The sequence below is a fragment of the Perca fluviatilis genome, chromosome 12 (genome assembly GCF_010015445.1).
Source record: "Perca fluviatilis chromosome 12, GENO_Pfluv_1.0, whole genome shotgun sequence".
Taxonomy (NCBI): Eukaryota; Metazoa; Chordata; class Actinopteri; order Perciformes; family Percidae; genus Perca; species Perca fluviatilis.
In genome coordinates, this window is record NC_053123.1 from 7,174,255 (window position 1) to 7,462,612 (window position 288,358).

Here is a 288,358-nt window from a genome sequence, read left to right on the forward strand (position 1 = left end):
ATTGTGTCTGGCATCCTTTTTAATGTGTTGCATCCTCCAATCCCTTTTGAGCCTTGGTTTGTTCCTTTAAATGGAGGTCGTAACACAGGACAAGATAAAAGCATGGATAATTGTCTCCAGGTACGCAGAGGACAGAACAATAAAAAAATACATAGTTTCTGTATCACCAAGTGTGCAAACTGAGGCCAAGACAGTGAAATACTGTGGGTGTATAAGTGTGAAGGATACAAAACCACAAGCCATGCATACAGGAGAGTCTATTTTTTTTAACTTCCTTTAAGGTTGTTCTTTTTAACTACTCGTCCACCTGCTTCCTCATATTTCATAATCAGTTTTGCTCACTCACACGCAGGTTATGTGATATGTGCAAGATACACAACAAACAGGTTCCCGATCAGTGTTCAAATGGGACCCCTAATGCTTATGATTACCAACAACAGTCCCACACAGGTGGTTATAGTGTACCTATGATGATATGATGGATGGCCGCCAGTGTTTGATTTGTATGACCAGCTCAGACTGGATGTCTGCTTGCACAGTGGGAAGGAAGGCAGCGATGGTACCCTTTTGTCGCTAAATCAAAGGCCCCCACAGAGGGGAAAATGGCATGCTGGGACCAAAACAGATGCCGATGGATCTTTAAATGACCCTTTTCCACAGACCAGCGTGTGTCTAACACACGGTCACTGTGTGTTTGTGTGTGTGTGTGTGTGTGTGTGTGTGTATGCGTGTGTGTTTTCTGTGGTGTGTGATTTCCGTGATGCTATCAATTCCGAAGCTAATGGACCAATTTCCGAGGTGTTGAGCTTTACACACATAGAAAATACCTTGTGTAAGTGTGTTTGTGTGTGTGTGCGCGCTTGTTTGTTTGTTTGTTTGTGTGGGTGTGGATGTTTTCATGTGACCAACACCGTCAATTTTCAAACCAATGGGCCAATCCTTCTCTGCCAAAAGGAGTTGAGGTGCAGCTTGTTGATTGTAAAATCAATGTGGAGGCTCTCCTGGCCTGCTGGTTCCCTAAGTGTGATTTCTTAAAAAAAACAGCCACGTGCCTCACAGCAAAACGGTTAGATTTTTGCTGTTATTCCATTCATCACTGGTACTTCTCTCCACACTGTCACATTTCCCCAGATTAATCTATCAAGTAGAGGAAATTGTATCATTCAGGTATGTGCATTATGTCCATTTGAATGCCTTGGAGAACAGGCGTGCACGTTCAAACATGTGAAATGTTATGGAGCTAGTTGAGGAGTTACCCATTTCTAAGATAGGTGTCAGATTCCAAAGCCTATCTGTTAGGCTCTGTAGGTTTTGGGTTAAGTATGGGGAATTATTTCTGTGTACACTGGTTGTTGTGCGTTGAAAACCAAGTTTGGGTGTATTTGTCCTTTAAAAGGTGCTGTAGGTAGGATTGTGAAGATCCAGGACTTAGCCAAAGAATTTGAACATCGACAACTTCTCAGTCCCTCCCCCCCTTTCTGCTAAAGCCCAAAACGGTCTCCTAAGCCCCTCCCCCCAACGAGGGAGAATGAATGTGTGTGCATGGCCCTGATTGGTGCATCTGAACAGGGAGCGGTGGATTTTTGCAAATCACACTACAGGCGGTGCCAGAGGAGATGGATTTTTTTTAAGTGACCTGCTTCATGTAGTTCTACTGGAACACAGGGTCAGTTTCAGCAAATATGACAGAAAGTTAGTTTTATAACGCTTACCTACTGCACCTTTTAGGTTCTTTCCCGCACCAAATAAACCCGAGGCTATCTGAGATTGATTGCATCAGGCCACACCTTTACTCACTTTCACTTGTACAGTAAATGGCGACACAGGCAGGGTAAACACTCACAGCACATACAGTCCTGTAAGAGGCACCTCTGTGCATACCTAATGGAGGACCTAAATGCAGGTTACCGGTCAGGCAGGTTGATGAAGAAGAAAGCGAGCTTTAAGAACAAAAGCTGCATTCAAAAAAAAGACAAGAAATACACGCCAGGGAGGGGCAAACAATCACAAAAGGCGGGAAAACACACAAGGCAGGAAGTGAAAACAAGACCTGACGTGTGAGAAGAGGCTTCAAAATAAAACAGGAAACTGACCAAAACCCCAGACCAGGACACCTTTGGCAGTAACATGGGGTTGGTGGCACCGCTACGACCTCACCTGAGTAAAAAGGGACTTTACCATTAGACAACAGCTAAAGATGTATTATGATGTTTAGATATAATTCATATAACTCCCTACGATAACTTCTAAAATGCTCTGAAATCACTTATTTTGCACACCAGGGATGAATGTATTACTCCATCAACCGGTGAGCCACTGCCCCCCCTGCCGTGGGCACCACACACTTGTTGCAAAGGAGGGGGTGAATCTCTGACGTTTAGTCCTCAAGGTGAAGGACAAATCACGTCAAACACCGAAACTGAATTATCATTCATATCATTGATAAGACGACCTGTATCAAACTGTTGCTTAGTTACACATCCGGCAGTTTCGGAGCGACATTATCATCGACTTGGAGAGTCAGTCAAATAAAAATCCCGTCCCTTGCTGTCTACATGTGACTGAAAGTCTTCCTTCATGTCTGAAAACAGGGTGGGGTTTCCCATTTGTTGGCAGCTTGTGGCCTCAGCTGACTTTGTATTTTTTTCAGTAACTGACCTGTGTTTTCACATGTTGTTCAAACTTTTAACTAAGTAAGTAAAAGTGCGATCCACTGTGGGGTGATCTTGCTGTCCACTAATGATAGCTCTCACCACATTCCTGGCCCTCAGATGAGAGCAGATACTCAGACCTCCACAGAAATGTCCTTCCTACTCCTCCCTGGCCTCGGGCCCACTGGATTTTAGCCGAAACAAGCAGGAGAAGACAGGAAACTGACAGGATTACTGTGCAGACACACAGATGTGTATACAGTTAGGGGTGTGCCCAGGGGTTGACCTGCAGGGTACGCAGCCAGGGAGGTGCCATTGAAAAAAAACAAAAACTAATGAAGCATGTGCTCAGATGACTCATTTATGCACAATAACTCCTGCTCTCAAACTAGTAATTTGTGCTCTCGATTGAATTATTTGTGCGCACGTATTACTTAATTCATGCTCTTGATTTAATATGGTTTTTAGTTTTAGTTTTCAGATCATATGGCTTTTGATCTAGAAGCTGACAGTGACATTAATCTGAGGGGGAGAATAAAAACACAGTGGAAACACACAGCTTTCCAGTGCTGCTGCTGCTGCTGCTGGGTAAATTGATCTCAAAGACTAAGATGGACTTGAGTCACGGAACCGATTCAGGCCACACCACCATCGTCAGAAACGGGACACTTCCAACGGTCCACGACCAGCTGTGGCTGCTGAGGGACTTGAGCACTGTATTAGTTTTTTTTTGCCACACCCCTCATTTCCAAATAACAAAACTTAATATGAAATATAAAAGATTTGATGGTATTGCCTGGGATTAGGTGTCTGACTTCCCATCTTATTGGGGAAATATCATGAAAAGCTCACTCTTTCAGGGCTTGTGTACATACATATATTTGGAGTGCCTACCAACCCACGAACTGTGAAATGAGACAACCCAGTCCATTTTTTTGTGGGCTGCCTATTACAGAAATGCTGGGAACATTCTGAAGTCTGCCCGAATGACCGATGGGTGACCCTGAGCGCAGGTCCACCTGAGAACCTCCATATATTAAATATGATCTGGTCCCTAATTGGAATAATCTGGCAGCGTTTTTAATGGCAATGTGACTTTGATGTTTTCAAAAGCAGGAAATCTAGAGGAATGCCGGTGGTATTTGTGCGCTCATTCTGTGAATGACTTGCTCTTAGGTGGCTTTATTAAACGGACCACTCCAGCAGTGTGTAAAAAGCAATGCTTATTTACACAAAAACATTGAAAAAAAGTAAGAAATACATAAAGAAAATACTCATTATTATGCTAAGAACATAATAAGTGTTATTGGTTTGTTTTTACTTTTGCAATACGTAAACAGCACTGCAATGTTATAGCTGGTTAAAAACATGGATGCATTTTACATATTTTATTTATATAGTGTTAAGTAGTTTATTACAATACAACACTTTTTTATTTTATTATTTGGGCTTTTGCACTTTCATTTGACAGGACAGCTAGGTGAGAAAGGGGAGAAGACATGCAGGAAATCGTCACAGGTCGGACTCAAACCCTGGACCTCTGCGCCGAGGCACAAACCTCTCAATGCATGTGCGCCCGCTCCACCCACCGAGCCAACCCGGCCACACAATACAACACTTTTTGACTGTAAATGGAGTAGCTGCCATTTGGCTGTCAAATCAAATATAGTGGAGTAAAAAGTACAATATTTCCATGTTGTGAAATAGAAGTATAAAGTAACATACAATGTAAACACTTATTTAAAATAGCTCAAAAACAAGTACTAAAGTACAGTACTTACTTAATTTCCACCACCACGAGACTGTTATTTTGATTATGTAATCTTAAATAGGATAGGAAGAAGGTATAGGAGGAAGTTAGGAAGAAATGTTGGACAGCCTAATAGCTTGCTTTCATGCTTACACAACACAGCTGTAGTTTGTCACTGAGCCACTTTATTTATAAGATTTTTATTTCTAATGGCTGACGGGTGTGCGTTCAAGATCATGAGTGAAGTATAAAAGCACATATCATAACAAACAACCAATCACAGCAAGACGTTTCTGTTATAAGTACTTTTTGGGAGATATCTTTTTTATATTCTGTTGTTTATTCAGCTACTAAAACTACATATTCGGTTCTCCTCGTGGATGTGGATTAGTACCGCACGTCTCATCGCCATGAAAACGAACGTTGTCGGCAGGATTCGAACCTGCGCGGGGAGACCCCAATGGATTTCTAGTCCATCGCCTTAACCACTCGGCCACGACAACCTCATACCATATATCCTGACACGCAATTCTGGCAGCAGTTCTCACTGAAGGACTTCCTCTGAAGTAGACACACTCATTCATCATCAACCCGCTCCCTTTACCTCTGAAGCCGGAGGTAGGGAGGTGCTGCTTGGGTTCCGACCGTGTTGCGGTGAGCACAGCACCACCTAGTGGCGGCGGACACCTGCTGCTGACTTCCATTCATTGCCATTTCTCTTTGCACTTGCACAAAGTCATTGGAGAGTAAAAACTCGGCTAAAAACGGTACGACAGCGGGCCATTAAAACGATATGTCAATAGAAGGCCGATAGTAAAACACGACTATTAGACTATGATTAAAAAAGTTCATGAATAAGATTTTGATAAACATACTTCCTGTATGACCAGAAGCATATAGAGCCAATAGACCATGTTGACATGTCAGAGTAGGAAAAGCACAGGTGTAGCCTATTCAAAACCATTACTGATGGCTGCATGCCACTTAGGAGAGGTCCTGGTATTGTGCATGCTGACTCACTGAAATAGCTTACTGGGACACTTGATGGAACTGAGCCATCGTTAAGGTCTCAGCTGTGCTTTTCCTACAATGAAAAGTCCAAATGTCTGCTGTGAAATGATATTTGTGGATTTAGAAACTGGGTTTAAAACATATTTTCAATAGATACAAAGTCACAGTGGTAGAGGTGGAATTCTGATCCTTAACTTACATAAAAATAGCACAGCTGTAAAAATACTCCATTAAAAGTAAACTCCTGTAGGGGTGCCCGGATAGCTCCGTTGGTAGAGAGGGCACCCATGTATCAAGGTTTACTCCTCAAAGCAGGGGGCCAAGTTTCAACTCCGACCTGTGGTCCTTTGCTGCATGTCATTCCCCTTTCATGTCTTCTTGCTGCCCTATCAAAATAAAGGCTGAAAATGCCCAAAAGATTATCTTAAAAAAATAAATAAAAGTACACTCCTGCATTAAAAATGTTAAAGTTAAAGTACCTAAGGATTATTAGCTAAATGCAATGAATGTAGACCTATCATAAGTGAAAGTACTCAATGCAGAAATTGCTCATGTGAATGTTATTTCATTTTGAAATTAATTTTGCTGATGCATTCATGTGTGAGAATTCTACTGTTGTAGTGGGTCAAGGCGAAGCCACATTTCTCTACTTATACTGTTGGCTAGTTTCATCTATACAAGCATCACATTCTGTGAGTTTTATCATCATATGTACTGCGATAAACAATGTTATTTTCAAACTTGTAACACAGCTGTCAAAAAAATATACACTACCAGTCAAAAGTTTGGGGTCACTTAGAAATTTCCATTCCACTCCATTCCAGACAGAACAGCTGAGATCAGTTGCACCTTTTTTTTTAACCAGGGCAGCAGTTTTCAGATTACATTATGTGCTTACATAATTGCAAAAGGGTTCTCGACTGGAGTAGAAAGAAGTGGCTGATCTTTAATGCAATATCTACATCGACCATTATCAGCAACCATTCATCCAACGTTCCAAAGGCCCATTCTGTTTACTGATCTAATATCATTTTAAAAGGCTGACTGAGAAAACATTGGAGAACCCTTTTGCAATTATGTAAACACATAATGTAATCTGAAAAATGCTGCCCTGGTTAAAAAAACAATGCAACTGATCTCAGCTGGTATTCTGTCTATAATGGAGTGGAATGGAAATTTCTAAGTGACCCCAAACTTTTGACCGGTAGTGTAATTCAAGTAGAGCAAAAGTATATTCCCCGTAATGTAGTGGAGTAAAAGGATAAAGTGGCATGAAATGGAAATACTCAAGTTACATACAATTACTGCAAAACTGTACTTTGGAAAGTGAAACAGATATTCAACCATAATGCAGGTGTTTTGGTTTTCATTTAAGGAGTGACATGACACAAATAAGAATAAAGATACAGAATATCCCTTTTAAGATTATATATATATATACAGTATGTCTCACTGTATTTTGAACTTCTCTGTATGTTAGAGAACAACATGACTGTGACAATAATTAATACTAACTAGCCTCCATGTTATTTCTCAGTCACTGGAAAATAAGTTTGCTACACCACGAACAAAGAGCGACACAGCAGGTTACATTTCGTGATATAAATTATTTATTTACATTTACAGAAAAATGACCCCATCAAGACAATGTAGTAATAACTATTGGAAATAGAACCCAAGATACAGAAGCTGACGTCATCGTCACAACCGAACAGAGAGCTCTATAAATAACATTGTGCCCTCTGTCAAAGGTCTCCTATAACACAAGGTGCAAGGCATCACGTGTAGCCCCGAACCCCCCCCCCCCACCCCCCACCCAGACACAACAACACACACCTCATTTAAAGCCCGTTACCCTGCTTTGCACTACCCCCCGCTTTGCTTTAACCCCTCTAGAAACGACAGACGCCGGCTAGCCCGTCTCTACCGAAGCTCAAACATCTAATACACACTCACACACACACACACACACACACACACACACACTCATACACTCACATTCAGTGTCCTCAATGCCCCCCCCAACACCTCGTGGTTAAGTTTTTTCAGAAAAACTCCTGGGCAGAAGTGACAAGGTGCAGGGAGACACGTCTTCATCTGGCGGCGGTGGGTGGGGACTGATGTCAACATTACCCCCATGTGTGAGTCTCATCACTGCCGTGCCACCATCCTCCCTGGGCATCCTTATAGTTCATACTGGGGGAGAGAGGGGGCGAGGGAGCGAGGGGAAGCAGATCCTAATTTTTTCGGGGTTGGGCCTGCGAAACATCTGACGCCACAGCGCTCCATAAAGTGGAGAGGGGACTCTGTCCGGGGGGTGGGGGTGTCTGGGCTCAGATAAGCCGGGTGGAGGCGCGCATGGTGTTCTCCGTACTGAAATGGACATTGTTCTGCTTCTGCCGGTTGATCCGGTTGGTCCGCGGGCACTTCCTGCGCGGGGGAAGAAGAAGAGTAGGGGTTAGCTGTGGCACTTTGCCGCTGTGAAAGCTCATCCTGATGCAATTCTGATATTTCTCCTGCAATTATTTCTCAAGGGATAAGGTTGGAAATGTATTTATTGTCAACAAATCCTATGGAAATACCAAAACCAATAATACATTGATTTCTACTTTCCCATCTTGTCTGTATAGCCAAAGCCTGACATATCTTTTTTTTTCCTCTGTGCCACAAAGCTCCAGTGTTGCTCAAAAACACATCAGCGAGCCACACCATTGCTCTGGGTGACATGTCGCTTCACTACAATGAGCCCTGTTGTGTATTTTGGGTGCTGTAAATATTCACTAGTGCACCACATGTGTATTAGGCCACAGCTGAAAACAGTCCCCAAAAACTGTCCAAAATGTACTCTTTTTCAAGCCATGACATAGGTTTGTTTTTCCGAAGTGGGGACACACAATGAAGCCAGCTGTCCCCCATCAAATTATGAGGAAATGACTGGTTATTGTGCGTCCATAAACTAGAAATGATAAATCTTTGTATTGTTAATGCACTGCTCCTTTTTAATATCATGTTTAGTTTCCTTTGATAATGACTTCATACTTCATACTTTATAATAGATAATGACATCTTTACTAAAAGACAACTGTCCTTTACTGCATTGCAAGTAATTGTTCAATGTTCAATTTGTAACTATAAATAAATACAGATGTTAAATAAATATATAGATTAACTTCATTAAAAAAAAGCACAGTTCTTAAGTGTGATTTATGCTTTATGCTCAACAACCTCCCCCAATAAGGCAGGCTGACCTGTGTGTAGCCTGAGAGGCCGAACCCAGAACTCACTGCAACGCTCCCTCATGCAGCTAACTGCTTTGAAGACAAAGGAATCACTTAAAGTTTTGAGAGACAAACCAAAGCACTGTTAGTTTTGGGAGAATACAGAATTGTGTGGTAACAACGTGATATCTTGCACTGAGTTCCTTTGGAGCAGACCTTTTCCAACAGAATGACAGAATATTATACACAGGTGGCAAAGCATAGAGATGACCTTTCCCACGCCTACCTGTTTGTCCTTTAAGTGAATGGCAAGGCTTTATAATACGTGGGAATTACAAAATATATTCCAATAACATGAACTACAGCTCAGTCTGCCCGACAGAGAAAGGACACTGAGGTGAGTGAGTCACTAGGCACTGAAATGTAAGTGTGTATAAATTCAATCATTCATTTACACATTTATTCATTCACTAGACTCCACGGTAACATGTGGACCTTTACAAGGATGCATATATTTATATATTTTTTGCTTTAATGCATGTTGCTGAGCAGCAGGAAACATTATTGGTATGGTAGCTGTATTCAGTGTTATAATTCTCTCTTTCCTTCTTTATCTTCTCCCCTCACCCTCTCATCCTGTCTCTTTACGACTGCTCGCTCTCTCATTTTGTCCCTCCTTCTCCTCCCTCCTTTTGCTCAGAGTAGAGTCTCGGCCAAAACTCTTTTAAAACCTTTTATTAAATGTCATAAATTGCTCAGGTCGGCCGGAGGCAGACAAGCCCCAGGCTTGTGTGTGTGTGTGTGTGTGTGTGTCTGTGTGTGTGTGTGTGTGTGGGTATGTGGGTCTTTACTGTGAATACAAAGTGCGTTTGCTTGCCTACACAGATATCTATGTGTATCTGTGCTTGTACGCATACGCTGAATATTTTCTGATGTGTGTGTGTGTGTCCACAGGGGGGTGTGACAAGGTGCTCAAGGTGACATTTCAGCTGTTTCCTCCAGGTTCAGGAGCTCCACAGCCCCCCCTGTCTGACTCCCAAATACAGACAACATGGAGAATACTGCTGCCAGGTTCATTAGTAAGCTGTGTTTGAACGTATGTGTGTGTGTGTGTGTGTGTGTGTGTGTGTGTGTGTGTGTGTGTATATAGGGCATGACTCACCTGGTAATGCAGAGCACCACCACGCAGATGATGACCACCTGGAGTGCTCCAATGATAGAGGCGATGAGGACATAGTGCAGTTTGCCAGAGCCTGGCACCACATAGAGCACGTTGTACTCTTTGATGTCACACTGGGGGCCTCTGAAACCCGAGTGACAGCTGAGAACACACGCACGCACGCGCGCACGCACACACACACACACACACACACACACACACACACACACACACACACACACACACACACACACACACAAAGAGAGAGAGTCATTTCTTTGCACTGAGAGACAGGTTAATTATTCCTGTGTTTCTAATTGAGACACCAGTACCTGTTTGGTAAAGACGTTGTGGTGGAACAATGCATTTGTGTGTGTGTGTGACAGTGTAGCGACTGTGCTTTTTCTTTGCTGTGACAGTTTAGTTGACATGACTGATACGGCTCGCAGTGAGCAGAGGAAGGAGGGAGAGAGAGGGCGAGTATGCTCACACTAAGCATCTAACTTGTCTCTAGGGACTGCACATGAAAAGTAGTTATTTTGACTAAAGCCCTATTCGCACGGGATAAGTATTATCTAGGGACCTCGTGTGAATTATAAATTACCCACCCACGTCTGAGTTTCATCTGGCGCATTCGAACGGGATAAGCGAAGCCTGTGATTTTACTCGAATTTACTGACAATAAGCAACAGTAGAAACATGGGTGTGGGTAGCTCTGCTACGTGTGTTTGTGTGTGGTAAGATCTCGAGGACACACACAATCTCAACCGGGTAGTCAGTCATCGTCCAAACTGCGACCTCTCCTTTTTCTTTCTCTCACTTTTTTCTCCGGGTGGAGTCAAGCAGGGTCCGGTTAGATGGATAAAACTAAACATTTCACCAGGTTAAAATCTATTAGCTTGATTTATTTGTAACATTAACCTCTAATTATGAAGTGAGCCCCCTCGCTTGATTGTGCATTATTTTTGATAAGCTATGGCTTGGAGATGTCTTGTCGTTACCTCTAGATGTATGATACAAACATAAAAAATATATTTACCGCATGCTGCTATACATGTCATCAATCGCCATCTAATCATTCTTTTTGTCTTCGCACTTGTGGTGGTTTTCATCTTTCTCTTTCTGCAAATTGTATATGATGTATAGCGACATGACCCAGCACCCAAAACACTGTCAAAACACTCCAACGCACCCTCCATTCTTCGCGAAAGATGGATAAAAAGGCGCAAAAGAAGGAAATAGGTACCTTGAAAAAACAAAAAAGCCCAGCCAAATCCTGGACAAATCAGAGTTGCCGGATCGCGCACGGGACTAATATTATCACAGGACCTCCGTTTTCGGCGAAATATGGTAGGTCATTTGCGGGGGAATTATTACTTTACAAATTACAGACATGACCGATTCGCACGGGATTAAGATCACAGACAACCTCCGCAATTATTACAAATTACTGGAGGTCACCAGGTAATACTTATCCCGTGCGAATAGGGCTTAATTCTGGCATATTTCCATGGTTTTTTTTTTTATACAACAATGTTCATAAATATGCATGGTCCCTATCAAATAAACCAATAAAATAAAATCAATAAATAAATAAATTCATTGTCATTTCTCTTTGTTTGGGGCTTCTGTCTACACTAAAGCTGGAATTGTAGTAGTGTGTTCAGATCAGTATTAGCCAGACCCTCCTTCAGCGTGATTTGGAGGAGGGTCTGGCAAAGCGAGACTAATTCCCATAGACCCCTATGTTAAAGGAACACGCCGACTTATTGGGACTTTAGCTTATTCACCGTAACCCCCAGAGTAAGATTATCGATACATACCCTTCTCATCTCCGTGCGTGCTGTAGAGATAGAGATAGCACAGATCCTGCAAGTGAATGGTTCCAGTAATCCTACTGCTCCAAATTGTGACAAAAGTGACAAAATAACGCCAACATGTTCCTGTTTACATGTTGTGATTTGTATAGTCACAGCGTGTACAAAAAACAACGTAACATGAGACACAGCCATCTTCTAACCGTAAACAAACCGGGAACTATATTCTCAGAGCATATCACTCCGCCAAAGTACTATATTCTTCCGCCTGAGAATAGAGCAGTAGGATTACTGGAACCATTCACCTGCCTGTTCTGTTATGGGCTGATGCCACTGGAGCCGTCAGACAGCGTTACAGCACGCACGGAGATGAGAAGGGTATGTATGGACTTGTCTTACTCTGGGGGTTACGGTGAATAAGCTAAATTCCCAATAAGTCGGCGTGTTCCTTTAAGGTAGGTGTATTGTCGCCGTGGTGTTCCTGGCGCGAGGTGCGCGAGCCAGGTGTCCAGGTGTCCAGCTGTCGCGGCCCGTGGTCGTGCGCCGCGCTTTCTATTTCAACATGGTCAGCTAGGAGGACTGGCCGAGCAGGTTCGCCTGTCCAAACACCTGTATGATTCTTCATGTACAGACCACGGGGAGTCCGACAGCCTAACATTTGAGAGCCAACACACTGGGCAAGGAGGAAGCAATTTGATGGAAGGTGTAAAAAAAACAAAAACATGAGAGATTGTTTTGTCAAAGCTAAAAAAAAAAAACTGCCTCATGGAAAGAGTGTTCTAAACAGTGTTACAGGCAGACAGTCATTTTGACTTGGAGATAAGCGACAGTCACGTTAACAATTAGAGTAGATGAATGTAATGTTTGGCAGTACGTCGGTGTTTACCATGGATGCGTTTACTACTGTTGCCAGGTTGTGTGATTACTACAGTACTGTTGCTTTACTTCCACTCTCTACTTCTTCTCTACTACGTCTTTCTTATTCACCGATTATTTTGTTTGTAAGCCTTCTGGTGTTTCAGAGAACACTGCAACAAACAATGCCTTGAGCATAAATGTCTCCGTGCAGGGTCGCAGCTCCCACGCCATCTACAGAGGCCTGCGCCACGGTGTCACGCGCGGGTACAGACAAAGCTTTAAAATGGCCAACTTTACAGCAGAAATAATCCCGTTTACAGCATGGCACAAAGAGCAGTTTGGTCTCTGTAGCTAATTTTCCCCTTCATGACAAGGCTTAGAGTAACGCATTAGGGGTGTTCCGCTTTGAGTGACAGGTGGCTGCCGCCACAGGAGGCGAGCATCGACTGTAGGCTTCATTCAGCCCGCCTCAGCTCCATCGACGCTACACCTCTTTGCCCATATTTCAATTGGCCGACGTTCAGACACAGATTGTAACACCGGGGCTACACAAGCTATGGAGACACCCAGCCCGGTCTCATGGAAGTTCGTGTAAATGTGACGTTATTTGAATCTATTGATACGTGTTCACGGAGACGTTTTTGTCTTTTTTTACGTGGTGGACAACACGAAAATGTGAAGTAATGTATTTCAATGGGAAGCATATTTTGTGGCCACAGCACGAAATTGTAGGGAGTAATATAAAAAGCCAAAAATCCGCGTAGGGAGGTTGGTCTGGGTGGTGGATGGGTCAAACAACACAGGACTTTCACCCTGGCGAGCGGGGATCGCGTCCCGTTTGCGGCGCTTTGTTTCCCGGGGATGGCGTCCCTGCGTGTGGCGTTTTGTCCCGTGTGTTACTGTGGCGCGTCTCCTGGCGTTTAAGGCGCCCTTTCCCCGTAAGTTTTTTCCCAACCTCCGCCATCCCGTTATTGTGGGGCGTCCCCAGCGGGCCGCCTCACGGGCCGTCTCGCGGGCGCCTCCAGGGCGCCTCCCGGCTTATGGAGCGTCCTTTTCGGCCGCCTCCCGGCTTATGGAGCGACCTTTTCGGCCACCTCCCGGCGTCCTTTCCCCGAGAAAATAACGTGACATTTACACGTAAAAAATAACGTGAAAGTTCCATCCATCCATCCATCTTCGTCCGCTTATCCGGTGTCGGGTCGCGGGGGGAGCAGCTCCAGCAGGGGACCCCAAACTTCCCTTTCCCGAGCAACATTAACCAGCTCTGACTGGGGGATCCCGAGGCGTTCCCAGGCCAGGTTGGAGATATAATCCCTCCACCTAGTCCTGGGTCTTCCCCGAGGCCTCCTCCCAGCTGGACGTGCCTGGAACACCTCCCTAGGGAGGCGCCCAGGGGGCATCCTTACCAGATGCCCGAACCGCCTCAACTGGCTCCTTTCGACGCAAAGGAGCAGCGGCTCTACTCCGAGCTCCTCACGGATGACTGAGCTTCTCACCCTATCTCTAAGGGAGATGCCAGCCACCCTCCTGAGGAAACCCATTTTCGGCCGCTTGTACCCCGCCACGTGAAAGTTACACGTAAAAAATAACGTGACAGTTACACGTAAAAAACGAGAAAAACGTCTCCGTGAACACGTATCAATAGATTAAGAATAACGTGGACATTTACACGAACTGCCGTGAGACCGGGTTGAGACACCACATGGAAACTGAAAGAGCTGGGATTGGCCGTCCTGGGCTGCTTGTGTTTTCTCCTACAAGTTTCTGATGACAGTGCAGGTTATTGATAGTGAAGACAAACAGTAGTGACAGTAAAGCTGAAGAAGACAATTTGATGTCATCAATCATTTGAAATATACAGTACAGACAATTGCACAATACAGCTGTTGTCTTGCTGTATTTATCAGATGACTTTGCAATCATTAAATAGTGATTTGATATGACATCTCAGCACAGCAAGGCTCACAGTTTGCCTGGTTAAGTCACATTTGTAACTGGGTTGTATTTACTGCATAACAGATGTTAGCTATGACCAACACTGTTGTTGTTTGCTGACCAACAGAGGATAAAGAGGAAGAGATTTAGCTATTTTCATATTGTTTGATTATTTGCAAAAAAAAACACCAGTAAAAGCTAGTGTGGATGCACATCATCTTCACATGTAATTGGTGTTTTTCAGACATAGCCCTTGTGGATGTAGTCAGAAAGTGCCACACACACGCACACACACAAACACACAGAAAGAGAATGAGAGAGAGAGAGACTAATGGAGATGATCTTTGTCCTCAAAGAGGAGCTAAAATGGTCCCTCTTTTAATCTCTCTTTCTCTCTCCATCTCTTCTTTACCTGCTTTTCCTGTCTCTGGGGAGGTTGTTACCCACCAACACCTGCATATCCTTGTTTGTACCAACACACACACACACACACACACACACACACACACACACGGACCTCTCCCACAGAGACTACTCTCCGATTACTGCAACCAGTAGGGGGCAGCAGAGACCTTTCACACTACCTCTCTGCTAAGCACTGCTCTGTATGCATAAAGAATGTCTGGCTGGGTGAGCTGGGACGAGTGAGGTTAGAGAGAAAGGAGAGAGATAGAGGGAACGACAGATACCAAGACCCCCTGGCTGCCACACTATCAGGCCGTAAAAGATGGCAGACCTGAGCGGAACACACATGTATATTCACTGTGTGTGTGTGTGTGTGTGTGTGTGTGTGTGTGTGTGTGTGTGTGTGTGTGTGTGGGTGGTGGGATTTAATATCATTCCTCATTGTGCCTTTTTTAAAATGCAGTTTGAGCTGCCTGTGTTCAAGTGTATTTTGTATGCTTATGTGAATAGGTATATGCACTGTTATGTGTACTGTCAGCTGCAGCTGTGAGACTACTTTCTGTAAGTGTGTGTGTGTGTGTGTGTGTGTGTGTTCCAAGTTGTAATAAAACTGTAAGTATCTTTAAAGGGGGCGGTTTAGGATTAGGTCTAGAATTAGGACTAGGTCAAGGTTTCGAGTAAGATAAGGCATGTAGTGGTCATATAAAACTATTCTTTTGGCCACTTGGGAACAACGTAACAAACTGCAAACTACACTGGCATATTATGTCACCATGGCTAATGTGTTAGCAAACAGTTGCCTAGGGACAGTCGTGTTTCTGGTCACCTGTCGAATGTACATCTGATATTCTAATATGCTCTCCTTTAGCTCCATTTTGGTCTCCACCAACTCCTGAGGCAAATATCTGTCTCTTTAGCTGCTGAACCCTCCACTGTGTTCATCAGCTAGTAGCTAACTTTGTCTGTCTGCTGTTTAGTGGTGGGTAGGCAGTGCACAGTGGGGTCTATCAGAGCTTTTTATCTGAAAGCCACGCGGATGAGATCAGCGGGGGTGAATGGAAACTAAAACAATGAGATGAAAGACGCTAAAATGTAGGATTTGTTTAAAGTCAAGAGTTAATGTGAAGACACTGAGGCCGATAATAACTAAGATGAATATGGTTTTATTGATTGTTAAATAAGAATCCATGCACTGTAGCCCATAATTAGCTACTACAAATATAGCCGTATGGCTAGCTATTAAAAACCCATTCAACTCATGAATTAATAATCAATAGTCCCAACTCAATGCATTATGCTATTATTACACCATACGGTATTTAGATAATAGTGTTTGGTTACCTAACTTTTTAAAAGGAATTTTCTAAACGTGTCCTCTAACATTGTTAAACAGCGTCAGTAAATGCGTGTCCTAGTGGTTAAGATGCAAACAATGTGCTATGAGTGCGATGTCCTTGGTTGATTGGGGACTTGCGTCATTCCTCTTCTCTCTCTCCTCATTTCTTGTCACCTCTTTACTGTCCACCTTTAAATAAAGGGCCAAGATGCCCGAACACATCATCCGCTGTATCAGTATCACTGTCTGTTTCCCCTATCCCTACCCGTCTCTGGTCCTCACAAATATAGTAATACAGTATGTGTGTGTGTGTATACCTGCAGGAGGGCTGGGCCAGAATACTGGGGAACTGACACTCTCCGTGGACGCAGTAGTTTTTGTAGTGGTCTGGACAGGGGATGTACAGGCCGCGGGCCAGCTCGTTCCTCGGATCCTCTTTTTCCTCTACTGCGTAAACACAAACACACGATCCATAAATAGTGAAAGCACATGTGCTCGTGGCTGCCTGTGAACATACATTACTGTACTGTACTGTACAGGAGAGATACAAGAGAGAGGAAGAGATCAATAATTAAAAGGGACAGATATGGTTGACGTGAGAGAAAAGACAAATAGAATTGACTAATGCAGCTTTAAGTGGCAGCGCATGTTATTTGGCAATCCGCCACCGTTACACATGCACTCACCTGTGAGGTCGGTCCGTGCAAAGTGTCCATCTCCGCCTTTGATGTCGCCTGGAAAGGCCAAAAACACATTCAAACTGATCTCAGGTCACTGCAAGCTCTTCTATAGCTCCAGCCTGGTAGATGCTAGATGGGATCCGCTAGACGTGTCGACGTCAAAGGACATGCGCCGTGGCCTGCCTTATTCTGCCTCTGATTGGTTTACCCTGGTATTCTTACCCTAATCCTAACCAATCCCCACTCCTCACACCTAAACCTAACCCCGTCGGCATGTCTAGCGGATCCGATCTAGCATTTACCCTCCAACCCCCTCCATTATGGGTTACACATTCAAACTGATGCCACAGGTAGAGAGACTTCAATGTGAATTATCATCTCAACAAAGGGTTCATTTGGTGTGTGCACCTGTCGACTTAATGCGTATTTATGTGAACTATTCTCTTCAAAAGTGAGAAGCCATCTCCCCTGAAGTATTATACTGAACAAAGGGGAGAATGGAGTGGAGGCGGGGAGAAAAGATCACAGGGAATAATGCATTTCTGCTCACCTTATTGACTCTGCATTGGATTCCTCTTTTCACAATGGCTAGACAAAATCTCCTTCCAATCATTATTTTATTGCAATTGATTCTTTCAGTGGTCTGTGAATGTGTTCCCTCAAACTGTGAGTCTGTGAAAGGATTTCCCAGGTTCATGATGATCATTATTATGTCTCATTTTTGTTATTTATTTTTCCTATTTATTGGCTTTTCGAAGAGATTAGAACTGTGACTCCTGTACCTATAACATGCACTTAAGAAAAATCAAATATAAGACTAAATTAATTTTAAGAGGGGAGACACTACAAACTTAACAAGGCTACAGCTACAAAAACACTTTTTTCCCTTTGATTTTTCCTAGCTCCACACATCGATGACAACTCGAGGTCTTCATGATACAACACTTCACTTTATGAGCATCTGGTGCCACAAACATGAATAAAAAAAAGTTGGCTTATCAGTACTTTTTCTTGTTCTAGATGACTATGAGCTGCAGCAGAAAGCAGAAAGAAACATGAAATGTAAGACCGTTTTCCAATAATATGACAAGTGACACATAATATAAAATAAAGGAAATCGTAGAAACCAGGAATCAACATATCAAAGTGTCACTTTGAATCCTGGCTAACACGAGGGTTACTTTTCCCCACGTCTAAATCCCCCAGGCTCTTGACATTAGTTTCTCTCTCTCTCCACTTTCCGTGATTGAAACAGAAGGTGTGGAGCCGTGATCAAATCGATCAGGGTGGTCCGGCCCAAAAGGGTGTTAACGTGGGGGAATACAGATTTCTATCTGTGCTCCAGAGCTGGTTAGCCCTGATTGCTTTACTCCCCATTACTCCTCAAAGCCCACATCTCGATCAATTGTCCTGTTGGTCCCGGGTGAATGCAGAGCCAATCAAATGCTTGCAAATGTAACCCCCCCTACACAATAAAAGCCGCTAAAAATTGAGATTTGAACGCTGGATTACCACAGTCTCTGCCTCTCTTTCCACCTGATGACAGCTTCAGCCAGATCTTGCAGTAGCGTAACATACAATGACTCAACGTAAGGAGAAATTAGGATGCTGGTAGATCATTCCTCAAATAAAATTAAAATAAAACATTCTAAAGAATTCTTATGTGCCTTTGTCTTCTCCCACGTGGATTAGCAATATGACTCGGTTAAGGGGTTTAACCACAGAGATAAATAAAATAACTTTATCCCTGGGACCTTTACAAACAAATACTGCACCCAAATAAAAGATACTACACTAAAATGGGGGGATTACCATTCAGTGAAATTATCAATATACATAGCAGAGAAGGCTATGTGGGATTTGGGGATTATCTTTGCACACTATTGCAAAATATGATTGAGTGAAAATATGTGTCATTCTGAAATGTGGTTGGAACTGCAACTGGAGGGAGATATAGAGTCACGCTGTCTACATTTAGCTGCCTCAATTGCCTCCATGTCCTCGCTTCAACCTGAAGTGAACACCTGCCCAGACAGTCAGATTGACGGCTTCCGCTGCGCGTGTGAAGGTGCTGTTGTGTCTTTTCAGAGGGAATGTATTCACGCCTGTGTGTGTGCGTTTGTGGGTCTGACCTTGGCAGTGGCCCAGGTACTTGACCTCGATGCGTTCCTGCTTCTGACAGGACGCCTCCTTCACCTGGCAGGGGTTGTCATAGGAACGACCGTCTGAGGCACACACCGGGTTGAAGCTGATGTGGGAACAGTCGATGTTGCAAACGCACCTGCGGAGCAAGCAGTCATAATTAGAGTCGGGAAAAACGTCCTTGCATTTTATTTATTATCTACGTCAAGAGCTGAAATAAATGACATGAATGAAGTATTAATGAAAATGAGAGCATCTTGATTCTGAGAGACTTTTGTGTGTGTTTGACTGCGAGGGACACACAGACTGACAATTCGATTGGGGATTAAAAATGGAAACCGAGAGAGAGAGAGAGAAAAAAAAAAAGACAGTACAGCTTGCACTCATTCAGGACGTTGGACCATGCATAGTAATCCTGTTCAAACCGGGTTTTGGCACATTCAATATGACATAAGAGAAAATGGATTTTTTCTTTGCAAAAAGAGGCAAGCTGCACAGAGGGCTTGATTGACAAATGATGTATTCTTACAGACAGGAAGCAATTATTTATGAAAGAATTGTAGATAATAAAACTGCCCATGTTGGTTTTGCAGAGCAAATGGTAGCACAAAACACAGACACCATTGTAAAGCTTTCAGATACGCAATTTATTTTAGATAACATTGAAAATAGCCTAAAATGGAAAATAATAACTTGAAAGCTAATACTATCATAGTGCACACTGAAACGGTTTGGTGGAAGAAGAAAAAGTCACTGACGACTGAAGAACAGCTTGTTTCTGGTGTTACACCAAGCTTTTTAATATCCTTTAACAAAAGCCACTCGGCTGAGAAATTCTAAAAAGTGATTTCCATGAAGATGAGGATGACTGCAGAACATTGACTTCGAGGCCACAGGCATGTCTGGTGTTTTATTGTCAGAGCTGAGCACTAAAGTGTGGCATACTATACATAACCTTCAAATGGAGATTTTCTGTTATTTCCACAAGCAAGATATATAATCACTGATAGCCTGATTAGCTTAAAAATGTATGCATTTATTGCTTGCAACTGATGATCACGTTAAGTGCAAGTTGTCCCATTTAAAGCTTTTGTACATAATTGACTAAAAGTTCAATTACAAGTGTTAGTTTTGTCTTTGACAAATCGCTGCTGCTTTCACCCTTATGCTTTCTCTTCTCTGTATATTGAATCAGTTACTTCCGTTCGTGAAGCTGATATTTCTGATGTATTTTTTGTCGCAGACAGTAATGCGTTCATTTCTCAGCGACTCAGCCGTTTACTTGATGCTTTTGGCTCTTGCAAATTAACCGGGCAATTTGCTGTCGCGCCACAATTTTCGGTGAAATTTAAGTGTGAGGCATTCTGTGTTTGTCTCTGTGTGGGCTCCTCTGCGTGTGCGACATCTGCACAAATGACAGAGGGAGAGAGTCAGCACGTACACCTGCGTGCATGTGCATATACATGTGTTTGTGTCTGTCTGTCTGTGTGAGTGTGTGTGTGTGTGCCTGTGTGCGTGCGTGCGTGTGCGTGTGTGTGTGTGTGTAATTTGGCATACGTGTAGTGTGACCCTTAAGTGTGTGGCAGGCCTGATCAGCAGAAATTACACCCAGATTGCCTTCCCAAGACAATTGCTGCTGAGTAGCGCTGAACGCCAGATTCTGTAATTATAAATCTGTCATTATTCTCCCGGTCTTTTCATTTTTCCCCGGTGCCAAGCTCACAGTAAAGCACAGGCATTCAGCTGTCTTACAGCTGCATTTGCATATGCATTTGCATGTGGGCGCCACACACACACACACACGCACGCACGCACACACACACGCAGACACCTTCTCAATCAGCCATGATGATTCGTACCGCTGACATTGATGTTGATTGAAACGCCGTGCAGCAAAGCGTGGCAGTGCTCAGCTACTGTTGTAATGATGGATCAGCAAAGTAAGAATGATGTGAAGAAAGGCTTCGTTATGCATCAGAGGAGACACAGTTCAGTATCAAAAATCCCACGACACTGAAGGTGAGCCGCTGCGGCTCTGAATGACCTGCCACTGCAGAGGGTTTCACAATGAGACTGTAACACCATGATATACCGGGTCAATTCCCCCACATTACAAAAACACATATTCTGTCTTCCCCCTGGACAATCTCTAGCCAAGCAGATAGTTTTGGTTTATTTTGCAGAGGTTGTTTTTTCTTTTTCTTTCTGCCTCAAGACCTCGCTGTCAACAGTTTTCATTGGAAAAGGAAACCTAGTCCCTGAAAATAACTGTTGACAGCATGTTCTGTGCATCTTCCAGAGAAGCGAGGATACTGTCTGTGGAAAGATATTTTGCTGCCGAAAGTTTTTTAACGTGTATTTCTTTCCTACCACAAATGAATATCCATTTGCGTTTCAATTAGGGGTGTGATGACAATAATCAGTGCTACTGCTACATTGGTACACAACCACAGATAAAACACAAACTCTTGTGACAAAATAATAATCTTTTCAACATTCTCTCACTCTATGCTCCTCTGCCTTTGATGTGTGCGCCACCTCTCTCGCTAGTTAGCTGTGTATTCACGTATGCTGAGCTTTTCACAGAAAACAAAATCCTAAACTAAAAGAAATGTCAGACTATACCATATACAACGCAGACTGAAATCTTTACATTGCATTTTCAGTATTTAAAACACACACAGTGGTGTCATAAAAAGTACCGGTGGCAATGCAAATACAAAAAAAATTGAAGCAATGTGCAGCCACTTCAAAAGTACACTGGCCCCTAACTCCTCTTGGTTGAATGCAAATACTGAAGTCCCACCTTTTCTTTTTTAGAACAACATGTGACAGTATAGTATTGTTGAAAATACTAAATTTAGGATAGTGACCTGGGAAGATGCAAACAATACCTATTTGGCAGCATTTAAGCAGAAACACAAACGGGCCAAGTTTCCAGTGTCTCACTCTCTATGTGTACTGTTGTTGGGGTGGCAGTAGACATCCTCTTCTGGGAATTTTCTCATTCAGTATTTTATATACAATTGATCAGGAACGAAACACACAATGTTTAACGTTAGTGAATATTTTATTCATGAGTTCGCCACTTGTAAGAGACACGAGAGAGAAGCTCATGAACGAGCATGTTGCTACCGGTTGCTACGACAAAACAAACAGACTGTTGCTAGTGCGCATGTCCATCGTGACGTCATGGGCCAGTCAACGCGGAAGATCCGAGCTCCATGATTGCTTTATGCGCTTTTGAGCACTCTCATTGGAATGAACGGGGCTTCCCGCCGAACGCTGTATCCAGTTCTCTTAATCCATCCATGCCCTAACCCTTGCCTAATCCAAGTGCCTTCCAGGCAGCACTGCCTGGAAGACAACGTTGGGGGCTTAAAACACCAAACACCGCAGATACCATACAGTTAAAGCCACATTTATCTGCAGAGCTAGCTAACACGAAAGGCAAGCTAGTTTTTTTTTCTTTTTTTTTTTTTTTTACTAAGTAAACCTTAAAAAATTATAAAACAGAGATTCTAATTTGGCAATAGCCACCCTCAAAGCAAGATTAGGCTTACAATTTAAGTGTCTGTGTTATCATAAAAAGTATCTAAATTAGAATAGTTTTAGCATGAAAGGAGGCAGCGAGAAGAATTATGAGGAGCTAAGAATCAAAGAAAAAAAAATCCTCAGAGCTTCTGAGCTAAAAGGAAATTTGTGTGTATACGCTTAACACTGCACACATGCACACCCCCCCACAACCTCCCATCCTATCAGAGTCTTGGCCATCCCGAGAGGCCGCCGTTGGTCGCTGGCTGATGTCTGGGCTTCATACATTTTTAATGAGGCCTCTCACTTTCTCCACAATAGGCACTATACCACTAGACTGCAGTGCGTCAACACATCCTAATGCTACCCGCACATATACTCGAACACCTGCAAACATGCGTGCATCATACATGCACCAGACAGCAATAGCTTTGTGATAAACCTTGTTTTTCCCCCCCATTTCATTCACACACACCAAATCATCCCTTCACACAATCTGCTGAGAGGCACAAAGGGGGTAGAGAATTGTTAGTGGTGTGTCACGTATGTGTGAGGATACTTTCTTAGCAGGATGTGTCGTATTGATTAGTTCCCTGCGATTATTACCCTCCCATCAAAGACCCCCCGCCCCCAGACTGTCTGCTAACTCCCAACTGAAAAGGCCACTTTAACACACACGCATCGCGAACGCGACACACGACGCGACGCATCGCACGCATGACGCACACACACACACACACACACACACACACACACACACACACACACACACACACACACACACACACACACACACACACACACACACACACACACACACACAAGCTTCAGGCCAACATATCCACTGGCTGTCTCATGCTGTGTACAAATCCTGAGCAGCAAACCTTACTGCAACTGAACATAGCATTGGTTTTCATAATCCTTAGCCTCAAATTTCACTGTAATCCTTTGAAAAAATAAGTAAAAGAGAGGCACACGGGCAGACAGGGAGAGAGAGAGTGGGAGAGAGAGGGAGAGAGAGAAAAGCAATGTTTGAACACAATGAAAAGGGAGAAAAAGAGAAGAGGGAATACAGTATGTACAGTATGTATACAAATGATCAGAGGCAGAGAAGGTCTCAAGTATTACACATACACACATGCACACGCGCGCGCGCGCGCGCGCACACACACACACACACACACACACACACACACACACACACACACACACACACACACACACACACACACACGCCTTGTCAGATTTTATAAGATAACCAAGTGCTCTGTGGCAATAAACATTGTGAGTTCAGTAATCATGGATGGATAACTGATTGGGCCTCCTGGGTACAGATCTAAGGGCCCAAGGGGTCAGGAGGCCAGAAACTCTGTTTGAAGTAGGGATGCACTCTTTCAAACTCTTTCAAACTCCATACCTAGACTCTGGGATACCAGTGTTTGTTTCTATTTTATTTCTTTATTTTTGACAGGACAGCTGAAGACATGAAAGAGAGAGAGGTGGAATGACATGCAGCAAAGGGCCGCAGGTCAGAGTCGAACCCTGGCCCGCTGCGTCGAGGAGTAAACCTCTATATATGGGCGCCCACGCTACCAACTGAGCTATCTGGGCGCCCCGGGATACCAGTGTTTAATTAATAAGCTTTATGCCTCACTGTGTGGAATTGACTGGGGACACTCTTTTATGATTTATTATGAGGTGCACTTAAATGCACCATAAGTTTACAAGGTGCACCTGAACTGCACAATGAAGTCCCGTCGGAGCCCACAGGCTTTACCGGTCGTTGTTTCTTTACATAACTCAGGGGAAGGCAACATGTTGCCACACTGATGATTTCAGGAAAGCAGGAGGAACTTGCACTTCTGTTGTTTCTCCGTCATCTCCGACTCTGGCAATGGCCATGGTGTCTGGAAAAGTGCAGCTGCAGGCTACCAGTAAGCTAACGTTACCCTGTGTCTTTAGCTGCATGCTACCTGCCAGTAAGCTACGCTGTGTTGTCTGTGTGCTGTTTTTTTCTTCGGACGTGCGCAAGTAGGCGGGGATTGACAGAACAAAAATGATATAAAAACAGGATTGAATTGAATAGATAAGCCCTATTGTCACTGATACCGGATCCAGGTATTTGGGTCAGTATCGGCCCGATATCGGATACAAGTATCGAATTGGTGCATCCCTAGTTTGAATTGACTGTTAACAGTTGTTATTGTAAAGGCAATCTAATTACTACAAAGCGACACAAACTTACTTCAAAGAGATGTAAAAAGAATACAAAGAGCCACAAAACAACTACAAAGAGATGCAAAACCTCCACAGGCGGTAGGATGGGTGGGGCACATACCCAGTGGCCCATTGTCTCATAATTTGGATGTCAGTTATGTGAGGAGGGCTCCCAGTGGATGTTGTGTGTGTGTGTGTGTGCATGAACCCAGCTCAAGCAAAAATAAAGGCAGTCTTCGACCTTGCCCGTTTGCCTGTGACTTGTCGTCTGACTGGCTTTTTATTGAAATTCCCTTTTGCTCTCCATAGAATGGGCATTAATAAGGACACAAGTGCCGGCTTTGAATAGCCCCTCACTCCTTTCTCAGGAGGTCTAAACCCAGCGTTCACACAGCAAGTGTTCCTCCAGCCCCTCTCTATGACTAACTCGCTATTTTCTCCTCCTCTACCTTAATTCTATGAACACTAATGGGTGATATTGATGGGTTCGAAAGCATGGGTTTTTGGGGGTAATTACAGTTTTACACCACAAATGGATCTAAATGGGTTTTTGCGACACTCTATTGATCTTTAAGGGGTGAATTGTTCTTTTTTTGCCTCCCGCCAGTCAGTACAGAGAGCCACAGAAGGATGGCAAGGCTCTTTGCCAGAGCAGGGCCAAATGCAGTATAGTAACAGCCAAGAATACTGTACAGTATTACAGTCCCATCACTGAGCACATTTTCTGTTCCTTATTTGAATCCAGGTGGTGAGTTATAAATGATGACAAATACATTTAAATGAATGTTGAATGTGTGTGTGTGTGTGTGTGTGTGTGTGTGTGTGTGTGTGTGTGTGGGGGGGGTGTTATGGGGCTAGGATGAAATAGCAATTTTCTCCTGACCAGACTGCTCAGTGAAAGCATAATTCCTAAGCACATTATGACAATAACCATTCATCATAATTGTCATGGATTCTTTTATGCTGTCAAATTATAATATGTACAAATATAATAATCAGGTATAGAAAATATTTTTTTTTAATTGTATTATTACACTGAAGACACTGGTGGTTTATTTCTCTGAAGGCAACATACAGTAGAATGTTTTTGATGCCACCAGCAGTTACAAGTGTCTCGACATTTGATTACATTTTGAAAAGTAATGCATTCATTGCATGGTGGTTTTAATAGTCCTTTGAGTCTAGCCTGGTGCCAGACCTCTGAATTGCTGCCCACATTTTTACAGCAATTCAAAGAGGTTAATGTTTTTCTCAATCAGCCAATCAGAGCTTTTGAGGTGGGATTAAGAACGTGGAGGTCATCTTCGTGTGCCAAAGCCAGATTGGTGGTGGTGATGGGATCGACACAGCTGCAAGTAGATTCTTGCCAAGTTTAGCGCTCATGATATAATCCTAGTAATGGCCCGAGCCCACAGACATGAAGTGACAGGATCAACAAATGAGGATTGGGCATGACCATTTCTTGTTTTTATCTTTGTGTCATAGGGAAACACAACCAACAATAAGACATAAGTCAGAATATTCTTGCCTTTTCTCGCCAGGGTTGACAACTTCTTTGACATCTTTCATGATGTTGAGCCATGAAAGCACAGAGCACTCGAAAGCAAAATGAGAATTATATTGTTGGTGCTGTATGGGGAACAGGATTGTCTCTGGCACTATGTCATGCAATTCATGAAAGACAGCAAGCTACGATTGGTCAGGATCTAAGGTGTAGCCATGTCTGTTGGCCAAGGTACAGCAAAGATGTATTATTGCCTGATCTGACACAGTGGCCATGTAGTCTGATCCCAACAGAAACAACAACTTTTAAAGGAAGAGTTAAGACATTTTGGGAAATACAGCTATTCTTGTCAAGAGTTAAATGAGAATATTGACACCACTCTCATACCTGTCTGTTAAATATGAAGCAACAGCGAGCAGCCGGTTAAGTCAAAATAGCATGAAGACTGGGAGCAGCAGGAAGCAGCTAGCCTGGCTCTGTCCAAAGGTAACAATGTCAGGACGGATTCATCAGTTACTACTGATGGGTGAGAGATGAAAATATGTTCCCACACAGAACACGACTAACATGAATAAAAGTCAGACTGAATAATAAAGTGAAAACAGAGTGGCACTTCAGTCTGATTATCAGGCTATTTTGAGTCTCACATACACTAAAACACTTTACACAGTGGCTAACAGCATTTATTTATCACTTTGTATTGTTTGTATGAAAATAAGAAAAATGCATTATCATAAACACATCACTTTACCGTCACCTGTCTTTTGATTACAGTCATATCTCCCCACTCATTGTTTGATTAACGGACGGTTTGTTTGATTAAAATACGCTGCCGCCTGATTGGAATGATTTTAATCAAAAATGATCCAACGCTGCGCCAGTGGTTGGCTGCTGTCTGATGAAAATTACCTGCTGTTGCAATCACCTGATTATTCGCCAGAAACATTATTGTCATACTACCTTGGGGCTTTTGAAAGATTAAAGAGCACTTGTAGTTTCCGTTTTACAAGAAGGAACCATGAAATATTCATATGTCTGTTTGTGTCAACTGCTTTTTTAACAAGATACATTATTGACTTAGGCAGCCTGTCTTGGCTTAGATTTTGCCTTCTTACTGTGGGGGCAAACATCCCACGGTATATATTGTGTAATTGCCGTTTTTGCACATACTTGAGGCTCCATTTTCTTTTATGTTTTCAGTTTTGTGTGCACACATCATCGACAGTACATTGTGCTGTTGTGACCTTATGAATTCTACCTTTGGGGATTAAGAAATTGCCAATAAATCCATTTCTGTGCGCTAGTAGAATATTAAGGAGCATTTGTGGAAGTGGGTGGCATCAGTAGGAGTGGACTCCAGCTGTTTGGTATTTGCAACAAGGCTCAGAACGCATCATGAAACCATTCGTTGGCATTACGGTTATTGCACACCAGGGTACATTATCTTTCCATTACATCAGGCAGTTTGATAGAGTCATACTCTCAGGGCACTTCTAATTTCTAGCGGTACATCTGGGATTTCTTATAAGCACTACCTTCCTTTTGCTGATACCAGCTGATCCTTGTTCCACACCAAATCAGCAATGTTGGTTCATTTACGTAAGCTGTAGAAAGCAAATACACTGATGCTACTGTCTGGTGCGGAAAAGTTACCAGTTGGACCTTCATCGGCGTTTGCACCCGCTTGTAGTATTTTGAATGAGGGTGTTGTTTTGTTTCTGGCCGTCTCATCTGCAACAAATGGTTAAATTGTACGCCAAACCTTACGCGAACTGTTTTCTCGCTGTAGTGCGAGAGTCAAAGTCATTTTTGGCCTGACATTGGCAAGTCCTGTAAGGATAGTAATTGGATTTCCAGAATAAGCGAAAATCTCCTTTCTCTCTGTGCCCTGCTCAAGTAATTGAGGTTAAATGAAGTGGTCAACCATGCACTAAACCTCAGTGGGTGTTCATGGGCAGATGTGCGCAGCATAAAGAAGAGTGCTAATCTAAATTCTTTAGTGTTCAAACTCAGTAAAATGCTTCAACTAACAAATGTCGGGGCTATTTTTCTGATAGAAAATGTTAAAAGTTGTCAAGATCACTCAAGTGTAGCTGTAAGTGTTGAGAACAAAAAAGCATTGTGTGTGTTTTGTGTGCGCAAACTTACCAAACATCCTCCGCGTCCACATCGCATTCAGCACCAAACTGGCAAATATCACAGGTGGACGTTTCCTTCTGCCCTGCCTCGGCGGAGCCCTCTCCTCCTAAAAGTGCCAGAAAGAGATGGGGAGGGGGGGAGGGGGGGAGGGGAAGGTTTAACGCCTGTTTCATCCGAGACAGATTTGTAACAACGTGTCTGTGACTATATTTGTCTAACACTCAACTGGTTCATTCAATGGGAGTGTAAACCTGTAACAAAGGCCCGTAACAATGCCCCTCTCACAAGGCAATGTGACCGTGAGAAATCAGCCTTGGACGGCTCAAGTGCATTTATATTCTGCCATATCCAGCCATAATCCCACCGAAGCCATCCCCTTCATCCTTTCCCCGATTCTCCACCTTCTTCTGCTCCCCCCCTGACTCTCCTCGCCTGACTCTCATCTATCACTCCCAATATCCCCCACTGATCTTTTTGGAGTCCCTCTTTTATTTCATCGTGCTGATTTTCTCATGCGGTGAGTGCGACGACTCCTCGGTGGCGGGGTGGGTACTGGCGTCAGGCTTATGGTGGCTTAGGGACTCCGCCGGTGCATATCACGCCTCATGAGCGGCCGAGGGGGAGAAGAAAGGAGAAAAAAAAGAAAAAGCAATCTGGCCAATCTCAAATTGCATTCTCCCACCACAGAGGACTCATCCAGTCTCCGCAAGCTTTCGCTCTTCTTCCTTTTCCCCTCGGCCCTCTTCTTCATTAGAAAAGCTCTATTTTTAAACTTGCTAGGGCCCGTGAGGGCAACTTTGCAAAAGAAGACGAAGAGGTGGAACTTGGCATCATTTCCACATGTCATATCTTTAATCTCCCCAAGACAAGCGCATGCACAGACACCCGCGCTGCCGCCACCATGCATGGCTCCCATGTGTCGCCACTTTCATTTTCCCTTCTGAAACTTTTGTTATTTCTTGTGATCCCTGGGCTGGATGAATGGGAGAGAACTCTGGTAGAGAGGTTTAACCTGATTTTCTGCTGTCAAGCTTAAGTTGGGTTTGACGCTCCTATTCTAAAGTCAAAGTGAGTTAACGTTACTTCACTGTTAAATCTAGTTAGCATGTGACTTTACATAATTCTCAGCTTGGATTTTGTGGCTGGTGGGTCAGATTATCCCAACAACTTCATGCTCCTCTTTTGTCTGTGTCCAAACACACTGTGCAGCCTACAAGATTGAAATGTTCCTTTGCTGGGGATGTTAAGCTCCTCTCAAACGTCCTGCCTTTGCTTTCAATGTTTCCTTGTTCCTTTTGAAGCCGTGTCTGAAGCTGCGGGTGTTGGAAGGCAGCTATGGCGGCGAGGTAGCGTGTCCTCTGAGTGTTGGACATTTGCCGTCAGGTGGCAAGATGTACATTCTGTATTCACGGCTTTGGTTCGCTTAACCTTGAGGTGTGAAGTTGTGTTAGCACGTAGCCCGCCGATGCAGCTTGCAAGCATGTGATGGCCTAGGGGTTAAGGAAGTGAACTTGGGACCATGAGGCTGTTGGTTCAATCCCCAGACCAGCAGCATAAAATTCTGGGTGGGGAAAGAGCAATGCTTGTCCCTCCCTCATTACCTAACAAATCAGACTGTGGTTGTACTGGGCTGCTTCCAGGTATGAATGTGGAACTGTGTGAATGTGACAGGTTGTTGCTGCAAATGAGAATTTGTTCTCAATCGACTTACCTGGATAAATAACAGTGTTTGCTGCAAAAACCCTTTTTGAAAATACTGTCATATATAATTCTAGGATTTAATCTATTGAAAGTTCCACTGGAGCCTTATTTGTTTCCAAAATGTTCTTGAATTAATCTCCAAACATTTCTCTATTTGATGATAATTAAGCTGCTATAAATATAGTTAAGGCATCTCAAAATAATGGCATTTAAGTTGTGAAAGAAAAATGTTGGCTTATACCAAATTACTAGGAGCTGTAAGTGCATGCAAAGCCAGAAGTAACGAGACTCTTCATACCGCCACCTGTCTCTGCTACCGAGATCATGAACCTCATCATAGTTTATTTAAACAATTTTTTTTCGATGACAGGGAGGGTCAAATTAAAAAAGGCACCATCAACTTGCACTGTGGGAAATATATGGTAGGATCTACCATCTAGTGTTTTGGAGCTTGATCCATACTAAGGACAAAAGATCAGAATATCTCCTTCTCTGCAACAAATATTTAGATTTATCATTACTTTTATAATCTGTCTTGCGACTTCCACAGCGTTCTTGAAGTGCAATATTAAATCGCTTCCACGTGGCTCATTTAACAAATTCCAAATCCATATGCATACAAATAACGAATGTGACGATTGTTGTTTGTCATGTCACAAAAAAAAGTCAATAAAATAAAACAGTTGAAAAATGCTATCAAAAAAGTACTGAAACATTTAAAAAAATGAATATGTAGTAAAATATGTGTTGTTGCTAGCTACTTAATAGTGAGTTTATTATAAGTTTAGAGCATTTTTTGCCCCTAGTATGGTTCAAGCTCCCAAAACTCTATAGCATATTTTCGTTAGACATTCCGTGCCCTGTTAAATGCCTGCAGTGTGTAAGGCAGGCCCGGTATATATTTGTTGTCTCAATCCCTATGGTTATTTCCTCCTGAGCCACAGAAGACATTATACAACTCACAGTACTACTCTGCCTGACTTAACTGATCTTTAAAGTTCCCCTTTTAAACTCACTAATGCAAGCAATACCTCCAAACCCACGTTTCTTAAAGGTCCGATGACATGGTGCTCTTTGGATGCTTTTATATAGACCTTAGTGGTCCCCTAATACTGTATCTGAAGTCTCTTTTATATAGGCCTTAGTGGTCCCCTAATACTGTATCTGAAGTCTCTTTTATATAGACCTTAGTGGTCCCCTAATACTGTATCTGAAGTCTCTTTTATATAGGCCTTAGTGGTCCCCTAATACTGTATCTGAAGTCTCTTTTATATAGATCTTAGTGGTCCCCTAATACTGTATCTGAAGTCTCTTTTATATAGACCTTAGTGGTCCCCTAATACTGTATCTGAAGTCTCTTTCCTGAAATTCAGCCTTGGTGCAGAATAACAGCCACTAGAGCCAGTCCCACAATGAGCTTTCCTTAGGATGTGCCATTTCTGAGTCTGTAGCTATTGAGGAGGAGAGAGGGGGCAAGGTGGAGGGTAGGGGTGTAGCCTTGACCAACTGCCACTTTGCTCGTTTGAAAGCCATGATGTCTCTCTCTCATGGGTTGGCCAAATTCTCTGGGCGGGCAAAGCAGAGAAAGGGGAGGTAACCTTGCTTGTTATGACCTCATAACAAGCAAGATTCCAGAACAGCTCATCTGAGCTTTCATTTTCTCAAAGGCAAAGCAGGATACCCAGGGCTCGGTTTACACCTATCACCATTTCTAACCACTGGGGGACCATAGGCAGGCTGGGGGAACTCATATTTATGTTAAAAAACCTCATAAAGTGAAATTTTCATGCCATGGGACCTTTAATTCATATACATTCAAGGTGTGTTGTCTGTGTTGTTCTCAAGCAGGGCTTTAGTACTTGAGTCCGGACTTGAGAAGCTTTTCTGTTGTCTCAGACTCGTTGGTATTTGGACTCAGACTTGTCTCGGACTCTGCTTGTTGGACTCGACAAATATTCTAGTTGTCTCGACCGAGTCCAGCACACTATGCTTTTGTTCTAAAGAAACTTCCTCCTTCAAAACAAAACCATTGACGAAGCGCACTCGTTCAGAAAACAGCTATTAGTTTATTTCTAAATCCATCGGGAACAAGTAATACGTTCAAGAATGGGAACATTTTATATTTTAAGTAAATAATGTGGCCTAATTTGACCCTTTTTTTCTACGATCTTGACTGTCTCTCATTTGGCCTCGGTCTTGACTTGGACTTGAACCTCTTTGAACTTGGTCTTGACTCAGTCTCGACTAGTCCTGGTCTTGGACTTGACAAAGGTGGACTTGACTGCAGCCCTGTTCTCAAGTGTTCAACTGTGTAATGACTGTGCAATTATATCATGTCTTTTGTCTAACATCAGAGTTTAAGGTACTGTAGACGCAGAGACTGTAGCTGATTGAATTAGCCAGTTGTGACTCCTTGACCACTGTTGAAATGTAATTTCCCTCATTTCCACCCATTGTGCACTGCATGTAGTGTTGTGTGAAATCTTCACAGGGCTCTCGTGGGCACCAGAGCTAGCCAGTCTCTCTAGCTGCTCTGTACTCTGTCAAATGATCAGCTCCACATAAAAGCTTTTGGGCAGGCAAGCATGTAAGCTCTCCCACGACTCTCCTACGAGAGAGAGAGAGAGAGAGAGAGAGGGGGGGGGGGGGCAGTGGACTGTGCACATTTTTGTAATGCCTGCTCAGATTTCTTACCCTTATGCACGTACATGCACGACGCAAATGCCAACACTGTCTCCTGTCCTTCTTCTTTCTGTCCTTTGCTTCCTTACACTACAGCTAACACATCTTGTATGCACTCTCACACACACTCTTCCCCAGATCCCCATACACGGTACTGCAGGCACAATTACCAAAGGCGGCTGGGGACAGGCAGTGTTTTCCACTTCTCAAATCCCTGATAGAGTCTCCTGTAGCACTAACACAACATCTCCCCTGTCTCTGTGTCTGCTAATCCCTGGAATAAGGAGACACAACTGGGTAATGACTGAAATGATTAGCCCATCTACTGCCCCCGCGATCACCCCCACCAGCTCCTACACCACCTCGTATCGACCCACGCTTGGGCCGGACGAGCCTCCTCCGTGACTACTGTCCTAGCCTCACCTTCCTCTCCCCCAAATCCTTTCTTTGCTTTCTTCCTTTTGTGTCGAGGACTTCACTTAATGAACACAATACTTTCTCTATGTACATGTTAGGGCTGGGACGGTTACCGCATTATCGCAATACCGCGGTCACGTGACGCCTACCGCGGGTCTGAGCGCGTCACCGTCATCACCGCCAAAAAAAACAAACATTGGCCTGCACAAGTGTGCACGTTGTGTCTAATGAAATGATTGATATGTAATATGTTATGACACGGATTGTGTTTGATGACATTGCGTCTTACATGGATTCAACAAAATTTATCATCAAAAGATGGAGCAAATCCGACCTTTCGCGAGTTGGGGAGCACAATGTTCCATGACACATAAAAACATTGCATTCATGTTGACTATTAGGATAATTGGCTGATGACTAATTATTGTAGTATGTTTTCGGAGCTTTAAGTTTACCTCTGTGACCACGTTATCTTATGTTTCTTCTTCGATTCCCTGCAATGCCCAGCCGCGTCCTGCTGCGTCCGCTGCATCCACCCGTGCTCTGCAGTGCCATGTTACATCCCGCAACGCCCTGCTGTGATGGTCATACGCACAGAGTAGTCAGGATCCGGTATAGGAGACTGCACTACTCAGTATGACACGATGTGCCCTGCTATGACATGAACTTCCACGATGACCTTCAAAGTCACCCATTATCTTTAATGTGACTGGCTGTGTAATGTCTTGTATCGGAGAAATGTCTTTGGCAAAGGCATTTCTCCGTTCTCAGCTGAGGTAGACACATTAACGTTACAGCTGCAGTTTTTACCATTGCACATTAGCCTAGCAGCTAGCCGAGTATCCTTCTGTTTATAGCTTCATCCCGATAAAACGGCGCAGTTGAATTTTAGCCTGCATGCAGGTGTCGTAGCCTAAAACGGCTTATACTGGTAGAGAGAGCAACAAGTTAGCGGACTGCCGAGTCGCCCTCTCTGCTCTCTGTCTGCTCAGCTTCTAGACAGGCTGCACTCGGCAAACTATTTTATTTATATTTTACTTTATTTACAAAAGAGCTTTCTGAACTGTCTGTGGAATGGATCAACGGAGATGAGAGAAACCATTGTGGCCCTAAATGACAGCAAAACTCAGTAAAGACTCTCACATTGAGCTGAAATGGAAACACTGTGTGCTGCAATCTTTTTATACAGTCTATGGCTGCAACATATGTTTTAAGGTTTAAGCCGATGTTTTTTTCGGGGGTAACGCCATTCACTTTAGCGGCAGTATTGACAATAGATAAAGCCACCGTGTCTTGTTGTATTGTTCACTTTTAACTCAATTTACATCTTCTTTGCCATCTATTTTTCCTCTCCCTTTTCCTCACGGCGCCACTCATACGCTACTCTCCGTTACCGCTCGCTCTCCTTGCCACATGGGCACGGACGTCACTCACTTAAGGCACCCTGCCGTTCTCGCTGTAATTTACGCTACTCTCGTAAGGGGGTTTGCGGTATACTGCTCTACAGTGGAATTTCTTGCTTTTCAACCGCGGTAAGAAAAAATCCATACCGTTCAAGCCCTACTAGTACATGTAGCTTTTGTGTGACTTTAGCACAACAGGAAGGGGAAAGAGGACTACGAGGCAAAGTCAAGGGAAACGGAGATAAAGTTACTAAGAAGAGAAGAAGAGATTAGAGTGAAATGATGAGTTAAAGTGGAGATAAGCAGGATAAGAAATCACAAAGGTGCTGTGGAGCTTCCACAGGGGGTTAAAGAGCATCTTTAATCCCCTTACTGGTGTCTGGAGTTTGGCCTTGCTGTAAATACTAGATGCATGCACGTATGCATACAAATTCACATTACACAACAAAATTCATCTACCCTTTCCCACTGAAGATGGAAAATTTTTTTCTCTTATTGTAAAATAGAAGCAGGGACAGCCACTGTGCACGGCAAACTAGAAAAAGAAATATCTGATGATATTTGCACATTGACTTATAGAATAAAATCCATAGTAAATTAAACAAAAGAAAAAGAAAACTGTGCAGTTTAGCTGAACTTGATATAAATGCAGCGGCACCGTGGCTCTGCCCGGCGCTTAGCACCGCCCATGACGACTGGGATTGGTTTAAATAAATGCCCGTTTTTCTCCCATCCCAGTATACTGTGTGGACTAGCCAGACCCTCTTCTGCAGCGCTGTGGTGGAGGGTCTGGCAAAGCGAGACTAGGACAAATATAAAACACAAAATAATTAACTGCACAAGTATTCAATTTACTGTAAATATTAAGAAGATGCATAATAAGTTTGGAAGGTCTAACAGCTGATCAGTCCGTCATTTTCTGGCAAAAAATTACAACGGGACTTTATGACTACATTATGACTAAAGAAACATTCCAAACAAATCCGATGGAGTGCTGAGATTGAATGTGAAGCCAATTTTCTACGTTGATTATTCATGCAAATTGGATCATTTTGTGTTTTTACCATTTGTTCATTCACCCCAAACAGCCAGAGTACAGACTGTACAGATGTTAGCTGGAATGCTTAGCTCGCTCACTGATTTACAAATTTCCAGGAACCTTCCTCCACACTACTCCATTTCTTTTTGTCTGCATACATTAATGAATTTGAGCCATAAAGCCTTGGCCCTTAAACATTTTCATCTCCATTAGATCATCTCCATACAGATGTATGTCTGTTTATGTCCACGCATGATGTTCGCATTGACTTTATCTGCAATCACAGCTTAGATTCAGTCCAAGCACACTTTGAGACAAGTTTATGAAAAGTACCAACCGGAGAGCAAGCATTTGTCAACTACATCCACAATGCATTCAGAGGGATGACGCCGTAATAGAGCAACCCAGCAGTCATTCTTTTGATATACAGCATTGCTTTGAAATGAAGAAAATTACAAAAGCACTGACAATTCTTCAGTGTACAATGACTTAAATAATAAAAAAATAGAAACGACACGACACGGCAGTAAATGGGCCTGAAGTAGTGCAGGAAGGGCACTGGTAAGAAAGACCATCAAGAGTAAAGAGTTACAAGGTTTCATGGCTAAGATGACACTAAGACACTGTTGCTAGGGTGATTCAACTGTCGCTGATTTATGGCTGTTAAAAAAAGACAACCTCACATGGCGTTTAGGTAAGAGTTTTCCAGCAGCCAAATTGGAGACTGCGAACCAAAGTGGAAGAAGGTTCTACTCTCCCACACACCCAAAATAAATGGTCTCAACAGCTCAAGCAATTTCACAGTCATGCAACCTGACAACAGAAGAATGGGGGACGAATTGCAGTGTCCAATTTGTCCCCAAGCTGATCGACCTATTGACATAGACTCAAGGCTGTAACCGCTGCCAAAGGTGCCTCTGCTTTATATTGACATGAGGGGTGAATGTTCCTGTGTGTTGCTTTTGTATTCTTTCCTGTTCTTGGTCTGCCTTCCTTTCTTCCTCACTCTATCCCATCTTGCGCTGGATATTACCGTATATAGCACGCGTATTTTTTTCTACATGAACACATACTGTACTGTATGTACAGTGGCATGGTGTGTTGGTGCCTTTCTCCATGTGATTACATCAGTGAAACAAAAAGGGAGTTTTAGGGAAGGAGACAAGAAGAGAGATCGTTCATTTGAGCGTGTGCGTGCGCGCACACACACACAACACACACACACACACACACACAAACAAAGACAGGAGATTTAGGGCACTCTAGTGTGCGGCTATCATGCGGATGATGAATGAAGCCCACACATCCCTGGAAAACAGAGCAAGACCACTCCGACCTTGGCTGCGAACACACTGGGGAGAGGAGGAGAGGGCTGGGAGGGAGACACGCGCTGTTACGTCCAACATATGGCTGTGTGTGGTCGCTGAAACGGATTGAGTGTAAATCCCACATGGCTCTCTATTGTTACTGAAACCTGAACTGAACCTTCAAAAAGGTTTAGGCTGCGTTCAGACTAAACGTTTTTACAGCCATTTATTTAAACTCCCTGGCGCATTTCCCTGATTTGTTTGGTTCATATGGGCAAGTGTGATTTACTTTGTATGGCAGCTGGATTCCCGTGATATCACAAGATCACGCGTGAATTTTAGGATCACAAATCACACGCAAATCCATCTAGTCAGGCTTCAAGTCATGCGCTTGTGTCCGGACAACAGGGGACCGAAACCAATCAGAGTCCGGTGAGGAGCTACTGGCAGCTACGGGTGTGGTTTTAGGTGTGCGTGACTGTTCGTTCAAACAACAATCGTTCATCCAATCACCTGCCGGGTATTTCAAAACAGTTTCCGATGACGGCTTCTCAGATGGTTCTGTGTAACAAGCCATCTGGCGCGTCAGGTTACAGTGTGATGCAATGTGTTGTAATATCGCAATCTGGCATTCAACATGCATGAAATCTGTTGTATATCTGTTGATATTGGACATTGAGAATCAGTTAGGGACAATCCAACTGACAAATTATGTAATGACAGGATTTATTTACTCATTCAAACTTCCTATGCAGTACAATAGAACAGTGATACACCCTGTAGACAGTTTTCTATAGCTTACCCTAATTGATATAAATGAGGTAGACAAAATATTAGAATCACATCTCAGTATAACACAATATAATTAAACAGCGGTACAAACAACAGCCTCCAAGTTGAATCAAAACTCTGAAACAACAAAAAGTAAACATCAGAACCTTAATTAGGGTGCAGAGCTGTTGTATTAGACTGCAAACGTTTTTAGCTATGTGCACCTAATACATTTCTCCTAATTACATATACCCAATTGTGTCCCGAAAGAGTGGTATACAGGCTACAGATTAATTGTCCAATGCCAGTGAAACAAAATTATGCCTATTGGCAGCTGTGATACATCTTATCGAGGGCTGTTTTCTTCCCGCAAATGGACATGTGATCCATGTAAGGCAATACAGGAAGCAATAAACATAAGCCACAGAGCTGATAATGGCCCGGGATGATGATACTGAATCTATGGTACCGTCATATTGTATCTGCATCACATTGCCATCTGCACACGCAGTTTGAAGTCCGACTCATCTAAGATGTGGTCTTTCAGTTGCGTGGGGAGCTCCATTAAAAGAAGACTGCTGACAATTAAACTATGAAACCCATCAATCAAAATGGCATTATCAGCAGGCCGCTGCCCCAAGTGGCCAATCTGACAGGGCTGGGCCAGAAAACAGAAGACCAGCCAAATAATCCATAAACATAATGGACATCAATATTGAAAAGATGACAGATGAGACTGCCGACAGAAGCCAGGATTCAATTTCTGTTCTTTTTTTCCTTTCTTGCAGGAGACCATATCGCTTTCCACAAAGTCATTTGTCAGCCATAAGGCCGATGAGGAGAAGCCGAGCTTCTCCAAAAAGTGAGCCAAGGGCGGTTGTTCCAGTGACGTGGGGTGACAAAATGAATCAGGCACGGGGCAATAATGACTGTGATATAAATAATGATGCTATCAAAATGCTTGGTGGGCATTGGCAGGGAAACACAAAACACAGTCCATGTAGTAGGACTCCTGTGACCAACATAAAACCCACCAAGCCATATTTTAAAAAGGCTGGAAAGGACACAAAGCACTATTTATTCACATTCAACTGACAAAAAGGCATCACAATTAGACAGTTTGTATACATGACTGAAGGCGCGGTCAGACCAAAACTTGCTTTCCATTCATTTAAATGAGGAAGCAGGCTAGACCTCTTTGCTTCCGGTCAAGAATTGATCCCACCTAATTCGCCTTGTGCATAGTTCAATCTAATTGAACTTTGAAAAATAGCAAGGCTTTCCAATGTCCAGCCAATTCAGGTGGGTGGGATTGACCTCTCATTCAGAAAATATTGATTGTAAATATCCTTGTTTATTACTGCACAGTGAAATTGTTATTACAGCATAACCTGCCTCTCTTAGTTATGCTATTATAATTCTAGACTACTGGGGAAGTTCCCTCCTTCCTATGACACACTGAGCTGCTCTCTCATCTCAGTTTTCACTTGTTTCCTTATGTATGCATCCTGTCCCAGAACTGCTTGTTACTAACCTAGCTCTGGGGAGTTTACTCCCCGGAGTCCTTATGTTTCTTCTTCGATTCCCTGCAATGCCCAGCCGCATCCTGCTGCGTCCGCTGCATCCACCCGTGCTCTGCAGTGCCACGTTACATCCTGCAACGCCCTGCTGTGATGTTCACACTCACTTAATGAACACAATACTTTCTCTATGTACATGTTAGGGCTGGGACGGTTACCGCATTATCGCAATACCGCGGTCACGTGACGCCTACCGCAGGTCTGAGCGCGTCACCGTCATCACCGCCAAAAAACAACAACATTGGCCTGCACAAGTGTGCACGTTGTGTCTAATGAAATGGATTCATTGATATGTAATGACACAGATTGTGTTTGATGACATTGCGTCTTACATGGATTCAACAAAATTTATCATCAAAAGATGGAGCAAATCCGACCTTTCGCGAGTTGGGGAGCACAATGTTCCATGACACATAAAAACATTGCATTCATGTTGACTATTAGGATAATTGGCTGATGACTAATTATTGTAGTATGTTTTCGGAGCTTTAAGTTTACCTCTGTGACCACGTTATCTTATGTTTCTTCTTCGATTCCCTGCAATGGCCAGCCGCGTCCTGCTGCGTCCGCTGCATCCACCCGTGCTCTGCAGCGCCACGTTACATCCTGCAACGCCCTGCTGTGATGTTCACACTCACAGAGTAGTCAGGATCCGGTATAGGAGACTGCACTACTCAGTATGACACGATGTGCCCTGCTATGACATGAACTTCCACGATGACCTTGGAAGTCACTGTTCCATTATCTTTAATGTGACTATTACGCCACTGTTCATCACACCCCCAACCGGCCCCGTCAGACACCGCCTACCAAGAGTCTGGGTCTGCAGATGTTTCTTCCTAAAAGGGAGTTTTTCCTTGCCACTGTCGCAACAGCCACTTCTAATGCTTGCTCTTGAGGGAATTACTGTAATTGTTGGGGCTTTGGAAATTATAGAGTGTGGTCTAGACCTACTCTATCTGTAAAGTGTCTCGAGATAACTCGTTATGATTTGATACTATAAATAAAATTGAATTGAATTGAATTGAAGCTGAGCTGCCGAGATTGCATTTCACCATTGGCCAAGTTTGGCCTGAACGCACCATAACTCTGATTGAGTCCTCATCAGGGTGGATTTATCACTGGCTTGCTCTCATGTTTTAGCAAGACCCAATCAGAAATGACAGCGATCATTTTATATTACATATGTTTAAAAATATCAAAATGAATATCTATATCGCAATATTCATAATCAATATCACAATATCACATTTTATCGATATCATGTAACCCTAATAAACACATTGCCTAAATACAATGCAGTCTAAAATGAGCAGAATTGTGTGCTGTGGCACATCTCAGTTGAGTGCCCCAAAACAGATGAAGTTCTAGTAGATATCATTTATTGTGACCGCTATTATATTTGTTAATTTAGTTCCAGTAGTAGTCCATCAGATGTCACACAAGTCAGCCATGATTTCTTCCTGTTTTGGGCTATCAGTTCTAATCAGATAGGTATCTTGTTTGTGTCTTTATATAGTGTATAGTGCCCCCTCACTAAAAACTGTGTTTACGTTGATTTATAACATAAAAACTACAATTCATTAACTAAGTATTGGACATCTATAATTTGAACAGCTTAGTATTATGCAAAAAGCATTCCACAGTGCACTGCTTGGGCAACAACAGGGTGTGGAATCAGCTTTTGTGCCTTTCTTCCTCTGTATTTGCTACGGCCCTTTTTTTTTTGAACAGTCCCTTCCTGTGTTGTGTCCCAGACAAGATTCCTGTTTTAATCCGGAAATAGGCTGAATTAGCCTAAAGCAAGTCACATTGGACTTCAAATAACACAGGGAGAAAGCAATGCAGGCTATTCATCCCTAAAGAGGACACCCATCTATTTTAAGTTACGTTTAAGTACTAATGCATTTTGACACAGCCCTAGCCCACAGCACTCACTGTCTATTGAACTGGAAAACAAATTTGTAGAATTTCTTTTGTTTAATAAACCACACTAAATAATTCATGCCCTTGTTTCTACTTAATTTCAAGTCTATTTAGTTTTATTTGAATGTGGAAGACGGCACCACCAAGGCATCAAAATGCAACGGATCACCATTATTTGGCCAATGTTTTTTTTATTTTTGTCCATCTCTCCTTCCTTCCATTACTCCATTATTTCTCCTCACAGCTCACAAGGAGTTTGAATTTCCTATCCATATCTCACATCAGCATGCTCGTTGGAAATTCAATTAAATTCCCTCTCAGTTCGCACTAGCATCTAGGCCTCTCTAACCTTGGCATATTTACTTTCCAAGCCCCAGCACAATGTGGAGAATAGACGGGAATGAGCTGGCAGGGAGTAACACACTCTCTTTCGCTGTCTCTGTCGTTATCTATTCACCCTTATGGAAAATTGTGATGCACTCTTGTTGAGTGGTCGTTCTGCAAAAAATACGCTGTCCAGTGTGGCTTGTATGGGCCATACGTAGCACACCATAACCAGTGTGGAGCTTTAGTGGATAGGTACGGAGTCACACTTCATTGTAATGCGGATGTATGTTGAAAATGATACACCCAAAATTGTCTGAGCAAATATCTTACTGTTAACTTATTCCAGAAACACTTAGAATTGTCTATGTGATGTTTTCATCAGAATGTTTATCCACTCGTCAAAAACCAGCTCTCAAATGCAACTTAATGTAACGTTGCGTAACTATTTTACCTTAAAATAACAGCTTTCAAATCATTTTGATGCTACACTGACTTGTAGTAGATCTAATCACAATGTTTGTTCACAATAACTGTGGTAGAAAACCCCTGTGTCCCATACACACAATTGAAATGCACTGAGCAAACGGGCGAGAAACAACTGGATATACTCTCATCTCCATCTAAACTGCACGCTTGATGCTCTCATACGTCAACATTTTCACTAACGTTAGGTTGCACACCTAATTTACCTGTTGGGCCACAGACCAAAGAAGATGACACCACCCAAACCAAATCAGTCAGTCCGACCGGCAGTGAGATATCACTAGGATATTAGGATATATAACACAGGAGCCCAATATCATGTTTAATCTTTTCAAAAAGATCAATGAACGAAGGCCCTCATGCCCAAACGCATTGTGGAATTAAGGCCAAGTGGAGCACAAGCTAACCTTTTTTTTTTTTTTTTTTGTCATTATAACTAGTGTTGTTGCTGCTATCTTGTGGCTGGTCATGGTGATTATTTTTGACAAGCTGGTGCTGATTTATAGATTATCTGATTTATATTTATAGGTGCTGTTACTGTAGATTTATGGCTCAAGGTAAACTAAAAGAGACACCAAGGCCCAACAGGAAAACCCATCCATATTTTGCCGTCTTTTTCCCTTCCTAGCATTCAGCTGGCAGCACACCACACCCAGATTCCTCTCCTTGCAGATGGCGAGCCCACATGGCAAACAAACAGGACAGCAGCTGACTAATAACTGTAAGCTAAAATGCTACATTTGACCAGCAATGTAATTATATACTGTGTCATTTGATGTTGTTATTACTGCTAAACAAGGCTAGCGTGGCTGCTTGTAGTATCTAGCTCTCAGAGCAGACAATGTTTTGAGTGCTTTCCAACTGCACCATGAGCAGCCACTGTTCGGTCGTTGAGTAGCTCTTCATCACAACATCATTTGGACCGTATAATCTTGTAGCAACGATGACCGCTGTCAGATGATTTTCTAGAGCCATGTTTTATTATTACTTTCCCAAAAGCATGACCTGATGGTAAAAAGCAACAAAGTGGCCCTTTAAACCTGTCTGTGTATATCCCTCACAGGGCTCCATACTAACTTTTTTCACTAGGAGCACAGTGGCCCCCAACTGAAAATTTTAGGGGCACAACCAGAAAATGTAGGGGCACACACTGTAAATAAACATGCTAACCAAATATTCATATTTCTACTAATTTCCACTGTATTACTAATAAATACTTTGATAATAGATGCAGAAATTACAATGTGCCGTTTCAAATTCAGTGTCACTTTTGAAGATGCAACACAGAAGGTAAACTGACAGCCCCATCGCTGTCATGACAGTAAAAAAAAAAAAATATATATATTTTGTTTATTATTGTATTTGTATATTATTTTTTAGTTTTATTTTCATCATGACCGTTTTTAATTGCTCTTTAATGTTTCATGCAAAGCACTTTGAATTGCCTTGATGCTGAAAGGTGCTGTAGAAATAAAGTCAAGGCAAGGCGCCTTAGAACCTCAGCCTGTCAGTCAGTCACCAGGGCATAGAAACCACTGTTGCGCCTGGCTGCTCATCTCCGAGGAAGTGTAACGTCAACAGCACCGCGACCGCTTTCGGCTCGCAATTAATAACATATCACAGCAAACGCTGTCTGCGTGAAGTTATGAAAAAATTTAACCCCACTTGAAACCACTTTAAAGGCATTTCCGTGACTCACTGTGACTTCAACAAAACTGCAGAGCCGATGTAGTTTGCATCGTCTGCAGCTCTGCGTGTGAGCGTGTGTGTGTCAGAGCTCTGCTCTCTGTCAATTTTCAGAGAGGACAGATAAGCTTGCGCTTACTCCCTCTCAGGTACCGAAATTTCAACGTTTAACGTGTAAAAAAAAGGGGGCAAATTTACTGGTCGCACATGTGCGACTGGATGTAAAATTCAGTCACACACTCTCAAATTTTGGTCGCAGTCTGGAGCCCTGCCTCAGGCAGGAAGAGGAGACAACAAAATGACAGAGAGTGAAACGATACAAGATAGAGAGCGAGACAAAGTCCATAAATGTGTGAAAATGAGGACGAATAGGATAATCATTATGTTTGGGTGCATGATACAGCAGGGATTTTGATTACTGGTAAAGTTGGCATGAGGTTAGCAGAGACTAAAGACCCTATTTTAAAGCGTAACTCTCGCCAAAATGCAACCTAGGGTCTTTTTGTGAATGTACCCGAGTCAAACTTTCGTTTAAAAGCATATTTAGGACGGAAGAGTCACTTGTAAGATTTACCATATTGTCGTTTTTCGGTCAAATGGCCTTTTGAATGGTAGTGGTAGGTGCTAGCCTCAAAATAGCTATTTTTAAAACACTAAGAAGGCTCGACACAACATGAAACTTTGCTCCAAGTATCACCAGGGGCTCTACACCTTAACGAAAGCGTTGATTACATTGTTTGTGTACCCAGAGTTTACTAAAAAGAAAGGTTTTGAACAACTCACCGTAGCTCTTGTTGTTTCTGGCCGCTACCACTTCGGCAGTCAAAACGAGTCGATATCAAAACAAGTAGCCTAGATTTAGTATATCCCTTCTGCACCTGTGTAGTTAAGGTGTAGAGGCCCTGGTGATACTTTGAGCAATGTTTCATGTTGTGTCAAGCCTTCTTAGTGTTTAAAAATAGCTATTTTGAGGCTAGCATAAAACCAGACCGCGTGGTTCAAAAGGGTTGTACTTAGTGTCTTCATTAATTCATAGGTGTGTTTTGGGCGTAACATGCAATAAACCAGAGTGTCATCTCCCATTCCCTTTAAAAGCCAGGCGCGTTTTGGACCTTGGCGCATTGCTATTATGATGGCGGATTTACACCGTAATATTTTTTATTTGTAATCTTTTTCTTTTGTGCTGCTGCGCTTCCCTGTGTGTTCAGTTCGCTTCCAAGTGCTCTAGAATTCGCTTTACTTTAGGTGAAAATTCAATCCGACCCAGATATAGGAAGTGAATAAAAACAACAGTGCATTTACTAGCCTGCAATTTCAACCGTGCACACAATTAGCACACCTATATATAATTTGGACCATCCGTGGCTCATCATCTGTGTGACATCACATCATCATCTCCCTCTCATCAGGACCGCCCTCTCCTTCACTCGCTGTCTTGTGAGCCGCTCAAATTGCCTTCTTCTAAAATAATACAAACACTAAAGCAAAAATTAGAAAACCCCAAATGTTATAAATTTCGACGCCTTTACTGACCCTTGATGATGTTTCCAACCCTTTTGTTTCCAACATTTGCTCATAAACAAATTAAAACTGAGTATTCCACCCTCACAAGACCTGCATTTACTTGCTGGCATATAAATGCAGTTAGACAAAAAGTTTGCTATGGCTTTGAACTGGCATCAGTCCATGCTTGAATCTTATCTTGAGGCTCATCTTTCAAGCCAGACAGGTTGATTTGTTAAAACATTGCTTTCATACTGAAGCAGATATCAGGAACAACTATCCAGAAATGAAGTAGCTCTCTCGCTATGATTAAGAAGCTTTTGTGTTCACACAGACTTTCATTATCTGACAGATTTTTCAAAAGCTCCATTTATTATTTTGCTATATTTCTCGGAGCCATTTAGGAGCACTTTAATCAAAATATGCGTCTGACCAGGGCTTTCAGAGTGCAAAGGAAGACATCTGTTACTTTAGTAGGTAGAGCTACAGCGTTTTACTTGAAAATTCCCGAGATGTGAAAATGAGAAACTTAAATATACTTTTAAGGCACAGTGCTTGACAGCACACAGCCAATTCAAGAAACGATGCTAAACAGTGATTTAGCAACGGATAGCATACCTCCTAAAGGAATGATTTGCTGAACAAACCACGTGCTATTATTTTGGTATCAAAACTCAAATAGACGGAAAGGATGAGTGCTCCTTCAGAGGAAATCTCTGCCAAAGAAAGCAACAGCTCAACAGCCATAACAATCATAAACGTAAAGAGCCACTGTGACAAAACGAGGCAACAAGACGTCCGTGGTGTGGTCCGACACAAAACCGTACGTTTTCAAGACTTTCAACGGATCAACCATGTCGAAAATCTATTCTGCCATAGTGTTAATGAACCTACAGAGAATTATCACCTGAATCTGCAGCTCCCTCCAGCTTTACGGTGAGTTTCATCTTATTGTCGAGTTGTCTGGAACACAACTTGACTGTTTTGGTTCACAGTCACTGCTCTCGAAGCAGCTGTTTTCAGTGGGAAAAGCTCTAATAACCCACTGTACGCTGCTGCACTAGCAGGTGACAAGACATATTTTTAGCATTACTTCATGTCAGACCATTCACGCTTAATTTCTGTTAGCAGTGCAGCACTGCTCTGGTGACACATCTCTGACAGGTGTAGGTCCTATTTTTAAAATCGCTTTAGGTCCTTTAGTACGACTACTGAAACTACTAATTTCCGACAGGAGGATTTGAGGATGCGCCGCGTGAAATATTTTCACAAACGGAGAGTAACAGGTCCATTAAATGACCATTTTTATTACGATTATGCTAATGATCAAATCTCAGGAACAACTCCTCATGAACATTATTCATCAGGCTAAATGTTTGTCCAGTTGGGAGAGTTTGGTGAATCTGACTTGAAACCCTTTTACAATCAAACCTCACAGAATTAAATGAAAGTTTTCAGGATAAGAACATGAACATGTTCTTGCATGAGGCTTATTGTGATTTGGTGAGCAACGCTGAATGTAACACTGAAACTTTTGCACAGAACCAGGACTGTGGCTTTTGTTCCCATCTCATAGTGTAGTGTACTCGTGTCATGAGGACAGAAGGAATAATTACAGTTACCAACAACTCTTTCAACTTACAAATGGCATTTAAGTATTGTGTTAAGATAAACTTTAAGGGAATCAATAAGCTCAACAAAAATATAGACTTGATGTATATTGTGATGCATATTGATATCAAGTCATAAAAATATGATATGATGGAATGTTTAGTCATAGAACAATGGATGCACCTGTAGGGCTGACTTGAACAAGTGTTGTCTTTTCCTGGTTTTAAAGGCTACATTACAGTAAAGTGACATTTCTAATCTTACCAGACTGTTCTAGCTGTTCTGTTATTTGCCTTTACCCACTTAGTCATTATATCCACATTACTGATGATTATTAATCAAAACTCTCATTGTGGAAATATTTTGTGAAAGTACCAATAGTCAACCCTACAACATCGGTGCAACATCGATATCAATGTATCTGGTCAAAAATGTTGTGATATTTTATTTTCTCCATATCGCCCAGCTCTATGCACCTGCATGCACACCTTCTCTGAGCAGACACTCCCCTGACATCCTCATCTAGTAACCCTTCTGTCCTTGGGCAAACACACACTTTAGCGGTCTTGGCACAGCAATGCCCCTTCTGTCCCCATCACCTGCTTGCTCCATTATGCATCGGTGACAGAAAATCTCAGGAAATGTCAGCCTCCAGCCTGCAACTGCTCGGTACCAACTCCACCGGTGTCGGCTGCCAGCACACTGAGCCCCACCATGCCACGTCTAATCTCGCCACTAGCCTGCAGGGGCCAATCTCACACCACTGAGTGTTGGAGAGGAGCCTTGGACAGCCGGATGGCGGGGGAGTGGTGGCAGGGTTTGGTCTCAAGGGAGGGAGAGGAAGAGAAAACTCCAAGCTAATGGCTAATCCTGTGTGCACAAGACCACCAGAGAGGATTGGCCAGGGCTAAAGAGAGAGCTACCGGGGACTGGTATGGAGGATTGGGGCTCGGACCAGGTGAGAGGAAAAGCAGCTGGGGAAAAGGGAGGATCAGTAAAGCCATACCAGGGTGGGGAGAGTGGTGGGAGGAGGATGAGGAGAGGCAAGAGCGGGTGGTCAGTGGTCCAGATATTTGACAGCACAGATATCTGCACTGTAAAAATCATATAATAAAGGAAATGTAAGCAGTTTGTACATCACGGCGACGTGCCAAATGATATGCAGTCCACATTTTACTATGAAAAGAAACTGTTGAAACCAAAAGCATGACCATGATTGTTCTCTAACCTTACCTAAGTTATTAGCTCCGTAGTCTCGCATTGCCAGACCTATCTCCACAGCGCTGTGGAGTAAGGTCTGGCTGCAGCACAGATACATTCTGGGATAGGAGAAAAAAAACACTCTGAGCTGTTCTTTCTTTAAACCAATTACAGTTGTCTTGGGTGACGGTAAGCTCAGGACGGTGGCCTCGGGAAAGAAATGGCAAAAAAACACGCCACATACAATATAAATAACTGTCCACACAATACAGTAACATGAGCTATTTAAATTAGCTGGGTACATGGTTAAACATAAACTGCTCTCACCAGAGTATCGCAGTGTGTACTTCAATCAATTGTACACACCAATCGGACCCAAAACGTCCCGGTTAGAGAATAAATGCTGTAAACATATTCTTTGTAAATCTTTACAATCATTCAATGAAAGAACCAAGCACATGTGAGCCACGCGCCGGATATCAGGCTTTATCCTGGAAATGTACTTCCATTGATCCAGACTATTAGCTTCCCAAAACTTAACAAAGTAGTTATTTTAACCCAAAAATGATCTTTTCCTTAACTTGACCAAGTTGTTTGTGTGCCTGAACCTAAGCAAACCTTAACATCCAGTAGTTTTTCCAAATAAGTTATGGGTGTCTGATCAGAAAATGTTATGTGTCGTTCTGGAGGGCAGTTACAAGCAATGCATTTTGTCATTCAATTTAAAAAGGACTTGTTGCTGGGTCTCCACCATCTCTCAAGATAAATATTGGTCTCTTTAGCTGCAAAATGCTCCACTTAATTCACCAGCTAGTTGCTATCTTTGTCTAGTTGCTGTTTGGTGCCAAAAGTAGGTATATTACAGTGTCTTTTAGGGGTGGTACGGTTCGCTAGTCTCGGTTCGGAGCATGTGTGTACCGCACGGTTCGTCAGTCCACTGTTAAGCTGCACTAACCTCTTACTGCCGTAGTGCCCACTTTATACACCTATGTTAAAACACTTACTGGAAATGACGAGCGGGATGGGCGTGACAAACGCAACCCATGGCAGCTGATTGGACGATCGCGTCACATGGGTCTGGCTGGTCCCTAATTTCAAAATAGACATGGCGGCTTGTTCAGAATACGATCTCATATTGTACTAAAATAGTTCACCGAAACGTGTTTCTGAAAACATTTTAAGCGAGAAATAGGCCATGCAGTTGCTGAATCTTTCTTCATTTCAGATCGACAAAGGTCAGTTTAAAAGATTTTCGTCAGATTTTGAGAGACACCGAGCCGCCCGCTCCTCAAGTGGAGTGGGGTGCCGCTGCAGGTCACGTCACCTGCAGAAATGTCAAGTGGGCGAGAGGCTGCCCAGAGCTGGAGGATGCGCCATCGTCGTTTATAGTCTGGTGTGTGGGAACATTTTGGATTTCATGGTACCTATGATGAAATAAAACAATATATAGAACTGCCACTGTGTGCATGTTTTGTGCAACATGCATTCAATATGCTAATTTAAGCTATATATCATATGCTGAAGTATATTCTGGAGTGTTAAAGATTAAAAGAAAAAATAACAAGAACCGTAAAGAACCGAAAACCGTGACCCTAAAACCGTGATACAAACCGAACCGTGGGTTTTGTGAACCACCCCTAGTGTCTTTATCAGAGATGAAAACAGCTGTCTGCTGTCTGGAAGTGAGAGCAATGAGACTGAAGAAAACTGTAAAATTGCGGGCAGAAAACCAAAACAATGACCTAATAGACTGTAAAAAGCTCTGTACAGCAGAGAGGAACTGCAGAGTTGAGTCATCATTTTCTGTGGATTAATCACTACGACGACACCTGTCACATACGTGTAGTCATTAGATGCATTCATAATATAAAAATATTGATTATACCAGCTTTAAATACTAAATCAGTAATGAAATCAAGGTCAGATTTAGACGTAATCTCATATACTGAGGAGCAGTCCGTAGAGAGTTAATCACAGAACGTTACATTCATTTAGCTGCCACTGTTATCCAAAGAGACTTAAGAGACAATAACTGCATTCAACCATGAAGATACCATCCAAAAATAGCAGGAATCATATGAATACATGACATTAATCCAATAACACATTATAACTTAGATCATTTAGAGTATAGCCTCTTTACACGACCCCCTGACCTACAGGAAAGGGCAGGCATCAAAAGAGCTCATCTTTATCATAAGTAAAAAAGAATGTGGCAGCAGCAGACTTTATAAACACTTTTAACTTTTATTTTTACTTTACCTTCCTACAGGTTTCCACATTTAATGCAGTTATTGTTGAGAATGCCAAAAACAGTCCAATAAAGATGAAAGGGGTGGGGGGCTTATTTAAAATAATTATTAAGACATGACTCATGACTGCTTTGTTGATTTGCTTCAAAAGGTGTTATAGAAGTTTAGTTTAATTATTGATTGCACTGCAAATGCATCGTTTGCAAAAACATGAAAACAGCGTACTGCCAAAGAATTCTGACAAGTCTGTTCATGGATTGACTGAGTTTTCTATGGCAGTGAAAAGCATCAGAAGGTAAATTGTGGCAATATTCCATCAGAGCAAAGAAGCTCGGACACAAAAGTGAATTCTTGTGTGTTTTCTTGTGGTTATGACTATTTTTATAACTGAAAAGAAGGAGATACCCGCACTCTGCTAATACTCCCATACGTTTATTGTTCTGCAACGTTTCGATGTGCACACTAGCACTACTGCTCTATATGACTATTTTTATCTCAAACGAGCCGCGCTGATGGGTATAGCTGTAACATAAATCAATCATGGTTCAAAAGATTGGTGGAAGCATATCTTCAAAAGAGGAAAAGATCTTTACAAAATGTGTTAATTGTCTCGGAGGCCTTACAATCTACACCTACAGTAAACGTCATCAACAGCTATTTAACACGTCCTTGCTGGTGAAAACATGAAAGGCTTGTTAACTCATTTATTTTACCTTATTTAGGTCTGATAGTAACGTCATCTTATTATGGGATTCAAATGTAATAACCTTTTACAAAAATGTAGAAAAATAATGATTACGAGGGAAGAAGCTGAAATTAAAGAAAGACAAAGATTACATTTCACGCTTCATGAATATGCATTCAAACATAACCAGTATTTATTCAAATGTAGACTAACCTTCTCTATACAGCAGATGTGAAGCATGATTGACAAGTTCATTAATTATCTACCGTACTTAGATGTGCTAAAAAGGCAACTTTCTGACAGAACTGTAGAGCAGAGCAACATCCCAAGGCCAGTGGGGGAAAGACAAATGTAATTAATAACTTACCTTGAAAAATTCTACAGTACGTGGGCTTTGATGTGAGCACAGAGACACTTTCCATCTACAGCTGATGAATGTGAGAACAGCCTTTCAGTGTCCAATGTGCTTTTACCCTGTAGCACTTTGAGATTTGTTTTTAAATGTAAAGTGCGTTATAAATAAAAAATTTTATTATTATTATTATTATTATATTATTATTATAAGTCGGCACATACACATCATTCTGCACAGGCACATTCAAACATTATAGTGAAGGAATAATATGTTATTTTGCATCTACATTTGCAGTCATACCAGAGAGCCCTTTGAGGACAGAATAAGGCTCCCCATTATCACCATTATAGCACTTATCTCCACCTGTTGTACATTACAGGTGAATAAACATACTTAGGAGTTTTTATGTTTTATTTATACTAATTGAAGTTGAAGGAGATGGGGGGGATTGACTAAGTGTGTACACTGTATAGCCTCTGCTGAACAAATGCATATTTTCTTTATTAGTCTTCACTTCATCTTGCAGAACTTTCCCACTGCTTCTGTAACGTAAGTAAATGAACATGTTGACGGTACCTTTACTGCCAATGCACCATCCCAAATCCCAAACCTCAGTATGATGATCTGCTTCTCTAATGTAAACAAACCCCCAGCCATGCTGGGCATTTCCCAAAGCACAACCTATAAGTTCTGCACTGAAAACACAGAGCCATTAGCACGCAGAGTTTCCCCCACTTTACGCGGCCCGAGGGATTCACCCGCTCCCCCCCCCCAGGGAGGAGTGTTGAAGCCCAAAAATAAACAGCCTTCAGATGTTTACATATGGAGCACAACGCTGTCGAAGGCCCGCAGAGAGTGAGTGGAAATCTCATTTGCACTGTTGATGACAAGAATCAGAAAATATCTGCCTTTGGTTTATGGTGATCCAAACTGTACTTAGGTAGCAGACGGAAATATTACAGGCGCAGAGCAAAAAAAATATATTTAGGCAAAACTGGAATGCACATTTTGCTTACATTGAACACAATTTTGTTTTTACATAAAACAAAATTAGGACCTATCAAATACCCCATAGTAGATACAATCAACCTTTGATATTCAAAGTGACAGTATGTTGTAGGGATGGGCGTGATTACTCGACGATCAATAATTGATTATTAAGAATTCCGTCGATCACGTTAATTTGTTATCGATTAAACTAATGCTGGTTGCGTTGCGTAGTGTGAGTCTTGAAGCAATGAAATGAATTTCACAGTGTGGCAGCAATTAAACATTTTACCACCCGGGGGCATTATTTGACTCCATACTCAGTTACCTGGCTGCGAGTTTCCGTTTCGATTTCAAAAGTAATCATGAAGAGGACACGGCGAAGTGTGGCGTGGGACCATTTTGATAAAAAAGAAAACTACTTGGTTCACTGCAAACACGGAGATGCCGTGTAGAAGTACAACACGGCCACGACTCAAATGATGTAGCCGACCACTAAACAAAGTGTATCAGACCCTGGTTAATGTCGGTGGCGGCCGTGGTGCATCCTGCTCTCAGTCTCAACCTAGCATAAACTCGGCGTTAGCACGGAGGAGCTGCGATGCACAACGAGCAGAGAAAATGACCCAAGGGACCTGCAAGTTCATGGAGATGGATATTGGAACCAGCATATCGTATTCCGTTACAACGTACCATCACCAGATTGGTAGGAACTCACTACGAACAACGGAATAAGGTTCCCCGGGCTGGCCATGTTAGCGCGGAGGTAGGCGACCTGTGTATCCCGGCAACGCGGGTGTTTTGGGCGGCTGGACTGACTGTCACCAGGTAGCGGTCGCGTCTGACCCCAGGTCACGTCAACATGCTTATCTTTCTCAACACACATCAGTAGACTGGTGCAGAAGTTGTACGTGAGTTAGCCTACTGGTTATTTTTTATTAGGCCTCGTCCGTGCCTTGGATAGTTTTGAGTTACATTTTGACAAAATCTCATCGAGGAAAAACACGCTGTATTTTCATTGCATTTTTTAATTTATAAAAAGTTAAATAAATAATTAATTTTAATATAAAAATATTAATGATTAATTGATAGTCTATCGTTAATTCTCCCGACGATCGACTAAGAAAATTTTATCGAATGCCCATCCCTAGTATGTTGGATATCTGTGTTTCTATAATGTCATGTTATTTTAACTTTATAATAATGCACGAATGGAGACCACTGCTGGAACACTTGGTATGCAATTATCTTCTTACTATATTAATGGCTTCTGTAAACAATGAGATGAGAAAAAAACTCTAAAACCCATATCTACAAGGTTTCCAGCAGATATTACACCTTAGCTGTGAATAAAAGTCCCATATAAAATGACCTGTTCTGGGTTACTGCTCAACTGGCCATCAGCAGAATAATAACTGCTGCAATTATCTTCGAGCAAATGAAAAAAAAAATTCTCCTCGGTAGAATGACCCATAAGAGAAACCTCACTATCTCCTCTCTCTCTCTCTTGCTTTCCTTCTTTCTTTCTTCATACCTGGAATTGAGGCCAACATCTCTCTGTGAGCCCATAACTCAAACTGCTTTGCTAGCATCATCCAGCCGCACGCAGCCTCTAATGAGCTAGCTCGCTGGTGACAACGAAAATGAAAGCTGGCGTGATTACAGAATTCTGGGACTTGGAACAAACTGGAACTTATGGAAAATGATCTGGGGAAGGAGAAACTCTAAAAGAGGAACATAAATTGAACTTCGAATCAAATACCTAGAAAAGGAAAGGGGGGAAGAAATCTCACAAGCATATCACCATGATGACTGAAAACCTATGATGTTGTGCATGTTACAAATAATAGTAATAGTGGTTATAATACTAGTATTTTTAAATCCAGAAATTCACTGAAAAAACTTGCTTTTATCAGGCTTACACAAGAAAGCATGACCCGACCTAAAATCCCCAGGGGAGGGCCAAAAGGCCGTGCGATGTCTCCACTGCTGCTGTATGAAGGATTATGAGCCATTATCTATCTGGGACATCCTGTCTGTTTCCCTGAGTCCAGTCTTTACAGCCATGACAGTTACATTGTAAGACTGTGTGTATACAGCAGATGGTTATGGCACAATACAACCGAATATCACTGAGCTGATATATAGTTTGCGAGGTTTCCACCGGAAAATAAAGATACAATCTGTGATTTGTTTTATTTATCCACTGTACGTTTTGACATTATGAGGAACTGCTGCTATATGTGCAGTTTTACAATCTACTTTTTCTCCAGTTAAATATGACGCTTCACGACTGCTGACTGTCAGTTTACATTGAAACTGGAACACACACACACACACACACACACACACAACACACACACACACACACACACACACACACACACACACACACACACACACGAGATCCAATTCTTTCCTTTTCCTAAAGTGCCCACCTGATTCCCCTGTTCCCTCTTAATCCCAGTCAAATATTGCAATTACAGAAAAAAAACCCAATCCTCCCATCCCTCTCTCCCAATATCTGTCCATCCCTCCCTTTCCCTGGCCCCAGATTTGGCGCAATCTTGCTCCAGTCCCCGAGCCATTCTCCGTCTCAGCCCTGTTCCATTACTTTCAGCATGACAAAAAAAAAAAGAAAAGAAATATGACAATAAAATCCCTGATGCTGGTGAGAGCAAGGGCTGGCCCAGAGGTGACCCTGCTATTCTCATCAGCCTCCCGTCCCACTTTTCACCCACCTCCACTGATAGATCTGACACACGGCAGCTTATATTCGCCCTTCTCACGCTAGATACTGTCTGAACCGGACCACCGCCACCACTACCTCAAGTCATCTCATTCAGAGACCCTGCTGCACGCACACACACACACGCACGCACGCGCACGCCCCCGCACACCACCACACACACACACACACACACACACACACACACACACACACCCCCACACACACACACACACACACACACCACACACACACAGAGGCAATTTTCAATAATAATTTCAGTGTTAAGATTGGATACGTCCCCATGGAGAGACGAAGGAAAAGCAAAAGCAGCAGAGGGGAGTGATTGGTAAAGGAGAGTGTGTGAGAGAGAGTGAACGTGTGCGGATGAAGGGATCTAACGACTTTGCTTCTATCTCATTTGCAGATCCCATCCCTCTCTGTCTATATTACAGCGTTATCCCCGTGCCAAAATAAAGGCTTATCGGCCAAGCCTCTCTCTTGCGCACTGCCTGAACGCATGCTCTGTGGGGCCGTGAGATAGATCGGTTCTAACGTAGCGACTATCGTGGTGTACACTGCAATGAACCTCATGTGCCCTTCCTTTTCATGTGCTGTACTCTGTGAGGAATGGGGGCTGTTTGTGTGTACAACATGTACCAGAACAAGGTCCCTAACCTTTTATCTTTAGTTTCACAATTGTCAGCAAAGTCTGAATATAAATTGAGTATGTAATGCTGCTGTTTGGTAGATGTTTATCCAAAGAGACTTGTGTACCAATGAAAACATTAGGGTTTTAGCGTAAGGATGACAAACTTAGTGTATCATGCACAAAGCTTTAAAATGTTTTAAAGGACATATTTTAAGCAAAACTAAATTTGAAGATCTTACAGCGGTTAAACCACAGCCTTGTTTGTTAATGTTGCTACACTAACTACCTTTCATTAGCACCTACAGCTAATCATGTATTATTTTTTTGCAGGTAGAGGTGAAGCCAATTTAAGCTTATTTATACAATAATAATAATAATAATAATAATAATAATAATACAATATAATTCTGCATCATCAGTGTAACTGCACAATAAAGAAAGCACAGTCCTATACACTATATTAGCATTTCCTGAAATATCAAAGTAGAGCACAAAGTTACAGTTCTACCTTTTAATTCATGAATTATAAACCCGGTTGCATGGTTTTATAGTTGTTTTCTCATTTCAGTCTTGCTATGATCGTAATTTCTCAAATGATTGGAGCTTTTCTCTGATAGACCTTTGTAGTCCTGGAAACCACTTACATGGTCAGCACTCACAATTTAGTTTTTTCTGTACGGGATGAAGCTTTTCTTGTGGGCTTGGTCAATGGAAATTGCGCCAGATGTCCCTCATTTTGGCCAGATTTCCGTTACCTTCCGCTTTCTTTGTGTTGCCATTCTAAACTCCGGTGGATTTACGAGGACTATGGTTAACTGCGCCTCAGATCTCTGCAGGGTAAATCCAGACAGCTACTAAAACAACTTTTGAACACACACCATGTTCCACCAAAACAAGTTCCTTTCAAGACGATTGTGATTGGTTTAAAGAAATGCCAATAATGCCAGACCCTCCTCAGCAGCGCTGTGGAGGAAGGACCGGCAAAGGGAGACTAACAGAGGTATAACCAGACAGTCAGCTGATGGACAGTTGATAATCAACTCACCATCGCCGCACAGAAAATAAACAACAGCCCATTAAGCAAACACCATTATTCCATTATATTGTCATGTAAGTGCACAAACGCATACAGCGCATTAACTTAGGTGAACACGTACACGTCTGCTTGCTGTGTGCATGTAGCTGGGCCGATTCATAGTGTTTGCGATAAGATCTAAAATGTGGCCCTGGACACTTTTGATATTGCAGAAATTGTTGAAACAAGTCAAACTTCTCCTACATTAACCTGTGCAATGAAATCAGTGGAGCTGTCCTTTAATGCAGAGACTATTGGTGCAGAATGTCAACATCAGTAAGGTTCCGACTTTTCAACCGGGCTGGAAGCCTATCTGCCCTTCGGCTTTCACCTGCCTATTAGGGTGGAACATATTGGCTAGATAGGCTCTGTGTGTGTGTGTGTGTGTGTGTGTGTGTGTGTGTGTGTGTGTGTGTGTGTGTGTGTGTGTGTGTGTGTGTGTGTGTGTGTGTATGAGTAAGACATGCATTAAAGAATGACCAAATAGGACACACACACACACACACACACACACACGCCGGTGGGCTGGCTGTGGTGAGCCTTATCGCTATGCTACAAAGTGGGAAGATTAGATTACTCACTTCCCTAAACCTCTAACTTGGTTACCATAGCAATAGCAATAGCAACGTGACTGGGGCAGCAGCTGGTCATTGTGGAGGCTGCTGGAGCCGGAATGGATGGTGGAACAATCACCAGGGGAAGTGCAGGTCAGCCAGCTATTTTACCTCAGTAACTCACCATCCTGTTCTATTCTAGTCTAACTTCCAACTGTTTCCAAAGTCAGTCAGAGCAGGCAAACGGGCACCACGACACCCAACACTGAGACTGTCTCAGCAGAGCAGAGATTATTCTTGATTATTCTGAATGTCAGCTAATATTAGGCCTAATACTGGAGTTGCTTCACAATATTTGGAAAGTCCATAACATAATGGTGTGGAGTGCTACCTCATCTAATCATTTTTTGTGCATTGCTGCATATCGAGCAAGGGAGATCAATTGAAATTGAATTCATAATTGCACCAGGGTGGAGCCTCGCCCTTAATTCAAATTAATGAAGTGCTTGCAAATCCATAGTGTTGTGGGTTTGATCATTAGATTAATTACCCCAATCAGGCCATTGTATTTCATTTAAGCCAAGTACGGTGTTTATTCTTTCATTAGTCAACACTCAGGAAAGTAGATGTAAAACATCAGGGTGTACTGCATGTGCAATGTGCATGGGAATATACTGTACAAACCCAAAATCTAATATTATTATCTAGCTAGAGATACTGTTCATTGTCATCAATAGGGCTGCAAGTAACGATTACTTTCATTGTCAATTATTTTCTCGATTAATCAATTAGTTGTTGGGTCTATCAAATGTCAGAAAATGATGACAAATGTCGATCAGTGTATTCCAAAGCCCAAGATGTCTTGTTTTTGTCCACAACCTATTTGGTTTACTGTCATAGAGGAGTGAAGAAACTACAAATGAATCCCGTTTAAGAAACTGGAATCAGAGAATTCTTACAATAAAAATAACCAATTAATGGATTATCAAAGTAGTTGGCGATTCATTTGGTAGTTAACGACTAATCAATTAATCAATTCCCTTTTGCAGCTGTAGTCTTCGACAATGATAGAATGACCGAACAGTGATTTTAATAGTCTTGAGAGTACTGAAGGACTTGTGCTTAAAAAGTCTCAGCCGGAACACAGCTCAGCAATTAATTACAGAGACACACAAAGGAAATCAGGTAGCTGAAAAGACTGAGAGAGACTCTTCCAAGAATGCCTCGTAAATACTAGTATTAAGATCGCAGACAGACTGACTCTCTGGCGCTGCCGCTAAGGACTCGTAATTAAGTCATTTTTTTTACCATTTAAACAGAAAAATGGCTCTGATAAGTTACGGGACGCTGTTCTGACCTTGTCAAAGCACTTCATTTAGATAAGAGTTACCCTTTGAAACCCCAGTGAAATTAGGTCACTTTAATGCCCAAAGCAGATGATGACAGTTTAAATCTTTGACTTTGGGGCTTGAGGTGAGATTGTCCTGCAGCTCCTAACCAGTGTTCTGGTTGGTTTTATTTGGCACTAATTTAGGTTTACTGGAGGATTTTTCAAAAAGTACATATTTAATATTGAATTGAAAAAGCCACAAACCTGAAAGTACATTTAGGGCTTTTAAAAAATATAGTGAATAATTAAAGTTACTGGTTGAAAGGCATTTTAACAGGCTGGATTCTCTATAGAAAGATCTATTTAGAGGTTCAGTGGTTAACTTCATGTAAATGTTTGTTGGCCATGCTAGCTGCATGCCTTTAGGGACGGCAATGTTGGTCGGTCAGGAAGTCAGTACACAACTTTTAGACTTAATCTTGGATTGCCAGATCTATCTCCGCAGCACTGTGTCAGCGCTGGAGTATGGTCTGGCTACACCGTTTATCTATTCTGCAATAAGAGAAAACCCGCTCTGGCTTATTTGCATTTCTTCATACCAATCATAACTGTCCTGGGCGGCGCTAAGCCATGGATGCAACGATGATGGGAAAAAAGATAGAGATATCCCAGCAATATATATCGGCCCAGACTGAAATATCTCAATAAATAACTTGCCATTTTTAAGACATTCTTAGTTCCCAGAGGATGACTCCTAATCACTTTGAGGATTCCCCTGACTTTTCCTCTTGCACCACCATGTGGTTGACATTTGTATAACGTTTTCACTGATAATCTCTGTCGCTGTGTGTTAATTTATTAGACAAGAACATGCATCTCTCAACTCCTGCCAATGAAAACCTTGCATGTCTTACCAACCACACACCTCTGGCCAGCCACAGAAAACTATTTCAGAAGAGACACCCTCAATTATACCACGGAGAATTCTCAGTAAATGGTGATTTATATTCTTTACATTTGGTATAGGGCAGCGACAGCCATTCTCTCCCTCCCCTCCTGAAGCTGACTGTGGTTCTTACACGTTTTACGACTGCTCCCACCTGAATAAAATTTCATGGCAAATATGAATCTCTCTTACAGTTTGGTTTTCTTCACGGGGGCATAACAGCTTCACAGAGCTGCCACGTGTCTGTAGCCTTGCTAAAAAAAAAAAAAAAACACACTGTACAGGACTTTGTTGAGACCCACAGACATCTTTTAGGTTTAAGGCTTTGGTTGTCCTTTGTTCCTCCGTGATCATGTGAGTAGCAACTCAATTTCCCCACTGTACAATTTGATTTGGACAAATGTCTGATTTCATGTGACCAGACTTACGTCCTTAGGGCATCTCCCTGCACAGTTGACTTATTAGTTGACTCACTTATTAGATCAAATAAACAAGAGAAGACACTCTTAACAGGGGGAAATGCGCATGCATCGCAGCTAGCCTGCACACACACATTCACACATATAAAGCCAATGAAACTGGCAACTACCCAGCTGAGCGGCGCTTTATGTGTGTAGATTTATCATTGGCCATTAAAATACATTTGATTTTTTTTACCAGGATGGCTCTCCACTGCTGGTTTCCTCTACAGGAGTCCAACCCACCTTTTACGACCACTTTCTTTAACCTTCTCCCCTGCTCATAAAAAAACCAGCAGCTCTCCTCTTCCTCCACCCCTGCCGGCTCCACTCCTCCTTCCCGTTTCCTTCCCTTTCGTCTCTTCTACTGTATCTCTCCATCTATTCTGACCTCCGCTATGATTCTATCTTTATAGGGTGCGTTTGTGTTTCTCCTCCTCCTGTCCTTGCCCTCTTCTTTAGCCTCTCGCTCCCCTACTGCACAACTACCCTCTCTGTCCCTGAGCTATTTTGTCTTAATTGTCTCTTTTCTTCCTGCATGATCGATTTGTCACATTTATCAGACAGTTGGAGAATAAGGACAGTCCTCCAGCTTCTACTTTAAACCACCCAGAGGTCTCAAAAAGGTGAGCATTGATGATGAGCTTCCGTTGGGATATTCAGGAAAAGAGAAAACAATCTATCACTTGATTTTAGAGGACGACGGCTTATTTTAATGTGAAAAAAAGACACTAAACTCTTCACCCTTTCCCGGCCTGATGCTTTACTGTTCATCTCTGCTGTTTTTTGTTATGACGGCACAGTCAAGTGCTGTGATACAATTCAGGCTGTTCTCATGAACCATTCGTACAAATAGCTACGGAAAGGTAAAACACTGTAATTGGTATGTATTCTACGTATTTATCGCTGCTGTATAAGACCACTCTGTTCCGTGTTGGGAGGCGGTCGGGTTGATTGGCAGATCATAAAACACAGGGCTTACAAGCAGGAGGGACGCAGTTCGTGTCCCGGAACAAGTTAAGGAGAAAACACAAGACTTTCGCCCAGGAAACAGTTGTTTGTGTCCCGAAAGTGTTTCAACCCAAACCACCATCTTTCTTCTAATGTTAATCATTCCTTTTGGTTTTAAACTCAACTGTCGTTGCCGCCTGGCGGTGACCGTTTGTCGGCTAAACGCAACTACCACGGCCTCTGAAACAACCTTTACCTCACGATGCTCTGTACCCGGCTCACAGTAACCATTTGTCGGCCAAATTTAACTGTATAGAGCGCTAAACTAAACTTGTCACGTGACCTGCCGTCATGTGACCGGCAGGCAGTCGCCTTAATTTCGTAGGATATCATACGAATAGTTGTGCATTAGTTTTCGTAGGATATCATATACACCCGTTTGTGATAACGCATTGGATATTTCTATGGGAGCAAATATGTTGTAATGTAGAATTTGTACACTTTACTACATAAGGAAATGTTCTGGGCAATCGGTCTGCTCTACAAACTGTATGCGTTGCACTTCCGTTAGCTTTACTTCCTGCTTTTGTTCTGGACTTTTCACTGGGAAGCTATGCATATTCTGCACTTTCTTTACACTCTCATGCACTCTGTTTACACTCTATGTTTTGCAGGGCTTTAGTACTTGAGTCCGGACTCGAGGCGCTTTTCTGTTGTCTCGGACTCGTCTTGGCCTCGTTGGTATTTGGACTCGGACTTGTCTCGGACACTGCCATTGAACTCGCAACATATTCAAGTTGGTCTCGACCGAGTCCAGCACACTGCTTTTGTTCTAAAGAAACTTCCTCCTTCAAAACAAAACCATTGATGAAGCGCACTCGTTCAGAAAACAGCTATTAGTTTAATTCTAAATCCATCGGGAACAGGCATCGAGATGGTCGCCTGGCTGCATCATATACCTCAATCATCAGGTATCAATCATTTTCATTTTGGCCACAGACACAATGTCAGCGAGCACTTTGTACTATGAATTCTTCAGCACAAGTAATACGTTTAAGAATGGGAACATTTTATATTTTAAGTAAATAATATGGCCTAATTTGATCCTATAGTGTGTTACTCTGCACTTGCTTTTTGATCATTAAAAGTAATAATGCAAAATGATCATCTTAAAGTAGTTGATATACTCTCTCTCACATCACATAAATCATTAACAGGTAAGTGAGTGGTTTTGAAGAGGAATCCTTTTTTTTTTTTTTTTCTTCGGTCTTGACTGTCTCTCATTTGGACTCAAACCTCTTTGGACTTGGTCTCGACTAGTCCTGGTCTTGGACATGTCTTGGACTTGACTACAGCCCTGATGTTTTGCATCAACATATGATGTTTTGCATATGCGACGCTGTTTGTCTATATAAGTGTGTGGCAGGGCTGGCCTATAGCTTGCAGTGGCAGAGTTTTCTTTTCAGACCTAGTTGGCTAGTATTGAGCATTTTGTGAATCTATTACACAGACAGCATTCATGCAAGAGAGACCCAACTCTGCAGCCTCCAAAATGACCACAAAGCTGAATCAACACCTCTCTTAAACAGAGGTTGGATTATTGATTGTATTTTCAAATAGTATGTTTCACATTTAGCTTTACAAAGGAATAGAATGGAATAGAATATATCTTTATTGTCCACCAGGGTGTAAATGTGTCTTTGGCTCACCAAACCCAACAAAACAACAACGTGAAAAGCAGACAAGAGAGGCTTTCAGGATGAGGACGAACTTATACACTATCTCCGGTAACATTGCTGGGGCTGCTGGAGTGTGAACAACCCAAATGGAATAAAGAGCAGGACAGCGCCAATAATGTTAGCCTAAACTCTGAAAGCATCAAGGACTGGCTCCCACACAGTGGGCAAATCCCACACCGGGACGTGCTATTGTGAACGGGGCTATTGTAATGTAACCCCACATGGCTCCATTGCAATAACATTCAGTCTCTACTGTAGGTAGTAAGCTATTTAGCTGGGCATGCTAACATTTGCAGCATATGTTAGAGCAGACAAACACACTGTTAAATCAACCTTTTACACTTTTGCAAATGCTATATTATTACGCATGGCTATTTTTTGTTGTAATACTTTTCAGAAGGTTGTAATAATGTGGTAATTATTTTATTATTATATAATTTATTTATGGTTTTTAGAATTATATCATGCTCTCTTTCCTACTCTTTTTATTGTAGACGTTTCCCTGGGAGGCCCGGGCATTTTGATGCAAGTGAGACCCTGTGAATGCTTTATTTCTCTCCAATTGCAGTAAGTTATGATGGCGCCTCGCAATAAAATGCTTTAAAAAAAACTCTCCTGGGAAGTGTGATCCTTGTCACAATCTACAAAACGGCACAGAGTTAGACTTAAATGGCATTGGTAGATGGAATAAAAGGAAAAGAGACAAATGCTCATGTCAGCTTTTACGGCCCACATGTGAATACACAATGCAGGTTCAGGTGATGCTTTTTACCCTGCTGCGTCACAAGGATCCTTGCCAAGCATTATCAGATGCAAATGTTCTGAATATTGTGTTAAGAAGACGTATGAAAATGTCTTTTCTCCTCATGTTTCCTATCGCTGTCTGCCCTCCTTCTCTCCCTCCATCTCTGCATCACTCGCCTTCTGTTTCCTCAGTTCTGTTATCTATTTTGCGACTTTCCTCAGGCCATTTCTTTGTCCACCCCCTCCCCCAACCACCTCTCTCTCTCTCTCTCTCTGGTTGACCTAGCACCAGTTTCATTTCCGCTCGTTCATCCGTCTGTCTGCCGCTTTTTTTTTTTGGTGAACTAATCTTTTTTCCAATCTTTCTCTCATATATGCTTGGTGAGGCTCCATGCGTGAGAGTTAATGAAGGAACTGCATGGGTAAACACACAGGACGACAGAGAGAACCGGACAGGAGCAAATATATGCACGCGTCTAAAACATGCGCTGACAGATGAGCTCGACTACCGAACGGCTAGTGACGTTAGAGCCGAGTCTTGTTAGTCAATTAGGCAACAAATTGGAGTCTTACTTGAAAGACAGATTATTAATCAGATGGAGGTTTTATATGATTAGATACTCACACAAAAGTTATTCAGAAAACGTCACTCACGGCCCTAAGCTCTTCTCCATCTTATTACAATAAACTCTCACACACTTATCAACCCCTTTCCAACGCGCATCCTCGTTCAGCTCCAGCGTTTCTTAATTGCAATGTTGGTCACACACCATTCTGAGAAAACAGCCACGGTACTTCCTTTCATTAGGCAGTGTGAGGAGAAAATCTAACACTCCCTTAATAACACAACCATAAATGCAATTTGAAGAGAACAAGATTCCCGTAACCACACATAGTGTGCACTGTCTTTGCAAGTCCTTTTGAAACTAGCCCTGAATTGTTGTGTGTGTATAAGTGGATTTGTATTTTGGGCCTCCCAGCTGTACAAAAATAAAACGACCTTAGTCAAATAAATCAGTTTGAGATTAGGATTCCCAAAGGACTGTGCCAATACTGTTTTTTTTTTGTGTGTGAACCGTGTACAGAAGCGTTGTGTAATTGCTGAACATTTTCCAAAGCATACTTTCAGTGTTTCAAATTCTTTCCTCTCTTTCAGGCCATAAATCTCCGGATGATCTGAGAAGTATCCAGCTGAGACTTGCAAATAGCTTGACACAGAAAATCCATCACAAGCCATTTTTTTTATTTTTATAATTTTTCTGTCACAGTTTCATTATCATTTACTGCAGCAGTTGTGAGTAAAGACCGTTTAAAAAAAACAACAACAACTCTCCTTTGTGATGCAACCAAGGCCACATTAATATGTTTTTTTTTTCTTTGTAAGCACTCCCTACTTCCTCCTGAATTACCCTGTCAAGTTAGAAATAAACAACCAATAATAAAAGCAATAAAATGTATATTGATATAGATATAGCAAAACAGAGTACGCGGGCAGGCAGAGGAAGCTCTATGTTGCTTGACAATCTGCTTTAAAATTAGAATGCGGAAATAATATTCATAAAAACGGATGTTGACAGTTTCTTGTGTTCACATAGGTAAGTAGACCTGCTGACTCAGCTGCTATTAATCACACTACGGTCACTTTACCTTACCTTGCAATTACTGTTTCTGTATTCTCCATAGTTATGTGCTATGGAGAAAGTGCGTTTAACGCTGGGCAGGTAGGGTACGGTGGGTTTTTGAGTTTTTGTTTCTGAAGACAGCTGCCCGTTTCATATGAAACCACATTATGACGGTGGTGACATTGCGGCCCATCTAACCAAAACGATGAGCTTAAAGCTGCTGCAACACTGTAGAGCTGAAGGGAACTGCAGAGTTGGCTGGTAATTATTTCTGGATTCACCACCACAGGTTTCCCTTTTCACATGGAAGTAGTCATGTGATCCACTGACAAAAATAATATTGAAATTCAAGTGTTTTTTCTTATTATTATTTTTATTCTATGCATTTGAGCAAAGAAAGGAGGTGCTTGGGCTACTCAAAAACCCACAAAAATGTGTACGCATATCAGACTTGGTGAAAATTGCGATCTGACATGGGTCTCGGGCTTGGGCATAGCAAATTGGCTCGATAGCGATCAGTTTTTAAAGTTAAAGCCCCCTCCTTTAACTTTCATTTGGAGGTATGGAATTTGGTAGGCATATGTATCATATCCAGACTTACAAAAAAGTCTCTTGGAGCCACCCCCTTAACCCAACAGGAGGTCTGCTATATTGAAATAAATTTTCAAATTATGGATGATTTTGACCATTTTCAGGGGTTGTACTTTAACGACTTCAAAATTGGTGATCATAATGTAAAGACCTTGGCGAAGCTAAATTGCGAAGCTCTTTAGCACACGCCAAACATTGTGGGCGGGGCATGGCGTTGCTTATGTTTATGTTGATTTTAAATATGTAATTTCCAACGCTATGCACTATATAAGGGGAAGTCTAAATCTTGCGCGCAGTGAACGATGGTCATAGAAATACACGTGTATAATACAGTTTTATTATAATACAGTTTTAAGCCAAATTTTTATGATACCCCTTTTATATCTTGGTCGTTTTTTAACTGTATATTTTAACCGTATGAAGGATTTTAGTAATCGGACGTCTGGATCTTAAGTTATCAGGGAAACAAGCCGGGCAAACGTTAGTGGCAGCTCGGCTCGCATTCCCTCTGCAGAAACACTGATTGTGAAGTTAAAACTGCTTTTTATCAGTTTCAATCTCCTTGTCCGTTTGTTTTGGAGAGGAGGAGACCTCTGCGGATAATTCGGCTCCCAGTGAAAACCTCCTGAACAATGAACACTGAAGGAATCCAAACCGGGATAATTTAACCGCAATGACAGCATCCCACGCCACTTCACGACGTCATCAAACCAAGTCTTTTGTTATTGTTTTAAATGAGAGACTCCTAGTGGCAGAAAATTACGTATTGTACGCTTAAAGGTCCCATGGCATGAAAATTTCACTTTTTTAACATTAATATGCGTTCCCCCAGCCTGCCTATGGTCCCCCAGTGGCTAGAAAAGGTGATAGGTGTAAACCGAGCCCTGGGTATCCTGCTCTGCCTTTGAGAAAATGAAAGCTCAGATGGGCCGATCTGGAATCTTCTCCTTATGAGGTCATAAGGAGCAAGGTTACCTCCCCTTTCTCTGCTTTGCCCGCCGCCCACAGCTGCCCAGAGAATTTGGCCCGCACATGAGGAAATAGAGCTACAACCGTGGCTGGTCAAGGTCGCACCCCCACCCTCCACCATGCCCCCCCTCTCTCCTCCTCAATAGCATTTAAAGCTACAGACACAGAAATGGCACATCCTAAGGAAAGCTCATTGTGGGACTGGCTCCAGTGGCTGTAATTCTGCACCAAGGCTGAATTTCTGGAAAGAGACTTCAGATCCAGTATTAGGGGACCACTAAGGCCTATATAAAAGAGAATTCAGATACAGTATCAGGGGACCACTAAGGTCTATATAAAAGAGACTTCAGATACAGTATTAGGGGACCACTAAGGTCTATATAAAAGAGACTTCAGATATAGTATTAGGGGACCACTAAGGTCTATATAAAAGAGACTTCAGATCCAGTATTAGGGGACCACTAAGGCCTATATAAAAGAGACTTCAGATACAGTATTAGGGGACCACTAAGGTCTATATAAAAGAGACTTCAGATCCAGTATTAGGGGACCACTAAGGCCTATATAAAAGAGACTTCAGATACAGGATTAGGGGACCACTAAGGCCTATATAAAAGAGACTTCAGATACAGTATCAGGGGACCACTAAGGTCTATATAAAAGAGACTTCAGATCCAGTATTAGGGGACCACTAAGGCCTATATAAAAGAGACTTCAGATACAGGATTAAGGGACCACTAAAGTCTATATAAAAGAGACTTCAGATACAGTATCAGGGGACCACTAAAGTCTATATAAAAGAGACTTCAGATACAGTATTAGGGGACCACTAAGGCCTATATAAAAGAGACTTCAGATACAGTATTAGGGGACCACTAAGGTCTATATAAAAGAGACTTCAGATACAGTATCAGGGGACCACTAAGGTCTATATAAAAGAGACTTCAGATACAGTATTAGGGGACCACTAAGGTCTATATAAAAGAGACTTCAGATACAGTATTAGGGGACCACTAAGGTCTATATAAAAGAGACTTCAGATACAGTATTAGGGGACCACTAAGGTCTATATAAAAGAGACTTCAGATACAGTATTAGGGGACCACTAAGGTCTATATAAAAGAGACTTCAGATACAGTATTAGGGGACCACTAAGGTCTATATAAAAGAGACTTCAGATACAGTATTAGGGGACCACTAAGGTCTATATAAAAGAGACTTCAGATACAGTATTAGGGGACCACTAAGGTCTATATAAAAGAGACTTCAGATACAGTATTAGGGGACCACTAAGGTCTATATAAAAGAGACTTCAGATACAGTATTAGGGGACCACTAAGGTCTATATAAAAGAGACTTCAGATACAGTATCAGGGGACCACTAAGGCCTATATAAAAGAGACTTCAGATACAGTATTAGGGGACCACTAAGGTCTATATAAAAGAGACTTCAGATACAGTATTAGGGGACCACTAAGGTCAATATAAAAGAGATTTCAGATACAGTATTAGGGGACCACTAAGGTCTATATAAAAGAGACTTCAGATCCAGTATTAGGGGACCACTAAGGTCTATTTAAAAGAGACTTCAGATACAGTATTAGGGGACCACTAAGGCCTATATAAAAGAGACTTCAGATACAGTATTAGGGGACCACTAAGGCCTATATAAAAGAGACTTCAGATACAGTATTAGGGGACCACTAAGGTCTATATAAAAGAGACTTCAGATCCAGTATTAGGGGACCACTAAGGCCTATATAAAAGAGACTTCAGATACAGGATTAAGGGACCACTAAAGTCTATATAAAAGAGACTTCAGATACAGTATCAGGGGACCACTAAAGTCTATATAAAAGAGACTTCAGATACAGTATTAGGGGACCACTAAGGCCTATATAAAAGAGACTTCAGATACAGTATTAGGGGACCACTAAGGTCTATATAAAAGAGACTTCAGATACAGTATCAGGGGACCACTAAGGTCTATATAAAAGAGACTTCAGATACAGTATTAGGGGACCACTAAGGTCTATATAAAAGAGACTTCAGATACAGTATTAGGGGACCACTAAGGTCTATATAAAAGAGACTTCAGATACAGTATTAGGGGACCACTAAGGTCTATATAAAAGAGACTTCAGATACAGTATTAGGGGACCACTAAGGTCTATTTAAAAGAGACTTCAGATACAGTATTAGGGGACCACTAAGGTCTATATAAAAGAGACTTCAGATACAGTATTAGGGGACCACTAAGGTCTATATAAAAGAGACTTCAGATACAGTATTAGGGGACCACTAAGGTCTATATAAAAGAGACTTCAGATACAGTATTAGGGGACCACTAAGGTCTATATAAAAGAGACTTCAGATACAGTATTAGGGGACCACTAAGGTCTATATAAAGAGACTTCAGATACAGTACCAGGGGACCACTAAGGCCTATATAAAAGAGACTTCAGATACAGTATTAGGGACCACTAAGGTCTATATAAAAGAGACTTCAGATACAGTATTAGGGGACCACTAAGGTCAATATAAAAGAGATTTCAGATACAGTATTAGGGGACCACTAAGGTCTATATAAAAGAGACTTCAGATACAGTATTAGGGGACCACTAAGGTCTATATAAAAGAGACTTCAGATACAGTATTAGGGGACCACTAAGGCCTATATAAAAGAGACTTCAGATACAGTATTAGGGGACCACTAAGGCCTATATAAAAGAGACTTCAGATACAGTATTAGGGGACCACTAAGGTCTATATAAAAGAGACTTCAGATACAGTATTAGGGGACCACTAAGGTCTACATAAAAGCATCCAAAAAGCAGCATGTCATAGGACCTTTAAGTACATTCAAGTCAAACCTGTTTGTTTGTTCAAGAATGCATAACATATTGTTTAATGAATTTCCTTGAAATAAACTGAACTTGTCTGGGCTTACAGTTCACACGTCTCTCCATAATCAGCATATTATGCTGCTGTCAGTGGCGGAAGACCATAAGCCCAGAGAAATACATTAAAAAGCAGCACATGTGGAGCTAGAGCAGAGGAGGAGGGGAGTAATCTTACCGTCGTCTCCTGATCCTGAGCCTGCATCTGCAGAGGAGAATAAACAGTTATTAACCAGAGGCTCACACAGCCAAAGACATTAGCTGAATAAGCGTGTGTGTCTGCATATGTAAGAGTGTGTCTAGGCCAATGTGAATATCTGCTTGTGAGTGTACGAGTGTGACGAGTGAGACACTTTGTGTGCTTGTGGGGGCATTTGAGTGAGAGGAGATTTCTCTAAAGATGGAGCACAAAGTGATCCTGAGAGTTCCGATTTTCAAAACGAAAAAAGTGCAGGGTGCCCTGGGGCTTTGAGCATCATGCATCTTCTCCATTCTGCAGCAGCGCATTGATGATAACTAGGGCTGGGACGAAATGCCTTTGTCCCGATTCGATTCTTTCACGATACATTCTTGCCGACACGATAAGTATTGCGATTCGATAGTATTGAGATTTTCTTTTCCTTCTTTAACAAAAACAAAAGTTGAATAATACACTTCTAGAGACAATATATCATGAGACATTTCTAAAAACTAATTGTTAAAAAAAAAGAATGCCACATGTCAGTCAGTCAGTCTGATATGTATTTCATTTATGAAGAAGTGCATAACATGGATTTTCTGCATTTTCTGCTTTTGGTTAGGAAACAGATAGGATGTGGTCATCGTCAGCGGTACCGTATAAACATTAAATGTTGAGGTGAATCATTGGTACAAATAATAAATAAAAAATATTGATTCTAGGGGAAAAAAATCAATGTAAAAAATCATCTCATGACATCATGACAGATACGATATTCAATTTTTTTCCCCCCACTCCTAATGATAACACCTCCAACTGTGGACCTTTCCGTGGTAGGACTGACAGAAGACACTCTGTTTCCAGTTGTCAATGTGTCCTCCATGGCTCTCACACTGAATCTGAGTAAAGCTCCCTCAAACACACCGAGCTAACTCAACTGTTTAACAATACGGCCGTGAAAGGGATACTGATGAGCACTTCGGAGAAGAGGCAGCGTGTAACTTGAGCCCAGCATAAAGCGATCTGCTAAAATGCCCAGGGCCAGAGACCAGACGCAGGGCCTCAGAGGACTGTAGGGGGGATAATAGCTCTGCTCCATATGAATACTCATGTGAGAAGGTTTTAGAAGAGGTGCACACACTAAACACGTATGGAGTCTGACCAGCAAGCTGTCCTGATACTTTAATGACATAAGCGTTGGGTCGATGAAATGCATTTCTGACGTGGAAAAAAAACTCTCTCTTTGGAGGTCAGTGCAACAGACGGTCAGTTGTGCAAAGGGAAAGTAACTCTCAAAGCAACCAGTCAAAGTCTCCGAAATGAAAGTAGATATGAACAAATTTAATTTGTTTTTTGAAATTTTAAAATTCAAATGTTTTGGAAAAATACTTTTTTCTCAGTCCCTTTATTAGTGCAGTTGTGGGAGTAGACATTTTAATAGGGCTGTCAAACGATTTTTTTTTTTAATGGCTGAATTTCTATAGTTAATCGGGATTAATCGCATGTTTTATCATATGATTAAAATTCTATTATTTTGCATTTCAGAACTGTTTTTAAGTACATATTAACAATGGAAAGCAATTCTTACCAGTGTATCTTGATTGGGAATCAAATGAATGCAAAGAAAGATTGTATTAGTTTATTATTTATTTACTGTAAACAAAGAAAGAAAAAAGGAAAAAAAAGAAGGGTACTAAACAACAGTCAGGAACTTGTTTATTGTTAAGGCCATGGTCAAAAAGATTTAATAATAATGTAATAACTAGAACAATAACTTATTTCACCAGTAAATTGCTGTGAACAAGAAAAACAACCACCAGATGGGAAAATGGTATTTTACAAATACTGTGAATGCACCATGAGGCTACCTGTTTGAAGTGAATGCACCGTCTGTGTTGTTTAATTCCGACAACGGCAGCTGCTGCGCTGCAGAGTCCCGGTGTTGGAATCCTCTAAAGTGAAATACAGTCACACTTTACACTCTTTAACGTTAGCTGTCAGCATTTTAACCCTGTTTACTCCAGCTGCTGGCTAAAGGTAGGCGTTACCTGCTGTCAGGTGTAGTGTAAAGTCAGGCACCGAAATGAGGCACCGAAATTTTCGTTCTTATTTGGTCTCGTTACTACCGTTTAGGTCAGCACGTTTCGGTACCCAACCCTACTTACCAGAGTCAATATAGTGTGCAGTAACTTCTAAATAATTTGGATTACTCACTGACGTCCAGTGATCACCGGTTGATGAGACAGCGTTTGCACTTTGGTTTCAATAACAGGTCGGCGAGTAGCACTCTCCAAAATAGTGCTTTGCCTGAGCCCACTAGCATCAACCTGAGTCACGTTAACTGGACTATGCTTAGCTCGTAGGTGGTAGCTCAAGCTTGACGTGCTTCGTGATATTTTAATTCGGCTTTACAACATGTACGTATGGCTTTCGACTTGTCTACGAGCCGTCCGGGAGTTTTGGAAAATAAAAAGCGCCATTCAGAATTGTGTTGCTGCTGCATTTCGCCATCATGCCTGCAGCCAGCAGCAGGAGGATGTGTTAGGAGGAAGTATATGGCAGCTTGATGATAAGTAAAGATGCGGCAAAGGGTCAAAATAGTAGCCTGTTAGGCACGACGTGAAAATAAATTAATAAATGGCGGCATGCGATTAAAAAAAAATTAAGGTGTTATGCTCGGCCCTTTATCGCAACGCAATCAACGCGTTAATGCTGACAGCCCTACATTTTAGTATAACAAAATAAACTGTGGCAGACAGCAATGCACGTCGCCACTGCTGTCCCCCTCAACCCATGAAAGGACACTGATCTATGGACTGAAAGCAACACAGACCGTCACCAGTTTTCACCAGGATTGTCAATTTTCTTTACAAAAAGAAAAACCCACCATCAAAATACAATCAGAACAATGCATACCACAAAAATATTACATACATAGTGGCTTTAAAATAAATCCAATAATCTAAAACTTATCAGCAAAATGTACAGTACTGTAAATTTCTAAAAGGTCAATGCTAGATTATGGGACTCAATCAGCATTAAACGCCCTGACGGCCATCACTCTGCTTCAAAATGAAGTCTTGCAACAGGGGCTGAAAGCAGAGTAACACAGCACTGGACTGAGAAAAGGGGGATTGTGATTAGTGACTGGATCCCGTGTGGACAGAAGAGAGGCCCTTCTCATTGAGTTTGCGGTTACTTTATTGGATGCTGAGGGAGTAAGGAGTTGCCCATAAAGATTTCAAACCGATACACTGACTCAAACAAGAGGGTTTGGTTGAATAGTCACACCAGAACCGATAGGGAAAAATGTACACTGTGAAGAAAAAGGGTTGCAAGCATAAGCTGCTGGAGCTAGCATGCCGAGCAGGCTGACGGTCACACAAGTTGTAAATGATACACTTATTTGTATCGAGTACTTGTACTGTCATTACCATCTATTCCATTCCTTTGCACTCACTGCCAGATATGCAGCACAGTCACATAAATAATAACTCTGCAAAATGGGAAGGAGTATCTATTATAAAAAAGACGTTTTACTCCGAGTTGAACATTGCAGGTTATACTAGCAACAACTATATTACAGAAAATATGGATTTAAACAACGCACAATTTAAAAATCGGCTTGATAAGTGTTAACACGTTAGATCTCAAGGATACACAAAATCTGTATTGTTGAGTAATGCTGAATGTAAATAGAAAGCTTTAAACGTTCGTTGAACAAGAAAAAAAAAAAAAACACAGGGCACCCTTATTGTTGGAGAAAAAAAAAATCTCCACGCACATCCTTGACAAAAACTGCCCTTACCTCCTTTTAAATCTGCAGAATTTCAGTGACCTTGGTACATGTGGGACACGAAATGTGCAGTGTTTCATGAAAAGGTTTAGCTTGAAGGATCAGGCTGAAGTCAGAAGGGGTTCATGGGAGATCAATACAAATGTTTAGTATCTGTACAAGGGCAGAGGTTTCAGAAGAGAAAGACTGGCATTAGAAAATAGAACAAAATAGCAAGGGAGACAGGCACAAGTGCACTTCTCTGCCCGCTTGTCTGCCAAATGAAGGGTTACAATGAGGAGATACCACAAAATTTTATTTTGTGAGAGAGCAGAGGAGGAGTGCCAAGAGAAAAGAAATGGTTACCTCCGTAGACAATACGTGATTGAAGTGATTTTTCTTTTTTTTCCTTCAGTTTGGGAGCGATTTAAAAGAGGGGGAAAGCAGATGGAAGGAGAGAGGAACCTACTAGGTTGTTAACCTTGCTGTGCTGCTTACAGCAGAGGCTTTACAGCATTACACACACACACACACACACACACACATACACACACATACACACACACACACACACACACACACACACACACACACGGCTGGTAAGTGAAGCAAATCTACCAGCCCCTTGCATATTTTACCAGCATTTGGCTAGTAAATGGTGTTCATTTTGAACCCTGCACACAGACGCTGACCACAGGGGTTGACGGATTCCAGGATCTACAAGAATCTTTATCATCTTACTGACTAAATAGCATTCTATATAGAACACAGATCCCACGTTAGAATCTCAATAGTGGTGGACTACTGACCCTCCAGCCATCATTATATCACACTATAATTTTGCCAGAATTGCTGACATTTCCTCCCTTTAGGATTTATGTGCATATTGGAGGATTCTGCATGTCACGGTTTACATCCAATGACAACATGCCATTTATGTAGCGAGGCAGAAAGTATGAGTGTAGAGGTGGTGCAATTAACTATTTCTATTCCTGACCTCAACTACCATAGTTGCCATGCAAATACTGTACATTGCAGAAAGAACAGATTTGGCATTTGGATTTAACCCAGGATTTTGTAAAATCATCCAACACGGACGTTCACTCCCAACCGAAAATGTCCTTTAGAAAGGCCTTGAATCCACTGTGGGGTGCTGCTCTGTACCTCATCTTGACTTCTGACCTCCCTGGAGGAGAGCAAGCAAAAAAGAAAATCTCCTGAGAGATCGTACGTAACGTATTACATTACCATTACTTAGAATCCAGGTAGAATTTGCAACTAATTAGCACGGTCAAGAGCTGGGCTTTTTGTGCAGAGAGAATTTGTGTATTGATGACTTCCCCTGTACTGTATGTGTGATTACACTGACACTATTACACTGATTCTCATTTAGCTCCGGGTCTACTGATAACCCAGAATGCGCTTCTTAAATCATTATAAACATATGGCTCCTGTCATCTGCTGGTGCTCGGGGATCGCAGAGCGACAAAAGGGTCATTAACCATGTCATGAACATTTTAACAACGTGTCAATTAAACCTTCTCCCACCTCCCCATTTAATGACTTCCTGGAAGTTATACGGTTTGCGATGTTAGCGCTTGCCTTAGCTAAACTCTCTCCTTTGGGGAAAATAGACTGCTTGGTTTGTTTCACTTGGCTAAGCTAATGCTCCTCAATGTGCTGGGCTAGCACTTGATGTGATAGGAAAGTGGTACCATCCTGTGGTAATCAGCTTTCTTTCACTGGCTTTGTACTGCTGAGAGCTCTTCCTGTTATCGGTCTTTTAAATCAGAACTTCCTTATCTGTTGGTGACATGAAGGTAATGAAGATTGGAATGAATTGGAATAAAAGAAGTGTAAACTTGCTTCTTCATCTGACAGATGTTACACTTAAAAAGTCAATAATGGGCTAAAATACCCCACTTTGTAAGATGGCACAAACCTAAACCTATGTGATATTATATCGTGCATGATGTGCAATTACAAGTAGCCATTACAAGATACTTTTCCTTGGGGACAAAAAAAGATATGGTATCCTGTTTGTCTATGCCTCAGTGTCGTCACATAGCATGAAACCCACACCTCAGCATGCCTCCTGTTTACTGTTTGGAAAGACAGCAGAATCTAACGTCTGGCCTCTTGGCCTCAGCAGCATCCAAGAGGGTTAATGAGAGCACATGAAATTGTGTTGTCAGGTGGCTGTTTGGTTTGGTAAACAGCGAGAAAGATCCTGCGGGTCCGTGATGTACATTAAAAACCAGAAAAGACCTGGTAATGTGGCAAGATGGGTCACAAGAAGAAGTAGATGGCATACTTGCATTATTGATCCCAGAGGGCAAATTAAATTTTTTTCACTCTCTTGCACAGACAGGACAGCACACAAACAGGACAAGACAGGACTTCTCAAAGCCTAGACCAAGGTCCGCGTCCAGAGCATGTCAATCCGGACCCAGCCCATACCCCGTACCACACGTGGCATGGTGGAGACGGAACGAGACCATGCAGCTTGTTCAAGTCACAGTGAGTCAGGGCACTGCTGATAAAGCTGTCGAAAGTGTGATTACACTTTTCAAAACTCCACGCTGACAGTGTTTGCTGCAATATAATATAATGGCGAGCTGAAAGTGTCCGCATTGTGGTTACACTTGCTATGAGACCACAGAATAACCTAGAATAAAAAAGATGCGGAACGTTGAGAAATACATCTGAGAACCCCTGACCTATACACATGTATTAGTGGCGAGATGTCAGAGCAGCGGGGCTGTGCTTGGAGAGGCACCCCGAGCAATTTGGTGTTTGGTGTCTTGCTCAAGGGCACCTCAGTAGTGCCCAGGAGGCCAACTGCCACCTTTTCAGCTGCCAGTCCACATACTGTACTTGGTCCGTACTTGAACATGTGACGCTTCGGTTCCCAAGCCAAGGACTGAGATACTGACCCAAGTATGTAAAGACTTCAAATCAAAAAGGGAATGTGAATAACTAGCACTCTTCCTTATCAACTACTGCTGAGGCAATATACATTGAAGTTTATTAAACTAGAGCTGGGCGATATGGAGAAAATCAAATATCCCGATATTTTTGACCAAATACCTCGATATCGATATTGTGGGGTTGACAATTGGTGCTTTCACAAAATATGCAGACAATGAGATTTTTGATAAATATTCATCAGTTATGTTGATATAATAACTATGTGGGTAAAGGAAAATAATAGAACAGCTAGAACAGTCTGGTGTGTTCAGAAAATGACATCACTCTACTGTAATGCAGCCTTTAAAACCAGGAAAAGACAACACTTGTGTCATATCAGGATATTACCATATCCAAAATTTAAGACGATATCTAGCCTCATATATCGATATCGATATAATATCGATATATTGCCCAGCCCTATATTAAACTCATTTTGATTCCAGGTCAGTACTCAGTGGCTGACAATAGTGGCTGTAACATGGCTAACAATGTGGACACAACTGAAAAAAGAAAGAAAGAAAAAGATTAAAACCACGGGAGACAGCAGGGAAAGGAGTCAATACTTCTAGCTACTGTATATAGCATCTGATTTAATATGAAGTATATAAATTAGCTGTTTTCAGCTAAAAAGCTCTAAAATTGTACTCTCCCTCCCTAGTACCAAACGGCAGACAGACATAGTTAGCAACTAAACTGGTGAATTTAGTGGAGCATTTAGCAACTAAACAGTCAGATATTTCCTTGAGGTGTTGGTGGAGACCAAAAGAGAGCAAAAAAGAAGAGTGAATATTAGACCTACATTCATCAGGTAACAAGAAATCGCCAAATTAATGCTAATGCTGCTCTGCGTCTGCTGGAGGTGCTAATAGGTAAAGTTTGTGAACATGTTAAGGATAACTACATCATGAGGTAATGCTTCAAGTCTTAAAAGTCCACTTTTCGTAATATTAATTTTAGTGCTACAAAAGAAATATGTACATTTTAACATCTACAATTTCATGACACCGATGTAAACTCCATATGCTGATGAAGATCATGTGAAATGATCAAAAACCACTAAATGTGGTAAGATTGTTTTCTTAACATTGACAATGCAGGACTCCCTGTTGTTGTTTTTTTACAGTGATCCACTAATTTGACGAGTGTGTACTTCAGAGATTTCTGTTTCCTTATGTTTCTCACCCCAACAAGGAAAACAAGTATTGGCACTGGCAAGCTGACATATATCCATTACACTGTGTACTGTCAGCGCTAATGGGATTCTGGAAGATGGAAATGGAAAGGAGGACATGGAGCGATGGAGAGAGGGGGAACAAGGGAGAGAAAGAGGGTTTTGTGGCAGTACATGTACAGCTAGGGTAAAGTAGTTTCGGCGCTTGCAATCCTCACAATTAGATACTCGTATCGCTGGTATTCGTGATATCTGAACGTTTTCCCCTGCTGCACTCATTTTGAGTTAGCGGAGAGTATCAACCAAATGGCTAAGTGGGGAGGGAGCAGAGAGGAAACACTTCACAAGTAGCTGCCTGCCCTACTTTTCCACATGAAAGGTTTGTGGAAACACTTGCTTATGTAAGAAAGCTCCCACACAGCAATCTTGTGTGTTTTTACTTTCAAATGAAAAGCAAGCATTTGGAATCTCCATGTTATTATTAAGACTTCATTACTTTACATTGACTGTATTTAGAATGGTATGTTTTTTTTTAATTACCAAGTGTCAAATTTTCTCTTGATATACAATTAGGGCTGGGCGATATGGAGAAAATCAATGGAGAATATCACGATATTTTTGACCAAATACCTCGATATCGATACCGCAACGATATTGTAGTGCTGACTATTTGTGCTTTCACAAAATATTTACACATATTTACAATATATAGATTTTTGATAAATAATCAGTAATGTGGATATAATGACTAAGTGGGTAAAGGCAAATAATAACAGTCTGGTAAGTTCAGAAAATGACATCACTTTACTGTAATGCAGCCTTTAAAACCAGGAAAAGACAACACTTATACCATATTACGATATCAAAATCTAAGATGATATCTAGTCTCATATCACGATATCGATATAATATTGATATATTGTCCAGCTCTATATATATATATATATATATATATATATATATATATATATATATATATAAAAAAGATATCAATAATTTAACCAAAAATGAAGTGATTGCCATTACATTGATTTGCTGTAGTGGATTTTAAAATGAATTTCAATTATAAACATATCTTTGTTATGTCAAGGGAATTACTGAAATTGTTGGGTCTGTGTAAATTATAGAGTGTGGTCTAGACCTACTCTATCTGTAAAGTTTCCTGAGATAACTCTTGGTATGATTTGATACTATAAATAAAACTGATTTGAATTGAATGTCATGATAGCTTGCCGATATGACAAATACCTCAATGAAAACTGTATTTTAATGAGGACATTTTAAATGTATTTTTTTTTATTTTACAATTCCTTTTCCCTTGCTCCTTTCTTCAATCTTATCATGTATTTGTCTTAAGGGTACATCTTATTTAACATGTGTCACACCCACTGTTCCCCATCCACATGTAACAACACAACCACACTAACGTTACTTGTCCCAAAATTACCCAACAATGTGGTGTTCACAATTTAAACCACTGTGCTATACTTAGAAAAAAAGAGTGAGAGTCAGACTCCACAGGAATGAACATTGATTGGCCCGAGAGACGGAAGTATAGTTGTTCACTGTGGCCTTGTTCTGGATAAATGCCAAAATAAAGTGTACATCTGAGGGTAATGTGATGCTGAATAGAGCATATACTGTTGAACAACTGTCATGGTCTGTTTGTCGGAAGACTGCAACACAGAAACATCCTTGTTTCAAACCTGCATTAACTTCTCAAAAGCGCTGCTTGTTGCATGAAAGAAAGGGGGTCTCTATCCCTTTCTCTTTGGAAAGATACACAAATCCATGTCACACACACACACTGGCTTACACTATCACATGTCTTGAAAAGGACCTCACACGAACACACACACACACACACACACACACACACACACACACACACATGCCACAAACAAGCAATTTAGAGAAAGGCTGGACATTTCATGTGACTGTGCACAGTCCTGCCTCCTGGCACAAAGACACCACTACTGTCACTGCAGTCACATTTCCAACTCTTCATATCTCGTCTATGTCTCCACATGTTCCCTCTGCTGAGCTCTGCCCATTCAAGGGCCTTTTAATGGACTTCTGCCTGCCGCCTGTAACTCAGGGTAACTGAGTCAGCGACTGCTCAACTCGAGCCAGAAATGCTATCTTTCCCCTAAGCAGTGATTCACATATGCCTCAGAAACCGACATCGCCGTGCCAGTGGATTCATTCATTCACAACTAAGTATATTAGTCAGAACATGACTCACTAATTGGTAGATTCAGAAAGAATTCCTCTGTGGGCAGGGGGAATGCTTTTTTCTGAAGTGTACGCTGATCCATTTGGATATGCCATTGCAGAATTAAACACTTTACATAGGCCAAACCTAATTACACATGTTCTAATGAAATAAAAACTAGACGGGAAAAAAATGACTGCCTGCTTTTGTGTATGAAAATGTCATGGTCTGTTAGTACAATGAAAAGTTACACTAATTAATAGGAACTTCATATATGCATTACTAGAACAGACAAGTCGTTTCAGTCACTGTGGTAATTTTCAAAAATAATGCCCCAGGTACAATTCATGGCAGCATATATACGCAAGGAAGTCTTAATTAAAACAGTCCCACCTTTTGGGACATTGGGAAGTAAAATGTAGTCATTTTATGAGGATCTTATTTCTACTCATACCTAAAGAGTGAATTCATATAAGCGCTCCCAAACCCTTTATGGCCAAGGACCTTTAACTTTATGGCACTGCATACTCCAAGCAGCACTACTAGTCTCCACAACACGGCTAATGAAGTGGTTGACCTTTTCCGACTGCAGACGCCCACTCAGCAGCTTAAACACCAAACTATATCAGCAAACAGTAATCCCAATTATGGTAGATAATAACAAACACAGTGCTTCCCAGCCAAATGAAAAGATGAAAACAATAGGCGATGCCATCACAGGAAAGGGTATAGAAAGGGAAACTGTAGTCTTAGATAAAGGTTGTTCCAGAAGGGGATGGGTATTCCCTACATATTAGGGATAATATACACCCAAGCAGTTGTTGAAGAATATAAAAAAAGATAAAAACAAGACGGAACATAATCACTCATTGATGTGAAGCAGTGGGGATTTGTCTCTGCGGGAAATGCGAATATGACGATATATTTCGTCAACATAATATCAAAATTGTATATTTCTTTCTTCATCTTTTCGTCGGAAAACCAGCAGCCGAACTGCACTTTACGTTCTGATCTTTGCATGTCATGTTCATTTTGCACTTAGTTCCCAATAAAATGAGAACACAATACTTTTCATTTGCCAAGCATTTCATTTGCACAGAATAAAAAAAATAAAAATAGGCTTTTTGTTATGGAGATATGAAATATAGTTGAATTCACCCAAAACAAATCTTGGTCAACTGAAATACTACTACCTACTCTTCAACCAATCAATTGGTCATTGGGGAAAAAAACATCTGCATGTTATATCTACATGAACTAAATTGAACTCTACCTGGTAGCATTGCGTGTCCATCAAACTTTACATTGTTAACGCTTTGCAATGGGCATATTCACACGGTCCTACAAACACCGGCAGCGTGACGAGGCGCTGAGCTCTGCACGTTTGGAGTTTGCAGAGAGTTGAAGAATGTCACTTGTAAAAAGCTGCACTAGTCACTTAGAAATGAATACCGCTGCACGTGCTTCAGCCTTCCCTTCATCCAGGGCTTACTCTTGTCCCGACCTTGGATGTATAATAAGATGTCCTGGACCAAGATGTCCAGTGCTGGCCCATATGGTGCAGATCACCGACATCTTTACTTCTGCGGATATTCCGTATCATAGCAACCAGACTCAACAACGGTCCATCCATCCATCCATCCATCCATCCATCCATCCATCCATCTTCGTCCGCTTATCTGGGGTCGGGTTGCAGGGGGCAGCAGCTCCAGCAGGGGACCCCAAACTTCCCTTTCCCGAACTACATTAACCAGCTCCGAATGGGGGAACCCGAGGCGTTCCCAGGCCAGATTGGAGATATAATCCCTCCACCTAGTCCTGGGTCTTCCCCGAGGCCTGGAAGGCGCCAGGGGGCATCCTTACCAGATGCCCGAACCACCTCAACTGGCTCCTTTCGACGCGAAGGAGCAGCGGCTCTACTCCGAGCTCCTCACGGATGACAACAATTGTATCTCAGCTAAAACAAATGCTGTGCCTCTAAAGCATGCTAGCTCTCTAGCTCTCCCAGATGGCCGTATTTCAGAAGAGCGCCTGGCATTTTCAGGTGGGAAAAAAAATGCTTTGTTCGACCTTATGAAAGTAACAGCAGCCATTGTTCGACCAATGACAATTTGGTCGTACAAGAGCATATCATTCAACCGATCGATCAATCAACCTGGAGACGTCAGACCTAATATGAAATGATTTATATCGGGATAAAAGATTTTGGTCATATTGCCCAGCCCTATTCCAACAAATACTGTACACATTCTTCATTGTACTCTATTAGTCAGACAGTGTGTATTTATAAAAAAAAATAAAAATACAAGTAGCTTTCTCTGGGTCCCTAACAGTATTATTCAAGTAGTCTTTGAAAAAGATAATGAAAAAAGAAACGTCTACACATTCCAGAAAAGAATGAAGTGGCTATCAAGATGATGCGTGATTCAGCCATTCAATTTTCTGCTATGTTGAGCATGCCTCTTGGCAACTGTGTTACAGTAACTACCTATGACAATTTGGCAAGTATTTCAATTTTATGCCTTTTGACATTTATTTAAAACACTATATAATGAAAGGTCATAGCTGTCAAGCTTTCTTGTACTTTCTGTTTAACACACCGGATTTAAATAAACTGTTTAATTAACTTTTTTTTTTAACACCCAGCATTTGGCCAAGAGGCCTACTGATCAATGCAGTGTTCAGTTTCTTTAGAGAACGTTGTGTAGCTCTGGTGAAATCTTCATCTGTTCAATGAGAACACTTGTCACTGTCATTGTAGTGGTGCTTGTTACATTTAACTCAGGAACATTACATCAGTCTGTCAACTCTAGTCATTTTTTCATCATGCGTTTTTGTCATTCCTTTGAAGTGATCATACAAATACCTTTGTAATTACTGAACCCCATCCAATGGAAGCACTTGCATGAATTGATGATTATACAGTGTTTCCTTTAGGATGAAACGGAACTGACACTTTGCTGCAGCACAAACAAATATATTTATTCACCTCTATTCACACACACAATGAGGCATATGTTCAGTTATGATTGAACTGTATTTTTTGAGTTACTATATAGGCCAACTTTGATCTTGACATATAGGCTAAGCATTATGTAGCAAATAACAATAAACCCACTATTAATGACATTATCTTAATGCAGTGTAACTACTTCAGCATGTAAATAATGCACATAAAATACAATATAAAACATTCTCTGACATGCACTCTAACAATGCAGCCGATGCAGTCTGATACCGTGGGGGGGCAGAAATGTTGCTGTGGGGGGCCGCCACGGTCAAATCAACATAGAGGAAACACTGTTATACTATTTAAGCCTCAACATGGAACGACTGTATATACAATGTTCAAATTACATTTATTAATTAATTACATTTTCTAGCATCCTAGCTTCATCATCTCACCTGCATGCTTACAGACAACTCTGCACGGAATGTTCAGTGAGTGTTACCGTCTTACTAGAGTGTTTTCTGTTGGCGTAAATGTTGTGTGTGTGTGTGTGTGTGTGTGTGTGTGTGTGTTTTTGCTTGTTTATAAATCTGTGTAGGCGCCTTAATGTAAGTGTACATACCAGCAGGGCAGGCACCTTCTGACATTATGAGTACTTCAGACTGCTGCTTGCAGGCATCCCTGCGCAGGAAACACTCGTTCTGGTAGTTCTGATTGTTGGAGCCGCACACTGGGGTATAGTCATTGTTGCACTGCAGAGAGAAGAGGAGAAAACGAGGTGGTTAAGAAGATGAGGATAAAAAGCTGAGGTGGTCATGTTAGGGTCATCTAAAAAAAAAAAAAAATAACATTTAAGGTTGTGTGCTAAAATAAAGCTGAATTTTCATTCAATATGTAGATTTTCAGGATAGACGCCATTGTCTTGACAAGGTAAGTACTTGAGTACTGAACAAAAGGAAGTGAAGTGAGTGAAGGACTGATTTTATCACTGTACAGTATTTGCATAATGTAAGCTGTTTTTGTCAGTGTCAAATGTATTGTGTATATATTTTCGGCCCACCTTGGTGAAACAGACGCAAAAGGTTTTTGATTTAACTTGGCCAGTTTACCAAGTTGGTTGAATTATAATAATGATAACTCATGGTCAAACTAAATGAATTACCAATCCCCAAGGAGTCACTGTAATAGCACTGCTGTATTCACTAACAATTTGCAGAGAATACCAGACAGCACAGTTTGACAGATCTATAACTTAGTTTGGAGATTTGAGGGTGTACATTTGTTTATCACTGGCTATCTGCTTTCAGTTATAAACAACAGTTGGGCGCATGCCTTGGCAGACATTGTATCCAATTATGGAACTGACATATCATCACAATCACATCACAATTGGAAATATATTCTCTCAATTAGCTTCTTACTGTGAGTGATCCTACATGAACACACTAATGTCTGCCAAAGTTAGGACAGTTTGGGTTTTTAACTAGTTTTAAGTGGACTCAGTTGGAAAAAAGGGAATGTTATGTATTTCCATGCACCAATCAGAGTTAAGCAACATTTGAATCAAATGACAATCTTGCTCAAACCACACTCACACAACCATGATGAACCAGATTAACTGACTTTTTGAGTCTCAGGTTGCTTTTGCTTTAGGTTCCGTGTTGCCCGTTCACGAACTTGTCCTTTTTCATGAATATTTACCACCACCATCAATTCCAAGTATTCCTTTTGGCTTGAAATTTTACATCTGCGTTTGCATGAACTGAGGTAGACGCTACATATTCATGCGCCATCTTGAAATACGTTAGCCGGTAAGGGACATACAGGACATACTGCTCCGCCTTTTGCATTTTCGCTGTCACATGATAAACTCACAGGTGCTGCTAATGCTGCTAATGGGTATCGTAGCTTCTGGCAAGTCTGAAGAAGGAGGAAACATGGAGGACCACACGTATTCAAAATCCAAATTTCAGGAAGAGGAGTCTTTTTCTTCGCCCAGAAAAAGAAAACGGATATTGAAAAGAGCAAGAGGCTGGCTTTTTGAAGCGTGAAGGCTACCGTAGCTGTAATACGTACTTTGAACTGCGCAGCGCGAGAGAGTCGATTGCGATATATGATCTCAACGCTAGATGGGAGAAATTCCCACACATTGGACCTTTAAGCGAACCCTGGAGCGTTTTGTTGGATAGTCCAGTTTGTTTGGGGTTGTGTGAAAGCTCATTCAAACTCTAAAAACGGGGGTCTTGGCTCGCTTCCAAGTGCGCTAGAGTACGGTTCACTTTAAGCAAGAATGCGATCCGAACTAAATATAGGAAGTGAATCAAAAAAACTGTGCATTTAGTAGCCTGCAATTTCAACCTTGCGCACACTTTTAGGGACTTAGGTATGATTTAGTGAATGATAACTTCCAAATCCATAACCTATTATGACCATACATGGCTGGTCGTCTGTGAAACAACCAGTGACTGTACATCATATTCTCTCTGTGATCAGGGCCCGCCCTCTGCAGTGTTTGGTGACAAAAGTGCATTGTGTGAATGCTAACCGAATAATATGAAAAATGCAACAATGTTGCATTAAGCCCCGAATCGCACCTGGTCTACCAAACTATAATGTGTGAAAGCACCTTTAAATTCATGATAAATAATACCTACTGTAGTTTTTTTTTTACTTCGCTGTTGCTTTTTTAGTCAGTTGGTTTACAAAGAAAATGTGCTACACATTGTTTTAAATGGGTCATATTCATGGACTGGTGCATATATCTTCAGAAAACCATCCAGCATCTACAGCTGCTCACCTCTGGTGTTGCTCCAACGGAGCAGGAGCAGGTTAAGTGACTTGCTCAAGGGCACTGAGCAAAATAGCTGCGAAGGTACGAGAGAACATTACTCATTCATTTCGCCACATGGTTTGTTGGCTTCGGAGCAAATCTAGATTTTTCAGATGACTGATGGCACAAGAGCACCGAGTCTTAGTTTTCTCTCTTTTTTTGGGGGGGTGGGGGGGCTATGGAGGAGAGATATTCATTTGATTTGATATTGATTCCCCTGTGCTACACCACAGGAATAACAAACGTGATTACTCAATTGAGAAACATTCCCTTCTATTCCCTGGGAAGAAAGAATGGTTATCACAGGGTCCAGAGAAATTGTTCCACCGCAGTCACGGCCTATAACCCGATTAAATGTAAATGTGCTGAACAATGGGAAATGTGGGAAAATGTGTTCCTGCTGGGTGTGGCAAGGACAAGGGGCTCGGTTGAAAGTCCCACAGGAACAAGGCTAAGGAGCTCATGGCTCTTTGTCTCCACTTCAGTTCCCCTTTAAGTCTCTAAAGCAACGTTTTTTTTTAAGCCAAGGACCCCTTAACTGAAAGAGATACGGAGCAGGGACCCCCTACTACATATATTGTTTAAAATTTGTTGCATATAAAACTAGACTTAGAATAACATGTAGGGCGGCCTAAAGCCTTTATATGCTACATACCTTTTTAGTGCATAGAATACTATGCTATTAAAATAATAATTGTTTTAATGTTATGCATACTTGTGGCACAGTGAATCCTTTGGGATAAACTGTATCTGTGGACGGCTATCTTAGTGACTACCTTACCTAAAGGCCAGTAAGCCTAGCTTTTATGTTTTTTCACGAAGCAGCTGATTTTATATTGTCTAATAATATGTTGGATTGATGTTAAGACAAAAAAAGAAAGAAAATTCTGCTCTAATGGATTGACCTGGAATCTTCTCTCTGGGCCAAATCACCTAGCTGTGACCTCGCATAACTCTACATGGCTCTCACAAAAGCACAGGACAATGGACAAGCATTAACACATGCAAGTCTCATTTCAACTACAGCAAAGTAGATTCAGGCTGATTCTATTGTTACGCTAGCCTGGTTGACACCAGACCCTTCTCAGTTGTAACTGAGAGTGTGTCCGGGAAAGGTTCATCCACAGCCCATTTCCAAAGGGGCGTCACCAAACGGACGCCGCTGAAATGCCCCTGTGGGGAAATTGGATAGTCCTTCAACCAATCAGACCAATGATCAGGTGACGTAGCAGCTTCGGTGGCCGTCAAGTTGAATGTAAACAAAAAGCTGCTTGCCGTCGCTGCGCTATCGTCATTGTGTAAAGCGGTTGTGATTGGTGCCTCGATTTGGAAAAATTGGAAATGGGCTTGAATGGGCTCTTGGCCAGATGAACTTGCAGAGCAAATCTCAAATTTGCCAGAAGTTCGTCAGGGTTTTCCCAGGCTATCGTTACACTAAGCCAGCATGAAAATGCATCCACGTCTTTCCATTTTGGCCCTCGACTCACACAAAGCGATTTAACCTTTATTTATTCAGGGAAGGTTCACTGAGAGGCAGCCTCTCTTTTGCAGGAACGCCCGGATCACATTCACACAGTTATACATTCATACCTGGAAGCCCCCCAGTACAACCACAGTCTGATCTGCTGGCCACTGAGCCGCTCCACTGGAGGTTAAGGGCCTTGCTCAAGGGCACCACAGTGGTGGTAATGAGGGAGGGGCAAGCCAAGCGCTGCTCTTTCATTTTCCCCACCCAGTTTTTGATCCTGTCGGTCTGGGGATTGAAACCCAGTCACAAGCTTCAAGGCCAACCTTTAGGCCACCACTGCCTCTGAGCTGTTAAATAACATTCGCCAAAGTGAACACATTTGAAAATGCCTGCCTCAAGTTTTAGTGTGCACAGGAAAAGAAAAAAGGTCAGGTGCTATGAAGCTGTAAAGAGGTACACTTTGCAACCTTTTTTTAGTTACTGTGCGACTTTGTGTGAATCGGAACTAACCCTTAAAAACACAAAGCAATGACACAAACAAAACTAGCCTAAACTTTTTTTTTTAAATGTCTTACAGACATTCTTAATTACTTAATTTAATTTGAACACACTACTCATACTTTGCATTAAAGTGGTTTTGTTGAGGTGGACTCCACAAAGGACACAAACAAAAAAAGAGAACAGGTTATATCTTTGATAACAGTGAAACATTTCTGTAACATCATTTTAACCAATTAACTAAATTTTAATGACTCAAAACCTTTTGATTTACCAATCCAAAGCATGCATATAAACTTCAAACTGTGTCAGAGAGAATGCTAAGCTTCCTCGGGGAAGTTTCTCTCTAAACAAAAAGGCCAAAGGCCAAAAATTAAAAAAATATTTAGAGAAGCCTATGGTTTAAACAACTAAAACTGAGTAATGCTAAAACACAGTATACAGTAGGTAGGCAACAACGCAGGTCTTTCCATTCATTTTGAATGGGGGTAGTGTGTTTAGGCAGCGGCAGGGGGGGGGGGGTAGCCGCAGGGGGGACACTCCAAATAACGGGCCTGTGGCGTTAAGTTTAAACCGACTCAACTTCTGGAGAACCACAACCTCACGTCATGCTGCGGTGGCCAATCATGTAACCGGCTATCAGACTTGAGTGTTTGGAGCAATGGTTTGAGGCACAAATACATATTAATAAATGACACGTTGATGTTTGAAAGTCTCTAGGTTTTGATATAAATGCAGATATAAATGTAATTAAAAAAACAATTGTTTTTCTAATATTGCACCGGTCAATACAGAACGAAATATTCAATACTGCCGACGTTGTCTTTGCTGTAATCAAATCAGTATATATTTATGTTTAACATGGCATTTCATTTTATCAATGGGAAACATACATGTGTCCAGACAAGGCTAGCAGCAGCAGCACCGCGTCAGACTGGTGCGTAAAGACATAGAAAAATCCACGCAGCCGCCATGCAGCTGACGCGCAACAGAAACGTCACTTTCACGCCACGCAGGCAGCGCGTAGCCGGCCTAAAACAACCTTTGAACGTACACATTCCACCAAAACAAGTTCCTTCCTATTTTCCTATATTTTGCAGCGGCACTGTCATTGAGTTGGGCGCTTAGTGCCGCCCAAGACGATTGTGATTGGTTTAAAGAAATGCCAATAAACCTGTGCACGTTTTTCTCCCATCCCGGAATGCTGTGTGGACTAGCAAGACCCTCCTCCGCAGCGCTGTGGAGATAGATACAGCTGAGACTCAGCACAGTGGCGACTGTCTGTCCAACCCATTCTCATTACCATCATACGTCACATAGGTAAGTTATACAAAAACATACCTATTTTAACCTAAACTACAATCCTTTCCTAAATGTGACCAAGCCAGTTGCCTAAAGGCCCAGACACACCAACCAGTAGGGGTGGGAATCACCAGAGGCCTCACGATACGATATCATCACGATACTTATGTCACAATACGATATTATTGCGATTTTACACATATTGCAATATTCTGCGATATATTGCAATGTGTTACCTTTTTTCCAACTTCAAATTCTTCCCAATTTCAAATGATGTCCCCAAAGGAAAATTTGTAGGAAACATCTGTTTTATCTAAAAAGATAAATTTCTCTGTCTGTTCATCTCACTTCAATTTTATTGCTGCAAAATGGGATTGTCAAGCAATTAGTTAAAAAAGAAAAAAAACATAAAAGATCGATACTTGGCGTCTGTGTTTGTTTTTTCCCCACCCCTACCAACCAGACGGCCAACCGTCGGCAGAAAAGGCAGTCGGACTGATCAGTGTCCCCGAGTTGGTCAAAAAAGTGCCTCGGAACACACCAAAGCGACGAGACGTAATACGTCTCCATAACTGCAAGTGGCGCTAATCTGTATTGTCGCCCAAAAATGAAAACCGGCAGCTGATTGGATGAACGCGTCACGTGGGTCTGGTTTCTCCCGAAATTCAAAGACAGACTGTCATGGCGGGTCGTTCAGAATACGATCTCATATTGTACTAAAATAGTTCACTGAAACATGTTTCTGAAAACATTTGAAGCGAGAAATAGGCCGTGCAGTTGCTGAATCTGTCTTCATTTCAGATCGACAAAGGTCAGTTTAAAAGATTTTCGTCAGCACTCTACCAATCAGATGGGTCATTTGAGTCCAACTGCCGGCAGTGCCCGCCCCGCCGATTATACGTGTCAAATCGGCCAAAATGAACGCCGACGGCCCCCTCGGACTGACGACGGCACGGGACACACCGAACAGACTCGAGTCACTGACCTCGCCAGACTGTCTGACGGCCGATTATCGGCTCGGTGTGTCTCGGGCTTAAACCTAACCATACCCTGCCCATTAAAAAATTACACCAAAGGGGTACCCAGCGCGTTACAAATGACCAAGTGGCCGTATGTGACAAGTTAAGAGTGAGAATGTGTCTGTCACACTCCTTGCCAGGTGTTGGTTAAGATTTTCGTTGTTTGACCCCCTTTGAGGACAAAGAAGAAGAGATTTAGCGACTTTCCTATTGTTTAGGGGTTTGAGCGTGGACAGAGATCCTTATGCAAAAGGACCGACCAAAACAGTAGTGTGAACACACATTGTTTTCACACATAAACTGCTTTTTCAAATTTCGCAGGCTTAGTGAGAATGTCATCTGAGACACACAGGCACACAGAAGGTCTGATTGGCCGCAGGGAGAAGCGCAAAAATAACCATGCCATCGATTCTGGAGCCCAGGAGCATCAGAACGATCAAGTGTGAACACTGTTTTTATTCAGCTGAGGGGGAAAAGACGGCACAATACACACAAAGAGAGTAAAAGGAGGAGGAGTATAGAAGCGAAAGAGAAACTGCACACTGGCTCTTTATCAAAGGGACTGAGATGGAGGAAGGAAAGAGGCTGTGGAGAAGACGAGAGGCAAACGCGATGAGTGAAATTGGGCTTTGGGGGCAGAAGACGTCAGTGGAAATGGATGAGAGCGAGACAGAAGGAGACTGAGGGCTAATGAAAGTTAAAAAAAAAACACAGACGTGAGATGCAGACGGCTAGAGACAGAAAGAATGAGAGAGGGAGAGAGAAAGAGAGATGGAGCTCAAAAAAAAACTTGGCATGATAAAAAAGAACCACAGTGCCTGAAGAAACCAAGGCAAAAAAAAAAAAAAGGACATCATGAAATAAAATTAAAAAAAAAAAAAAGAATGAGGAGAAGAAGAAATGGGGACACAGACCGAGAGAGGGAGAGAAATAGAAAATCCCCTCAAAGGAGAGTGGGAGAGAATTAAAAAATGGCAACCCTACAAAGGCGCTTGGAATAGCTTTACTGCAGGCCCGTGCTTTTCTGCCATCCTCTATCCTTCCCCTCTGTCTCTCCCCACACTCACTCTCTCTCCCATCTGGCTCAGGCTGTTCTTAACCTGGGGACTCCCACTTTATGCCAGGCATGATGCAACAGAAGGGAAAGCTGCCCGGCAGAACCCTGCGGGTGTCTTTTAAGAGCGCCTTCTTCTCCATGAAAAACTCCCCCCCTACCCCATCGCTTGATCTTCCACAGTATTTGGCGCTCACCCCTGCGGAAGGGAGAGGAGTGATGAGAGGATGGGTGATTTAAAGCCTCTGTCTCCCGAAAAAGAGGCACAACACGGAGGCTGCAGCTGTGCGCATATTACAGTTTCACCCCGAAATCTCTGGTGGGTATAAGAGAGGATGCTGTGTCCTACGGGCCTCCTAAAGCATGTTGGGTGTGTCCCTTTTATATTTTAGGCGAGGACCACAAGTGAGCGTCTCAGACAGGTATGAAAGGGGAAATAGATTGCCAAACGTGATATAAGACAGGACATGAAACATTGCACGTCTTCATTTTGACTGAATCTTTCTTCAACCTGTCTGGCTGAAAGCAAAAAACAAACCTTGACACTTATCTGCCAAGTTCTTCTTTATTCATCTGGGACTTCTCTTGATGTGACGGTGAGGAAGTGAGCAAGGAGAGGTTACAGATTTCAAACTTTCAAACTGACGCGCATTTCTTTATACAGCGCTCCTTTACGCAGCACATGACCGTATTAGATACACTCTTGTCACAGCCTTCGTCGGGGGACGCTGAGGCTTTGATCCTTGAATTCCTTGATAACTAGCAGCGTGTGATGTTGGCGGTCTGCTAATATAAGCTTCGTCACCTGTTGCCCATACGACTGCCCGCTGAATGTAAACGAAAATAGACAAAGGGGCCCAAAACGATGTGTGTTTGAAAGATAGGGGCCATTTGAAGGAAGATTCGGGAGGAGGGAAAATGAATATTGTATGTTGTATGAGAGGGGGTGACTCAGACAGAAGGAAAAAAATGTGATCCTCCACAATTCTCTGCAGACAGCGTAGCGGGGGTGGGGGGGCATTGGCCGGGCCATATGGCATGGCCTTATGTGCCCGCTGGCTAAGGCTTTTCAAAAGTCGCAGACATTGCCCCACACCTCCGCTGTGACAAAACCTGGACAGTCGCGTGGTGTCTCGCCCGTGAACACAGCGACAGCAGAGGCGTCGATGGTCCTGTGTGTGTGTGTGTGTGTGTGTGTGTGTGTGTGTGTGTGTGTGTGTGTGTGGCCGCTTTATGTTCTTTTGTGTGCCTGGAGTGGCATAGTGACAGGAACTATGGAAGACAATGCATGTTCATTCACTTCAGTGCACTTGAAATACATTTCTGTTCTCCGGAGTTACATTTGCAGCATCTTGTGTGCATTGAAGTTTGTTCTTATTCTTTTATCAGTTTTAAATCCCTTCCCACCCATTCTGTTTTTTTGTCACTAGAAATTTAGTTTCCACAAACCTCCTGCAGGGGCTGCTGTGGCTCTGCCTACCCTTAACTCTCTTCATCCGAGTTCCAAAAGCTAAGCTTTGGGACTGCAGCCAGGACCTGTTGTCTTTTTACCTGGCTGGGATCGGTGCATCACACACACACACACACACACACACACACACACACACACACACACACACACACACAAAGCAACCGACGCATTCCACCGTCTGAGCACAAAAAAAAAAGGCATTTGCGCCTTACCAGGTCACAACACACAACAACTTTGCAAAACAAGCGGAACCATAATCATTCATTCTGTGCCTCTCTTGCAGCTCCCAGCGCTGACTTCACAGAGCGTCCGACATAACTGCCGGCTGACAGGGGTGGAACAAAGACAGGTGGTGGGAGGAGGAGGGGAGGCAGAGGAGCAGGGGTAATGCAGAGTGAAAAAAAAAGCATGTTTGGAGAGGAGGACGTGAGAAAAAGGAGGGAGGTGTAAGACATAGAGGAAAGGAGATGCAGGGAGGCCAGCAGGGTGATGGAGTAGAGGAGGTAAGAAGGATGACATTGAAAGGTGAAAAAGTGATGGAGGCGGAAGGATGACAGGACGATAGCAACGACAGAAACGACCGAGCAGAACAATGTGGGGGAGTAGCGAGGGACATGCACAACAGAAACCGCTCGAGTGGGAGACAAAGGAAAGGGAAGGCGAGCACACGCATCAGTGCGTGACTATGTAGCGAAGGGAAGGAGCATGCCAATTTGGGAGGTAGAGCTCTGCAAAATGCAGCGAGAGCAAACATGACAGGATAATAATAGCAATATCAACAAAATCAACTAAAATCAATGGGCGAGAAAAACAAATGACACATCCGTCCCATGGAGCCCCACTCCACCCAAACCCTGCAACCGCCACATATGCAAAACATGAACATCATTCCAAGCAACAATTCGTCAGATATTTGCAAATCCTGCAGATAGAAGTCCCACTCAGGTATGTGTGGACTGCATTCTGAAGTGTGATATCCATTGTACAAAATTGCACGATTATTGGATTTGAAATTAAACACAGAATGGAATACTACAGATTTTAAGACTTGTCACCATATATATAAAACAGTTTTACATCTATTCTTGTCATGTTATCTCAAACAATGCTCTTGTTTACATTTAAAGGTCCCATGACATGGTGCTCTTTGGATGCTTTTATATAGACCTCAGTGGTCCCCTAATACTGGATCTGGAGTCTCTTTTATATAGACCTTAGTGGTCCCCTAATACTGTATCTGAAGTCTCTTTTATATAGACCTTAGTGGTCCCCTAATACTGTGTCTGAAGTCTCTTTTAGACCTTATTGTTCCCCTAATACTGTATATGAAGTCTCTTTTATATAGACCTTAGTGGTCCCCTAATACTGTATCTGAAGTCTCTTTTATATAGATCTTAGTGGTCCCCTAATACTGTATCTGAAGTCTCTTTCCCAAAATTCAGCCTTGGTGCAGAATTACAGCCACTAGAGCCAGTCCCACAATGAGCTTTCCTTAGGATGTGCCATTTCTGTGTCTGTAGCTATTGAGGAGGAGAGGGCTGCCTTGGATTCATTGTGACAACTGGGTGGCTTGCTCTAAAATCTCACAGCAATATATTTGTATTGATAAACAGAAGAACATGTAGTATTACATTAAAGTTGATAGTTACATTTCTCTTTTTGGTGGCATTGTTAAAACAGCCTTATCTGAAATGAACCATTGTCACGGCCGTCATTGTGTTGGAACCAAATAGCAACAGAACAGAGAGACACGACAGAGTGGGGCACCGTTTTAAAGGGGGACACATTTGTAAATTGAGTAATAATGTGTTAAAACACACTACACTGTTTAATAGGTGTAATAAATGCCAAAAAACACAACTTCACATATTCACTATCAATAAATAGCCGCAATAGATACTACATAACAGGCTACTTTGCCATCCATCTGATGGGACGAAGATGCCAACAAGGTGGGGGTTTGCAGCTATACCTTTCTAAGCCCCCTCCTGAGAGATTACAGAAGTGCTTCCTTCTCAGCTGGGAGTCCCTGCAGGCTGATGCTCCCTGCAGTGTGGCCTAGGTCTGCCCCATGGGTCTGATGCCAGGTTACTAGAACTTTAAATACCTTTAAAGGGAGGCACCCAGGGGTACAACTTTACCAAGTGCCTGAACTGCCTGAAGCAATGTTTGTCAATGTAGAGGAGCAGGAAAGCATATTTCAGATGAGCTAACTTTGGGTGTCAAGTGTTTGTTTAAGCATCCTGTATGACAGGACTGCAGTCATTGGATCTAGCTGTCATTTAATCCCAGGATCAAATTTACCCTCACTTGAATACAACAACAATATACCAGACAACCTCCACAACACCGGCAGAAATCTCTACTCGTTCTGCCTCTTGATCACTCTTGATCACCACAGTGGACCCTCACTGCATTGTGGACCCAGCACCAAAGCTGGCCTGGTTCAAGTTAGCATGAATTGGGCCTACGTTCAAATTATTAAACCCAGAGTAGCAATGCTCCTTCTACTTTCTTTTCGTATAGGCATATTTGCCATGTGTAGAACTGGTCAGAAAATGACCAAACAGCTGCCCCTTATGGAGAATCTACATCTTTTCCCGAGCTATATGCTAATTGCAGGGAAAGTCAGCAGCAACGCCCAGGCAGAAGAACTAGGCATTCTGCTGTATGTTTTCTTCTCTATATACAGGCTCTTGACTGATCAAGTGAAGCATTATGTCACTGTATATGCTTCAGTTATGACAAACTGTCTTAAGTTGTTGTTTATCGTTTATTCCAACTTCCGTCAAGCTGTTGAACTCCAATAGTAAAAGATAGTAAATCTTAGCCCAGCAGAGCAGGGGTGCAATAAAAATACACCAGCACGTCGCTATTAGCACTTTAATAATTCCAGTTAATTCTTGGGATGTTGTGTTTTCTGTGCTATCATGTGTGTCCTCCTTTTGTGTGTTAGGATGCTTTGCTGATCTCATTTTTCATGTTGATTTTATTTTTATTGTGTTGTACTTGTATTTTATTTTATTTTGATTTTAGAATGTTTTTTTTTTTTTTTTTTTTTACATGTTGTTTATGTTATGAAGCAACTATATAGCACTATGTCCAAGACAAATTTCCCCTCGGGGGACAATAAAGTGTATTCTATTCTATTGAAAATAATTTTATAATTGTCATCAACAAGAGATTACAGGCAATTCCCATTCTTGAAAAGATACCCTAGCACTGTCTTCAAACACAAGGTCTACAGATTTCCCTGTCACATTGCATTTAGACAGCAGCTGCACAAGTATCAGCAGAGACCATATCACAAGCTAATGATATGACTGGCTCAGTTGGGCAAATTTAGAGTGCTGCTACGCTAGCACAGCAAGTGACTGTTGCACATGTAGGCAATGTGGCAGATGCTATTCCGTGAGAAGCCCTTGATTCAAATGGGATCACTGTGGCAGCCTTTCTGTCAGCGACTCTTAGTCCCGGGACAGCCTACTGGTTTGGACTTGCATCTAGGCTAAATGCCTCCACTCCCAGTGCCTCACGCCCAAGACTAATGTCTAACCCGCTTTCTAAATGACAGGCCCGCAACTTAAAACCTGTACAAAGTCCTTGCTGAATCCCCATCTGAAGCGTTCCCTTTCACCCCCATTGCTGACTCGAACAAATCAAAGACTAAGCTTTAACATCTTTCTACGAGAGCCATGTTAGAGAGCACAGTGTGCTCCACCTCCCCACTGTAGTCTCCTCACTACAGAGTGTTAGTTCACACGAGGTCACACTCATAGCCGGTAGGCAATCCGCAGCTGCCAACCTGCAACATAATCAGGAGCAAAACATCACCATGGATACGGATGCTGAAATACTAAAAATGCTAAATTAGGTTCATTTATCAATTTTTATTTACCACCATGGAAACACAACAGAGAAGAAAATGTTTGTTGTTTATAGTTATTGATACCAATTTAATTTCCAGTGAAGTTTACAAAATAAAACTAGGGTTCATTAGACATACTGTTTTACGTAGGCTACATGTTTGTTTTTAGTATGTTTTTGACAATTTCTCTCTAAAACTTTCTCTTGGTCATAGACTCTTTAACAAAACAACCAAATTAAGTGGGCTTTATTATTATTATTATTATTATTATTAAATGACATTGTTGTTATTGTCACATATCATTATAGGCTTCAAAAATTCAGTGTTGGTCAGGTGCTAGTTTTCTAGTCACATCCACTCCCCCGTAACTTGTTTGACGAATTTAACAGTGGGAGACAACAAAAATAAGGACGCATAAAGCCAACAAAGAAAGGAACCAACAGTTGAACAATGTAGTACGAGGCAAACTCAGCAACCTTTTTACAGAACTTTTACAGAATGATTGTACGTGTTGGCCTGTTGAGTATCCTCCTTAACCAACCCGGTCCCACAGAGTCAGTGGCTCAGAACTGCTGAAAAGGGATTTCATTCAGCTGAAGGACACTCTTGGGAACCTTTCTGTGCGACGACGCAGGCACCACCCCCAACATAAAACAGGGGCATGAAATGCTTCGCTACACTGCTATCCCTTCATCAGCATGTGTGGCATATAGAATGGATTTCAATGACAACGTTGACATTTTCTGGGGGCACAGAAAGTTGTTTCAAGAGGATGGAATCCACTGATCCCAGCTGAGAGCTAAGGTGGTATGCAAGAATTTATTACATGGCCTCAAGTGGTTCCTTTGAAACGTCTGAGAGGATCTAAAGCCACAGAGACGTATGGAGCTGAGAGCAAATCTGACACTGTTTGTGCATCTAGGAAGTTAACCTTAAAAAAGTAAATAAGAAACCGGTGCCCTCCTTCTCCACCTGCCACAAGCTCCTCTAGTCTATCAGAGATTATAAAGCATAAGTTAACAGGGCTTTTAGATTTCAACGCCACGCTCACACTTTGCTTAGTCAGAATCACTGCATGTGAAATGTTGGTATAAAGTGTGATTTCTGCTTCTGCGGAGGCTCTACCCAGAGTCGTAGCCTAAGTATGTGGCCTGACGTTTAGTGCAGTGGTGTATGTGTCAATCAGGGCCGGCGTGTGTGTGTGTGTGCATGGGTAATGTATGGTAGAGCGAGTGAGAGAGTGACGTTATTAGCTTTGGTGCAAGTACCGATTCTAGAGGCATGGTGCTTTCAGACCACAGTCGGAAATCCGTAGCAGAAAAAGTTAACCCTCTCCTTGATTTCATGTTGTTTATGGAGAAGGAGAAGCCGGAAAATAGTATGGGGAAATGCAATGCTACCAAGCCAGTTGCATTTTTTGGGGGGTGCACGTCAGGCTACAGCATAGGGTCCGTATCTCCACGTACCTACATACGTACCCACGTAACACAATTATACCTTCAAGGGACAAAACCCTCTGATATCAAACCATGATGGCTCCCTAACCAATCTTAACCTCGTCTATATCAATGGCGTTCCACTTCCAGAAATTCCGCCTGATGTCCCTCTTTTTAGGCCGGATGTCCGTCACTTCCTCTTTCTTTGTGTTGGCATTTAAAAACTCTGGTGGATTTATAAGGACTATGGTTAACTACTCCTCAGATCTCTGCAGGGTAAATCCAGACAGCTAGCTAGACTATCTGTCCAATCTGAGTTTTCTGTTGCAAGACTAAAACAACTTTTGAACGTACACATGTTCCACCAAAACAAGTTCCTTCCCGAGGCTATTTTGCAGAGGCACCATCATTGTGTCCGGTGCTTAGCACCAACCAAGATGATTGTGATTGGTTTAAATAAATGCCAATACACCAGAGCACATTTTTCTCCCATCCCGGAATGCTGTGTGGACTAGCCAGACCCTCCTCCGCAGCACTGTGGAGGAAGGTCTGGCAATGCTAGACTAACCCTAACCAAACCTTAACTAGAAAGCCTACCGTGTCAGATGAGTAACGATTTCGGAAGGCAATGAGAAATGATGTTGTCCTGCTGATAATGGCGTCACGTCAGAAAACACGTACTCTGGAGGGCAATGTATTTTGCTGTTTAATTGGAGTTTTTTGAATTTTTTTTACTTGTACAGTTGCTATGGGTCTATATAACACACCGTTTTTACAATTACATTATTTTCCAAGGAGAAAATTAAGTAATCACTCGCAAGATTACTTCTCAGGAAGAAGAGACTGAGCCTCCACAGCCATCAGGCTCAGATTTTTGCATTTGCAGTAATCTTCTCATACAGCACTTAATCATTTTAAATGTCATGTAAGGTTTGGCTCATTTTTGTCTTGTTTGGGTATTTTCTTTTTGAAAAAGTAAAAATAAAAAACCTACTAAAATAAATATAAATATATAACCTAAATATAAAGTGCATGGTGAGTCACACACACTGGATTTTGCTGTATGGTAAGGAGGAGGAGGCCATACACAATCTAAGAAGTAGAGAAACTAGCAATTTGTTAGAAATTGAGGTAGAAAAGGTGCAATAACAAAGAGTAAAAGCGATAGACTTCTAAGGATTCACAATAAACAGCATCTGGTTTTCATTCTGGACTCGTATCATTCCTGTAGAGCCACATAAACATAAATAGTATACAACTGATACAATTAGAGGGGAGTATTTAGGCCTAGTAGTTAACATAAGACCTGTTTATGCTTTACTGAAATGACTATAATTATTCTGTTTTGATAATAATTAGGTTTCTGACAGGAATACAAGAAATGTTTCCTTTATACAATAAAGATATATGTGCTTCAGGAGCCCGACAGTACATTAGCTATCCGACCAAGGATGGTGCAGCAGCCTAGCTATGCAGACAGCAACACATTAGGATAGATTAAAGAGAGACATCAGCGAAGAGGTGAGTCGTGTACAAAATGCTACATTAAAGTGCTCATATTATGCTCATTTTCAGGTTCATAATTGTATTTAGAGGTTATATCAGAATATGTTTACGTGGTTTAATTTTCAAATAACACCATATTTTTGTTGTACTGCACATTGCCGCAGCTCCTCTTTTCACCCTGTTTGTTGAGCTCTCTGTTTTAGCTACAGAGTGAGGCATCGCACTTCTGTTCCATCTTTGTTGGGAGTCGCACATGCTCAGTACCTAGGTAAGGACTATTAGCCAGTCAGAAGCAGAGTATGACGGCGTGCTACGCTAGCAGCTAGGCGAGCATTATAACTTGCGTTCCAAAGTGACCATGTCTGTCTCTGAAGTAAAGGCTGGACTACAGTAGAGTTGTTTGGAGCAATTTGTGAACAGTGTTTTCTGGTGGAGATGGTAAGTCCCTTTGGAGGGGATTTTGGGCTTTTTCACTTTGTAAACCTATAACATGCACAAAAAGATATATAACACAATAAAGGGAAAAAGCCAAAAAGCATAATATGAGCACTTTAAAGCTCAAGGCTTTTCCATCTCTCCAAAAAGGGGAAAAAAGGTCACCTCAACTGATTACTGGTGAGGACAGTAGGAGAGAGTTTAAGTGTATCAAAATAAGCCTGAAACACTGTTTATAATCAGTGTTGGCAATCTCTGATTTACCGAAACAAGAGTGTACACAGATGATTGAATCAGCAACAGAGGGTCAGGTTCAGACAACAAGTGGAGACGTTTCCACCAAAACAAAATATATATACATATATACACACATATATATATATATATATATATATATATATACACATATACACACACATATATATATATATATATATATATGTATATATGTATATATATATATATATAGGCTAGGCTAGGCTAGGTAAAGAAAGAACGGAGAATAATATTACTTAGCTGCACTAGAGAGGTGACAAGAGAGAGTATGTTGTGTACAACACTGCATCAATAGTCTGGATCAACACAGGTACATTTCCAGATTTCTTTTTCTTTTTGCTTCGTTGTGTGTTGCCGTTCTCAAACTCCCTTCGCTACGGGAAACATCAACAACCTTCGAGCTAGCAAGCCACACGCCGAAAATGGCAAGTTTTGGAGAAAATTTGGATCGTGCAACAAGGCAGGCCTTCTTGGTTCTTTCGGGGAACGGTTGTAAATATTTACAAACAATATGTTTACAGCATACTCTAACTGGGACGTTTTGGGACTGCTATGGACTAAATACATAGGCTGATACACTGGTAAGGGCAAATTACATTTAACCATGTATCCAGCTCATTTTAAATAGCTCATGTTACTGTATTGTGTGAACAGTTAACAGTTCACTTGATAGTTAATGTGGCGTTTTTCTTTTGCAGGGTGCAAATGCTCCACCAAAACAAGTTCCTTCCCGAGACTATTCCACAGAGCCACCGCCGCCCAAGACGACAGTGATTGGTTTGAAGAAATGCAGACAACCCAGGGAGTTTTTGGATTTTTCTCCTATCCCAGAATGCATCTGTGGTGTAGCCAGGCCTCAGGCCGGTTACACACTGGATGCGCTGCGCGAGCGTGTCAGCTGCGTGGCGTGTCCGTTTATATTTCAGCTCCCATGTTAAGAGGTTAGAGCTTACACACTGCCTGCGTGACACGCACGTCTCAGTTGTGGCTCGAGCCGCGCCGAAAACGCGCGACTGCTAGAAATAGAACCGACGCCTATTTTTCACCTGACACGCAAGCGTGTTGGAAGCGTTTCCAGGCAAAATAGAATAGGAAAAGATGTTTATATGTCATGTAGACATGAATACATATTAATAAATGACATGTTGATGTTTGAAAGTCTCTAGGTTTTGATATAAATGCAGATATAAATGTAATTTAAAAAAAGAAAAATTGATTTTCTAATATGGCACCTGTCAATACAGAACGAAATATTCTGTAGCCTATTTTGCCGTCAATACTGCCGACGTTGCCTTTGCTGTAATCAAATCAGTATATGTATTTCTGGTATTTCATTTTATCAATGGGAAACATACATGTGTCCAGACAAGGCTAGCAGCAGCAGTCAGACATGTTTCTGGTGTGTAAAGACATAGAAAAATCCACGCAGCCGCCACGCAGCTGACACTCAACGGAAACGCCACGCTCACGCAAGCAGTGTGTAACCGGCTTTACTCCGGATTTCCACTGGATGCATAACGGCTACGGAGCGGCTCCACTGCGTGCTCCGCCGTCCGTCAATACCCACCAGGTCCGGATTTGTTGCGGCACGGCTGCGGCCATGACTGACAGCTGAAGTCACGAGGACCCACAAGTTCTCGCAAATTCATGTAGAATAGAACCACAAAACCAACAACGGTTAGTTTCCATCCAGAGGAGTAGAGGGGAAACAACTCTGGCCTGTGTTTTCAAGGTGTAGTGCAGGGAAATATGATCCGCCGTGAGCACGGTATATTTTATTTTGAAAATTAACCGGATGTTTTATTTTGTTTCTGTGCTCAACTTCCTGTCCTGCGCCCTGTGCTGAATTGCTGCGGAGCTCTCCTGCGTCCGGCAAAAATAGAAGCTCTGCGTATCTGCTCCGGAGGGCTGCGGACCGCTGGAGCTGGGACGCAGTCGGAACGCAGCCGTTCTGCAACCGGTAGAAATACACACGTTGACTTTAAATGGAAACCTAATGACTCCGCCGCCGTTCGGGAGCCGTTCCGCATCCAGTGGAAATCCAGGGTTACTCCACAGCGCTGTGGAGAGAGGTCTGGCAATGCGTGTTTTAACGATACTGGAGCCTATTGGCTGTCACTGGTGTGTTGCAGCTAGATATTTCTGTCCTCTGTTAGCAGGTGCACGTGACAACAACGATGAAGAACTGACTGTCACACAGTCTTTTCCAAAACACTGCTCAGAACTTTATTCTAGTTTAGGGAATTAACGGTATCTGAAATTAACCAAGAAAATAATAAATGACTAAAATGTAATAAAGGAATACTGAAACTGAAAGTTAGATTCCAGCCTCTCCACATCAACATACTGTACAATGGGTAGAATAGTGAATAAATGTACAATTAGCTGGTTTATGCTGCCCTCTATTGGCTAAATATCCGTCCAGGATAAGTATAGAAAATGGTCAAATACTGATGCAATAATTACAATTTGGTGCTAAAGGCAACCTTGAACATATAATAAAATAGATATGAACAACAAATATTGGATATTTAGCTACAACACAAATTAGTCCAAAATTAGGAAATATGTAAGCAAAATAACACAACCACACACAGCTAGCTAGCTTTAAGCTGCTTTAAGCTAAAGTTAGCCATCTTAAAATGTTGCTAACTGGCAGCTATATATGTAAGTAATAACTGCAACGGTTGGGATATTTAACCAAATTAACAACAATGATAAATGCCAACTTACAGTTCCATGCACGTATATGTCCAGTGTCCACTAACAAAAGAACTAGCGTCAACGTTGGCTACCATCGAGTCCAGACAGTTTGTGCCTATCACCGGACGGATCCTGCCCGTACGTTATATTGCCTACGGATATTACGAATCCCACTATGGCGACGCCAAGACCCGCCCTTCAATAGTATTTATTGGCCAGGCGTCCATGAGAAGGCAAGGTAACTTAACCCCATTTGTTCAGGTCCTATCCCCTGACCAATCGGCTATCCTAACCTTAACCACTCGAGGTGAAATGCCTAACCGCAACCAATCAAGCTGCTTCGTAGGGCGGGTCTTGGCGTGGCCATAGTGGGATTCGTAATATCCAATGGTAATTTATCCGTAGGTAATATAACAGGTGCAAGATGGTTCAGTCCATTACTACCATTGCTAGGGGTGATGTGGAATAGCCCAACTCGCTCCAAAAACAAGGTTGTTCATACATTGTTATTATGTCAATCACTCTCTTCTTTTTTTTACTTAACTTGATTGCTAATTGCTGACTCAATCAACTGTAAATGTAACTGTGATGCCTTCTTTGTAGTGCGGTGTCTATAGTTTTTAGTTTAAGTTCTATGTTAAATGGTGATGATAATTGTGACAATTATTGTACACTGATGTCTGTTCGGGGTAGAAATACTGATCAAACATCAGATAAGATATTATTTACCCCAAGGGAAATTGCTGTGCAGCAGTTGCAATATATATATATACACACACAATGAAAATAAAATAACAAGAAATAGTTAATGTCTCTCACACTCTCTCAATGGCTCACAGCCATTGGAATGACAGGGAAGGAGAGAAAGACAGCAGCTCGCAGGATGGGTGAGGCAGCGGAAAGAACCTTTTGCTGGTTATGGAGCAGGAGGGAGGAGTTGAGCTGGAAGCCAGGAGGGGAAGATGGGCAGTGACTTGGCCACCACTGCCGACCCACCATCGGGAGGGTGTTGCGGATAAGGGTCGAAACACCCAATGAACGAAGGGTACCGCCTGATAACATCAACCCGTCCTGGCCAAGGCTATACATTCACTAAAGGTGAATGAAGGTGAGAAGCATTTTTGGATGTATTTGTAATCTAAGAAATAGTTCATGTCAAACATCATTAGTGGTTCTAGGTTTAGTGAATATCAACGGCTTAGCCCAGAAACCTGTGGATTTCTAGGCCAAGGAGTCTGGAAAGATCATCTGACAGATTAATACTGCAAATGAAATTTGGCACACATCATATACACATACTATATATGCCATATACTTGAATACTTGTGTGTGTATTCAATATATTAAATATATTCAATTAAATTTTATTTATAGTATCAATTCATAACAAGTGTTATCTCAAGACACTTTACAGATAGGAGTAGGACTAGACCACACTCTATAATTTACAAAGACCCAACAATTCCAGTAATTATATATATATATATATATATATATATATATATATATATATATATATATATATATACATACATACATACACACATATATATATATATGATGTGATATATACACAATTATTCAACTCATCGAGTGTGCCATATTTCATTTGCAGTATTAATCTGTCAGATGATCTTTCCAGACTCCGTGGCCTAGAAATCCACAGGTTTCTGGGCTAAGCCGTTGATATTCACTAAACCTAGAACTAGAACCACTAATGGTGTTTGAAATTAACTATTTCTTACCATACACAGGTGTCTGCAGTTGAAAAACACTACTCTAATATGAACTCTGTGCTCATAGCATCACTTATTGTACTTACTTGGGAAAATCTGTACACCAAATGATCAATACTTACAAGAGTACCCTTGCAAGCACACTTGAAAATATTGCTCCACTCAGGACAAAACAGACATTGTGTGGTAAGACATCACCGTTATCAGGCAGGTTTTTTTTTTTTTTTTTTAAAGAGCAACAGAGCAGCCAAAAGAAAATTGAAGCATTATGGCAACTATAATGAATCAATAGTTATATTGATTACAACAATGCTGTTCACTCAGCAAGTGGAACTAATATCTGCAGGGTTGTTGCACAGGCTGGATCCAACTCTACATTATTTTACCCTTCTGCTTTATGCCACCATACCCACAATTAGCCACACTTTAGAAAAAGTCACCACCGATGCAATAAAATGTAATTGATGGCGAATTAGCTGTCTAACACCTAACATATAATCACTTTTCCATTTTAAGGTAAAGTTCTAATCAAATCAACAACTTCCTATATTTGTAGGCTAATTTCTGTCACTTCACAGAGTTAAATACTGCACACGTTGCTCCAACCAAAATAATTAGTGGCCTGACATTTAACACAGAAAACGTCTCTGTGGACTCTTTTAGACCTCAGTGAAGCCTTCAACATAAATGTTTGATGTGCATTTCAGACACATGTCAATAAAAGAAAAGTCTAGTATATGTTTCTACAAGGTAGTTTCATCAGACCGCTTGATGTACAGTGCTAAGCAGTTCAGTACATACAGACAGTCAGAGCTTTTGATTTGTTACATGTCCATCTATCAAAGAGTGGATTAGCATTATCTTTTCCAAAAGCCCTGCACACCCACAGTGCACCAACAAAGGTGTTCTGACTTATCGTGCGTGCCTGATTACACTTCTGAGGCCTGTGTGGGCGTGTGCAGACTGCGCTTGATTGACATCTCTCTGACCCTGCTGCTAATTCTGTCACACTTGTTATGGTGAAAAAAAAGGATGCCTTTTTCATTCTTAGACGTTCGTGTAGTTTGGTGACCTCTCGTAAGTCTTGTAAATTTTTTTGTTGTATGTACAGTAATAACTGTCTTTTATGACTCTGGTGTTGTGCTGCATTTAAAGCTTTTTTTTATTATCAGTATTATCAGTGAGAAAGATAGCATTAGAAGACTACATCCAGTGTGTGTGTGTGTGTGTGTGTGTGTGTGTGTGTGTGTGGACAAATACAACTTCAATACTCTACACTCATTAGAGGGACTCCTTAATTGATCTTTTTGGAAAATGGCATCTGTGGTGCATGTATTTAAATATGGAAGAAAATGCAGAAACAACAATTGTGTTGAGGCTGATTTCAAATGCATTTAGAGCTTGGCTCATAATGAGCCTATACACACACCTGACATTTCTCAGGCCATTCCTCTGAGACTGCTGGGTCTTTCCTGCATGCGGGTGTGTGTGTGTGTGTGTGTGTGGGTGTCTTTTCTGTCTAAGGACAGTGACGAGTTATACCCTTTAAAATGTAAAACTTACCCTTCTTGTGGATTTAAAAGATGCATTTGAGTTTAAGTAATCACATCCACACATTACACATTATTAGGGATTTGCTAGTTGACAGGACTATAGTATTGTCCAGCCTAAGCGCAAACACACGCACACACAGACACACACACACACACACACACACACACACACACACACACACACAGTCAAGCATGCATGTACGCACAAAGATAAAGAGAGACACATACAAACAAAGACACATCCTTCATCCACAGAGACCTGACTGATAGCCTGATCCATTTCCTGCATCCATTAGAGGCGGCTCTAGATTATGCAATTCATCCCAAGGCTATCATCCACCTCTATCAATAATAAACATATCCACGAAACTAGGGCTAGCCTCAGAGGACAGAGACGGCACCGCCCAGCACGTTCTACTTCTAATGAAACCCTCTGTCTGCTCGGCCCTGTACCGAGCGCCGCATTCACTTCCACACGACTTGTCTTCAGTTGCTGAGGCCCCCAGCCTCCAGGCACGGTCTTCACTTATGCCTTCCCGCACTTATCAAAGCGACGGCTTTATCAACTCTGACAGAGACGTTTCAGTGCTTATGGTGTTGGCAGGGAGCACCTGTGGCTCATGACAAGAGCCAGACGCTCTCGTACGAGATTCCTCTGCGTCTCCGACTCGCCCTCTTTCTTTCCATCAGCTAGCCCTGTCGTCGTGTGATTGATGTCTGGTGCAGCATTTGTGACGCGACCTGGTGCCGGGGGTGGGGTAGTGAGGGAGCTCGGAAAGGAGGCAGAGTGTTGCTTTTTTGACAAAAAGGTGGCGTTTGATGTTAAGGAATGCATTCAGTTTGAGCCATTCGTATGATGCTACACGGGTTAATCCCCGAGGCCAGGTTTCCATCCAAATCCAGCGTGAATCTTTACAGAATGTACAGTGAATGGGCAACAGAAACTACTGCCGTGTGAATAGGAGTTGGGCTCATCAAGATGAACAGTTGGTAACAACAAGAAGAGGGTGCGACGAGATGACGTCATTAAAAGAGCGCCAATCAAACCTCAAAACGGTGGAAAACAATGTGGAAAGAAACGTGATCTAAATATGGCATTTAAAGCTTTCAAGTTGTTCGGGGGTAGCGCGCATTCATTATGTAAATTTATGATTCAAATACCTCTTGACGAAAACATATATTTTAGAAACAGAACTGGATTATTTGTGTTGCTCGACTATTTACATTGCAAAAAGCGCATTTTTTATAAATTTATAATGATGACTCCATTATGGCTGCAGATTGATCTAGTACACTGTTTACAGTTTGCTTACCTAAGCTATTTAATCCCACTCAGCCTTCAAGTAATGTTCTTGTTTATAATTCTTACCCGTCCCCAGTGCTATTTCCCCTCATTCAGGAGTTACCTATCTTGAAACAAGACTCGGTAAGGCCCAATTGCCGTGGTAATGGCTACTAATGAAGCATAAAACAAATCATCTTCACTGATAGAAACATTCATCCTTTCAAATCAAAAAGTGACACCTGCCTCAGTACGGAGATGGCTCACTTAAAGCCAGAACTGGATAACATGTGTAAAGCCCATTTAGGTCAGCCTGGTTTATCCTGTGTCACTGTTGGAAAAATGATGTGTCAGATTATTAGCCTCATACTGGGGGACGGAGCTTTTAATTATGTGGGATACCGGGACAACCAAAACCCTAATGATGGTTCAGTATGGAAAAAAAAGAAGCGGCGTAGGTGGTGTGTCTGAGCTAATGGCCACCGACAGAGTTGGGTCAATTATATGAATCCATTATATCAGACTTGGTTTCCCGGAGTAATTGGTCTTAAATAACACTGGAGTTAGTACCAACTGAAACAGAGTCGCAGTGGAATGCTGTGTTCCACAGGCCCGGCGAAGTTTTATTTTGCTTTTTGAAGAAAAAAAACTTGAGCAAAGCCGTTCTCCGGACACTTAGGAGCAGCCGATGTCAGAGAAGGTGAACGGGGGAAAAAACAAACAAACAATAGATCCCTGAGGAGTGGCGTCGGAGTGACAAATCTGTTCTGTGCCTGACACCGTGTTGTATTCCACCGACCTTCTGGACAGAGGGGTTTGTCAAACGTTGTCTGGGTAAGTGACAAACTCTTCTCCCATGATGCCTTGCCGTGTTTGCGAACACTGGTCAAGTCCTTACAATAAAAAGGAGACAGACAAAGAGAGAGAGAGAGAGAGAGAGAGAGTAGCAGGAGACAGAAAACAAGGGAGGGTGAGCTATTTGGACAAGCGAGGGAGAGAAAGAGACAGACAGAGTAATGGAAGAGACGGGAGTTACTGTGACAACGGGAAGATGGAGAGAGATAGAGGGAGACTGGGAGGTGGCTGGCTTGTGCTTCTGCTCTTTAACCGCTTGGCAGTCTTCTCTTGATTAGGGCCCAGCCCGCCAGTCCCTGTGGAGTCTCCCCGCCGAGTCACTGGAGACAGGCTCCTCTGTAATAGTGTCTGACAGGCCAGCCAGAGCCACAGAGGAGCTGACACAGATGCTCCGTTTTTTCAGGAGAGACGCCTGACACACTTCCTCCCCAAGTTCTGGTCTTCTCCGCCTTGACTAAATCGTCTCAATGTACCTCCAAGCCCAAATATGTTGGAAAAGAATTCTGGATGAACGGAAACGAGGAGTAAAGAAGCAGCCAGCCTGCCATGAGCACATTTAAGAACACCTTTCGGGCCCTATCTTGCACCCGCGCAGCGCGGCGCAAAGCCCGACGCGAGTGTCTTTGCTAGTTTAAGACCGACGCAGTTCTCAGTTTCCCGTCCAGCGCCCGCGTCGTTTCAATAGCAAAGGCACCTGCGCCCATCTTTGCGCCCATGGTGCGTGCTGGTCTTACAGGGAGGTGTGTTCAGGTGAATTCTTGGCGTATTGACCTTTTTCACGGCAGACATGTTGACATGTCATAATAGGAAAAGCACAGGTGTATTCAAAACTATTACTGATGGCTGCATTCCACTTAGGAGAGGTCCTGGTGTTGTGCATGCTGACTCATGCTACGTTTACACGTGGCCGGCTATTTTCATAAACTGACATTTCAACCTCCCTGTTTTCAAAAATAACATTGTGCACAGTCAGTTTTCAGAAAAGTGTTCGTTTACACGTACCCGTGTGTGTGTATATATATATATATATATATATATATATCTCATCAACGCAGCCAAGAGCACGCCAGACCTGTAGGTGGCAGTGTAACGAGAAGCTCAAGCCCACGTTAGCCAATCAGAATCCCGACAATAGCAACAACAGCAACCAATCACGTCCTCTTTCTCTCTCTCGGCTGCCTAAACCTCCGTTTGTCTCAGTTTACATGCAAACGTGCAAACGAAGTTTTCCAAAATCTCCACTTTGGTCGGAGTTTTTAGAAATAACCGTTTTCTGTGATAAAAAAACGGGGTTTTCGTGTAAATGAGAGGCCAAACCACAGGAAAATATCTGCGTCTTCCCTTCGTGTAAACGGGGCCTCACTGAAATAGCTTACTGGGACACTTGATGGAACTGAGCCATCGTTAAGGTTATCAGTTTCAGCTGTGCTCTTCCTACTATGACGAGTCCAAATGGCTGCTGTTAAAAAGGTCCATTGCTTTCTTGAGGCAGCGGGAAGTGATCGCGCCATTGACCAACGAAAACCTGGCGTAAAGTCAATAACGCAGCATTTCATTGTTATTTTAGTCAGTCCTTCCAGAAAAATTAGTTTTTTTGTGATTGTTGCGGGCAAAAACCCTTGATTATGCGGCACGTTTTCTTATAAAATGCGATGGAATATGCAATTTTATGCGATGAAATTGCGGGAACTTGCAAAAATTGCGGTTTGATGAAAAAGAGAAAAAAAAGTGATTCCCCCAACACCCTGCTTTTCGATGATCGCGTAATTACGTCACTTCATAACGTTCCCATGGCAACAGGGGGAAATGGCTGCTCTTGTGTGAAGTAAACGCAACATTTTTCAACTTTCTGCTAAAATATGTGAGACTTTTTTGCAACGAAAATGCGGGGATTATGAAATCAAGCAAGTCCCGCATATTTTGCGCGGAAATCGGCAATTTAGTGCGGCGTATTTGAAAAAATGCGGCCCCCGCATAAATATGCAGACTTTGGCTGATTAGGCATTAAATTATGCGATCGCATAATCACGTTTTTTCTGGAGGGACTGACTAGTGAAATGCGCCTAGGCTCGTGCACAGCGCGCGCACACTATGCTTGTTACACACACACAGGGACGCACAGCAGAACATGCAAAAGATTACAAATAAAAATATTACGGTGCAAATCCTCCATCATAATAGCAATGCGCCAAGGTCCAAACGCGCCTGGCTTTTAAAGGGAATGGGAGCTGACGCTCTGATTGGTTTATTGCATGTTACGCCCAAAACATGTTACCCTATGATTAATGCAGACACTAAGTACAACCCTTTAGAACCATGTGACAGGCGCACGGACCCTTTTTTCCGCCGTCAAACTAGCAAAAGTGGATTTGGACACGCCCTAAACGCACCTGCGCCAGCCGCTTCACGCCGTGGGCCCTTTGTGTTTTAATCTAATTTTAATTGAGAAAAAAAACATGTTCTGATTAGAATCACCTATTCAAAACCTTATGTGATTATGTACAGTGCACGTATATGACCGCAACTGATAAATCTCAAAACGGATCAGCCAATCAGAAAACATCACGGAAAAGATCATTTACAATCCTGAAGTGCCACCATTGTGAGATAACTAGGGCGGCCTCCTGTCGATTAAAAAAAATATATTTTAAACTTTAGATTAGTTGATTAGTCAGTTAGTTAATTGACAGAAAATTACTTGTTAAGTATTTTGATAACTTTTTCTTTTCACTTTTCAAGCTAATTTGACAAACACGCTGGTTACAGCTTCTTAATTGTAAGGATTTGCTGTTTCTTAAATAATGAAGAGATAACGTGTCCCCCGACAGAGAGAAAATTAACGGTATCGTAAATAGTACGTAATAGCACATGTTACACAAACATTATTATGTCAACAGCTCGCTCCATGAAACAGACCAGCAAGTGTCTAACACCCAATACTTCCCTCATCACCTGCTTTGTTTTGAGCTGCATGCTCTCACATATTGAGACCAAAAATATGTGTCTTAGAAGCCTGCCTCCTGTGCTAACTCGTCTTGCTGATTTTAATTGGTATATTTATCGCGCGCAGACAAGATGTGGTGGTGCCTCACCACAGACACCTCTGACAGGAGAGATGCGAGAAACTGAACAATTAATTGACATTAAATTAAATAAAAAAAAAAAAAACCCCCTTTTTTTTTGTGTTGAGAAATCACTCTGTACTTTGCTGCCACTCTTACTTTTTACTTGTCCTCGTCAAAGCAGTAAACAAATACACTTAAACAACTCAGGAACCTTTACAGAAACTACTCAGGGTAATCCGAAGGTCCTCGTGGAGAGTATTTTCTTTCTGTATGAAGTAGTTTCAATCAGTTTGGAAGTAGAATAAAATGCTTAGAACTACAACATTCCATTCACCCCCCATTATATTGCAGTTGCAGCAGAAATCTCAGCTGAATATCTCAAAGCCTCAGCAGATAAAAACAAGTCTATCTGCATGGAGCGAAGCCAGTGGGAGTAAACGGTAAAATGTGTATTTTTGTAATTTGGATGAACTCAATCTCCTGCAAACACAGAGAAACTACGCAGGAGAGGGGACTGGAAAAAGACCGATGGGAGGATGGGAGAAATGGCAGTGTAGAGACGGTAGGAGAGTCAGGGTTGAACAGACTGGGGGAAAGAGGATTAGGCGTTATGCAAAATACGGATGAAACAATCCAGTGCTTATCTCATCGTAAAGGAGGACTACACTCATTTGCCTTGCTAGAACAACCGAGCATTGAATTGACTTTTTCACTCGCCCACACACCATCACCAGTTCAACAACAAAACGTTGCCCTTTTTGAGCTCAGTGTGAGAAAACGCCATCGCTAAGGAGGGACGATGTTGTGGTTTCAGCGTTTTGCATTGCATTTAGTTCTGTTTCTGTTGCCTGTTTGTAGAATTCAGTATTTATCCTGTTTTGTATATTCCAGTTGTGTATATTTCTGTTCCCGGTTATGTATATTACTGTTTCTATTCCCCTGTTCATTGTGTGTTTATGTTTGTCCTGTTTTAACTGTGTATCCCTGTTTGTACTGTGTATTCCTGTTCGTTGGTTATTATGTTCGGTTTCCTGTTTTTATTTTGATAGTCTAGTTTTCTGTCTTGTCACGTCTTGTTTTACTTCCTGTGTTTTATTGTATATGTTCCTTACCTCATGTATTTAACCCCTGTGTTCCTTTTGTCTCTTGTTAGATCGTCTTGTGTCTGTCCCCGTGACTTGTGTTTGTTCCTGCGTGTGTCAGTTTGCTTCCGCCTGCGTTTAGCCCGTCAGTTTTGGATTTCGTGTGTGTTCCAGTCTTTGTGCTGCCGCTTTTTGTTACATTAAAACCCAGAGTTACATCCATCTCCTGCCTGCCTGCCTCTCTCTGCGTTTGGGTCCACATTCCCTGCTCCCACGTCACAGACGACATGCTTTAAATGTTAAGCTGGATGGATGTGAAAAGCTTATTCACGAACTGAAATATACACATACATATAAATGCCTTTTATATAAAAGCACTTTTATTATTTAAAATTTTTAACACCAACAGCTCCAGCTAAGGTCAGGTAACAGAAAGGCATTTTATGCTACTTGATAGGCGACAGACTTAGCTTGGTTTTACAGAAATTATGCTATAGAGAAACTTGCTGTTTCATAATGCAATAGGGATCAGACTACCTTGGGGTAAACAAATCAAACACCAACAATCTTACTTCAAAGGGTGTTCAAAAATGACTTATTTTCAAAAAGTAGGGCTTATCCAATTGCCTTTAGTCTTTAGCTCTGACGCCAACATAAAGTGAAGGGCTCACTATCAGCTGCTGTAACTGATTTTGTTCTTACAGTATGGAAACAAGGGTGCATTCAGTTTCATAAAAAAATAAATAAGTCTGATAAGCAACCCTGAGATGAGCCTGGCATTTTACGTTGAGTCACCTTAGTCACTTACAGATGAATGTTTATCATCATCTTTGTCGGGGGTCACTGCTGCTGTTACAGCTCCCAAGTGCAGCTGTTTATATGGGCCTGCATCAGGAAATACATTCACCGTTCCTCAGGATCTCAGTCCCAGTCCGTTCCCATGGCCTGGGTGGAAAGGGTGATAAACGAATGCAAATATATGGAATGGGGTCTGCATCAGAAGCTGGTGTCAGTGCCACCTGGGCCTGTGTGTATCTGTGTAATTGTAGGTATCTCATTACTTTACGTTCTATCATACTCATTTGCGTGTGTGTGTGTGTGTGTGTGTGTGTGTGCGTGTGTGTGCGTGCGTGTGTGTGTGTGTTCGCTGGTATGTCATTACATTCTATAATAAGACTATTTGTGTGAATGTGAAGATGTTTGTGTGTTTGTGTGTGTGTGTGTGTGTGTGTGTGTGTGCGTGTGCGTGTGCGTGTGCGCGTGCGTGTGTGTAAAGAGTTAGAGAGAGGAAGGTGGAGGGCGTAGGCGGGTCAGTTGTGTTCCTGCACTCTGAGGACCATACTAGCGTTTGTGGCCTGTGTGTGTGTTTTTGAAAGGTGTGCACTAAAGCATTTTCACAGGTCCTTGTTTAGTGCAATATGAAGGACGCGCTGCCCTTCCACACCCTCCCATTAACATCATACAGTATGAACCCACATTAGCTCCCATCCCTCTTTGAAGTGCTGCGAGCTTCAGCAGTCCAGCCATCACAACCCAAACATTAGACGGCTTCCAGCAGTAAGAGGCGGGAGAGCAATTTGAGGTCGGGCATTACAGAGAATAGTAGCTACATCAAACAACCAGCAGGGAGCATAGTGAAAACCAAATGTGCTGCCAACATTATCCCAAGTTCGTTTTTTTATTTTATTTTTTATTTTTTATAAAGTTAATAACTATACTATGGTGGCGATAAGTACATGATGATGTTGAATGCATCTTAGGATGTCAGAGGATAATGTCTGCATGTAGAGGAATGACTACAGTATAAGCAAATAACTAATGTTACATAAGCTGAAATTTGACTTTCCCAGTCTGCGTAGCCCTTAAGGCTTTATGTGAAGTAAATTTACTGATCTGCCCATTAAGTTCTGGTTCGGACCGCATGCACCAAAAGAACACGCAGACTATAAATCAATGTATACTGGATTTTGAAGACAATGACATTGACATTTGGGAGTTTAAAAAATCCGACTGATATATCGGCCGATAAAAATTGAACACAAAGATGCCAATATCGATACGGATCCCTTATGTTTTTTTCTTTCTAAAGAATTGTGACCATGATGCACACTGATAAGGATGTTTTACATTACATTCAATTATCAACTTGACAATATCCTCTGCATTGTTTTATTCAATGACCTCCAAACCTAGTTTTGCATATAGGTACTGTAGCTTCTTGTTACTTATGGGCTGACATGTACACAGATGCTGTTAAATCTGCAACTTTTTGGCATGAAAATGAAATGATTGAGATTGAACACCGGATTTAGCTGTTAAATCCAGTGAGATTAGTTGTACGCAGGAGCTAACATCTCCCGACATCTTGAAAAGGCAGGCTTTATGTGAATGCCTTCCAAACTGAATGACAACACAGGACATAGGGGCTTGTTGTGGGCGACTTCAACTACTCGGTTGAAGTTAAAAGGGAGACATCATGGTCATGGTTAAAATAAACCAGCGTTGAGTCGCTAGGAGACAGAATGTGAACAGCCCACCCAAACCATCCTCCCTTCGAACTAGGAGAGTTGTCAGATAAAGGTTGTTTTGGATATTTGAATGAACAACCAATGCTGTTGTTTATCTGGTGAGGACTGCCTCACATAAAAATGATTTGGGGCCCAACTAAAAAATGTTTACATTTTTGTTTAATGTGCCATCATGAACACTAAGACTGTCACTGTTGCATCTATGTTTAGTTCCAGCAATAGTGGTGAGTTAAACGTACAATTAATTTTTATGACTGCAATGTCAATTATGTCAATGATGTTTTAAGACACCATTTGAAGCTGTTGCATTTTTTAAAAATAGCCCCAAGGAAGAGACATAAAATTCTCTAAGTTGTGTTGATTTTATTGCCTTTTCATTTAAATTTAACTACCATTCAAACACTTTCCTGCGTCCTCACATTGTGGTAGATATTTTCTTTAAGGCGTTTTGAATTCAGGTGAAAGCTCGTTCTTGAAGCCTGCGGGTCAGAACAATTATTGCTTTTTGCATTTTTTTGGAATGATGGAATTTACCTGAGCAATTGTGAATTATTTGTAGGAGTTAATTGAAGTATGGCATGCAGAAATATGTTCCTGCACACATACAGTAATTCTGCTTGACTCAATCATTCATGTAGCCTAGAAATCTAGACGCACCCTAGCGGCAGCAAATGTAATTTGCAGCCAGGGTCAGTCTAGCAACTCTCCGTTGGCTTGCGAGCTGGAAAAAACAAATTCTGGTCAGGCCAATCACATCGTGTAGCCTATAGCGTCGGTGGGCGGGCTTAACATAAGGACAGCATAGTTGCAATGGTTCCGCGTGAAATCCCTGCTTCTTGAAAACGAAGATGGCTGCTGCTGCTGGCGAACAGCGGCCTTTCGAATGTGGCTCTGGAAGACTTGGAGTTAAGCACTGAAGTCATTCTTAAAAAAGGAAGATGTGTTCGGAGTTTTGCCGACTGGATACGGCAAAAGTTTAATCTATCAACTAGCGTTGTTCTGGTTGGCTATGAGTGCAGATTTCAAATTTGAAATACAACCGTTTATCCCGCCCCTCGGATTGAGCCCTGCCAATGGTGAGTTCCCAGACCCGACACCTTGATGTGGGTCTGGCTTGTCAGGCAATCATTCATGTGCCCTTGGATTAATGTGCCTGACTTCATATCACAAACATGTTAACAACCACGAAGACAACTGTGTCTTCTACATAATTATAATTCTTATAATAAAAGCAAACATTTCTTTGTCATTTGGCCTACGTTTTTTTTATTTATTTTTTTATTTCTTTATTTGATCAGGGACAATGCACAAAAAACATTATTCTAAAAAAGAAGAGATGTCATGTGCCAGGTTATAGCAAAAACTGCTAATTTCCACCCGCAGTCCCTGGACAGGTTGATGTTATACTTACAAAAGTTCATACTTTCATAGTACGGTTGTCACGATACCAAAATTCTAAACTTCGATACAATACTAGTATTGGAAAAAAACGATACTCAATATCTCTACCATGGCAAAAACAAATGTAATGCTGTTTTTTTTCTTTCGTTTTCATGACCAACCTGCACACACTGCTAATACAGAAAAAGTCACTGAACACAAACCGACACAAATCACAATGTGATTGTTTAATGAAAAATCTGATTGTAGATCTGTTTTGTTTTTTTGGCATGAAAATTTCACACCCCCACCCTCCACCTTGCTTCTCCCTCTCTCCTCCTCAATAGCTACAGACACAGAAATGGCACATCCTAAGGAAAGCTCATTGTGGGACTGGCTCTAGTGGCTGTAATTCTACACCATGGCTGAATTTCGGGAAAAGGGACTTCAGATCCAGTATTAGGGGACCACTAAGGTCTATATAAAAGAGACTTCAGATACAGTATTAGGGACCACTACGGCCTATATAAAAGCATCCAAAGAGCACCATGTCATGGGACCTTTAAAGCTTTGGTACTTTTGATAATATATGCATAATTAATGGAGATCGCATCGTTTTAAACACATGGTATCAAAAAAGTATCAAAGTATCAAAGTATCGATACTTTTGACAACCTTAATTTGGCCCAAATGACAGTCCCTAACCCTTACCATCTTCATTGAATTTGGTGTTACGAACTCAACTGTCCCATAAAAATCCTTAACAAGCTGGATGTCCTCTACCACGCTGCAGTGATTCCCCTACAAGCCTGTAGCCAGAAACAGAGCTGGCTAATCAAGCAACAGCATCATGAGCCAGTGAATCACTGCATACAACTGGGTTTGTTTGTCTTGTTAAATAATTCTGCAACAAAGTCGAAACAAGACAGCACCATTCTGGGGTCAAACCCAAACCTATTCAACCAGGCTGCAGACTATGTCTGTGATGCCCCAATTCCATGTCCTGACTGTGAACCAAACCTCATGCAGACATTATTCAGACGTACTATATTCCATACATTACAGGAGTCTCCTTAAACCCTGGACGCTTTTACAAATATTCCACTCACAATCTGCTGCAATGTAGCATGTCATTTGTAAACAAACCTGCTGCATCGATCTCAGAACTACACACAGAGTCTCCCTGCCCTTTAGGACCCCAACGCCTTTCAAAAAAATGATCTACATCAAGACTGCCAATTGAACTTTCAAAGGATGTGCTGGCACACATTTTACTGAATGCGTTGGTTGTGTCTTTTGCCAAAAATCTTTCCTCCATGCCAAATTCATGCAATGCATTTTGATGTATTCCCACCACCCCCCTCGCCCCATTGACCATTCTGAATTACTGCGGGCATATTGTCAGAATAATTCACTGGCATGTATAAACAAAGTTTAATAAAGTATAATTGATAACTTTGGGGTAACTATTGTCACAGATGTTTTGACATGGTATTTTAGCATTTGATATTTAAATATTTAAAACAAATACTTACAATTATAATGTGGGGGCAGCCTCTAGCTCACCCAGTAAGAGCATTCAGCCCACGTTGTCCTGCAGCAGGGTTCGAATCTGTGTCATCCCCCATCTCTCTCCCATTTTCATGTCTATCCACTTTCAAATAAACGGAAAAAACCCCCCAAAAAATAATCTTAAAAAAAAAAAGAAAATTATAATGTGGAAGACTGTTTTATTGCAGGGTCCTATTCCAGACCTGCATGCATCTAGGATTTGTATGCTACTGGTTGGTAAAAGAGTACCTTCGACCACTCTCCTCTCCATAAATTGAATAAACTCCCAGTAATAAGCAGCATTCACGTTTTAATGTTATATCTTCACCAGTAATACACGGTAACTAACTTAAACGGTAATTCAAAGACAATAAGTAACTGAATTATCGACTAAATGCATCCACAATCCTAAAGGAATATAAAACAAGACGCAACAAGAAAACTAGCGGGACAAGCCACCAAAACATGCATTTGATTCCTGTGTTTAAACTGCATTTATCCAGAACTCTGAGCAGAAACGGGTCTTTTTGTACCAAAAACTGTACTAAACACAGCAGAAAATCAGAGCAGCAGGGTGTCATTTCCACTGACTCCCAGACACATTACAAAGCACCATTACAGAAGGCAATGAAATGTGCCATTTACCCTTTGGTGGACACTTTTAGTTGAAGTGTTTCACAGTTTTCACATATTTTTAAAATGGACGACTCTTTGGGGAATTAGTGCTGTGACCTGACATTAACAAAACCATAGCTGCCAACAATAGTTTTTCCCTGCAGCTATTGTGAGATGAATTGCAAATAAATGTTATTGTGATTAGTCAGAGTATGGTGTTAGTTGACAAAAAAAAACAACAAACTCATTCTCAGGTACAAGAGAGTGCGTAGCTTTGTAGCAGTTTGACTCCGGTTAGTGAGTGAAAGTCTTGGCTCTATCAAGAGCCAGTGTGAGACGAATCTAATGCATCTTGGCAATGAATAGTGTCCATTGATTCCACCACATCAAACTCACTTCCTCTTCACAGAGCCCCTCGCATGTCTCTTCCTTGGGGTTTTTTGTGAGTGAGAGAGTGTGCGAGCACGCATCCATAGATTCTGTTCGAACAAAGAAAATCCATCCAAGATGAGAATTTATACAACTTTCATGTCTCCTCTGACAGTCACGAATGAACTGCCAACCGGAGAGAAATCTTGGACCTATTTTTTTTTTTTTTTGACGCTGATTGAGAGTGACTGGTTATTTCAGGGCACAGCAACAGTTTCTTTAGGCTAGGAAGGTCATGTTTACGTTGACTGATGAAACGACGCTAGCATCAGGAACCTTCCACACGAACGCACAGAAGATGCATAGATGATTTGACCTCAGACCCGTGGTATTACGCCAGAAATTGTGGTATGACCTGCTCCTTTCTGAGAGCACCGAGAGCGCCTCAGCGCACAGCGACGGTAGTATCAGTGTGAGATCTCCTGAAGAGGAATGGAGCTGTAATGTCATTTATCTACAGGCCTCTGTTAACGTTTGCTCCCAGGGAAGTACGAAATTGAGATAAAAGCTGGTGACCAATCGAGTGTCAGCCTGCCTAGTGCCTGGCTGCGCTGATGACGTGCTGATAAAAGCGACAGATGAGAACACATGCTACGTCTTCAGATCTCAGTGGCTTCATTTATCCAGGGATCTGCATGGCATATTAGTCGGCAAAGCTTGCAAACGTTATACCAAAATCAATACTGGGATGACTGATTTGCTCCTTTTTTTTTATTATAGGTCTGGTCGTAAAGATAAGTATGAGTCATTATCAAGAACAGCATAACTTCCCAGATTTAACATTAACGAGGGCCTTTGAGTCTTTGGTTTCATTAGTGGCAGTCTTGTTTATGAATGTGTATTGGTGGTCCAGAATAGTGACATGGGCTTTCACTGGGAGCCATAAACCACCTCTCCTCGGGGCTAATGTCCAATCTAGACAATGGACTTCGATCCAGTTGGTTATAAATATAATTCTTTAAAATATTGTTTCACTTTAATAATATATTACCTTTCAACACAACATATGTTTCCAGTAACGTGTTTTTTGTTAACATATTCGTTGGCTGGCGAAGTCTTCTAGATCTACGGCCAGTTTTTTTTTTCTTCTTCAATAGCACTTCTAAGTTCTGTGAATCACACTATGTGAGCACTGGACATCTGAATAGTTTAAAGTAGACCCAGCTAAATCTTCCTATTAAGAATTCTAGGACATGCTTATCTAAGCTTCCGTTCTTTTATGCCTCTTCTCTGCTGGTGATGTACTGTACCATGCAACCATTTATTCATTTCTACTATTGGTCTTTTTTAGACTACAAAAAAGGTGATTGAACGTCTTGACCAAAATCTTGACTAAATACTTTTACTAATAAATACTTGTCAGCCCTACCTGGATTGACTGACCGTTGACTAAGCCTTTTCGCCCGCAGTTACAATTTTTGGAAACCAACAAAGCAGGCGTTACATTTTAAGCCAGCGACTGTCAATTTTGTCGGCTGAAATTGCTCATTTGAAACTGTCACTGGCAGATTTGACCAGCTGTAGCTGGCTACCTAATTAGGCTAACGTTAGCTCCATGGATTGGTTCAAAACGCTGTCTTCGGTTCACTTGTTCACTTGTGAATGTTTTTACATTCAACACAAGAGAAAAGTTTTTTTTAGGTTACGGCTAACCACTGTGTTTGACAAATCTAACACTAAGTCTGGTGACATTGGCTATGGTTGCTAATCCAATAGAGCATAATACAAAGTTGCTAACATTAGCCTACGCTCTGATAGCACCAAGGGGTGGATTCCACACAGTGGAGAATTACTACTGAGTGGATGTGCTAGTCATAAACAGGGCTTTTGTTTCATGAAATGTAACCCCATAAACAAAGCTATTTATGAAATGGCCTTGAAAGTTACATTTGGTTACTACTGTACTGCCCTACAAAGGCAAAAGACCTTAACTCGCCAGAGTGTGAAACTGAGAAAAATGACTTTAAAGTTATCTTAATGTCCTGACAATTGAGTTATAGGTATAATATTGTAATTTTCACATTTTGTAGTGTAGACCTGTGTTAATCTTATCTACAAAAAAATTTGAACTCAAATTTGACCTTTGACCCTTTGTCGGAAGTTACTGTATTCTGCCTTAGCATTGCCCACAAAATGACAATCGGTCATACCAAGGCAAAAGACCTTAACTTCTATTTTATAGCACAATGTTATGATAACAATGATAAATTTTACTTAAAATGTAAGCAATATTAATCCTATTGCACTCACTATGATAAAAATGGCTTCACATTTATCAACATCATATGAAAATGATATATCAATACTTTTTTTCTGTATTTCATAAACAGGCAGTCACATGATTGATTCACACACTCTGACAGACATCAGAATTAAGCATGAGTGTTTTGATGTTTTAATGCATATAAAGCATGTTCTTCGTTTGGATATGAGGTACTAATTTAGACTCATTGCAAGAATGAAGACATGAACATAAAGATGCCGTCATTCACGTGCATATTAAGTAGCCACGTTGGTTTGTTTTGATCTTATAATACTTTCATAGATGCTCTGCAGAGAGCATGGTTAGTTTAGCCAGCAGTTAACTTCACAAGAATTTGTCCACATTTCAAGATTTGTGGCAAACTAAGAAACAGTTAGACTACAAACCGACAGCTTTTATTTTAGCTTCTTTGTTAAAATTCGCTATTTAGAGTAGAGAATAGCTGTGTTTGTGTAAACAGCGCGTGGAGAGTGGACTGCGCCCAGACAGAGATTTAAATATATCGCTTCCTACACGTGTATGCCTGTAGACAGGTGAGTGGGTATTGATACGTATTTACTTTTAGGTTTTATTGTAGCCTACTTACAGTAACGAGCGTAGCAATATTTTTCCCAGTCAGGTACATGTGCTGCGCGTCAGCGTCGTCCTCTGCTGTGCGTGCGTGCGTGCGTGCGCAGTGCGAGCATCGCATTTACAGAGTACCTTGAAGTACCATGAAACTAAGACAAAGAACCGTAACTGATGTTATGTTACGGTATTCTGCCTTGGCTTCTCTACGGCTTTTGAAGTTACGGCAAAGACAACACATAATTTTCTCCCCAAAACAATAAAATTGACTCAAGATATTTGTTCACATGATAAAGCAGATCTTTAATATTCCAAAAATGACAATAACTCATTTTCGACCATAATTGAGTTACGGTCTTTTCGCTTTGCACGGCAGTGTAGGTAGTAAGCTAATCATGCTAACGATTGCATCTCACGTTGGAGCAGATAAAAACCCTGTTCAACCCATTCCTTGCACTTTTGCTTGTGTTTTTGGTATTAGAGTGGCTTTAAAAAAGACACCACCCTTCAAACTCTCAACTAAAAGCAAAGTATTGCTCTTACTACAGCTCCATACACGCTACCTCAACAGAGAAATCCAAAGCGTGACAGGCCTGCCCTAACTAGTTCGTTAGTTGCTAAGCTATGATTGGACAATCTCTGTTCGTCAAAGGCTTTCATGCACAGTTGGCACCAAATACACCTTAAAAGAATTTAAAACAGAAACAGGTCTTACCTTAAAGTCACAAATGCACTTCACCATGTTTCCAATTCTTAGACACTCCCCATCGAACTTGCAGGCGTTGGTGTCGCACAAGAACAGGTCCGTGTCCCGGTCATCAAAACCTGGAGGACCAAAGCCAACAAGAGACTGGTGACTAAATGTTTCTCTGTTCAGCCCTCAAGCAACCCTAACCTGAGCCCCCGTCCAGGGTCGTCCGTAACGAGTGGGTACCATTAGTCACGGCTCCCACAGCACAAAGCACTCTTAGATCATATACTGTGCACTTTAAAAAAAAGACAATACTAGTACACATGCTTGTCCTTAGCTGCCAGAATGATGAAATACATTTAAAAAACACATGTCTCTGGAGGGATGAACAAAAGATATTTCTTCATTTTCATTCATCATGTTTTGGTGATTGTGGTAGACAGCGCTGTTGAATACGTCGGTCCACAGACTCCCATAGGTGTTTAATAGAGGAGACATCTGGTGACTGTAGAGGCCATAGAATATGATTCAAATCATGTTGTGACCTGTATGGAAGCATCTGCATCCACCGTGTTTCTCTACTAATTTGTTCCGGTTTTTCCTGTGCTATTTGTTTGTGTACAAGGAGGCTGACTCTGGGGCGTTGTCCTGGAGAAGCAAACGTGGGATATGATCCGATTCAGGCTGCGTTAGGGATCTCAAATGACTCCAACAAAGCATCCTGAATCAAATCAAAGAGTCACATGGGCATGAGACTAGACTGAGCTCGGGGCTATTATTCTACCTGAACTGATTGCTTACAAAAAGCAACCCTATGTACATGCAGGGCTTTTGCATTTCAAAGTACATATGTCTACAGCAAATTTCGACAGAATTCCAGCTGACATGATAGAGCTGGACATTATAGTTATGAAAGCATTATCAATGATCCATGTAAGGGCCTATTTATCCTACAGTATAAACTCCTTAATGTCAAGGTAAAAGAAGCAAAGGTGATGTTTTATTCCCTGTTTGCTGTAGATGTAAATTCAAATGACTGGGGAAACAGTTAAACTCATTATGATACGATACTAAAGTTACTGACACAGGCCACATTTCCAGCAGCATACATTTTTTTATCAAACCCTATGACTTGATGGAATCCAATGAAGAAAACATACTCTGTGCTTATTTTGATGATGCATTACTAATTGAATTGCACCCTGTTTTGGGATGTTGTGTAGTAATGGAAGCCACTTTTTTTTCTTCTGATTCTCAGTTTGTTTTGACTGCTTATGTATTTGCAGGGCTTAGTGTAAAAGTCATTATTATGCATCTGTAAAATCTGCTACATCAGCTTTAAGAGACACTAGAGCCTGACTGATATACCAGTTATATAGGCTTATCACAGATATGCCAAACAGAATTACAGTATATTCATGAATAATAGGCTGCTTTGCTGTTTTTAGTTAACCCTGATTTTTTTTTAACATATTTTTGTTGTATAATTCAATTCAGTTCAATTCGTCTCATTTGAAGGATCCTTGCCAAAACTCTTTGTGAATATGTTAATGACAAAGACATATAGGACATGTACTTATCACACTTTTACACTCAAGCGTGAATATTGCTGTTGGCCTTTTATAGTCCATCGGTCAAGCTCTAGTCTTTACACGCAGGGCAAATAAACAGATTAAAGATTAAACGTGGCTACATGTCTTACACTGACACAATTTAACTAAAGCCCATGGCACGTGTGTTTCTTTCAAAGCATGACGTTGCTGGCACAAATATGCAAATACTTCTTTGAATCTCAGTTTCTGAAGAAGTTACAAAGGTGTCTTCTAACCATGCTCGCAAATAAAGAGCAACAGGGCCACTGCAGCAAAAAAAAAAACAGAACTGTAGAAACTGATAAGATAACTGGATGTGGCACCTTATTTGTTATTGTGTGTGCTGGTTTAAGGTAATTAAGTAAAACCTAAGATAGAATTTTACTTAAAGTGTGGCTTTCCGGCTGCATTACGGCTTGGTAGTTTTAAACATTTATATCATGTTTCATTAAGCATTAAATATGACAAATATTGTAATTGAAGAAGAGCCTGAAGTCTGGAATGCGTGGTATATTTGGAATTTAGAGTGAGGAAAGATACTTATCTTTGATGTTCAAAGATGAGCAATGTGTGTTTTTTTCCCTTTATTTGTCTCAGTTCATGCTTTGTAGCCTTATGGAAAATTGCTTAAAGCTAGGCATGCAAAGTATCAGTGGTGGAATGTAACTTAATATATTTCCTTAAGTACAAATTTGAGGTACTTGTACGTGACTTGAGTCTTTTCTTTTCATGCCACTTTCTACTTCTACTCCACTACATTTCAGAGAGAAATATTGCACTTTTTATTCCACTACATTCATCTATAACAGCTTTAGTTACTTTATAAATTAAGATTTTTGCACACAAAACACAGTTTATAAATATGATTTATTATAAATTAAACTACCCAACAATATAATGGCCTACAAGTCCAGCTGAAATGATTAAACCATTAAACACACAGAACTGTTTGGATCGTTTCCAGTTTATATTTTTTCTGCATTTAGTACTTCTACTTTTAATACTTTAAGTACATTTTCCTGATGATACTTACATACTTTTACTTAAGTAACATTTTCAATGCAGGACTTTTACTTGTATTTTTACAGTGTGGTGTTAGTACTTTTACTTAAGTAAAGGATCTGAATACTTCTTCCGCCACTGCAAAGTATTTTACCTAGGTGACTCTGATCAAGTGGATATGAATTAAAAGTGTTGAGGCACAGACATCTCTTAAAAGTAATAGAATTAAATGTCAGATTATTTTCATTAACTTTATTTAACCAGTATAAACAAAAAACTCCTAATTGAGTGCTAAACTGATCTCCAACAGGTATTCTCTGTTGGCACGCCGTCCTCTATATGGAGCACAAATGTCAAGTTCAGCTTGCTAACAGCTCTCCTGCAGCTGCTACCATGTCACTGTCAGGCTCAAAGACGCCTCAGCATGCTTTCTTACAATGTTACACTCTCACTGTGCTACCCACTAGCCCAGCATTAGGTTTGCACGATATGAGGAAAATATCTAATTGTGATTATTTTGACTGATACTGTGATTGTGACATGATTCTGCTAATGCTTGCTCTTGGGGGAATTATTGGAATTGTTGGGGCTTTGTAAATTATAGAGTGTGGTCTAGACCTACTCTATCTGTAAAGTGTCTCACGATAACTCTTATTATGATCTGATACTATAAATAAAATTGAATTGAATTCACGATATTGGAGGGAATGGCCATTTTTGTTTAATTGTTCTAGTTTTCAAAATTAATTTTCTTTTAATTAAAGAAAAAAATAAAATGATTATAGTGTGATTTTTTTTTTTCTGCAAGGATCTGTACCAAACAAAGATTTTTTTCTTTAGTCTGTAGGACAGGATTTGTAGGCCGGGACGTCTCTGCAGCACCACAATACATATTTTGCCTTTAATAAATATTGCGCCCCCCTGTGATTTGGATAGTGCACTAGTCCACATTGCGATTTCGATAACATTGCGTTTAGTTGTGCAGCCCTACCCAGCATGTAGCTCTACTGTGTGTTTCATGTCATACTTGGCCAAGGTTTTTGACGTCATTCAGGTAGTTTCATTCAAATAACAGCCACCATCCAATCTAGATCAGCAAAAACACAATAAACTACAATTACCGCCTCGCAGGTGCATGCCTCTGTTAACCAATCAATTTGCAGTTTACCACAGTTTACCACATTAGTGTCACCAATTCAGTATCCGACCAAATGTCTCCCCTTCTGTTCCTGAGTTATGGCGTTGAATAATGGCCAGAAAAGGGTTTTTTCCTGAACATTATGTCACTGTGAAGTTGACCTTCCACCTTTGGGATATAAAATGTCATTGTTTTCTTATTTTTAATCTATAAGACATTTGTGTGAAATGTTGTCATATCTGTATGAGTTCTAGAGCTATGACCAAAAATGTGTTATGTGAGGTGACTACTAAAATCTTATCAGTTCATCCTTGAGTCCAAGTGGACATTTGTGTCACATTTGAAGAAATTCCAATAAAGCCATTCCCGAGATATCGTGTTCACGAGAATGGAACGGATGGCCAGACGGACAACCCGAAAACATAATGCCTCCGGGCGCGGCTATCGCCAGTGCGGATGCATAAAACAACTAAAAAGAAACGTACAAGTTTTACTGTATGAGTGACGGTAACTTCCAGATCATCAGAAAAGAGCACTTTGAAACCACCTTTATAGTTTTAATCTTCAGCAGTTTTAATTCTCGTCAAATAAAAAGTTTAATGAAACTCAAAATGAACCCCACTGCCCTGGTAGAAAAGGCACAAAAAAAAAAAAATGAAAAAAAAAGAATATACAGTACAGGCCAAAAGTTTGGACACACCTTCTCATTCAATGCGTTTCCTTTTTATTTTCCTGACTATTTACATTGTAGATTCTCACTGAAGGCATCAAAACTATGAATGAACACATATGGAATTATGTACTTAACAAAAAAGTGTGAAATAACTGAAAACATGTCTTATATTTTAGATTCTTCAAAGTAGCCACCCTTTGCTTTTTTTATTAATAAGGGAAACAATTCCACTAATTAACCCTGACAAAGCACACCTGTGAAGGTAAAACCATTTCAGGTGACTACCTCATGAAGCTCATTGAGAGAACACCAAGGGTTTGCAGAGTTATCAAAAAAAGTAACAATGTAAATAGTCATGAAAATAAAGAAACACATTGAATGAGAAGGTGTGTCCAAACTTTTGGCCTGTACTGTGTATGTATATATATATTCTCAATGTCCTCAGATTTGGACTCCTTACCATTTACAATGCGATTTTCACAGACAGATAGATAATGGACATTTAGACTTAGCACCTTCAGTAACCGATGCCCCTCTCCACTTCTAAAAGCCCTCCTTGGCATGGAACAACCTATCAGACAATAAAACCCCATGGAAAAGAGGCCCAATGTCAAAACGAACCTGCTATTTGCCAGAGTCCTGAACGACCATAAAGTGCGAGCTCTCTGTGCAAATATACAATCATCGAGCCAAGAACAGTGACATGAGAGGTCTCGACGCTTGGAGTGCATGGATGGAACAAAGCCCTCAGCCCAAAGAGGGCCATACCAGGCAATCTGGATAGCCACAAAATAAATTGGCACCCAGGCAACTGGCATGGCGATACACACAGGAGAGAGGCACTGTTATGATGACAATCATACTACTGGCCAGGTGTATATAAATGATTGGAAAATATCAGATCCTTTTCACACCAGCTGGTGAACTCTTTGTAAGATGGGAAATGTGTTTTTTTTGTGTGTGAAATCACTCCAAGCTACTAATTTGCTAGTTTGATAGTCTTTTTTTTTTTTTAAAGGTTTTCTGGACAGCAAATTATGGAAAACCAAAACAACAAGCAATTGTTTCTAAATGAGACAGGAATAAAGAAGAATGTCGTACAGCATGTCAACAAAAACTATCGGCTTAGCATCGCTAGCGTTAGCCTTAGCCAACTCATTCACCGCTAACGGAGCGAGCTGGAAAATCAAACTTTTCCTGAACCCCGTGGGAAGGAGGGCCACAACATCACGGCCACCAAAAAAACTCAGCAAAGACTGTTCTTGCTCGGGCTTTAACTTCTGGATATTCGGCAGCGTTGCCACAACGGACCGAATGGCTTCACTCGCATCTTTCTCCGCCGCCATTACGGAACTACAACTCAAACTAGCGCACGACCTCAACGTCATCGTTCTCAGCCACGCCCTCTGTTCGCTGATTGGACCGCCAAATATTTGGCTGGAGAAAACCCGAGAATATACCGCAAAACCCAGACGGAGTACTGAAGGAAAATGAAAATTGAGCGGAAGTACATAGGAGGGCGGAGCCAGGCTACCTCCTCATGCCATTAAACTGTCTTCTTTACCAAGAAACAGATGTGGAGCTTGGACATCTTCAGGAGTAACCAAGTAGAACTGTGTATTAGTTGTTAAAAAAAATAAAAACAAAATAAAAAAACATTCCCGAACAGTGCAATCAAGGCGTATAGATAAAATAAAAGAACATTTGTCTACTGTCCACTAGAATAACAAAAATGATTGTTTCTGTAAACTGTTTACAGGTACGCAAGTGATGTATCCCCTTTTGTTATGGACGTCAAGCTTCTGAATGAAACAAATGCAACAAATAACAGAATTAATGTCCCAGATGAGCACCTCTCAGAAACATCAGGGCCAACAGGGTTTCAGCTTCTAAGAAAACTCAGTACATATCTCAATTAGTTATATGACAATGATTGCTTTAAAGCGAGCACAAATATAGATTTACAGTACTGGTACAACCTGAGAGGCAATTTCTCCTATTTGTCAGTTAAGGGCTTAGGGAATGCAATGTTCTGTCACTGTAATAAATGACACGCAATCACCCTGCCATGCAAGTTAGTTTTCATCATCTAAGGGACATTGTCTTTTACCAATTTTGCAATCTGAGTGCATGCATTTGGAAAACATCAACATCACTTTTAACATGATTTGTTGTAAAAAAACAAAAAAACAATTTCTTTAGCCTGACAGCTCTGAGCACCCATTGAGTTTTTAGAGTGTAACATCCACATGTGCACCATTTAACAAACTAAAGCATTTACTGTTGTTCTGTCTGGAATCCATTTCTGAGCTGGAAGTCAGTTCTGACAACTATAGAGTGCCTGTCTAAAGACCCTGAAATAATAGAGGATTGTGTAGTAAAAGAAAAAGAAATCACACAAGTGACAGTAAACATTGCAAAACACTTTCTTCTTTCCTTCCAACATTTGGGCTTAAATATCCTAAACTTTAAATCATGACTAAACAACATTGGTATGATAAGAATGATCTTTAAATATGAGCATTTCCAATATGCAGACATATAATCACCCACTGACATAAATCAACCATAACTGCCATTATCTGGGAGTTTTGGAAGAACTGAATATCAAAGAAGTCTTGATAAGTAAGTCTTAATAATTAATCTGTATTCAATCATTTAATTTGATGTGAAATACTGCAGCACTGTCATAATTGTTAAATACTAAACAATGATTCAAAATCAGGGGGCTGAAAGAGCAGCTTTTTGGTTGGCATCATAAAATATCGATATATTGCCCAGCCCTACCATACGCACATGACGGACCAGAGTCTTATGAGTCTTCTAGGTTGTAAAGGGACGGGGTTGAGCTGTAGTGTGAGAAGAACCAGTGGACATGTAGGCAGGTGTCTGGGTGAGTGTCCGTCATTCGCTACTGTAACGGTTAGAGGAGAGCCGCTATGAAGGTAACGCGGGACGAAGGTAACGCGGGACGAAGGTAACGCGGGACGAAGGTAACGCGGGACGAAAGTAATGCGGGATGAAAGTAACATCGGACAAAAGTAAAGCAGCCATTTTCTTCAAGCCCCTTCGAGTCTGACATGCCTATGTCAGCACACACAGTGCGCAACACCTACCAGAACCTCGAAATATCTCGTGGATAGGCCTACGTTAAACTTTTGTGGCGTTTTACCCAGAAAGCTGTTTTGAATCATGTTACAGACAAGCTGTCTTTTTTTCTTTCTTTTTTTTAATGACAAGTTGTGTTTACTGTTTTCATAGTTCTATAGTCAATATAGTTTCATAGTTACTTGTTTCATTCGGCAGATCCTGACTGATTATTATTATTGATTATTTAGTACTATAACCCATCCTGAAGTTTGCCGTGTCAGAGTTGTTCAGCAATTGAGGTTTAGCTGTCGGGTCGAAAGATGTTTAACAGATGTTTCTTTCGTCCCTCCACAGTAAGTGCTTCTTTTTCCCCCAACGCTAATTCAGTCACACTGTGCGTGTTACAGCATTCATTATGCCATGTGTATGTCATATTTCGTATTCATATTTTGACTGGACAAGTGTGGGTGCGGTGTCTCTTCTGAGGCGGGCTCTGAGGGAGCAGAGCACTCCACCTGCCACAACTGTGATAATGAATAAACAAAAAATTTTTTTTTTAAATAAAAAAAAAATAAATTTTTTTTTTTTTTTTATTTTTTTTGTTTTTTTTTTTTTTTTTTTTTTTTTTTTTTTTTTTTTTTTTTATTTTTTTTTTTTTTTTTTTTTAAAAATTATTTTAATTTAAAAAAATAATTTTAAAAAATAATTTTATTTTTTTGCATTAAATATTTTGGCAATTACCAATTAACAATGACATTGTCAGACAAGAATAATAAGAATAAGAATAATATCAACAATTCAAGTTTATACCATTGTGTTACTTTTGACCCAACCGTGTGTTACTTTCCTTCTAGCATATCCTAGTATATCCATGACCTTTCATTTCTGGGATTGTTCAGGTGCCAGATGTCCGTTACCTTCCTCTTTCTTTGTGTAGGCTTTTTAAACTTTGGTGGATTTGTAAGGACTATGGTTAACTGCTCCTCAGATCTCTGCAGGGTAAATCCAGACAGATAGCTAGACTATCTGTCCAATCGGAGTTTTCTGTTGCACGACTAAAACTACTTTTGAACGTACACATGTTCCACCAAAACAAGTTCCTTCACAAGGCTATTTTGCAGAGGCACCGTGGCTCTGTCGGGGCCATGCGTCGGGCACTTAGCGCCGCTCAAGACGATTGTGATTGGTTTAAAGAAATGCCAATAAACCAGAGCACGTTTTTCTCCCATCACGGAATGCTGTGTGGACTAGCCAGACCCTCCTCCGCAGCGCGGTGGAGGAAGGTCTGGCAATGCGAGACTACTTTTGTTCAGACCGACATGGTCGAAAGTAGCAATGCGCAACGTCGTGAGTTGTTAATCACAACAGAAAGTCGTAGTTTCTGTCGTTGACGTTTTTATTTAGTTTTTTTTAAATGACGTTTATCTGAAAAGTGTTATGTTTGTACCGCCTCTCCTCGAGGGATAGAAAGAGTAAGAGAAAGATGGTTCAGATGTAGCAATGGGCACAGAAGCTAGCCAAGTTTGTTTTTGCCTGTTAGGAAAACTATGGAATCGATACCCTGATAGGCAGCGTGATTAAAAAAAAAAAACTGTGAAATGCTAACTATAACTAGCAAAAAAGACCAACTTAATATATGACAACTGACATGTCACACTGCCACCTGTGGGGAAACTGACTCCAAAATTCCCACAAAAGAAAAAGCTTTTTTTCTCTGAATTCCCGCCATTATGGCTTGTAAACTTCTATACCCTGCCCTATCCTATCCTAAAGTAAAAATTCTGTAATCAGCAGAATAATCAATTATACCAAGAAACAGCTCTTTATATATATATATATATATATATATATATTTTTTTTTTTTTTTTTTTTTTTTTTATTTTTTATTTATATATATATATATATATTTTTTTTTAACATTTACTAGACTCTAGAAATGGAACAGACTCTAATTCCTACATCGTTCACATTACAAAGAACAGTTGTAGAGAGGGTGATGGTTCGAGATATAACATCTAAACAGTGGGAGGAGCAAATATTCCTGTGCAACAGCAATCACATATGATAAATAATTGTGTGGTATTAATAACAGGATATTCATCAACCGTCATTGTTTGCATGTGTATCTTGGTGGTACGAGGCGTGGTGTTATTGTTATTTGTACTTTTTGACATTGTATGATCCCTTTTAATATATTACTATTACTATTATTATTAGGGTGAGGCTATTTGCACCCCTGGTACAATTAGCACTGTATGCTATTTGTACCCTGGTGCAATTAGAAATGAATGCTATTCGTACCCCGCCTGTGCACACAGCAATGTGTTCTATTAATACCCCATCTGGTACAAATATCAATGTATGCTATTTGCACCCCTGTGCATTTACAGTACCTTGGCATATAGTTACACACAGTTATCCATACTACTCATGTATTACACCTTTTTGGAATATTATCGCCCTGACATTCTTACCCTAACCATAACCAATCCCACTCCTGTTGCCTAAACCTAACCAACCCAACCAGAGCAGGCATATTCATGAGTCTTCCCATACCACCCTGCAAAAAAAAAAAGTCAGGGCCCGCATGCAAATTATCTAATCCAAAATTAAAAAAATAAGATCACCTCACAGTGGAATCAAACTCCAAACTCCCATACCAAAGGTAAGCACACTAACCACTCACCTAGCAGTTCTTACAGAACATTATATAACTGTTTATTACTTAATTGGTTTCTTCAAGCCTCGGTTGCTAGGTAACGGTACTGTATACAAAAAATAGGTACTAGCTAACAAACTAACGGTTGTATGCTTTCACTGAAGACAGAAAGCGCAACTGTAGTATCCATTTTCTGCTAGAAATTCAATTGTTATAAACTTTAGAGACAAAACTTTGCCAGTTTCTGCGGTCATGGAAGATGAACATCCGCCATGATTTCGGTGCACGCGAGCAATGTGTTTTTGTTGTTACGTCACAGGGTGTGAATAGCTCAGCTGTGTGGCCGAGGCTATTCGTACCGGGGGTGCAAATAGACACTCCGTTATTATTGTTATACATATGTTATTTTATCATGTACACAGATTAGAATGACATCTTTTTCTTTCTTCTACAAAATGTTAATGCGTGCTGGTTGATGGGTTAGAGGCCGGGAAAACTTACACTTCCTGCTCCTGGCCTGCCGTTCCAGGAGGAGATTACAGTGAGCTGAATAATTAACGAAAACAAGCTGGCAAACATCAAATATTGAAAAGGTGATGTTTATATGCTGACGATTAAGATGGCAAGCGGAGCACTTACTTGTCTAAAAGAGAGTTTGTCAGCCAAATGCATCTCCTCCTACCTACCTACCTGGAGTTTCAGAACACTAAGAAGAACCAGGAGTCCTCCCCCCTGTTTTAAGCATTGTTCTGATCAATAATTAAGTAGACTAAATTATTAATGAAGCCTGAACAACCACAGTGCTGAGACATCCTTTCTTGACCTCTCTCAGGTCTTTTTTTTTTCTTTACCTTTGCAACAGGTTTTCAAATGGTTGTCACGGAGAGAATTATAGTTCATCCCCTCATTATGTTATTAAAAGGCACAATAACCCAAAGCACTAAAATCATAATCAGAACAGGTACTTTAATTAACAGCAAGTCTGAAAATAAAGCCTTTTCAGTTAAATCCCTGAAACGCGCTCAATGATGCAGCCAGTCGCCAATTTGACACTTTTGATCCCTTTTGATTAGACACCCCCCCCCCCTCCAGTGCCATGTCTTGTTCAGTTCCCTGGTGCTGTTTCCTTTCAGAGGTGTGGACCTGCATGCAAGAGGAGCACTTTTGACCTCTGTGTTGAAAAATCTTGGAAGCAGATGGCCAATTCTCTCCAGACTACTGGTAATTCACTCCACTTGATGGGATTTACAGGGGGGCTTTGCATATTCTGCACTCATCCCTGTCACTTTCAACTATCAAAGAATCAGAGTAAACAAGAGCTGGAGGGGGGGGTTCAGTGAAGGAGGGATTGTGGTCACTGTACAGACATTTTGTAAGGTATAGCATGGGGTAAATACATCGGGGAGTTGACATTCATACACTACCACCATTACAATACTGTAATCTGTGAAGAACTATAATTCTGATGAAAATGAAACTGAATTGCACGGATTAAAACTGGTATTTTGGGAGGCATTCAGCAAGAGATGAATATTAATATTCTCAGCTTCAACTTGTTTTTGATATGGATGAATAAAATGGCAAAAAGACATGAGCTGATTTTTGGCCAAAGTCTGCAAGTGCACCTATTAAAGATAACACAGACTTCGCTCATTTATCTAAAGAGATACAAGCCAAAAATGACAGGCACAATGCCACCAATGGTTTGACTGTGATAATTACACAACGTTTTGAATACATGGTCAACTGTGCTGGATGGATATACAAAAGAAATGGTCCAATTTGTTTGAAAAGAGTTGACTTTCCATGGTCATTTACATGTATAGAAACTAGTTAATAAAATGAATGGAGCACCAACTTTTCCATGTAGATACATTATTAACGTTACAAGACCTCAGCCACCGCATTGCTTATTTATTAAGATTTGGCTGTTTGGTTTAAAAATGCCCTAAAGCTACACTAATTAATATGTTTCATAAGAAAAATATGAAATGGCTAGGAGTATGTGAAAGGTTAGTTTGTGTTATTGTGTGACTTTAGTGTTTTAAAAGGACAAACAAACTAACCGATAGGCCTGTAACAATTCCAAATGTTGCTGTACAATTAATTGTCTCAGAAATAACTGACAATATTATTGTCTCTTTCAGTCAAATTTTACTAAAATGTTTATTTATTTATTACTTTTGTCACCCAGATCATGTAGCAACACAAGTACACAGCCTATGAAGTAAACCCTGCCTCGTTATTATCATAAAAACACTGAATTCTTTTCTTAAATAAACATGAAATTGACAGTAGAGACGGTGTTGTCTCGTGTCGTATGATCATTAACGACTTTAACACTTGAGTAGATCATTCATTTCCATACAGGTTTAGTGGCTTGACGGTTAACGGTGAAGTAGGGGATTTGATTATTTTGGCGACGGTAATGTTAATATGTTGGAAGTTAGCAGTAGACTTAATTAACCTGACCCAGGGTGCTGTGTCTGCCCGGTTCAACTCTGAGATGCTCTCGCATTGCACATCGCTGTGAGGGAATAATCTCTGAGATTACGTTATGTTCTGCCAGCTCACAGCAATTTAATAGACATAAATGCATAACAAATGCAGGAAAACAGTCAAAGGCTGTAACACCCCCCAGGCGTTTGCGTGTGATGTGCAGGTTACCTTCCCCCCCCAAACACGGACACACATACAGTACAGGCCAAAAGTTTGGACACACCTTCTCATTCAAATGCGTTTCCTTTTTATTTTCATGACTATTTACATTGTAGATTCTCACTGAAGGCATCAAAACTATGAATGAACACATATGGAATTATGTACTTAACAAAAAAGTGTGAAATAACTGAAAACATGTCTTATATTTTAGATTCTTCAAAGTAGCCACCTTTTGCTTTTTTATTAATAAGGGAAATAATTCCACTAATTAACCCTGACAAGGCACACCCCTGAAGTAAAACCATTTCAGGTGACTACCTCATGAAGCTCATTGAGAGAACACCAAGGGTTTACAGAGTTATCAAAAAAAGCAAAGGGTGGCTACTTTGAAGAATCTAAAATATAAGACATGTTTTCAGTTATTTCACACTTTTTTGTTAAGTACATAATTCCATATGTGTTCATTCATAGTTTTGATGCCTTCAGTGAGAATTTACAATGTAAATAGTCATGAAAATAAAGAAACATTGAATGAGAAGGTGTGTCCAAACTTTTGGCCTGTACTGTACATACAGATACGTCTCGCTTTATTAGATAGAAAGTCTGCCTATAAGTGGCATCACGCTCTGTCTGCCACTTGTTGTCTGTAGCTGGTTGTGCTTTGCATGTGTGGGATTCTGAGACATCCTTAAATTCAGGAATTGTCATTTGTTTATTCAAAGTCAAAGACAGTCCAAAGTAGTGCCACTTTGCACATTTTTGTGGGTCTGAGGTGTATGTCACATTTTAGCTGCCAAAGCTCCGCTGCTTTCTTCGACCCTCTCTGTCTCTGGTCCTGCGCTGAGCTCAGTCAGTGTGAAGCGTGAGCGGGGGAGTGGCCAGCGGCTAGAGCGACAAAAGCCAATGTGTGCTTCTTTTACCGACGATATCTTTTGCATTTCTAATCCAAACAACGTCAAACAACTGCGCTTACTCGTGCCCGTAGCAAGACACCTGTCGAGTTTGAAGTCCATCGGACTAACGGTTCGAGAGGTATGCACATAACACACACACAGACAGACGTTGCTGCAATTTATAGATAGATAATCCTGACGTACTATCTTCAGACAAAGCAAAACTTTGCTGATATTAATAAAGATGCTAGCACTGACACAGGATCCAGCCATGTTTGTGGGTGGTGATGGCACAGTGGATGTGATGCATGTCTTTGGTGTGGGAGAACTGGGTTCAATTCCCACTGCAATACATCAACCAATGTGTCCCTGAGCAAGACACTTAATCCCTAGTTACTCCAGAGGTGTGTGACCTCTGAGATATATGTATATATATATATATATATATATATATATATATATATATATATATATATATATAGCAATTGTAAGCTGTTTTGGATAAAAGCGCCAACAAATGTAATGTTTGCCAAACTACACTGGCAGAGTGCAGCAAGGGCAAGTCTGTCAACCAAAACGCATCAAGTAAGCTAACCAATGCAATCGCTAATAAATAGCCGTTGACTGCAGGCCCATCAACATTGTTGAAGACATTATCCAGATAGCCTCAGGCGACACATTATACAAGACATCTTCGAGGGGAACTATTGTCACTAGAATTCATGAATTGTATGGCATTGAGAAGGCAAAGAAAGCAGATGACACAAGCTACATGTATGTTACTGACTGGAGACCACTGGACATCAGTATGCAACCATAACTACCTCGGTGTAGCGGCACACAATCAATGACAAATGGCAACTGCACTCGTTCACTTTAGGCGTGTTAAAAACAGAGGAAAGGCATTTTGCTGAAGTGTCAACGGAGTGGGAGATAACGGACAAAGTCACGACCATTGGCAGCGCCAGACGTTGTAAACATTCGGGGCTCAGTCCAAACCTGGAGTGGGGAGAGAGGGGATTCGGAGGCATGCTCTATTTAACGGCTATGCACTATTTTTCAAGATATTTGATAAACGAATGCCAGTAAATCTGCAAACATCTGTACATCATTTGAGAAACGCATGATAGTTGCCAAGGAAAATAATCATCCTGTAGAGCCTGCATCCTATTTTGTATCTAATTGTTCTCGAACTGTCTCCAACATTCTGAAACTAGAACACAACTGTGTCGAGGATGACTAATTTTCACTCCTGCCCCCTAAAGAGAGGCAAAATGTGTCTGATGTTACTATTGTTACGTTACATAACAAGAGTAAGGTAGGAATTTGGCGTAAACAGCATTGCTGATCTTGAAACCTGGAGTTCACAGAATGAACGGCGATATTTCCCCAGTAATAGAACTTTTGCTCCACTGATTTGCCGTTCCAGTCAGGGACTGAGGGAAACTGACACAAAGTTTAAATTATTTTAAAACCCTCAAAGATTCAGGGCTTTTGAGAAAACATATTGGGCTAGAGTCCCAGAAGCCACCTCTCCCCGCTCCGCCCGCTGCAGCAAAGGACTCCACCATTCAAACATACGTTTGTGACAGTGGGTTTGTCGGTACTTTGTACGTTGTGGAACGTTGTTGCCACATTTCAGGCCTCAAACATAAAGATATAAACTGTAATTTTTGTGAGAGAATCAACAACAAGTGGGTCCCAATTATGAAGTGGAACGAAATTCATTGGCTATTTCAAACCTTTTTAACAAATAAAAACTGAAAAGAGTGGGTGCAAAATTATTCAGCCCCTTTACTTTCAGTGCAGCAAACTCTCCCAGAAGTTCAGTGAGGATCTCTGAATGATCCAATGTTGACCTAAATGACTAATGATGATAAATAGAATCTAGCTGTGTGTAATCAAGTCTCCGTATAAATGCACCTGCTCTGTGATAGTCTCAGAGGTCTGTGTAAAGCGCAGAGAGCATCATGAAGAACAAGGAACACACCAGGCAGGTCCGAGATACTGTTGTGGAAGTTTAAAGCCGGTTGGATAGAAAAAGATTTCCCAAGCTTTAAACATCCCAAGGAGCACTGTGCAAGCGATAATATTGAAATGGAAGGAGTATCAGACCACTACAAATCTACGAAGACCGGCGTCCCTCTAAACTTTCAGCTCATACAATGAGAAGACTGATCAGAGATGCAGCCAAGAGGCCCATGATCACTCTGGATGAACTGCAGAGATCTACAGCTGAGGTGGGAGACTCTGTCCATAGGACAACAATCTGTATACTGCACAAATCTGGCCTTTATGGAAGAGTGGCAAGAAGAAAGCCATTTCTTAAAGATATCCAAAAAATGTCGTTTAAAGTTGCCAAAAGCCACCTGGGAGACACACCAAACATGTGGAAGAATGTGCTGTGGTCAGATGAAACCAAAATCGAACTTTTGGCAACAATGCAAAACGTTATGTTTGGGTAAAAGCAACACAGCTCATCACCCTGAACACACCATCCCCACTGTCAAAATGGTGGTGGCAATCATGGTTTGGGCCTGCTTTTCTTCAGCAGGGACAGGGAAGATGGTTAAAATTGATGGGAAGATGGATGGAGCCAAATACAGGACCATTCTGGAAGAAAACCTGATGGAGTCTGCAAAGACCTGAGACTGGGGCAGGAGATTTGTTTCCAACAAGACAATGATCCAAAATAAAGCAAAATCTACAATGGACTGGTTACAAATAAACATATCCAGGTGTTAGAATGGCCAAGTCAAAGTCAACCTGAATCAATGAGAATTGTGGAAAGAACTACTGCTGTTACAGCTCTCATCAACCTCACTGAGCTCGAGCTGTTTTGAAGGAGGAATGGGAAAATGTCGTCTCGATGTGCAAAACTGTAGAGACTACCCCAAGCGGCTTACAGCTGTACGCAGCAGAAGGTGGCTACAAAGTATTAACTTAAGGGGGCTGAATAATTTTGCACAATATTTCAGTTTTATTTGTTTAAAAGTTTGAATATCCAATAAATTTCGTTCCACTTCATGATTGTGTCCCACTTGTTGTTGATTCTTCACAAAAATTACAGTTTTATATCTTTATGTTTGAGGCCTGAAATGTGGCAAAGGTCGAAAAGTTGAAGGGCGATACTTTCGCAAGGCACTGTACGTTTGTGACAGTGGGTTTGTCGGTACTTTAGCCAGGTGGCGGAAAGTTGTTGGACATTTCAAACACAGTCCTGCCAACACAGCAGAGAAGAAAGTTCAGCATGCCTCTCATGGGCAAGCAGAAGAATCCCTACTCCGGGATGTACCAATGCGCTGGAATTCAACTCTTGACATGATCCAGCGGGTACAACACAACAAAGACCTACTGGAAGCAAAGCTGGCACAGCAGAAGCACAACTTAGCCATGCTGAGCTCAGCCGATTGTGACAGGCTGTCAAAGAAAAGCAGTGGAAACACTGCTGGAGCCATGCAGGTAGGTTGATTTCCCTATCCTCTCCCATTTTATTTTCGGAGCAATCTGATTACTATAATAGTCCCTTTGTTGTTGTATTCTAGAAATAATGTTAGGCCTGTCCGCTAAATGGGTGTTATCTGAACGCACTGTGTTCATTCTGTTGGTCTTGTGAGGTTGTAGGTATGTGAGCTCCTGGGTGGTGATGTGTCCTGCTCTGTGGCGCTGCCGGCACTCTGCCCTCTCTTGTGTACGATGGAGGTCTCAGATGTTGACCCTGCCTATATAGTGCCCTTCAAGGGTGCATTCCCCGAGGACCTCAACAGACGAAAGGAGAACACAAACCTGACATGGCTAAACAAGGGATTTACAGTATGTCAGAATTATTGCCACGTTCCCCATGCAAGTATTTCTTGTATCAAATTTTGACTTCCAAATCCTGAAAATTAGCATAACTTACTGGTCAATTAATGAATTTCCAACCATTTCCAGTCTACAGATAATTTGAACAACTCACCATGTAAGTCTTACTTTGGCACTTCTAATGTGTAGATTACAGATTCCCATACACAAACATACATCATTAATATGCTAAAACATACAGCATGTAAAGAGATGGAAACAAAAAAAACAAACCTTTTCTGTTAACACTTTCACTGATGTATGACTCAGATATATAAGTGTTTTCACAAGTCCTGCCTAGTGCAGCTTCACACATTGCATGTATCAATGTGTGAATGACACACTGGGTTAACCAAAGGCATCTCGAGACCAAGTCTATCTCCGCACACACAATAGAACAAAGATTAACTTAGTGTCAAGATCATTTTGGGATCCTCTGTTCTGCCTCAGTTGAAGCCTTCAATGGCAGTTGTTCATGGCCATCCACAATTTGCAAACCAAAAAGAATGACAATCTTTGTCAAACCGAGTTTCTTTTCCACCCTCTCTGTTTAATTCCATGGAACAGAATCTCATTCAGCACTGGTTCAAAGGCAGCACTGCTGCAACTGGTACCCCATTCCCATTTTCATGAAACTACTGCCTAGAATTATTCGTGTCTTAGCATTGAGGTGACACTGAGCTCATCTCCAAAAGTTTTTTTAGCCTGCCTTATTTTCCCTGGGCTGAAAACTGTCACACATTCGTGTTGTTGTTAAAGGGCATGACATGCAGGAAGGAGTGGATTATTAAGCCCTGTGCAATTACTGTCTGTTTTTTTTTTATTATTATTGAAAGGGGTTTATCTTTTTCACGATGGACCACGTGTCACTTGTTCTGTCCTATTAATTCTAATTGATGCTGGATGCGTGTGTGTGTGTGTGTGTGTGTGTGCTTTGTTGTCAGTACTGTATATGCACTTAAGCCTCCTCAAGCCTTGTTGGATAAAAGCCTCGAAATGCATATAAGAGCGTGTCAGGAAGTGGGGTGGAGGGCAAGTGTGTATTTGGACAGGATGTGTGCCATTAACGACCAAATCATTACCCAACAGCAGCACAAAATAATCCTCCAATACAACACGACGCATATGAGCACAGTTTATTCGATTGGAGAATCTTAATAAACATACGCTCAGTAAAGAGGGTGAACCACTGCAAAGTAACCACGCCAAGAAGACTCTAAAGATTCTTATTTTTATTTTTTTTTAAGAATTGAAATACCAAGGATGTGTAAAGTAGATGACGACAATCTTCCAAATGCCATAAATCATGATGATAATAATAATAATAATAAAAATCCCATTTGGTCTGGTTTGTGTTTTAATAAAGCATATCCTAATGAGCCTATTATCATAATCAAATTCATTTTAACAACTTTGATATCCAAATGAGATCCCTATCTTCTGACAGGGGATTTTGTATGTGGCAAGTAGTTTTATGATCTCCTGCCGGCGACCTGTCACATGGAATCTTTCTATGATGTTTGTAATATATATATATATATATCAGGGAAATGTTTGCCCCTCTTGTGTTTAATATTAACATCCAAGTGTAGCCTACTGGTATTTAGGCTGCAAACGGCAGTCATGAATCCATATTGATGTGTGGCTGGTTATGAGCTATAATATCAAAAGCCTACCGCTACTGCCCATGAGTGTGTGGAATCGGCTTGGAGCTATTTTAAGGGTTCAGACTTGGACAGACGACAGGGGAAATATATGGCGGCACAGTCGGCTGATTTACACAGGGAGGCGAGGCGCTGCAGCCCGCTCCGCTCCTTTTATCGCTTTTGGACACCGTGGAGAGAAAACAAGTTCACAGCACAGTGGCCTATACAGTAAGCGACTACATTTAGGCTACATTTAAAGTAACACGTGATGAAACGTTTGGGATGCCAAAATAAGCCAATTTGACGATATTTATAATTTCCCAGTGGGATTTTTTTATTCCTGAATTTGGGGAATTCAAATCAGCGTGCGATGCTCGAACTGAGCTGTAATCAGTGTGACATAGCCAGGAGTTGAACAGAACCGTGTATGTTCAAGTTACACAGTGACCACATAAAGACTTCATGCGACTATCTGTATAAACTAACAGTGTTCGTAGCCTATTATTATTATTATTGTGGCGCACATCGCGACAACCTTCCCCAATCATTCTCTGCCCCCCCCTAACACCCCGTTAAAAGGACCCTCACTGCTGGTGTTTTTCACTTCGTCTCGGATCGACATCATTGATCCCTTGCCTGCCAGGTGATCATTCTGACACGGTCGGCGGTGAACGCCTGGCTCGCCGTCATGCTCCGAGACAAACTCAACGAGGCTATAAATGCGCATCAAAGGAACCCAGAAACTCTGCATCCTCTCATCACCCGCGGGCTTTTGCTGCGTTCACTGCAGCCTATATATATGCTCCACAGCACCAGCACCAACACGGTACCAAGGCATGGTGTCTGGATACGCACATAAAAGCCGCAATAACAAAAAGAATGAGTCGTTTTAAGACCTCTTCTAAACTTTGATTCGGTCCTCTAAAACGCTGCTTATAGTCTTGCTGTAGTCTATAGTCTTGTTTAGCTATACTATCTTGGGCTATGGGCTATGTGTTTCACTTGGACAATGGGTGCACATCTAGATAAAGCACAAACAAGAGCCTGGAGCGAGACTGCAACTCTTGACTCCCTGCTCTGTAGGACTCACCGGAGCAGTTCCAGCCGGTCGGCGTCTGGCAGTCGCTGAGGGAGGAAGGGAAGGCGCGCAGCTGCTCCACAGGTAAAGTGGCGAGAAACGAGACGAGCGTGATCCGGAGCCAGCCTCCCGCCGTCCCGCTCCACTGGCGCAGCCGCCGGGGCTCCTCGAGCGGTGCCTGCGCCGCCGCGGAGAGACCCATATCTCACTGGCCACGACAGCACACGCGACGCGGGGAAGAGACGCAGACACTCCGTTCCGACAACTCCAGTCCCTGCAGGTTCAGCGGGGCGCCTAGATACCGACTGCAGACCATTTTCCGTGCGAGACCGTGCGCCCCATGTAGCAGTGCCCCCCCCGGTGTAGACTGACCGAATGGGTTCCGCCCGATCCAGGGGAGGGAGGCTGCTGCGATAAGAGGGAGGACTGGAGGGTGGGAAACTGCCGAGGGGTTGGTGAGCGATGGAGGAGGTGGTGGTGGTTGTTGTTGTGTGGGATGGAGTCAGGCTGGAAAAGTTAGCCAGGCAGGCAAAGACGACTTGCCAGAAGGGGATGATGCTCAAAGATGAGGAGAGGGAGAAGAAAAGATGAGAAGAGGAAAAAAAAGGGGGGGGGGGGGAGGTGATAAAAAAAAAGGAGGTAATACAACTGTAAAACTCAAGAGGATGTAGCCAGATTAGGTAGGTAGGTAGGTATCCCACGGACAGGGTTTGGAGATGACGGCGGTTGTGTGATAGTATCCACGGGTGAGACGAGCAGCTCTCCTGCACGAGCGCAGCGGTCCCTCCGGTTTACTTTGTAGCTTTGCTATGTGCGGAGCGTTCAGAGTCGCAGCGAGTTGGTCTCTCTCTCTCTCTCTCTCTCTCTCTCTCTCTCTCTCTCTCTCTCTCTCGCTGTTGTTCTCGCTCTCTCTGTCTCTCGCTCTCGCTGTTGTTCTCGCTCTCTCTGTCTCTCTCACTTTGTCTCACTTTGTCCCTCTGTCTATCTCTCTCTCTCCCTCACACACACGCGCACGCTGGCACACACACACACACACACACACACACACACACACACACACACACACACACACACACCAGCAGCTGGTTTCTACTGTGGTTATGATCACGTGGTAGTATGATGCTAAGAGGGAGGGGGTCCTCCATTATAATTGGAATATCTTACTGGTGGAGTAGGCAAAAGATAGGAAAACAGAATGAGAGAATTTTTTTTGTTTAAAAGGAAAAAGGGAGAGAAAGTAAAGACAGGCAAATTGCCTGTTGTCCTATAACTTGGTGGTGCCTACACCATGGATAGGCAATACAAGGGGGAGGGCGGGAGATACACTGCCTTTTATAATTGGTGGGGAGCATTTAAAAAGTCTGCAGGAATCGATTTGTCCAGCCTGGCCTTGGATAATTGCTCCGCTCTGAAACGACACTGATGCTATTCCTGGGTCTCTGCCTCCAGGCCATCTAAGAGACCTCAATATTATTCATTTAGGCTAGATGTTTTGGACATATAACCTACTGCTGTAACGAGGGGCGGGATGCGGCTAGTAATTGACATTCTTTTGGCATTAAAAACACTAGAAGGTGTACAGCATCTGAGCGAGTTAAAGAGACCAAGTCCAACATCAGGTTGAGACAAAGCTGTCATTTACACTGGGGACACTGTCCCTACCACTTTTTGAAATGTTCGCATTTTGTCCCCATCACTTTGAACAATATTACCGCTGTACAATATACCAACATGTCCAGGTAAGATGTCTGAGGTTACATACACAGCTATAAAAGAAAAGAAAGTGAAAAACACTATCTTTACGATAGTAAAACTGCATTTTTACTGTTTTTCAGAAAGTAATGGAGGTGAAAGCAATGGAAACACCGCATTCATTTGTATTTAGAGATGATGCAGACATCCAGTGGGATGAAGAAAACTCGCCGCATGATGCTGGAGAGAGGCAGGATTAGTCACACTATTCTTTGGTACTGTTATGCACCTTTAGTTTTTTGCAGTAATTCCATAAATTACTAGAGACAAAATACTATATTGAAGCAAACTGCTGATTTTCATTCGTTCTTGTTTACCTTACGTAAAAATTGGTATCAATCAATCAATCAACTTTATTCAAGACACAGAGGTCCATAGAAACAACACAATACAAATATATATATATATATATATATATATATATATATATTCAGTGCCTTGGAAAGTATTCGCCCCTCGACTTTTTGTGAAGAATCAACAACAAGTGGGACACAATCATGAAGTGAACGAAATTTATTGGATATTTCAAACCTTTTAACAAATCAAAAACTGAAAATTGGGTGTCAAAATTATTCAGCCCCTTCAGTTAATACTTTAAGCGCCACCTTTTGTGCGATTACAGCTGTAAGTCGCTTGGGGTATGTCTCTATCAGTTTTGCACATCGAGACTGACATTTTGCCCATTCCCCTTGCAAAACAGCTCGAGCTCAGTGAGGTGGATGGAGGCGTTTGTGAACAGAGTTTTCAGTTCTTTCCACAGATTCTCGATTGATTCAGGTCTTGGCCATTCTAACACCTGGATATGTTTATTTGTGAACCATTCCATTGTAGATTTTGCTTTATGTTTTGGATCATTGTTTGTTGGAAGACAAATCTCGTCCAGTCTCAGGTTTTGCAGACTCCATCAGGTTTTCTTCAGAATGGTCCTGTATTTGGCTCCATCAATCTTCCCATCAATTTTAACCATCTTCCCTGTCCCTGCTGAAGGCAGGCCCAAACCATGATGCTGCCACCACCATGTTTGACAGTGGGGATGGTGTGTTCAGGGTGATGAGCTGTGTTGCTTTCGCCAAACATAACGTTTTGCATTGTTGCCAAAAGTTTGATTTTGGTTTCATCTGACCACACACCTTTTCCACATGTTTGGTGTGTCTCCCCAGGTGCTTTTGGCAAACTTTAAACGACACTTTTATGGATATCTTTAAGAAATGGCTTTCTTCTTGCCACTCTTCCATAAAGGCTAGATTTGTGCAGTATCACGACTGATTGTTGTCCTATGGACAGAGTCTCCCGCCTCAGCTGTAGATCTCTGCAGTTCATCCAGAGTGATCATGGGCCTCTTGGCTGCATCTCTGATCAGTCTTCTCATTGTATGAGCTGGAAGTTTAGAGGGATGGCTGGGTCTTCGTAGATTTGCAGTGGTCTGACACTCCTTCCATTTCAATATTATCGCTTGCACAGTGCTCCTTGGGATGTTTAAAACTTGGGAAATCTTTTGTATCCAAATCCGGCTTCAAACTTCTCCCACAGAATTATCTCGGACCTGCCGTGTGTTCCTTGTGTCTTCATGATGCTCTCTGCGCTTTACGGACCTCTGAGACTATCACAGAGCAGGTGCATTTATACGGAGACTTGATTACACACAGCTGGATTCTATTTATCATCATTAGTCATTTAGGTCAACATTGGATCATTCAGAGATCCTCACTGAACTTGCGAGAGTTTGCTGCACTGAAAGTAAAGGGGCTGAATAATTTTGCCGCCCAATTTTTCAGTTTTATTTGTTAAAAAGTTTGAAATATCCAATAAATTCGTTCCACTTCATTATGTATCCCACTTGTTGTTGATTCGTCACAAAATAACAGTTTTATATCTTTATGTTTGAAGCCTGAAATGTGGCAAAAGGTTAAAAGTTCAAGGGGCGAATACTTTCATAAGGCATTGTATATATATATATATAAAAACAATACAAAACATTTAAGAATGGTGCCGATGAGGCATCATTTTTAAAACCTATACAGGCTTCGAGTCCATTGTTTCCAAAAAGCAGATTACAGTGCCTTAAAGTATTCCCCTTGAACGTTTCGACCTTTCACATTCCAACATAATATAAATGTAATTTTGTGAAGAATCAACAACAGTGGTAATTATGAGTGACGAATTATTGTATTTCATTTTTAACAAATAAAATGTGGTCAAAATTCAGCCTTTACTTTCAGTGCAGCAATTCCAATAGTGAGGATCTCTTGATAATTTGACTAAATGACTAATGATGATAAATAGAATATGTGTGTAATAAGTTCTTATAATCACCTGCTCTGTGATAGTTCAGGGAAGGAGAGAGATCATGAAACAAGACAACCAGAGTCGAGATACTGTTGGAGAAGTTTAAGCTTTGATACAGAGCTTTACCATGGACTGTGGATAATATTGATGGAAGAGTAATGCAATTAGGACGCCCTAAACTTCAGCTCATACAATGAGGTGATCGAGATGCAGCCAAGAGGCCCATGATCACTCTGGATGAACTGCAGAGATCTACAGCTGAGGGTGGGAGACTCTGTCCATAAAAATCAGTCGTATACTGACAAATTGGCCTTTATATCGTTTAAAGTTTGCCAAGCCACCTGGAACATACCAAACATGTGGAAGAAGGTGCTGTGGTCAGATGAAACCAATCACTTTTGCAACAATGCAAACTTATGTTTGGCGTAAAGCAACACCACTCATCACCCTGCACACCATCCCCACTGTCAACATGGTGGTGGCAGATCATGGTTTGGGCTGCTTTTCTCTGCAGACAGGAGATGGTTAAAATTGATGGGAATAGAGCCAATACAGACATTTGGGTGTGGGTCTGCTGGACTGACAATATCAAAACTAGCAAAATTACAATGAATGGTTCACAAATAAACATATCCAGGTGTTAGAATGGGTGTTGTATGGTGGTGTGCTTTACGAGTATGTTCTACAAGTTTCTTAATTATTTACGGTTGGGGTTAACTTATTTTGTATCCGTTCTCCACAACGTTGCGCCTGGGGCTTGTTTGGTGTTTACGGCCTCTGGATATACATGTTTATACGGCTTGTTACACACACTGTTATTTATCATTAGTTTAGGACATGTGGTTACGCTTTGAGGTTGCTGCTGAAAGGGGCTGAATAATTTTTCAATTTTTCAGTTTTATTTGTTTAAATTGAAATATCCAATAAATTTCGCCACTTCTGATTGTGTCCACTTGTTGTGATTCTTCACAAAATTACAGTTTTTATCTTTATGTTTGAGCCCGATGTGGCAGTCAAGTTCGGGGGCAAAGGCACTGTATACCTTGTGTCACTCTTAGAAACGTCAACTATGGACACAATGATCATATTCGTTGACCCTGTCAGTCTGCACATGAATCTATACATAATATTGTATATTATACAATCTATATCTTTTCTTTAAAGAAACTATTGAGTAGTGTGAAGTCACTCAAATTGTTCAAACTGGAAAGATGAGAAAGTTTGCAATTTGTGTATTGGTGTTTGACGCTAGTGTTTTACTCTCAGTGTGTTCTGAGTGATGGTGTGTGTTATCTCAGTGTGTTCTGAGTACGGTGTGTTGTCTCAGTGTGTCTGGTGATGTACGTGTTATCTCGTGTGTTCTAGTGATGGTGTGTGTTGTCTCAGTGTGTTCGTGGTGTGGTGCGGAGGGGTGAGTGTATCGGTTCTGAGTGATGGTGTGTGTTCAGTGTTTTGAGTGAGGTGTGATTATCCGGTGTCTGAGTACGGTGTGTGTCTCAGTGTGTTCTGAGTGACGTGTGTTATCTCGTGTGTTCTGAGTGACGGTGTGTGTTATCCGTGTGCTGAGGAGGTTATCTCAGTGTGTTCTGAGGACGGTGATCTCGTGTGTTGAGGACGGTGTGTGTATGGTTCGAGAGGTGTTATCCGTTCTGGAGGATGTGTGTTATCCAGTGCTGTGACGTGTGGTATCTCAGTGTGTTCTGAGTGACGTGTGTGTTATCCGTGTGTCTGAGTAGGTGTGTGTTCGTGTTCTGGGTGGGGTTATCCGTGTGTTCTGGTGATGTGTGTATGTGTGTCTGTGTTGTGTGTTTGTGTGTGCTTGGGTTGGTGTTTTGGGTGTGTGTGGTGGTGTTGTTCGGTGTGTGATTTTGGTTATTCGGTGTGAGGTGTTTTCGTGGTTTTATTAGTGTGTGGTGTGTTTTTGTTTTTTCGTTTGGGTTGGTGTTGTTGTGTTTGTGGTGTTATGGTTTTGGAGTGGTTGTGTGTTTGGTTTATTCGTGTTTCTGATGGGTGGTTGTCTGGTTCTGTGTGGTGTGTTATCTCATGGTTCTGAACGGTGTTATCTCGTGTTGGCGGTGTGTTGTCTCGTGTCTGGTGTTATCGAGGTGTGTTCTGAGTCGGTGTGTTGTCTCAGTGTGTTCTGAGGACGTGTTGTTGTCTCGTGTGTTCTGAGTGACGGTGTGTGTTATCTCAGTGAGGACTGTTCATAGTGTTTGGCTGCACTGAGCCTGTTTTGAGACGTGTGTTAAGAGTTGTGTTGCTTGGAATGAGTTCTGCAGGTGATGAGAACTGTTTAGCTCAGGTGACTGTTGGTAGTGCAGACTGTAGTTAGAGTTTTGCATGTGGCTTCAGTTGTGCCCACTGTCGTTTAGCAATAAAAAAAACCCTTTAAATGTAAATGAGAAAAGTTGATCTACAGGAGAATAAATATCTGAAAGCCATACAGAGTGCCTGAGAGCCTTACTGCATTATATTCCGTTACATTTTTTTTTTTCCATTTTGAATTGTCACCTGCTGCATGAATTCACCATAAAGTTTAGTATATAAATTCACCAAAATGCAGGAAATCAAGTGCTTCAAGCATAAAATGTCCCCGCATGTGTCCCCCCCCTCTGCACACTTAAATGGATGAATGTTACTTGTGCAGTCGACATTGTTGTGCATTCTATGCTGAGTAGGCCTATTTTCATATTTTGTATTGCCCTTTGATGGGCGTTATGCAATTTCTTTCCCCCGGCCAGCAGTAGTTATCTACTCTGACCTCATATCGATCCCCCCCCCCCACCCCGTTACATACACAACGCTTTTTCATCTAAACCCTTATGTCCCAACCAATTTTCAACACAAAGTGACGCCTTTTGGGTTGAGAACACTCATCCTCTTTGAACCGAGGAAATTAGAAGCCATGCGCATGGAAAAACCCATACGACACAAAGGGGCTGCTGTTAGGACCTGTCGCGACTATAAAGACACTTGACCTCCTGATATTAAGGAAGCAAAGCTGCAGCTGCCTGTAAACAAATAAACCTGTTGTATTGCTTTTCGCTTAGTTAAAGCCATGACAGGGGTGTTTTATCAGCAACTAGTCTCATATCGACACACACACACACAAAATGTTGGTGATAATTTAAACATGGCTGTCACAGAATGCCCCCCCCTCCCCCCCCATTAACACTCATGTGTGCGACTATTCTCATGGCAGTACAAACCACCACAGGACTATCTTACTGCATTTCCACATTAGGATATTCATAAATTGAGTGCGAACATCTTGGGACAGTTATTGGGTTACACCTCCACTGTTATTCTCGATATAGTCACCGATTCAAATGACTGTAATGTGAAAGGGACTACGGGAAGTGCCAAAGTTAGTGAGCCTTATCACTCAAACCCGCAGTGCTACGGAGGTTTTAAGCCTCCTTTACGATTATTGTTTCGGTTTTCCATACGGTAGCCTACATGTATTGTATGAGTGAGCCCTGATAGACCCATTGCACTCTACCTGCCCAGCACCAAACAGCAGACAGACAGTGTTGCCGCACAGCCAAACATATTTCTTCTCACCCGTGTCCCTCAGCAGCACACCTGGAGGGAACGAAAAATAAAAAACACAACCCGGCACGTAGCAGGTGTTGATGGACACCGACACAGGGCTTACAGGAGAGAGAAACTTCACGTGGCTAGAAAAACCGGATGAATGCTAACGTTGCTTTGTGCCTGCTGGATGTTTATACCTGCATTAATCTGCATCTGCCCTGGCCTCCCAGCACCACTGACAGAAATCTCGTAGTTATTTTTGATCAGGATATATCCTTTAACGCCCACGGCTGCCTTTGTACGGGTGCTAATTTGTAATTCAAAGCGAGGCATCTCTCTTTGCTTCCAGCAGTCTTCATTTGTCCACTGAAGCATTTGGGCATACTGTACAGTTGCTGTGTTCCAGACAACCTTGTGTCTAATCTGGTGTGTGAAATAGTAGAGTACAATAGGAGCAAGAGGAGTTAAATAGGAGTTTTAGTGCCATGGCATTTGAGAAGTTGGTTAAACTATTTGTCTGTTGGCAATAGAGTCCTTCATAATGAAGTGTGTGCTTTTTTTTTTTTACAGTAGCACAGCTGGAGAGAGGAAGCGGTAGACCTTGCTTACATCAGTGACACCTGTAACACAGTTGCCAAACTTACTTCCACTATTAGTCCTCTTCATTTCTGGCACAAGGAGGCGAAACAAGCTACTTGCTAACCTTCTGTTTTATGATTAATCATCAACAGGCCCAGACTGGCCATTTTGAACCAGTTTCCCTGGTGGGCACGGTTTGGCTGATGCAACACACTGCAAAAGAAAGAAAGAGACAAATCCCAACACCTGGGGGGGGGGCTGTGACCAGTGTTGGGAGTAACGGCGTTTAAGTATAACGGCGTTACTAACGGTGTTATTTTCTCAGTAACGGAGTAATCTAATTAATTACTTTTCCCATCGTTGCAACGCCGTTATCGTTACTGAGAATGTAAAGTGGCGCGTTACTACAATTTGGTTGAATGAATTCAATTCAATTTTATTTATAGTATCAAATCATAACAAGAGTTATCTCGAGACACTTTACAGATAGAGTAGGTCTAGACCACACTCTATAATTTACAAAACCCCAACAATTCCGGTAATTCCCTCAAGAGCAAGCATTAGCAGTGGCTATGAATGAAGCGCGAGGTGTCAGGCTTTGGCTACACATCAGCTGCCTGGAGAGAGCGGGGGGGTGGGGGGGGGATGATGACGCCGTTGCAAATGCGATGATGACTGGCGGGTGGGCGGATGCCCTTCTCACGCTGTCTCACCGCACGCTCCGACTACCACTAAACACAAGACAGCGACAATGGCGACGAGCCAGGGAAATTCAAAGGTAGCGATAAAAAAATAAAACGTCACAGTTACTTTGCTGAGTAACTAATTCCTTTTACACTGTGGAAACTGAGTTACTAACTCAATTACATTTTGGGAGAAGTAATTTGTAACTGTAACTAATTACTTTTTTAAAGTAAGATGACCAACACTGGCTGTGACACTGAAGACTAGCCCAGTTGAGTGGACTGGTTGTGAGATGGAGAAAGCACATGGCCATGGGTCATGATTTAGTCTCGCATTGCCAGACCTATCTCCACACACTGCAGAGGAAGGTCTGGCTAGTCCACACAACATTCCGGAATAGGTGAAAAACATGCTCTGGTTTATTGGCATTTCTTTAAACCAATCACAATCGTCTTGGGCGGTGCTAAGTGCCGGACACAGGTACGGTGCCTCTGCAAAATAGCCTTGGGAAGGAACTGGTTTTGGTGGAACATGTGCACGTATAGGGAGGCAAGCTCTTGAATTATAATGGCTATTGAGTGTGTGATGAGAATTTTAATAAAAAAAAAAAGATAAATCTAATTTAATTGTCAGTTCTAGGATATTTCCCGAATCGACAGGAGTTTAGAATGCCAACACAAAGAAAGTGGAAGATGAGGGACATCCAGCCGAAAATGAGGGACATCCGGCAGCACCACCGGCGGCACCGGAACAATCCCGTAAAATAAATGTTGTTGATTTAAACTTGTCATGATTAGACCCTTTAGCATATGGGGACATCTCAGCTGCTGTCAACACAGTGTATTTAAAGGTCCCATGGCATGAACATTTCACTTTATGAGGTTTTTAACATTAATATGCGTTCCCCCAGCCTGCCTATGCCCAGTGGCTAGAAATGGTGATAGGTGTAAACTGAGCCCTGGGTATCCTGCTCTGTCTTTGAGAAAATGAAAGCTCAGATGGGCCGATCTGGAATCTTCTCCTTATGAGGTCATAAGGAGCGAGGTTACCTCCCCTTTCTCTGCTTTGCCCACCCAGAGAATTTGGCCCACCCATGACAAACAGAGAGACATCATGGCTTTCAAACGAGCAAAGTGGCAGTTGGTCAAGGCCACACCCCCACCCTCCCTTGCCCCCCCTCTCTCCTCCTCAATAGCATTTAAAGCTACAGACACAGAAATGGCACATCCTAAGGAAAGCTCATTGTGGGACTGGCTCTAGTGGCTGTAATTCTGCACAAAGGCTGAATTTTGGGAAAGATACAGTATTAGGGGACCACTAAGGTCTATATAAAAGAGACTTCAGATACAGTATTAGGGGACCACTAAGGCCTATATAAAAGAGACTTCATATACAGTATTAGGGGACCACTAAGGCCTATATAAAAGAGACTTCATATACAGTATTAGGGGACCACTAAGGCCTATATAAAAGAGACTTCAGATACAGTATTAGGGGACCACTAAGGTCTATATAAAAGAGACTTCAGATACAGTATTAGGGGACCACTAAGGTCTATATAAAAGAGACTTCAGATACAGTATTAGGGGACCACTAAGGCCTATAGAAAAGAGACTTCAGATACAGTATTAGGGGACCACTAAGGTCTATATAAAAGAGACTTTAGATACAGTATTAGGGGACCACTAAGGCCTATAGAAAAGAGACTTTAGATACAGTATTAGGGGACCACTAAGGCCTATAGAAAAGCATCCAAAAAGCAGCATGTCATAGGACCTTTAACACAAGGCCATGACAGTGAACGTCGGCTGGTCTGAGTCAAAGGCCCAAGAGTATTTTTCAGTCCATCCTGTTTTGCTTGCGTATGTGCAGAGGCCAGTCAAAGGCTGACTTTAGAATAGAGGGGTCACGTTTTAGAGTTTTATTTTACTGGCAGGGGATGAACAAAACAGCAGTTAAGTGCTTAGATACTAGGCTGCACGGGAGAGTCAAAAAGCCAAGAGGAATCATTGAAGAGTCTCAAAATATTTGGAGCACTGTGATAGTGTCTGGTCCCACTGCTTTGTAGGACATACATCACTGAGATGATGTCACACACAAAAGCACTCATTTCTAGGCTAGAGAAAGCTTTACAAAAATAAAATCTCAGTGAATAAAAAATTCAAAATACCCTGAATAATAACTGATTATCCAGGGTTCCCTGTCAATAGTTTTAAAGATATGTCTTTCATAATGGTGAACTGCTTTCTGGATGCTTTTATTTTTGCAGTACTATGGTTGGCCACTGGGACAAGGGCAGTCATTTGCCATATTTTGGAGCTCGGCATGAATTAAACACACACAGTAAACAACATCCAGTGTTGAGTAAGGATGAAGGGAATGAATCAAATAATGTAATCAAATTATAAATTAAATAATTGTAGACACCAAACACTGTTTCTAGCAGTTAGGAACACATTGTTTTTTTTCCTCCCTAGGACTGACTGCAGACAGACAGACAGACAGACAGACAGACAGACAGATTGGGTTAGGGTCATCTCTTCTATTCCCCAGTGTCAACATACCTCAGCATTCCAGAAAAGCACTGTTTTTTTTATCATTTAATAATTCATTCTGTTTGTATGACATGTCCAGTGTGTGCATCACATGACATGCGTCAAATGTCACAATACTCTGGGATGGGGCCAATGTGTTGCACTTTAGTAATTTTAATACTTACAATATAACAATGATATGATGAACAGTAAAGGCATTTTTTTATGCCCATGTAGACACAAGCAGTAGTTGGGTCTTAGCGTTGCTAGGCTACTATAATTATAATAATCATAATTAATTATTGCTGACCAAACAAAGCCAGTTTCAGGTTTGCTTGTATTAATTCAAATGGTAAATGGACAGCATTTATATAGCAGTTTAAATTGATAGTTTGCCTCTCATTCACACACACACACACACACACACACACACACACACACACACACACACACTTTGTGACAGAGCTGTCATGCAAGTGGCCTGCCCATCCGGAGGTCAAGGACACTTCAACATGCGAACAGGATGAGTCGGAGTTCGAACCGCCAACCCTGTGATTAATAGACGACTCGCTCTACCTCCTGAGCCACAGCTGATGTAACAACCTAGCTAAAGCCATGATAAATGGTTTAATAATGACATTGTTGGCAGCAATGGTGTTAGCCTCTGGCTAACATAGTTTTGTCCCATCAGCATTGTGTTGCGTCTTGACTAGAGTATAGCTCTGAAAGCGCTTTTTAGACCAGTTGAGGGTTGACCAACAACCAATTCATCACACACTCTGTACAATCCTGGCTCAAGGTTAGTTGTGCCGTATTTGCTGGAATTTAAACCATCAATCTTCCTTAGGTTAACTCTGCAGACTCTTGTCTCTCTTTTCCTGATATGGCAGCAAAGCACGCCTTGAGTGGTGAACACCTTTGTTGCAAGCATGCCTGTACTGAAAACATGTCAGTCTAGTGCACCATGCTAACGTAACCAGGGTAGCTTATGATGAACACATTAGATCAGACGATTACTGAAAAGTTATCAGTATCATAGTGTTTTGCACTGTGATTAATCCATCCTTGAAGAGTCCTGGCCCTCATTCTTGTTTTGAAACAACAGATCATTTGGTGTTTCTTTGGTCTTGCCAGAGATTTACCTTGGAGGTTGGCCCTGCATTATATTTTTTCAGGCAGGTCGCTAAAGGAATTGAGTTTTTCTCATATCACATTTTCTACTTTAGTTGACAAAGCTATTTGTATGTATGTGAACCTGTCTGGTAAGACTAGACTCCCGGACGGGTGAACTGGGACTCTATCTTAGACTCTTCTTATCTTAACTTAAGATGGGAAGTTACTGTAATACGGGCCCCAGCAGTGCAAAATCATCCTCACTTTAAAATTTAAAGCAGGAAAGCAGTCAAGAGAACTTGGTCTGGTCTGTGTAGGCGGACCTTTACAGAGCAATGCCAGCCATGTTCCAATCAATCTTTGCTCAAAACCTTTACCCACATGGTATTACAGGGTGTAAAATGATCATTTTGGTTTTGGACAAGCTTAACCTCAAGGACAGGCAGGCTGTTATCTGCTATCCCACACAACTCCAATAACAAAAGTAGATAAAGGTCAGCAGATTGGAATAGTTGAGTCTCCTTTTCATTCATCCTAAAGAAAACTGTTGAGCGCTGGCTGCAGAATTTACAAGTATCTCAAGCTTTACTAACAGAATACACTTTGCACTGCAGCAGCAACAGTCATTTCTACAACATTCCCACTCTGTCTGTGACTCATTTATCTGTGCATTAGTCTGACTGAATACCTAGTCCAGTATTGTTGTGGAATGTATCTAAAAGCACTCAAACGGCCAGAACATGATGCACAACAACACTGATGAATTGGTAGTTAAAGTAAGTATTATTGCGCAACCATAACAGAAAGACAAACCTTGTCACAAAACCCAGAAGTCAGAAAGAGAAAAGAATGTATATCTGACCAGGGAGAAAGCATCAAATACAGTTTCCTCAGAACAAGACCCTAATTGTCTTATGTGAGCATGGTTTGAAAGTTGTGTGAGCATCATCAGACTGATCAACATAGAACAGTGATTCCCAACCAAGGGGCACATATACCTCAGGAGGTACTTCTGCAGTCGCAAGGGATAACATGGAAAGATTGAAGCCACTACTGGAATTTGAAAAATTTTAAATTATGATTTGATAAAAAGAATGTATCCGCATATTAGCATTAAGTCAACTGTAGTCTTGCATTGCCTCATAGCCTCCCTAGTGCTGCGAAGGTGGTCTGGCTAGTCCACACAGAATTCCGGGATAGGAGAAAAACGTGCTGTGGTTTATTGGCATTTCTTTAAACCAATCACAATCGTCTTGGGCGGTGCTAAGCTCTGCACAGAGCTGCTGCAAAATAGCTTCGGGAGGAACTTGTTTTGGTGGAACTTGTGTACGTTCAAAAGTTGTTTTAGTCGTGTGAGAGAAAACTCGGATTGGAGAGATAGTCTAGCTAGCTGTCTCAATTCACCATGCAGAGATCTGAGGAGCAGTTAACCATAGTCCTGAGAAATCCAACGGAGTTTAAAATTCCAACACAAAGACAGTGGAAGGAAACGGACATCTGCGAAAAGACATGCATCCGGTGGAATTGCCGAACTGGAGCAATCCTGGAAGTGGAACATCGTGGATATAGACTTAAGTCAACTGTAACACCTAAACACTACATGTTGCAGTTATGTAAGAGAAAAGTCGTCAGCAAGGGAGCACGGAAGTTTAAACAGGTAGCTAATGAATAAATGGTAGCAATAAATAGCTAAAAGTAATGGCTAAACAGTACAAATGATTGAGACACACTGAATCTGCGGATGCAGAATTTAAATTTTACAAAACAGATTTAACAGATAAGATTTACTCAGAAGGTTGACACATCTCCACCACGGGCATAAAAACAGTTCGCTAATTCTGCAGATTTCCTTTATTAATGGTCGCTAGAAAACTGTAATATAACCCACAGATTCAGTTTTGGCCTTATAAGTACTGGATAAATGGTTGAACTAGTTAGCTAAAAGTTACATTAATGGATAAATGGTCAAATATTCAGCTTCATTCTTATAGTAGTAGTAGCCTAGTAGGATAGTATTAGTGCTGTAGATTGCTGACCAAACTCACTTTAATTCAATTGTATGAAATAATTAACAATATCCACTTTTATATAATGAATAGCGTTGTACATTTGGAACATACATTTGGAATCGATGAAGGGGTACATGAGTTCATTTGACAGGGCTGTTGGGGTACTTCAGACCAAAAAGGTTGGGATCTACTGATAGATAGATAGAATACAGGTCATGTAGAAAAAACACATGACATCCAGCCGACCTATTTTCAAGTCTTTACCAAACACAATGTAATTCCATACAACAGTAGTCTTCTGTTTACAGAGGAGCCAAGAGTAGCAGTAATCCAAACCTGAATAAACGATAAAAGAATGTTTCACGCAAGTTCACAGTATCAGTGACGCCCATGAAGGCGTTGTGAGGAGGATCTCGGACTAAACGCAGCCTAGCCCCAGGCTAAAGGCTAATTACATTTCTGGCTTGCTGAAATGTACACCATCTCCTGAGAGAGCATTCTGGAATAACACTCAACCCTGTATCAGATGTCTGATGATTGATTTTTACCTCAAAATTACTCTAATGTATTAATAAATCATCCATTTCTTTAGTAAATCTAGGGAAGGACAATGTCATGGGAATCATTTGCTGGTGTGTATTACCCATGCCTAAAGTTGAAAGGTTAGCGTGCACACAGAGGCGTATGGCATACAGTAGAAGTGTGTCAGCATGTTATGGTGATTGCTAAGACGCATTATCACAATATGATACAGGGCTCTTGGAAGCATGGGTAGGCTTCTTGTAGTTGCGTGTGTGTACGTGTGTGCGTGTGTGTATGGTGAGCCAAGGTCTTTTCAAATTAAACTTTTGTCTCAGCACACACTGATTAGAGTCATGACTCCGACGTGTGAGTTTCTCGGCTCACGTAGATGACTATGATTAAGTGCAAGTTCTTGAGAAGAGAGTAGGCTTCCGTGCGCAGACCTGCTGTTCCAGGAATTGTCATCATCCTCATCGTCTTCCCCTCAAGCATCATTATTCATCATGATCGTCATGTTTATTGTAATTTGCTTTCCACCTTCTCAATCATTATTCTTCTTCATGCCCTTGCTGGCCATCATATCTGTTACTGTCGATGCGTTCGTTCAAAAGGCTTATTGCTGCCTGATGACAATAACAATAACACAACACATTTGCAAAACCCGCTCTCATTTGAGCCATAGGCAATTGCATTTTGTACACCAAGAACAGCATCGAAATGGAATAAGATTATTGTCGTTATTTTCATTTATATCATTCGTATTGGAATTGAAACTATTCTGTACATTATGGAAGCATACAATACATGTGTGCGTGTGTGTGTGTGTGTGTGTGTGTGTGTGTTTTCGAGGAATCCAGTAAAAAACTGGCCCCCTTGTGCTGGTGCTATTAGCATGACAGAAACTCATGGTTATGGCGAAACCGTCTCCTAGAAATTACGTGTACATACTGCTGATTTGTTTTCCCCATTGTGTTTCAAAGGGAATGTGATTGCTGCCTGGATCATGTTCCCTGGCAACATTTTTTCTTGTGTTGGAAGCGCTTTTAAGTACAGCATGTGAGTAGTAGAGAGCTGGTCTGGGTGGATGGCGGGCGTTCAAAAGGCAGCACTCTGATACCTGAGACTGGGGATCTTTCAGGTTATGGGAAGCTTGGGGTTTCTGTTAAATGTCAATAAATTAACCATAACAAATAATGCTTTGGTTGTAGTGGATACTGTAGGGGGGAAAAAAATGAAATCTGATGTCAGGACATTTTGATACGGAGCCGCTAAAAGGACATGGGGAATTGTTTTGTTTTTTTCACGAGAAACTTTCTGGTCCGCATGAGAAACTTTCTGGTGCACACGAGAAACCTTCTCATGACCACAAAATACTTTCTGGCGCGCAAAAGTATCTCACGATTACGAGAAACCAATCTAAGGCTAGCAAAGTTATGCTAACAAGTAATGCTAACGTTATGTGGCTAAAGTTAATTGTTACATTCACAGCATGGAATCGGTTAACAGTTGCCGACAATATTAGGCCGGTTATACACTGGATGCGGTCGCTACGTGCGCGCTTGCGTGGCGTGGTCCGTTTTATATTTCAGCTCCCATGTTAACAGGTTAGAGCTCAACCTACCCGCGATACGACACGCGTCTCGTGGCGCTGCTTCCGAGCAGCCCCAAAACGACGCGTGCATGCTAGAAATAGAACCGACGCCTATTTTTCAAGCGTGTTGGAAGCGTTTCCAGGCAAAATAGAATAGGAAAAGATGTTTATATGTCAATTAGACATGAATACATATTAATAAATGACATGTTGATGTTTGAAAGTCTCTAGGTTTTGATATAAATGTAATTTAAAAAAGAAATATTCTGTAGCCTATTTTGCCGTCAATACTGCCGACGTTGTCTTTGCTGTAATCAAATCAGTATATATTCATGTTTAACATGGTATTTCATTTTATCAATGGGAAACATACATGTGTCCAGACAAGGCTAGCAGCAGCAGCACCGCGTCAGACACGTTTCTGGTGTGTGAAGACATAGAAAAATCCACGCAGCCGCCACGCAGCTAACACGCAACAGAAACGCCCCGCTCACGCCACGCAGGCAGTGTGTAACCGGCCTACGGTACATTATGTTGCGTTTCTGACTGGCAGCCATTCTGACTGGTAGGCTACTCAGATGGGTTTCTCGTGCGCACCAGAAAGTGTCTTGTGCGCATAAGAAAAAAAAAAGCCCCATGCTCGGTATTTTGCTAATATTTTCAATATCAACATTTGCTTTTTTTGATAACTCTGCAAACCCTTGGTGTTCTCTCAATGAGCTTCATGAGGTAGTCACCTGAAATGGTTTTCACTTCACAGGTGTGCCTTGTCAGGGTTAATTAGTGGAATTTTTTTCCCTTATTAATAAAAAAGCAAAGGGTGGCTACTTTGAGGAATCTAAAATATAAGACATGTTTTCAGTTATTTCACACTTTTTTGTTAAGTACATAATTCCATATGTGTTCATTCATAGTTTTGATGCCTTCAGTGAGAATCTACAATGTAAATAGTCATGAAAATAAAAAGGAAACGCATTAAATGAGAAAGTGTGTCCAAACTTTTGGCCTGTACTGTATATATATATCTGTACAGAGTTTTACCCGGTTGATGCTGAAACTCTAAAGAAAATAGTAACAGAAGTGAAACCTTACACATGTTCCCCTGACCCAATTCCTACCTTCCTTTTTGAAACTATTTTTTATTCTGTATCTGAAGACATCCTTGCCAAAGTAAATCACTCCTGACGGTGTCTTCCACACTGATTTGAAAACCGCTCTAGTAAAACCTCTTTTAAAGAAAGAGAACCTGGACGCACCTTTTGACACCCAGCAATTTGAGACCAATTTCAAATCTCCCCTTTTTAAGCAAAAAGTTTAGAGAATGTAGTTTTTAATCTTAATTTTTAAAGTACCTTCTTCAAACTCAAACGGTTGAAAGCAGAGGTCCCATGATCTGGAAGCCGGCACATGTGTGGTTAGGGTAAGTACATACATACAAATACATACACATTTGAGGTATTTTACTTGAGTCTTTCATTTTCATGTCACTTTCTACTTCTACTCCACTTCATTTCAAACAGAAATATTGTACTTTTTACTCCACTCTTACTAGTTACTAGTTACTTTACACATTAAGATTTTTTTGCACACAAAACACGTGTAGTTTATAAAATGTTTTATTATAAATTTAACTACCCAACAATATAACAGCCTACATGTCCACCTGAAATGATCAGCCGATTAAACACTTAGTTGATTGAACTGATTGTTTCCAGTTTCTAAAATGTGAGGGTTTTTCTGCATTGAGTACTTTTACTTTTAATACTTTAAGTAAATTTTCCTGATTATACTACCACGACCGCTGTCATGACATTCACATCACGGTAGTCCATATCCGTGACGTTCCACTTCCGCTTTCTTTGTGTTGGAATTTTAAACTCCGGTGGATTTCTGAGGACTATGGTTAACTGCTCCTCAGACCTGCGCAGGGTAAATCCAGACAGCTAGCTAGACTACTTGTCCAATCAGAGTTTTCTCTCGCATGACTATTTCGCACGACTCCGTGTGGAGCTTAGCGCCGCCCGTGTTGTGTGATTGGTTAAAAGAAATGCCAATAAACCAAGAGCACGTTTCTCTTCCATCCCAGAATGCTGTGTGGACTAGCCAGACCCTCCTCCACTCTGCAGCGCGTGGGTGGTCTGGCAAAACGAGACTGCCTCACGGTGACCAGTACCTGCATCACTTAACTGTCACGTGTCCAGTTGCCGTAATTTCGTACAATATCATACCAACCCGCTCATCAGAATGCAATAAGGTCACTAACGCCTGTAATACGTTATCCATGTTGAATTAACCCTTGGTAGTCAAGGCTAATAGTCATTTGTTTTCTTCCGGAAAAGGTTTGCGTGCTATGACAAATCAGGCAGGGACACGTCAGGAAGTGAACGTGGGTGTATGCGTCATCGTTTTCAGCTTGTTCAAAAGTCTTAGTTTTAGGGGTTCCTAAAGGTAGCAAAAGTAATGTGTTTTAAAACAACAACGAATTAGTGTGGATGTAGCCTTAGTCTGGCTTAGAGTGTTTTATAATTATTTATACTTTATTATTATTATTATATTATAATTATTACTATTAATAATGTATACTTTATTTATCCCACAAGGGAAAATTACAATGTTTTCACTCTGTTGTTATTACACACATTACACACAGGCTTGAATTACACACACATGCTCAGTACCTACTGTATACATGCACTAATGGAGAGATGTCAGAGTGAGGGAGCTGCCCATGGAAAGGCGCCCCGAGCAGTTGGGGGTTAGGTGCCTTGCTCAATTGCACCTTGGCAGTGCCCAGGAGGTGAACTGGCACCTCTCCAGCTACCAGTCCACCCTCATAATTTGGTCCGTATGGGGACACGAACCTAGTTCTACCTGTGGAGGTGTGCATGGTTTGCTGCGTGGTTTTCATTCAGCGGCAGGGCAGAGAGGTGTGGGGACGGCTCATGAGATCAGCGCCAGGTTCCAGGTGTGTTGATTGACACAGCTGGTGCTCATTGCCTAATTTTACTCTCCCTTTAAATGCAGCAGTGTGCTGGAACCTCGGTTGACTGCCACACACCACAGACGGACTCTGTCTCGAACCAGCCCACTAAAAGAGAAGCATAGACATCTTGCTGAATACGTTTTTGCTAAACTTCATTTGTTTGAAAGGTGCTATAAAAATAAAGTTTGATTTAAAAAAAAATAAAAAATAAAAAAAAGCAACTGTTCACTAACACTTTTGTCATATCAACTTAAAAGGTGATATGTCACTGTTGTGTTCTTGACTTGGTTCTGCTGTCTCCAAGTGGCCCTAAAAAAAACGATTTTGACTAAGAAATGTGAAAACCTGATACAGGTTTTAAAGCTTTAGTGCGTAACTTTTTGGTATTAGTGAACATCCGTTACAGTCAAGTCATTTCCAAATACAAAGCTAATTAAGACGAACTGCTCCACAAAACTCTCTCTGTATTTCTTAGCATCACTATGTTCAGAAGATTGTCGTGTCCGGCGTAGAAACTCGAGTGAAGATAATTACCTCTACTGAAGAGTCTATGTTTTATTTTTATAATCATCCGTGTCCTCCTTGGCTACTAGCAACCTGTATCATGTGGACGTGGCGACGGTTTTGTTGTCAATCCTTAGAATTCCTCATGGGGGCGACAGAAACTACGCACTATAGCTTTACCTTTGATAGCCTTTTGGTGAAGGCATATGCTGACACCTTCGACAGAAATGGAAGATGGTAGAGTAACCGAAAGCACAACTGAGTAATGTAATTAGTTATTGAAAATAATGTGAAAGATAACAGAATTTGAAACAATTGAATTGAACAATTTGAATTTTTTTTTACAAGTAGGTATGCTCTGAACATGAATAAATACCGGAAAGAGTTCAACCATCCCTGACAAAGCCATTCAGTCGATATAATAGCCATCATAAATATCCCAGTGCTTTCAGTCTGGTGTATGCTTGAAGGAATGAATGAGGAAGTAGCTTTTTCCCCTTTCCCACTCATGGGAACTAATAGAGTTAGCCTGAGGGTAATAGCCTGCGGTAGAGGAGAAAGGCAGCTGCAGCAGAGTAGTTACAGTCAAACTATTCCACTTGAAGGCTACTTACTGTACATGTAAAACACCACAACGAAAGATGATCCCTTACTATTTCAGTATGAATGGTACCAGTGGGAGTAAAGCCACGGTTCCTGGCACTACCTATAGGGATGCACAGGCCCACACAGTTAGGATTTGGTTTTTTTATCTGAAAAAAAAGAAAAAAAAAAAAAAAAATGTCCACTTTCCTTAGCGCAGTTGACATCCATGTGATGTGCCTCCTCAGTTTTGTACTGCACCCACAACTTGTCCTTAAGAAAATCTATCCCATCTTCTTTTTCTTAACTTACTTCCATTTCTTTTTTCCAACTATCTGAGATTTAGTTTTTTTAGTTGGTGGACAGCTTGGTTTAACTTACAGGCACAAGTTTTCTAATGGCGTTTATCCATTACATGGTACCTGCTCGCCTCGGCTCTACTCTACTCGCCTCGACGCACTGCGCGTCCGTTCTCCATTGCAGATTTTAGTACCGCCTCAGCGTGGCTGGTCTTCATAAGGATGCCGTAGTAAACTGCCGTGACCTAACGCAACACACACACACACACACACACACACACACACACACACACACACAACGTCGAAGGTGTGTTGTTGTTGTTGCCACAGCCAGAAGACACATTTTGTTTCAAATGAAGCTGGAGGCAGCAAAAAAAAAAAAACACCGCTGACTAAACTATTTAAAAATGGGTTTGTTCAGGACACCCCCCTCTGTCGCTTTAACATCACCTTTTGGTATCGCCTCAGCTTGCTTGGAACCTCGACTGAGATGGTAGTACTAAAAAAAGTACCTGTTGGCATGTACCAGGTACTTTTTTTCATAATGGAAAACCAAACGAGTAGAGTAGAGGCGAGTCGAGCAGGTACCATGTAATGGAAAAGCGCCATAAATGGAAAAGTTTTCCTTTCGAGCTACAAAATGTAAAAGTGTACATAGAGGCTAAACCTCGAAGGCGAAGGCCCCATTGAAATTATGATTATTAGGGGCCGAGTAGCGAAGCTGCCGGACCCTCTTGTTTTTGTCAGTGTTATAATATTATTATTCCTAAGAAATCCATGTTCCCATGCAAGAAAAATCACCAAACTTTGCACACAAGTCCAGTACTGTGCCAAACTTAATCAGTCCGATTTGTGTACTGGTGGTATTGATGGTGGCGCTACAGCAGCCATCTAAAATTCTTTATAAATTGAAAAACAAATCAACTGTATGCCAAACTGTAGCCACTGGCCCCAATAGTGCAGAAAGGTTGCCCTGCTCTTACCCAGTAGCAATTTTGATGTTCATCACTCTACTTTCTTCATTGTTTTATATGATGGCCTTGCTGCCCTGGCGTTCTGCCCTGGCACAGGCCAAAAAAGCCTTGCCCCTAAAATGGTGAAATACCAGGCCTGATATGCACAATACCTGGGAGGGAGATACCAATGTATCTTGGTATGTTTATGTATGTGTATATAGAGTAATTACAGTATGGAACAGATGTGGTACGTGCATGTGTGTGACCCAGTGTAGAGCATCAGCAACTTGCATACAAAATAGCCACCCATACCTGCAAGCCGACCACCACTCTCTCTGAACTGTGGTTTTAATGAGCAGGTGTTGGGCAGAGGAACAAAAGGCATTAAGCAGCTCATCTCTCCTGGCTTGTCTTTACAGGCAGCCGTGCACACAAGCAAATTTAATTTTTTAGAAAATAAATGTATTTTCAGTTTTGCAAAACACACAAATTACTTAATTCGTGATATTTACATTTTTGTGCACTAGTTTTTTTTTGTTCACTAATTAAATAGTTGTGGTTCAGCAGCTGATAGTACGGACAGAGATGGGGCCTGCCAGCCTATTTCTCATTGCTGCAACACTGACCTCCAAGACAAGAGGGGCGTGATCGACATTGTCCCTCCATGCTTTCTGTCCCCAATTCCCAAGCAGATGTTGTGGAGTGCAGCACAGCAGGTGATAATGCCAGGGACAAATGTAGGGTAGACTCCAGGGGCCTTGGAGAAGATGATGCGCTGCCTTGTTTTCCTCATTCCAAAGGCCCTCTCAACGATGGAGTGGGCATTGGCATGATGGACACTGTGGCGCTCCTGAACCTGGCACTTGTGGTGGCTCCCTGTAGGGCACAACTCAAGGCCCGCGGGCCCAATCCGGCACCTCGCAAATTTGGATCCGGCTTGCATATCGATTTAGGTTCACAATACATTTTGACTCGCCTATTTGTGCACCAAAATAAAAAGACAAAAATGTTTTCAAACTGCAATTATGCTCAAAGCAGAATTTGGCAGATTTGCTGACTTTCAGACTCAGAAATTCCCACAGAACCAATGAGTTTGCATATTCAGGCCTGAGAAACAGGTTGTTGTGAGTCGGCTGTGTAATAGCCTGCTTTTAAAAATGTAATCATTGTTTTGCTTGCTTTGCTAAATTCTATAATGGCTAAGGAACTTTTTTACTGACTTTTCTAGAGCTTTATTTATGTGGACCAAACTGCATATGAGAAGGCAATATGAGACAGGCAATAATACAGTCAAAAAGTTTTTACTTTTTCGATTTAATAAAAGCATATCAATAAACTATACATGTCTGGCACTTGATGTGATTCTCATTTTCCAGTGTTGCCCTTAGTGAAATTGAGTTTAACACCCCTGCTGTGGGGTGTCAAGATGGAGACAGGTTGCTCAAGGCAGAGATACCCACCATCCTCTACAATGAAATAACCCACAGGAGGGTACAGGTGATATGTGAATAGAGGATTGTTTCTGGGGTCGTGCACTGACCCTGGGTTAGCCAGTAAATGTGTCCAAGCACTTGCCTCTACTGTCACAAACAGCTTGGAGATGGATGGACTGAAATAGCTTTCTGTTTACGTAGTCACAGGAGGCAGGACCTGCAGTTGCCTTTATTCTGGCACCCTTCAATAGCACCCACGCATTTTCTGAATGCCTCATTCTGAGCCAGTGCAGCCAAGCCTTCTTCAACTGCATTCAGGTGATGAGGCTTTGGAAAAAGGATGCAATGTGTGCTCATGTCCACCATTTTCCCAGCTAAATTATGAACAGCACAGAAGATAATGCACGGGGCACCACATTACAGGATACCCCATGAGCCAGCCAAAACACATCACAACTTCCAGTTGAGGTTCCTAGCCATGGGTCTTTTCTGTGCCAAGTAAGTTATAATTTCAATTGTTGTCATCACGGGACAGCCTGAAATCTGTCTTCATATCCTCCTCGCCATCAAGATAAATCTTCAGTAATGGAGCTGAAGTGTTCAGCGCAGCATAACAAATAGATGGTGTCTGGAAGAATAAAATCAAAATGAGAATCGCATACAAAACGCTAACAAGCTCAGACCTGCTTTCCTCTCGTTTTGAAAGTCAAGCAACCAATACTGTATATTAGCCTCAGCCTACTCCAGTTCAAAAAACTTCACCAACAAGCACTGAACCAGTGAAACAGTTTTTCTTATATATCCAAAAGCCTGCACCCGGATCGCAGTCACCTATTGGCGGCTAAACAACTGCCGCTGGTAGCCGGCGTCCCGGAGCTTTGTAGCGGCTAAATACACCCAGCCACTGCTGCTCAGATTTTATCGTTCTATGGCACGACTGTTTGAGTTACAGCGCTTTACTTAGTTTAAAATACTTTTTATTTTAGGTCTATTGCAGTGTTTCTCAACGGAGGGTGGTATAGCCCTCCAGGGGGCGCTCAGAGGATGATTTGGGGGGTCGCTGGAAGCAATATTGTGGAAAGGGGTGTGTTGAGGTGCCTTTAGGGGACATTTGTTTTAAGGAGAGTTTACACCAAAGGTTCACAACAATAAGAGTTTAACCTTTTAAACTACTTGCAAAAAGCAGTGGTCTGCAACATTAAAAGCTGCCAGTTTACGCCACTGCGACTGGATCGTAACTCTTCTTCTCTTTAGTGTTTCTTTAGGCTTTGTGTGGTGCAGCTCCGTGCTGCCTTCATGGGAACGGGACGTCAGAGTATCATCTTATATAAACTCCATACTGCAGCGTTATGAATCGGTCTTGTCCTGAACTTTATAGTCTATATCAAACGTTAACATCATTCATCTTAAATAAGTCTATGAACATAGCTGTCGAACATTTTTCATTCTATATGATTTTTTTTGATGATTTTTGATAACAATAGTAACAATAATAGGACTAATAATGATGATAATAATAATCCTAACAATAATAGGACCTAATCATTAATAATCAGTGCAATTAGCTTACATTTTATTTGATGTGGGGGTGCGGTAAAGGACCTGGATAAAGGATGGGGGGGGGGTTGCTGGTCCCACTGGTCCGGTCTGGGGGGGATACATTTTATAATTCAGCAGAGGCAGGGTTGTGTGGACCAGAAAGGGGGGGAAATCCTACTCATCCCATCCAGCAAATCGCACCCTGTGTGTAAATGTAAAAGCATTCATGGGCTGGATTGAATCACTACTTTGTTGTATCGAGCAACACCAAAGAAGTGACAAAGGAAAATGTCACGCATTATTACTCTGAATGGTTCGATGTGATAGTAAAATATCCCGGGTAATGTCAGTGAGGGCATCCATAGCATCAGAACCAAGAAGCGGAAAATGCTTCTGATAGAGTTCATGATCTATTCCTTTTTAGATGTTTGCTTGAGATTTTATATTTGTATTTCATTCGCACAAATATTAAAAACACTAGAGCGCGAAGCAAGCATACAAAAACAGTGTGCTGGCAAAATAAATTCAGAGGGCATCACAACAGACAAAATGTCAAAATGACACAAATAAAGTATGGATTAATACAATAAAAAAGCCATGATGCAGATAATGATGAGCGAGAGAGCGAGAGAAAGAGAGAGATGAACGTGTTATCTGTAATAGGTAGATTCATTAACAAAGTACATGTGCAATAACTCTTCCCGCAGTCAAAGTCCAGCCAAGTGTGAATTCCCATTCAAATTTAATTCAACTAAGGGTAAAATAGTGTATTTCTTTCAGCTAAAACTCTAGGGATGCTGATGCATATGTTGACTCAGATAGGCATAGTTCCACCTAACCAATCTGCTGATCATATTCCAAGACATTTTGAGTGTGTATGAAAGACATTCTTTAGGTTGGTTTTTAGAGGTTGAAAATCCATCCATCCATCTGTAACCACTAATCCTTAGAGGATCACGGGTGGCTGGAGCTGATCCCAGCTGACATTAGGCGAGAGGCGGGGTACACCCTGTCAGTCACAGGGCTGACAGACAGCTACTCACTTTCACATTAACACCTACGGGCAGTTTAGGTCACCTTTAACCTAACACGTCTTTGGACAGTGGGAGGAAGCCAGAGGACAGTGGGTTTGAAGCCAGAATTCTCTTGCTGTGAGGTGTTTGTTGGGCTACATGCTGTACAGTGCAAAGTGAGTGCTACAGTATAATGCTGCAATGATTATTACACATCCCAGGCTAAAAGTTAGCATCCTCACCAGTTGATGAACCATGTAGAAGAAATTGTAGGGTATGTCTAGTTAGCTTTAGTATTATTCTGCAGCACTACAAAGAAAATGTGGATAAGAATAGACTGCTAGTTCTTTCCAAAGTAACCCTTTTTATTTGTTTACGATGGCAAAAGATACTATAGACAGCTGAGATTAATGCTTTATTGTAAGTATTTTTTAACAGTAAGTTAGGCTTTTACAAGAGAATATCATCGTGATGAACTGATAAGTTAAACCGATCTCAAGTAAACCCCCCCCAATAAAGATTAGCACAAAGTGACTATCCTAAACTCAGATAAGCATCAGTGCCATATATCTGGAACATATCTGGAACAAACTCCCAGAAAACTGCAGGTCCGCCGCAACTGTTCTCTCAAATCAAGGCTGAAGACTTTTCTTTGTGATGCTGCCTTTCTTTAAATAATTCTTAATTTTCTTACACTGCACTGCAACTTTTATTCTTGTATTTCACATCTATTATTCCATTTTAGCTGTTTTTATATTTTTAACTGTTTTAAACTGCTCTTTAATGTTTTATGTAAAGCAGTTTGCATTGCCTTGTTGCTGAAATGTGCTATAGAAATAAAGCTGCCTTGCCTGGCAATAAAGTTTGAATGTTATGTTGCCTTGGTATTCCCGGGTCTGGATCTCTGTATTTTGAGTTTTTTTGTCTTGGGTGTTGCATACCTTTCAGGACACGAGAGAGTGCTGAGCACACTAACCTAATACAGTATGGGGCTGTTGAGTGGAAGTAAAGCAATATGCTACGTTATCCTTCCAAAATATGAAGCTGTAGGCTGCATGAAGCTGAGAACATGAAATGAAGAAGTGTTTTACTTTATTTACTGTGATAATTGGTTTGATGCTATGTGTATTTTTGTGTGTGTGTGTGTGTGTGTGTGTGTATGTATGTATGTATATATATATATATGTGTGTATGTATGTGTATATATATATGTGTGTATGTATGTGTATATATATGTGTGTGTATGTATGTGTATATATATATGTGTGTATGTATGTGTATATATATATGTGTGTATGTATGTGTATATATATATATGTGTGTATGTATGTGTATATATATATATGTGTGTATGTATGTGTATATATATATATGTGTGTATGTATGTGTATATATATATGTTTTGTGTATATATATAGTATGTAGTGTTTATATTGTGTGATAATTTTTTCTCTTCTCTCTTCTTTTTTTTTTTGTTGTCTTTATGTGTTTTTGTATTGTTGTATTGTTTTTTTGTTTGTATATGTATATGTGTATATGTATATGTATATATATGTGTATGTATATGTATATATGTATATGTATATATATGTATATGTATATGTATGTATATGTGTGTATATATATATGTGTATATGTATATATGTATATGTGTGTATATATATATGTGTGTATATATATATGTATATATATATATTGTATATGTATATATATATGTATATGTGTATATATATATGTATATGTATATATATATGTATATGTATATATATATATATATATATATATATATATATATATATATATATATATATATATATATGTGTGTGCATATTTTTTTTACAGTAAATAAGTACAATTCTACCAACTCATATTTGTTGTATGAAGACAGTAGCAGAAATGAGAAATGACATGCGAGGGCATCCAGCTACGGTAAGCATGTGGGGGAAAAAATGTCAGTCACAGTAACAGTTATAGTTGTATAATGTTTTCGCTAATATGGCTGGCAGTTAGTTTGGTAACATATAAAAGCAGAGAAGGCGTATGCTTAGTAAGCATCAGACTTTAGAGGGCTAATTCTTGGAGGCGTGCAGTAAGTACCAGTGATCAAATCAATCTTACTAAACTACTGCTAGAAAAGAATTGTAAATGTTTCGGTCCTAAATGGGACAAGTTCTAACATAACCTGTAACCCCACAATATGATGTAGTTAGTAAATGCTCTGCTGCTCCTTGGCCTTGATAGTAAACTAGACATTGCAGGTAGTTAGCTCGTGAGAAGGCATGCTAATAGCAGCTGTCAGCAGCTTACCTGAGAGCAGACACTGTTTATCCATCCATCTTAGGGCGGTGGTGGGAGTACCACTTAAAAATGGTTCATTTTGTGACGTCCTGTTATTTACAGTGCCTGAAAGTATTCCCCGGGCCCCTGAACGTTTCGACCTTTTGCCACATTTCAGGCCTCAAACATAAAGATATAAAACTGTAATTTTTGTGAAGAATCAACAACAAGTGGGTCCCAATTATGAAGTGGAACGAAATTCATTGGCTATTTCAAACTTTTAACAAATAAAAAACTGAAAAAGTGGACGTGCAAAATTATTCAGCCCCTTTACTTTCAGTGCAGCAAACTCTCCCAGAAGTTCAGTGAGGATCTCTGAATGATCCAATGTTGACCTAAATGACTAATGATGATAAATAGAATCCAGCTGTGTGTAATCAAGTCTCCGTATAAATGCACCTGCTCTGTGATAGTCTCAGAGGTCCGTGTAAAGCGCAGAAAGCGTCATGAAGAACAAGGAACACACCAGGCAGGTCCGAGATACTGTTGTGGAGAAGTTTAAAGCCGGGATTTAAAGGAAACAAAAGATTTCCCAAGCTTTAAACATCCCAAGGAGCACTGTGCAAGCGATAATATTGAAATGGAAGGAGTATCAGACCACTACAACTCACGAAGACCCGCGCTCCCTCTAAACTTTCAGCTCATACAATGAGAAGACTGATCAGAGATGCAGCCAAAGAGGCCCATGATCACTCTGGATGAACTGCAGAGATCTACAGCTGAGGTGGGAGACTCTGTCCATAGGACAACAATCAGTCCATACTGCACAAATCTGGCCTTTATGGAAGAGTGGCAAGAAGAAAGCCATTTCTTAAAGATATCCATAAAAGTGTCGTTTAAAGTTTGCCAAAAGCCACCTGGGAGACACACCAAACATGTGGAAGAAGGTGCTGTGGTCAGATGAAACCAAAATCGAACTTTTGGCAACAATGCAAAATGTTATGTTTGGCGAAAAGCAACACAGCTCATCACCCTGAACACACCATCCCCACTGTCAAACATGGTGGTGGCAGCATCATGGTTTGGGCCTGCTTTTCTTCAGCAGGGACAGGGGAGATGGTTAAAATTGATGGGAAGATGGATGGAGCCAAATACAGGACCATTCTGGAAGAAAACCTGATGGAGTCTGCAAAAGACCTGAGACTGGGACGGAGATTTGTCTTCCAACAAGACAATGATCCAAAACATAAAGCAAAATCTACACTGGAAGGGTTCACAAATAAACATATCCAGGTGTTAGAATGGCCAAGTCAAAGTCCAGACCTGAATCCAATCGAGAATCTGTGGAAAGAACTGAAAACTGCTGTTCACAAAAGCTCTTCATCCAACCTCACTGAGCTTGAGCTGTTTTGCAAGGAGGAATGGGCAAAAATGTCAGTCTCTCGATGTGCAAAACTGATAGAGACATACCCCAGCGACTTAACAGCTGTAATCGCAGCAAAAGGTGGCGCTACAAAGTATTAACTAAGGGGGCTGAATAATTTTGCACGCCCAATATTTCAGTTTTTATTTGTTTAAAAGGTTTGAAATATCCAATAAATTTCGTTCCACTTCATGATTGTGTCCCACTTGTTGTTGATTCTTCACAAAAAATTACAGTTTTATATCTTTATGTTTGAGGCCTGAAATGTGGCAAAAGGTCGAAAAGTTCAAGGGGCGAATACTTTCGCAAGGCACTGTACCTGACAATGTAGCACAAGTAGACTATATATTTCACACTTATTGTTTTCAATCAGATCATTTATAGGCCTTGTTACAGTATGAATGGACAATCAGTGTTCAGAGAAGGTCAATAGAGCTATATTCTGGAGAAAAAATATCAAGCTCTTGAAATTGCACATAGTTACTACTGTTGAGATTCTAATCTCTTTGAGTGCACTTTCTTGTAAGGGAATAGGTGTCGCTAGCTTCACAAGTCTCAAGACCTTGAGAGGGGATGAGAATACTGGATTTCTTGCTGATTTCATAACTGTGAGCTATTTGTGCTTTCATCAACAAATTGTAAGGAACGGGAACTCGGTGGCCTTTCCTTTTGTTAAAAGGTTAGCTGATGGCTTTCTTTGATATTTCTGGAGGATTTAAGCTCAGGAATGAAGTGTTTCTCTTTTGCTATCCTCTAGTCACTGCTGCTTTTAACTTTTTGTAATTTGCTTTTTGCCAAGATAACCTTGTCAGTGCTCAACACAGCCATGAAACCAAATCCTGAAAGGTCAGTGAGGACAGGAGTGAACAAAAATCAATACTACTGGCTGTGATCACAGAGGACATTCTGAGTTACAGCGGTTTTGTCACTTAGAAAATCTCTTTTCGTGGCACATTGTGGCTATGAGATAATGTCATGCGTTACCACAAGAAAAAAGTAAGTATTTTATAATTGTATTGTAGGCTAATACTGAGACTAGCATTTGTAGATGGCATATCTTTACGACAGAAAAGCTTTTTCAGTATCACCTTCACTGCGGCATACTCTCTAATAAGGTTTGTAGGGCACTCATGTTTTGAGTGACAGCAGGCAGTTATGAGAAATTAGTGCAATAGCCAATGGCAAAGGGAAAAAAAAAACTATATTGAGAGTTTATCTAGGCTACATTGCAGACAGGGAGGGAGAAGGAATCTGTTGTTTTCAAGCCTGTATCTTCATTTTTCTGGGTTGACCTGCTTGATTTGCTTTTGGCACAGCTGATCCACAAACAGACGCTGGTCCCCTCGAGGCTTAAAGAGAATTCAGGGTAGGTGTGTTTTGCGGTCTTTGACTTTGTGTGGCAAAATTAAAGTCAGGGTTTCCCCCAGAAAGGCTGTTAAGCCCGGTGGCAAATGTCTTTTTTGACAAGGGCCCGTCCATAGAAGGCATAAATGTAGAGCCATATTGTTCCTGTGATAACAGAATCATGAACAAAAATGTATTGAGAATTTAAAAAAGCTATAAAACAGATTCCAGAGGGCCCTACATTAAGTCCATGCTAAAAGTTAACTGGAGATTTGAAAATAGTTTCCAACCGAGCCGACCCACTGTAACTGTAGTGTAAAAAGTCTTAAAATACTTTAAAAAATAACTCACAGTGGCTCAGGCCCGGTCACCAGGCTTGCAATACACCCTGGGTGTACAGCATGATCACAATGGGTCATTGTCACTTAGTCAAGTCCTTTTTGGAGGACTGAACTTTTAGCTTCTGTCCTGTTGCTCTGTTTTCTAGGCTCATTGTTCGGTCTGTCAAAAGTCACAAAGTCCTATTCCTTGCACTTTGATGTCAAGTTATTGTGAGATCTTAACAAAATGTTATTAGAAATGATAAAAGGGACTGATGGGATTTTTTGAAGTGGGGTTGTATGAGGTACTTATCCACAATCAGTGTTTTACCTACAGTCGATGGCGGTCGGTACGCCCCCCAGTTTGGAGAAGCAGGCTGCCGTGGACGGAGATGGCAGCAAAACAAATTTTATCTACAAAAATCACGATCAAATCAAGTTATTGTGTGACTTAGGAGTTTTAAAGGGTTAGTTTGGATTCGCCATCGTAAAGGGCTTTCTGACAGCAAGGTAAAACGGTGAAAATATTTTAAATATAATATACACTTAAAAAGATATTGATTTTATTTTTTATTTTTATTTTTTAGGTGGTCCATTTTCAGGTGGGTAAAATACGTTTAGCTGTTGCAGTACATTGCTTAGCTTCCGTGTCTGTGCTCCTGTCTGCTTCTGCAAACTGGGGGCATGCCGGCCTCCGTATACACTATGGAGTACCTCATGCAACCCCACTTCAAAAGATCCAAACTATCCCTTTAAGGCATTACACAGAAAGCCCCGACAGTCACTTCAACACAAATCAAAAATGTCGCTGAACTTCATAAAACAGGAGTCAGGAGAAATGTATTTGGATTTTGTCAAGTCTAACTAGAGTAAGAACAACACACGCACACACACACACACACACACACACACACACACACACACACACACACACACACACACACACACACCAGTAAATTATGAAATTGGAGCAAATCATTCAGGACAACACATTCAGTGTACAGAGGTTTGCTCAAAGGTCAGGGACATACTGAGCATACTAATTACTTCAACAACCCCCAAGGAGAAACTCAAAGGAGAAAAGCCCTGTTGAGCCTGCACACTGTATACAGCATTTAACAATCGCACCAGGTATGTTCATGTGTACAAGGAATTTGCACTTTGCATGAAGGTCATGTTTTCCCAAGCACTCTTTGCACAACCACTTTTTTATGACAGCGCACTGTGAACCCCACAGTCGGTGCTGTAAAAAACAATGGCTCAGCACGTAAAGAAGCTTTTTGGCACAGCCAAATGATGAACTCTCTGGCATTCAGGGAGTCGCATCACCTCAGCACTTTGTAGTATGCTCGAAACTTAATGTTAGGGTGTTGGGTGACCAGACACAGGGATACTTAAAGCTGTTCTCCACCCAAAGACTTCAAATGCAGCTCCAAAACAGTTTGTTATAGGCTCCTTCATCAAAGCAGAGCCAGATGCTGGCATAGACAGCACACTAAAAAAAAAAAAAATATATTTGACTGATTGTTACCAATACTGTTAAAACAACTGTTTGTAGAATGTGTGATGTTTATTTTCAGTTGCCAATCTGTAGCCATCAGTGGGGGGGTTGGGGGGGGGTTGTTGGGGTTTGGGGGGGGGGGGGGGGGGGGGGGGAGTGTTAAAAAAAAAAAAGAAAAAAAGTTAATTGTTTTTTGGTTTTTTATGAACCGTTCCATACGGATTCTTAGTTCATACAGTGAGACCATAACTACAGCGGCCAACTTTTTGTTTTTACTTTGAGCATCTCCAAACCCCACTGATGTTGCCTAGCTGGTAACAATGGATTCCACTGTTGAACTAGTTTCACGATGAAAACCTTTAGCAACACATCAGTAGAGACTTCTCGAGCTCAAACCTCTGAAGCATGGCCCACTTCTTCGCTGTCCATCTATATACTCTGTATGTTCCAATCTTGTATATTTTTTTTGCCAAAATATGGCTTAATACTTACATGTATGCGGACATTGGTTTGCCATTTGCAAACAGCGGAATTGCTTCATTCTTGGTCCCACACTACACTACATCCCACCTTTTAAACATACATACTTCGTACCTGCTTCCTCTTGTGTGTAGGTTTCCTGAACGTTGCCAGCATGTTGTACACATGGGTAATTTGGTTATCTAATTTAAAAAAAACTAAATGTTAATATGCAAACTAAATTTCTTAAATGATGGTGCATTTTTTTCGTCCCTTAATTGCTTTGGTTTAAATGGTTTGTATATAAATGTGGGCGAGGAAACCAGAATGTTAGTATGAAATGTAGTATACAGGTGCTGATGCTGACCCATTTTTTTGGCTTCAAAACTATTGAGACAATGCAAGCCAGAGCTGTATGCTGACTTCTCAGAATGACAACAATTCAGTTTTTATAGCAACCGATCCATTTACAAAGATCTTCACACAATTACGTGGATCCTTCTGGAGACCACTTATTCCTGCACTTGAGGCCAATGCAAGACCGTAGCAAGAGGAAAAGATTGCAGAATAAAATAAAATAAGCCTATCTACTTAGTGCTTAAGCAGAGGTCTGAATTGCAGCTATTATAGGTCTGAATTGCATCATTATATAGTAATAAGTAAAAGCTTCACAATCTTTCTTCGATCCTCTCGGCCATTTTAAACTCTGCAAGTAGTGCTCTTGTTAAAGTCAGCTGTTCTGGTACAGGTCAACTGAAGAAATGCAATTGTGGCCCCAGAGGGCAGAGAGGCTACATCATACTTCCAGGGCCCTTAAAGTAATTAATGTGCGGTTGGCTCACTAACTGAATTCCTTCTTAAATCTTCTCATCTGCGAGGGAGGAATCCTGCAGACCTTAGGGCCTCCTGCAGCAATGAAGCAGCCACAGACTGTTCATGCTCATGTCATTAGCTTGAGCAGCCCACTCAGCTAATTGGTAAGGCAGAGTTCATTTGGCTTCCTTGCTGATTTGGCTAGCCACTGGGGATAGGAGTGAGTAATTAGAAACTGTAATTAAAGGTAGTTTTCACGAATGGCTCGGAGGAGACCGATGGCACACAATGTGACCGTAGCTTGGCTTGATGTGTGGTAAAGCTGTCCTTAAACCAAATGGAAAAAAGTTGCACAAAGGAGTCAATAAACCCGAAAATGTGGTTAAGCATTACATGGTGTGGTTTACGTGTATTGACTGTGGGAAAAGGTGGAAAGTGCGAAAGTAGAAAAAGTATCTTATTATAAGCGTTTTTTTCCTTTTTACTACTTACATTGAGCGACAAAGTTGCACCGTAGAACTCTTCTCTGATGTACCTATAACATAAAGGAACAGTCTGACATTTTGGGTAATACGCTTTCGTACAGAGAGTTAGATGAGAAGATCAATACCACTCTCATCTCTGTACGCGGAATATGGGGCTAGAGCCAGCAGGTGTTTAGCTTAGCATAAAGAGTAGAAACAGCTAGCCTGGCTCCGTCCAAAGTAAAAAAAAAAATCAATAAATAAATCCTCCTACCAGCACCTCCTAAAGCCTGGATTCCACCAGGCGCAGATGTGCCGCGTTCTGGCTGCACATGGAAAGTGGGTCTGGCGATCTCTGTTGACATTACTGTCTTGAAGACCCTCCATTTTTAAAGCTAGGGTGGAGATGTTTTTATCATATGAAACTAATGGAAAGGGGGCTAAATAACACTCCAAAGTTGGGCAAAATTTTGGAGAGGTAAAAACTGGCATGGGCATTTTCAGGATGTATGGTTTCAGGTACACCCTCTGCACTAATGAAAGCCCTTGTACAATCTTCTCTGGTCTCTCAAAACTCACTGACTGTAGAGATGCACTCTGGGATGACTGCTGTAACTGCTTTGGGGTCAATTTTTAACGTCAACATTAATATTTTTAATAATTCACCAGCTTAGAGAGTTCCTTGTGCAATTTACAGCATTGACAATCTCTTTCATATCCAAGGGAAATTGGTATTGTAACTGAAATATCCCGACTCAAATCGATATTAAATCAAATGATAGGAATAAGCATATTTCCCAACACATTGAGATATTTCTTTAACCAAATGGAGATATTTCTCTTTGGCCGATAAGTACAGGAATTTTTTTTTTCTTTTTTTTTCATTCATGCATGTTATGAATGAATGAATGAATGAATGAATGAATGAATGAATAAATGTTATATTGGTTTATGTTATGAAGCAAGCAAGCATGTTATTTCTGAACTGGCCAGACACAAAGCCTCTATGGTCAGCTAATTGTAGAGTAAGCAAGTTTCAACATGCACTTTTTATTTAAAGTTGTTGACAGTGTTCCTTTCTGTGCTAGGCAAGACTACTGTACCATTGCATGGCCACCATGAATAGAGACAACATGGAAGTCTCGAAAAGCAGAAATATCATGACATTTTTATTTTAATTTACTTCTGATTCTCTTTTTTGTTTAGTATACTTATAAATTGAATAAAAATGATTGTAGGAAGTTATTTTGAGTAACTTGAATGAGATACCTGCGAGAAAGGTGAGTAAATGTGTGGCTGCTGAATTGAACTTGAGCTTAATTGCATATGAGGACAAGTGGGAATTTGTTAATTCAAAGCAGTGCAATTCACAGTAGTTAAGTGGCTAATATGACATATGAGGTGAGGCAATAATTAAGTATTATTGTAGCCAAGGCTTCAACCCGGTGCGGCTGTTATTTGTCTTTACAAGTGCCATGCAAAATGCTGGTGCGGATGTAATAGGTGCATAAAAGATCAGTTGAACGGCGTTCCAACTCACCAAGCTTTCGTTCAATAGAGATTAAAAAGGTACAAAGCAATTGTCCAGCTCCTGAAATTGAGCTCGCCCTTCTCATATTACTCCATCAACAGCCTCAGCAGTAAAATATTTACAACACTGTGGAGACAGAGAGTTTTCACTTCATTTTGTATTTTCATCCAGCAGACAACCAAGGACCGATATACTTTATTCTCTGAATGTGAGAAATTGACACTCTCTGTGCTCAAACTGCACTTTTGTGTGTATCTGAAGAGGCTCTGCATTCCCTGCTCGCCTATGCACACTATGCCCTGTCGAGGTAGGTTTCAAAACTCTATTTGCACGTTTCGGATCCTTGCCACTGCTTGTCTTTTGACCAAACTGCATACTGTCAGTCGCTCCTAATAAAAAAAGATGCTAATCAGTGGACAGGAATTTGACACCAGATGATCGCTCGGAGGAAGCCGAACACTTTGAGGCTGGCTCTGTGGGAGAGTGGAGCTGGTTATGCCCCTGCAGCCCTTCCACAGTAATCTGACATATGCAGCGCTTTGCACTATTACAAGCTTTGAGGAACTGATCAAAGGAGCGAGCTCTAACGGGGCCAGGAAACAAGAGAAACGAAACAAACGAACAAATGATTTGGTTCCAGCCCCAGTTTGATGTTTACCTCTTGCTCATCACAGCCTCTCCGCCTACTGCCTTCACACGCCCATCTCCTTATCTTGTTTTCTTCACAACTTTGTCCCCCCGACCCACCCACCCACCCTATATCACCCTTTCCCTCGTGTGTTGGACAAAGCAAATTATTTCCTTTTTAAAGGAATGCCATCCAAAGCTGCTGGACTCCAGTCTGTGGGCTTTAGAGACTAACCGATACAACGGCATGGCTGCTATTATCGGCCTGTTTCCGCTTCAGTGCTTATCTTGTTGTTTAATAATCATATTTGCATGCATGTTTTAAATTATGAATACCAACTTTTGCCTTCTAACAGGCAATTTAGAGTCTGTTTGTTTAGCTACAAAAGGCTTTATATCAGTCTATCCTGTTGCTAAACCAAAATCAGTTTGCTGCTAATTAAGACCTGGACCCGAGGGTATATGCAATTGTTGTCTAGCTCTGTGTGTATTTTTCTTCTTTTTGAGCGGAGCTGCTCGGGAACGCAAAATTTATTTCGGTGTAAACTTCCAATAAAGTTGTATCGTATTAAAGGAATCCAAAACATAAGAATTGTGCTTATATTTTGAAATTGTTAAAATGTATATTTCCTGATATATATAGTTATAAAAAAATGTAAACTCAAATATTGTCTTAATTTTGAGCATTTTAGCGGCAACATTAGATATTTCAATTCAGGCAGAAAACTTTTTTACAGTTTGAAAGTAACATGAATAGTATAAAGTGAATATATGCACCGTTGATAACGCCTGTCGGAAATCAAAAATGAACTGAGAGGTTCCAGGCTAATATGATTTTGCAAATTAGTCTGGCCATGCCAGGCTAAAAATTAGCAATAGTTCAATATAAAAATATGTAAGTTACAAAGTGACTAGTAACTACAAAATGAAAATGCTCAAATCGGTACAAAAGTGCAGTACTTGAGTACGTTAACTTCGTTTTCAATTCAAACTGTATTTCAGACTCAAGAGGGTCCAAAGCAAAATGAAAAGAAAATAAGACATACACAATAAAACCACAATTCATCAGTTACATTCCACCACTGGCATTTATGGAGGGAGTCCTAAGAACCAGGGTTGCATTTAAAAATCCTCTTACCATGGATTTCAGAATCATGTTTTTGAGAAATATAGTTTTCATTAATACAACTTTTTATAATTAAATTGTTTAGATTTCCACTTTTGCAGAGCCTCCTTTAGTTTCTCTGCCAGTTTGTGTGCTGCTCCTATGGGGAACACCTTTGCAGAACAGGACATTTTATTTCTCAGGACTGATGTAATGGGCTGTCACTGTGAAGGAGCTCTCTGTTCTGTACCTCTGGAGGTTCATCCATTGGAAGAACAGGCGGGGCAGTGGATAATTCCTAAACAGCTCGTGCTCTCTATACAGTACAGGCGCAATGGGCTGACTGAAGTGCACACTTGAAGGAACATTCTGTACGCTCTCAAGGACTTTGAAGATATTAAACTCTGTGTTCTCTATAGCGGTGACATTTCTGTGCCATTCATTGTTGCTTTGAATCTGCCTGAATAAGAGAGTGCTGTGGTATTTTTCACCAAGTGCTGTGAAGAGGACTAATGTGTTCTTTCAGTCAGAGCTGGCTTGTAGGACAGAATTTTTAGGAATATTAATACTATGTCACGAGCGTGAGGGTGCGCCTCATTCAGTTCAAGATTAAGCATTGCTTCTTTTGGACTCCCTCCAGATCGGTTTGAGAGGCACACCAAATTGTTGGAAATTTAAGACCGAGGAGGGCCACTTACTTTATGTCCTATGGTCCTGTGATAAGGTCCAGGTATTTTGGACCAGGATACATGATAACCTATTTCGGATTGCAGGGACCCAGTTTCCATTCATCCCGACATTATTTGTTCTTAATCCTAAACGGAATAGATAAACACATAAGAAGCTGGGTCCAGACTAGTTTAATGATAGCCAGACAGATTCTTTTAAAAGATGGAGAAATGAAGGGGTGCCGCCAATCCAGGAGTGGGCTTGTGAGATAACTAGGCTGGTGGCGTGTCAAAAGATGTCGTACAAACAGTTAGTAAAATTGGATTTCTACACGGTAAAATAGATAATGCACTTTCTGTGGGGCTCCTAAGAAGCTTTGTGCTGCGAAAGACGGAGAGGTAGCATGTTTGAGTGTGCATAGTGTGCATAAGTTCTGCCACTGTCCACTTACTGACACAGGAAAAGTGGACAGCATGACAGTCCATCAGAGCCTGGGTGTAGGTAAGAGCTGAGAGCCAAGAAGGTAACACAGAGCTGAAATGTAATGACCATAGCAAATAGGTGTTAGAAGAGAGTAGGGTCTGCTCAGCAGGGCAACAGGGGGTCTGGAGAAATGGCTATAACTTGTTAAGGCGACCCGGAGACTAGAGAGAATCAGGCAGGATTGCTCAGGAGCAAACCTTGAGGGAGACAGAGAGAACCACTGAAGAGACAGAAAAGCAAACAACACAGCCCCATAAAAACCAAGCCGTCTACAGTAGGGATAGCAGAAATCAGCCTATGTTCCCTTATTTCTATGAAATTTCCCCTGCATCAAATTTAGGCCATGTGTTCCCTCAGCCCTACGTTCCATCATTTCTATTAATTTTCCCCTGAATCAAAATTAGGCCCAATGTTCAGAATCAGTTATTCTGATTCCCATACATATGTAAGCATGCCAGTATGAATTCGGTGTAAGTAAGAAATGATGCAATTTCTTTCAATGCCGCTTTTCATTATAGCATTCCCGCTTCAGTATTTTGTCTCTTTTCCTCCATCACTCTTAAACACACTAACACTGTCAAACTCGTGTCAATGTCTCTGTCTGCCAAATCCAGAAGTGTAACATATCTGCAATGCACAGACCCGCTTGTAATTAAACACCTCAATGAGCAGATTACGACTTTCCCCATTTGGAAATTTCATTACCATTTCCATAATTGGATTCCAAATTTAATTAGTGCTCCTGGGCTAAACAGCATGTGATCCGAGGATGAATGCAGATGCTGTCAGAGGTCTTGAACACTGGTTCAACCCTGCTTGCTCTTCTGACACCTTGCCAAAAAACAAACTGACCAGTATAGAACATTTCACTACTCGTATTTCTTTGCCAAGCACCCATTTTATAGGCAAACATATTGACGCTTTGTCTAAAATGTCTAAAAATCCTGCTGCAGCACTCTATATTATCCTGTAATCGTGTACTTAACTGTAACTTACTTTTGTGTAATTAACACCATTTCACTGAGCTGTGTTTGTAATGTGTTTAACCAACCTGTTCTCACTCCGAACTCGTAAAATACAGACGCTTGGTCAGTGGCTCTTAGTGTCAGATACCGACACAAAAAGCACCCTTTAGTGTTTGTATGGAACGCACCGGGCAGAGCAGCAGCTTGACCACAGCGCTGTTGTTATGGTTGTGTATGGGTTTCTGTTTCCTGTTTTATTTTGTAGTCTGTTTTCTCCCTTGTCATGTCTTGTTTTCCTTCCTGCCTTGTGTTTTCCCGCCTTTGTTATTCTCTGCCCCACCCTGATGTGTTTCACCTGTTCCTGAGTCCTTGTGTCACCTCGTTACCTCTTGTATTTAGTCTCTGTGTTGTCTTTGTCTCTTGTCAGATCATTGTTCTGTATTGGATTGTGTGTGTGTGTGTGTGTGTGTGTGTGTGTGTGTGTGTGTGTGTGTGTGTGTGTGTGTGTGTGTGTGTGTGTGTGTGTGTGCGCAATTAGGAGGGTGGTTTGGGTGGATGATGGGTCAAACAACACAGGACTTTCTGTCCTGTGTGTCACTTATATATACATTTTGTAACCCCACCCATGATCTTTTCCTAAACCTGTCCCTTTCTTGTGCCACATGTCATGTCCGACTCAAAGAGCCAAAAAGTGATGCCAATACTCACTCACTCACTCACTCACTCACTCACTCACTCACTCACTCACTCACTCACTCACTCACTCACTCACTCACTCACTCACTCACTACTCACTCACGCAGTGACAGACCTTCACGTTTTGCAGTGTTCCAGCCATAAATGAGTGACTCTGAACTTAACCCAAAGAAAATGATACCTATGTCAGAAATGCTTGAAAGCTGTTGTAAGCTAACAATGACAATGCTAAAATGCAGGTCTTAGTTTTGTGTGTTAGCATGCTAACATTTGCTAATTAGCACTAAACACAAAGTACAGCTGAGGCTGATGACCATTTCATTATTGTGCAGGTATTTGGTCATAAATCAAAGTTTTGGACAATTATAATTTTTGTCATTATGATTGCACTATGAAAAGTCAGGGGATCACCAATGTGAATACAATTTACAAATTATACATTATATAACTTAATAACTTTTTAGATGTTTTGATTTTAGACTTACACCCCAATTGTTAGTTTTCTTGCAGTGTTCTTTGTAAAAGAATGTTCAGCATCTTAATGAGAAGGAAATTAAATTTAAAGTTCAGTGGACTTTCCCTTTCAATGGGTTTAAATATGATTATCCCAAAAGGCCTTTGTAGGTTTGTGTATGTATGTAAACATAATGTAATTTATTATTCATACATTTCGGGAAATTTGCTTTTTCGCTTTTTTTTTTTGCCGAGATGTTACAACCCTGGCTCGGAGATCAAACCAGAGTTGGATGAACCAAATTTAACTTTGTTATTCATGAAATAAAACAAAGAGAAAACAAAGTGGTGTAGGGTTACTCTGTTCCTGCAGAGGCTGCTGAGAGGGAGTAAGGGAGGTGGAGAAAGGTCCTTCTTAACGGCTAGCCTGGCTCTGTCCAAAAGGTAAAAGAAAATCCACCTACTACCTCTAAAGCTCACCAATTAGCACGGTGTAGGTTTTTGGTTTAATCTGCACAAAGCCCAAAGTGTAAAAGGACAAGATGCAGTTTAACTAGGGGATATGCGTAGGACTATTTATTGGACGGTTGCTGTAAGGCAAGGAAAGTCAGTACTTTTAGCTAAGAAATAGCACATAACCCTTCGTAAAACCACAATTTGACGTTTTACCCTTCTGTATTTGTACACCCAAATCTGTTCTGGTATAATTTCCCTATTAAAAGAGCATATTGTGTTTATTTCAAGAGGTGTTGTTTGCATCAGCTGTATACTAGTTGAGCTGTATAATTCAATCAGGAGAGACTTATTAGAGAGATTTATTGAAAATAAGCATAATGTGAAATGTACAGAGTCTTTGGGGATTAGACTCCATCATTAAAAATATTTAAAAGGAGTAGAGAAGCCAACACATTCCCCCAGATGGAGCCTAGACACTGGTGATGGCGGAGAGGGAACCCAGAGACCGAACGAAGGACCCGTCTGCCAGAAAGGGACTCAGGTTGCAGTGATCGCCGATGCCCAGAGGTGGAAGAGGAGGAGGAGGAGGAGGAGGGTTGCACGAATGCCTAAAAAGACAGCTGATAGCAAGGAGAGAAGACAAGCAGAATGTTATGCTGTGATTGGATCATGAATTTCGTCGCCAATTCTGATCGGTTTACTGAAAAGTCAACGCCTCTTAAAGCTGCAGTAGGTAAGATTGTGAAGATCCAGGACTTCGCCAACAAATTTGAACATCGACAACTTCTCAGTCCCTCCCCCCTTTCTGCTGCAGCCCAAACCGTCTCCTAAGCCCCTCCCACACAACGGAGTTTGACAGAAATGCCGGCCGGCATGTAAGACAACATGCTCAATAACTAAACACTAAAACAATTTTACTCACCAACCATAAAACGATGCTAACTAGCAGGCTAGCGTTAGCCATTTCAGCATCATATCAGACCGACCACTGTGCTAACGTTACTATTCTCCTCACCAACATAGCTTTATGGACTTTTGACTACTAATAACCAAGTGAAAGATAAATCATTTATGGTAATTATGTTACCTGTCGAGAAGAAATGTGGCTACGTCTGCATCGTTCTTCAGATCTTTAAAATCCCTCAGCTCACGCCACCTCTGAAAAGCCGCTCCAATATAATATAAGTTAGTTTTATAAGACTTACCTACTGCATCTTTAACAGCTAAATAATTTTAAGGAGAGATGGTGGTGATTGCGTAATATAGAAGTCTTCCTGAAAGAATTTGCGCTGAGCTTTTTTTGTGATTTAGGTATGAGGATTTGTCGACAGATTATAAGAAGTAAAGATCTATGAGTTTACGTGACAGCAGAAATGCATGGACGGTCAATAATAAAAAGCACATGTGATTTGTAAACAGAATAATTCAGTAAAGATTATTGGATGTAAAAAGTCTTACATGTGTTTGGCCATTTTGGGCACAACAATAAATGTACACACGGACAATTAGAGGTGATTACTTTGATTGTTCTTCCATTATTATAACAGATTGTTGGATACATTTATAATAACTTTGTGTCTGTGTGGATGACACAGACACACAGGTTCTTTTTTTTTTATATTTTAGCATCTTCATACACAAGCAGAGCTCTACATTCTTACCAGGTTTTCAGAAAGACACCATTCAGTTTGAAAATGCTTGGCCAGTAATCAAATCATTTATTATTTTTCCACAGTCCAAAGGTTTCATTTCCAGTCAAACGTAAGAAAAGTGTGCATAATCTAAACATTCTTTTCATTCCCATAGGGGCCGAGAGTAATTGTAGAGCCTCCTCCCTTTTGAAAAGTGAGCATCACAGTTGATGCCTTGGAATGATAATGATCATACATAAAAAAAAAAGACCTTGAAGATAGGAAATCAACTCCCCACTCAAGTTAGTGAGACCTCTGCAAAGTTTGCCTCTTTAAATGAAACCACAATGTCTGTCTCAAGTGATTGAAAATACTCTCCTATTACCTGAAAAACAAACATGAAATTTGTTCAGGGAATGAGAGGAAAGACATTTTTTTTTTTTTACTAGAAAAAATAAACTATTTTCGATTCTTGGCATATGACTGAGACTTTAAGGAGGCTTTGGAGCCTGAGAACTGCAGGCCCAGACCTGACCTCCACAGGAACCGAGCCTGAGGCAACACAACAGAGGATGTTTATCTGAAGCATGGGACAGGTTGGGTTGCACATCAGAAGCACATTCCAAGATGGAGACGTAACCTGTCCACCAAACAGTTAATCAGCCTATATGTCAGGTGGGTAGTAATCTTAACTGAAGTGTTGACATGTGCTTTCATTGCTCTTTTGAAAAAGTTCCACAGAGGTAAATAGGACATTTATTTATTTTTTTTTTTTTTAGAACTGGGAGACATGGATGGATGGGTAGGTAGGTAGGTAGGTAGGTAGGTAGGTAGGTAGGTACCTATAGGTAGGTAGATAGATATTTTCTGTTCGGGATGGATGTATGGATGGATGGATGAATGGATGGATGGATAGATGTTTTCTGTTCTATTAGGTGGCTATTTACAATTGGCATCAGACCGGTTTTGTTAAGAGTACCATTATTAAAACTTGCAAGCCTGAGGTTCCATTGGACCAGCAATAACTACTCCACAGCACCCTGATGCCAAACACAAATACAACACAGCATGGGAGTGATCTCATAAAGCATAAAAAGTGCTGATAAAATGTTCTGATTCAGCCAGAGAATTATGAATGCTTCAATTGCTCGCTCAAACGCTGCTGAACTTACAAAGGTTTGAATTTAGCGATATTTTTCTTTCTTATTTTGACCCTGGAGAGACACTTTATATCTCTTCTCCTTTGCAGCACATCTCTTTCACAGAGCAGAGTTGTCAGACAGTCTCGTTGCCTACGGCCAAGTTTGAATTACTTTCAAGTGACTTTGTTCCATCCCTGATATCACCTTAGCCTAAACTTGTCTTGAAATCTACACAGCGAGGTAGGGAATAGAAGCAGATATTGATTAGCGGGCTTCTCATGAAAGGCTCTGAGGTGAGGAGTAAATACTTGTGGAAAGATGCAATAGAAAATCATTGTAAGGTGATAAAAAAGTCTCTTCATAGACCTTTTCCATTATATCTAATGAATAAAACAACACTGTAAGTAGGTGGTTAAAGGGAAACAGCTACTTAAGGCTTTATGGTATCAGTTAATTAGATGGTTTCTGTAGCTATCTAGAGACAGCAAATCAGTGTATATAGGGATAGATGAGGTTAGGAAGCTTAAGTCCATCCATATTGAAACATACCTTGATGAACTGATTTGAACTTGCAAAAAGTGTAATGTTTGCTGCCTCAAATATCTCTATAATAAAGAAAATAAGGTATTACTGATGTTCAGGGGACTACAAGTACACTCAGACCTTTGATGAACCCTGAGCTATCTGTGAAGTGTAGATATGAGCGGGGCTCGAATTTCTGTTCTCCATCCCCTATGGCACATTTGGTAAGCATTTGGAGGCCTAGATAACCTCTGACCCCAGGCTGCCAGTTCAACCAGATAACCTTTGGTTGCTTGTGTCAACGGTTCCTGATGCTGATCCATGTTCCCATCAGAAAGACGTATGTCAGTATTACCTGCATGTAACTGCTTCCAGGCAAAACAGAAAGTTCTCAGAAATCCCCAAAAATAATTAGGCTGGTGCTCTTGAATGGCAGGTTAAGTCATCATTTCAATGATGTGTTAGAAAGAGAACTCAATATGTGAATGACTTTATTGGTAAAGTCAAAATTAAATTAAGAAAATAATTAGAGCTGCATACTTCCCCTGTGAGAGCAGTGATTATTTCTGCTCAACTATGAATTCCAGTAAGGTAAGGCCAAAAGGCCAAAGCATCAGTATTGGATGGGTTGAATATGTTAAGTTTTAGTGTCTTTGAGATTTTCACAGATAGCCAATGTCCCCATCCAATCTGAATTCAGGAAATCTTTCAAGAACCATTGGTTTTGTGGTGACATAAAGCAACATAATGCTACTTTCACCCATAGAATATAAAAATAGTGGCCGTATCAGCAGCGATGGCACCCATTGGTTTGTGGATTGCTGCTTTGAAGCCTCAAGTTTTGGCAATTTGTCCGTTGCCATCCCACCCGACGTGACCGTTTTTGATGAGAGGGTGGAGCTGGGGAGCATGACACGCCAAGCCAAGTGTTGTTTATGGTTTCAAGGGCGCTGCGCTAAGCTAAACGCTAAACTCCCTAAGAAAATGTTTACTGAGGTAACAAATCCGTCCATTATTTTTTACAGTCTATGCTTTCACTCTGCGACTAAGAGGTGGCAGCCGTGTCATACGCAGCCACAAGAGGTCACTTGTCGGCGAAATCTAGACAAGTGAACAAAGTGTGTTGCTTTTTCTGACGAGTCTCTTATATCTTTATTAAGAAATAATGCTACAAGCTTGTCATGAGGAGCAAAATAAATTAATCGCCTGATACAAATAGCCTGGTTTGAACCTTTCTTCCAACTTTACTCTCATGAAGTTTAAAAAGTTTGTTCTTTTTCAGTCACACCCTGCTGTAAATTCACATGGTAGATATGGTAGTTATGGAAACTACCCAGCATAATCACTGACCACTGACCTGGACAGGGAAAAAGTTCATTCCTTTGCGCAAATGCCCATCAACAACAGATGTTGAAACTAGTGATCTACCTTTTTCTTTCTTGATCACATCTCCAGCTTTAAATCTGATTCCATATCACGCACGCACGTACACTTTATTGTAAATTACAGCCATCATAACCCAAAGTATGCTGGCAGCCGTGTGTTACTGTCAACAGTGCCACCCCATCCTAATGGTTAAGCTGTCATGATACCTGGGATTCAAACAGAAAGCTGTCAGTCACTTGAGGCCTCTCTGACCTGGAGTTGTTCTCTCCATTAGGCTATAACAGCACATTCATAGTTTTGTTAATACCGCCACTTTCCTTTTAGTGCAAACACCCTCACTCAACACTCTAATACACTCCCCCGGTAGCCCTGGAATCTATTTAAATCCACCATCACACCATCCATTGCTGCTCCCACTTTGAAGCATAATTAATATGCAACAACAAAGCTAAGGATAATTAAATTTTCTTTCCATTTTCATGTTGCAGCGAGTGCCATCCAGCGTGACACTTGATGAAAGGAGTGCCCCTGCTGTCCGCATATGCTGACAGATGTGTTTCAGAGAAATGCTCAATATATACATTGGCATAGGATGGAGTGTCTTTTCGGCTATGCAGAGTTTGTCCTCTGTGAGGCAAAAATTTGGGTAAAAAATACAGAAATACTACGAATCAAGGTTTACATAGCTTGCTTTCACATTAATAGACAATGTAATGTGTCACATGTCGACTGGAAGGCAGTGAAAAAGGGGGGTAGGTCAAGGAATTCAAGAACATAAATTACACTATGTTGACTATGATATCAAATAAAATATCATAATAGATGGAGAGGGAAAGTTGCATGTGATGCTTAAAAAGTTTTGGTTGGTTGTAACTGTATGATTCAAATTTGGCTTTCTGGTTGATTAAAAAAATGGCTGGTCTGCATCAACAGCTGTTGTTTTTCCAACACAATACCAACCTTTTGCTACCTATTACTTAAGCATTCCCTTAATCAGTGCACGGCTTTTATAACATCCTTTCATTTTTTAAGTCCACCTATATTTCTGCAATGCTACCTAATAATGTGTTTTTTTCAGGTAGTGAGTAGTGTAGTGCCATTTCTCAAACGCCTTTACTCGTGTTATGTTTTCATGCTGAGTGGGCATGCCACAAGAAAAAACAGCAGTTTATGACTAAATGTATGTATTTATGTGATGCAGTAGAACAGCAGTAGTTATGGAAACTACCCAGCATAATCACTCTTCTACTGACCACCGACTTGGACGTTGAAAAGGTTCATTCCTGTGTGCAAATGCACATCAACAACAGATGTTGAAACTATTGCTCTACACTTTACATTATCCTACATCCTGGACTGCACTCCTGTCCATATATATCCTGATATTTTGCACATCCGTCAACATTTTTGCACATCCTGCACTAAACCATTCAGCTTTTTTTTCCCCCTCTTATTCTCTTACAGTCATATTGTACATATTTGTTTTTGTATTTATTGTTTATTTCCTTTTAATATGTTAATGTTTATGTATGTGTGACAGCTGAGAGCCTGTTGTCTTGTGCATGTACACTCTTGTCTGTCTTGTACACTTGCAGGTCTGTGACTGGGAGCACCAGGCCAGTCCTCCCAGTCTACATAACCCCACCTGCCCCAGTCCAATGTGCAGCATTCCCTTCACCCAGCACCATCAGGATTTTATTCTATGTTTTAGTTACTTCCTTTGTTAGCTACTGACAACATGCACCACACATTGTGCACGGCATCCATACACCCTCATACATCACTGATCATGACAACCACACCACATCGTCTTTTTTTGTTTGCACTATTATTTAATAAATTTGTTATTACCAGTGTTGCCACAGTTACTTTGAAAAAGTAACTTAATTACTTTACAGATTACTTGATTTTAAAAGTAATTTAGTTACTTTACAGATTACTCGGTTTTCAAAGTAACGAAGTTAGATTACAAGTTACTTTATTAGTTACATTCAGCAACTGCCGACAACCCCCCCCACAGCCTCAACATAAAAATGACAACCGGTTTACTGTGAGGCAGCTCGGCGTTGCCAGTAGTAGGGATCTGGTTTATTATGGCACAAAAGAGAGCGAGTCAACCGTGTTTAAGGGCAGCATTTCCTCTACAACATACTGCCAGACCAACTTCTTCAACTCTCCCCCACTTACTGGTTTTGCACCGATGTCCAGCTTTTGTTGTTTGGGTGGTGGGGGACCTCCTGCTCTCTGCTTCACACCACCTGCTGGGACTTGCTCTGTAAGGTTGACTGCAGTGCTGCGACTCCAAAAGTTTCTTCAAATTTGACGTAGTGTTTTTGTAGCTAGATAGCACTTTGTCGCCACCAGCACAGAGTGTACAACCAACCTTAATACTGCCGTCTTTAGCTGACACAAACTCAAAATAGTGACTGTATTTCCAGCTAGAAAGCGCGAATCTCTCTCCTCCCTCCATTGTTGTTTACGTTTGTGTCGCTGCGTGGTACACGTGACCTGTCCTCATGCTGAAAACGTGACTTGTCGCATACGTGACCTCACTCCCCGGGACGCAAGAAGAAAGCAAATATATATACTTTTTACTAAGGAAAATGACCAAAATAGTAACGCACAGTGACTTGGATAAGTAACTTTAATCTGATTACTGGTTTGGAAATAGTAACGCATTAGATTACTCGTTACTGAAAAAAGTGGTCAGATTAGAGTAAGGCGTTACTAAGTAATGCATTACTGGCATCACTGGTTATTATTAAGTTGGCTGTGCATCTCCCTCTTTCCTTGTGGCCTGTCAGCCGATCGTAACATGTTGGGGGCTTGTCCACAAGCCACAAAGCAATTTTTCTTGTGTTACTTGGCAATAAATCTTTTTTCTGATTCTGATCAAATTAAAAGCCCTCTAGCGTTCCTGTGGAGAGAATATCTTCATTTGTTAACAATTGGCTTTTATTGTGAAATATTTGCAAGACAAACTCAATGAAAGATAGGGCTGGCAGTAGCAGCAGCGCTGTCTGTATGGAAACAACACACGGGCGAGTCGCAGCAGTTTCAGCGAGATAGCCGCTGCCCGGGTATTAGGCTTGTTTCTGCAGTAAAAACCATTGGAATCCATCATATCCAACATTACTTAAATTTGATTACAGCCATGGCTCTCTAGAGAAACTAACTTTTAACAGCTTATTTTAAGCCAAAAGAGGGGGGAGTATTTTCACATAATTTTACAAAAGTAAAGACTGTTTGGGTGATGTGAGGGTGAACAAATGTTGAGAGAATTTTTAGTTTTTGTTCCTTGATTGATTGTGTATGAAGTAGTGCTGGAAAAGAAAACAGTGACAGAAAAACCCTGGACTACAAACTGTAAAAATCACATTGGAATACAGTACCTGATACGGCTGCGTTAGCTCATTTGCGTTGCACTCAGGTCACAGTCTTTCATTGTAGGAGAAAGTCTTGTTGACTCTAATGTAAACAGACGTATGACGATAGACGCATACAAAAACAGTTTCTGAAATACAAGTGGCTTGACCTGGAATAAACAACAAGCTGAATGTGTAGAGAACAACGTGGTTTGGAAATAATTAAACTGAAAAGACTCTGATATTAAAAGATACCCACACAGAAGAGCCATAACAACTTCTCCCATGTACGTATATAGTTGTGTATGGAAGTTATTTTACAGTATGTACTGTACATATTATAGCAATAGAAAATGAAAAAGATGATTCATAGTCAGGTTGGTTTGGTGAGCATCAAGCCACCCTGAGGCTGAGGATTAGAATCAATTAGTAGCAGAGCATTCGAGTGATCAAGGACTGAACCAACTTCTAATTTGAAGAGGAAAAAAATTATAGGGAATATATCTACTGTTATAGGTCAGTGTTTCTTTTGGTCATTCGATTTTCATTTCATAAACAGGTATTGAAAAACAAAAAACGAATGGTTATTTGATTTTCGTTTTAAAATACATTTTAAAATTGAAATACAAGGCGTTTTTTTTCCTTTTCATGGTCAAAAGGGGATGAGAGAAATTTAAAATATGCTTTGTTTTTCATTTTCTATTTCATGTAACAAAAAATAAAATCACTAGAAAACAGAAATGAAAAAAGGCCTGTTGTTTTTATATTCTGAGACTGGATGTTGTCATTTCCAAGGCAACAGCGCCAGTGTACCAGTGTTGCTTTCAGCACAGGCTAAAATTACTTTGGATTCCTACTCTGATATGATTTTAGACATAGCGAAAAAAGGCCTGTCATGTGCAGAAATCTCTGTGTGCATATCACAGGGAAGTGGGGGTGCAAGAGGATTTTCTGCAAGAAATGTGAGGAGATTTTGCACTGAAAATGGCTCAAACTTGATGTGACCATAGACTGCATGGACTGACAGACTCATCTGACACCACGCTGAAGTTAGCTTCCGCTTCGCAGCGTCTGATTCTGATGGCTGAGGGTAACGTGTAGCCCAACTTCCTGAGCGACTGATCCTCCGTTTTTTTGCACCGCTTTACATAACTATACATAAATATGGCTATGAAATACATCTTGAAATGAATAAATGAGGCAATACATATAAAGATATAAATTAGTCAATATAGTTCAAAAGCCTAAATACATATGTTTTACTTTTATTTATTTCAGTGATCTTTATTTTATATGTAACATTAACATTTAGTTCCCTATTTGCACGTTATATTTCAATTAAGTTTGGTTATCTTACAGATTCAGACTAAAAGCAACTAGCTAGCCTCCCTGGCATAATGCATCAAACCATATCACTATCTGCCAAAGGAAATAAAACCTTAATACACCCATGAATAAAACACGAGCTCGGCAGATTCGTCTGCTACCCAGCTCATGTTATCTAGCGCGGTCACACTAGAGCTTCGCACACGGACCAGAATCAGTCAGCACCGGGGGACCCGGGTCCCAACTTATGGTCACAACGGGCTGATGGCTAGCTGCTAGCTAGCTGCTAATTGAAGAAAACTGCAGCAGCTAATATTAGACCCAGCACCTTTTTATGAGACTATATCAGTTGAAAGAGTTTCTGTTGCAATTTGTGTAGGGTCAGAGACGAAGAGTCGGAGGAGGGAGGCAGGGAGAGGGAAATAAATAAATGTGACAGCTCAAGCATCATCAGAGTGGGGTTCCAAATCATAGACTGTAAATATTAATATTAACAGTATAGATGTTCCAAAGTCATGTTAGCTTGTGCTGAAAGCAACACTGGTACACTGGCACTGTTGCCTTGGAAATGACAACATCCGGTCTCTGAATATGAAAAAACAGGCCTTTTTTCGCTTCTATTTTCGAGTGATTTTATTTTTTGTTATATGAAATAGAAAATGAATATCAAAGGATATTTTTAAATGTCTCTCATACCCTTTTGACCAGGAAAAGAAGAAAAAAAACTCATTGTATTTCAAAAAGTGTGTTTCAATCCAACGGCTTTAAAGCAAAAAAAACTGCGTGCAATGACATAACGTGCTGTTTTGTTGTCAAACTGGTATATCGAATTTATTTGAGACATTTTAAGTTTCAGTTTTAGTTTCCATTCATTTTCGCACTGAATCACACAACATTTAAGCTAACATTTGCGACCAAAGTGTGCTAGCCAAAATGGATCGCGCCGTCTACCTACAAATGAGTAATATTGCACAAGTTGTAATAGTGCTTATGTGCCAGCTGATAGCAACATATCAAGCTATAATAAGACAACGGCGCTATCAAAACATCGCTTTGATGATGCAGATGCACGTAAATGCCAACGATTTTTGCTATCTAAAACAGCTGTTATATTTCGCTGGCAAATTAAATTTAAAAAGTCACTCGTCACCTAAAACGTATTCACAATTCATTATTTATTCAGTAAATAACGTTTCCATCAGCGTTTATCGCATAAGCCGTTGACCAATTACGAGAAAATCCAATGAGCTCGAACGTACAAACTTCAATATTCATTAAATTCAATCAAATTGTACTGTTTATATAAGGCATTTTTCATTTGATATTACTTAATTTACAAAAAAACGTGCGGATGGAAACATGGCAACGGATACCTGCTAGTGGTAAGCCCACCAAACGTGACGGGAAGCGAGGTGGTCCCTTCCGTCAAAAATCGCCCATGTGGACATGCACTATTAGACTGCGTTAGTTTTAGCTAGGTGTATTGAGTGTGTTTTGGAGGGAATGGGTTTTTAAAAGATGGCTTGTTACATTATAGTCATCATTTACATCAAAAATATAAACCATAATGCCAACATATTTAGTTTAGTTGTTCCCATGATTATTGCTTTTATATGACACTAAGAATGTTATGGTTTTGGTGTTGTCTTATTTTGGTAGTCTGTTTTCTGTGTTGTATTTTGCTCAGTTTCCTGTTTTATTTTGAAGTCTCTGGTTTTCTGTCTTGTCTAATTTACTTCTTGTTTTTTCCCGCCTTTTTTGATTACTCTGCCCAGCCTAATGTGTTTCCCAGCCCTTGTGTCACCTGTCTTTTGTTATCTCATTAGTCTGTGTATTTAGTCTTTGTGTTTCCCCTTGTCCTTTGTCAGATAATTGTTTGTATGTTTCTGTGTGTGCCTGTCGTGGCTTCCGGTGTTAGTTCGTGTCTGTTTTTTTGCTCCATGAATTTCTTTTGTTTCATTTTTGGTATTGTTTTTTTGCCTGCTGCTGCGCTCAGGACTTCCTTGGTTTCATTTTGTGTTTCATCATTAAATCCTCATTTTCAACTTAGTCCTGCCTGCCTGCCTGCTCTCTGCATTTTGGGTCCGCCTTTCCCTACTACACCCTTAACAAAGAAAGGTTTAAGAAGGGTCTAAGAAAGTTCACTGACAGTCATTATCACTGCTGCTGTAGTCAGAATCATTGTTCAAACATAAGTAGACATATAGCATCCTGACACTCACGCTGTCTGTACTTTCACACAAAACGTATACTGCGAGGAAAGTGGAATTCTTCAGACTTCAATAGTCTTAAGAGATGCCAAAGAAGGTGCAATTAGCAGGTGTCATGAAGCAGTGACGTGATTCAAAAGGCAATCAACAGCTACGTTCATGTGATCCTTGTTGTTAATTCCAATTCCTGTGCATTAATTTAGTACTGCTGTTCAGACTGGAGGCCCTGAGAGTTTATTGTACTTGTATGATGGTCTGGAGTCTTGTAAGCAATGTTTATAATGTTGACTTTTTCTATTTTCCTATACATTTGATGTGATTCAACACAAAGAGTAATGTAAAGTATGAAGTTATTGCCCTTCGATTGTTTTTTGTGAGGACTCTTGTTTTTATTTTGATATGTTTTCCTCTATCTATGTTACTATAGAGGGGTTGTATTGAAGTTTAAACTATCTATAGTAATGGATATGTGAATGACTGTTATGGCCTTATGCCTGATTTCATGTGAAAGTTGTTGATAGGTGCACAAGAAACAGTCACCTCCTACAAAAGATGGCTTCTCAGGATGTAACACCATTTGCATGAAGATGGTCTAGTACCTAAACGTTGCCTACTATTAAACTTTATCTATTTTTGCAAATTAGACAGTGTGCAGGAGTTTTCTTCGCAGCCTGGTATCCCGCAAGAGCACTGCTGTGTCTCTCCTCTACTGTGTTTACCATGCATACAGTACATCATCAATGTAGTGTGCTCAGCCACTTCTGAAAACCTGAAATACACCTCAGAAGGATACCAAACAAGCTTGAGATAAGAACAATGCAATCACTGGTGTAAGCCATCTAATATTTAAACATTTGCAGCTAACACTTGACCACTGTGACAAGAGTGTGGCGAGTCGCCGCAATTCCCTTGGCGTTCGTGATTAGTGAATTATAAGCTTATCAGTATTTTGGTGAGCAGGAAGGCAGAGGAGCTAAAGGCCTCTCCTTTTCCCCTGGTGATGCATGCTGGTGCCCCGCTAATGGTGGCTAATTTGCTTGTGAGACATAATTGGGTTCCGGAAGCATAAACTCAACGGGAATTGTGAACACCAGCAGAGATAGTAGCTGGGCGAGGGAAAGTGTGTGTGTGTGTGTGTGTGGGTGTGTGTGTGTGTGTGTGTGTGTGGTTAGCATAGGTTTGCTCACAGTATGTGTATGCACTGTGTTACACATAGCAGATAATTACTGCATTTTGGTGTGCATTTCTTTAGTGTGCATCCAAAGTGTAGGAGTCTCTTTAAAGGGGTTTCACCACTATGCTTGAGGATATTAATTGGGGTGCGTGTGCGTGTGCGTGTGCGTGTGCGTGTGCGTGTGCGCGTGTGTGTGTGTGTGCGTGCAGTGTCTGAGAAGATGTCTTTATACAAATGAGAAACTGTTGGAGATGACGACAGGCTTCAAAGCACACTGCTGGTTAGAACAATTCTCTGCCTCCTAAATACTGGCGTGCATGCAACTGCAAGTGAAGCACACAAAGGATGCACACCGAGTAAGCTAGTGATGAAAAATCTTCTTATTGACCAATAAATTCAGTGCAAGCACAAGAACGGGGCCATATTTTCCCCAGTGTGGTAATGTGCAGTGGGAGAATACTTAATGGCCTCCCCCAAATGACACATCCCTAGGCATGTTTAAGTTTTCAACATGAAATACTGTTCCATTCTGCTCATCACATAAGAAGGCATTGTGCAGTTATCCATTTCTGAATTACGTCTTCTTCGTGGACTGTTCTTTGCACAAACACAAAGTGACACCTCCTCACAAAGCAGCATTAAAAACATGTTTTTGGACTATATTTTTATTTGACACATCCAACTGGCAACTAATTTTGTGTGTCTGCGTGTGTGTAAGCTAGTAGTAAGTGTATTATTGACTTTTCTATCTGTGTTTTCTATTACATTTATCCCTGAACAATATCCTGCTTTGTTCATACAAACAGTTAAGCACATTGAAAGTGAATCGTGTGCTGCTGGTGACCCCTAAGTTTCAAATCTCAGATAAATAACCTTTTCACCGCTTTTACTACATTCTGACTCGAAATAGAAAACTTGTCTCCAACTGTGTTGACACATAGGGGTGTGCATTTCATTGTCTCATTTCTGAGTTGGAGAGATACTTGATGTCTGCCAAACTCGGTTCCTCTTGTCCTGCTCAATTACACACACCCAGAGAGGCTTCTGAAACCTCCATATCTGAAAAATGAACTGTGTTGAAAGTATTTATGTTACTTGCTGCTGCTTTACTGACATCATTTTTTTTCAGAAAGTTTGTTTCGTCAAATCAGGTAATCAAGGTAATCATCTTTTTTTAATCCTTGAAAACGTATCTATGACCATGTTTAAGTTTGCTTAGAACATTGTTTACATTCTAAGAGGGTTCAGACTGAGACTAGGCTCCCTTTTAAATTAAATGTCTAGATGTTTAAAATGAAAAATATGTACGCCGTTCTCTTCCTATTATTCTCAGACCACATTCTGTTGTCCAACATGTAATACTACAAATGTAGTATTTGAGATTGATTAAGTGCTGGTCTAAAGATACAGGGTCAAGGCCTTATCACACCGAGGACAAAGTGAAAAAACAAAACAAAAATATAAATATTCATTGACGTTTTTTTGCGTTCAACCCGTTCACACCAAGGCTGACACGAATATTCACGTTCCGCACTTGGAAATAAATCTCTATACTGTCCGTTACCTTGACAACAAAGTATTTTTTTACCCGTCATCAAGCCAGTTCAACTGATATGTTTCCCCAGATGTTGTCTTTGTGTTCGTTGTCTTTTCACTATAATCTTTATTTTTATTTTTCTAAGAGGACACTACTGTATATTGTGAGACCAAATGGATCAATATCCGTTTTGTGTGACAGTATGAACAGAATTATCACATTGACATCGGAGAAAATCTATTGATCGCATGAGCAAAAGTCATTGTTTTATTAGTTGGCTTGTTCTTATCGGCATCCGAAATCTGCAGAAAAAAAAACGTCTGCGAAAGAAAAAAAAACGCACGTTGTACTGCGAAAGTTTCGGATTCGGTGTAGATAGGCTCAAAGAGATAGATGGGCTCGAATAATTAAATTGAAGTCCGATTTATTTCCATCCATCCATCTCCGTCCACTTAGCCGGGGTCGGGTCGCGGGGGCAGCAGCTCCAGCAGGGGACCCCAAACTTCCCTTTCCCGAGCCACATTAACCAGCTCTGACTGGGGGATCCCGAGGCGTTCCCAGGCCAGGTTGGAGATATAATCCCTCCACCTAGTCCTGGGTCTTCCCCGAGGCCTCCTCCCAGCTGGACGTGCCTGGAACACCTCCCTAGGGAGGCGCCCAGGGGGCATCCTTACCAGATGCCCGAACCACCTCAACTGGCTCCTTTCGATGCAAAGGAGCAGCGGCTCTACTCCGAGCTCCTCACGGATGACTGAGCTTCTCTAAGGGAGATGCCAGCCACCCTCCTGAGGAAACCCATTTTGGCTGCTTGTACCCTGGATCTCGTTCTTTCGGTCATGACCCAGCCTTCATGACCATATATATAAATATATGGTATTGCAGTGCTGAACAAAGAATTATTATTAACTGCACTTTACAATCACGATGTGATTTGCTCTAATACTGTGTTATTACAATTACTGATGTAGTTTTGATTTAATCACTAGCATTTTCGCAATTTTTATTGTAAGAGCCACCATTATCTAATCTTTCTTTAGCTCCCTGTGGCTGTCACTCTCCATACTGCTTGATCTCTGTGTTAGTTGAATGACACACATTGTGATATTGCTGCATCTTTTAAACCCCCAAATCCCTTGCTGTAACATCCTGGACTACTGTCAGATAGAGTTAGCAACCCATGCCAAAGATGCAGTAGGTCTGCAATAGTGTTAGATTTAAACAGGGTAAAATAAACTGCAACCTAGGAACCAACAATGGCTGATGCAATTTTGAAAACATTAAAGGGATATTTCACCGTTGGAAAGATGGATATAGCTTTAAATTGGGTCACTTATGTAGTAGAAATGTGAAATTACTTTAGAAATTGGTGGCTTCTAGGCCGAGAAAAGCCAGAAAATGTGTTTTTGGCTCATGTGGATGAAAGACACCAAATCCCAGAATGCACTTGCTTCACTGCTTTAGAGTCCACTTCCAAGCCACGCCTACCGTATACAGACAGACAGACAGACGATGAGACAGTCAACTCAACTCAAGTGTGTTTTATTGTCATTTCAACCATATACACGAAACAACGTTTCACCGTGGCTCAAGTGGTGTTACACATTTAATATATATATAAAAACGACCTTATATAAAAACGACATACGAAACAGGCTATATTTAGTACACACACATTATAGGCTCCGTAAAGCGCTCGGTGTTCTGTAAACACAGAGTAACCTTAACCTTAACTTATTTTTTCGAGATGTCTGAAATTGGATTGGGTGTAAATCTGCTGTGCCAACACCAACCTGGTATGGGAACAGCATATTTGGTATAGATCTTGACAAGTAAATGGAGTTACTGCTGCCTGTGTTGGATACACAATACAAACTTTTCAGATATTATCTTCATCATCTGGGAAAAACTCCCATTGCACTGCTGCATTGTTGTGTGTGCAAGCAAGCGTGGGAGATCTTAATGTATCTCTTCAAGAAGGCCAGGGGAAAACTCGCTGTGTGTGTGTGTGTGTGTGTGTGTGTGTGTGTGTTGTACAGTATTCTGTTATTTGAAAAAAGAAAACATTCTGTTAAATTAAAACATATAATTATTAAATGTCAGTGTCTGTGTGTGTATATTCATAGAAGTAAGCTCAAATGCATGGCAACATCATACATAATGTGTTCATGCACACTGTGCATGTACGTGCGTGTGTGTGATCGTGAGCGTGTGCGCATCTATCCTCATTACACGGTGTGTATCAGGCTGAGCGAGGCTCAGGTGTGGGTATGTAGGTGTAATCAGGCCTCCTTTCCCTCAGCTGACAGCTCTTTTACTCTCTCTTGTCTGGAGTCAGCTTCTTCACAAGCAGCCAATATATTACTGTTGCCTGGCCAAGGGCTTGGCTTTGCAGAGTTCCAGGCCCTTTCCAAAATAAGCACTAAAACTGTCCCTGCAAACTCACCTTACACAATATCTAGCTTGATTTCCTCTTTGGTTGAGACACTTTACTTTTCAAGGGATGAATTGCTTTTGTAATTGTCTTGGTGACCTCTGTGCTATAGCAACCTTTCTATATAATGTTAAGATGGATCCTGCATCTGTTTAATCCACAGTTCTGGAGAGAATCAAAGTCTTCCTTTTCCTCAGACCCACTTCACTTGTTTCCCTCCGTCTTTGTTTGATGAGAAATGAATCCATCTTTCCTTGTTAGCGCTTAGGTCTTTGTTAGCACAAGTCACTTCTGCTTGCAGAAGCCTAAGTCATAAATGAATGGAAAAAAAATACTACAAATGCAAACGATTATTTGTTTAAACTATGCAGCACCTGGATGTCATATTTTCTAAAATATGGCGAAACATTATACTAACCCAGACCTAATATTTATCCAACTTTCCATCAATAAATTCCCAGTTCCACTTTGGCAGAGCCACACACACACACACACACACACACACACACACACACACACACACACACACACACACACACACACACACACACACACACACACACACACACACACACACAGAAAACTGCAACGGACTGAGTAGTAGTTACAAGGTGTAGCTTGAACCTATAAATATAATATGTATACACTCGATGACAAGGTTATTTTGAATCTTTGTTGCATTATGGCTTTTGCCTACATTATTACATAATTAACTGCCATTCAAGCCACCAATTCAACTTTAGTAAGCAGAGATGTAATGAGTAACATTTCCTAAAACCCTGGTTTGCTCCTCACATCTTGATACTTCAGTGGTTTGCAAACCGGGGGTGACCCCTAGGGGAGACAGGTGGGGGCAGAGAGGCTCTAAATAAATGATGCATGCTTCTGCTGCACTGCTATCAAAGCATGGACAAGTTTGTGAAAGGACGACCAGGTAAAAATAAAGCAAATGATAAAGCTACACCAAACGCCATAACTGCCAAAACAAAGGCAGGAAAATATGTAGCAGTGACCACAACCGATCTAAGGGGCCTGATTCCACTGCCAGTCTCCCAGTCGAGTGGCCGCTGTGTCCTCTCGTTGACTCTTCTATATTCGTTGTATACTAATGACTGTACATCACATACTGATTCTGTTAAAATGTTCAAATTTGCAGATGATACAACGGTGGTGGGATTGATTTCTGGGGATGACGATGTTGCCTATAGAAATGAGGTCCTCTCACTGATTGAATGGTGTTCTAACCACAACTTAGAGTTAAATGTCTCCAAAACTAAGGAGCTAGTGGTCGACTTCCGCAGAAGTGGGAAGCCGTCCCAGCCCTTGCACGTCAATGGAGAAGTGTTGGAGCGGGTGGACAGTTTTAGGTTTCTAGTCACAACGATATCATCATCTTTAAAATGGGATGATGACATTACCAACATTGCCAGAAAAGCCCATCAGAGGCTTTTATTTTCTTCGCCAGTTGAGGAAATTTGGGGTAGCCTGTGAGGGGATGTTACAGCTCTACCGAGCCGCCATCGAGAGTGTTCTTACTTTTTCTGTTACTGTCTGGTATGGTAACTCTACTGTCCAGCAGAGGTTGCAGCTGGATAGGATAGTCAACACAGCCTCAAAAATCATTGGCTGCAAACTCTCCTCCATCTGTGAGATCTACCAGGGCCGTATCCACCGGAAAGGCCTAAAGATCCTACAAGATGTCACTCACCCTGTAAACTCCCTTTTCACCATTATCCTGTGGTGGAAGTTTTCCTAAGAAGCAGCAGCGTTTAGAAATATCAATAATCAAATGAAAACGAATAATGACCGTTTGAGAATTAAACCAAAGTTTGGTCTTTGAGTATTTATTTACATTTGCAAATGGAGAAAACACAGTTTCAAAGGTACACGAAAGCACAACTGAAAATGTCTTTCCCAACTAGAAACCTAAAAATCAAAACATCTTATAGTGAAGAAACTCCTTTAAGCCACCCCTCTTCAAATATCTTTAGCATGCTGCCACTTTTCTAAAAAATACCATAGACAGTCAGATGATTTTACAACCTTCCATTCTGCTCCAGTGTCTCCTACATTAGACTAAACACCTGCTTATCTCAGGAGACAGAAAGAGATATGGTTTGTGGCCTTCTCGACTTCGTCTGCTAAAAAGTCAACAATGTGAGAAGGTTCAAACTAGTGAAACTAAATAATTCTACTGGGCTATAGTTCACGGTTGCCAAATATTTCACTTGGAGCCTTTTGAATCTACAATGAAGAAGCTAAATTTGTGCGTTATAAAACAATCATTAAACCAATGGTTAATTTAAAACAAATGGTTAAAATAAATTGCCACCACACTCCCATCAGGGAGAAGGTTGAGAGCTATTAAGACAAGAACCTCCCGCTTTCTCAACAGCACATACTGCAGAGCCATTAAATCTCTACAGCTCTCCATCTTTGCACTAGCACCTTATGGAAAAAGGTTCCCCTGAGGTGCCTGTATAAACTGTCCATCTCCTCACATTGGTTTTTTTAAGATTACTTTTCATGTCACCCATATTAACTGTATTTATCTATTTATTGCAAAGTGTGGACTTGCGCTATGCATTCCTATGCAACGTGTCACTTTAAATTGATATTAAATAAATGGTTATTTTAGCCTCCTGGACTGTTATCCAGGTATGTAGAGATCAGTATCCCCCTTTTTATCTTTATTGTCTTTTTTTATCTGCCTGTGTTAAGTGTGATCCCGTGTGGGATACTATATGTGTATATATTACCTATATGTTTTTGTTGTTGTATTGTGTCGATGTCCTGTCATGAGCACACTGAAGCAAATCCGTAGCAACTTGCACCGAGTTGTATGACAATAAAGTATTGAATCTTGAATCTTGACTCCCTTCAAGGAGAAACAACTGATTGTGGCACATTGTGTGGTGCGGTCTGTCTGTCTGTCTGCCATGCCTGTCTGCCTGTCTGCCTGTCTCTGTTCTGTTTCAATAAAAGGAGGCGGGGGCTTGCAAATATTTGTTTGGACAAAAAGGGGGGCCCTGCAGAAAAAGTTTGGTACCCACAGAGTTACTTAGTTGCTTTGAAGTTACACTATTTGGCCCATTTAAACATGTATCAGCCTGTTCCAGCACATCTGACACTACACCTAATGGTTATATAAAATATATAAACAAACACTTATGAAACGCTATGAAAGCAAACATGCCTAAACAGCATATATGAATCCTAACACCTCTGAGACTATCCCTGAGACTGAGTCAGCAGCCTGCTGAGGTTTTGGCTGTGCGTCCCGCCAAATAAATACATAAAAAAAGAAATGAAAGAATAAAGCATTGTGTTCTTGTGTTACCGTCCCATGAGCCCCTCAGATCCTCTTCAAAGCCCTTCTAGCTGTTTACAAATCCACCACCAAACGGGATTGGTTGATTGGTTGAGAACAATCACTGCTTCACTGTTTTGGCATATTTTGTGTTTCTGACTATATCAGTGTCTACACAAAGCCTCAAAGTGTTTGGAAATCAGCCAGCCTGTGTTATTTATTCTATTCATGTATCCTATCAGCTGGGTTTACAAAGGTATTTATGACCTCATAATTCAACTTATGAATACATTTTTGTAAAATGAGTTGGAAGTATGTGCACTTGCACAGTTAAAAGATGAAGAAATGGGTTAGTGTCTGGCATTATACTGGCTTAACCATTAAATACTACATGTGAGACACGTTTTTTTTTTTTTTTAAAAGAGGGTCGAGGGTGAAAAACAATAAAATGAGGTTTTCTTAGAAGATGGATTTCTATAGGACTAAGAGCTAAACCCTTTTATTTATTCATTTACAAACTGATTGCAATTAAAGCCCTTTCCTCTTTGTGTTTAATGAGATGTAATGGATTCAAGACCTCTCTTTGCTCTTGACAAAGCACATTTAGGTATTCATTGCATGAGCCAGATGTTTGAATTTTTAATTGCTATGATTTTAGAAATACTACAAAACTGTACAATTTCAAAGACCTACAATTTAAAGCAACTACACAAGGGGTTTGAACTGGTTATGAATATGTCTCAATTTAACACTGATGACTCTATATGACCTGCATAGCAAACCAGACGGTCTGCAGTAAAATGGTCTATTTCTATGTAGTTATTCTTAAAGCCTGTCCCTGGGCCTAATTTCCCACAAAATCAAATGAAGTCGATGAGCCTATGTTTACTTTTTCCCTGGCAAAGATTGGCAGTGAGTACGTTAGCTAGTTAAAGGGGCGCGATGCAGTTTTGGCAATTTCTTCGCTGTTTTCCTCGCTTTTTGCTCACAGGTTTCTCTAATAGAGCTCCCCCTACAGCTTCGGAATAGATATTTGGCAACGCTGTTGTAGAAACTCGTTGGTGACCCCCCCCCGCCACCACCCTCCCATCTTCTCCCTCTGGTAATGTGCATTTGTTTTCATAGAAGCCGGCGAACGCATGGAGCCATGTGCACTGAGCTAGTAAGCTAGCTAGTAAGCCTGTAACAGACAGCGATCATAATAAAAACCTTTACAGACAATAGAAAACATCCTGGGGTCACAATAACAAGAAATACTTAAACTGAGTTTATCCCAAAGATACTTACAAGTGCAACAGCAAGAACGCCAGGTCAGCACCGGATTTGCAGGCTTCTGTTTTGTTCTCGCCATTCTGAAAACGCAGCTCCGATGTTTACTCGTGTCTGACTCCTCGCTCAGACAGTCTGCCGTTTCCTCTTTTTCGGTTTCCTCCGACAATGCTTTCCTAGCTTTCTGCTCCTTTTTTGTCGGCTCAGCCATGACGATATGGTGAAAAACTCCTGAATGGGCGTATGTGTGCTAACCTGACTCCACCAGATGGATTACTTCGCATTTCCTCGGGATATCCATCTGTGAACTTTCCGTTGGAGAACTTTTGGGAAGGGGTGAATATACTGGTTAGCTGATTGGATAAACCATCTGTCTATCACCACCTATGTTGGTGATACACGGGCCAAATCAACCAATCGGGAGAAGAGCAAAAACATCTTTTCCTCCGAGAAAAGCCTCCAGTGCCGTTTTTTGCTCTTCTTTCAATGAAGGAATACTTTCTAATTTGGATAAAACTTGCGCGATAGCTACGCTCATCTCATCCGTGGAAGCTGCCATGTTGTTTAGACTGAACAGTCGCTCCTCGTTGCGTCACACCTAAACCCGCCTCAAAACCAACGCTGATTGGTCGGTCGTTTGGCGAAAGGCTCCAAATGTTCCTCTATCTCAAGATGCCAGACTGATCTGCGAGTGGAAAACTGGAACTCGCGAGATCAGGACGGTCTCACGAGGCTATATGTGTGCAGTGCCGCGAAGCAATTCGTTACATGGCGAGACCTGATATCACGCGGTACCTCCTGACGCCGAGGCCGCAAAGGTGGTTTTTCCGCTCACAGGCGCTAGGGGGAAGCGAGACGACCACCGTTCAACTCGAAAAAAAGGCATATGACCATTCCAATGACTCAGAAGCCGTTCAGTTAAGGTAAATTAAGCTAAAAAAAACGGCATAGCTCCCCTTTAAAAAAGGTATCAGGAGGTGATGTTTCTTTTAAGAAAATTTTATTTTTGACTTTTTATTTTGTGCAGCAGGATCAGCAAAGGAATTAAGAAAATAATTGAAGAGCAAAGCTAAAAGGGACAGTGATAAAGCACTGGCGAGTCACACACCTTGCTCGCCAAATCAACAGATGGAGTGAGAATTGTGGAATTGGAAAGGATTCAAAACCAATCCTGAATTGTCCCTCCTTTCCTCCTCGACAGGTAGCTAATATTTTATTTATTTATTTACATTGCAATATATGTATTTACATTGGTGGCTAAAACACAGTTTCCTATGTGTGGAGGTGGGCGTGGTGTGCAATCAGCTGCAGTGGAGACAGGTGTGGGGATAGCTCGTTAGAGCTGCAGGGCCAGGTGTGTTGATTGTCTCAGCTGATTGGTGTTGTCCTAATTACACTTTCCCTTTTTTATGCAGTAGTGTGCTGGACCTACAGATGACTGACACACACACACACACACACACACACACACACACACACACACACACACACACACACACACACACACACACACACACACACACACACACACACACACACACACACACAAACACACACACACGACACTGGTTTATTTAAAAGTGCGCGAGCAGTCGAAATAAATACCGTTGCTTGGAAATTGTCTGTCTTGGCGGTGATTTGTGCTGAGGGTAACCCACGGTGGCAGCGAGTCCTGCTACACTTTTGTTTCACCATCGTCCTATTACAGCTATCAATCTTACATAGCAACAAATAGATACATTACCTCATTGCTATGCATCCTGCAGACAGCGGTTTAAAAAAAAAAAAAATATAGTTCCTTGTATTTGTTTCTTTAAAAGGAAATGTTTATTGTATATAGCCCGGATATGATTATTTGCACATTTCGATCTAAAATTGTTAGTGATACGAAGTTAAAAGAGACTGTTGACGTGTGGAGAAAGCTGTCCATGTCCAGTAAAAGCGAGTTGACAAAAGTTTCAGGAAGCAAGGTGAAAGCGAGAATAATAAAAGGAAAAGAGGGCAGAAGCGGCGTGGCAGCAACGTGGGAAAGTGGAAGTTGGGTCTCCTATGGGGGGGGGGGCAGCAGAGTAAAGGAAGCATGGAGGATGATGATCTCGGTCACAGACCAGCAGAGAATGATGGATGGGAGCTGTGACAGGACTCTTCGATGGAGCATGGAAAGGCAAAGGCAGAAAATGGAAAAAAGTATGGCTGTCTCCTCTTTTGTAACCCTCCATCAGTGGCTACAACGTTTGGCCCCTGTCTCATCGTGGACACTGGAAGTTATCTATAGTCTGTGGGCAGAGTTTAATGGTCTATTTGATTTGAAATGACCGACTGTCATAATGCCTGATATTTGATTTTAAATACATGTATTACATTTTAGGGACAAGACGTATGATTAACCAGTGGATTTGCAGAATCCACGTAAGTAATTGGACTCTGAATAGAGGCATGGAACGCTAAACTGCAGCTTTGACAGCTGCAGGATGATGACATTTTTACATAAACACTTAAACTAAAATGGGTAAGAACAATCATGAATCAAGCACGAGGGTATCTCTTTTGAGATATTATGTCAAGAAAATGTTGAAGTGGGATTTGGAGATTCAGAGCATACGTCTCCTTCTTTTTGCTCTGCTTTTTATTATCTGCTATTCCCTCCTCTCCACACCTGAAAAGAAAGAGAGAACAATCTAGATTGTGAGAAAACATTAAAGCTCCAAACCCACCCCCAGGACATACCCCCTGCTGGATACACCTGTCAGTCAAAACTCTCCCAGCGCAACTCCATGAAAGGATGATTTTCGGTTTGCAGATGACATCAGCGATAGACCGATCAGCCGTTTATCTCCAGGCTGTGCTAAAAATGACCAACAAGACAATCTGTCAGTGTATTTGGGGTATGGTTACACTGATCCTTGTCAAGATGAGACACCGCGAGAAAGCCAAGGACAAAACAAAGAGAGGAATTAGGTCTTTTAAATGTGATTTCAGACAAAGCCCACTCTCAAGAGCTTTTCCTTAACGAGAAAGGTGACTGCTGTGACTGCTACTGTAGAGGTTGTGGTGTTACAAACTGTCCTCTGTAAGATTGTCAGAGTTGAGAGCTTCCTCTAAAATACAGTATTTCCATTAACCTTTATGGTAAATTGTGCACAAGTAGAAAATTCTCCATATATTGAAATATTCAAACGTACAGCTGAAAACTTAAAATTTAATGAGGGGATTATTTGAGTTACAGGCATCAGGTGGACACAAACACGATGGATGATAATGTTGCTCTGTATCTGCGCCCCCCCCCCAAAAAAAAGTTCCATCTGTAAAATGAATGACAAAATTCAGGAAAAGCCCAGATGTTCAAATGATCTTATCTATGGAACCTTCAAAATGGTTTGCTGAAGGTAATCTCCTCAAAGAAACCTTGGCAATTATAAAGTTATTAATTTCGTGAATGAATACCCCCAGAGCTTGTGGTTAGTCCAGTAATTGGCCTTTGGTACTGAGACAAATGCTCTGACTGACAACCCCGCAACAACCCTGCTTCCCTTTGCAACATGCTGCAGGTTGCCATATTCACTAAAATAAATCAAGTTTCTCTATGGATTGCCATTCTTGTTTGGCCCTAAATACCACTCCCCCAGGATAATGGCATTCTTGGGAGATTTCATCTTTACCAGCCTATTTGGATCCATCGCTGCCCGCCATTCCCCTTGGTGCTGTGAAAGCCTCCAACCTCCTCCTCTATAATCCCAGGGTCCCAGGCCCGCTGCTCTCTTCTGTTAGCCGCAGCACAGCAGTCAGTGGGGTGGTCAAGAGTTCCTCTAGCAGTACAATCCAGCATTTCACCTTCAGCAGCCAGAGTTGTATTACACATAAATAAATAAATACATGAACAATAATCAGTGAGGAAAGATGACCTTCATGGTTTAGGGTTTTTCTATATTTTACCTATGGTCAGGTGAAATAGAAACCACATTTTTACTCACTGTGCAGAGGGTGCAAGCCTTTCTCCTAAAACTCATGTTCGTATAACTAAATCCTGTTGTTTTGCCAACATATATTTAAAAAGATTGATAATTGATGCCTATATTAAGGCTGAATAATGAATTGCTTCTATGTCAAAATTGCAATTTGAAAGAGTGAAACTTGCAAATTGCCAGAGCTGGGATTTGAATTAGACTACAGCTCTGTGTGAAAATGTTCATCTGTGCCCCTGAATTTCACTGCTGTAATGTTGACGGTTGCCAGCAAATGTAGATAGCTGTAGCTAATTAAGGTGAATTCTGTAAATTGGCAAAAATTCAAAATGAAACAGTTTTTGGTTAATTCATCTCTGCATGTCAGCATCTGATATTATTGCTCAGCAAGAATGGTTTAAAAAAAAAGTGGTAAGTCTTTTTTTTGTAGAACATTCTAGCTGATGCATCACATACAGCTGTAAAGTGTTAATGACTGACAGCTGGTGGTAGTCAGAATCTCCCAGGCTGTGTGCAAAACCTCCTCCTTCTTCTATACAGTGCACCATATTAACTGTTCGCCATTTATTTGAGTGGGAATTGTTAGTGGGAAATTTACATTCTACTAAAACACTTCAAAAAGTGTGCATAGCAGGTAGGCAATGCACAATGTGATGTTTTATGGGCTATGGAAGTTACCATTGTAACAACAAAATGATGACTCATTCTTCATTTTACTGCTCAGTAAAGAGTAAACTAGTGTGCGTATTATACAGGGAGTAGTGAATGAGTTAACGAGGGAGTGATTTGGGACACGGCTCCATTCAAGCTGTAATGAGTTTGTAATAGCCTTTCTTACAGTAGACATTTTGTCATGTCATAGTAGGAAAAGCACAGGTGTAGCGAATAAAATTAAAACTTTTTTTTAGGACTCTGGCATTGTGCGTGCTGACTCACAGTGACACTTATTGGAACTGAGTCATCACTGATGAAATCAGTTTCACCTGTGCTTTTATGACATGTCAAAAATATCGGAGAGAGATTTGACATAAAACATTTTCCACAAGCCCCCTGTCTGGGCCAGAACTGGCAACAATATTTTTCAGTCCAGGAAGTGTTACATGGTGACATGAATGGATGGTGTATATAGATCACTGACACCAGCCTTGTTTCCATTCATGTATTTATACTGTATGTGCATTTTGCATCTCATTAAAAAGCTGTATGGAAACGTAAAAAATTTAAGAAACTGCCTAAACCTTGTGCAAATATAAGGTTTTTACACTCGCTTGAGGTGGGTTTTGGTTTTTTGTCGAGAAAAGAATTGATGCGCTAAATATGGATATGGAATCTCCTATTGCCGATAAAGTTCTGACATAGCGAACATTTAACTCACATGGCTGATCAGCGCTATCCACTCTCTGCATCTTCCTCGATATTCCAATAATAATGTCTTTGTCTCCGGACAGCGTGAAACATGGCTGATTCTAGCTGGCACGAAAGAAGAATTAAAACTCGCCCAATGGACCTTTTTTAACAGCCGACATTTGGACTTGTCATAGTAGGAAAAGCACGGCTGAAATTGATAACCTTAACGATGGCTCAATTCCATCAAGTGTCCCAGTAAGCTATTTCAGTGAGTCAGCATGCACAATACCATGGCCTCTGTCAGTGCCCGATCCGTTCCACCTACACAATCCGTTCTGCACATGCGCAAGATGTTCACGCATGCCAAGGACGGACTGGGGCTAAAAAAAAGCCCTGGACTTTCTCCCAAATAGGCCCATCATCTGGCCATTCGCCCGTAGCCGTGCACGACAGACACTAGCCAGGATGTCCTGATACTATGCCACAATACTGTAGCCTATCAGGCAAGGTATTCACAGAAAGTAATATCTCAAAACCAATGATGAGAATTGGGGTTGTGTTTATTAATGAAGCCTCCGCCTTCAAATAAAAACAAAAAATGTACAATGCCATTACATCTACATTGAAAATAAAATACAAATAATGAAATGTCACTGGCTACAGAAACCCCAAATTACACAAACTTGTAATTATAAAACAGTACAGACTATTACTGACAACACTTTCAGAGATAAAGTAGGCTACTTGCTGTACCTGAACATTTGGTTAGATATATTGTAGGCCTATACCAAAACTACACTGAGAGGGTTAGTTACTATATACTATAACTATTCAAATATAAATGTATATAACGTGTTACTTTGTGTTAAAGAATTAGCATTGAATAACCTATTTAATATTTTCTCAATGTCATATTACACTTTTGATTCATATTAAGGCTGTGAAATGATGAAAATGATTAGGCACTGTCAATGTTGTCTGTGAAGCTTTCACAAACAATCACCAGGTATTTGCCAGTTCCACACTAGTAAACACAAATATGAAAGACAAGAAAAACTGATGGAAGATATTTTGGTTAAACTTTTGGTAACATTTGGTGAATTATTTAGCACCCTTCCCTGTTTGTTAGCACGTTTAGAGTGGTACCAATGCATTCCTGATGTTTTCCCGTTTAATTTAATACCATAGTCTTCATCCTAGCAGCAAAAGTGAGCTCACTACAACCTCTCATATACAACCAAGTGAAATCGCGGTCAACCCGCGATTCATGTCTAACGCGTTTAATGTTTCAAATTACCCTAACAGAAATGATTAAATACGTTAAATTTGACAGCACTAAATGACACAATCATTTTCATAATCATGATGCACACTCATGCATTTATACTCATCATACTCACTCAGGGATACTGCTCCTGGCATTTACCAGTAGGCTATTGCTGATGTGAAATTAACTCACGTCTAATGATGTAGGCCGACTCTTCTTCTTCAGTTTTATTTTTACACATAGCATTTAAGTGATTGTATTTGTGCCCCCTGCTGTTGGCTGTTAATATCGCTTTAATAGACTTTGTTTGTGCCGACTTTGTGCTGGACTTTTCCAGAACGCACAGATTGTCAGTCCGTCCCTGACGCATGCGCTGTGGTACGAGGATTTACGACACCCAATCTGTTCCCACGCTAGCCTCCAGCTAACATTAGTTTAGCTAATAGCTAATTCGGCGGACCGCTAGGTGAGACAGCATGTAAACTTTAAAAGACCCTCAAAATAAAACTTGAAAATAAACGTTAACATATATAACAGCTGTTGCGTCAGTTCTACTTGTGCTCATTTAAAATACAATCACTCAATACTTGTCTTTATTGCTATTACTGTAAAGTCTTAATTTAGCTGTAGCCTGCTTTTCCCATTATGTTTGACTTAACGTGATTTTAGACTGAATCTAGCTGTCCGTTCTGCCTGCACGATCCGTTCTGCGCATGTGTTATTTTAGACTGAAGGCTGTCGGCTAGCGGTTAGCCGAATTAGCTGTTAGCTATCCCGGTGGAGGCTAGCGTGGAACAGATTGGGCAGGTCGTAAAACAGTATTATCATCTGCGCATACGTCGTGGCATACAGATCGTGCCGGTGGAACGGATCGGGTACTGACAGCCTCTCCTAAGTGGAATACAGCCATCATTAATGGAATACACCTGTGCTTTTCCTACTATGACATGTCAACATGTCTGCTGTGAAAAAAGGTCTATTGAACCAAACCAAAGACCTCTCTCCATTTTTCTCTCATAGATCGGTTAGACGGCCAATGTGACTTTTTAGTTTCCTTCTCGCAACCTTGACTTCTTCTACTCTGTTTACTGGCAGATTACAGCCATGCCTTAACCTGACGTCCCAGATGGTTTGTTACACCGAACCATCTGAGAAGTCATCATTGAAAACTGTTTGGGAAAAGGCAAGTATTTAAAAAAAAAAAAATACCTGGCTGTACTTTTCGCACACCGGCACAAAGAGTATAGAAGCGGATCGAGAGAGAGAGCCGTCCCTTTCTCTCTTTCTAAAACTCAAATTAAACTGTAAAACTAGGCAGTGCTCAAATATAAACATAGATTATCTTACTGCATTGCCTATTTCTAAAATGTTTTCAGAAACATATTTTACCGTTTAACAGTTACAAGCTCATTTGTTACCAGCTGGCAGCCCATCTGTGTCAATATGAACAGTCTACCCACCAGCGGGAGCGTAGGGCAGCACAGTGTATTCTGCTAGTTGTAGGTTTACTACCTATTGAGCGAAAAGGAATAACCCAGCCCCTTTCTCTGTTTTCTGTGCTCATGTAGCACCAATTAAAAAAAAAATGTTTGCATAAACAGCCCAGTTTTATGAAAAGATCCTTTCTCAAGCAGTACAATATTGTGCTGTAGTTGCTCGATATTGTAGGGGAAACAAATGAAATACACTGGCAAAGCATGTTTTGCTGATCAGTTCATTATAACCGTATGCAACTTTGCCAATCATGCTGCTGTTGTGATCTTTTTTTTTTATGTTTTATGAAGTTTCACGACATGGAACAACACACATCGAAAGGACAACTTTGAATATGCAGTTGTCTCAAAAGTATACAACTGATAAGTGGAAGATGCTTTAGGTAACATAAATGGGTATACTACATTTTATAACAGTAATATATCAGTGATACAGCTGTGAATAGCTCAATACGTTCAAACTAACCATCGCAGCTGCTCTCCCTGGCACGAATTTTTCAGTGTGTTTTTCAGAAGAGGATGATGAATGGAGAGGCCTCATATAGCTCAGTGGTTTTAATACAGGTAGAGGCATCACTCCTCATCATTTCTTCATCTGTCACATTTATGGATTTCTGTCTGGGCTAAATTACTCACTGGAGCCGTGGAAAAAAAATCAAGCCTCAAGGTTTATTTACAGCTACTCCCATTAGACGTTTCTCATATACATTCCTCCTGTCTTGTTTGCAGTCTGTGCCCTCTGCCCATCAGCTCTCCAGTCGGCTCTAACACTTCTCAAGAAGCAATTTGAAATGTAAAAATGTAAAGGCTTTGTATACATGAGAGCCACAGTCAGGGTTATACATCTTTGTCATGTTTAGACACATACTAAAATGAATGTGCTGTCAAATGCAGTGTGCCAAGAGCATTTCAGTCAGTAAGTCACTGTAATCACAAAGCGTCTGTAAATAAAAATGCATTGTATTCATGCATATATGAGCAAATTGGTGACAAGTCAACATAAATTGGCCACCACGAGCGTCTAGAACAGCTCCAATGCTATTTGGGAAAGATTACACAAGTCTTGTAAACTCTAGAGCAGGAGTGTCAAACTCATTTTCACTAAGGACCACACTGGAAAAAGAGAATCACACCAAGGGCCAGACATGGAGAGTTTGATGTGCTTTTGTTACTGCATGTCACTTTCTTTTAACATTTTGGTAGCTTTTTTCCTCATTTTTGTTGTTTTTTGTTCTGACTTTTTTGTGGCTTTCTCAGACATTTGTCACTTTTGTTGTAAATTTGTTGCTTTTTCCGACATTTTTGTATGCTTTTTGTCGCATTTTTGTTGACATGAAGCCCTCTTAAAGTCATCAAAAGAGTTCCTTAGCCATCATCAAATTTAGCAAATCAAGCAAAACAGTTTTATTTTTTTTTTTAACAACAAACTGTTTCACGGCCTGAATATGAAAACTCTCTGTTTCTGGGGGAATTTCTGAGTCTCAGAGTCGGCAAATCTGCCATATTCTGCTTTGAATGTCAGGTAATTGCAGTTGAAAAAAGTCTTTCCTGTGTTTTTCGTTTGGCGCACAACTAGTCGGCCAAAATTTATTGTGAACACAAATTGATATACGGGCCGGATCTAAAGCTGCAAGGGGCCGGATTTGGCCCGTGGGTCTAGCTGTGGAAAGCCATGTTACCAAGGATGAAAAGTGCTATTTTGAGTTATACACAATTGCTCACAGCATTAATTAATGTTTATAGATCATGTGAAATGAATAGGACTCTGTAAAAAAAACAAAAACGAAAATAAAACACCACTCAAGGCCCTCTGTGTTATACTGGTTCACAAGGTGCGAATCAAGGATTTTAACACAAAGGAATGTACACACACACTGAAGCTGGCAGAAGAGAAATCCATTAATTCCCACACGGACCATACACAACATTTTTCAATAACTGTTCTATTTCCTTTGTCGTTGGCCCACATCCAAGAGGAGGCTTTGCCAAATTTCTCAGCCAAGTTCGTGATTTAACATAGCTGTGAGAGTCATGAAACAAACTTCTGTTGAGAAAGGGATACATGATTTATAATAACTGTGTGACCTGAGGGTGAATACCACAGGTGTGACAAGGTGCATATACTGTATCAAACAAGCAGTCTCAGCAGTCTACCAGGGCACCTTAGAATACTTTAAGGCAGAACGAGTTTGATTTGTCGGTTGCGGTTTGTAAACCCAACATTTAAAGTTGGCCCCTCCCTCTCCTTTTTTTTTTTTTTTTTTTTTTTTTTTTTTTTTTGGGGTTTTTTTTTGGGGGGGGGGGCTTTTTTTTTTTTTTGGTTCTTTTTTTTTTTTTTTTTTTTGGCTTTTTTTTGGGTTTTTTTTTTTTTTTTTTTTTTTTTTTTTTGTGTGTGTTTTTTTTTTTTTTTTTTTTGTTTTTTTTTTTTTGGGGTTTTTTTTTTGCGGGGGCGATCGGCTGTGCTTCCTGTCTCTCTGTAGAGCTGTCTTAGGCGTCTCACAGTAGGGACATTGCAATGTATTGCCCTGGCCACATCTGCTGTCCTCATGCCTCCTTGCACCATGCCTAAGGCACGTTCACGCAGATTAGCAGGGACCCTAGGCGTCTTTCTTTTGGTGTTTTTCAGAGTCAGGAGAAAGGTCTCTTTACTTTCCTAATTTTCTTATAACTGTGATCTTAATTGCCTACTGCCTGCAAGCTGTCCTTGTCTTTTCGACCGTTCAACAGGTGCATGTTCATTAATTGTTTATGGTTCATTGAACAAGCATGGAAAACATCATTTAAACCCTTTGCAATGAAGATCTCTAAAGTTATTTAGATTTTTACAAAAGTATCTTTAAAATACAGTGTCCTGAAAAAGGGGCCTTTCTTTTTTCGCTGAGTTTATATATACTCCTCAAGTCTTAGCTGTAGTCAGGTGTGCTTTGCTATCTACAAATGGCAGAACATGCAAACTGTAGCAGCTTGGAATGTTTCTCTCACAGAAATAGACAGCAGTCAAACTTGCTGTCCGTCACTCGCATTTCCGTGGTCAAACCAGTCGGTGCTAAAGTTGGAGACATAAAGCAGCAGAGCAGAGTCTCAATGACCAGAACAGGCGTCGTAATGTAGCTTGCAAAACAATGTCTAATTGTTAAATTGAAATGAGCTGGTTTGACCATGGAGATCCAAGAAATTACACAGGACCACACAGGACCTTCTTCCTGTATTTACTTTCTTGCTCCTGCCCTAGACACATCCGACCAATAAGAGGTGGTGAATGTTCTTGAGTGAGTTGTAATTACGCATTTTGATACGCTTGGATTTTTCCAGGTGTGAAACAAAATCGAACCATGGGGAAATCACTCCAAGTTTACAAACTCATGAACTGATTCGGACCAAAGCAACAAACTTTAGGTGTGAAAACGCCCTTAGTTTTATAAATTATGTCATTCCAAATGTAAACACTAAAATACAACTGTGAATCCCGTTTTATGGCCTATTTATGTTAAAATATACAGTCATATCACTGTTAATACACAGATATTTCCGAGTATATAGTGTGTGTATGTGTGCATATGTGGCCGCCGTGCCAGACTATGCGATGCTGTTAAATGTTCCTCTTGGTGCCTGTAACGTTACCTCTGATAATGTAAATATATATATATAAATATAATGGTTCAAATAAACTGTGGTGCATTCAGGCAAATAAGTAATGGGCTAGGCCCAGCTGATTTTCTCTGTGCCCACCAAAAACAATCAATAAACTCAATGTGTGGCCTCAATGTTTTTTAAACTGACACCATCACTCACTAGTTACTACCACAACTTGAAATTTTGACAGATTTGTATCAGTTTGGGCTCTTCTGGCACGCTGGATATAAAAAGTAAAGAAATTATTCAGGTTAAGAACATATGTGGTTTTCCATATCCAAAATAACATTTAAATGCTTTGAATTTTACAGTTTTTTTCGATTGCTAAACGACAGTGGGCACAACTGGAGTCACGTGCAAAACGCTAACTACAGTCTGCACAGCAGCAGTTCAGGTGGACCAAACTCTAGCTCGTTTTTCATTGCTTGAACACAGTTTTCAAAACTCTACACACTTATTCCATGACTTTAACCACAACGTGCACAACACTGTAGATTTACAGCACTTTGTTCAAATGCTAACACACTGCTGTCAAAACTGTAAACCACACATTCAAAACAGAATAGATTTCAGTCTGGTGCCTATCAAACACTGCTGATTGGAATTTTAGCTGAAAGCCTAAGCAGGTGTCTTGTTTTAGACTAGTTAGTGAAGATATACGGTATTTATACAGAGAAAGCTCAGAAAGCCTTTTTTGTATACAAACACCAAATAAGAATGAAACAATTATACACTGTACCGTTTGAGAGAAACAGGTAAAAGAGCAAAGATACCAATATGTCCAGGTAAGATGTCTGAGGTTATGTACACAGCTATAAAAAAAAGTGAAAAACACAATATCTTTACAATAGTAACACTGCGTTCTTACTGTTTTTCAGAAAGTAATGGAGGTGAAAGCAATAGAAACACCACATTCATTTGTATTTAGAGATGATGCAAACATCCAATGTGATGAAGAAAACTTGCCACATGATGCTGGAGAGAGGCAGGATTAGTCACACTATTCTTTGGTACTGTTACGTATGTACCTTTGTACAAAATACTTTATTGAAGAAAACTGCTGATTTTCATTCCTTCTTGTTTACCTTATGTAAAAATTGGTATGCTATACAATCTATATTTTTTCCTTAAATAAACTATTGAGTAGTGTCAAGTCACTCAAATTGTTCAAACTGTAAAGATGAAAAAGTTTTCATTTCTGTATTGGTGTTTGATGCTAGTGTTTTTACCCTCAGTGTGTTCTGAGTGACAGTGTGTGTTATCTCAGTGAGGACTGTTCATAGTGTTTGGCTGCACTGAGCCTGTTTTGAGACGTGTGTTAAGAGTTGTGTTGCTTTGAATGAGTTTTGTAGGTGATATGAACTGTATAGCTCAGGTGACTGTTGGTAGTGCAGACTGTAGTTAGAGTTTTGCACATGGGACTCCAGTTGTGCCCACTGTCGTCTAACAATCGGAAAGAACTGTAATAGCTTTACAAATACAATGCATATTCCATGTATACTGTATGACAGGTTTGTATATAGGGTTGGGTACCGAAACCCGGTGGTAATACAGCACCGGTGCCTAAACAACCGTTATCTACCGGACCGAATATCATCGTGGATTTCGGTGCCTCATTTCGTTGCCAATTAAATGCCAACAGACGTTAGAGGCAAGAGAAGCATTGCTGCATGTGACGCTAGTTAACACTTCATTTGACAGTAGGTAACGTTAGCCTAATGTTAGCTAGCAGCTGGATTAAACATGGTTTAAATGCTGACAGCTAAACGGTGTAAAGGGTGTCTGTATTTCACTTTAGAGGATTCCAACGGTGGGACGTTAAGCCGTGTGCAGCTGCCTTTGTCGGAAAAACAACACAGACGGTGCGTTCACTTGAAACTAGTAAGCTTCGTGGTGCATTCAAAGTTATTGTACAATACCTTATTCCCTATTACCCTATTTTTTTTTAAAAAGTATCGTAAGGCACTGTTTAGGCACCGGCACCGTTTTAAAAGTATCGTTTTAGCACCAGTATCAGAAAAAACCCAAACGATACCCAACCCTATTTGTATACAGTTTATACCATGTACACTATACCGGCCATACGAGCAAGAAAATTCACTACTCCTTCTGTAGCACTTTTGATCTCCAGCAACGATTATATTGAATTCCACCATATTGATTCGACGGGTTTTGTAATGCCCTAATGAATTCTGCAAGAAGCAGCGATTTTTCACAGGTTTCAAAGAGCGTCTCCCTGTATGATCTGCCACTTAATTGGCTCTTGCTGCGGGAATTCTAATGAGTCCGTTTGTTTGAGGTTTGTGAACGAGGCTATTGTGATGCAAATTCACATTGCAACCAGCGCTTAAGACCAAAGACAAATCTGAAATACCTGACATCACATTTTAAAGTCACGATGATTTGTTTATCAAATAATCCCAGCTCACTTGCCCACTTCACACACTGTAATGATATGAAAACATGGGGAGCTTTGATATGCAAATGTTGTGTAAAGGGATTTTAAGCATTCGGTTTCCCTTGCGTTCACCGCATCAGGCTGCGACAAAGATGCTGCTTAGACTCCTTTCTAACACAAAATGCTCCATTATATTCTATTTAAAGATGGCTCTGGTGAACCCTTTTGACAGCACCTTCTACCTCCCACAAAAGCTTTTAAGTATCATTCTGCATTGTGCCTTTTTTTTTTAACTTTGTTTTTGTTTTGCCTCTTGTTCTGTCGCCAGTTTCACAAATCTTTTGGTCTTCAGAACTAATCGTCCACATCTAACCTATGACTCTTCATCCAACAAGCCCGGACTTTAAAACAGCATATACAAGCCTTTTCCTATCTGTTGCCCATATCAGCAGAATTACAGTACATTTGATCTGTGCCTTCAAAATGACCTGTTACCAACCATGTCAACAAAATGTCATGACAATCCATCCAATAATTGACTAACTCTATAGAGCCATGCTGCTAGCATGGCTGCAAAAAGGTCAAGAAACATTTATGGTCATGGCTAAAATAATGGACTAATGATTACTTGGGTAAATAAATAGTTTACCATTTTGGGTAATGGGCTTATTCACGTTCTTCTCTAGATAAGAAGAACGATACAACTCTTATGTCTGTCTGTTACATATGAAGCTAGAGGGAGCAGGCGGTAAGCCTAGCTTACAATAAAGACTGGCACATTATATCTTCTTAGTTTAATATGTACAAAAACTAAAATGTAAACACAAGATACAATAAGTTAATTTGTGAACTTTAGAGGTGCTGGCAGACAGTATTTGTCTCTTAGGTTGCGTCCCAAAAATGTATATCGTCTTGCAGCAGTCTTTGAGATGTTCGCATGAATGAAATGAACATAAATGATAAAAGCTCAGGAAGCTAGAGATTTACAGTGATGTAACTGACAGAGTGTCCACTCTTTCCTCTGCATGTCCCCTCTCTGATTTGAACAAATATCTTGCTGATGGACCAGGGCTGTGCATTAACCCAATGGGGGTCACTACAAAATTGAGCAGGTCCCCCATTGGTACCCCATTTACTCTTTCTGTCTTTAAGTAACCATCTTACAGAGCACATGGCAGCTTCATTACTTTACCCAACCTGCTTTTGTGTGCTGGAATATTGCCAGCCCCCAGGTTTGTTGTGTGTTAATTTGATTAAACACTAATTATTTATGAATATGCACTATGTGAGCAGTTGCCGGCTTGACCCAGTTGGTAACGCTGCTTTGTGATGAACTGATACACTCCCGATGTTTCATTAAACCTGATGAAACAAGGCTTTCCCCCCATCCCCTATTTGTACTCTGCACCAATACTGCCGCAGATTATCTGATGTCTCTTGTGAACAACTGTGAGGGAGAACATTGCTTTTTCCCAAATGTCAGGGATTAAATATGAGCAGAAGGTAAGGATGACCCAGATACACCTGGACCCCTTATTTTTGAAAATAAATACTTACTGTATAATGACTGGCACACTGTAATTACTGATACCATTGCTTTAAAAAAAAAAAAAACAGTCATCCCTGCATTCTTCCACACACATTTTATGGGGACCTAACAATGCTGTTAATGGCCCACTGGGCTAATGTAGCATGTGTGAGGCTTTAATGAGATCAATTCATCAGGAACAAGCATAAACATGAGGATTGGAGGATGAAGCAGTGGCCAGACAATTAAATGAACAGCCAAGCAAAAAGATGGCAAGCAAAAACCAAAGATGGCAGGTTTCCAAAGAATGGTTGTCTAAGGGGCAACTGGATGAGCAGAGCGCAGATGTAAACACATATGCCTCCCTCGACACCACACAGTGGTAGCAGAGTATGCCGCTTTCTCCTTCATAATGGCTTTGTCTCTTGCATTTTTTCACTTTTATTTTTTTTCCAAAAAGGCACAGAAGCCCTGAGCCCATGTGTCTTGAAAATGGAGAGCAATGGTGGCGCATAAGACATTAGTCTTGGGAGCAGTGTGCGTTTGTGTGTGCACTTGAACATGGCATGTGTAAGAAAGGTTTTTGTGAAGCTATATTTTGCACGATTTTGTGACAAAGCTGCGTGTATGTGCGGCCATGTGCATTTGGTGGGTAAGCAGGATAAAGGACCAGCTGGGGTTTGGTGGGACAGGGGTGTTGGGGGGTAAATGATGTGTTTGGGAAAGGAGTAATGTTGGGGTTCTGTGGAGGGTTTGAGCTGGAAAGTGCTGGCAAAGTATGACAACTGGCGCAGCAAGAAACAGAGCCATTCCCCAAAAGCTGTGAGACCCACACAGCCGGGGAGACTATTATCAGGCTGGGGATGGGACTTGTTTACTGCTGGCAATCACTCACACTGCTAGCGGGCAACATCTCAGAATGGAGTCATGAAAAAGCAGTGACTGAACAAGGGGGGCATGCTTACTGTTTAGCATACTATAAGCAAGGAAATGTATGTTTAAAGGCATAGCATAAACCCCTATATTCCCCTATATTCAAACATGGTTGACAGTGTTGCATGTAGCATTTCAACATCCATCAATTGCTACCATGTTTTTTTTTTTTGGTGGATCTACCATAAACGAATAATAACATGGGGATTGACAGCCCTAACATGTTCATTATTTTTTGCGAAGGGCAAATTATGAAATAAGTGATCAGCAGACAGAGAGAGAGAGAGAGAATGTGGGGGATGCCTTGCCTGAGAGCTTCCCACAGCCATGATGACAATGGCAGCTCAAGCTTGACTTTGACACTTACTCCGAGGGTTACTCATGTATTACTTTCTTTTGAGTCATACTCAGAAACCACGGTATGTGGGAGTGAGATGCATCTGTTATTCATCAAGCAGAAAACAGCTATGTCTCAGCCAAACCCTGGTGGGAAGAAAAATCATTTGAAATGTCACAAAAGTTTACGAGACAGGTGTAATTAGTCATTAATCAACAAGTAATTTGCATAGACGTGTTGCGCGTTAATACACACGATCTTCATTCATGGCAACGACTCGTTTTGTATTTCAAAAGATTTGCTTTTGAAAGATGTATAACAATGCCCGTGCGTCGATACATAACCAATTAAAAAGGGATTTTTAAGACACGTAAAGCACAAAAATTAAAACGTGACACTGAAATGAAAACTTCCAAGACTAATGAAAAGAAAAAAATGAGTTATAGCTCAATTTGTTCCTTGGCTTTCCTTCAAGATGTTAAGGCGGATTATCCAAAAAGCTCACAAGAACAGGCCATTCCCTAATAGCTGCCAAATTGCAAAAAATCAGCTAGAGTAATCCCCTGTGAAAAAAACACTAATCTGCTCCTCAAAACCTACTAATTGTCCATTTGGTTACAGATCTGGGTAAACACAAAACAGCACCACTCTCCCACTGAGCCCAGTTTACACCCACCTAAAGATGTCTTAAGAGACATCAATGCAAAAAGCCGGGGAACAGCTAAACACTGGTTAATTCTGAAAATACATTCTTTTTTTTTTTTTCCTGAAAACACATTCTAAATCAAACTCAAACAGCACCTGCTTTGGGATGCTATGCTCAATGTTTGATATGTCTGCGTTAGAGCAACTCCCACATCAGTATAGAGTATGAGGTATAGAGGAATCTCTTTAAAGAGAACAACAAGCTTTGAGGTGTGACTTCCAATTAGACTGTCAGAATGGCAGAGAAGCTGGTACAGTAATGTTCTGGATGTAAGAGTTACTAATTGCTGTGGCAAAGTGCTGCAAATGAAAAATGAGAAGGCACTGTGTACCATTCCTTCGTTAATTAACTTGGATCTAGATTTCAAGCTGGTTTGATGGCTACCAAAGCAAAAAATCCTACTGAGTATGAGACATTGGTAGAGCTTTTTGTGTCATTTTGACATAGTGGGATAGAGTTAAGATCACTGCTCACCAAGTTTTGCTAGGTGCTGCCTAGCAACTCAACTGGGAACTGGAACACTGAGGTACATGTAGGCCTCTATAGCAGCTTCATTTTGTGACGCTTAAAACAGAATAAACTAAATTTAAAAAAGTTTGTTATATTGGTATTTGATTGTGCATTTTATTGGCAAGTGGCCATGGTAGAACCCATTGCAAAGCAAAGGAAGGTTTTTCCTCTTGAAATACTTACATTTAAAAGCTGTCCAGCGAGAGCCACATTTCCATATTGTTGTTCATTTGTCTGTCCTACATGCAGCTGATGAAACTGACAAGCTAAATAATACACCTGACTACATGGCTTATGTTTCACTTGCACTGTGTGTCGACACGTCTGACGCAGAACTTAAGCTGCAGCACTGCTAGCATGCTTCTTTCACTATGCAGCCGGTGTAGACAAGGTGTCACTGGCTGGATCTCACTTACCTTATTTGATCCTTGATCCTCTCCTGAACTGGAAGTTGTTCTGGCCCTCCTTTTGTGAAGGCCGTTTCAAAGCTCTTATTCCTGCCCCGAGGAGCGAGGAGGGATCTCCGTGGAGCTATGAGCCAGGATTCACGAGAAAAGCCTTCCTCGACGCCGTGCAGCTGAACGTTGCTAACTCCTAAAACACATTTCCTCGTTTCCTCTCCTCGCATGATTTTCTCCATCTCTCCAGTGCTTCAAGTTAAGGAGATGTGGATGCAATTTAAGAACCTGGAAGTACCCAAGTTTTTTAAAGACATTTTTTGGGGCATTTTTGCCTTTAATAGACAGGACAGCTGTAGACCGGAAAGGGGGGGAGAGAGGGGGAAGAAGGGGAAGACATGCAGCAAACAGCCGCTGGTTGGACTCGAACCCTGAGCCGAAAATACATTTACATTTCATAATGCCAGAGCATGTCTCATATCATTTTATATTATATTAATATAATAACTAAAAGGTCTTAAAGGTCCCATGGCATGAAAATGTCACTTTGAGTTTTTTTAATGTTAATATGCGTTTCCCCAGCCTGCCTATGGTCCCCCAGTGGCTAGAAATGGTGATAGGTGTAAACCGAGCCCTGGGTATCCTGCTCTGTCTTTGAGAAAATGAAAGCTCAGATGGGCCGATCTGGAATCTTCTCCTTATGAGGTCATAAGGAGCAAGGTTACCTCCCCTTTCTCTGCTTTGCCCACCCAGAGAATTTGGCCCACCCATGAGAGAGAGACATCATGGCTTTCAAACGAGCAAAGTGGCAGTTGGTCAAGGCCACACCCCCACCCTCCACCTTGACCTCATACTCTTCTAACTGGCTAGTAGTCCTTACCTAGGTACTGAGCATGTGCGACTCCCAACAAAGATGGAGTAGAAGTGAGATGCATCACTCTGTAGCTAAAACAGAGAGCTCAACACACAGGGTGAAAAGAGGAGCTGCAGCAATGTGCAGTACAACAAAAATATGGTGTTTTTTTGAAAATTAAACAACATAAACCTATTCTGGTACAACCTTTAAATACAATTATGAAACTGAAAATGAGCATAATATGAGCACTTTAAGTTTAGAAAAAGATGGGTTAAAATCAAATGTAACTTAACTCCCAGACTTGATTATTATACTGCCATTAGTAGGGGAAACATCCATAGACTGCAGCTTAGGGTTTTAGGGTTAGGGTCAGAAGCGGTTAGGGTTAGACCAATCCTGCTGCCCTTCACTGGTTACCAGTGAGTTTTAGAATTGATTTTAGGATTTTACTACTTGTTTTTAAAGCCCTGAATTTTAAGTATTTTATTTAATTTATATTTTAATTATGGATCTTGTTTTTTTTTTTTACTGTACAGCACTTTGTAACTTGGTTTTAAAAACTGCTCCTTCAATTACACACAAATGCATCCATTTCTATGGCTAACATGTCTAGATTAAAATTTGAATGCTAAGAGTAATTGTTAAGCATCTTATACGATTATCATCAAATCAATATTTTTAAGCAAAGAAAGAACGGCAAATTTACATAAGAAACAGCTGTGAGTATTTTATTTTTGTTTTAATTTGAGTGGGTTTCAGGACCAAGGTGTCATGTATGAGAAATAAGTGTTAGACAGTTGTTAAGTGTTATTGCTAGATAGCTGTTGGATTGAGGTGTTCAACGTGCTGATTTTGAAAAGGAAACCTCTGGGAAGACTTGATAGTTTCTCCTCGACCTTTTTCTTTTCCAGCAGAAGAAGGTCTGGGGTTTAATTTGCCATGCCTAGAATGTGATCGGGATGAATTACATTACGTAAATGATGTACTTAGCCCAGTGGCCTTGTCTGAGGTGACTTCTCGTTTTACGCAGTGCTTATGCTAAAGAAGACTGTGGTTTTGAGAGACGGATGGACCCCAAACCGCTGAAAAGCTATCAGACATCCAACCTGGGACTTGATCAGCCTCCTCAACCACTTTATTGACCAGTGTCCTAGAGACCGTTGACATACAGCCAGGGAAAAAGAAAGAAAACAAGCCATAGATTTTATACATTACAGCATGCAGAAATATATGTATGTGTGTGTGTATATATATATATATATATATATATATATATACATACACAAATTGTTATTGATGCCTTTTTTATTGTGTTTTGGACCACCTGTCACAGAAATACTGAAGCTTTAATTAACTTAAAGCTGGAAACGCATAAAACACAAATAAGCATAAAAAGACAAGGGGAGTGGAGTTTGTGTCCCGGGGAAAACACAAGACTTGTTTGTGTTTGTGTCTCTGGGTTTTAATCCAAACCACAATCTTTTTACTGAACTTAACTAAATTGTTTCGGTGCCTAATCTTAACTGTCGGCGCCGCATGGCAGCTCGCTGTGCCCTGTAGCCGGCTCACAGTAACGCTTTCTTGGCTAAACTCAACTAGCAACGGCCTCTGAAACTACCGATAGCTCACGGTGCTTTGAAGCTGTCTCTAACCTTTTGTCGGCTAAATGTAATTGTAAAGAGCGCTAAACTTATATCATAAGAATGGGCGTGCATACATTTTTGTACAATATCATACGAACCCATCCATGAGAATGCAATGTATGATTATGATGAAGGTAACTTGATTTTACGCAAAATATGTTATGTAAAATGTGGTCACTTATCTACATACTTAACTACTGTACTTACACTTTTCTCACAAAACAACTACTGAAAAACTACTGATAAATTAAAGAAATGACTATACAAATAGAAAAGTAACTCAAATAAGATTAAGAAGATACATGAAAACAGAAAAAAAAAATGTAGACCTAGTCCTTTAACAAACAATTAAAGCCCGTTCTTTTTTTTAGGCTTCGAGGAATCGTTTGTGATAATAGCCCTACCACTAGGTAAGTAACTTAACAGATGTCTGCTAAATGGCAAAGTGAAAATACATTCAGCGAATAATGACTTCATTAGCCTGCTGCTGTTCTAATTATTGCATCAATAGTGCTCATTAAATGATCTTGACCTCCAGATTTTCTGTCTCTCCCTGTCACTTTTTTCCCTGTCTGTCTCCCTCAGCCTCTGTCTTTGTCCACCCACCACGACTCTGGCTGTATGCAAAAGTTAAAGCTCACTCACACAGTGCTGGATGGAAAACTGACAGCTCATTAGGACTTTCAAAATTGAGTTCAGTTATGTGTGATCTATTAATCTATTCTGTGCTTCTGCCCATCCACAGTCATTTCTCCTTTCATTAAGCAGAACAATAGCCCCAGTGCCACAGAATTCATTACATGCAATCAAAAGCAGATCCTTAAGGCCCATTTAATTCACTTTCATCATTAACATTACCACTGTTATTAATATGCTTATGTAGGATGCTGTTGTGTAGTGTGCCATTGAACTGAAATGTTAATCCACCCTTTTGGCTTATGTGCTATTTTCTCACTGTAGGCTTTGAAACTAAATAGACCCTTTTCCTTATCTATTTGTGCTCAAGGTGTGATCTGCTAGATATTCACTCCCTCCATTCGTCTCGTAACGGGGCTTTTTGCTTTTAAGATCATTAGCCACGTATGCTTACATTTACCTCTTACGTTACAGCAGATAAACACACCATAGACTTGGACTTTTGCTCTTGTGTCTTTGGACAATTAAAAAAGGGTGAGGCTATTTGCACCCCTGGTACAATTAGCACTGTATGCTATTTGTACCCTGGTGCAATTAGAAATGTATGCTATTCGTACCCCGCCGGTGCACACAGCAATGTGTTCTATTAATACCCCATCTGGTACAAATATCAATGTATGCTATTTGCACCCCTGTGCATTTACAGTACCTTGGCATATAGTTACACACAGTTATCCATACTACTCATGTATTCATTTACATCTGACATTCTTAGCATAACCATAACCAATCCCACTCCTCTTGCCTAAACCTAACCAACCCAACCAGAGCCTACCACCCCATAAAATAATCGCGTTCGCGGGCCCTGACTTGCGCAATTGCATGCAAATTATCGAATCCAAAATGAATAAAAAAATATCACCTCACCAGGGAATCAAACTCCAGACTCCCAGGCCAAAGCTCAGCATTCTAACCATGCACCTATAAGTTCTTACTGCATGTTGTACAACTGTTTACCACTTGGTGTCTTTAAGCCTCATTTGCTAGGTAACCATACTGTATATAAAAGAAATAGGTACTAACTAACAAACTAACGGTTGTATGCTTTCACTGAAGACAGAAAGCGCAACTGTAGTATCCATTTTCCGCTAGAAATTCAATTGTTATAAACTTCAGAGACAAAACTTTCCTAATATGCCAGTTTCTGCGGTCATGGAAGATGAACGTCCGCCATGATTTCGGTGCACGCGAGCAACGTGTTTTTGTTGTTACGTCACAGGGTGTGAATAGCTCAGCTGTGTGGCCGAGGCTATTCATACCGGGGGTGCAAATAGACACTCCGATTAAAAAAACACAACCTCAAAGTGTCTATTAATAAAGCCCTATTTATACCACTTCGGTGTGAGGAAAAATCTAAAGCTTGACAGACTTATGTCAATCACTGTTCAAATAAGGGGAGCCAACAGTCAATTTAGCAATCCCTAAGAAGGAAAATTAAATTCACCCACATCGCTACACCAACCTGGTTGTGCCTGTATGTTTCTTTTGTGTTGTATAAATGGCAGGGTGAGGAAGGTCCAATACAGATTTCCTGAAAAACTGAGGTGCAGCACATCTCATTTTACATACATGAAGATGTTTCGGGAGACCGATTAATTACACAGAAGCATTTAATGGACTCTCAATTGAGGAGAGAATTTAGGCAGGCAGTACAGTTTAACCAGAATGTGTTATTGTGTCATGCTGTTCCAACTCTCTGCAGTTCCTGTCTTCCTAAAGGTGTATTTAAACTCATGCTGAAGGTGTTAAGTTTAGCTGATTCTTCAAGGTAAGCAAAGATATTGCGGGCAAAGTAAACACACAAACTCCTCAGCAGAGACAGTATGTGTTTACTTCCTCCATGACCTTGGCGGGTTGAGGCAGCACTGTGTTATCATACAGCTGCTACGTCACCTGTCCTCTATGGAGACACAGAGTTGAAGTATTCCTCTGCCTGGAAATGTTATGAGGTAATGTTGGACACTGACCTGCATGAGACCTGGGCGACCACTGTCTCAGCGTGAGTTCGTAAGCTGGAAATTCAACCACAGTCAATACTTAATTGATTCCAATCTACATTTAAATTACATTAAGTAAACTGTTTTCGTCTTACACAAAAATGGTATCACTATTTCAAGATGTCAACAGTTTTTTATTTTAATATTTTTTTTTTTTGACCATGCCAAATTGTGGAAAACCGTATGAAAAGCAAAGCAGTTAACTGCTTACAGCACAGTGAACCTGCTCACCGGTTAATAGAAATATTTCTCAACTGAGCAGCTGTGACTGTGTTCATTTCTGTTCATGTCAGACCCTGGAACTATTCCCTTGGGTTGTTGTTGTAATTAACATGACCTTAGAGACCTCAGCAAGTTGTTTTTGAATCACATGTCCGTAAACTCACATTTTAATGGCAAACATTTTCAAAACCTTTTTTAAAAGGTCAGTCAGAGCCACTGGTTCCCATTAATTCCCCGCAGTATGATGATCAACTTGTACAGAAACATGTCTCCTAAACGTTATGTTCCTATACAACTAAACTGCATTATTACGTTTTGAGGGAAAAATATTTTTATTACACGTCCTAGCAGCGACAAAATAGTTTCACTCGAAACGTTATTGAGAATGCAATTTAGTTGTATGAGAACGTAATTTTTTTTTTTAGAAGACATGGCTGTGTACAAGAAACTTTACTGCAAGACTGAAATGTATCAGTCTATTGTCATTCATGAATGCAATCAGATGGTTTTGATTGCTTTCATTATTTTTCAAGGAATTAAGCCAGAGAAGGTTTGATTTTTGAAGGGTCTAAAAAGCTATTATCTCTTCGGATATTTTGTCTTACTTAAAGGTACACTGTGGAGGAATTTCTCCCATCTAGCGGTGAAATTGTATTTTGCTTTCAAACGAATAGTGCTCTCTAGCGCCTCGCTTTTTCAAATGCGTGTTACAACTACGGTAGCTGTCATGTACCAAGAAGCTATGACAACATGGCTTTTTTGGCGATGAGGATTCCTTCTCCTGTGGCTCGGCATAAGTATGATCCTCCATTATGAACTAAAGTGCAGTGCAGGCTTTCAAATTTTCCAGGGCAGTGACGAGCGCCTCTCACTGATCTACTCTGTTTCAGCTGGTTTCAGTCACGTGATGCTGGCTCTGAACGAAAACGCGTTGTGGATTAGCTAGACAGGTAGGCTAGTACTTTATGTCCCTCTCAGCAATTATAATTTTTCAAAATGTTGGAACGACATGGAAGCCTCCTTGGATTGCCCGTCCAATGTAAATACAGATAAGAAATTCTTCAGATCATTGGCAGAGGTAATTTTACACCAATGAGGACATATTTATGAATGAGTTTAGCTAATAAAATACTTAAAACACTACACAGTGTATTAATGTGTTTTAAATGATCTGAATTAAACAATAAAGCCTTTTCTTTTTTCCAACTCATGTCCTCTTTGATAAAAAAAAAGGAGCTACAAGCCTTGATGCCAAAAAATAACCTCAACTACCAAAAGGTAGTTGTGTGAAATGCATTTTTCACTGCTTTTACAAGAACTTCAGTAACCAGGTCAATGGCAGCTCTAGTAGTCTGATTTCTTCAGTGATGTATGCATATGCAATAGAAATAGAGTACTCGTAGAAATGGAATGCAAAAAGTCCCGATTAGACTTGATAATTAGCAGTTTAATAAAGTCATGTTGAAAGGATTGCTCCCGCGAGGACATATGTCTTGTAAGTATCGTAAGTGCTGCACCACATGGGGTTACAATTTACATTTTTTAACTATGGCATGTGACCTCTTTGTGTAAAATTAATGAGAACAATTAGTTCAGACAGGCTGTTAGTCGTTCTACCTGGTACAATCAAGCCTGAAACTTATTTTGCAGTGTTACATCACTGAAGTCACCCCCCATCTGGACTGCAAACGTCATGTCAGTGTCGCGCTCACGCAACTACAGCTTTCACGCAACACTGAAGCAACGGGCTGTACCGGTTCACTCAGGTCCAAGCGTTTCAAAGTCTCAAGCAGCGGAAAACTTTGTTCGTATACCAAAACAATTTTCAAAACGCTTTACACATTACGATACAGAATCATTACATGAACAGCAATGAAGGAGAAAACATGACATCAGAGAATATCCAATCAAAGAACAAGGTCAGATAATAAGGAAATAAACATGATAAAAGTTGAACTGAAATGATAATGATAAAACCTTAAAATGTGTAGCAAATTGTAGTAAAGTAGTCGTCTTTTATTAGGCACCTACCTCGTGTTCAATTTCACTTCTAGTGTCAAATCATGACAGGAGTTATCTGAGGACACTTTAAGGATAGAGGTAGGTCTAGACCACACTCAGAAATTTACAAGACCCAACAATTCCTGCCCCCAAAGCAAGCATTTGGTGCAACAGTGGCGAGGAAAAAACGTCCTTTAAACAGGCAGAAACCTCAAGCAGTGTTTACATGTGTATTGTCGAAACAAACAAAGACTAAATCTAACCCCCTAACCCTAACCCCTACCTGCCAACATTTGGTTTTCAAAATCTGGGAGATTTGTGCGGGGACATGGCGGCGTGACCGGGGGGGAGGGGAGGGTGGTTGTTTACTGTTAAATGTACTGTAAGTCTGTGCTAAGCAACATTGCAATCTTGAGTACAGCTTGCTTCACGTTTTCTGCCTCTGTCTGTTCTTTCATGGTGAAGGATGAAATCGCCCGTGTGCCCTTATGTGCTTCTTCTGCGCGATGGTGCCGCTGTGGTTTAATGTGCTGGGTGATGTCATTTCCCCCGCCGTGCGCTACATTCAAATCAATGCGACACACCTTACAAAAAGCATGGAGGTTGTCGAAATGACTAGGTAACATGCATGTCAATTGTTGCGCCCAACGCTGTTGAAATTTACAGCTATATTTAGATTTCTTTACGGGAACACCGCCTTCGCCTGCCATTTTTATCTGCTCGCTTTCGGGTCTGAACTTTCCACGAAGCTTGAGCAGAGATCAACTGTGCAACTGGGTTATAGGTTGCCAGGTTGAGGTGACAAACGGATTAAAAATTGTATAGGTGTGGATCGTGTGACTAGGATGCGTTTCATACGAGATCTGGCAACTGGTCAACATTAGACAATCATATTGGTCTGATTATTTATAAAGGAGTTTGGGGCTTGAACTGGGGTAGACGCCGGTAAGGGACATACAGGACATGCTGCTCCGCCTTTCGTGTTTTCACTGTCACACGATAAACTCACAGGTGCTGCTAATGGGTATCGTAGCTTCCCGGCCCCGGCAAATTTGAAGAAGGAAACATGGAGGACCACACGTATTCAAAATCCAAATTTCAGGAAGAGGAGTCTTCTTCTTCGCCCAGAAAAAGAAAACTGATATTGAAAAGAGCAAGAGACCGGCTTTTTGAAGGCTACCGTAGCTGTAATACGTAGTTTGAACTGCGTGGTGCGAGAGTGTTGATTGCAATATATGATCTCAACGCTAGACGGGAGAAATTCCCACACATTGGACCTTTAACCACAAAGAAAAGTGCCAGGTCGTGACGATGAAGAAACGCAAGCTGCATGGAGTCAGTGCAGACGGCTGCGTGGATGAAATTGAGAGCGTATCTCTTGGTTTAGACGTGCGAGTGTAAAACGCATCTGACACTTGTGGCCTAGACAGGGGGTCAGGCTGTTCTCTCTTTGCACTACATACAGTACATCCGAAAAGTAATGCACTATTGACTTCCTATACAACCCACGTAGATGTGAGATAGGATGTACAGGGCTGCCTCAGGAGGAAGTCAGTCGACGTAGTAGAAAGAGTGACAGAAGCTGTGTCCCAATTCAGGGGCTACAGCCTTCGGAGGCTACAACCTTCAAAGTCACCTCGGCCACCTGTTTGCGTCGAAATGTCGCTCTTGTTGCCTAGCAAACTTGACAGCTGCAGCTGACAAGTGATCGAAACGTTAACTACAGCACCGAAATGGAGCCAGAAGTTGTTCTTTTTATTTTATCATTTGGTCAAGTGTCTCAGAGAGAGAGAGAGAGAGGAAAGCAATGTACACGTGAACATCTCTTTTCTCCAAGACTGTCCGCTCACAACGAGTCTTTGAGCATGACAGGAAGCCAGTTGTCCAGCAAATGTTACCCTGGCAGAGCTAGCTGGCGTCAAGCCAGTTTATGGAGCTACTCAGCTCTGAAGCAAATTTTTAATTTGCCATCAATTTTCATAACACTGCCTATAATCAACATCTACACAGTTAATGTTTCACCTAAAACACTCTCAGAAGTACATTTAATGATGAAATAGCAGACGGAAATTGTACAAAAAACAAATCTTGGTTGTTGGCCGTTTGTGTGGGCCTGTGCTTCTGCTTGAATGCTGGGAATCCTGGGGCTGCGAAGGATACAACAGTTGGATCCTCCGAATTCTGTAAAAGGAGGCCGCATTTGAAGGAGCCTTTGAAATTAAATGAAATGGGACATCCTTCGTCGCGCCGGTGTGACTCATACAGCCCATGAATTGGGACATAGCTAAAGTCCGCGCAGGGAGGAGGTCAGGGTGGGTGGAACTTTGTCAAACAAACAGGACTTTCACCCAGGAGTCCACTGTTTGTGTCCCCTGTGAAACCAAAAGTAAACATTGACTTATTTTAACAGAGTTTTGTTATGTCACTTACATACATAACACACATACTTGTTTGTTGGCTTCACAGGTTTCTGCACTGGCATGGCAATGAATCAGCCCAGAAATGTGAGTCATTGCGTGTCAGGCCAGATAGATGGTCAACTAAACATACACAGACAGGCCATTAAAGCCATAGATAGATAGATGAAAAGACCACTGGATGTGAAGACTGACAAAATAAACATAATTAAACCTTCACTGTGTACATACGAACGAGGCTGCTCTCTCATAAGCACTGCCTGGGAATATGGAGCCAGGTTAAAGAGGGCTATTTCCTACATTTCTCAACTGCGGGTCAGGCACAGTCTAGTATTCAAAGTGGTGCACTGATGCAATTGATATGATTTCTTAATAAAGCTGCAGAAGCTGTGAAGTGATGGAAACAAATGGACAGGGCTGTCATGGTTGACCAGCTCATGAACTTCGTGCTGAGCTATAACACTGGAGCAAAACTGAGCTGTGTGCTCCAGAGAATCGCTAAAAGCTAGACTGCTCATTCAACTGCAACTCTTTCATTCATTTTCTGACTTCAGGGCTTATTGAAAGAGCCAGAAAACTGAGAGTGTGTGGGGACGTGTGTGTGTGTGTGTGTGTGTGTGTGATTGAACAGCAAACAACACCTCTGTATATTATTGTCTTCTCGTTGTTAACACAGTGGCAAAAAACGAATTAGGTGCACATTAGGCACACTCAACACAACAAAGACATCTCTTTGGAGTTCAGCTTCTCTCCACCTGATGAATGAGCCCAGTATTTAATTGCTTCTCAGCTTCTCTTGAGAAAACATATCCTGGTTCCTGGTTCGCTAGATGTTTAAATCTCTTTTACTTTGGCTCTCTGTTATTTCACATGGGGCAGGTCGGTTACAAGAAGCTTGTCTGAGGCTGTATGCTGGAAGCAGCTTTCTGTAGTTTTACATGAGGTAGGGTGGCTGTTGGGACCGAACCAACAGACCAAAACAATGAGATGAAAGCTGCCAAACAAGCTGCAGATGTTGTGTGTTGATTCTCGGTGGAGTATTTCACATTAGTCCAGACAGACACTATACAAATTAAGCCAGATTTTTACACAGAATTGCTTGGAATTTTACAATTGTGCCAAAGTTTATTCCAGATTGTCGTTTGATCAGTTTGATCAATTTGATCAGTCGCCATGTTTGATTAATTGCCTGAACAATCAACTATCTGGCTGCTGAAAGGATGATTTTTTGGAATTGGAAAATTCACAAGGTAAGTGGTTTTTGTCATGATCCTGGGTTTACTTAGTTTCCTGTTTTACTTATTTGTCATTTCTTGTTTAACTTCCTCCCTTGCGTGTTTTCGAGCCTTAATTTCCTACCTTAATTGTCTGCCCTGATGTGTTTCACCTGTCCATCGTTACCACCTTCCTGTCCTTGTGTATATAAGTCTGGAGTTCTCTTGTTCTGTGTTGGATTGTCTGTGTTCCTTCCTGGCTCGCAGTGTGTAGTTTCCTCCAAGTTGTCTTTCTAGGTAGCACGGTGGCTCAGTGGCTAGCAATTCTGCCTCACAGCAAGAAGGTTCTGGGTTTGGACCCAGGTCGTCCCAGGCCTTTCTGCGTGTAGTTTCCACGTTCTCCCTGTGCTTGTGTGGGTTTTGCAGGTTTTTAAATGTCTTTATGGTGGGGAAGAAACCGGTTTCTTCCCACCATAAAGACATGCATGTAACTAGGACTACAGTTGAAAATGAGCCGACTGGCTAACGCTGGCGCATTTACAGAAATGTTGATTAATGTGCATTGTCCTAATCTTAGTGTTTCTGGATTTTCTTTTGTAGCCTGTCTGTTTTTGGATACAGTTTGTTGTTATTAAAGCCCACTTTTTGTTCAATCAACCTGCCTTTTGGTCTCCTGCTTTTGGGTCTTCCTTTAAAATTTGCAAACAGTGACAGTTTTTCAATAGATAACTTTAACTTGAACGCTTACATCTTTTGGCATTAAGCAGATATCAGATGCAATTCTGATATGATTTTGGATCTGGTTCCTAGCTGGGTAATGCTGACAATTTGAACAAGGGGCTGCGGAGGCTGTGTGAGAGGAAACGCAAACATGAAAAACAAGCCAGTGCTGGTGCTAGGCTAAAGGCTAACCCCAGCACACTAGCTCTCCTGACTGTTTTCACAGCAAATGGTCGCTTTCTGTAATAAATTTGACAAAAAAATGTTTACACAATTTCTTCATATATGTACAAAATATAGACCGATCACAATAAAGTCTCTTATCCATAAGAATAGCTTTGAATTAGTTGCAGCCATGAGCCTTTGTCTACAGTAAACAACATTTTTACAGAAGGGACTTGCGCACGCATCCGCATTTGCACAACAGCCAATAGGAACACTCCATCTCTCTGGAAAGACCTGTGATTGGCCAAAGTCTCCCATCACGAGCTAGATTTTCTAAAGCTTGAAAATGGAGGCAAGATGAGGTGCAAAAGACTAGTTTTCTCTCAGACCACTTGAATTACAATATCCTGAAAGATTATATTGTTGAATATATGATGCCAAAAATAAACTACCTACTGCAGCTTTAACATTAGTATAATGTTATATTTTTTGCTGTGTTAGAGAAGCTAACCCTAACCCAAGAGAGCACATGGTCTGCCATCACTGTAACTCAGCACCCTTAAGAATGGACTGTATTTATATAGCGCTTTTCTAGTCTTAACAACTACTCAAAGCGCTTTTACATAGTACAGGAACCATTTACCATTCATACACATTCATACACTGTGTCTGAGGCTACCGTACAAGAAGTGTTCACACATTCGAGCATCTCTCTTTAGAATAGAATTCTTTGTCTTTATTGTCAGTATACAACAAGATTTAAAAAAGAAAAAGAAATTGCCTGCTAGTTCCCATTATAAAGTCAGTTGTGTTGTAACAGTAATTATCCTTGAGCCCTAGCTCAAACTATGCTGTGTTGGATCCTTGAAGTTTAGGAAATTTGGCCTGGAAAGTCCTGGAAAATCCCTGAATTTGACTGGAAAATCCTTGAATGGCCCTTTACAGTTATCTATTTTAGATAACGCAAACATGCATTTGTTTTTGATTTGATAGAAATTACATATTGATTTGGCCAAGATATAAGAAGTGTTGAAAAAGAGAAGTGTTGTCTAGTAGCAACATTTCTATACAATTTCTATAATATATAACTCAATAACATTTTTTTTTCTATCATCATAGCATTGGTTTTTAACCATTGACATTCAAACATGTCGGCCCCCAGTACCCTTCTAATATATTTATATAAGACAGACTGCAGGAGCTAGATTAAAGAACAGCTTACTGTAGTTATGCAGAGTGCACTGGTTGGTGATTGGATGAGACAAAAGAGAGGGATTAATTAGGCTCACTGATTAATGATTCAAACCAAAGTTCATTTGAATAATTGAATAATAAAGCAGGAGAAAGAATAATGAGGTGTTTAGCTTAGCATAAGAGGGAGTGGTGAATGAAAAGTGTAAAAATAAGTGTGCATTACGTAGTTTTCTGCATTGAATGTCTGAAATCATGTATTTGTTATTATGTTTTTATTTTTTCTGCCACAAAATGTCACTTACCTTTTACATAAAGAAACATTTGCAGTGAATTTAACAGTATTTTATGCTTTCTTATACTCCTAAATGCACCTTAACTTGGACTTATTGCTTATACAGATTGAAAAGAATATGTATTTAGACTGTACAGTTTCCACCATTCATCAGTCCTGGGCAATATGTCTTCATATCAACTAAGCTTGGCACACTTGATGCATCCAGCCACCTAAAACAGCCCAGTAACTAATGGCAATACTTGAAATTGCAAAATGAAATCAATCAAATGATAATGATGTTTTGCTTTTCATGTAGTTCATTTTTTCCCCAAGTCAATTTCTGCAGAGTCTCACTTGCAATACACATTTCTACTATGTATGCATCATCTGACTGACTTTGCCTCTTTATTTATGCCTCAGTATATCATTAAAGCAGTTAGATTCACTACGAGGGGTACAGCAGTGTATAAGGCTCCAGGCAAGCCACAGGTTTCTTGACAGTTATGAGGCCCTAAAAGTCCATGTGAAACAATAGAGGACGTCTCTTCATCCCTGAGGAAGAGACAGAGAGTGGTAGGAGAGGATGAAGACAGACAGAGAGAGAGGGGCAGTATAATGAGAGGAGAGACAGCAGGTTGCTCATGATGATGGCCTGGAGGAGACACTTTGTGGTAGTCGAAGTCTCCACACAGTTGTTGGCATGCACTGTCTGTATTTTATTATCCTTCTCTGCATCTTTCTGTTTCCATTATCATAATAATTTTACAAAAAATGTATATAACGTATAATGTGATATTTCCCAACTGAACATAGAAAATAAGTAATACATCTGATGACAAAGATGTGCAAGGATATTGCAGATTGAATTTCTATTGTGACATCTGTTGACAGAATCTTCCAGATTATGCTTTTTGTTTCCAAAGTTTCCCGCTTTCTCCTCATCCACAGCCAAGCCATGAAAATCACCACAACCATGGCTAAAATTATCCTAAAAGTGCATCTCATAACCCTTGCTTGATAGCTCCTTGAGTCCTCAGTCCTCAGCGGAACCGGAAGTTGTTCTGTCCCTCCTCGGTGAAGGCCATCTTAAAGCTGCTATTTCTGCCCCGATGAACGAGGAGCGGGCGTCGAGGAGGGATCACGAGGAGCTATAGGCGAGGAAACACGAGAGCATCCTTCCCGGAAGTTGTGCAGCTGAAGGAGATGCCAACTTCGCCCAAACAGCTGATAAATTAATGTGGACGACTCATCCCGTCCTCATCCGACTAAGACGCGGGAAAGGGATGCAAGTGGAGGAGTCGAGGAGGCAATTTAAGGGTTATGAGATGCACCTTAAATCGAGCGGTGCTTGGAGCTTTGGTTTATTACTATAGGTAATAGTAATAAACCAAAGTATTAGGCAAATTAAATGTTGACCGGATGATGGTGCTAGATTAAAAAGTTAAGGGAAAACTAATATTATTAAAATTCATGCTAAGGTAAACATGAATGTGTGTAACAAATTTCATGGCAATACATCCAATAGCTGTTGAGATATTTCGCTCAAAACCAAAAAGTGTCAGCCTCATGGTGGCACTACATGAACGACATTGCCAACCCGAGAGCCATGCCCCAATGGCTAAAAATATTAAGAACTAAAAATAGCCTAACCGTCTCCTGGCTGTAACTTCATATTTAACACACAGAAATGACAGTGGTAGTAATCTTCCCAACTAACTAAAAAGCAAATAAAAATGAAGTATTCCTTTTAAACTGAAATTAAATTGAGACTATCATGTGCAAGTTGTTTCCTATTGGAAAACTGCACGAAAAGGTTAAACGGACCAGTTCTAATGAACCATTCGTTCAAAAAACTACGAGAAGACCACTAAGGCCTATATAAAAGCATCCAAAGAGCACCATGTCATGGGACCTTTTAACTGGTCATTTTGGTGACTAACCTTAGCTTTCGTCGCGGAAAACTGTCATTTTCTGTAAACACAGTGGGGTGTTTGGATCATACGTTTTGGTGTGCGTACATTTTCGTACGATATCATACATACGTTCATGAGAAGGCGTTGAATGGACATACCCTCACTGAGCAATACTAATTATAGGTTTGGATTGTCCAGTAATAGTGGAATATTTAAAACCCTTTTCACTGGGATCAGAGGCCCCATGCTGTTCTCAGATCAGATCCTGCTACAGTCCACTGTTTCCAATCATTTCATTCTTTACACAGATTCCTGGCTGTGCCGTAGTAACTGTAATTTCAATATATCATTTTAAATATGTAGCTATTGATTCATATTGATAAAAAGGAGGAAAAAAAACATAGTATCAGTAACCTTACTTACTTACTTACTTACTTACTGTTAATTTTCCTTAATTCAAGTCCATACTCTGGGACAACTACTGATTGACTTAATGGTGCTCTAAGTGATGTGACGCGTTTTTTAGGCTACAACATTTTTCGTCACATACAGCAAACATCTCCTCACTCTCACGCTAGCTGCCTGTCCCCTGAACACACTGTAAAAAAAACGCGGTCTCTGTAGACAGCCCAGGCTCCACAAACGCCGACAAAAACAAACCGCGCCAACCTGGACCACCAAACATAACAGTCTTCCAGCCAATAACCGACAAGAAGAAGTTGGTTGAGCCATCACTGCAGCAGCGTTAGCATGTAGGCTACTTCCACAATGCGTATTCATGACTCGACCAGCTCCTTCTTGTCGGTTATTGGCTGGAACACTGTTTGTTATGGTTGCAGGGCCCTATTTCAGAAAGCAGGCTCATATCACTAACGTCACCCATCTATGCTCTTACATCCCAGCAGATTATTTGCGTCGCATTACGTTTTTTTTGCAAACAGCATTTGTCTTTACAACATTGGTGATGCGGAGCATATTAGTAAAGCCACTGTAGCAAAGCGCGGTCAGAAGAGTGTCCGCAGTATTGCACCTAAATGAAATAGGTTATAGGTTCAATACCATTTCACCAGTAATATTAGGCTATACTTATGATTAAATATGATATACACTATATTGGAATATACGCATTTACTTTAGCAATTTTCTCCCACGCAAAGTCTCTCTCTTTTGCAGCAGCCGCTGTGTTGTTTTTTTTAACTCGTATGTGCGCATGAGAATTTCCCCCAACCCGTTTGTTTGTGGTTGTTACCATGGTGAATCGTAGAATAATGGCTCCATTCATGCTGGCTTTTTATTGTGGTGGTGAACCTACTCTGAGTTGATTGAACCAACTCATATCAGCTGTTCTGAAACCGAAAACTCAGTTTCCCATCTCAGGGTGAATCAACTCAGAGATCAGGGTTAGACTCAGAGTTTTTTAAACCTTCTACCTGAAATACCACCCAGAGGCCTGTACTACGAAGCAGGATTTGGCGTTAACGAGCTAATTTAAGGCTCAACCCAGGATTTTCTGTACTACGAAGGTGGATCAGTTGTTATCAGGTTCAATCGCCGTGGTAACTCATGCTGATCATCTAACCTGGTCGGGAGCAGGTTAAGTTGGAGATCAGAGATCAACCGGTGTTAAAGCACCACCTACTGACCAATCAATACTCGGTTGACATCACCGTAAGAAGACTGCAGGCGGAGCTTGGTGCGAGGAGAGAGAGAGAGAGAGAGAGAGAGAGAGAGAGAGAGAGAGAGAGAGAGAGATGGGGAGAGCGGGGTGCGCTCATAAAAGTTTAAACATTTAGAGACCGACAATCCCGTTAACATTCATCAGCCGTGTGTTGCCAATGCGCACATCGGTTTGAATTATGTTTTTATATTTTTTTATTTACTCTAACGATTGCTTACCACTGCCAGGGTTTCAACTGAAATAAAAGGATACAGCAACGACAGTTTATGGAAAGCACAAGTGTAATTATGGTCAGATCTTGTGCCTGACTGATGGGGAAGTGATATTGGTAAGAGTTGTGATTTACGCATCTACATTTTGCCAGCTTTCCTCCTGTTTTAAGAAGCAGCGACTGTATTGCGTGTTCCCTGTAAAACCAAGTCTGTGTTCTTCATATTTATGTAGAATTATAATTTGCTCTTCTTATGTAAAATATGAGGCCATGGTAGATGTTTGCGATTGGTCGTGCTGTGCAAACGCCGCCTCTTTTATGTGAACGCGCGCGCCGCTGGATTGGGAAACCCTGAGTTGACTGAACTAGTTGATAACCAGCGTCGTGATACAGCTTATGCGGGACCGCGGTTGTTAGGTTAGGTGAAGCCGGATAACTGAAAGAGATCCAGGACAAGTTGATCTTGCTTCGTAGTACAGGCCTCCGGTTGTGGAGCCTGGGCTGTCTACAGAGACCGCGTTTTTTTACAGTGTGTTCAGGGGACAGGCAGCTAGCAGATAGTGAGGAGACGTTTGCTGTATGTGACAAAACATGTTAAAGCCTACAAAACGCGTCACATCACTTAGAGCACCTTTTAATATTGAGGGCGTTATTAGAATTCATCCGTCTCTAAGACATGCTGTAATAACTTTCCACTATTGAGCCATAATGGATACAAACATGAAGGTGGACATGTGTAGTTAAATGGCCAACAAAAATAAAAGTGTCACTCAGATCTAGCATGCTACCTTTTGGAACAATAAGTGAAATAATGAATCATCCCGGAGTGGTGTAACTCCATTTGATATCCATTAACAGACTCCTTCCGTAGCCAGAGCCTCCATATCAATTTATTGGATTGTTTAATGTAATCATGCATAATGCAGAAGGATTAATTGAAAATAGCTGCACCAAGAAGGGACCAATGCATTAAGGAGCCACTTAGAATCAAAAGAGGATTTGTTAAATGGTCCTTCAGTCTTGAGATACCGGCAAATTAATTCAATGGTGGACGAGAGAAACACTTTTTGGAGAGTGCATGATCTTATTAGAAGATGAATTCCTCCGCTGTTTTTTTTTTTTTGTAGCTCAGAAATGAATGGATGTGAAGTTGGTAAAGGTGTCCTAAAAGCATCCAGGTGGTGTTAAAATCACAGCACTGGAAATCCGAGATTTCGCAAAACAAAACATCTAATCAAAGTCTGAATAGAAATGGCATTCATTGTGCAGTTTTCTTTTTCATCTTTTTACTAAGTCAGGAAATTGAAAAAGAAAATGCTTTAGTTGAAAGAGAAACCCTGTTTTCTACTAAAGTATAGTAAATCATTTCATTGTTTTGGCAGAATGTGTGATTGGGAGCAAATCTCAGTCAGACAAATGTATTTAGTGGTCAAAAAGAGATCTGGGACACCTGCAGCAGATTTTAGTGTTTAATTCATTTCTAACTTCATTGATAGGTTTATAAAAGTAATTAACTGAAATTGCATTTCATACTGACATTATGCAGCATATGGCTCAGTAAAGCACATTTGCTTTTTTATGTCCACATCATTACAAATTCCCCTTTAGGTGAGAACATAAGCTGGCCATCCTTTTTTTGAAATGTATTATATTTTCGACCTCTGTGTCAGGCACGTCAGTTGTGTTATTTTTTTTACTCAGGTTGGATTCCATTATCATAACCCATCCAGCAGACTGACAGACAGGACATGTCCTGCCCTGGGGTGATGCACTAATCTCAGAATAACAAAACCTGTCCAGGGGAAGCCACATACATTTTCTTCTGGTGGTTAAATACTGAGCAATATCCGCCTTTCTATTTCTCACCCTGCCTTTACCTTTTGCTGCATCTGGCCTTCATTTCTCTACAAACAAATAGCATTCCTCAGAACTCTCATTAACATGCTGGCAGTAGCTAACATAATGACTTGGCCTCTCTTTAGTTTGAGTCCATTTGCCAAGTGAAGTTTAACTCAGGCCTGAAACAGGTCGGGCCATTGTTAACAGTTCAGTTGGGCATACATATTTTGTTCTGTGCTGAAATTCACAGCCCGGTCTGGGGATTTTAGCTTGGCGCATACCTCAAAGCAAGTTGCAGACAGCATCTTAAGTCTATAAAGTCTATCTTGAAAATAAAAAATAAAAGTGGAGCTCATAGTCATATGAACACAAAAGGGGCGAGTTTTAGAAAGGAAAGTATTTTCTCTTTTTTTAGAACCACAGAGTCTGACACCCAGACAATTATTTGCAAGTGAAATAGGGCATGTCGGAGTCACAAAGACAAATTATGGCAAAAGTAATTACATAGGTTAAGGGCACAAAGAGTAAAACAAAAGCCTGCGTCACAGAAAAAGAGAATCGGATTGCTATGATTGATTTTGGAGATGCGGGGGTGCTTATGCATGGTAATTTGAGGTTAATTACTTTGGGTATTTATCACAGAAAAAAATAGAAAACGCTAACCACAACAATAGAACAAAGTGGCCAATGTGCCATGTAATGTGAGTTTTGGATGGACATCCATAGGTACTCCATGACATGTTGGAATGGGTCTTTGGCTGAAAACATGGCTGCATTAGTGCTACAAAATGTTGCCAGGCTTACATAGTAACAAGACTAAGAATCTACAACCATGCTAACGACTCTGTGAGGCTGTAGTTAGACACAGCGGTACGTTGAGCTAAATGCTAACACCATGGCAACATGACACGACAATGCTGATATTTAGCAGAAATAATGATTGGCATGCTCCACAGCTTTTAAAAGTGTGTTAGCATAACATCTAAGTACAGCTAGAGCTGATGGGAATGCCATTAGCTTTGCAGGTGTGTGGTAATAACCTAATTGTGTGTGATGAATACCTAATTCCTAGAGACATGTTGCCAAGACACAAAAGACATATTGCCCTTCTATTGGCATGCTCAGAGGGCACATAAAACAAACAAATGGCCAAGGAAAAAATATAAATGTGGAAACCAATCAAAGCCCTGAGTCCTTTGATATAGACACATTTTGGGGTCGCTTAGCACATGAGAGCAACATTTAGTATTTCTATGTGACATTTTTGAATTGCCAAGATTATGGGCCACAAGGGGATAACCATCAACTCTTGTATGTGGGAATGTTATTACATGTATTTACAGATGTTGCTCTTTACAAACTCTATTAAAAGCCTTGCACATAGCAGAATCACAACAAACCATCGCATACAAATAGGGATGTATTTACAGTACACTCCAACATGGCATTACCAAAAGTGTCTTACCATGAAATTATGAAATACAATATAACAGTATGTTGGCTTGTTTACTGATGATAATACAAATGTGGGAGAGCAAATGTAGTGAACCATGAGGAGGAAACTGATTCTGATAGGGCAAATACACACTTGATTTAGTGATGAGAGAGAGAAGTAGAGGATGGCTTAGGAATCCTACTACCTATAAGAGGTGATTATTATATAATTGAAAAGAGCTCCCTGTGGCATTAATTTGGGAGTAGTTTTCCCAAACCACCATGATTTCTGTATTGATTGAAAACGCACCATGGAAGGAGAGGTTACGCTGGTGCTATTTGCTGCTTTAAAAAATTGAAGAGTCAACATAGTATCACAATTAGCTTTTCTGAGACTTGAGGCAGATTCTGCTTTAAAAAATTGATGAGTCAACATAGTATCACAATTATGTTTTCTGAGACGTGAGGCAGATTTTGGAAGGACACTGTCTTGTATTGTGTCTCTTGGTTGTATGACTTAAAGTATTGCAGGTCTGGCATCAAGAAATGCTTTGCTAATCCAGTCGAATAGAAGGTGGGCCCTCCAGAGAGTCCTCTCAGATGTTGGTTAAGCCTGTGCCATTTTATTACAATGTTAAGAGTTACACATTTAAGAGTTACAAATACACATATGCCACCTTTTTCTGTAAAAAAAAAAGACAGAAAAAACATTGCAATTAAAGTAAAATGCAAGTCAGAAAACACTGTAGTGTGTTAATCAGTGGTACTTAACTTGCGTCTTGGTTGGTTGCAATGCCTGCAGAGGGTAGTGGGATCTGAGGCACATGGACCTCCGCATATGTTTTACCTTGGTGGTGAAGCTGCTTGCCAGCAGGTCAAAAGAAGCAGCTGGTGACTCCATGTGTATCAGAGTAGACATGTGGCTGTTTGCATTCTCACCAAGTCAGCAGCACGAATTAGCTATGCAATAATTCACCACTCCAAAATGTGAGCAAAGGGGTAAAAAAGTCACATCTTTCATCGTTCCTACACTCTAAGAAATATCTGCATTAACAGCTGTTTGACTGTTAATTTTAACAGAAATTGTCCGTAGAATGTGATTCACAGTTTTTTCTGTTTAGTTACATTTTGAATTGCATTATTGGACTTTTATCTGTGCTCCGACAACTAACGTACGGCATTATTGTAAATTATTAACCAGATTCATTCAAAGAGTCAAAAGTAGGGATGCACCAAACCCAGATTTTTCGGGGTTCGGCCGAATACCGAATCCACTGGTTAAGATTCGGCCGAAACCGAGTACCGAATCCTACTCCCATCTTCAGTCCATTAACACAGTTTACCATACCTGAAGTTGCTGCATTTTGGCTGCTGTCTGTAGATTCCTTCATGCACAACTCGTATTCTTTCGGCTGTTTCATACGCAAATGTTTTAACAGCGGCCATGTTGTGTATTGTTTAGGGTCCTTGCCACCACGAGACAAATTGGCATTGCAAATTGAACACGTAGCTCGACTTGAATCGCCTTCTTTTGACTGAAAGTACTGCCAAACACTTCTTCTGCTCACAAGTTCCATTTTCACTTTCTCACAGCCTACAGCATTGAGCGCTCCACCTATGTAAACACCTTCCCGTAATCAACGGCGGTTTCATTACGTCGACCAGCGCAGCACGCGTAGTGCAAGCGTAGGGTTCGGTGGATAGAAATTCTAAGGTTCTAAGGAACTCCATCAAAAAGCCCAATATTCAGCCGAACCCAAAGCTGAATCCTGGACTCGGTGCATCCCTGGTCAAAAGTGTACAAAAAAGCGTCAAAAGCATCAAAGCGTTTATATAATTAAAAAACAGATAAAAGAAATGTATTAACTGAGCAGCTTTTTCTGAGAGATTTTGAAACAACTGTACAAATGTTCTGTATTTTAACTGTAGCTACACACACAATTTCTGTTTTTAATTACGTGACAAAGTCAAGGTAATAGCTGCAGGAACTTTTTCCATTATTATTATTATTATTATTTCTTAAGTGTGTACTTGTCGGTGCAAACAATAGAAATTGTGACACTTTTTTAAAAGAGAAGTCATAATTTCTCTCATAAATAGTGACACATTCAATATTTTGAGTAACTTTACACAAACATGATTTATTTTTGAAAAATAAAAAGATATTCGGAAAGACAGATCTCCTATGTGCTGGTTTTACTCTCTGGTCTCAGCCCCTCCATCCTATGGTTATTGTCTCAGCTTAAAGCCCCTAGGCCAGAGTTTCCATGTAATTACCAGCACATGGTCACCCAGGAGGCCCAGAATCAGTCTGCCACTCTTTGATCCTAACAGATATTGAATGGCATTTACCCCCTGGAAAGAGACAAACCTGTTTCTTTGGCTCTGTGAACAGATGGCAACAGGATGGTGCAGGTTGTTGCTATTATTCAAAATATCTCCCAGAGAATGTGGAATGCCAGAAGGCTTTTTCTACCCACCAGGAGAGCTGGAAGAGAGATCAAAAATACTTTGGTGAGGATTTGGGGCATTTGTGCTTCATATAAAGCCCAGTTCAGACCAAAGATTCGCGACGAGACAAAACCGTTTTAGAACGTCGCAGGGAAAAGTTGCAGCGGTCTGAACCGGCCCGTCTCAGCTCGACTCAAACCAGCTGATGGTTTCGCTGTGACTCACCTGGTCAAGTCGCAGAGGCTGGTTTTTAGAATGTAAGGGACGTCACCGGTTTCAACAGCCAATAGAGCTCCCGGGAGTTGACGTCACGCAATCCCAGCATGCACCAGTCAATATCAAAACACCGCCATTTTGGCAGGAAAGTGGAGAGCCGAGCGGAGCGCCAGAGTCGTTACGAGTTAGCTACGTTAATAGCCAGTTGCTCCTATTGAAATTTGCTGCCTTTTTTAATAAACGCCTTGATTCAACATGGTTGCGTCCATTTATATCCCTCCAGGCTTTTGTAGGCTTTCAAAGACTGTCCAGTGTAGGACGAAGGAAAGCTGATTAGATAGTTGTAAATATCTGGTTACTGAAGGTCAGGGAAGCTTTCCGTTTCACAACTAAAGGTTGTTAAAATAACTCCGGGAGCATTATATGGATCACTAATGTTTAATAGATCAAGTTTTGCTTTATAGCTACCTATGTCTTTTGAATTAAATTGCGCAGTGAACTCGGACAGGTTGAAATCAGTGCTGGCGCTGTTCATTTTTGCCACTACTTTCCTGGCAAAATGGCGGCGTAAACAGTCAAGTCACATGGCCCCCGGAGCTCTATAGAGAAGTCAGTTACACACTATAGAAATCAAATGATCCATAATCTATTTTATTTTTATGTTACAAACAGCTGGTAGAAATGGCAGAGTTTTAGAGGGAGCCTCAACGACCCCCCAAAAGCAAGGTAATGTTTTATGGTCAAGCGAGCTAGAGAGTGACTGAAGAGAGGGAGCGCCCAGCGGCGTAAGAACAAAGCCGTGAATCAGAGAAAGAAAACGTGTTTTCACCGATTCATCATTAGTAGTGTTACTGTAGCAAGCATCTCAATATGGCTAACGTTATCCACATTCACATTTAGACGAAACAAATGATATATCCAGCTACAAAAAGCCTAAAAGTCAGAAGTTAGAAAGGAAGTACAAAGAAGTATGCTATGGAGATGGTACATTGTCTCGTCTCGTTGCATTGGTGTGATCTGGCAGGTTTCAGAACGCTGCAGATCGGATCTGGGCTAACACTAACCTCCTTTCAAACTCTGAAGACATATTTTTTTTTAGCTTTCAACCTTTGACATTTGCTGGATTTTTTTCAAGGCCTGTCAGACTGAAAACTAAATGTTCAAGATGTTACTTGCGATTCTGCTCACAACCTGTGTTAACACTCCTCAGATGTCTGCAAATGAAAATGTGATATTAATGTCAAATCTCAACTAATTAATTCCCTTCCACTTTCACTCTTTGACTTTTATCCATCTCAGTTCCAGCTCTTCCTCTCCCAGAAGCAGTGTTTACCAGAGGCAGTGTGGATTCTGCTTAAGAAGAAAAATACATGTTAAGCGCTCCACAGACAAAGGTGAGAAGAGGAGGCTGTCCACAGAGAGATACAGTATCTGTATCCCTTTGAAAGTGTTTAATTAGTTACTCTGATCTGCTTTGAAAGAAATCTGGAGACAATGAATAACTACAAGAAAGAAAGAATTATTGGATTCTATTTACTTTTTAAATTATATACTTTTAAAATGTAAATAATAGCATTCTATACATACACACTGTAGTTTGATTATATTGTTGACTCCATTTTTTTTATATCTTCAGCAGTTAAATGATGTAACTAATGTTAACTAATGCTAACTTCCAAGCTACTTTGCTGGGGAAGTTTAGTATGCTAGCTTTGTAGCGTAACACAGTCTTACTGTTTACTTGTAGTGACATGATTACATTGTATGTATATATATGTATATATATATATATATATATATATATATTTTTATATATATATATATATATTATTTATATATATGTGTCTGTCTGTCTGTATGTATGTATGTATGTATATATATGTGTGTGTGTGTGTGTATATATATATATATATACAGTATAAGTATAAGCAAATGTGAGTGTGTGTGAGCATGTATAAGCAAATGTGAGTGTGTGTGAGCATATATGTATGTATATATATATTTTCCTTTTATCTGTAACCTCTGACCTACTGTCTGTGAGTTGTGTTTGTGTGTGTTGTATTGGTATTTGTTTTTTCTTTGTAATTAAAATATCACAAAAAACATCCAATTACTTGTTCTTTGTATTGGAATGATTTTAAATTTGGATGACGTGTGAGCAGGTGAGCCGAACCATGCCTGTATAATTCCAGCAGTACAGTCCAAATGTTGGGGTCATTGTTTACTGCACAGAGTTCAGATGCGAGAGCTCAGTAGCAATTACCCTCCACACTGACACTTCCTCCACATAAAAGAGCAATACCACTTTTAATTGGAGTCGCACCCTCTGGTGCAATCACTTTTTCTCATTGAGAAGCTATTAGGATGTTGGGGCCAAATGGATCATTCTACCTTTCAAACACAAAAGCCGGTTCAGCAGAGAGGAACCTGAGAGGACCCAGGCCATAGCCAGACTCCATATTCTCACTGAACATGCAATTAGGCAGATAAAAGACCACATTTGAGATTGATCAGTTCCCCATTGAATCAGATACAGTCCTGCTGCTGCATGTTGGTGAGTTCCCAGGGGTTGGGATCAGGGATGTTGCTAGTTGCAACTTTTTTGACATTTTTATGACTCAAAATAAAGTTCTAAAGAAAGCATGCATTGTAATATATTACATTGAACTGTACCAATTAAAAAAAAAAAAAAACTGCAAAGGGAACCACAGTGCAAAAAAGAATCAGTTAATTTTCATGTCTTCATATATTTGTTGTCACCTAACTTGAAGATGTATGTGAAGATGTAAATGAAGACACTTAACACTTACATACATCTTGCACTAGATTATATTGTGTAAAACTGTCCTGCAATTTTAAATGATTTAATAGCTATGTGTTGCCAATTCTTTTTTTCTTTTTTTTTACTTTTCTTGTGTGCCAGGCCTGCTGTTTGCTAGTTCCTAGTGTACTTAAATGAGCTGTCTAGAAAAGCAATGCCCACACTTTTTCCAGCAGCACAAGATAATGTATGCTGTCGTCTCAGGTTTTACATTTATAGTTCCAAAAGTTATCTAAAGAAAGTGGGATCAAGAATTTTCACATATCACAACAATATTTTAAACTATTTCAGTAATGTTAATCATTTTGAATGATAACAGATTATAAAACTGTTATAGTAACATGATAAACACAATAAAGATGCATTTGGAATTTAATGTGCAGTAGTGTGTGTACTAAGCATAACATTCATTTGGCATATTTATGTCTTATAAATGTAACACATTCCGTTTAATTAAGGCCAATAAAACTGTGTGTGGTTAATATTCAACTGCATAGCTCCTGTTGCTATGAACATTATGACAACCAAAACTTTTTGAACACATAAGTATGAAACTATCTGATTAAGAGGAACAATGTACTAATTTAACAAGTTATTTACAGGTATTTACCTGGAGCTGATGTGACTTATATCTCTTTTTTTTTTTTTTCTTTATATATATATATATATATATATATATATATATATATATATATATATATATATATATATCTTGACCGTTTCACATCTCACTGAAATGTGTGTACAAATCAAATTTTAATCCGTCTTGAATGCTTTCTTGGATACACTAACAGTTAGCTTTTTTGAGTGTTGCAGTAGCTGTTTCTATGGTAAACTTTTCCAAGAGCTCTGGTGATAACTAATCAGTGTGACGATACAGGGCTTTTAAGGGATTAGCATATATTAGCAATATATCATTTGCATTCTTCAGTAAAAAAATCACTAAACCCTGAGGAATTTTACTCCGTAGGTCTGGAATATGGTATGGGATGAGGATTAGCACCTCCAAATCTGAGGCCATGGTTCTCTGCAGGAAACTGATGGAGTGCCTACTCATCAACATGTAACAGGTTCACAGTATAAGAGAAACAAATGACCAACATTTGATGTGATTCATCACATAATTACCACCCATAGGCTGACACTGAGAGTTAGGTGGTTAGGAGGTGCCATATTGCAACACGACTTGCATGGCCTAATGGTATTTTTGTATATATTCACGACATGTATATAATCTACCATACAATTCTCATATCTATCTATCTATCTATCTATCTATCTATCTATCTATCTATCTATCTATCTATCTATCTATCTATCTATCTATCTATCTATCTATATATATATATAACGATGTGAATTTTCTGTGAAAAGGGGGATTTTGAAGAAAAACTCCCAAATAGGCTTGGAGGTGGTTTATGACCCTATGATGGTTTGCAATTTTTTCCAGTTTCTCATGCTGAATTGGGTTATAAAAATGACAGAAATGTATACCACAGCTAGAATAATATATTCCCCAAACAGTAATAAGAACAAGGGGATGCAGATGTAAACACTGGAGTGCTCTGCAGAAATGCTGCAAAACCCAATAACGGTAGTGTGATTAGGCTGGCAAATGCAAGGCTTTAAGCACTTTAATTAGACTGATGGCTGCTTTCATGCTATCATCTGCTGCCAATGATACAGCCTTAATTAACCCATTTAAAAGCAGTGGGGTGTATTTATGTCCACAACGAGCCTTTCCAGTGTCAAAGAAAACACATCATATGCTAACAGCTCACTCTTTTGATTATCACACTTCTGTTTCCGTCTGAACACTTTCACAAGAACAAAGTCAAGCATGATAGGTTGTTCTCATTTGTCACAGAAACCTGACAACCTGCATGTTGAGTGAAGGTTCATCTCTTCTCATTCATACAGGTAGTACCATCCATTGGTTTGTGGACTGCTGTTATAGATGCCATGAGTGCTTTTTGTTTAGGCATCGACCAATTATCGAGGCCGAAATGTGGCACCACTGAGTCTCACTTAATGTCCCACCCGCAACACTATATGATTGGCTAGATGTTTCACAAGTAATAGCCAATCAACACTCATCAACCTCGCTGCTGCTGACATGCAGCAGCCTCGAGCAGAAGCATATTTTTATGTGGTGCTAATTAGCTTGCAGTGTTAACTAGCATTTGAGGAGATTATGTCTATGGAGCGATAGTTAATTATTAATTCATTGATTACAACTATGATTAATGCCTGAATCATCATGACAAACTATGTCATGGATGCATTAATACCACTAAAACATGGCTGAGTCTATTCAAAATGTGTCCTACTAGAACAACTGTAGCTATACAAAAATGACATCACCTGTGAGCCATCATAACATATGTCTAACCTCTGTGATGCTATATAAACATTTGCTATGCTATGGACTACATAATTGAAACACAAAATATAAATGTGACTCTTTTTTCAATTTTTTTCACATTGTTTAGCAGGTCTTGGTTTGTTTCATGGCAAGATGATGTCATCATTTGGCTCTAGAATACACTGAGCCATACATGTATCTGCACATTTTTGGACCCTGTTTTTCCTTTTTTCTAATGGACCTACATCTCAGGTCTGCAATCGGTGCTTGATTGACCATTGTGTTTCTTTCCACCCTCAGGCTGCTGTAGGCATCTGCCTTCCTAGAGCTACTTTTGACCAGCTTGAGGACTTTAGATAGACTCTTCAGGAGTTCTTACTGAAATAAATTTACAAATAGATACATGGGTGTATCAGTTAATGAATAGAAAAGGAAGTGATCTCCAGCCCTGCTACTAGAGAGCTACAGCCCTGCATGTTTTAGGTATCTCCCTACTCTAACACACATGATACTAATGATCTGCTCGTTATCAAGCCCTTGACGATCTTCCACTGCTTTATAATGAGCACTTGAACTTAAACAGCTCCTCCACTTTGTTTGATTTCTGACAGGAAAGGCATTCCTTACATAGAATCACTGTAAAACTCTCCCACTACTCAACCACCGTACATCATTATGCTGCAGAAGATCAGAGTATTAGGCCATGATCACACTTGGCATCTTTTTTGACAAAAAGAAAAGTTGACTAGGGCGCTTTTGTAGTATAAAAAAAAAGAAGCTTGCAGCAGAGAGTGTCTTTTGTTGCTATAACAGTAGCTACTGCTACAGTATCCTAGATACAATATGTGGAGTGGTGCTAATGCTAACGTTAGATAAAACAAAGCGGTGGTGCTACTAACGTTAGTTAAAACTAGAAAATGCATTTCCTGCAGAAAATGTGTGAATGCTGAATAGCTAAATTGCTAAAGCTAAACTGGATTAATAGCTTAAATCTGTAACGTTAAAAAGAAGTTGAAGTAGTGAGAACAGTTGGTGTGAAATGTATGTGGAAAATGGAAATGTCAAGGATGTTTAACCCTTGTGTGGTCCTTCGGGTCCCAGTGACCCGAAGGACCACACAAGGATTATGTACTTCCCTTTACTTTGTTGAGAATTGCTCTCTAAACCCTGTTTCTTGTAAAGTAAGTAAGTAAAGTTTATTTCTAGAACACATTTAAACACAGTTTAAGCTGACCAAAATGCTGTACAAACAAGAACTAAGGTGCTGTGTTGTCCTTCGGGTCACTGGGACCCGAAGGACAACACAAGGGTTAACATGGGCAGTGAATGGAGGAAGATTTGGAACTGTTGCCATTTGTAAGCTCACTGAGCAAGTTATAGAGAAGGGACTATGACTATTTTTTTAAGGCTCCGTGCTCTAGCGATGACATCACCCACTGTAAGTCACGCAATACACACCCATTATCCTGAAAGGAACACTAAACTTAAACTTAATTTTCACAAAAACTGTTAAATATATCAAACTGCTGAGATAAAGCCTAATAGCTGAAGTTTTTGTGAATAGTTCAAAGTTTGATTGGTATTTGTAGATAAAAGTATGAAGTAGGAGTAGCATTTTGAAGTATAAGAGGATTGGAAGCCGCTGTCATTGACTTTAATTGTACATTTTTAAAGTGGCCATATTATGCTCATTTCCGGTTCATAATTGTATTTTGAGGTTGTACCAGAACAGGTTTACATGGTTTAATTTTCAAAAAACACCATATTTGTTGTACTGCACATTGCTGCAGCTCCTCTTTTCACCCTGTGTGTTCAGGTCTCTGTTTTAGCTACAGAGTGAGGCATAGCACTTCTATCCCATCTTTGTTGGGAGGCGCACGTGCGCAGTAGCTAGGTAAGGGTCACATCAGATAAATGTTTATTTCTACAACTTCAGTTAGTACAAGGCAGGATTAGCCGGGAGACTTCTTCTAAACAAGGGCGCACTTCCAACTTTGCGTGGAATACCTGCAGAACAGGGACATGTAAATAGTTCTTTTGTAGATTATGGTGAACTAGTGTGTGTTGTAGCAGTGTTTTGCCATTCAGAACGAGCTAGCGTGCTACGGTTAGCCACCTCGTTTCGGCTAGTGATGTAGAAAGCCCTGCCGATTTTGAACAGCTAACCCGGAGCTGAAGGCAGGATACATTCAGAAACCTGTATCTCACCCAAAACAGCATTTCTTTTTCAAGTTTGTATGCGTGTGGAAGCACCAGAGACACAACATAACACCCTAAATCCCAGAAAAAGATTTTTTTCATAATTTGGGCACTTTAAGGCTAAGTGTGAACATAGCCTTAAGTCTCCTGCTCCTGTAGCAACATTTTAAAAAGCCGTTGCTGTAGACTTGAGGTTAGGCGAATGTGATTGTTGCTTTAATTTCACCGGATAGTTTGGCACATAACACAGTTTGATGAATGATGCAATGTAATCACTTGAATGTCACTTGTTCTGATATGAGACTTGCTGACTTACCTAGCTCAAGAGAATTCTTTTCAAAGTGGTGGTGATGGCGCAGTGGATATAACACATGCCTTTGGTGTGGGAGATCTGTGTTTAATTCCCACTGCGATACATCAACCAATGTGTCCCTGAGCAAGACACTTAATCCCTAGTTGCTCCAGAGGCATGCAACCTCTGATATATGGAAATTGTAAGTTGCTTTGGATAAAAGCGTCAGCTAAATGACATGTAATGTAATATTCCACAACCACTGTCAACTAGTGATGGCCAAATGAAGCTTTGTTCTTTATTTTCTGAGCCCACTAGATGATGCTCTTGGTTTTACAGTTTTTCTCAATTGCTATAACACTAAACCCTATTGTCTGAACCAAATGACACAACTTGCCAACACATTTTCATTGTGATGCACCCGTGCTGCATAATGGTGAGCACAGGTGACAAAAGTCAAACACAATTAAAGCACAGTTGTCACCACTTGAACACAACGACTCAAAATTCATCACACTTGTGGCTAATGATGTGAGGGAACATATAAGCCAGTTCAGAGAGCACTGGTTTGTGAGGCCCTACAATGGATAGAAATCTGAGAGGAAGAGTTTGTGTGAGAGGAGGTCGAGGTGGTCAGCGAAGAAAAAGAACAGTAATATCTGATGAAATCAGAGCTACTGTGATTGACCATGTTCTTGTCCATGGTATGAGCATGACGGAGGCTGGACAAAGGGTACAACCAAACATCAGTAGATTCACTGTGTCCACCATAATCCGAAGATTTAGAGAAGAGAACAGGTAATTACCTTTTTTTGACATTATAGTACAGTATGTAAATGGTGACAGCAATTACTGTATGACATACAATATACTGTACCACAGTATACTATAAGTAAATATATGTTTCAGTACATCACTGTACCAATGTACTGTAGTATTGTAATGAGGGTTGGTCTAACTGTTTGTAGGCCTAGTATTCCATGTATATTTTTTGTAACTCCATGTTCTCTTTTTGTAGAATTGAAAAACTGCCACATGGGGGTGGGAGGACAGGTATTTTCTCCCCACACCAAGAGACCCTAATTGTTGATATGGTCCGTGAGAACAATGCCATTAAACTGAATGAAATTCAGCAGAAGATCATTGAGGACCATGTACATTTTGAGGGTATCAACAGTGTCAGCCTCTCTACTGTTGATCGTGTCCTCAAGTGCAACAGACTGCGCATGAAACAGCTATACAACACTCATCAGCTCCTCATTTTCCTCAATCACATGCGAGATGCTCTGTTAGGGCAGTAGGATGAGCATCCCATCTATGTTGTTGTTTGGGACAATGTGAGTTTTCACAGAGCCCTCCAGGTTAGAGAGTGGTTCAATATGAACCAAGGTTGTATCAACCGTACTCCCCTTTCCTAAACCCCATTGAGGAATTCTTCTCCTCATGGCGGTGGAAGGTATATGAACGCCAACCTTACACCAGGGTAAATCTCCTGCAAGCCATGGGACTTGCCTGTGTTGACCTAGGTGTGGAGGCATGCCAAGCCTGTATACGGCATTCCAGGTTTTTTTTCCCCCCGTTACGGCCAGACAAAATGTGGCCGGTGATGTGGATGAAGTCCTGTGGCATGACCCAGTACGGAGACATGATGCTGTGGCTGAGTAATGCACTTATTTGTATATTTTTGTACTTTATTTTTACATGGGCTTACTGTACACAAGTGGCAAACACATAAGATTTCTGTTTGTTTTTACAAGTGCTACGTGTAAATGCACAAGATTTCTGTTTTGTCTTTTTGTAAAAGTGCTAAATGCACAGTTTTTTTTTGTTTTGCAACATGCATTTAGCCTACAGTGAACAATAAACATTTATTTCTCCAGCTTCATGTCCTGAGCATTATGTTTTCTATTTTTCTACGTAGTGTTTAGTGACTGTTCAGTTGTGGTTTTAATTTTGATTGACTCGGGGCACGATTTGACAACATAGTTCAGTTTTGAGCACAGATTGAACTGTTTTGAGGTGAAAGTTTGGTTTTGCAAGAAGAGTCTGAGGTTTTGTGAATGTAGCTTGAAAATTGGGTTTTGTGTTCACAGTTTAGAGAAAAGGAGAGTAGCTTTCAAGAAATGTGTCTTAGCAATCAAGAAAAACTGTAAGAGAAAGGCCTAAAGCATTGCAATTCAGTATATTCTCAACCCTCTACTGAACAGAGAGTGCCATCTAGTGAGCTCAGAAAATAAAGAAAATGGTTCACAAAGCTTCATTTGGCCATCACTGTCAACCACTCTTCTTAAAAAACTAACCATCCTCCAGTCTCTTACAGAGAAGATTTCTCTTTAGTCAAATTTATTAATTTCTTTTGGGGGCGGGGTGCACTGGCCAGTTTGGGTTATTGGGGAGGTTGTAAACATCACAGTTTTTATTTCTTCTTAGTCTTCTCTGATTTCTTTCTTAGTCTTATTTAATTGTAAACTGAATTATTTTTTTTGTGTGTAGTGGTTGACAAAAAAAAAGTAGTTTCATAAATCAACTTGGGAATAAAATGTGTATTGTTGTCAAGCTGTTGTTGCTTTAATTGCTAAAGTCTCACTGTTCTTGTTTTCCCATGGGATGTTGTTTTTCTTCATCTATCACATACCCTATTTTGCCTGTAAGCAGCTGTGTATAAATGACAGAAGATATAACAACCTTTAGAAGAAAATGAAAACTGCCACCAATATGCTAAGGATCCCTTTGATTTATAAGGCAGATTTAAAATGGATAAGACAGATGAAATTCTGAATAAAAGCTATCATGAAAAGTTGTTTAAAATGAAACTGCTTCAAACACATAACCTCTGTGCCAAACATAGTTTATGACCCTGCATTTTTTCCTCTATAAATGGCCCAATTTATTTTTTTTTTCCCATCGTAAATCGCGTGTTTACCTTTTTTGGATGCATTTTAAATCACCATTTTTTTTTCTTTGAAGAGAGAGATGTCAATCAAGCCTGAAGAGTGTGAATTTTGTGCAAGTGAGCTAATATTGCGATTTGAATTAGGATACAAGGAGCAAACTGGTAAAATGTCCAAAACCCATATTTCATATTTGTTGAATTTCTTCAAAGCAGTAGGTCAGTCAATATTTTTGGCACATCAACCTAAGCCTAGTCTATATCCATGACGTTCCACTTCCAAGATTGCTCCGGTACTGCAGGAAATTCCTTGGATCGCGTTCTTCACCTTCCACTTTCTTTGTGTTGGCGTTCTAAACTCTGGTGGATTTCTGAGGACTATGGTTAACTGCTTCTCAGATCTCTAGAGGGTAATTCCAGACAGCTAGCTAGACTATCTGTCCAATCTGAGTTTTCTGTTGCACGACTAAAACAACCTTTGAATGAACACATGTTCCACCAAAACAAGTTCCTTCCGGAGGATATTTTGCAGCAGCATCGAGGCTCCGGTTAACTGATACCCAAGATGATTGTGATTGGTTTAAAGAAATGCCAATAAACCAGAGCACATTTTTCTCCCATCCCGGGAATGCTGTTTGGACTAGCCAGACCCTCCTCCGCAGCGCTGTGGAGATAGGTCTGGCAATGTGAGACTACCTTAAGCCCTACAGCTAGTGGGCGTTTGCGCTGTGCAGTGAATTGAGTATGGCCAATTATAATTCCCATCGTTGTGGCCATACAATGTTTACTAGGCTCCATATTTCCATATTTTCTATCAGTGCGCTGCACATAGCGGTGGTTGTTATGTCATTCTTGCTTAGTTCCAGCGCAGCTGCAGCTAGGTGTTGTCCGTGTGCCAGGCACTGTGGTTGTGATGTGTACCGTGCATACGTTCCATGACTCCACACCCCGCCTGATCAACAGCCTCTCTCTGTTCTGCCACCTCCTGATTTACAAAATCAGCACTGCCTAAGAAAATTAAGTTTCTGAGAAAAATAAAAACACTGACAGCTTCCTCACTAAACGTGTTTGTTTTAGAACATCTACAGATTCACTCTTTCTCAACTTAGAAACCTACAAATTCATACTGGCATTTACATAACGAACACAGACACAAACTCTTTAATACAGAAATAATAATAATAATAATACAGAAAAAAATACTACAAATGGGAGTATATAAAATAGAAAAGTTTGTTTAACAGCACCAATGCATGTTTAACCCTAAGTAATGAGACAGGTTCAAGGAGAACTGAGTTACTTACAGAAACTGCCTGAGGAGTCACTGCAGGGGAAAGCAATGGTTTTATGGAGCTAAAACAGTGTGCACTGATTGTACTATTATTACAGGCACTTTTCATGAAGTATGCTGAAAAAAGGTTCATAGAAGGCATGTAAATGTAAATGCAGATGCTTGCGCTGACGAACCCACGGGGAATTATCCCCTAACTCGGCAGTTCCCCTCAGCTGTATAGAGCTTTATTGTGTCTTTCAGCTCTTGTTTTGGTTTCCTAAAACTCTGCTCTCATCAAAACAGTTTTCAGCCACAGCAGACAGACAGCTTTTTGGAGAAACAAGGGTCTCATAAACCTACTCTTTGCTACCTGGCCAGCACCAAATGGCAGGCAGAAATTAGCAGCTAGCTGGTGAACATATTTGAGCATTTAGCAGCTAAAGAGCCAGGGCTTTTCGGGAAGGCAGGCCAAGAGCTCAGACAGGGCAGAGGAGCTGCATCAATGGGCTGTATGAAAAACTTATGTTTTTTCCAACATCAAAGCATGTAAACCTATTTTAGGAGACCCCAAGAGTACAAATATGAAAGGAGTATAACAGGGGAAGAATGACAAGTGGAATTGTGTAGGAGTTGTTGAGCCCTAACAATGTGTGCAACGCTTCACGAACAATGATGAAGGCAATTAGAAAAATCCCCACGACGTACCTATCAAAATGTATCCTGCCACTCAACATATGATTTTCAGGCATCATTGAAAGGAGACAATCCGCAGAGAATGTCAAACCCTTCTTTAGATTATTAACATTTTACAGAAAAATTAACGCATTCAACACTTCCGCATGAACAGGGTCTTGATCACTGAATTGTTCCATATACAGAAAAGGGATTTGCAGAAACAGGCATTTAGTATTCCTCTGTGTTTTTGAAAGCAATAATTGGATTGTCCATGTATGTTGAGAAAATATAGTTCTCTCAGTGTGTGGTGCAGTTCTCAATGGCTCTGTGCACGCATTCAAACATGGTCTTGTATTTTGTGTCTTGTGTGTATGTATGCGTATTCTCTCCAGTGTGTGTGTGTGTGTGTATGTGTGTGTGTAAGTAAAGTTTATTTCTAGAGCACATTTAAACACAGCCTAAGCTGACCAAAGTGATGTACAAAGAAGCACCAAGGCGCTGATAAAAACATTAAGTGTGTGTGTGTGTGTGTGTGTGTGTGTGTGTGTGTGTGTGTGTGTGTGTGTAGGGATGGGTGAAGCTAACGATGTAACTGGGAACACCTGGCCAGTGTTCCCAGGCTACTTAAGCCTGGAGACCAGAGTGTCGGTCCCATCTCCCTTCACCAATCACAGATGCTTTTGCTGCACATCACGTTGGTCGTTGAAATCATACACCCTCATACACCACTGATCTTGCCTTTCACACCCCATTGTCATTATGTCTGCATTTCACTTTAATAAATGTCAGTTGGCGGGCATAGCACTCTCCCTGAGGTTTCTTCAATTTTTTTTTCCTGTTAAAGGATTTCTTGTGGGGGGTTCCTTATCTGAAGTTAGGGTTGAAAGGACAAAGGGTATCATATGCTCTACAGATTAAATAAAGGGTAAATGTCCGTAAGGCAAATTTGTGATATTAAATGAGCACCACAATTTTGAATACTTGAGTGTAACTACACACAAATAACGTTTTTTTTTTTAAGTGGTAAGGAAACTTGGAATCATGGAAAAATGGTTATTGCTCAGAATAAAAGCATGATGGTGAAAGCATGTGTCATGTATGTTAAGTTTTTCAGCTCTGCCTGCCTCATTTGCATACTGAGATACGATCACAATGTGGGAAAAACAAAGATAACAAGAACTTATTAATACCAGGTATAAATGCAAAGAACCATGATAAGATGTCCTTATCCAGAAACCATCCTGATACAAACTTCTTGTTAATACCAGGTGTAAATGGGGTAAGCCTTCTTTCTGCTGCCATCACACAACATAAAACAATTGTTTGCAAATGTACAGAGCAGATTTACCATGTTGACCTCATGTTTCTTTTCTCTCCTCTCCATGTCTATGTCCTGTGATGGATACATACCTCAAGCCTTTTTTTATATCGCTGCCAATCTTTAGTGAAACTGAGAGTCATATGCTACAAACTGCAATTTCATACATTTAAAAAGATGAAAGTATTTTTTGTGTTGTTGCCTTTTTGTTTTGCACATTATGCCTGTTTTTGGTACCACACACATCCAAGCTTCAACATCTGAAAAATACAAAGGGCTTCCACAGCTACTCTTGTTTCGTATGCTAGCCCACCCTCATCTGAATCCTTCTCATCAGACAAGTCTACTTTTATCCCTGTTGACACCCCTCCGCCCACTCTGCACTATATTTTACGTACTCCTTGAGCTCTATCCCTTACCATTGTGCCAATTTTTTTTTTTTTTTTTTTTTTTTTTTTTTTTTTTTTTTTTTTTTTTTTTTTTTTCTCCTTTTTACCTCTCTTTGTGATTTTCCACACCCATGTCAGTCTTTTTAGTGTTGCTGCACAGGGACACAGGAGGCGTGTGATATATACACATATATATGTAAGGTGAATGCGTTGACAGAGGTGAACAACAGGCCGTTCCAGGAATCCATATTTCTTGTTCCCAGAGGAGCAGGTGGGAGGGAACACCAGCACAGCAGGATGGCCTTTTCCCTGTCCCTTTGAAACCACGGTTTGCGTGCACTCAAGGTAGCATGAATGTGTCAGTACAGATGTCATTGCATGCGCGTGCGTGCCTGTGTGTGGTTTCCCGGACCACATGTTCGTGCTTAACTCCCTCCACATCTGTGCTGGCAACAATAGCAGCTCGCCCCACTGGAATAACCGCAGTCTGTCAGGGCTCATCAGACACGTCCTAAATTTAAATGATGTGGGCGCCTCAGACCCCAGCCTTGTTTCATTGCTTTGTGATGGAACCCAGTCACCTTTGACCTGCACAATCAACTCCATTTTCTGCTCAGGAAAACGTGCGGATCCACTGACCACGTCCATGAGGTCTAACCAAATTGTATTCCCTTGGGTGTCGTTACTGTGATGAGGTCATATTTATTCGCTTTGGGCTTGATTAAATGTGAGCACGCAGTTATCATAAATTTCATGTTCTCTATTCATTGTCTCCCGTTCATGTCAGGATAATTCAAACCAGTTGTAAGGACAAAGAGGAATCCACACATGAAGGAATGCATTCATTCCGTCCATAAGCATTTCAACAGGCCCACAAGTCTGTCTTATATCAAGTAATAGTAAAGTTTTCATCCAAGTTTTATGCAGATTTTAAACTGGATTTCCAGAAACTCTTCAAAAGAAAATGCAACTTACACTTCTGTTATGTGAATATTAGGAGTTGGGCACATTGAGATAAACAGTTGGTGGCACTAATCCTGCAGTCAGGTGTCATTAAACCATTGCAGACAGTACAGACTATTTGTCCTTCTTTTATGTCCTAAGTAGGTATGGGTCTTGAGACCCGGTTCTATTAGGACCTGTTTTAAAATTTCTCAAACCCGAAAATCAATAAGGTCCGAGCTTCTAAAAATAGATACGTGCGTGAACCGGAAAATGATTGACGTCCACCGTGTGTGTGTAAAGACAGTAGGTAAAGACTCAGTTCCCCACCGCAAATCATTCAAAACATAATCGGACTGGCTACCTGTGGGCCGCACTCTGTGGGCCGCTTAATCAGCTCGTCAACCCTATGAGCCCGAACTTGTCGTATACGACAAAAAATAGCATTGTTTTTCGGGGTCTTTGTGCAATAAATCCAAACTGTTACATCCAAGATTGATACACTTTATGTCCACAATTAATGAAATTTCAGTCATTTATCGCCGCTAGCTTTGATGCTAACAGCCATTTTGATTTTCCCAGGATGCTCTGGGAGACCACTCTGACCAATCAAAAGCTTGTTTATGTCTTGTCAACCAATGGATGGCTGGTCCGTCATTGTAGATGAAACAAAGATCCTATATAGTGAAGAGGAATCACCCGAGGGCAGAATAGCTAGATATGACCACAAATTGTCAAAAATACCTTTTGGGCTCAAAGGGTTAAAACAAAAACAGCGACAGAGACAGAAGAAATCAAACAGTCCCAGACTCACAGTTTTTGCAATTAAAGCAATAATAGTTCTGTTAAGATTTAGAAATTGTCGTCTCGTCTTTCCACCAAATAATAGAAAAGTATCGATAATGATATCGATAAAGACTTCGATCGTTAATCATTCCCGAAAATTGTATCAATACAAATTAATGATCCCCATCCCTAAGATGCTTCGTTGAACTTATGTTTGTTTTTTTATGTTGATTTTATTTTATATTGATTTTAGAATGTTTTTTTTCTGTTACACGTTTATATTGTGAAGCAACAGATTGTCCCTCAGGGACAATAAAGTCTATTCTATTTTAAGAGGGAATGTGAAGTGATTAAAGAGCATCATTTAAACACCCTAATGAATGAAAACTATGTGGAAAATGTAATTTAAATATGACATTCATGTTGATTACATGTATTCATTTCAGAAAGAGGTTACGGCCTCCTACTTGCTCCTCACAGATGAGATGTTCTCGTCTGATGGCATTTTCCGCCTCTTCAGTGGAAGCTCGAGTGACGTGTAAATCTATTCATGAGTTCATGATTTATTTGCTTTATTTCTTTTCATTGCACGTTGTCAAATTTATTGACAGAGCTACTTTTGTACCTCAGTCAAGAACAAAACACTTTTTTAATGATATTGAAACTTTTTTTTGGGATTTTTTCAATCACAATTGCGTATAAAAATAGTTGGATGGAAATACATTTGGTGACTATTAAAGCATAATGGTTTTCCTCAGATAATTATCAACATACAGTAATTTATTCCTCATTATTCATAGATCAAACTATCTCAACGTAGGAAAAAGAGCATGATGGCCATTCACATAGGCAACCAGCAGTGTATACTGAGGAGTTTTGCAATATTTAACCATTGTTTCTGCTTTAACAAACAAAACCAAATATTTATTAGACTTCCAGGGCTTCTGGGGTGTTCTGGTTAGTGTAGCCTATGAAACACAACACACCTTGTAAAACTGTAAAACTGCTATGCAGTGCTGTAATAGGGGGAGGTAGGGAGAGATTAGGAAAGATGGAGAACAGCAAGTTTATTCTTTTTATTTTGTTTTTCTGTAATGACCCAGACGTCCCTGTTGAGCCAGCTGGGTAAAAATCCCTGGAACTCTAACTCTCTCATCCAGGCTGTTCAAAGATCAGTCATATGCCTCTTTTATCTCAGCAGAGAGCTGAGACTAGAAGACAAATCTTCTCCTTTAGTCACCTATGAGAATGTCTGTCTGTCTTTTTCAGAATAAGAACCACACAGACACACACACACACACACACACACAAGCTAATGTCATGAACGTGTCATAAATGTTATAAACAAGTCATAAAGGTTTATGACTTCTGTCATTAAGTGTCATTCAGTTTTTGTCATGACAAGTTGACATTGTTTTGGTTGTCTTGATTATGTCAACTTGACATTAATCAAAGTGGCATTACCAGAAGTTGTCTTGGTCATGACAACTTGACATAAAATTAGTTTGGGTTGTCTTTGTAATGACAATTTGACATTAACCTGAGGCCTGTACTACGAAGCAGGATTTGGCGTTAGCGAGCTAACTTCAGGTTCAACCCATGATTTTCTGTATCACGAAGGTGGATCACTTGTTACCGGGTTCAATCGCCGTGGTAACTCATTCTGAACGCCTAACCTGGTCGGGAGCAGGTTAAGTTGGAGATCAGACATAAACCGGTGTTAAAGCTCCGCCTACTGACCAATCAATACTCGGTTGATAGCGGCGTCACCGTACTTTGAAGACCAGGCGGAGCTCGGTGCACGTAGCGAGAGAGAGAGAGAGAAGAGAGAGAGGGTGGGGGGGGGAGAGAGAGGGGGAGAGAGGTGTGCGCTCATAAAAGTTAAAACATTTAGAGACCGACAACCCCGTTAACATTCCCTGATGGGTATTTTTATGAAATATATATATTTTAATAGGAGGGAATTACATATCGGCTATTTGTCGGCTTCTTGAGCCATGTGTCGCCAATGCACACATCGGTTTGAATTATGTTTTTATATGTTTTATTTCACGATTGCTTCCCACTGCCAGGGTTGCAACTGAAATAATAGGCTAAAGCAACGACAGTTTATGGAAAGCACAAGTGTAATTATGGTCAGATCTTGTGCCTGACTGATGGGGAAGTGACCAGTGTAGTCTAATGTAGGCTATTATAGTGGGTGTACTGTATATTGGCCAGAATCTGCCTTTGGGGGAGGAGGGGGGCATATCATAGTGGGGGGGGCCTGGGAAGTTTTAAGCATCGACTTCATTTCCTGCATTCCGATACACTTTAATGCACCAATTTACGTTAAAAATACCTTTTTTCAGCCTATAGATGTTAAGAAAAAAATGACTCTCTCCCCCACGGATGACAATTCAAAATTTATCAAAAATATAATGCAAAGTAGCCTATGTTGTTAGGTGTCATTGGGCATTTTTAAGTGGTTAGCCTATATAGAAATCCTGGAGCTTACTATCACATAGACTACGCCACTGGAAGTGATATTGATAGGATAAGCGTTGCGATTTACATAAAACAGCGTTGGCTTTTTTGCCAGCTTTCCTTCCTGCATTTTGCCTGTAAAACGTGTTTGTGTTCTTCATATTTATGTAGAATTATAGTTTGCTCTTCTTGTTTAAAATTTGCAGCTCTGGTAGAGGTTTGCGATTGGTCATGGTGCGCAAACACCGCCTGTTTTATGTGAACGCGCGCGCCGCTGGATTGGGAAACCCTGAGTTGACTGAACTAGTTGATAACCAGCGTCGTGATACAGCTTATGCAGGACCGCGGTTGTTAGGTTAGGTGAAGCCGGATAACTGAAAGAGATCCAGGACAAGTTGATCTTGCTTCGTAGTACAGGCCTCAGGATGACATTACCAGAAGTTGTATTTGTCATGACAACTTGACAACTTCTGGTAATGTCACTTTGATTAATGTCAAGTTGTCGTAATCAAGACAACCCAAACAATGTCAACTTGTCGTGACAAAAACCGAATGACACGTAATGACAGAAGTCATAAACGTTTATGACTTGTTTATAACATTTATGACACGTTCATGACAGTGTCATGTCATAGTTATTACAGTGTCATGTCACGATTATGTCGATACCTTCAAGTAAAGTGTTACCTGTTTTTCTTTTGTTCACATTGCTGAAAAAAAAGCACTTTGGACGTATTGAGAGCTACCTATAATTTACTCTTCATTGTGTAGTTTTCCATTAAAAGTGAGTTTAACACTCGGAGTAAAAGACTCTCAGCTCCTCAGTGTTGATTAGATTATAATGTCCCACTGAATGGCATCATTTTATGGCTGGGTTGTTTCAGATGAGATAGAGTGCTGGTGTTATCTGGCATGCTCCTAAAAATGATTTCCAAATCTCTTATTAGGCATTTTGTTCCGCCGTGTTTTCAGTGAGAATTTTTTAATAATGCACGCTGAGTGACATAAAAAGGAAAACAGTCTTGGAAACTTATAATTTGTATTAAGTCTTTGTAGTCATATTACCAAAACAAAATCTGAGATCAAATACTGTGCATACGTTTTGGGGCGAGATAAATCCTTTGACAGCCTCTGTAGCTCATGTGCTAGTTGCCAGAAGCAATATTTGAGCACGATCATTTTCCTTCAAGTCTCGAAACATAATAAATGAAATCCAGCGTGTGTATGCATTCAATATGTTATTTGGTGGAAGGATATCATACACAAAAGAACATCATATCACTGTATTGCATGGTGGAGAGATCAATATGCCACATGCACACCCATCAACCAACTCATTCACACTGATTGATTGTTAATTTGGTTCATTTTGGCGGTGAGAACAATGTCATTGTAGCTTGTGACACGCCAGCAAACTGGAATGAGAATGTCTATATTCTAATATTGTCACTGTCGGGTAAAAGCCGTGTATGTCAAACTGTTGGTTGGTTTTGTTGGACATTTAGATAGGAAAACCTGTTGCTGCCTTAAAAGTTAAATAACATCACTCATTTTTTTTCTAAAATGAAAAGTGATTGAGCACCATAAACAATAGCTGTGTTCGAAACCGTTCCCTCATGCACTCACTCACTATTCCCTATATAGTGTAGGGAATGACCAAACGAGATTTCGGACTACACTGAAATTTTCTAAACATTGTTGAGTCAGTAGATGCGCCGGTTATTTGTGTGATGGAAGCGGGCGCGCCCAGCAACAAACCAAAACAAAAACACTTCTTATATGTCCCTAAAACAAAGCAAGCACTCAGGAAAGGTTGTATATATGTCATTGCATGTCACATTTCCACGAAAGCCCGCTCCATTTTTCCTTTGCAGTTTTCGTGGGTCCTTCTGCTGCTTCTTCTTCTCCTCCGGGAAAACACGGCTGCGTTGCATTGTGGTAAACAGGAGTGAAATGTAGGGTACATTGTATGCACACCTAAATTAACTGTGCAATGTGGGTATTTCACAGTGGACTAAGTAAAATGGTGGAAGTGAACCCCACTACATGATGGCGAGCACACTATATAGTGCATTATTGACGTGATAGGGAATGGTTTCGAACACACCCAGGCCACATTCAGCATCAACAAAACCTAGCAACACGTATTTTTAAACTGAAACGGGGGGGGTAGGGGGGTGTTGGACACCATGTTGTTTGCGAAAGCGCTCTGCCTTTTCATTACCACCAGTTTACATACACAAGCCTCTGCTGATTATATCTCAATACCCAGGTGGACACCGTTTCACACCGTTCTGAGGAAACGTCGTTCAACCAGGAAACCGTTTTGAGATTGAACGTGCCCATAATACGTGACGCCCCTGCTGTGTTTATGTGATTCACCTGTGTCTCTGACTCTGCAGGTGCTCGTTTTGTAACCTGGAATACCTGGATGTTCCTGGGTTATTTAAGCCTGGCTGTAGAGCAGCTCTGAGCTCTTGGAAAATGCCCACTCTGTAATCAGCCAGAAACTGTTGAACACATACTAATATATTGCAAGGAATACAATACCCAGAGAGACCACCTTTTTTCAGACCCTTCGTAAGGCAAACCAATACAACTTTTCACTGTTGGGGCCTTTGGGAAAAAACGCAGGCAAAGCATATTACAACATTAAGTTTCTACGAGAAATTGCTTTAATAAAAGGATTGTAGTTTTTTATGTTCTGCATTTATTTCTCGTCACACTCCAGTCCAGTTGGTGGTGGTGGTGCACCTATAAATTGGTGGGGACAAAATGTATCCCCCCTTCAAAGTGATCAATGCCACTTCACCAATAGACCGTATGTTATGTATAAGTATTTTAAACTAAGTAAAGCGCTGTAACGTGAACAGTTTATAGTGCGATAGAACGATTAAATCAGAGCGGCAGTTGCTGGTTGGATTTAGCCGCTTCAGAGTTTCGGGCTACCAGCGGCAGTTGTTTTGCCGCCAATAGGTGACTGCGAGCCGGCTCTTTTTCAGGGGCCATGTAGGCTAGTGGAGTTTTGCCAGAAAAAGTGAGCATCATGCGGCGATGACAGTTAAGTTTAGGCACTAAAACGACTAGTTAAGTTCAAGAAAAAGATCATGCTTAAAACACTCTCGAGGAACGAACTATTTCCTGGGTGAAAATGTTTTGTTTTCGCCGCGAAGTGAACTCTTCTCTCCGGCTTGAGGCTACTTAATTTATTTGCAAAACATTGTCAGTTAACCTATTGCATTTGATTACCCTCTACTTGATTACTTGCTAAGTATGACATCAGCAAAAGTAATTAGTTGCATTAATCATTACTCAGACAGCTCTGACAAAGGTGAAACAAATACAGTATAAAGCTGCCTCACCCACATGCACATCTGCATTTCATTTTTTTTATTTTAAAAGAGAACAAGACATCACTGTGTTTTAATGAGCAGCCAGCCTACAAATGTAGAGGTATTTGCTGACCTTTTAACAGCTAGCTTATCCCTTGTGACCCCATGCAGCACTCCAGTAGTCACACCCCCACAACAAAGCAGCAGGGTTAATTCAACGTCCAACTCTGAATAAAACTAGCTGATTTCTGTAGGTAGGTCGACAAGTACTGTAGCTAGCTCGCTTACTTGTAAATTGGGCGACTTACGGGAATGCCTATTAATCCTATTTTTTTTTTTTGCAGAAGCTAGCAGCGTCCCCACACCTCCAGTCCCTTCATAAAGTCGATAAAGGTCAGGCAATTAGTTTTTTAGCCCAGGTTTTTTTCTCTTTCTTTCAGGGATTCAATAATGTCACTATGGGGATAGACTCTGCATCTGCACAATCTGTCACAACTTTACACATCTCACTCTGACCACACACTTCTGCCATAAAGTATGTGTTGAAACAGACACTTGCTGAGTTTGAAACACAGAAAAAGCTGGATAAGATGTCAAGAACTTGATTATTTCCTTCACTCTGAGGTCTGCTTGCAGATTTTCTAATAATTTTGACAGGACAAATAGGACCAATGTGGTGCCCCACATTTACAGGGTAATTATATTAAAGTGCTCATATTATGCTCATTTTCAGGTTCATATTTGTATTTAGAGGTTGTACCAGAATAGGATTAATTTTCAAAAAACACCATATTTTTGTTGGACTGCACATTGCTGCAGTTCCTCTTTTCACCCTGTGTGTTGAGCATCTCACTTCTGTTCCATCTTTGTTGGGAGTTGCACATGCTCAGTACCTAGGTAAGCACTGCTAGCTAGTCAGTTGCAGAGTATGAGGGCGTGCCACGCTAGCAGCTAGGCGAGCATTATAATGTGTGTTACAAATTTACGCATGTTCGTCACAGAAGTAAAAGAGCAGTTTGTGAACAGTGTTTTCTGTTGGAGATGGTAAGTCCCTTTGGGGTGGACTTTGGGCTTTTTCGCTTTGTAAACCTATATCGTGCACAAAAAAGACATAATATGAGCATTTTAAAACAGGCATGAATTTTCCTTTATTAGTCCCATGTACTGGTAGCCGCATATCTACAGCAATAATTCAATACAACAGACTTAAGAACTCTTTTATACATCAGTCTATCCTGTTGCTAAACCAAAATCAGTGTGCTGCCAATTAAGATCTGGACCCGAAGATATCACGTAACATGTTTCTTTGCCATGGTTGTTGATATGTCTTCATCTTTGTACTATATGTGTAATTGTTGTCTAGCTCTGTGTGCATTTTTCTTTTTATCTCTTCTTTTTGAGCGGAGCTGCTCAGGAACGCAAAATGAATTTCAGTGTAAACTGACAAAAACGTTGTATCGTACCAGTATCCAGTTTTAAGGGTAACTTCGGTATTTTTTAACCCTATATTGCCCATATGTACAATTGCCCATATGTACCGCTAATGGGCAATTGTGCACCTTCAAATTTCCATTTGCCAAAAGTGCTAGTTTTGCCACTGACATGCTCTGATTATTATTATGCATAAGTGTGTGACAACATTATGGAAAGGATCCCTACAAAGATAGACTTTTTTTGCTAAAGAGTAAGATCATTTTTGTTTAACATGAAACAGCCCTGAACTCTCTATTGCCAAACCAACCAGACTCCATTTAAATAAACAGTAATTCCATCATTGTAAAATACACTTCATTCAAAGTCGACACAAACAAAATAAAACTATCAACAGCCGTCTTGTTTCGTCTTCCCACTGTTCCAACAATCACCACTCTTGAATCAATCTTTATTCATCCATTCACACATGAATATATGCTGGCTCTGTACACACTAAAAGTATTGTTTATTTTTATGGAGTCTGGGGAGTTTGGGAATGGCGATTTCAATGCTGTTTCTGGTTAAACAAAAAGGGATTTTACTCTTTAACAAAAAGGTCTATCTCTGTGGGGATCATGTTTACAATGCCGTCAGACACTTGGCAATAACAGCAATTTTAGTGGACGGAAATTGACAATGTCCATTTGTCCAATAGGATTACATTGCTGCCTGGTTCGTGGCTGCTGATTACAGTGTTCTCCCTCAATACTGGACCAATTTCAAAGATTTTTCTTGACATGAGTCACTTCGAAACCAATGCATCGGTCCAGGAAAATAGGGTCCAGGTTGAAAAATACCGAAATAACCCTTTAACTAAGGAACTAGCATGTTACTACTGAATTTCAAATTGTAATCCACACTTACTTACTAGGCACCGTTTATTACTGCGTACTGCATCTCTACATGTAGACTGCAAGTTAACACTGTCACTGCATGAGAATGCATCTATCTATCCAGAGGGAAATGTGCATTTATTCAACAGGAATGATTTGGAACCATCAAAGCAACACGCCATGCAAACAATTTACTGCCTTCATATTGTAAGGAGGTTTGTGCTATTTCCATACCCCTCAAGCCATCTGGGAAATGCAAAGTGCTTTCAATAAAACAATTGTAAACCAGAAGTGGGCAGAGTAATGTCGACACACGCATGGAAAATCACAGCTTCAGTGATAGTGAGGGCTCTTTTGTCAATGTAAAATGTATAACAACATTAATTATTAAGTAGTATTGCTTCTGCTTGCAGGATGTTGGATGTGTTAGATGGCCAAGATCCAGGTGCTTTACTATAATCCTGCGGACTAAAACAGCTATGTGAGAGGACATTTGTGCCAACAGGGTGTCTTTTCTTTTTTGCAGACAGTATTTCAACAGTGCTAGACTCACACCATTCCCAAAAACTACAGACAGAGACCCAAATAAATTATATAGCAGGCTGAGGAATTAATTTATTTCAGATTTCTTTACCTTAGATTTCTCTTTCCTTGATCAGCCTGTTTAGTTGTTACTCATACACAATCCATTTATTTATATATACAGTACAGGCCAAAAGTTTGGACACACCTTCTCATTCAATGCGTTTTCTTTATTTCCATGACTATTTACATTGTAGAGTCTCACTGAAGGCATCAAAACTATGAATGAACAAATATGGAATTATGTACTTAACAAAAAAGTGTGAAATAACTGAAAACATGTCTTATATTTTAGATTCCTCAAAGTAGCCACCCTTTGCTTTTTTGATAGCGCTGCAAACCCTTGGTGTTCTCTCAATGAGCTTCATGAGGTAGTCACCTGAAATGGTTTTCACTTCACAGGTGTGCCTTGTCAGGGTTAATTAGTGGAATTTTTCCCTTATTAATGGGGTTGGGACCATCAGTTGTGTTGTGCAGAAGTCAGGTTGATACACAGCCGACAGCCCTATTGGACAACTGTTAGAATTCATATTATGGCAAGAACCAATCAGCTAAGTAAAGAGAAACAAGTGGCCATCATTACTTTAGCAAATGAAGGTCAGTCAGTCCGGAAAATGCGTGAAAACTTTGAATGTGTCCCCAAGTGCAGTCGCACAAAACCATCAAGTGCTACAACAAAACTGGCTCACATGAGGTCCGCCCCAGGAAAGGAAGAGCCCCAAGAGTCACCTCTGCTGCTGAGGATAAGTTCATCCGAGTCACCAGCCTCAGAAACCGCAAGTTAACAGCAGCTCAGATTAGAGACCAGATGAATGCCACACAGAGTTCTAGCAGCAGACACATCTCTAGAACAACTGTTAAGAGGAGACTGCGCGAATCAGGCCTTCATGGTCAAGTAGCTGCTAGGAAACCACTGCTAAAGAGAAGCAACAAGTAGAAGAGATTTGTTTGGGCCAAGAAACACAAGGAATGGACATTAGACCAGTGGAAATCTGTGCTTTGGTCTGATGAGTCCAAATTTGAGATCTTTGGTTCCAACCGCCGTGTCTTTGTGCGACGCAGAAAAGATGAACGGATGGATTCTACATGCCTGGTTCCCACCGTGAAGCATGGAGGAGGAGGTGTGATGGTGTGGGGGTGCTTTGCTGGTGACACTGTTGGGGATTTATTCAAAATTGAAGGCATACTGAACCAGCATGGCTACCACAGCATGATGCAGTGACATGCCATCCCATCCGGTTTGCGTTTAGTTGGACCATCATTTATTTTTCAACAGGACAATGACCCCCAAACACACCTCCAGGCTGTGTAAGGGCTATTTGACCAAGAAGGAGAGTGATGGAGTGCTGCGCCAGATGACCTGGCCTCCACAGTCACCGGACCTGAACCCAATCAAGATGGTTTGGGTTGAGCTGGACCGCAGAGTGAAGGCAAAGGGGCCAACAAGTGCTAAGCATCTCTGGGAACTCCTTCAAGACTGTTGGAAAACCATTTCAGGTGACTACCTCTTGAAGCTCATTAAGAGAATGCCAAGAGTGTGCAAAGCAGTAATCAGAGCAAAGGTGGCTAATTTCAAGAAACTAGAATATAAGACATGTTTTCAGTTATTACACACTTTTTTGTTAAGTACATAATTCCACATGTGTTCATTCATAGTTTTGATGCCTTCAGTGAGAATCTACAATGTAAATAATCATGAAAATAAAGGAAACACATTGAATGACAAGGTGTGTCCAAATTTTTGGCCTGTACTGTGTGTATATATATATATATATATATATATATATATATATATATATATATTCACATAACGTTAAAATTATTACAACAATTACAATGTTGAAACCTAAAAAGACTAAGCCAAGAGCCTAATTTCAATTATTTACATGCAGGAATAATGATGATGTGACAACATTTGTAATATGTTGTGTGCTGTGATTTTTCTTAAAGGAGACGTTATTTTAGCTCACCCTAAACGTCGTATTGAAGTAGTAATGTAATGTCACTTGTACAAGTAAAGTTTGTTTGTGCCTCAATATCGCTGATGAATACCAACCAAGTTCAGCATTACTTCACCTTTCAGACAAGGCGGTGAAGATGGTTTAGGAAAGGACTCGGGCACACTGTCTGCTGTCTGCACAGAATTAAAATGTCAGACTACGACGCTGAGTCTGTGACCTCTTGACCGGGTATGCAAATCATGTGAGGGTTGACAGTGAAGGAGTTGGGCTCCTGGGAGGAAATAAAGCTGTTATTCCCCTCAGGTGGTGAAATGCAGGATTAAGTTCTTGATGGGCTTTTCAACGCGATAAGCATTTTTGACATTGGAGCAATGTAAAGTGTCTCGAGGCATGCGTTGCACTTTATTTTATCCCTGTTATTATTATTAAATGTTTAATGTTTGACTTCAAGTGGTTCATAATAAAGTTTAGCAAGGCGGTTTCTCATCTAATAAAAGATTAGATATTATGGTTAGTAATGTTGACCTTCTTTCAATTTCCAGGGAAACATTTTGATTGATGTGTTACTTTATTTTAGTAACAAAGTAATAATGCATATTAATGTACAACAGAACAGCACTTAGCACAGTACATTGTTTGTCAGATATTTCCTGTTTTAACTATTAAAACAAAAAAAGTCCCTCTTGGGTTTTGCATTCAGACCCAGATCTTTACTAAAGCATGTCACATGTTCATTTTCCTTGATCCGATAATCAGCTATTCATCCAGAGATGGACAACAAAACCAAATCAATGTGCTGAACAAAGCCATTGATATTCAAATAAAGATAGTCAATACAGCTTGTGATTGACATCCTAGGTGTGTTTGTGAATTACAATGGATTTTCCTTGTCTTGACTCATTGACTCGTCGGGTAAAGAATTTGCCTTGTGTCACTTTGCACGACAGCTGTCACTCTCCGACTTGGCACATTCATCTGCATCAGGGGAGAGAAAAAGGGAAGCCAGATCGATTGACGTTAATTATGCGGATGTAACGAGGGACGGTGCACATTGGTCTGTGTCTACTCCAGAGGAGTCGATAAAGGTCAGGCAATTAGATTTTTCCCCTAGTTTTTTTTTTGGTCTCTTTTTTTTCAGGGATTCAATAATGTCACTATGGTGATGGACTCTGCATCTGCATCACCAGACAAATTATCTGTTTTTTAACTTCACACGTCTCACTCGGAACAACACACTTGTGTCATAAATAGTGTGCTCAAACTCACAAATGCACTGGTGAATTGGCAAAGGCAGTGGCGGAGTTCATTGTGATGACTGTCATTTGTAACACAAAAGATTAGGCCCTGTTATTATGTTATTTAGCTTTACATGCTCTGGTAAAAGGAAGTCCAAATACCTGGTCACATATCTTATGAACAGACAATTTTGGAAAAAAGGACAATGCATTTAATCATTCATGGGTGTTCCTCATCAGTCCCATGTAAGCATCTGAACAAATATTTGCCTGAATCCCCTATTTAATTAGTATTACTGTTATATAAACTGTTATATATTTTGCAACTGACCTAATAGCATACCGGGGACTGCCCATTTTTCCAACGCTCCATTGTTCCAACCTTTCAATAACCCGAAAAATTCCTTTTGGTCTTACAGCCCACTAGTCCAACGTCCCTTTGATGGCTGGTGGACGTCGCACTAGTGGGCTGTAGGACCAAAGGGAATTTTTCGGGTTATTGAGAGGTCGGAACAATGGAGCGTCGGAGAAATGACATGGCACCTAGCATACCTCAATAATGAAACCAGCGTTTCATGAAGTGATTTATGGTTTATGGTTTGGTCAGCATTTGTCTGGTTAGCAAAGCACAAGTGCGTAAGCAAAGCTGGAGCATACTGTTGCAAAGACAGATAGGATGAGTGGTTTGAACTAAATGTGAATTTATGATTAAACACCCAATATAAAAAGTCCAATTTTAATTTAACCGGTGGTGAACAGCAACATTTTAAAGATGAAATGCACATATAAAAATAAAACGGGCAGCAGGCAATACTTTATCAGGCAGTGTGGGTGAGATGTGAGTGTGGTGTGGCAGCCTGATCTGGATTTTCAATGACTTCCTGTGCTTTTGGAAATCACTGAGACATGAAAATGACCGTTTTTTTATTACTATTGTGGTGAACCAACTGCCCCGCTGGATCAGTTACCAAACGTTCTTTAAAGTATGCATGCAGAAAGAGTAACAGTTTATGAATTTCCCATGCAAAGGCATCCATTTCTAGTTCAGAGGCAGTAAGTGTGTGGACCCTAGAAAGACTAGTGACCACTTTATGGAAGCTAATGGGGATCCAAATAAAGAAGAAAGAATAAAGAGACTTCCACTCTCTGAATACTGCGCTATGGAGGCCCATAGAGTCGTGGAAATGGTTGGATCAGTTTTTCACAGTATGCTCTTAACAGTGGTTTAATTAACGGTTTACTTTGAGTTGTCGCCTTCCCAGTATGCACTCTGATGTAGCATGTGGCTGTTGAAGCTGTTCATATATTTTTGAATTTGAATCATTTTTTATCATTGTCATGCAAAATAAGTGGCTCAGGTTGTAGAGCGGTCGCCCACCAATCTGAAGGTTGGTGGTGCGATCCCTGGACCTGCAGTCCCATGTCGAAGTGCCCCTGGGCAAGACACTGAACCCCGAATTGCCCCCAATCAGAGTGTAAATGTGTGTAAATGTTTATCTGATTAGCAGGTGGCACGTTGTATGGCAGCCTCGGCCACCAGTGTATGAATGTGTGTGAATAGTGAATGGTTCCTGTACTATTTTAAAAAAGTGTTTAAGGGTAGTCGTTTAGACTTGAAAAGCGCTATATAAATACAGTTTATTTAGCTGATGAGACCGCTGCTCAAGGTGAAGGGCGGCAGACTCTTGCTGGACATTGTGTGAGGTCACTGGACACAATGTATTGATAAGAGCGATAAAGATGTAATTTGTCTAGCCCTGGCAGGTGCAACAATGCTAACAGAAGAGTGAGGAAGATGTCAATCAAACAGAGTCTTCACACTCCCACACACACTCCTGAGAACAGCTTTGTCATCAAAAATAGGTGAAATCACCTACAGTATGTGGGTTTACAGCCTCTTTAAAAGACATATTACCATGAAGTTAAATAAGTGCATTTCCATCTATGTAAAAATAAAAACTGATTAGATCCATGTGGAGCGACTGAAATGGTCTAATACATGAAACAAAGAAATGCCATATTTGTACACAATGTTTCACTGTTTGAGGTTTGACTGGAGCTCTTTTAATTCAGTCATCTCATCGCCCCCTCTTCTTCTGCAACGGTTTAATAGCACATGGAGAATTTGTGCCACCAACTGTTTGTCTCAATGCACTCAACTGCTAATATTCACATACCAGTCAGTACTGGATGGATACACACAATGACTCACCTTTTCTTTTGCTGATTTTCTTTAAATTTGGTTCAAATTTGCACTACATTTGGATGGAAACCTGATTTGCAGAACTGTGTGCAAACCGTGCAACTTTTGTAGATTAGTTAATACTCTGGTAAAGTGGGGTTATGTTATATTGGATGGTGAACTATAGCTAATGATGGCTTCTTCTATTTTGGACTTTCCGTTCTCTGGATCTGAGTTTGGTCTGCTATTGCTCAATGGCAGGAATATACAATTTCACCAAAGTCGAGCTCATGGAAAAGCTCTCCAGAGATTTATCAGTTTGAATTCCACTGAAATCATTTGATTTTACTTGGAAATGTCAGAGTTAAAAAAAGAGATGTATAGTTCTTATAGCTGGAAATGAAAAGTGATGCGTTGGAAACAATCAGCCGGCTATAGCGTACGGCTTCACCTTCATCCGAGCTGACAATTCATTTGTGAACACTTCTTTCCCGTTGTGTTCTTTGTCTAGAGCTGTCAATGAAGTAGCTACAACCGGGGAGCTTTTCGCTGCATGGCTCATATCACAACTCTGAGTTTTGGCCACTGAGCATTTGTCAGATGTGGCATGATTGGAGGAGCGGCACCTCTTTGAAGAAGGCAAGGGAGGAACTTTTATGTTGTAGTGAAAAGGTGAAACTTTGAAATGGAGCTAAGCGCAAATTCTTCCAGGAAGACTTCTAAACTTAATCACTTTTCTCTCTCTTCTAAACTGAACAGCTGTTAGAGGCGTTCACGTTTACGTTAACCAATCAGAAGCGGCATTGAATTTCATGAGCCAATCACAGCATGACATCCCTGTTTTAAACCTGTCTCTCTCTGCTGCTCACTTGTCATTTCAGGCTAAGAGCACATCGGCTCCTCGGTTCGGTTTTAAGGCTCCTCACACCACCATCAGTGTCTAGACTCCATCGGGGGATCATCTCCTGGCTTTCTAAACCCTCTAAAAATATAATTTCATAACGATGGAGTCTAATCCCCAATCCAAAGACTGTACATTTCATATCATGCATACGTACAATAAATATTTGCATATCTGCAACAAAGTTTCTCCTGATTGAAATGTTGTCAACTGTGTTGTTGTTGAATTGTGTATTTGTTTCTGTGTTTCAATATTACCAATGAATGGGTAGCCTGCAGGTGTTATTATGTTTCTGTTTCAACTGTCACACAAAAGCACAAATATAAAAGAATGAATTGATCGAGGCTTTCAGTGCTCAAAACTCTGATGTAACAATGATGTAAACAAGTTATTGATTTGGGGCAATCACATTCTTTTTTTCTCATGTTGGCCTAGCTGTCTAACAACAGAAAAATAAAGATGTATCACACCTGTGATAACATATCTACACAAAGTATGGGAACATGACTACAGACCTGGGGTCTCATTTATAAACGTGGCGTACGCACAAAACGGGGCTGAAAATGTGCTTACGCCACTTCCCACGCAAAGGTTGTGATTTATAAAAAACAAACTTGACGGGAGAATGTGCGGTCCTCCAGGCAAACTCTGACCCATGCGTACGCACATTTTGGAGACAAAATAGGAATTGGCGACGCAGATGGTGAGGTGGTGAACTGAAGTCAGACTGCAGAAAGTAAATGGGAATAACGATTAATCGTAATATTTTCTAGTATTGATGCCTCACGCACATACTTTCACTCATATCATCCACGTTACCATGAAGATGAAATCCAGCAGTGTTATTTGCGCTTGTACTGAGATAATTGTTCCATAAACACCTCCAACTCAAATCTTAAATATAAAATTTGTTCTTAATATTTAATCGGTACTGTCTCGCTGTCACATTGTCCGCTACGGAGCGCAGGAGGAGGAGATGGCCCGACTCCATGGAATACAGGATAGCATCAAATACCCTACCATTAGATAGCTACAGAGCACAGTGTAAATAACTAAATATCTGTCTTTAAAACTGTGCATATATCATCAAATATCAAAGTCTGAAAATACAGCTGTTAAGCTCTCGCGCAATCGTTACCCTTAATGTCCTCGTTATCAGTCCGAACTTTAAAACTGTTTGTGACAAAACCTGCATAAAGAAAAGTGTGTTAACACTTTATTTCGTCTTCAAATTGTATCTCGGGGTCGGGGGTACTACTAGTTGATGCTGTGATTTTGGCAAGGTGTTAACAATCACCCTAATTGTTGTAAACCTATAAATACTGCGGTGAACCCGTGCGTAATGCTGCATGATGGCACTACTGGCACTGCAGGAGGATTATGCTAATGGAAGAATCAGGAAAAAAGAGACTTCAGGGACCATCACGATGACTATGCCAATTTAGATTTTATAAAGCTGAGCTCTTGGATCTCTGTACTGAATTGGGTCCAGTAGAGAGGGCAACGCACCGGGAACCGTGCCATCCCGGTCCAAATACAGGTCCTCACCACTCTGGGGGAAACCGGCTGTTTCCAGAGGGAAATATCAGACAGCAAACAAAGTGTTTTTTAAAAATAAATATATATAATCTTCAACTTTATCACTAAGGCTTGTTTTGATATAATATGTAGTTCTGTTAAATCTTATCATATTTCGTCTGATACATCGAAGCTGTCCCCGAGTGCCGTCATGCCTGCCGTTTTGGACGTATTATTAATATATGTAGTCTATAGATCAGGGTTCCATACACTGTGCAAGATGCAAGTTATATGCACGTCCGGACCGTCCAAAGTGACGTGAATAGTCCTGACCAAGCACGTTTAGATAAATCGCGTTAGTCAATAACAACACCAAAGCAACATGGCCAAGCATCCGTATTTTACGCGATTGGAGTGAGAATGTGTTGACCACACACAACACTGAAAGCTATCCACACATAGCCCTAATATCTGTGTCTGTGTACAGGCAAGTAGGCCACACGACACATTTTACCATTTTTCACTGACAAACAAGAATCATGAAAGAGAGAAAGTGCTATTTGTTTAACAAGTAGTTTTTTTCCGGGTTTTGCACCGTAGTGGTTATAATGAGGTCTGTCAGAATGACCGATTAAAACCTTCCATCACCCTGAGACTGTTCCCTCTTGCTCTTGGTCTCTCTGTCTCCTCTTTTTTGCTCACCCCCTCCATCTTTCTCAGTTTTCCCCCTGTGCCCGCTGTAAATAGAATCTGTCTCCATGATCAGCTGAGAAATTAAATGTGCCCACTCTGGCCTCAGTTTGCCTCTTGCTCTGCATAAATAATGGGATGTGTTCTGAATGGCTAGAGAGCCATCATAAGTCCTTTATATGATGCATCACATTCCAGGTGCAATGCCATTATTTCTCTTGTAGCTGCTGTTGCGGCTTCTTCTTTTCTTTATTACGATCTATAAATATGACTTGCTGCTAATTAGTCAACTTTTTTCAGATAAGCATGAAAGAGGAGACACAATTTTTTAACTCACAGTACGCTTATCGTAATTAACAGTCTTGGACCAGTCCATCCAGCTAAATGCATCAGCATGATGATGTTTAACAGGCTTAATGTTTACTATGGTCACCATCTCATTACTCATTGTCTAATTACAGAGGTGTCAAGTAACGAAGTACAAATATGTTGTTACCTTACTTAAGTAGAAATTTTGGGTATCTATACTTTACTGCTAATTATTTTACAGCAGACTTTTACTTCTACTCCTTTTCACTCCTTTTCACTCCTTTCATTCCAGCTCATCGTCCGCACAGGACGCTAGTTAACACTACACTCGACAGCAGGTAACGTTAGCCTAGCGTTAGCTAGCAGCTGGAGTAAACACGGTTAAAATGCTGACAGCTAAACGGTGTAAAAGTGTGTCTGTATTTCACTGGAGAGGATTCTAACACCAGACTGTAGTTGCCCTTGTCTGAAAAACAACACAGACTCAGCCTCGCCTCGCCAGCCTTCATAGTGCATTCATAGTTATTGTAAAATACCTTTTAGTTATTATTACATTTTAATAAATAATTTAATTTTGACCCTGTGGCCTTAGCAATACACAAGCCATTCTTTAATATCGCCCTTTTGAGCTCCTTTTTTTTTTTTAGATCAACTTTTTATTGTTTTATATTTTTGAACATACAGAACAAATACAATTGAACAAGGTGCTCCTTTTTATATATATATATATAAATAAGAGATAGAGAGAAGAGATGTGTCACCTTTTTCAGCCCTTCTGAGTTTGCAGGTATGATTTTAATATAACATTATAGTCATTATGGGCTTTAGAAAAATGTTTTTTTGTGGAGGGGTAGTGCACTATAAGCCCCTGTGGGGGCTAAGCTTTTGTCCTTAATGGCATTTTTTTCCCCCCTTGCATTACTTTTACTTTTATACTTTAAGTAGTTAATACCTGTTTAGTAGTAACCAGTACTTTTACACTTTTACTTGAGTAAGCTTGAGATGATACTTCAACTTCTACAGAAGTCTTTTCAAACCATAGTATCTATACTAGAGTAATGAATGTGAATACTTTTGACACCTCTGGCTAATTAGCACTAAATAAAACGTGCAACTGAGGAAATTATGGGAATTAGTTTAGCAGGTATTAGCCATGAACCATATCGTGGCGGGCAAAAACCTTGTATGTCTAAAACTGTTGCTTCTCAGGAATTGAAAAAAACATATATTTAGCTATTTACCTTCCACAAAGTCAGATGGAATTGCTTTGTCACGGTTTAAATATTTGTAAAACCCACAGACATACTTAAAGGGTGTCCAATAGCATTCATTTATGAAAATGATGAACATGGAGATAAAAGGTTTCTGCCAGACAACGACAATGTTCAATTATCCAGCCTTTTAATGGTGCTGGATGAAAAGACCGATCACCAAATGTATTACCATTCATTACCAATGATGGTTTATTACACAGAACCATCTGAGAAGCCGTCATTGTAAACAGTCTTTAAAAGGGCAGGCACTCTAAAAATAATACCTGGCAGGTGATTGGATGAACCATCTGTCTAACACGTCCGCCACTGTTGTGGTAGCTGCCAGTAACTCCTCACCGGACTCTGATTGGTTCGGTCCGCTGCTGTTCAAACACAAACACATTACTTGGATCCTGACTAGATGAATTTTCATTTAATATGTGATCCTGCGATTCTTGTGTGATCTTGTGATATCGTGAAAAAAATTGTTTTCCAGCCGTGTAAGGAAAACAATTCATCCCATGGGTGACATGAATGTCTGTACCAAATTCATTGGCATTCCATCCAATAGTTAGGGTGGACTGATTGACGCTGCCATCCCACTAGCCATGTTGCTAGCCAAAGCATTCTCATGAATGAGTTAGTAAGATATCCTGTGAAACGTTATGCAAACTAAAACGTATGATATCATACAAAAAACTAGGAGGCAACACGTGACATCGGCTACAGAGCTCCATGCTACAGAGCAGCAGTTGCTAGCTGTTTAAGCCGCTACAGAGCTTTGTGAGGTGGCTACAGAGCTCCGTCACAGCTCGTCGTACCAGCTGCAGTTAGTAGATGTGTTTAGCTGCTACAGATCTCTGCGACACCGGCTACGGTGCTCCGCATGGTGCCCCATCAGGTCAGCGATAGTTGGTGGTTTAGTTACCCTAAATAGGTGACTGTGAGCCGGGTACAGAGCACCGCGAGCTGTCGGTCATTTTGGCGGAGATTACAGTTAAGTTGAGGCATGAAAAAGTGAGCGTTATGCACCGAAATGACTAGTTAGGTTTAGGAAAAAGAGCGTGGTTTGTATTAAAAGTGCAATTTGCAATCATTTTCAAATGTTTAGTATGGCATTGCGTGTTAGGAGGAATCCCATCCATTTTTCCTATGGACAATGTTACGTGACTCACAGTTGGAGCTCTCCTACAGCTTGAATGGGCATGAAATTCTCCTGGTTAAAATCATTAGTAAGAACGTATAAACAAAAATATCAAGTTATTTGATTAAAAGTCGATTGCACAAGCCTGTACTTAAAGACGTTAACTATAACTCCCAAGGTGCATTTTATTGGAGCAACATTCAATCACAGATCGAAATGTCCCATTGAAGAATACAGTGACTCAACAAATCAGTTAACTTGTGGATTCTTCACCAACTATGGCACCATATTTTGTTCACAAATTCAAAGATGAAACATTTAGAATTTGCTCCTGCTCTGATTCGTGCCCCTTACTGGCTTTTTCTCCATACCAATGGCAGCGGAGGCTGATGGGTAGTGTAGTCAGAGCTGTACACCATGCCAAACTGACTGAAAAAAGTAAAAGTTGTGGTCGAAACATAAACCACATGATTTTTACATTATTCTGGAGAGTCCACTGTTCCTATGTTAAGTCAAATTAAGGGATATCATTTAAAGAAACATGCAATAGGAATACAGAAAGAGGAAAAACCCTTCACTGCAACAGATTTTTTTAACCATCTCATCTGGAAGTATACAAGATGAAGCTAATTCAAATAATGTAAGTCATAGGAAGTACTGCATAGTGAGTCTACTATTGACCCAAGACTGTTGGTGGTATTTCTGTGATCGCTGGGTGAGTTTATGCCATGAAGCACACTGTCATAGCTGTCAAACTCTCAGTGATAATTCCACTTTAATGTTTGTTTTCTTAATTGATTTTCTGGGAATAGGGATTAAAAAATAAATACATAAAAACTGTCATGGACTAGATAGATCATGAAATGCACAGCCTCTCTATGCTTAAAAGATTGAAGACAATCTTGACAAGCTTGAATTTTACATTCGACCCAAATGTGTCAAAGAGTTTTTCTCATGGTCTCTGGGAGGGCTGCAGGCATCGCTGATATCGCATGAAGACACACAGGATGGTCAGGCAACATACTTTGACATTGTGCACTCATGTAGCTTAGCTGCTTCACTGGCAACATCTATCTGCCACTTTGTCAGACGAAAGTCTTCTTATCTCTTTCGTCACAACCTTATCAAACCGCACACAGATTGCTTGTCTCTGTCACATCAGCTGGTGTTTGCAAATAACTAACAGAATAACAGAAATGCTCAAGGTGGGAGATATCGATAACAAGCCTTAATTATTACCTTATCAAACCTGAGATGACACCCCAGGCAACAGTTTGGGAGACACTGCTTTTCATCAGTGCTCGAGGAGATGCTTATTTTTTTTTTTTGCTTCAATCTGCCGTCCCGCCAGTTCCTGTACACCTCCAGGACCCTGAGTTGGGCATGAAAGATGGTGGCTGATCCCTCCCATCCTGGACAAAAACACTTTGAGCCACCACCTTCTTGTGTATATTGTACACATTTGTTATATTGTCTTTTACATGTTTTTATATTGTAATATTTGTATTCCATATTTTTGTTCTTGACTGTTGCAGTACTTTGCTCTATTGTTCATTGTTAATTATTTTTTCTTATGTTTATTGTATGCACCAAACAAGCAAAGTTTTCACTTGCAATTACATGCAAGTGAAAACTTACTGTACTTTGGCAATACATGTGATTCTGATACTGATAAGATTAGATCAAATAGTTGATTTTGAAACGAATACACAACTTGAGGCGGTTTTAAAATCAACAATAATTTTTTTATGGGAAAACATTAATTAATCATTAATAACAGGCACATATCCAAAATATAATGTCAACTTACATTTCTTAAACAAATATGGTATCATTTTCCCTTCCCATATCCCTTCACTCTGTGATGGTGATCAGGTTCTCTGACAACCCCTCCTAACCCTAACCCAACCCTAACCCAACTGTTCCGTTCTTCTTCTCCTAAACCCAACTGTCCCATTCTTGTCCAGTGTGTTACCTTTAATAAGCCCACCAACAATGTTTCCCTAAACGTAACTGTCCTGTTGTTGTGCCGCATGCCAGTTAAATGTAGGTCCAAAGTGACGCGAACAGTCCCGACCAAGCTTTAGATAAAGCGCGTTTAGATATGATGTTAAAGGCGACTTTTAGCGTCAATATCAACACTAAAGGCACCTGACCAAGCATCCTTATTTTAAACAATGGGAGAGAGGATGTGTTGTCTCTGATAGGTGCAAATGGGCACATGTTAGGAAACAATCCCATTACGAATGTTTTGTGCAATATACATTTTCTAACAAGAGCTCTATTCACTTTGATGATGTGGTAACAGAAAGACAAGGAAGAGGCACCAGAGGAAGGGAGGATTGATTTAGGGTTAGTTCACGCAGATGCATCTTCAGGAAGGAAAAGAGTGTAATATTTCATGATACAAATTAGAACAGATGAGAGAGGCTTTGTTTAGAGATTTTACAGAACGGAATGTTACATTCACAATGGCACGGCTTAAAGGTTCTCTTAAGAGTTTTCTTGAGGACGACAAAAGTTATTTTTACATTGAGTGTTACTCACAAAAATACTTTGTGTATCCTGTTGAATGCATTTCCTTCCTGTCAGTCTTCTTCTTCCCTGCCATTGTCGGCGCATTGCTGTTTCTCGGCTGCCACCTGTACAGTGGGTCAATGGAATGGTGTGAAACCACTGGCAGGAATGTGAATCTCGTCACCCAAGTGCGCATTAATGTGTGTCATGTGTTTCACATATGCAGTGCTCCCAACACACTTGTAAACAGACTTTGATGTGTAATATCAGTGTAATTCCCCTTTTAAAAGTGAATCCACTTTGACATTTGGAGTTGGTACTCATTTACACAGTTACATGCTACAGGCTATTCGGCTCAAGCTGTCAAATTGACCAAGCATATGTAAATAATCTTTTTTTTTGTGGCATTTTAGTGCTTTATTTGACGACAGCAAAGACATGAAAGGGGAGAGAGAGGGGTAATGATTTGCAGCAAAGGGCTGCAGGTCGGAACCGAACCTGCGGCCTCTGTGCGCTCTACAATGGGAGCTGCCCAGGCCCTCTGTCATGATGTCATCATGGCAGCCTGTGCTGATTGCTGTGGGCGTGGCTCAGCTGGCAGGTGGCTCCAGGTGAAGCTCATTCCCTCATCAACCTCCTGCAGTATTTAAGGCTGGCTCTGTGATCCACTCGTCGCCAGATCGTACAGTCTACAAGCGTGGTATAGTGGCAATCCTAGTTCCCTGTATTTTCTGTGTTCTTGCTTGTGTGGCTAACTTAGTTTTCTGTTTGTCTCAGGTTGCAGCCTGCCTTGCTCGTTCGTTTGCCTGCCTGCCTGCCTGCCTGCCTGCTCCTCACACCTGCCCTTCTCTCTCTACGGATTGGACTCAATTGTTTGGACTCTGGAGGAGGCCTACCACATGGTCACCCCCACCACGTCACGGGGCACGCTCTGGAGAGCACATAGCACCCACCACTCACCACTGGATTCCCTCGACACAACTTCCCTTTTTTTGCCACCAGCACGTTTATTGTATATGTTTCACGCATTAAAACATTTACCTTTACTTTTTGTGTTGGCCGTCTGCTTTTGGGTCCCTCCTCCTGTGTTGTTCCTTAACACCCCCAAATGTATATATTCTCACTAAAATTTAGATGTAATTAATATGTAAATGTTTAGCCCTGTAAGTAGTTAAAAGTAGTCTAAAATGCAATTAATACCCACTTTGCATTCATATTACGTCACAAAACTACCTTTATTAGGATGCTATACAGATCTTTCAATCAGAACATATGCAGAATATGTTAAATTATAATATGAAGCAGCAGTTTCTCTTCAAAGTGTATGCTCTTCCCTATACATTAAGCTACCCGTTCCATTGCACTACTCTGGTGGCTGTTGCCCTCTTATTTTATACAACCCCTACCGGAATTGCCTAATGTATCACCCTAGCTAAAGCCTATTTATAAATTGGGGTGATTTTTCCTTTAAAGTTATTACGGCTGAGGACTATCCTGCAGGGGCAAGCTATTCCCATGCTGCTGGTGTTGCCTTTGTGTTTAATGGGGCCTAAGGGTGTTACAATAAGATTAAATGTGGCCAGTCAGGGCACCTACTCATGTCACATAAAAAAGAACAAGGGCCGTGGTGCGTGACATTTATGAGATAGTTGGCCAAGCAGTGAGTGTTTGGGGATGCTGTTTGTTTTTTGCTGCAGGTGTCTGCCGCTCACAGAGAAATTGATAGTTGAGCAGCTGATCATAAAATGAACAGGCTGTGTTGCAAGATAATTACATACAAGAGCAGAAAGGCATGAACAATAGCTACACAGACAGCACATGCATAAACTCAGTACAGATACTACTTTTTCACACATCAGTGTTTTTTTCTGTATGAGAGATAATGTAATTCTTGTTTCAAAACAAAAATAAATGTACTAATTTGTAAGTACTTTTTCCATGCCACTTTGTCTAGCATTATACTTACTGTACCTGCACATGAAAATGCAGAGAGAAGACCTTTAACATTTGTCATGTGTGGATAATTACTATATTCACAACATACAGTATCTACGAAGCACACAGGGGAGAATAGTGACAGACTTTCAGCAAGTCATTCTCTGTACCTACAGCACTGCTTGAATGGTGGAGAAAAAAAATCATGGAACAGGTGCATTTTATTTCTATTGCGCAATTTTACACATGAAGTTCAGTTTTTTCAAATGGGCATTTAATAGGCAGGGAGGGTCTAATGAAAGATGCCTTCCATTTGCATCATGGCAAATGTATTTTGCCATAACATTTTTGGAGTTTGACTCATACTAAAGACTAAAAGTCAGGATGTCTTGACCTGTGCCTGTGAGGCCTCCAACTTTGTGGAAGTGAAAATCTAAATGGCTAAACTGCACCCCATTTAAAGAATGAAAATGGACTCTATAAAACATTTGACTTTCTAAAAAATCTTAATGACACATCAACTCAAGGGCCAGCGTTGAGTTGATGCCTTGAATTTCTGTGTTTTTGCTATATTACATGCAGTAGGCGACAACTTAAATCAGATGTTTTGGTAACACTTTATAATAACCATCATTAATAGATGGTAAATTCATAGCTAATTAATCTTTAGTTCATTGTCATTTAACTGTTAGCAAACAGCCATTTTACTGTTAACAAACAATGAAATTATAATTAATAATGTTTACTAATTATTAGTAGTGCTGTAAATTAACAGTTTATTGTTACACACATATCTCTCATATACTATATTAGGTATCTGGTAATGATTAAAAAATGTTTGTAAACCTTTAAGAAACCATTTTTAAAACATCTATAAACATTACATAGATAGATGGACCAGATATTCCCAACACTTTGTTAAGGGTTACTAGTTGCTTTGTAAACCGTCTATAAACAGTGTCTGGATGGTTATTATAAAGTTGCAACTATGTTTCATAGTTAGTTTTTGGTTAGTATATATATATATATATTTATTTATTTACACACATATATATATGTTATATATTAATTAAAATAGCCCCACATCAT

The 288,358-nt window shown here is 40.8% G+C and overlaps 1 protein-coding gene, 1 long non-coding RNA gene and 1 other non-coding gene across 5 annotated transcripts; 1 reads left to right on the forward strand and 2 right to left on the reverse strand.

Annotated features, from left to right (window-relative positions):
• Positions 1–4,822: 4,822 nt before the first annotated feature.
• trnas-aga lies at positions 4,823–4,904 on the reverse strand. Its single transcript has one exon. It is a non-coding gene; the product is annotated as a tRNA-Ser (tRNA).
• A 2,772-nt stretch (positions 4,905–7,676) lies between these two features.
• Positions 7,677–143,378, reverse strand: tmeff2a (transmembrane protein with EGF-like and two follistatin-like domains 2a). 3 transcript variants are annotated; one of them, XM_039818567.1, is made up of 10 exons: positions 142,543–143,377; positions 122,280–122,389; positions 83,415–83,544; positions 69,709–69,735; positions 28,366–28,462; positions 18,953–19,101; positions 16,827–16,874; positions 16,458–16,584; positions 9,793–9,951; positions 7,677–7,842 (listed from the first exon to the last, which is right to left on the reverse strand). In XM_039818567.1, the coding sequence occupies exons 1-10, from the start codon at positions 142,730–142,732 to the stop codon at positions 7,746–7,748; spliced, it is 1,134 nt and encodes a 377-aa protein (XP_039674501.1). In that variant the 5' UTR covers positions 142,733–143,377; the 3' UTR covers positions 7,677–7,745. The 3 variants fall into 3 exon arrangements, with proteins under 3 accessions (XP_039674501.1, XP_039674500.1, XP_039674502.1); XM_039818566.1 differs by having other exon boundaries at positions 16,458–16,587; positions 142,543–143,376; XM_039818568.1 differs by lacking the exon at positions 16,827–16,874 and having other exon boundaries at positions 16,458–16,587; positions 142,543–143,378.
• A 142,519-nt stretch (positions 143,379–285,897) lies between these two features.
• On the forward strand, positions 285,898–286,380 carry LOC120570473. The gene is made up of 2 exons (XR_005641068.1): positions 285,898–286,034; positions 286,112–286,380. It is a non-coding gene; the product is annotated as an uncharacterized LOC120570473 (long non-coding RNA).
• Positions 286,381–288,358: the final 1,978 nt, after the last annotated feature.

Coding starts and splice junctions, on each gene's coding strand:
- tmeff2a (XM_039818566.1), bottom strand. CDS start 142,732: ATGGGTCTCTCCGCGGCGGCGCAGGCACCGCTCGAGGAGCCCCGGCGG. Junction 69,736..83,414: donor AGAAGGTGCCTGCCCTGCTG/GTATGTACACTT, acceptor TCTCCTCTGCAG/ATGCAGGCTCAGGATCAGGA. Junction 16,875..18,952: donor GTACCTGGGCCACTGCCAAG/GTCAGACCCACA, acceptor TGGCCTTTCCAG/GCGACATCAAAGGCGGAGAT.